Here is a 288,358-nt window from a genome sequence, read left to right on the forward strand (position 1 = left end):
CTGGAGGAAGTGAGATGTGTATATTTTAAGTCACCTATCTGGTTAAATGTACAGTTTTCTTATATGTGTGTAAATCTTTTAGCTATGGCCCAACCAACAGTGTGGTTATACTACAGAGATAATGTTTGTGCTAACAATGCAAAGTTTTGTTTCAATCATTAAATGCAAATGGAATTTAAAATGGAAGTTTTAACTTGAAGATCATTTATAATTGCTAGCATGCATAATGTGTTTGTCATATTCCAGGTAGCATTCTCATTCTTTGAAAAATCCACATAATCCGATTACATGTGTGCTCTTTTCATCACTTTTTAAGGATAGGTAAACAAAGGCACTGAGAAGTTAAGTGACTTGCCCAGTCTGTGATGTACACCTGGTTAAATAACAGGTTAAAATGACAAAACTGTGGGAGTCGGGCTGTAGCGCAGCGGGTTAAGCGCAGGTGGCGCTAAGATCAAGGACCGGCGTCAGGATCCCGGTTCGAGCCCACGGCTCCCCACCTGCAGGCGGGTCCCTTCATAGGCGGTGAAGCAGGTCTGCAGGTGTCTGTCTTTCTCTCCTCCTCTCTGTCTTCCCCTCCTCTCTCCATTTCTCTCTGTCCTATCCAACTATAACAACATCAATAACAATAATAAAACAACAAGGGCAACAAAAGGGAATAAATAAATAATAAAAAAAAAATTAAAAAAAATGACAAAACTGAGGTTCACACTCAGTTGTTTGTAGTGTTTTCCTCAGAAAGTTTATTCACTTATAAAATAGCAAGAAAGGAACAATAGTACTTTTAAAAGAAAGCTTCTAGCTAACTTTTTTAATGTATGGGTAAGGATATGTCGAGAATTATGTATTGTGTTCATTGAGGGTCTGTGAGACAGTCACTGTGACTGTTAGCAAGGCTAAAAATCCATAATTTTTTAAAATTGTGTATGAGAAGTGATGATCTACCATTTATTAGTAATGGAAAATGCAGGTCACAGAAATTATAATAAGTTGTTTCTTGACTTCTGATGAGATAACACAGATAATTCACTAAATAGGATTCATGATTAGCTGTTCTATTAAGATGAATTATTTTGTTTTGAAGAATAGAAAAGGGTACTAACTTTGTCTTTATGTTTCTGTCTTTAAAAGTAATTTTAGAAATGTTACTAAAATCATAAAAATATAATTGGAAAAGTCCCAATATTGATAAGCTTTATACAGTGCCCTTTCAATTTTTCTTTAGAAAATAAATTGTATTTCTTAGAGTGACTAGGAAATTCCTCCATCTATCTAAGTCTAAGTAGACACTATTTCATTATGAACTTGATACTGACTCACTACAGACTATTGTGTATTTTTGCTTTCAGGTATATATTTGCCCTAATTTATAGACACATGAGAACATATGTTCTATCTTACGGGACCTGGACTATATCTTGATTTTGGGATTTTGTTAGAAAGTGAACCTCCTGGAATGGAATTTGAGAATACTATGAAAGGAAAGGTCTCACTCTGAGTAATGAGGGTGAAAGTTGACATTCCATGCCTGACGTCTCTGGATACAGTCTGAAGTGAAGCATGCTGAGGTGGTACTCATTGTGTTGACTAGGTTAGAATCGGCAGATGCAATATCATTTGGTATGAATTGAGAGAAGCATGCAGGAAAGTGAGCCCCACCCTAGAGGTTCCAGGACTGGGGGAAATATTGGCTCTGAAGAGGAAGTGGGAGGTTCCTGTTGTCTTAGGGTTTAAGAAGACAATAGACGGTTATTGCTTTAATCACATTATTTGACAATTGGGTTAACTTTGAAATATCCCTTTGTTAGGATTTGCTGTATCATACATAACATCACTATAATTTATGACCTTTGACATTATTTGTATAAAGCTGTGCCATTGGTTGCTTCTGTTCTCCCTGGTCTAAGCTTTTAAGAGAGTCAACATATCAAAGACTCAGCCTGTGGTCTGTACATTAAAAAATTTGAGACAGGGAGTTGGGCGTTAGCGCAGCAGGTTAAGCGCATGTGGCGCAAAGCGCACGGACTGGCATGAGGATGCGGGTTCGAGGCCCCGGCTCCCCACCTGCAAGGGAGTCTCTTCACAGGCAGTGAATCAGCAAGTCTGCTGCTGTCTATCTTTGTCTCCCCCCCTCTGTCTTCTCCTCTCTTGATTTCTCTCTGTCCTATCCAACAACGATGACATCAGTAACAACAATAACTACAGCAATAACACAAGGGCAACAAAAGGGAATAAATAAATAAATATTTTAAAAAGTTTGAGACATTCAATCAATTTTTCTCCTCTCATATTAATTGAATAGCGATTTATATGACTACAGATTGATAGGAATGTACATAAACACCATCCTGACCACCAAAAGACTGTGTCCCATCCCATCCCTTCTCCTCTCACACATCCCTCCCCCTGCCCCGTGAAACTGAACATCCACCCTCACCCTCAACCCAGGGTTTTTACTTTGGTGCCCTATTCCAAATTCAGTCAGATCCTGCTTTGAGTTTCCCTTTCTGTTCTTCGTTCTCTACTTCTGTTGATGAGTGGGATCATCCCATACTCACCTTTATCTTTCTGACTGAGCTCACTTAACATAATTCCTTCTAGCTCCATCTAAGATGAGTAAGAGAAGGTGGGCTCATTGTTCTTGATAGCTGCATAGTATTCCATTGTGTATATATACCACAGCTTTCTCAGCCACTCATCTATTGTTGGGCACCTGGGTTGCTTCCAGGTTTTAGCTATTATGAATTGTGCTTCTATGAACATTGGAGTACACATATCTTTTTGATTGGGCATTATGGAATCCTTGGGGTATATCCCCAGGAGAGGAATTACTAGGTCATATGGAAGGTCCATGTCTAACCTTGTGAGAGTTCTCCAGACTGCTCTTCAGAGAGGCTGGACCAGTTTACATTCTCACCAGCAGTGCAGAAGAGTTCCTCTGTCCCCAGAGGCTCTCCAGCATTTGTTGCTGCTGTCCTTTTTGATGTATGCCATTCTCACAGGAGTGAGGTGGTATCTCAGTGTTGTCTTTATTTGCATTTCTCTGACAATCAGCAACCTGGAACAATGTTTCATGCGTTTGTTAGCCTTTTGGATCTCTTCTGTAGTGAATGTTCTGTTCATATCCTCTGCCCATTTTTGGATGGGGTCATTTGCTTTTTTGTTGCTGAGCTCTTTGAAGATTTTGGTGATTAGTCTTTTGTCTGATGTATGGCATGTGAAGATCTTCTCCCATTCTGTGAGGGGTCTCTTTGTGTGATAGTTTCTTTGGCTGTGCAGAAGCTTTTCAATTTGATGTAGTCCCATTGGTTTGTTTCTGCTTTAGTCTTCTTTGCAATTGGGTTTGTTTCATCAAAGATGTCCTTGAGGTTTAGGTGGGAAAGTGTTCCACCAATGTTTTTCTCTAAGTATTTGATAGTGTCTGGTCTAACGTCCAGGTAGGTCCTTGATCCACTTGGAGTTGATTTTTGTTTCTGGTGAGATAAGGTGGTTCAATTTCATTCTTCTGCATGTTTCAACCCTGTTTTCCCAGCACCATTTACTGAAGAGAGTCTCCTTCCTCCATTTAATACTTTGGGCCCCCCTTATCAAAGATTAGATGCCCATAGGTGTGTGAATTTAGTTCTGAGCTTTCAATTCTGTTCCACTGGTCTGTGTGCCTATTTTTGTTCCAGTACCAGGCTGTTTTGATGATGGTGGCCTTCTAATATAGTTTGAGATCTGGGAGTGTGCTACCTCCATTTCTGTTTCTTTTCCTCAAGATTGTTTTTTGCAATTCTAGGTTTTTTCTGGTTCCAGATTAATGATTGTAGTTTTTGTTCTATTCTCTTAAAGAAGCTTGGTGGAACTTTGATGGGTATTTCGTTAAATTTGTATATGGCTCTGGGGAGAATATTCATTTTGATTATATTTATTCTTCCAATCCATGAGCATGGGATGTCTTTCCATTTCTTGGTATCAGTTTCTATTTTTTCCTTGAGTTTTCAGTATACAAGTCTTTCACTTCTTTGGTCAGCTTTATTCCTAGGTATTTTATTGATTTTGCTGCAGCAGTGAATGGGAGTGATATCTGGATGTCTTCTTCAGATTTAGTGTTTACATAAAGAAATGCCACTGATTTTTGTACATTGATTTTGTAGCCTGACACCTTGCTATATTGCCTAATAACTTCCAGTAGTTTTCTGCTGGATTCCTTAGGTTTTTCTACTGTATACTATCCTATCATCTGCAAATAGTGAGAGCTTGACTTCTTCCCTTCTAATCTGTATTCCTTTGATTTCTTTCTCTTGCCTGATAGCTATGGCAAGAACTTCCAATACTATGTTGAAGAGTAATGGTGATAGTGGACAGCCCTGTCTAGTGCCTGATCTGAGGGGGAATGCTTTCTGGGGGGGTAGTTCTGTGGTTGGGGGGGAGGGGTGACCTTCAGAAATAATCAAAATATTTCCTTTCTTTTACCCCCGGCCTCATTTTCTAACCTAGGAGTGGTCTCACCTTTAGGACCCTTTATTCACCCTCCTGGTGACAGTCCAGTATGCTACCCTGTCCAGAGAATCCCCAGTCAAAAGCTGCTGCTTGTTGCAGCTCACGCCAGCCACTGCTTACAGGTCGCCATCTTGGCTTTGCTGGAAATGATACTTTTTATAAATCAAAGTATAATGGTGCTTTTAGAAGGATGGCTTACTTATGTAACTGCGTTCTGGTCATCTTTAACCCATGTTTTATTTTATCTAGTTCTTAATATCAGCTAAGAGGTGAAAAATTATCTCATTTTATTGATACAAACAGAGGCTCAGAGAATTTTATCAAGATCTTATAACATGATATGTTAGATTCTAGAATTAGAATCTGTCTGTGAATTCCCAAAATCTATTGTTTTCTGAGTATAATATAAGGCCCCCTCCATAATGCAAATGGAATTTCTTGATTGGTTAAAGCCCTGATTTTTTTTTTTTCATTTCCAATGGTCTCTTTTATCAATTTAGTTTTTGCTTATTTATGTAGCAGTTAGTATAGGAGTGCTTTAAATATACTGGCCCAATGTGCATGGCCTTGTTGCACCCACATCTTACAGTGTTGTAAGAGAAATGTCAAAACATTAATTTACATAAATTGACTAATAAAACAACATGTCAACAAATGTAAAGTAATGTAGGAGGTACATCTTGTGGGAAGGATAATGGCTATTCGACCCATTGCTGTAATTCCTGAAGCTCTTTGGTGACATTTCCTTTCTACACTGTCTGTAGCCCTACTGTATTTTACAGGCTATTTCAACAGAAATAGCTAGAACTGAAAGAATCTTAAAATCTTAGGTAAAACTTTGTCAGGAATGTCGGCTCTTATTGCTGGCTTTAGCATTCCAAACCCAGCCCAACTTAAATTGTAAATTTCCCTTTTAAGTTACAGGGAGACTCATTATTATAACATTTGGATTTATATAAGTATTTATTGAATTTAATTTACATATTAGAGTTTAGTGAAATGTTTCTGGCATATTCTCAAATAAGTATAAAAAGTGACAACGTATGCCAATATTAAAATTGTTACAATGGTAAACATATTTAAAGAGTTGGTCTTTTGTGCATGTAGTCAATAGCAGGTATATTGCAAAGAAGGACAATAGTAAAGGCCTAATTTTGAACATTTGAAGTAAAACCAACTTTAGTGAAACTTTTTGTGTGCCAGCCCCCCTATTATTTTTTTTCTTTACCAAGTAATGGGGGGTGGGGTGGAGAGGATAACTTATATAGTCAGTTGTTTGCACATAGGTACAATTTGTCATCTCTTTTTAAATTGACTCCCCCCAAAGTTTGTTTTTGATAGCAATATAATCTGTTCTTTTCGATTCAGTTTCACTTTCCTACTTCCTGAACGCATCTGATCTTTTTCTATGTGGTTTTGTTTGTGCTGAAAATAATTTACATACAACACTTTGAATAATTCCTAGTACTTACAGGGATGCTTTTAAATTTTTTTATTTATCTTTCTCATTTTCACTTTATTCCTCATCCCTGATTCCTGTTTTTTTGCTTAGGTTGAATTTTTATAGAATTTCAAATCAACAAGCTAGGAGCCATCCTCACCAAAGCTGTATTTGTTGCTTAGGCCTAGAAGCTACTCTTTCTCTTCAGTTTCTCTCTCCTAGGTTATTGTGTCCATCTTGTGCCTTGTAAGTCCTCATTTACCCTGCCAGGATATAGGTCATCTGGTAGGATATGAACCTTCTTGATGAAAGCCCTGGCTTTGAACCCTAGCTTTGAATGGGAGTACTATGGAAGCTAGAAGGTGTTGTGGATAGTAGATCAGTGCTGTGGTGTCTCACCCACTCTCTTTCTAGAGTTGAAGGAATAAGAAATTTGGCTCAGTAGTTATCACATGAGTCTTAACTCATACATATTACCAGAGAGTAAAGGCTAGAGATCTTTCCTATTGTGGTCCGGGAGGTGGCACAGTGGCTAAGGCACTGGACTCTTAAGCATGAGGTCTTGAGTTCATTCCCCGGCAGCACATATACCAGAGTGATGTCTGGTTCTTTCTCTCTCTCTCTCTCCTATCTTTCTCATAAATAAATAGATAGATAAATAAATAAACAAATATCTTTCCTATCAACCTAGTAGGTGATAAAATCTTTAATAACACAAGTGTACACACACACACACACACACACAGAGTAAGTTATCTATAAACAATCTGATCAGGCAGGTGTTTAGTTTGTGTACATCCCAAATGGACCAGGCTGGGCTACCCAAAAGATTCAAGGTCCCTCTCTGTTATATCTTCTTCATTCCAACCTTTTAAGAACAAACAGTTTCCACGAGAGATACAAGTTTTCATGACTTTTTTCTCTTTATGGGGTTTGGGGGTTGATAGTTTATAGTCCACAGTAAAATATAGTAGTTAGCATATGTGTAACATTTCTCTGTTTTCTGGGATTCTCTCTTCATGAAAATTACAGAATACTTCTAGCAAATCCTCCTTTAGCACATTGTGTGTGTGTGTGTGTGAGAGTGTGTGTGTGTGTGTGTGTGTGTGTGATTATTTCACATTCTTCTGCTTATTCCTGTCATGCTTCATTTTAGAGAGGGAGAAAGATGAGGAGATGTATTTTCCTTTAAAAGAAATTGCTCCCAACTAGACCTTTTAGAATTTCAGTTGGGAACAAAGCGCAGAGATTGGTGTACAGAAAGAGATATCAAAAATAATTTAGCATATTGCTTTCCTCCAGCAAATGATCATTTGTATCTAGAGTCTCTCATCAAAATTTCTAGTGTTCTTGGTGTTATCAAGAGGTGTTGTCATTGCTTATTTATTCAAAAGGAACACTTTTGATTTGTTCAGTAAGCTTGGGAAAAGAGGAAGGAAATATTCAATGTTTAACCATAATAGTAAGACAAATATTACTATTTTGACAGATTATCAGAAAATACAGTTTTAGCAGTGATGTCTTTAATTTAGAATGTTTGCCAAACAGACAAAAAAGACTTTCATACATCTTTTATAGATTGCCCTGGCAGTTGCTACTGCAAATAAATCAGGGTCCTTAGATCTTTGTGTGTCACAACAGAAAAGCACAAGTGAAAATAAAAATGCATGGAAGTTATGTCATCCATTAATAGTCTCAGGCTGGTCAATCTGAGATTTTGGGTAGGTGATTTTTTAAAAAATTATCTTTATTTATTTGATAGAGACCACCAGAAATTGAGGAGGAAAGGGGAGATAGAGAGGGAGAGAGACAGAGAGACACCTGCAGCCCTGCTTCACCACTCACAAAACTTTCCCCCTGCAGGTGGGGACCAGGGGCTCGAACCAAGCTCCTTGTGCACTGTAACGTGTGTTCAACCAGGTGCACCACTGCCCGGCCCCCGGTAATTTCTTTTTCTAAAACATTGCATAGAGACATTCATTGTGGACTTCACAGTTAAGCTGTAACGACATGTGTGCTAATTTAAAATGTATTGATTTGCTTTTAAAAAATCTGCTCTCAGACATCTATGGGAAAGTTTAAATTTCCTACTGGGCTTCTGTCTTTTGCCTAAATATCTCTCCCAATATGATAAATTAACTGGTAAGGTAATGATGTTGGTGATGAATCACAGAACATGTTCAGTGGATGAAAGACTTGGTAGACCTGGAGTTGCATCAGCATGAAACTCAGGAAACTGGGTGCTGGGGTCTGGGCTTTGTTTTTCTCCAGTTTTAGTTTCAGTTCCTAAGCCTCCTACTGGGATAATGAAGTTATGAAACCTGTATTTTACGTTAAAATGTTTACTATAATATTTAATTATCATAAGAAAGAGCTTTGCTCAATTCTGGCATGTCGTGGTACGGGGGGTGCGTGTCAAATCTGTGACCTGGGTGAGGGCAAGCGTGCCTCCAGTCTGTGAGACTGGCATGCTACTTCTGCTTTCTTCTCCCAATCCAAAAACTGCATTTCAGAATGAATCCTTTTCACTGGGGCACATGGGAGGGTAAGACTGGAAGTTGAGACACATTTAGATTGTAATAATCTAAGTGGGGTGTTGACATGGGTGGTGGCAAAGATGATGGAGACAAGCCTTGAGTGGTATTGAAGCGCTCAAGGAAGGTTAGAAGCAGTAATTGAATATTTAAGAAGGGAGTAACTATACAAAACTGTACAAAAGACAATGTAGCAAGGTCCACACTTCAACGGGTGAACTATCTTATGTCTACCTCCCTCTCTTCTTCTCCATCAAGGGTATCTGGGGGCTTGCTGCCTACATGATGAACCCACCCCCTCCTGGTGGCTGTACTTTTCTTTCTTTTGTGTTTTTGATAGACACCTGCAGCATTGTTTCACTGTCCATGAACATGGTCATGTATATGCTCTTGGCCAGCTTTCTGTTTGTTTGTTTGCTTTTGGTACCACCAGGGTTATCATTGCAGCTCAGAGGGAACTATACAAAAGACCTAGCACTTACTCCTTTGGATAGTAATTTGGTTTATACCATCCCAATTAAAAAAAAAAAAGCTAGCAGATTTTCTCTATTAATAATGCGAACATGGGAATATTTACAGTAATGTGAAAATGTGACCAAAGTACTGCATTTAAGAATTTAATTGAAAAGTTTTAGTGTATCGCACTATTAGGAGAACCAGTAAGCAGCTTCTTCCCTAATTCTGAGATTTTTAAAAAATTTCTTTATTCGGGGATAAATGTTTTAAATACAGTAAATACAATAGTCTGTACATGCATGACATTTCTAATTTTACCACATAACGATGCAACCCCCACTAGGTCCTCTGTGCTTAAAAGGAGGAAAGGAGCTGCTACTGAGGACAAGAAAGGCAATCATCACAACAGAAATAATAATATAGAGCAGAAATGCAGCATGTAGAAAGTGTGCTGCGACTAGAAAAGTGAAGCAACGGTACAAATAAGTCTGCAGAGTTTCAGAAGGAAATCGGGCAGTTGATCACCTTTGAACTCTTTGTGTCTTCTGTCATTTTTCCTCTGTTGAAGAATTTCCTTGAAAACCACTTTGGCCTTTTGTCTCACTTTGCCTTTCAAATGATCACTGAATTAATTGGGAGGGGGGAACCAAAAGCAAACCCCTTTACTATAATAAGGAAACTAAAAAAGTGAGAGGTTACATAGACTTTATGGGTTTGATGTGTAAAGATAAAAAACCATATGAAAACCCCACACTCTCTTATGTTCTGCTTGGATAGAATCTTAGACATTGGTTAAGGCGAGGTAATTTTGGCTTTAGTATAGTTTATATTTATAGTTTTGTTTTTTTTTGTTAGTGATTCTAAAATTATTTTTAATAGTAAGCTAATGATGTCTCCAGGTGTGCACTGTTGAAAGTCTACAAAATATAAGGTAGGTAAGGAATGGAAAGGTTGACAAGGAATGGAAAATTATACGAAAATTAAACGTACTGTCTGTTTCTGATGTCTTTATTTTTTATTACTTTATTCCTTTTTGTTGAGAGGGAATTGGCTTGTAAGACTGTTTATGTTTCAGGGGTACAACTTCACACCTCTTCAGAATATGATACCACACAATGCTTATCACCAAGGCGACAATATTCCTCTTCCACTGACCACTGTGTCCCTTCCACCCCTTTAATCCCAGCCCCCCTTGGTAGCCTCAGCTTTGGAACAGTCACTTTAGGGGGTTGTTGATGTTTATGTCTGTGTTTTTTAAAGGATTATGTACCAGAATTTCAAAACTGTGTCTGTTTTACTAAGTAGACTTAAATTTAAAATCTTGGTCTTTAGATGTCTTTGCGGCATTATTTTAAAGCTTGTTCTCTGTGTTTTCTATCCTTTAATGTTCATCTCCACTCCCACCCAAAGGGTGCCTCTTTTGACTTAGGCTTGAGAATTTTTCTTTCTTTAGTGTTCCTTTCCTTTTCTATTTAATAGCAATTCTGTTAATGGGCTTTTCCTAAATTTCTTTAATTTTTATTTTTCCCTTTAATTTAGTCAGATCCTTTTCACATAAGTGTTGTGTCTCTGTTTATCTTGACAGAAAAAAAAACAAAACACCTGTATTCTCTGAGAGTATTGAAAAACCTCCTATTTAAGTTAGTGACAAATACTGAAATATGTATCTAACATTCTCGATATTTTCATTTCTGTTTGGCTAATTCTACCTTCTATCTAAGTTGGCAAAAAACTGCTTGTAAGTTCAGTGCAGATGTGAACAAAATGAGTTTATGTTTTAGCCAAAATATTTCAACCAAATTCCAGCTACATAGCTTTTATAAATTTCAGAAGTGTTTTTATTTAAGCATAGAAACTGCCATCTCTCTATTGTGTAACACAGAGTCACCCACCCACCCCTACCCCGGGGGAAGTAGATAGTCTGTTATTGGTCATATTTCACCCATCATAGTTCCCTGAAAGGATTATTAATTAGAGTCTAGATCTTTGTGCTGATGTTCTAATTAATCAGAAAGGAAAAAAGGGAAGATTTGCTTTTAAATCCACATAAGAAACCCTTATTAGAAACATTAATTTGAAAATTTCCTTTACACTCTCTCTACTTTTTCTTCAGTTAGCTGGGAGTTTATGTTGTTTTGAAATTAGAGTGATATTATATTGATTTAACTCATTTTAATACATCAGATTCCTACATATAGAATAGTTTGACTACTTACACACTACCAGATTATTCAAGTTAAAATATTCAAAAGGGTTCTTTTAAATTTTATAATCTCTGTACACACTAAAAATAAAATTTGAACGTGGCAAGATTCATATAAAATTTTTTTTTAAAGTCTTTCAGATGAGTTTTATTGTCCCAGCTACTAGTGTCCTGGGCTATATTCTAGACATTGATAGTTAGCTCATGGGGGTACGGTCATGGTCATTCTCCATGAACCTCAACTTCTTATTTATTTATTTATTTATTTATTTATTTATTTATATTAGTGATTTAATAATGATTGACAAAATTGTGGGATAAGAAGGGTACAATTCCATATAATTGCTCCCACCAAGTTCCACATCCACCCCCTTCCACTGGAAGCTTCCTTATGCTTATCCCTCTGGGAGTATGGACCAAAATTCATAGGCCACAGAAGGTGGGGGTCTGGCTTCTATAATTGCTTCTCCACTGCATATGAGTGTTGACAGGTCAATTCATACTCCCAACTCATGTAATATTTTTAGTGAGCATTTTTTTTTATACGCTAAGGTTCATTTTTAGGTTATTTCTTATCTCTTTATGAACTATATTCTACCCCGATGTGTTTTCTCATTATTCCTACTGACGTTCTGATAGCATTTTTATATATACCAGACAGAGAACTGATCAGCTCTGGCTTATGGTGGTACGAGGGACTAAACCTGAAGCCTTACACATGAGAGTCCTTTTGGTACTAGAAATTTCTTGTGAAGATTTAAGGGTAGAGTTTGACAGATAAAATTTGTTACCTGTACAGCAGTAAAGCTATACAATAAGACAGGTTTTTTTTACATGTCATCTTTGTAATTATTTTTTAAATTGTGGTTATTATAACTCAGATCAACCTGCTAGTAGTCTTTTTGTTAGATATGTATGGAACTTTTTTTTTTTCAAAATTGATTTTATCTATTTCTCATGAGAAAGATGGGGGAGAGAGAAAAAGAACCAGACATCACTCTGGTACATGTGCTGCCAGGATTGAACTGGGGACCTCATGCTTGAGAGTCCAGTACTTTATCCACTGCACCACCTCCTGGGCCACTATATGGAGTTTTTCTTTTTCTTTTCTTTTTTCTTTATTGGGGGATTACTATTTTACAGTCAACAGTAAATACAGCAGTTTGTACATACATACCATTTCCCAGTTCTCCACATAACAGTACAACCTCCACTAGGTCCTCTGCCATCATGTTCCAGGACCTGAATCCCCATTCCAGCCCAGAGTCTTCGCCTTTGTTGCAGTACATGTATGGAGTTATGCAGCTTTATGCAGACCTTTTAGCTTATTTAGTTGTGGTATGAGTCTGTTTGGTCTTACATGCTTCTTAGCATGTCTTCAGTTGTCCAGTCTTGAATCACAATCGTGGGAGTCTGGGAGTCACTGTGCCAGTCTTTCTATTGTGAATATTAGAGATAAAATGAGTCGAAGTAAGTGAGCATCTTAAATAATAGGACAGTTCACCTAGAAACAACTGAATTTTAGATCGCTGAATTATCTTTCACATTCAGTGTGGATTTTGGGACCGGAAACCCTGAGTGGTTTTTAAGTGAGTTTTAGAGTAATTGTTACATTTTAAAAGCAGTATTATTTTGGGAAAATTAAAATTTTGCACAACATGGGAATAAGTATTATTTGCTTAATTGTTAAGGCTATATCCAGAATGTGAAAATGGATTTGAGGGATAAGAGCTCATATAAAAATTTATGACTGCATATTACTACAGCCTTTTAAAAAAATGTTCAAAAGTGGTATGTTAAAATAATTTTGTGATTAGTAATGAGTGAAAGAATATATTGTAAACTTTTGACCCTACTTCAAAAAATAAAAGAAAACCCACTTCAAAAAAACTGGTGCTATATAAAACAGCTACAGATGGCAAGATTTAACATACAGTCAGATCTCAAGCTTCACAGCAGTTATGATCAGGTTACACTCTGTAAACTTGGAAACATCAATGTTAATGGAGGAGAGTTAGATCTGAATTGCCTTTTGGGTGGTTATATATATTAGAAAGCCACCGATCACATTTAATTTAAAAAATTTAGTGCTTCAGAACAGTTTTGTTGTTGCTTTAACTAAATGTTTTCTTGACATAAGATCTTTTGACATGAGGTTCTAACTTAAAGCAACTTAAGCGTTTAAGATTTCTGATTGCTCTAAGCTATTATTATCACTTAAAAAATCAGAACTATATTTTGACAACATATAGATAAGTACTGATTTATGTTTTCCTCCACTGTAATGTCTTTGGAAGATAATGTAATTCTTGCTCGCATAACAGCTCAGTTTGTAGAGTATAGGGTTTAAGTACCTGAGATGGCTTGATCCCTGGTACCATATATGCAATCTCTCTTTCTGTTTCTGTCATGTGAAACTCTCTAAATGTCTCTTATGAAATAAAACTTTAAGGGTGGTAATGCAGCAGGTTAAGTGCATATGGCGCAAAGTGCGAGGACCAGCATAAGTATACCAGTTCGAGCCCCCGGCACCCCACCTATGGGGGGGGTTGCTTCACGAGTGGTGAAGCCAGGTCTTCAGGTGTCTATCTTTCTCTCCTCTCCTCTGTCTCCCCAATCTCTCTTGATTTCTCTTTGTCCTATCCAGCAACAACAACAGTTATAACAACAATAACAACCACAACAAGGGCAACAAAATGGGAAAAATAGCTTCCAGGAGCAGTGGGTTCGTAGTGCTGGCACCAAGCCCCAGCGATAACCCTGGAGGAGAAAAAAAAAAAAGAAATAAAACTTAAAAAAAAATCAAAGTTGTTCTCTAGTAAGATAGTTAAGTAGCTCTATATACTATGTAAATTCTTTTGTAATTAATGCATTTCACCATTATTATCTTTGAAGTATCAGAAATGACTAAAAATGGGATGAAAGATTTTTCAGAAAGGTTTGTATGCATAATAAATCTTTGAAGATTGAGCAGTAAAAGGATTGTTATTTCACATCTTCAAAAATAATTTTTATTTAGGAAATTAGAAAGTCCTTTGTTTTAAATGTTAAATGCTTCTAATACAATGTCCCTTTATATGATTTTATCAAATAAAGAATAGAAGCTGCATTATAGTTTCTACTGATGACCTAACTACAAGCCTAACTAGTAACCGAAATACTTCCTATGTTCCCTCTTGGTGACACATCCTTGATCCCCTCTCTTGGTTGATTTGTAATCTGACTCTTGTGACAGATGTGACACAGATCAAAGGGACTCACTGCTTTTCCACCAGTAGGTAAAGAGACTGCTGTATTAAATCTCTGGTCAAATTTTTTTCCTATGCCTTTTAAAGTTAGTGTTATCAGAGGCAAAGCACAATATAAACAAAAATGACAAAGAAAAGCTAAGAAAAGACATGTTAGATTGGTACTACTAAAGAACATTTTGGAAGAGGGGACTAAAATTTTCATGTTGAAGCATGTGGCTTGCTTTGACTGAATCTGGCTTAATTTTTGTAAACATCTCTCCTAAGATGAATTAATGCATTTTGGCCATGTCTGTACCTGTAGCATAAAACTGATGATGAAAGTTTATAGACAGTTAAAGATGGGAGAAGAAAACTTGAAAGAGCTTGATGTTTCTGAGATCCCACAGATTTTGCCAAGTTTGAACACATTCTGAAATATGTATTTTTAAACAGTGTGTTGGGGTCAGGCGGCAGTGTAGCGGGTTAAGCGCAGGTGGCACAAAGCGCAAGGACCAGCATAAAGATCTGGGTTTGAGATTGGGCTCCCCATCTGCAGGGGAGTCGCTTCACAGGTGGTGAAGCAGGCCTGCAGGTGTCTATCTTTCTCTTCCCCTCTGTCTTCCCCTCCTCTCTCCATTTCTCTCTGTCCTAGCTAAACAACGACGACGACATCAACAACAATAACAACCACAACAAGGCTACAACAACAAGGAATAACCCTGGAGGGAAAAAAAAAAGTGTGTACACTTATAAATGTTTCTCAAGATAAATTTTGAAATGAGTTGACTCAAAATGTATGGATGTTCAGCTTTTGGGGGGGAGGGAGAAGAGAGATATAGGGATGGGACACAGTTTTTTTGGTGGTGGGAATGGTGTTTATATACACTCCTATTAACTTGTAGTCATATAAATTACTAATATGAGAGGGGGAAAATTGATTGAATGTCTCAAATTTTTTAAAGTACACACTAAGTCTGGTTAATACATAGGCTGAGTCTTTGATATGTTGACTCTTAAAAGATAGATCAGGGAGAACAGAAGCACCTGGTGGCACAGCTATATGCAAATAATGTCAAAGGACATAAATTATGGTGATGCTGTGTATGATACAGCAAATCCTAACAAAGGGATATTTCAAAGTCAACCCAATCGCCAAATAATGTGATTATAGTAATAACTGTCTATTGCCTTCTTAAACTCTAAGACAACAGAAACCTCCTGCTTCCTCTTTAGAGCCTATATTCCCCTCCAGTCCTGGAACCTCTAGCGCGGGGATCACTTTCTTTCGTGCTTCTCTCAGTTCATACTAAATGAAATTTCATCCACTGATCCCAACCTAATCAACGCAAGGAGTACCACCTCAGTATGCTTCACTTCAGACTGTGTCCAGAGACGTCAAGCATGAAATTTTAACCCTTCACCTTCATTACTTGGGTGAGACTTTTCCTTTCATAGTATTCTCTAATTCCATTCCAGGAGGTTCACTTCCTAACAAAATCCCAAAACCAAAATATAGACCAGGTCCCGTAAGATAGAACATATGTTTACATGTATCCATAAATTAAGGCAAGTATATACCTGAAAGCAAAAATACACAATAGTCTGTAGTGAGTCAGTATAAAGTTCATAATGAAATAGTGTCTATTTAGACTTAGATACCCTCCTCACCTACTTCCTATTACAGTTCTGTTACTCACTCCAAAGCTAACCTTATCAAAGCAAGGTCTGCAAAAGCTGAATAAAGGACACACACACACACTTTTATTTAATTTTTTATTTCTAAAAAGGAAACATCGACAAAACCATAGGATAAGAGGGGTACAACTCCACACAATTGGGGTTGTCTGTCCAGGGATGTCTCGTTGGCATCTGGAACCTGGACACCAATGTGTCATGGAGCTCCGCTTCCCCACAGCCCTTCCCCACTAGGGAAAGAGAAAGACAGGTTGGGAGTATGGATCGACCTGTCAGTGCCCATGTTCAGCGGGGAAGCAATTACAGAAGCCAGACCTTCCACCTCCTGCATCCCACAATGAGCTTAGGTCCATGCTCCCAGAGGGATAAAGAACAGGAAATCTATCAGGGGAGGGGATGGGATACAGAGTCCTGGTGGTAGGAATTGTGTGAAGTTGCACCCTTCTTATCCAATGGTTTAGTCAATGTTTCCTTTTTAAAAATAAAAAAAGCACAATGTATACTCCTATTAATTAAAATTGCAGATAGAGAGCACTGTTTGTGTAAAGTATTCTCATGTGATGCTGGACCTTATACATGCTAAAGTAGGCACTCTGCTTAGTAAAGTATCTCCTTGACCCCTCTTTTTCTTACACTGACCAATTTAATTTTACAACATGATGAGGCAGTGGTGTGATTGAACTGCTCTCCCATAGAATGAGAATTGAAAACATTGAGCAATCATTTTTCTAAGGTGGAATGGCTAGTAATCAGTCCAGCCAGGATTTGAAGTACACTGGCATCAAAACTCATAACATTACTGAGTTTATAGCAGTCACCTAAACTTAGTATTGTGGTATAGAAAATGTGACCTAGGAAAAAGATAAAGGAAAGAGAAAGTCAAACTGTGCCTAATTGTAGATTTTTGTCTATAAGCTAAATGCACAAAATTGTTTGTTATCAGCTCATGTAGAAATATCCAAGATTATCATTAAATTTGAAGGCTATATTATAGGCTGGATGGTATACTGGAAATTAGCTTCCCTAGGTGGGCGTTCTAGCTTCTCAAGTAACTGAATTGTTGGGCAGTGAGATCTGTTTTACTACTGAAAGATGTGTCTTGTGTATAATGATAACAACGCTGGCACATTGTGATTTAAGAAATGATTTCAAAATGAAGATCACAAAAAACAAAACAAAAACAAAAAAAATGAAGACCAGAAAGGTATGCTCGAAACCGAAGAAACGAAACTGCGCAAGTAGTTGTTGGTTATATGTGGTTATATGAGCCGAAGAGACGAAACTGCGCAAGTAGTTGTTGGTTATATGAGCCGCATCACCCAGCAGGAGCAGCAGGCAGACCATGTGGCCAGTTGTAAATGAATTCCTATATAGTCTGCTTCAAAAAAAGAGTCATAAAAAGATTCTGTGGGGGAAAAAAATAAAAAGTTCTAATATTTTTTTCCCTAATAAAAATTTTGTAATTTTTTTTGTTCTTTTCCAAGTACCATTTGATTTTCTGTTGTTGGGATTGTCAGAACCTACTTATACTTTATGTAATAAGTAGAATAATAAAAGCATTAAAATAGAATAACTTTGGGACCACAAAAGATTAGTGTTTAACATGTAATTGGAATATTGTCGTTGGTGTGCTCTTTCTTTCTTTCCTTCTTTCTTTCTCTTTCTTTTTTCTTGTATGCCCTACTTTCTTGTATTTGGCAGGACACTATTTTTGGCATATAACAGAATGGATCTACTTAAGCTCTTTGAGCAAGTGACAATATTAGTATCTTTTGAGAAATAGCCTGATAAATATCTGCTGGAGTAATAAATGAGTGCCAGACAGTTTTCTAGCATATGGTGTTGGTCTTTTCCTAAATTAATTATTCCTCATGATAGTCATGAAAGTCTTCTTAGACAGGTGTGAATATTTTCATTTTATGGAGATTAGAGTATTATTTATTTATTTATTTATTTTTAAATTCCTTATTTAAGAAAGGATTAATGAACAAAAACATAAGGTAGGAGGGGTACAACCCCACACAATTCCCACCACCCAATCTCCATAGCCCACCCCCTCCCATGATAGCTTTCCCATTCTCTATCCCTCTGGGAGCATGGACCCAGGGTCGTTGAGGGTTGCAGAAGGTAGAAGGTCTGGCTTCTGTAATTGCTTCCCCGCTGAACATGGGCGTTGACTGGTCGGTCCATACTCCCAGTCTGCCTCTCTCTTTCCCTAGTAAGGTGTGTCTCTGGGGAAGCTGAGCTCCAGGACACATTGGTGGGGTCTTCAATCCAGGGAAGCCTAGCCAGCATCCTGGTGGCATCTGGAACCTGGTGATTGAAAAGAGAGTTAACATATGAAGCCAAACAATTTGTTGAGCTAGAGTATTATTTAACTGGAAGTAGTAAGAAGTAGAACCTAGATTCAAACATCAACCTTCTGACTCCAAGTCCATTCTTCCTGCTGTATAAATCTATACATTATAAACATTTGTAATTATTCACTCAGAACTCCAAAAATCAAGGTTTATTTATTTGTTTATTTTTGCCTCCAATCTTATCGCTGGAGCTGGGTGTCCACATTATGAATATTCTATTCCTGGAGGCCATTTTTTTCCCATTTTATGGATTGGCTAGAGAGAAATTGAGGGATGGGGGTAGGGGAGACAGAGATGGGTCCTTCCTTGTGCACTGTAATATGAGCACTTAACCCGGTACTCCACCACCTGGCCCCTATTACCACTTCTTAACCCACCTGTCATTAGGCACTTGGACTGGCTCTGCATTAGTTATTTTTCATTAAAAAAAATTGGACAGCAAAACCTCTGATTTCAAAATTCATTATGTAGAGAATACGTATGCAATTGTAGTCATTCCAACAGCGACTTTTATTGGGGGTGGGGGGGCGTGTTTCCGGTGTACCATGTCTATGAGTTTCTCTAGAGCTTTAAATGGGAAGGTAACTGCTGGGTTTTAGAACATATGACTTGGAATTTATTTTTGACAGTGGTAAGGAAATGAAAGGGTTTTTCTCTTTAGTTTTAATAGGCATTCCATGAATAATGTTAAGGCTTTGCATTGGCTATTTGAGGTCTTTGGAATTTCCTCTTAATATACCTTACATGTTTTTAGTGGGTTATGCTTTCATAGGTATTGAAATAGTCCATCTAGTTGATGTTGCTATTTTTAAATCTCTGCTTTATACCTTTTAGTCTGTGATATATAAATCTCCCTAAAACCCACCCCCCCCAGGACTGCTCATACCTGGTTTATGGTGGTGCTTGGAATTGAACCTGTCCCCAGATCTCTCTCTTTATTATTTTTTTTCTAGACAATATCATGTGTGATAAGAGTGATTCTCTGACTAGTGAACTTCTAGAATAATATAAGTGAAATATAAATACCTGATGGTAAACCCTAGCTTTGATCTTCCATTTGTAAACTAATTCATATATGCGTATCTCCCTTGGAAGCTTTGCCTATGAACCTTTAAAAGGACATGCTGGTGAGTCGGGCAGTAGCGCAGTGGGTTAAGCACACATGGCGAAGCATAAGGGCTGGCTTAAGGATCCTGGTTCTAGCCCCCGGGTCCCCACATGCAGGGGAGTCCCTTCACAGGCGGTGAAGCAGGTCTGCAGGTGTCTATCTTTCTCTCCCCCTCTCTGTCTTCCCCTCCTCTCTCCATTTCTCTCCGTCCTTTCTAACAATGACATCAATAATAACTACAACAACAAGGGCAACAAAAGGGAAAAATAAATAAATAAATATTTTAAAAAGGAGATGCTGGTTTAATATGGGCCAGGAAACACTTAAAGGAACAACTCCTGCACCCACCAACTCTTTAAAAAATTTTTTTTTATTATCTTTATTTATTGGATAGTAACAGCCAGAAATTGAGAGGGAAGGAAGAGCTAGACAGACACCTGCAGCCCTGCTTCACCACTCGCAAAGCTTTCCCCTTGCAGGTGGGGGTCGGGTTCGAACCCGTGTCCTTTCGCACTGTAACATGTCGCTCAACCAGGTGCGCCACCACCTGGCCCCACCCACCAGCTCTTGAATCTGAGCAGAGCGGACACATACACAGTCTACTGAAGTACTTTCATAGTGGGCGGGGTGCTTACTTCTTTTCTATTGACAAGTCAAGTCACCTGTATCTATCTCAGGAGGTTGGTGTGAGATGTTATCTATGAAGGTTTTTTGAGTGTTTAGTTGAGAGATGCTTTGTGGAGTGCTAAAAAGACCCTTTGTGAGTATTGCAGCTATCATAAAGATTGTTAATGAAGTAATTTCCTGATATACATCAGTGAAAAATTTAAAATTTTCTCATGATGGATTTAAGAATATAATTTCCGGTCATGATAATGCAGTCCTGACCCTAATGAGGTCTGTTGGGGAACAAGACAGCTATCATAATTTACGTGCATGTTACTTTGCTGTATGAATTAGAGTTGTCAACGTGTAGAAGGGTTAGCTAATGAGGTACTTGTTCTCTCGTCATGCTGTGACAGGCTTTGATTTTTAGAAGTGATACTTTTAAATCCATGGGGCTCAGTTAATGACTGGCCAACCGGTGTGTGTGTGTGTGTGTGTGTGTGTGTGTGTGTGTGTGTGTGTATGCTTACTTAATAGTGACTTACAGCGAGATAACAGAAGTATAGTTCTTATCACTCCCACCACCAAAGTTCTCTGGCTCCACTTCCCTAATGATAACTACCAGATAACTACCATAATTCTCCAAAGGTCCTAGTTTAAGTTGACTCACCTCCACTCAAGTTCCTGTGTTTCAACTGTCTGTATTCCACATGGGTGAAATAATCCAATATTGGCAGACCCCTATTTTGAATATGCATATTTTGAATATGCAACTTCGCTTAGTGTGATTTCTGACTCCTGGAAATATATTTATCCAATATTATGTCATTTAATGCAAAGTAGCATTCAATATGTGAAAGACATTTTACAAATAGCTATTAGAAATGTAGTCAGAGGGAGTCGGGCTGTAGCGCAGCGGGTTAAGCGCAGGTGGCGCAAAGCACAAGGACCAGCATAAGGATCCCGGTTCGAACCCCGGCTCCCCACCTGCAGGGGAGTCACTTCACAGGCGGTGAAGCAGGTCTGCAGGTGTCTATCTTTCTCTCCTCCTCTCTGTCTTCCCCTCCCTCTCTCCATTTCTCTCTGTCCTATCCAACAACGACAACAACAACAATAACTACAACAATGAAACAACAAAGGGCAACAAAAGGGAATAAATAAAATAAATAATAAAAAAAAAGAAATGTAGTCAGAGTTGGCTGGCCCAGTAGAGCATTCACTTTACCATGTATGGCGCCCAGGTTCAAGCACCATACCACCACATAGGAACACCTTGCCAAGGGGAAGCTTCACAAGCAGTGGAACACTGTGGGTGGGTGTGTCTCTCTCTCTCTCTCTCCCTCCCTCCCTCCCTCCCCCCTCTGTCGTATGCTTTACATTGGTTTGTTCTAGCCCTCCCCCGCCAAGAGAATTGGATCAGTCCTATTAATTTCGCGGGCCTGCTTGGCCCCGCCTGAAGAAACCCGGAGAGAGTGGTTCCTGAGTCAGAGAGTTCCTGAGTTGCTGAGTTCGAGAGTGCGAGAGTTTCTGAGTTCGAGAGTTTCAGGGTTACAGAGTAAGAGAGAGAGAGGGCCAGAGAGTTCCAGAGTTGGAGAGTTCCCGAGTTCCAGAGTGAGAGAGAGTGCTTGCGCCACCGCAAAGAGACAACAGAGTTCTGTTTGGTGATTAGTTTGTCTTAGTTTATGAATCGTTGTTCCTGAATAAAGAAATACAGCTTCCCTGCCCAGCCGTTGTCTCCGCGTCTCTGTTACCCGCAGTGAAGCAAGACCGGCCAGCTGGAGCCATCCAAAATTTTAACAACACCCCTCCCCCTAATAAATAAACTGACAAGAGAAAGATGAAATTGTATATGCCCAAGACTCCTGGCACTGAAAAACGTTAACACAAACGTTTCTATTCAGTTAGAAAAGAGTTCAGTTTGACTTCTGTATAGATACTGATGAGTATCTTTTTTATTTTCAATAAAGTAGGATGTTTCAACTTTTTAGCTAGTCCTTGGTTGACTCATGTATAGTTGACTGCCCTGGTTAAAAAGAATGAAAATATGTTCAGGGAAGATAGCACAGTGGTTTATGGTATAGACTTTCATGCTTGAGATAGGCTCAGTTCCTAGAATCATCAGAAGCCAGAGCTGAGCAGCATTCTTATTGATTAACAACAACAATAATAATTTGATCCTTGATTTCTAGAACCAAAGGAGCATGCTAATACTAATGGTAAAAGTCATAGACTTCAGTAGTTTTCTAAAGAATAAAAGGCATGGAATTTTTTTTTCTAAAAATTAAAAAAGTGGCTCATTCTTTCCCCCCCCCCCACAGAAATGTTCATGCCATGTACACGAGAATAAGGATTCTGCTTGTTCAGTAATACACTTCCTTTAAGAAAAAAAGTCTCTTTTTGCATCACAGTTGTAGTGACAGCAGCCTTTTCTTGATTTATTCCGTCTCCTCTCCCCACATATAATGCCACATTTTATAAGATTAAGTAAATTTTGTAGCTGCTGGCCTCTTGTCCTTCCTTTCCAAAGCTAATATTAACTTTTTAAGAGTTACATATTCATGGACAACTGGAACAAATAAACTTAAAAAAAAAACCAACCTTTAAAAAAAAACCAACTTAATTTTATTTGATAGAACAGAGATAAATCAAGAGGGAGGGAAGATAGAGACATAGAGACAGATACCTGCAGTCCTGCTCCACTGCTCAAGAAGCTTCCCCTGCAGGGGGCGGCCAGGAGCTTGAACCTGGGTCCTTGTGCATTCTAGTGCATGTACTTAACCCAGTGCTCCACCACCTGGCCCCCAGCCAAGCTTTTTTTTAAACACTTAGTGAGGATGAACAGTGGAGGATATGGGAGGAAGTGTGTGGGAGGGGCACACAGAGGTTTGGTGGTGAGTGTGGGATTATAATCTTATAATTCTGTAAGTCATCTTATCACTGATAGTTTTTAAAAATTAAATATTCAGCATATTGAAAAACTTTGGTCTGGCAGGCAGCACATGCAGTTGTGTGCCATTCCTATGGTATCCCCATTATCTGAGTTGTTGTTATTCAAGGATGTGGTAAGTAACAGTGAACTTCCTCTTTCCATGTCAGCAACCAGTTTTCATTGCTTTGTATCTCCCCTCTACTCCACCAAAGAATACTTTATCACAGATAGAAATTTGAGCTACTCACATATAACTATTTCTTTATAACAGGAGGATTAGGGGTGGAGGGTAGATAGCATAATGGTTATGAAGTCCCAGGTTCAATCCCCTGCACCACCATAAACCAGAGCTGAACAGTGCTCTGGTTAAAAAAGTAAAACAAAACAAAACAAACAACAACAACAACAAAAAAACCAGGAGGATTAGACATACTAATCATAGGGTATGTGCTTGCTATTAAGTCTACATTAAAATTAATATTTATTGCTGCATGGATAGAGAACCATTAGTGTGTGTGTGTGTGTGTGTGTGTGTGTGTGTGTGTGTTTATGGAGGGTATATTGCTATAGCAAAGAACCAACAGGTTCTGAGGGAGTGTGAATCCAAACTCTGACTATGATAAAAATGAAAATAGTATAAATACTTGCTTCTTAAAGTATTAGAAAATGAGATACTGGGCTTAGCCTTTCTAGGCATTCGGTAAATATTAGCTGTTCTTAGAATTAATATGATGCCTTGATATTTAGAAGAGATTAAAGAGTAAGTGCTTGTTCATTTCTTTTACTGTGACCATGTCATAGCTGTTATATATGTGCTGAGGATTTTTATTTAATATTACATGCTTTACACACCATGACAAAGTTCACTGCCATGCTTTACCATTATACTTGCTACGTGCCGTATCTGACCTTTTTCCTCTTAACTAGAGCATGCACATTGATTTTATCATTTTCCCCTGCTTAACACATACTGTCATACAAGCAAGTAATTGAATTAGCATTGAAGACTCACCTTTTATGTAATATGCTGTTTCATCTTTATCATGACTTATTATAGCAACCCGGAGAGTAGCTTTTCATGGCAAAATGTCTGCTTTTTTCAGTTACCAGTTAATTTTTGTTCACTTACCAGTTCATTCTAATAATTAAAGTGATTTTTATCTTTTGTTGGATAGTTCTTTATAAATATTTTTAGTTGTTAATTCTTTTATTAGCTAAGAACTTCATTTAATGGCTTTTTTTAAAATTGAAGGCTTTCCTGTCAAAATATGTTATTGATTGTGCTTTTAATAAACAGAATTTTCCTTGAAACATCTTAAAAAAAAACATGTGTCTTAAAAGTGGGAGATAGGTCTGGGAGGTGGCACAGGATGTAAAGCATTGAACTCTTACGCATAAAAAAGGGAAGATAAATGTTTGTGAAATATTGGGATTTCTTTTAAAAGTTGGCTAGATATGCTTTTGATACTTAATAGTAGAGATTGAACATTAAAAGTACTGATTTACTTTTTATTACTTTAATTAAAGCAAATCACTAGGGGCTGGCAGTGGTACAATTGGTAAAGTGTACATATCACTGTGTATAAGAACCCTGGTTGGGTTCAAGCCCCTGGTCCCTACTTTTAAAAAATATATATTTATTTATTCCCTTTTGTTGCCCTTGTTGTTTTATTGTTGTAATTATTATTGTTGTTGTTATTGATGTCATTGTTGTTGGATAGGACAGAGAGAAATGGAGAGAGGAGGGGAAGACAGAGGGGGAAAGAAAGATAAACACCTGCAGACCTGCTTCACCGCTTGTGAAGTGATGCCCCTGTAGGTGGGCAGCTGGGGGCTAGAACCGGGATCCTTACTCTAGTTATGCCAGTCCTTGTGCTTTGCGCCACCTGCGCTTAACCTGCTGCGCTACCGCCCAACTTCCCAGTCCCTACTTTTTTAGGGGGCAAGCTTCATGATTGGTGGAGCAGTGCTGCAGTTATCTCTCATTCTATCTCCCTCTGTCTTCTGCCCTCCCTCTCTGTTTCTTTTGGTCTCTATCAGAAAAAAGAAAGACAATGGGAAAAAATGGCCATAGTGAATGGGGGAGAAATACAGGCATTGAGTCCCAGCAATTGTCCTGGGAATGAATGAATGAATGAATGAATGAATGAATGAAGCAAATGTTTATAGTTAGATGTGGTGCCTAGCTCTGCACTAAACCCTCTTGGCTCAAAGTCCTTTGGGTTTCCAAGAGGTAACTCACCTGATGAGGCATAAGGCTCAAAGTTTAAGCTCTGTGCTCCATGGACATTATCAGAAGAGCTCTCTGGGAGGTGAAGTGGTTCTTTTGGGTATCTCCTCTACTTCTTTATCTTCTTCTTTCTCTCTAAATGAAAATTGAAAAAGTTGGGCCCAGGAGGCTCCTTAGCCTTATGATACTTGCCTGAGGCCTCCATTCCTCTGCTCAGTATTTTAAAAAAAGAAAAGAAAAGAAAAGAAAAAAGAAAGTGCCATTTTAAATAATATTTTTATATGATGTGACTCATTTCTGTTCTATCAGTGCTTATTTGTGTATTGAAGATATGTGAACTACCGCACAATTGCCCTTTATTTTGTTTTGTTAGCTTTGTTAAAGAAGGCTATGGTTTCAACTTTATTTTTTGTAAAGGTGTTGAATATGAAGAGATGACTTAGAGTGGTTGTCTTCTGTCAGATTTTATTCACACTTTATATTTGGCTTATTCCTCTGACTAATAAGCCATGTGTTTAACACCTGAATCAGGCACTCAGTGCTGTGAATTTTTTCCAGTCATTTTAACTTCTCATTTACATATAGCATAGTGAATACCAGTTTAGAACTTGCACAAAGAATATCTTCCTTCAGTAACAAGATGTAGCAGTTTGTAAAGCATTAAAATGAGGATTGAATGTTTATTGATTTTTACTTGTTGATTCAATCTGTTGTTTAGGCTGAAGTTTAGGAATTACTGTTTGATACTCTAAATTCTGTTTCTCCCCCCCCCCTTTTTCTTGTCTTTATTTACTTAGAATAGAAACAGAAAGAGAGAGAGAGAGAGAGAGAGACCTGCAGCACTGCTCCACTGCTCATGATGTTTCTCCCACTACCAGTGGAGTGGAGACGGGGAATCGAACCTGGGCCCCTGAGTATGATAATATGTATACTCTACCTAGTACACCACCACCCAGCCCTAAATCCTATTTCTAGTTTGCATTTAAGTCATAGTAAAATTTAATGCACCCAACTGTTACGTAATACTTAGATCTGTCTAAATCTCTACCAATGAGGACTGGAGAAGTTGCTTAGTGATAGAATGCATGTTTTTTCATGTGTGGAGATTTGGGTTCTATCTCCAGCACCACAATAGAAATCAAGTAAAACAGAAAACAAATGGAACATCTTTAAAAATGGTAGAACTATGTTCTGGGTTTTCTCTCTTTTTTAGAATAAATGAGTTTATAGATACACAAGTGAATTTTTTACATAAAATAGTAATTTCCCTCATATTTTAGTATTAGTTAATGTTTCCTATGAAAAGACAACATTTTGTCTCTACCATGTTATCAAAATAACCATCAAACTCAACACTTAAAGTCTATTAGCCAGAGAAAGAGCCTAGCTAGCAGAACATAGAACTTGCATGCCCGAGATTTGCCATTCTGCCCCTGCTGCTTCATGTACCTAAGTTGTGTTCTGACTTGTTCTTCTTTCACACATGAAATTTTTTGTCATAAAACATTTATTTTTTCAACATAGGACTTCGTCCATGTACAAAACTAACCACAACTGATCTCCTCAGGCCAGTCAGTCCCTCTGTGAAAGCCCCCAACTGTGTACTATAGACAGAGTGAAGAAAGAGGGCGAGAAAGGCAAAGATGGTGTTCTCATGAGATGCTGTAGCTCTAACTCACAACCTCATTCCTGGGAAAGTGCGCAACCTACCACGTAAACTATTTCTTGGCCCATATTAAAAATAATAATAATTTATATTATGTAACAAAATATAATAAGCACTATAGAGAACATAAAGAATAAAGCATAGCCTGACAAGAGCTTTAAACATAGTGCTAGACCTGTCCCAAGTTTATGCCTGGAGTAAAGTAAGTACATAAACAATAATAGCTGTGATAGATGGAGGGTATTACAGCTCTTCACATTAGTTTCTTCTCTTCCTGACATTTTGCCATATCAGATGAATACTGATAGATGGACTGGACAGTGTTGTGAGAGTAGTGTGCTTTTATGCTACCAAGAAAAGACGATGATCTTGTTGTAAGGGAAGATTTCACGAGGAGGTGGCTATTGAGGTAATCAAACTAGAAGGAGACCAGTAAGATTTCAAAATGCAGAAAGTGGAAAATTAGAGATTACTTTTAATAGAAGGAATAGAATGCGTCCCTATTTGATTTTACTGAGAATAAGATTCTTCCCCCCCCCCCCAAAAAAAAAAAAACCTGACATTTATTAAACTTCTACAGTATGGCAAGAATTCACCTTTTTAAAAATGATTTTTATTATTTATTTTCCCTTTTGTTGCCCTTATTGTTTTATTGTTGTTGTAGTTATTATTGTTGTTGATGTTGTCGTTGTTGGATAGGACAGAGAGAAATGGAGAGAGGAGGGGGAGAGAAAGACAGACAGTTGCAGACCTGCTTCACCACCTGTGAAGCAACTCCCCTGCAGGTGGGGAGCTGGGGACTTGAACCGGGATCCTTATGCAGGTCCTTGTGCTTTGCATCATGTGCACTTAACCTGCTGCGCTACTACCCGATCCCCAGAACTCACCATTTTTACCACATGAGATGATTTGTTATAATTATAGCTTTGTTTTTTGGTTTTTTTTATGATGCTTACATCTGATTATTAAATCAGTTCTACATGGTAATTTCTAGCCCATGTTAAATACTAAAGAACTGTGACAATAGAAATTTGATATCAGTGAAGTGTACTGATAACTGGTTCTGAAAATAAATTGAGTAAAGAAGGAACTAGGCATGAGGTAAAAAAAAGTTCCTGAGGAAGCCTGTTAAAGAGATGAAGAAGTCCTGATCATTTTAGAGAGATTAGAAAGAGTGTACTATGATCAAAAGAAACTGTGAAAGTAGACTAAAGCTCTTGAAAATTGATTGAGTTTGATGATTTAGAAAGCAGAGTTAAAGAAAATTTACTTGGTGACTGAAATTGAGGCATAGTAGATATTGAAAGAGGATGTTCCTCAGAAAGGTGACTGTAATTTTGGACACACTGAGGTAGAATTGTCTATGAGAGGCTAAAAATTGGGCACTGGAGCTAAAGATATAACGAGACCAGAAGTATAAATTGGATCCCACTTGCACAAGTTTGATAACTGAAATTGCATTGGCAGATAAGATCTGCAAGGATGATTTTGTAAGAACAGCAAGAGGGCCAACAAGATAGCTTATTGCTTCGTTCATGTGTACAAGCCAGGTTTGAACCTGACCCCAGCCACACTGAAGGAATTGCTTTTCTCCTTCCCCTCTCCCCGCCTTCCTCTCTCTCTCTCTCTCTCTCTCTCTCTGTCTGGGTCTCCTCCAAGTGCTGCACCCTAACAGTGGGGGAGAGGAGAAGGAGGAGGAGGAACAACTAAAAGGACATTGTTCAAGTATTGTCTGTATGTCTTTCTAGTTTTGTCTTTATTTTTGTTTTGACTGAGTGGCAGGGAGAATCAAACCCATCAAAAGTCGAAGAGGGAAGAAGAGAAACCTAAGAGAGCAAAGTCACTGAAGCTAAGGGACAGTAGGATAAAAGTGTCATAAAAGTATCTTGAAAGAGGTCAGATTTGTGCAAGATTTGAAGGCCTGATGAGAAAATGTGGTTTACACCTGGTTCAGGCCAGTGACGGAGGCTTACTTGGGAAGGGGAAGGGGCAGTTTTTACGGTGCCAGTGACTGGAGACATGCAGCTGACCCAAAAGGTCAACAAAGAGCAGGAGAGTCCCTGGCTGCTCTGTCTGAAGTGGCTGTAGCTTAACCTCTTTTCTGATCATTCTATATTTTTATTTTCCTCTCTAGCATTTAACACTTTGCCTATTGTATATTTGTTATTTTTTTATATTATTCTTCTATGAATTTTAAGGCCAAAAAAAGATGTCCTCCCCAGCTTTCCCTTCTCCTCCCCTTATCCACTCCCCCTTTTTTCTGCCAGTGCTTTTGCTAGAGTTTTAAGTTTATGATTCTACATGATTCCACTGCTCTTAGTGGATTTTTTTTTTAAGCTAGAAGGAGAGAGAGTGTGTGTTGCAAAGAGGTACTCCCTAACACTACTAGAAGGAGAGAGAGTGTGTTGCAAAGAGGTACTCCCTAACACTATTCTACTAGAAGGAGAGAGAGTGTGTGTTGCAAAGAGGTACTCCCTAACACTACTCTACTAGAAGGAGAGAGAGAGTGTGTGTTGCAAAGAGGTACTCCCTAACACTACTCTACTAGAAGGAGAGAGAGTATGTGTTGCAAAGAGGTACTCCCTAACACTACTCTACTAGACGGAGAGAGTGTGTGTTGCAAAGAGGTACACCCTAACACTACTCTACTAGAAGGAGAGAGAGTGTGTGTTGCCAAGAGGTACTCCCTAACACTACTCTACTAGAAGGAGAGAGAGTGTGTGTTGCAAAGAGGTACTTCCTAACACTACTCTACTAGAAGGAGAGAGAGTGTGTGTTGCCAAGAGGTACTCCCTAACACTACTCTACTAGAAGGAGAGAGTGTGTGTTGCAAAGAGGTACTCCCTAACACTACTCTACTAGAAGGAGAGAGAGTGTGTGTTGCAAAGAGGTACTCCCTAACACTACTCTACTAGAAGGAGAGAGAGTGTGTGTTGCAAAGAGGTACTCCCTAACACTACTCTACTAGAAGGAGAGAGTGTGTGTTGCAAAGAGGTACTCCCTAACACTACTCTACTAGAAGGAGAGAGTGTGTGTTGCAAAGAGGTACTCCCTAACACTACTCTACTAGAAGGAGAGAGAGTGTGTGTTGCAAAGAGGTACTCCCTAACACTACTCTACTACTCGTTTTGAAGTTTCCCTTTTGCATGGTGTTCCCATGTGATGCTAAGTGGCTAGAACTTGGTTGCTTGCACATGGTAAAGTGTCTGCTTTACCGAGTGAGCAGTCTCCCAAATCTCCAGGACAGCACACAGTTTTTATCTAATTGGTTCAGTGCTACATACATAGGAAGGATTTCTTTGACTAGTTGACAAAGAAGTGTATGAAAATCACAGTGATTTTCGTAGCTGCCCTGTGTCCTTTAATTTGTTACAAACTTACTGAATTGTCTATAGCTCTGCCATCCTGAACATGCCCAATCTTGTCTAGTGAAGTGGAATTACCTTTGTGTTCTTAATAATTACTGTGTGTATTGCAGCTGAACTGTGAGGTTTTATTTCTAACAGTTTCGAGGGGAGAAATGAGTGATCTGAGACTCAATTGGTCCGTTTGAATTTTTTAAAAAATTTTTTATATATATTTTTATTTTATTTATTTATTTCCTTTTGTTGCCCTTGTTGTTTTATTGTTGTAGTTATTATTGTTGTTGTCGTTGTTGGATAGGACAGAGAAAAATGGAGAGAGGAGGGGAAGACAGAGAGGAGGAGAGAAAGATAGACACCTGCAGACCTGCGTCACCACCTGTGAAGCGACTCCCCTGCAGGTGGGGAGCCGGGGTTCGAACCGGGATCCTTATGCTGGTCCTTGTGCTTTGCGCCACCTGCGCTTAACCTGCTGCGCTACAGCCCAACTCCCTGTTTGAATTTTTTGATCTTACCAATTTGACTCTAAACTATGGAGTCGGCCCCACCCCCCCTCCAGAGCACTGTTCAGCTCTGGTTTATGGTGGTGCAGGGGACTGAACCTGGGACTTTGGAGCCTCGGGCATGAGAGTCTCTGCATAACTATTATGCTATCTGCCCCTGTTGACTCTGAACTTTGAATTTCTCTCTAAACTTCATTTTCCTTAGCTGTATGATGAGGGTACATTAGTACCTATAGTGTAGGACTGTTGAAAGAAATTAAAAAGATTATGCTGCCATGGACTTGCACCCATAAATAGCCGGTATTTTGCAGTCTTTCTAGTATATAAGCTTGAATAAGTCACTGACGTTCACTGAACCTTGGGAGTGGGAGTGTGTGTGTGTGTGTGTGTGTGTGTGTGTGTCAGAGAGGGAAGAGTAAACCATTTTCATGGTATTGGAGTAGCCAGTGTGATAACCTGTGAAACACCTAGCTTGGTGAGATGCCTGGATATTTAGTGAGCAATGAGTACCTTCTTTTTTATAACAATGAGTACCTTCTGTTCTTCCTGTATATTATATAATGATTAAGAGTATAGACTCTGGAAGCAGATTGCATGAATCTAAATCCTGGCCTTTTTATTGTACCTTTACTTGATCTGTGTCAAGTAAGTTAGTGTCTCTCTTCTCTCTCATTTATTGGGGCTGGGTGTTAGCACAGCTGGTTGAGTGCACATGTTATAATGCACAAGTATACAGGATTGAATCCCCGGTCCCCACCTGCAGGGGGAAAGCTTTCCAAGTGGTGAAGCAGGGCTGCAGGTGTCTCTCTGTCTCTCTCCCTCTCTATCCCTTCCTTCTCAATTTCTGACTATCAATAAATAAATAAAGATAAAAAATTTAAAAAGATTTTATTTATTTAATGAGAAGGGGAGGGAGAGAGAGAGAGAGAGAGAGAAGGGGAGGGGAGGGGGGAGGGGAGGGGAAGGGACACCAGACATCACTCTAGTACATGTGCTGCCATGGATTGAACTCATGCTTAAGAGTCCAGTGCTTTATCCACTACACTACATCACCTCCTGGACCATTCAATTAATTTTCTATAAGTGGCAGTAATAATAGTACCTATCCTATTGGATTAGTGTGAAAAAAATTTGAGTATCAATAGAAAGCTTATATCACATGCCTGTTAACCTGGTAAGTAATCAGTGTGTTCATTTTTTTTCTTTTACTATGTTGTTTTTTTCTTCTTGGGTCTGTTAAATAGTGTTAGTCTGATATAATGAGAGTAGAGTCCCTTGCTTATAAAGAATGGAGCTCTTTGATAATGAAGTTGACCACATGTAAGGGGGAAACTAGAATAAAAGAAAACATTTAAAACAATAAAATTGATTTACTGTGATTTGAGTGATTGTATAACATCGATATAACTTCAGGCCTCCCTGGAAATGAAAGGAATGGACTCCCATTCTTGTTGTGATTTACTCATTAGCACAGGCACACGTGTTTAGTTCTTGTCTTCAAATACTTCATTGTCAGTTGCCAAATTTTTCTGCCCCACCCCAATCCTATCCTGTCTTCTTCTGGTTTCTAGCAATTGTTGGGAATATAGTTTGAGCAGAATATGGAAGGAAGCAGCAGGCTTGGAGAGGCAGGTGATAAATAGCTAACCAATCTGGAAAAAGGGAATGTTTACTAGCAAATCATTTTTCTAACAGAATTCAAAAACTAACTATAATCATTGCCTTCTTATTCTTTAGTCTGGTCAAGGATAAAAACTATCCTGCATCCCATAAAGAGCTTTGGTCCATACTCCCAGAGAGATTTTAAAAAAAAAAAAAAAAATATATATATATATATATATATATATATATATATATATATGATATATATGGAAGCTTCCAGTGAAGAGGATGGGATTTGTAACTCTGGAGATTGGAATTGTATGGAATTGTACCCCTTTTACCCCACAATCCTGTCAATCATTATTAAATCACTAATAAAAAAACAACTATCTTTAGGAACCATAGAGCTTATCACAACCAAAAGGGCTTTACTGGATATTTACTCATGTCTGAAATAGGCAGGCTTATTGGAGTTGGGGAAATAGCTCGGTGGCTACACCCTGGTCTTGCAAGCCTGAGACCCCATTTTTTATTTCAGGCAGTCCCATATACTAGAGCCTAATAGTGCTATGATCGCTTATAAAAAATGAATAAACAAGGGCAACAACAGGGAAAATAAATATTAAAAAATGAATAAATAAACCTTTGAAATCAACTAGATAAAAGAAAGTGGGTTTAGTGAAGAAAGTTTGATGCATAACGACAGATCTGGCTTCCGCTCACATAGAGAGCAGCCACTGCACAATCTGGCATGTTGCGGCGACATACTTTCTCCTTTAGCAGAGGTTCTGCTGCATCTTCTCTGAGTGTGATTCATGGCCACCCAGATCTCTCATTCTCACCCTGGTGCTTGCTGAGCATGGCAAACAGACTTCCTCTCTGGTGCCAGTTCCTACTGATTATAGTCATTACCTGGAGTGCTGTGTTGAGAAGAATTGAGAGGCCACATACAGACTCAAAAGCGATTAATTAACAACGTCTGCTGTGCAGGGGGAGAATGGGTAACTATCGTGTATTTCTGCATCTGCCAAGCTTGATAGAATCCACTGTAAGTTTCAGTGTTGAGTGTCATTTTAAGTTTTTTGTGTTTGACTTAGTAGTGCATATCAATTTCTTTGTTTCCCAATAAAATAGAACTAAATAATAATTTATTGACTTGGGTAATATATAAAGTTAAATGCTTGTAATTTTTATTGCCTCCTAAAAAGGAACTTCTCCTTAAAGGTTTATTCTACTTACTGTATATGAAAGAGTTTCACATGAAGTAGAAAGGAGAGAGACAAGTCAATACAAACTGGAAACCTCAGGCATGAATGTGTGTTCAGCCAGTTGTGCTATTTCTCCACACGCAGCCAAAGGAAATTCTCACACATCTCAATTAGCCTTAGGTCTGTCACTTCTGACATAAGCAAATTTAGTTGGCATGTGGTCTTAACTTCTATTTTTGTTTAATAGACAATACTTCTAGATTTTAGAAGTGACTCCACTTGCTAAATTGCTGAAAAATTAAAGGGATTTACTTGAAAATCTGTACACACAAGAGGAAGGAAGTAATAATCATTGTAGAATTAAAAAAAAAGATATCTAATTCCTTAAGGAATGGCTGTGTGTGTGTCTGTGTGTGTGTGTGTGACTTTGGCTACCAGATAATTCACACTCGAACCACTGAGGTCTAAAGACAATACTTTCTTTTTAAATTTTGTTTCTTCTTGTGAATTAAACTCCCCACCCCCTATTTTAGAGTCTAAAACCTGAAGAACACTTTCATTGAGTCAGTAATGACAATGTTGAAAATATAAGCAAAGCCCTTCCTTCCTCCCCCCAACCCTCGCTAAATCACTAATAAAAAAATCACTAATAAAATCACCTTTCCCACCACCAGAGTTCTGTGTCCACATTCCTTCCACTGGGAAGCTGCAGTAGTTGTCCCAAAATCACAGCTCTGGCTTGACTGCTATTTCTATATACTTGCCCATTTTTTCCTCTGGTCTTGCCTTCTTTTCCTCTCTAAGTCATACCTGCTACTTTCTGAGTATCCTTCTTTGCCACCAACAGTGTACGATTTTCCTTCCCTCCCCTCCCCTCCCCTCCTCATTATGGTGTTATTGGATTACAGTTCTCTTGTTGACATGTTTCATCTCTCTGTTACGGGTGCTTGCAAAGCACTCTCACCTACCCCTTCGGTCCTTTTCCACCATCAAGCACTAGGACCCCGAGACCCTCTCCACCCCCCCTCTCCCTTCCCCAGAGTCCTATATTTGGTGCAATAGGCCACACTCAGTCCAATTTCACTTTGTGCTATCCTTTTCTGTTCTTGTTTCTTAAGTTCCAAGTATAAGTTAGATCATCCCATCTTTGTCTCTCTCTTATTAGTGGAACTCCCATATTTTATCCATGGCATTACAGTACGCCAGAACTGAACAGAACTCTGGTATAAGGAAAAAAAAAAGTTGGGAGGGGGGAGATAGCATAAAAGAGACTCTCATGCCTAAGGCTCCAGGGTCTCAGGTTCAGTTCCCTAACCATCATAAGCAAGAGCTGAGCAGTGCTCTGGTTTTAAAAAAAAAAAAAAAAAAAAAAAGTTTTGGTCTTATGTTTAAGTTAAGTTTTAGGTTAATTTTGAGTTAATGTTTATATTTTTAAGGTAAGAGTTCAACATCGTCTTGGGATGTGCATGTGAACTCATCTGGGTAGTGTGTCTGCTTTATTTGATTGGGTAGGTCCCACGTGCAGCACTGGGGAGGCTTTGTTGCTGCGCTGGCTTTCCCTCTCTCCCTCAGCCTCTCTCTGTCTGAGAAACTTGTCCCCGAGTGGTGAAGCTGCAGTGACGACACATAAAAACTGCAAAACAACCAAGATAATTTCCCCTCTTTGTTCTGGCAACACCGTATGCTGTGTGACGCCACTCCTTCCGGGCATGTTTTATAAGTTCTACCTTCTTTTGTTTCTACTACTTGACTACATGTCCCTGGAGGACTGAAATTTTGTCCTTTTAAGTTTTGTATTCCCAACGCCTGATTTAGTGGTCCAGTGTTTTTGTTGAATGAATTGAATTAAGCTAGAGTGAGAAAAAGTTGAAAACCATTAATTAAACTAGGTCAGGTATCAGAAATGGTTTTTCCTCTTCATAAGCTGTTGTTAAGACTGGTGGAACATCCTGGTTTAATAGTTACGCAGCATGAGCTGGGTGGTATCAAACTCAGTTGAGCGTACCAGTTATAGTGTCCAAGGTCACAGTTTCAAGCCCCCCGACCCCCATCTGCAGCAGAAAAGTTGTGAAGCAGTACCGCAAGTGTTTCTTTCTCTCTTCCTCTCTCTCTTTCTCTTCTCTCTCTCTATTTATTTATTTGATAGAGACAGCCAGAAATTGAGAGGGAAGGAGGTGATAGAGAGGGAGAGAGAGACAGAGAGACACCTGCAACATTGCTTCACCACTTGGAAAAGCTTTCCTGCTGCAGGTGGGAACTGGGGGGCTTGAACCTGGGTTCAAGGCAAGGGCCCATTGTAACATGTGCGCTCAACCAGGTGCACCACCTTCTCTTCCTCTGTATCTCCATCATGCCTCTCGACTTCTCTGTTTCTATATAATAAATAAATAAAATATTTTTAAAAAAATAGTTATGTTGCCACCAAGTTGCAGATGCTACTAGTGATTCCATCCTGACCTCCCTGTACAGAGAACTTCACCAATGTGTCCAACCTCCCTGCTTCAGAGCCCTGTTCAACAAGGGCTAGATAGAAACAGGCTGGGGGTATTGATCAACCTGCCAATATCCATGTCTAGCAGAGAAGCGATTACCAAAGCCAGAACTCCCACTTTATGCACCTCAGAAAGAACCCTGGTCCATATTCCAAGGGGGAGAAGTCTTAGGGGGGAGATGGCTAGCGGGCTCTGAATCCCTTCCATCAGGACCTTGAGAGAGAAGAGGAAAAATAGGAAGGACTTGGAAGTAAGATGTGTAAGTGTCACTTAGAAAGGAAGAGAAGCCAGGAATATGGGGTGGGGGGAAAGGATATATAGAAGTAATAGTCAACTCATATCTGTGACCTTGGGAATGAGGATGTGAACTCTAGTGGTGGGAAAGGTGGAAACTCTTGTCTCATAATTCTGTAAATCAACATTAAATCACTGATTAAAAAAAAAATCAAAAAGGCTATGCTGAAGACATTCATGCCCGAGGCTCTGAGCTCCCAGCACCACTCTGAGTCAGAGCTGAGCAGTGCTCAGGTGCATCGCAATCTGAAAAACAAGACGAGTAGAACTTTAAGGGAAACTTTCTTCTTGTTTTCCCTCTATTATTATCATCCTTTTCAGATGCTTGCCATTATGATTGCAGTTATTACTATTTTCTCCCCCCAAAGCGTAAATACTCTTTTAAAAAAATATTTATTTACTCTCTTTTGTTGCCCTTGTTGTTTTATTGTTGTAGTTATTATTGTTGTCGTCGTCCTTGTTGGATAGGACAGAGAGAAATGGAGAGAGGAGGGGAAGACAGAGGAGAGAGAAATGCCTGTGAAGCGACTCCCCTGCAGGTGGGGAGCCAGGTGCTCGAACCGGGATCCACATGCTGGTCCTTATACTTTGCGCCACCTGAGCTTAATCCACTGTGCTGCTACCTGACTCCCGTAATCTTAATAATGTTTTTATATATTAATTTATTCCCTTTCGTTGCCCTTGTTTTATTGTTGTAGTTATTATTGTTGTTGCATAGGACAGAGAGAAATGGAGAGAGAAGGGGAGAGAAAGATAGACACCTGCAGATCTGCTTCACTACCTGTGAAGCGACTCCCCTGCAGGTGGGGAGCCGGGAGCTCGAACCAAGATCCTTGAGCCGGTCCTTGCAACTTCCCACCATGTGTACTTAACCCTTTCCGCTACCGCCCAAGTCCCCTTAATAGTATTTTTTGAAAGAGACTATAAGGAGAAAGCAGTAGGGGAAATAGTTGGGATGAGAGGAGAAGTAGAAGAACTATCCCCTCATTGAAAAGCATTTAACGTAAGACACTTGACATCAAGTCAGAATTGGCTCAGGGTGCTAAAATTCAGTGATATGCAGTGAGAGATGCAGTCTTGTAGGTAAACATAAGACACATGTTCCTTAGCACCTTTTGTCACAAGTGCTTCTCATGCTTGTGGAGATTTGCAATATACTTTTCCTCCGAATGTATCAGCTCCACAAGAATAGCTTTATTCTCCAACTTTGTGTTTATGTAGCCAAATTTGTGAATATATGAAAACTTCTAGCCAGATCTTAGTGAAAAACAGTTTATCCAGGAAAACATAAAAGTTTTCCTGTGAGTGTCTGTGTAGCATTCCTTCCTGGTATGTGCTTAGTGCACCGGCCTTCAGTCCTGTATGTGCATGGCTGTTAAGACTTTTAAAAAATCTTTATTTATTTATTGGATAGAGACAGCCAGAAATTGGGAATGTAGGGGGTGACAGAGAGGGAGAGAGACAGAGAGACACCCACAGCCCTGCTTCACCGCTTGTGAAGCGACCCCCCACCCCTGCAGAGGAGCCAGGGGCTGGGACTCTGGGATTCTTACATGGGTCAGTGCGTTTTGCGCTATATGTGCACTTAACCCACTGCGCCACCGCGTGGCCCCCGACTGTTAAAACTTTGTTGTGGTCAAATGGAAAAACTTTTAATTCAGAAAATAGCAAAATCTGATAAATCTGCAGATGTTAAGGATAATTGTCTAAAGATGTAGTGAAACTCTTCTGTTTCATGCCTGAAATCTCAACTCATGCGTGTGTGTGTGTGTGTGTGTGTGTGTGTGTGTGTGTGTCTCACTTATTTAACGAGAGAAAGTGACCAGAGGACCTCTCCAGTGCAAGAAGTTCTGGGGACTGAAATGGGGCCTCACATTTGCACATTCTGTACTCTACTTGCTCAGCCATGACCTGAGTTCAAGTCCCTGATCCCCTACTGTGGGGGCAGGGGGTCGGGGCATGGCGGATGTTTCACTAGCAGTGGAACACTCTGCAAGTGATTCTTCTGTTTCTCTCTTCCTATCTCGCATTCTCTATCTTTTTTTTTCCAAGGTATGGTCCAGTCTCTAACTTTGATTAGTTGTTGGCCTCTTAATAAGAGCTTGAGGAACTTTTTCCTCTATTAATATGTAAACAAGTCAAAGGTTAAGTTTTTGATAAAGTCTGATATGAAACTATGGAGTTGTTCAAGTCTGCAAATTTGAAATGACTGACTTTAGAGTCCCAGCACTTCTGCCAGGTCTAAGACAGGACTTCCAATAGTCACCATTACTATTCAGTGCAGTCTTAGATGTCCTGACCATAGCAATTAGACATGAGAAAGGAATTAAAGGGATATAGACTGGAAGATAAGAAGTAAAACATTCACTATTCACAGATGATATAGTAGTATGCATAGAAAATCCTAAAGAATCCAGCAGGAAACTACTGGAAATTATTAAGCAATATAAGGTGGTTACAAAATTAACATATAAAAATCTTGTCATTCCTCTGTGCAAACATGAGGTTAGAAGAATAAGAAACCATGAATAGCCCAATCTTGGAAGCAACACAGTTTACTAACAACAGACAAGTGGCTAAGAAAATTATGGCTCATATACATAATGGAATAATACTCAAGTGTTAAAAATGATGAAGTCATCTCCTTTACTTCATCTTGGATGGGACTTGAAAGATTCATGTTAAATGAGCTCTAAGTTAAAAAGAAAAGGAAAAATATCAGAAGATTTCACTTATAGGTGGAACTTAAGAAAGGAGGACAGAAAGGCTAACCCAAACTGAAACTTGGACTGGAGGTGGTATACTGCTCCGCATATGGGACTCTGGAGAAGTAAGGAGAGTGGAGAGGGGTGGAGAGGGCCTGGGGGTCTTGGTGTTTGATGATGGATAAGGTGAGAGTGCTCTGCAGACTGCGACCTTGTCAACAACAGTACTGTAACCCCCCACCCCCAACCCCAACCCCTAGGTAAATTAAATAAAGAGTCCCAGAACTAGCTGGTTCTCACATCACTTTTAGGTCCTTTTTTTTTTTTATAATTCTAAATTGTTACTGCTCCTATTAGACTTCTAGGCAGTAATGCCAGTCTCAGTTGGTCAGACTAACCAATTGTGCCATAGAAACTGCTTTCTAAGACAGACAGTTTTGGAAACCTGATCAATACTGATAGGTTACTATGGCTCTCATGATTTCTTTTCAACAGGTCAAACAGGAATTTTAGTTGGAACCTAATAGTACTTCAGTAACTTCAAAAAACAAGTGCCGAGCATGCAGAGTCTGTACAACCAAAGATGACTTACTTTAGAATGCTTTCCGTATACACTAATCAAGGAGAATCTGATGCAGTAGTCAAAGCCTCTGAATTTCTTGAAGTACAAATGCTGAGATAGGAATATAGTATGTTGTTTGTATATTATTTCAGTTCATGAAGTGGTAACTTGGCAGAGTCATATGAAGATGTGATTGCACTCTCTAGTTCTCCTCAGTTCTCTTTTGTGTGGGTGTAATCTACTGTAATAGTGTCATAGACTTTCATGCACTGCTTGTTCCATGAGACTTTTATTGAACAAAAAGGCAACAAAGTAGCATTTGCTGCTGTGTTAGCACTGTTAGGCCTTCTCTAAGACTCATTTTCTTGATATATCGAAAGTTTCGTTAGTCAGGTGACATCTACAGGCAGGATATTATTTTCATGAATTTTTACAGCGGTAGAAAAAAAGCTAATTCAAATGGGCATTGTCTTACTATTTATTGTTTATGAGACTTCTTGTTACTTTGAAAACATTTAAAAGATAGATGAACTATTCCATGATAAACTATAAGATTTTCAAAACTTGATATCTGGCCTGAATGTAGAATTCTATTGGTAATGGACTTAACATTTGTTTACACTCTGCAACTTGTTAAAACGTAATACCTGAAGTTTATCTAATTTTATTTATTTGTTTGTTTATTTATCTATTTGAAAGATAGAAGGAGAGATCAAATTCAGGACCTCATGCTTGAGAGACCAAAGCTTTATCACTGCGCCACCTCCCAGACCACAGTTTATTTCATTTCTAATCACATTTTATTGTATGATAGTATAACGTAGTTTTAGTACATTAAGAAAGCCTTGCAGATTATTTTGCCTTTAAAGAATATTTATTTTATTAGGGAGTGAACCATAAAACCACTCTGGCATATGCTATGCCAGGAATCATTCTTGAAAGTCCAACAGTTTGAGCACTGCTCTCCATCCAACCCTTGTTTATCTCATTTTTCTACTGAACACGATATCAAACTGTCACTTGATTTCATTCCAGCCTACTTCCTGCTATCTTCTATGTATTCTATAGAATCTTCAGACTAATAGTGAAGTATAAAAGGATTTCCAGGGCCGGGTGGTGGTGCACCTGGCTGAGTACACGTTACAGTGCACGGGGACCTGGGTTCGAGCCCCTGCTCCCCACCTGCAGGGGGAAAGCTTTGAGAGTGGTGAAGTGGGGCTGCAGGTGTTGTTCTGTCTCCCTCCCTCTCTATCTCCCCATCCTTCTTGATTTCTGGCTGTCTCTATCCAATAAATAAAGATAATTTAATTAAAAAAAAGGATTTCCATGTTCTGCATTCATAGACAAGGAATCCAAGACTCACATGTGTTATTTGATTTACTCAGGAGTCGTGTATCTAATACAGGAACTAGAAGGAAAGTGTAACTCTAAGCTGCCACCTTCCTTCTTCCCTGTGAAAGGGCTCCTTTTTTTGGCACACCTGATTACGTGCACACATTGCCATGCGTAAGAACTCAGATTCCAACCTCAGCCCCCGCCTACAGAGAGGAAGCTTCCCGGAATGGTGAAGCAGTGCTGCAGGTGTCTTTCTTCTTCTTCCCTCTCTGTCTCTCCTTTCTCTCTAAAATTCCATCTTATCAAATTAAGTAAATGTACCTTAAAAAAATTTTTTTTAAATGCATTGCTTCATAATTACCATTTTTTTGGAAAAAGAAATGTTTTTCTTGGGGGCTGGGGTGGTGGCTTACCTGGTTGAGTGTGCATGTTACAGTGCTCAAGGACCCCCGTTCAAACCCCTGGATCTCACCTGCAGGGGGAATACTTCATGAGCAATGTTGCAGGTGTCTCTCTTTCTCTCCCCCCCCCCTCTTTTTAAAACGTTTTTTATTATCTTTATTTGCTTATTGGATAGAGACAGCCAGAAATTGAGAGGATGGGGGAGATAGAGAGCAAGAAAGACACAGAGATACCTGCAGCCCTGCTTCACCACTGCAGATGGGGCCGGGGGGCTGAAACTCAAATCCTTGCACACTGTAACATGTGCGCTCAACCAAGCACGCCACCATCCAGCCCCTCTCTCCTTCTCTGTCTCCTCTTTCCCTCTCAGTTTCTCTCTGTCTCTGTCCAAAATGTAAATAAAATAATATATATAAAGAAAAGAAAAAAGTTTTTTTTTTCTTAAACTCAATCACATTATCTATAGAACTACTCTGATAATTGATGCTCAGGATTTAGAGATATCGAAGATAAAATTTTTTTTTTCAAAACGACTTAAACCTCTGCATTTCAGTGTTTGTGCTCTAGTGCAGAGGGGCCAAACCCCTGTGAAATATTAACAAATACAACAGGATTTAGTATGGTTGGTTTATTGTGATTACTGTAAATGTGACAACTCCACCGGCTTGGGGTTGGGTCAGGATGACACCACATTGGTTAGTTAAGAAGAGTGATAACAGATTTAGGAATTCAGCTAAAAGTCCAAAGGGATGACAGCTGCTAAATATGGCTGAGGACCGCGGGGCTACCAGGGCTCTCACGCATGAGTGATGTGTACGTAACTTGGGAAAGCCTTTTGTGAAGCAGTTTAACAGTTTCTTATGAAATCTATGAGCCAGCAGCTCCACTATCTACAAGAAAGGAGAACTAGAGCTGGCGAGATGGCTCATCTGGGGAAGTGCCTGCTTTATCCTAGCACAACTCAATTTTGAGCCAGGTTCCCACCACTCTGGGGGTGTCCCCTTGCTATCTTCCCTTTCTCCTTTCGTCTTCTCCTGCCTCAAAGAGTAGGCCTGGAGCCATGGAGCCCCAACAACTGCCACCACCGCCACCACCAACTGAAGACCTAATGCCTGTTACAAGACTTATACATGAATATTGTTGCTAACAGCCTCAATGTGGTAAACCCTCATTAGTTTTACTTGGCTACGTAGCAGTAACTTCAGTCTATATCCATTAGCTTGCTTTCTGTAGACCAGACATTCAGCATGATATGACTTTGAATTCTTCTTGTGCTTCATATATCTGACTTCTGCTACTGCCAGCTGGAGAAAATGTATCATGATTAGGCCAGGCCAGGCCAACCTCAGTAATTTCTCTATCATGAAGTCAATTATATCGCATAGCATAACCTAATCACTGAGGTGGAAACTCCACCATGTTTACAGTCCTGAAGAATGTGTAGACTATATAGGGTATGTGCACCAAACAGTGGAGGAATTATGCAGAACTATCTTAAAACATCCAGCTAGAAACAACATGTAGCGGGAAGATGTATAAGCAAAGTGTAGTAGATTCATATAATGGAATATACCCTTTGCACTAAAAAAAAAGACAGTTCGTTAATGTATGCAATAACATGAACCTTTTTTACTTTTAGTTTTTTTTGCTACCAGGGTTATTGCTGGGGCTCGGTACTTGCAGTAGGGTTCCACCCCTCCAGGTGGCCATTTTTTCCTCTTTTCTCTTTATTTTATTTTGACAGGACACAGAGTAGTTGAGAGCAGAGAGTAGGAGATAGAGGGAGAGAGAGAGACACTTGCAGATCGGCTTCACTGCCTATGAAGTATCACCCCTGCAGGTGGGAAAGGGAACTCGAATCTGGGTCCACACACATGGTTGTCTATTCACTCAACGGGTGCACCACTGCCTGGCCCCTAAATGAGTATTGAAAACTCTGTATGGACTTGCTTGCCTGAAGCCCTAGAACTCCCAGGTGTCATGTATGAGAGCTAAGTAGCACTCTAGTTCTCTCCCTTTTTCTCTTATAAAGATACACGTTTGGGGGGGCTGGGCTGTAGCGCAGAGGGTTAAGCTCACAAGGATCAGCGTAAGGAACCCAGTGCGATTCCCATCATCCTGTCCCCATCCGGCGGCCCCCCCCCCCCCCCCGCCTGCCCCCCCTGCAGGGGGCCCACCTCGCAAGCGGTGAAGCAGGTCTGCAGGTGTCTGTCTTTCTCTCCCCCTCTGTCTTTTCCATCTTTCTTGATTTCTCTCTGTCTTATCCAATAACAACAGGGGCAACAAAAAATGGGGGAAATGGCCTCCAGGAGTAGCGGATTCATAGTGCAGGCACCGAGCCCCAGCGATGACCCTGGAGGCAAAAAAAAAAATAATAAAGAAGATACAATTTACTTTTTCATTATTATTTTAGAGGGGAAAGATACCACAGCACTGAAGCCTCCTTTGATGAGGTGGGGGCTGGGCTCAAAAGTTGGTCATGCACATGGCAAAGCAGCACACTATTCAAGTGAGCTATTTTGCTCGCCTGATTAATCTTTAAGAAAAGGGAGAGTATTTGTATTTTTATTTTTAAATTTATGTTGAAAGAAGCATAAAAGGGGCTGAGTAGTGGTAAATGCAGTTGAGTGCACAACGACCCAAGTTCAAGCCCTCAGTCCCCACCTGCAGTGGGGAGATTTTTAGGAGTGGTGAAGCCTGCTACAGGGGTCTCTCATCTTTTCTCCCTATCTGTCTCCCCTGCCTCGCAGTTTCTCTCTGTCCTATCTGATAAATAAAATTTAAGAGAGAAACATAATGACTACTATTATGGGTCTAGTGAAGTTCTAGAAAAGACAAAACTAACCTACGGTAGTAGAAAATAAGAGTGGTGGTGGTGTTGAGGAAGTGGAAATTACCTAGGTACAAGAGAAGTCTTTGAAAGTTATGGAAGTGGTCTACACAATGAGTTACATAGTTGGCTTTCATTTATCAGAATCCTAGAACTCTGACTCTGCTTTTATAGCTTTGTTTATTGCACTAAATATAAATCACATCTAAGTTTATAAAAATTAAAACACTCTTCTAGTAAATCCTTGTTTTGTCTCCCGCCAGAGTTTTGGATTAAGACATGAACCATAATTTTATATATATATGTATATGAAAATAACCACCTTCAAAAATGTTCAAGCTCAATACAGCTTTACAATTTATCTGTTCTAATTCCCTGTAAACACTGCAGTCTTAGTGAAGAAAGAAGTTTTAAATTGCTAATGATAAAATCTGCTTCAACCACCTTCTATATTCAGGAGGGAAGTTAAACAATTTTACCTACTTGTGCTTGCCAGCAGAAATGACGGAGGGACAGATTTGCTAACAGCAATACAGCTTGAAGGGTAAGCACAGAATCTGGATCAGGACATTTTACTTAGCTGTGTTTGGCAGGAGACATTTTCTCACTGTAATCGATCTGGTCAGGAGATACACAGCATTTTACTGATGCCCATGATTTGGCACAGAAATACAATTTGTGAAATCTACAGTGGATAAGGATACACAGTGTTAGTTTTAAAGTGTCTGTGGCTCTCTGTCTATAAAAGTGACCTGTAAATTCATCCAAGATTGATGTTACGAACAGAAAAGAGTCAAATTTAGGTGGCTTTCACAAAACTGCTGCCTTCCGTTTTCATGCTACTCTTCACAAAGCTTGTCTCTCATATCTACCATGAAATACAAATGAAATCCCCATGATGCCTTGGTGATCACTAACTTTAAATTAATGAAAAGATTCAGATTACTGCGAAGATCAATGTGATGGTTTTGTTCATTGGCTTGTTTTGGTCAGGTCTTCTCTGTTCTGGGATGACTTTTTTAGAGAGAGAGAGAGAGAGAGATACATACAGAGAAGCAGAGAAAGAGACACCACTGCACTGAAGCTCCCTCCAGTGCCATGGGGTCTGGGTTGGAGCCTGAGTCATGGACATGCAAATAATGCACTATCCATGTGAACTGTTTGGCCCTGTAACAAGCAGCTTATCTTTAAATTTTTGCTTTTTGCTTTGGTTTTCTGTTACAAAGTGTTGCTTTATACTCGTACTTCATTTTTTAATTTTATTTTATTGGATAGAGACACAAATTGAGAAGAGGAAAAAAAAAGGGAGAGAGAGATTAGTACCTTCAGCATTGCTTCACTGCTGATGAAGCCTCTCCCCCCACTGGAACCCAGAGGTGGAGACTAAGGGGCGTGTGCATGCTAACACACGGACCCAGCCAGGTGCAGCACTGCTTGGCCCCTGTACTAGTATTGATTTTTTTCATTTTTAAATTTTGTATTTATCATTTATTGAACAGAGACAGAGAAATTGAGAGGGAAGGGAAAGATAGGTAGGTAGGTAGGTAGCGAGAGAGAACTGCAGTACACTTTACCACTCATGAAGCTTCTCCCTGCAAGTGGGGACCAGGGCAGAACCTGGGTGCTCGCACATCATGCCATGTGTGCCAGGTGAACCACCACCCGGATATTTACATTTATTTTTTTTTAGTGTCAGACTTTTTTTTTTAACTTTCCTTGGGTCACCATACTTGTTAATAAATAGTTATTTTAATTATAGAGATATTTCTATAATTAATTTTGGCTCTCTTAATTGCTAGTCTTCCAAATGCTTATGGTTCCCCTCAGTAACTTAAAATCTCTAACCATTCACTCCATTTTGCCTAGGTATCTTTTTAGAAAATAATTTGTCATTCATTGAGAGAGGAGGACGGACACCTGCTGCACTGACTCACCACTCATGAAGCTTTCTCCCTGCAGATGAGGACTGGGGGTGTGAACCCAGACCCTTATGCATTGTAATAGGTGCTCTCAACCTAGAGTGTCATAGCCCGACCCCTGTTACTTATATCTTAAGTAGCTAATGTGATTAGTTTCAGAGTCACAACCATCCAAATTCTTTGCATTCTGAGAAGTAATAAAATATTTCATATAAATAACTAATAATCCCATCTGCACAATGGTATGAAGACTTAATATTTTCTATACTCAGGAATATATTTTTGGCTTGTTTTAAGTCTGAATAATGCCAGTAGTTAGAATTATTCTTGCAGTTAGGGGGAGATGGGATTCTCAATAGTGCAGAGCATGTGCCTTTCACATGTGAAGCCCTGGATTTAATCCCTGGGACCACTTTAGACAGAAGCAGCCGCTAAACAAATAGAATTCTATGGGTGATGGAGCTGTGCTTTAATTTTCCTCTCTCCTTTTCCTTCTCGCTTTCATAGAAAGGAAGAAAGGAGGGAGGGAATGAGGGAGGAAGTAAGTAAGCATGCAAACTGACCGAATAACTCACCTGAATAGTGTGCCAGTCCCGCCATGCAATTGACCCACGTTTGAGCCTGCTCTCCACTGCGTTGGATGACGTTTGAACACTGTGGTGTCTCACACTCCTCAGCCACTACCCTTCTATATGTCTTTCCCTATGGGGGGTGGTGGAAGTCTGCCCAGAGTGCTGACGTCCCAGCGAGGTGACTCAGCAGTAAAGCACATGTCTCACATGTATGAGGCCCTGGGTCTAATACCTGCCATCATTACAATTAAATAATTCTAGTGGCAAAAAAGTTAATTTTTAAAAATATATGCATGCAAAAAAAATTACAAATACTGTCTGATTCCTCTTAGATGCCTAAAGTATTCAGATTCATAGAAACATTCATAAGAAAGTAGGTGGTGGGGAGTTGGGCGGTAGTGCAGCAGGTTAAGTGCATGTGGCACAAAACACAAGGACAGGCTTAAGGATCCCGGTTCAATCCCCAGCCTCCCCACCTGCAGAGGAGTCGCTTCAGAAGCGGTAAAGCAGGTCTGCAGGTGTCTTTCTCTCCCTCTCTCTGTCTCCCCCATCTCTCTCCATTCCTCTCTGTCTTACCCAACAACGACGATATCAATAACCACAACAATGTTAAACAAGGGCAAGAAAAGGGAAAATAAATAAATAAATAAATAAATAAATAAATAAAAACAAAGTAGGTGGTGGAGTCCAGGTGGTGGCGCACCTGTTTGAGCGCACATGTTATAATGTGCAAAGACCCAGGTTCAAGCCCCCGGTCCCCACCTGCATAGGGAAACCTTTTGAGAGGTGAAGCAAGGCTGCAGGTGTCTCTCTGTCTCTCTCCCTCTCTCCCTGTTCCCTCTCAATTTCTGGCTTTCTCTATCCAATAAATAAAGATAACAAGAAGAAGAAGGAGGAGGAGGAGGAGGAGGAGGAGAAGAAGAAGAAGAAGAAGAAAGTAGGTGGTGGTTGCCAGGGGCTGGAAAGCAGAGATAGAAAAATGGGAGTTTTTGCATAACCATCAAGCTATCTTCCCAGCCTTATATATGGAGTTTTTAATGTAGATTTTAGTCATATATATTATATATATAGTCATATAGTCAGTATATAGTATAATGGTTATGCAAAGAGACTCGTGTCTGAGACTCCAAAGTCCCCAGTTCAGTCTCTCACACCACCATAAACCAGAGCTAAGCAATGCTCTTTAAAAAAAAAGAAAAGAAAAAGTTCATATGTGTTGCAAAAACAGTGAATAGAGTTTTCACTGCTGAGCTATACACTTAAAAAATGGTTAAAAGCACAACTTTTATGTGAAATTGCACAATTTTTAAAAATCATTGAAATGTGTTATAGTTTCTGTTTTGAAATGAACAAGGGAATAATTAAAACCAAGAAATATAAACTGTTGACTTCAGTTTAACAAATTCTGCCTTCTGGTCTCATAGTTCATGTCTCTTTCACAATTGTGTGTTTGTTCTTCAGTGTTGATTTTCTTCTTCTTGATCAGCCCCATATCTACTCCCATGTTTGGTTTTGTTTGTTTGTTTGTTTTCCCATTTTCAACTTTTATACTCAAACTTCTCCAAGTGTCCTGATCGGTACATTCAAGCATTTTTAAAATATGTAACTAGCCAAACCAGAAATGGGGGCATATAATGTAGCTTGCTCTGCTTAGTACAGGTACCTTTCACTGAGTACACTGAATAGTAACAAGAGAGCAACCACTGTGACACTGAATTAATGTTTCCATGTATCAGAAATTAAACTCCTGAGACTCAAAGATTGTTTTTGCCATGAAGTTGTTTTTCTTCTTAGAACCTATATATTACTTAATGAAGATTTCTTTCTAATACATATATTTTGGTTTTGAAAAGTGTGGTTAGGTGTACTTTATTAAAACAGGCAGCTGATGTTTAGTAAGTGGGTAGCGCTAATGTCACCAAGATGTTTATTGTGCCAGACTTATCAGTTTTCTGTCACTGGGGCGTAGCTTGAAAGGACAAGAGGCTACATGTTTCTGACTATCCCATTTTGCATCACTGTTAGTAGAGGAGTGTTTATGGCCAGTGTGCTGCATGCTTCTGCAAAGAAGATCGTGCATCAGAATGTTTTGTTTTGAGCAGTTATTTTTAGCAGCAGATCTAGAAATTGTTACCAACAATTTTCATTTGAGAATGTACTCTCTAATTTTATTATGATAATCCCAAGAAAAGTAAATCGTTTTAGACATGTGAGTACATGTGTGCATTATGTGCATGTGGAGTATGTGTGAAAGAAAGAGAAGGAAAAGACATCCCTTAATAACAGGAGGGGCAGAGGCGTACTCAGTCCATTATCATAAAGCTTTGCTAATGTAGCTTCTGAGTCATGTGACTGCAGAAAAGGCTATTATCTCAATGAAAAGGAAGCCGGTTTTTAGAGCAAGCAATAGAATAGAAGCAGGAAGAATTTTCGAGTGTTCCACCATGCTGGATTGTCAAAGGGGGATCTGTCTGATCAGCTGCTAAAAAAGGATTTGTAAGCTCAGTTTGTCAGCTATCGTTAGAAGCAAATGATAGAGGAGATTCACGGCAGGGTGCTCAGCATGTGCTTAGGTTTGCATCAAGATGGAATGTTGGTTTTCATTAATAGAGAAGATTTAGCTCTGAGGCAATAAATTTATTCCTAATTGTAGCTTTTTAATTTTTTTCCTAAAGAGTGATATATGATGTTTATATTTACATCGCTGGTGAAGATAAAGAGAAGCTGTTCAGCTCTGATTTGAACTGCAGAGGCTGTGGACAATTACAAGGTGTGTTTCCCAAGTGCTGTGACTTAATATTTAGTAATGTTCTTGGAATTATGTATGCCTGTGGATTGGATGTGCGTGTTGCTGAGGGGAACACTGAGCATGACAACCAGGCTGGGATGATGTCCTCAGGAACAGATAGATACAATACCCAAATGGATTTTTTCCCCTGGTTCTTACTGCATTTGTGTTTATTTGGTGATAAAAGGTTTCTTGCAATTTTCTTCTTCTTTTTTAAATGTTTTCTTATCTTTATTTATTTATTTATTTATTGAATAGAGACAGCCAGAAATTGAGATGAAAGGGAGTGATAGAAAGGGAGAGACACAGAGACACCTGGAACACTGTTTCACCACTTGTAAACCTTTACCCTTGCAGATGGAGACGGGGGCGGGGGGGGGGGCATGCGCTCAATCAGGTGCACCACCACCCAGCCCCTCTTGCGATTTTCTTATGTCACTAAATAGAGTCCTCACTTTTTTTTTTTTAACCAGAGCATTGCTCAGCTCTGACCTATGGTGGTGCAGGGGTTTGAACCTGGGGCTTTGGAGCTTCAGGCACAAGAGCTCTTTGCATAACCATTATGCTATTTACCCATCGCTCTCCCACTTGTTTTAAGAGATAATTTAGTAAGCATTTTTAAAATGCAGAAGAATTCACTGCAAATCTTAATGATTAAAGGGTAAATACAGGTTTTATGTTTATTTTGTTCATTATCCTTATTTTTTCCAGTTAAAGCTTATGAGGTAGTTTTGCAGTGAATTTGAAATTATTTAATTGGTCATGTGCTAAGTCCTTCTTTCTTGGTTCAGATCTCACCAAATATTTTTCAGTTTTGTATGTTAACTTTTTATGATTTATTACATCTTTAAACTATTACAAGCAGAAAACTAACATTCAGCTAATCTTCAGATTGTGTTTGCCCACTTTTGCTCATGCTAATGCTATTAATGTTCTAAGCAGTTTGTATCTTTTCCTTAACCTTGGAATGTATACTTAAAATTTTGAGATTGGTAATAACTATTGGCTTTACATGTGGACTCAAACAATGGATTTATTTAGTTAAATGTTTTTATTTAATTCTAGCCCATATGTATTTAATTTCAGTATATGTATTTTTCTGTATTTTTAAAAATTTATTTTATTTTATTTTATTTTATTTTATTTATATAAAGGGAACACTGACAAAACCATAGGATAAGAGGGGTACAGCTCCACACAATTCCCAATTCCCACCACCAGATCTCCATATCCCATCTCCTCCCCTGATAGCTTTCCTATTTTTTAACCCTCTGGGAGCATGGACCCAAGGTCATTGTGGGTTGCAGAAGGTGGAAGGTCTGGCTTCTGTAATTGCTTCCGAGCTGAACATGGGCATTGACAGGTCAATCCATACTCCTAGCCTGTCTCTCTCTTTCCCTAGTGGGTTGGGTTTCTGGGGAATCGGAGCTCCAGGACACATTAGTGGGGTCATCTGTCCAGAGAAGTCTGGTCGGCATCATGCTAGCATCTGGAAGCTGGTGACTGAAAAGAGTTAACATATAAAGCCAAACAAGTTGTTGACTAATCATGAACCTAAAGGCTGGAGTATTGCAGATGAAGAGTTTGGGGGGGGGGGGTCGTCTCTGGTTTGTCGATAACTAGTAGGCATATTTTAGTTATATTCCAAAGGGCCAGTGGCTATACTAGTTTGTTTTTTTTTCCCCTGAGCCTGAAATCTGATATGCGGGTAGATCCAAGTTATTGTCTGGGGAGATGATGTCATGGCTGGAAAAAGGACCAGAAAGCTGGATCAGGGAAGAGAGTAGCTCCCTAATATAAGTGAAAGGTTCTTGCTGTCTTAGGATTTAAAAAGGTAATAGATAGTTATTACTATAATCACATTATTTGGTAATTGGGTTAACTTTGAAATATCCCTTTGTTAGGATTTGCTGTATCATACAGAACATCACCATAATTTATGTCCTTTGACATTATTTGTACATAGCTGTGCCACCAGTTGCTTCTGTTCTCCCTGGTCTAAGCTTTTAAGAGAATCAACATATCAAAGACTCAGTCTATGTATTAACAAGACTCAGTGTGTGCTTTAAAAAGTTTCAGACATTCAATCAATTTTTCCCCTCTCATATTAATTAAATAGTGATTTAGATGGCTACACATTAATAGGAGTGTATATAAACACCATTCCCACCATCAAAAGACTGTGTCCCATCCCATCCCATCCACCCCCACCTCCCTACCCCCACCCCCACCCCCACCCCATGAAGCTAAACATCCACCCCATGTTCAACCCAGGTTTTTACTTTGGTGCTCTACTCCAAAGGTATATATATATGTTTTTAATTCACATGTCATTTTGAAACTAACATTCCCTTTCTGAAGTTGGCATTGAAGGAGGTAAGAAACAGAAATAACATGTGAACTGTATTGACAGTTTCCAAATATTTTTTTTTTAAATCTTAGTTACTAACATAACGTTTAATAATACTAAGTGCAAGATGTTTGTTCCCTTATAATATCTACAAATCATATGTATTATATAGTTTAATAAACCAAGTCTTTTTAAGTGAGATTTTCTTTTTTTTCTTTTTCTTTTATTTAAGAAAGGAGACATTAACAAAACTATAGAATAAGAGGGGTACAGTTCTGCACAATTCCCACAACCTGATCTCCATATCCCATCCCCTCCCCTGATAGCCTTCCCGTTCTCTATCTCTCTGGGAGTATGGACTCAGGGTCATTGTGGGTTGCAGAGGGTGGAAGGTCTGGCTTCTGTAATTGCTTCTCTGCTGAACATGGGCGTTGATTGGTCGGTCCATACTCCAGTCTGCTTCTCTCTTTCCCTCGTAGGGTGGGGCTCTGGGGAAGCAGAGCTCCAGGACACATTGATGGGGTCGTCTGTCCAGGGAAGTCTGGTCAGCATCTTGCTGACATCCAGAACCTGGTGGCTGAAGAGAGAGTTAACATACAAAGCCAAACAAATTGTTGAACAATTATGGACCTAATGGCTGGAATAGTGCAGATGAAGTGTTGGGGGGTACTCCCTGCAGACTCTTCTGCTTTCAGGTATATGTTTTTCCCCCTAGTTTATGGGCACATGTGAACCTATGCTCTGTCTCGGGACCTGGACTATATTTAGGTTTGGGGACTTTATTGGGGAGTGGAACACCTGGAATGGAATTAGAGAATACTATGAAAGGAAAGGTCTCACCCGAGTGATGAAGCTTAGGGTTGTCATTCCACACCTGAAGTCTCTGGTCACAGTCTGAAGCGAAGCATGCTGGGGTGGCACTCCGCGGATGCAATATTATTTGATTTGAATCGAGAGCAGCATGCAGGAAAGTGGGCTCCACCCTAAGGTTCCAGGACTGGGGGAAATATAGGCTCTATAGTGGAAATGTGAGGTTCCTGTTGTCTTAGGGTTTAAGAAGACAATATATAGTCGTTGTTATCATCACATTATTTGGTGATTGGGTTAACTTTGTAAAGTCTCTTTGTTAGGATTTGCTGTATAATACCCAGTATCTTGTATATAGCTGTCCTACTGGTTGCTTCTGCTCTCCCTAGTCTAGGCTTTTGAGAGAGTCAACATATCAAAGACTATGTATTAAAAAGACTCAGTCTGTGTTTTAAGAATTTCTAGACATACGATCAATTTCTCCCCTCTCATATTAATTAAATAGTGGTTTATATGTTTACACGTTAATAGGAATGTACATAAACACCATTCCCACCACCAAAAGACTGTGTCCCATCCCCACCCCCACCCCCTACCCCTGCTGTGCCGGGAAGCCCAATGGCCACCCTCCCCTTCACCACAGGGTTTTTACATTGGTGCCCTGCTCTTGATTTAATCAGATCCTGCTTTTAGTTTCCATTTCTGTTCTTCTTTCTCAACTTCTGTTGATGAATGGGGACATCCCATACTCATCTTTATCTTTCTGACTTAGCTCACTTAACGTAATTCGTTCTAGCTCTGTCCAAGATGGGTCAGAGAAGGTGGGTTCATTGTTCTTGATAGCTGCATAGTATTCCATTTTGTATATATACCACAGCTTTCTCAGCTACTCATCTGCTGTTGGGCACCTGGGTTGCTTCCAGGTTTTAGCTACTATGAATTGTGCTGCTATGAACATAGATATACACATATCTTTTTGATTGGGCATTATGGAATCCTTGGGGTATATCCCCAGGAGAGGAATTACTGGGTCATATGGAAGGTCCATGTCTAGCCTTGTGAGAGTTCTCCAGACTGCTCTCCGGAGAGGCTGGACCAGTTTACATTCCCATCAGCAGTGCAGAAGGGTTCCTCTGTCCCCACAGCCTCTCCAGCATTTGTTGCTGCTGTCCTTTTTGATGTATGCCATTCTCACAGGAGTGAGATGGTATCTCAGTGTTGTCTTTATTTGCATTTCTCTGACAATCAGTGACCTGGAACAGTTTTTCATATGTTTGTTAGCCTTTTGGATCTCCTCTTTCTTATTAAAAACAAAACAAAACAGTGGTACCTTAGTTTATTCCCCTAGATAAAATTTGTCTTACCATTTTGAAATTTATCTTTAAATTGTAGGACACTGCCACACTTTTGTAATTAGGCTATAATACAGAGCTGCATATTTAATTCAGCTCCAAATCATAGGCATCATGTGTTAAAATTTGTATATAGACAACCAGGAGATTGTGCGGCAGGTGGAGTGACAGATTTGCATACATGAGCTCTCCTGAGTCTGATTTCTAATACATATATGCTAGAGAGATAAGTACTGGTCTCTGCCTCTCTGCCTCTCTGTCTCCTTAGCAAATCTCCCCCCCCTCCTTTTATTAGTGATTACAAAATGACAGGCACAATTCCACACTGTTCCCAATACCAGAGTTCTGTGTCCCTGCTTCCTTCATTGGAAACTATAGTGGTTCTCCCACGGTCACAGATGAGTTATTATCATCCTCTCTCCTTCTCTCTCTCTCTCTCTCTGTGTGTGTGTGTGTGTGTGTGTGTGTGTGTGTGTGTGTGCGCATACATATATAGCCTGTTTTTTCTATGACCTTGCCTTTTCTTCCTAAGTCACACTTACACCTATTACTACTTTTGAATGGCTTTCCTTTTTTTCTTCTTCTCTCTCTGGGTTCTGGTAGAATTGGGTTTCAAAGCCCTCTAGTCATCTTCCCCTAATATTGCTCCCTTTGGGAGTATGGACCAAAATTCTTTTTGGGGTGCAGCAGGTAGGATTTCTGGTTTCTGTAATTGCTTCTTCACTGGACGTGGGTGTTGGCAGGCTGATCCATATCCCCAGCATGTTCCTGTCTTTCCCTAATGAGGAGGTGGGACTGTGGAAAGGTGGGGTTCCAGGGCACATTGATGAAGTCATCAGCCAATGGAGTTCAGGATAGAATCATAGTAGCGTCTGCAGCTTGGTCTGAATGGCAGTAAGTTATGATGCAGGACAAAATGTTTAATAAACAGAAACCATAAAGTAGATAGAGACCAGGTGAGAATAGGGACTTTAGGATGGTAAGAAGTTAGGAAGTCTATTTTAAGTATGTTCCTAGGGATCTGTGACATTAGTAATTTTTGCAAGAGCTTGATAGCTAACACGGAGCTGGACTAAAAATACTATCTGGGAAGGTGGTGTCAGAGTTGAGAATAGAACTAGGAAGCTGGATTAGGATAGAGAATAGCTCCCAAACTTGCAGAAAATATATAAATACAATTAACTGTCTGTCACATCTGCTCCAGAGCCCATGTGTCTTCATATTTAGCACAGGAGCCTGTATAAACTCCGAGTCCCTGTCAGTCTGAGCTTGCAGTCCGTGGTCACAGCTGGCAATATTCTAGGCTGCACTCAACTCAGGACTAGTTTTCCTTGAGTGGCAGAGTAAGTGTCCCAGACTCCCTTTGGAAAATGGTGCAGTCCCTATCATTGCTATTAAGCAATTTCAAATAATAATAATAGACATATTTGGCTTTGTTTTCTTTTATTTGTTTTTTTAGATTGTCTTTTGAATAAAAGCTTTGAACTTATCCATGGAGTTTGAAATAGTTCAAGGTAGTTTGTGACTTTTTAAAAAATTTATTCCCTTTTGTTTTCCTTTTTTATTGTTGTAGTTATTATTGTTGTTATTGATGTCGTTATTGTTGGATAGGACAGAGAGAAATGGAGAGAGGAAGGGAAGACAGAGGGGAAGAGAAAGATAGACACCTACAGATCTGCTTCACAGCTTGTGAAGTGACTCCCCTGCAGGTGGGGAGCCAGGGACTCAAACCGGGATTCTCCTCTGGTCCTTGTGCTTTGTGCCACATGCGTTTAACCCGTTACCGCCCGACTCCCACTTTTTAAAAATTGCCACCAGGGTTACTTCTGTACCGCAGGCACTTCCAATCCACCATTCCCCATAGCTCCACCCATTTCCTCCTCTCCTCTCCTCTCCTCTCCTCTCCTCTCCTCTCCTCTCCTCTCCTCTCCTCTCCTCTCCTCTCCTCCCCTCCCCTCCCCTCCCCTCCCCTCCCCTCCCCTCCCCTCCCCTCCCCTCCCCTCCCCTCCCTTCTCCTCTCCTCCCCTCTTCTCCCTTCTCCTCTCCTCCCCTCCCCTCCCCTCTCCTCCCTTCTCCTCTCCTCCCCTCCCCTCCCTTCTCCTCCCCTCCCCTCCCCTCCCCTCCCTTCTCCTCCCCTCCCCTCCCCTCCCCTCCCTTCTCCTCCCCTCCCCTCCCTTCTCCTCTCCTCCCCTCCCCTCCCTTCTCCTCTCCCCTCCCCTCCCTTCTCCTCTCCCCTCCCCTCCCCTCCTCCAATCCACTGTTCCCCATAGCTCACCCCATTTCTCCTATCCCCTCCCCTCCCTTCCCCTCCTCTTCTTCCTATTTATTTTATAAGACAGAGAGAAAATGAGAAGGGAAGGGAAAGAGAGGACCTTGTAGACTTGCTTCATCACTCATAAAATGCTCCCTGTAAATGGGTTGCGGGGCACCAACCTGGATCCTTGTACATGGTGTTATCTGTGCTTAGCCAGGTCTGCCGTGGCCGACCCCCCAGTTCAAGATGTTTTTATTGAACAGCTACTATCAGTACAAAACTATGAAAAATATATATAAAAAAGAAGAAATAGGATATTTAAATTATTTTTAAAAACCATTTAAATTAATGGCACCAGAACTTGACTTTAGTAATTGTAATTATCCTGCATTTTTAAAAAGAATTTTGGATCATCCAAAGGATTTTTTTAAAACCTTGTGTGATCCACCTGAGAATATATTCCAATTGATTTAGTAACTTTTTATATGAGCAGATCTGAATGGTGGTTTCAACTGACCCTCATCCAATGCTAATTCATATTTCCTTTCTATCATATTAGAAACAGATTATTATAATTACAGTCTCTTAAAACTAGAATTGCTTTTGTCACTGGCCATGGTATTTTTTTCCTAGCTTATAAAATATCAGCCCTTTATAAGTTTTATTTATTTATTTATTATATTTATTTTCCCTTTTGTTGCCCTTGTTTTTATTGTTGCTGTTGTTATTGATGTTGTCATTGTTGGCTAGGACAGAGAGAAATGGAGAGAGGAGGGGAAGGTGGGGGGGGGCGGGGGAAGAGAGACACCTGCAGACCTGCTTCACAGCCTGTGAAGCGACTCCCCTGCACGTGGGGAGCTGGGGCTCCAACCCGGATCCTTACGCAGGTCCTTGTGCTTTTTGCCATGTGCCTTAACCCGCTGTGCTACCTCCGGACTCCCCCCTTTTAAGTTTTAAGCACTATTATAAAACAATATGTGATGTTATCTCAAAAATATTTACACTTTTAGAGGTTGCGTGTCTTATTATTAGAGTTATAAGACAGAATTTTTGACGTCAGGGTAGTGTTTTAAACAAGCCAAATCCTGCTACACATCAGAATTCCAACCACAATGATTAACCGTAAATATTATAATCAGGTCTGATCTTGTCAGGCTAAGGGGGTTGCTTCTTAGAATGATTTTTAATTATAGGAAAGATGGCATTAAAAGTAATTCTGTTTTAAAACTCTTAATATTCATAAGGAATTTGAGAAAGTAAAATTTTAGGAAAGTTTTTAGACAGGATTAAGACAACAGACTATATTTCATACACATTTTAATTCTCAGGAAGCTAAAGAGATATAAAATTCATTAAGTGAAAAAGTCTGTGCATTAGCTAGCAAATTGTTCCAGTATGCCCTTTACAAAGCTTGCTCTAAAAAAGTATTATTCTGAGAAAAGTTTAGAATCAGTTGACCTATCCATTTCTTTCACATTTCAAATATGTTAGAACTAAAGAATTATTTAGAAGGATTTAGTTTGTATTAAAAAAAAAAAATTAGTGGAGTCTGGCGCCTTAGACCACTTGGCCATTCTAAAAAAAAAAAAAATCAGTGGACAGTAACAATTTATAAATAAGCTTTTAAGACAGGTTAAAAAAAATGGGTAAGCAAAGGTTGGTATGAGAAATAGACCATGAATTGCCATGAGATTAGTGATGTGGAGAGAAGTTCTGAGATCTGAAAGATGTGTGTAACATATTTTCTTACTTAGCTATTTTTTCTTGGCAAGTGGAGACATTGCTGTTTCCAAGGTCTTTTACTCACTGTGCTGCTATGATAGAGTATGCAGGTATAAATACCACAGAGAATCCACATTAAGATCCTTGTTTTCAAACTCTGAGTACATCCCTAGAATGTAAACCACTGACTTCAGTTTTGTTTTAAGTCGTTTCAAAACCGTGCAAATTCCCTAGAGTAGAGCTTGTGTCTACATAGTCTTGTGTCTACATTGTCTTTCAGATAACGATTCCTATTCTTTGTTGACCTTTAATAGTTAACAGGCATATTTATTCCTAAGTAATGTCATTCTTTCTAGTCAACATTCATGACTTAAAAGGTTTTGCTTTACTAAATTTTTGTGATTGGTTTCTTCAGAGTAAGTGGGAAAAATAAATGACTATAGTATTTATTTTTGTGTTTAGGTGGGTTTTTTGTTGTTGTTGTTCCTCATTGTTATATATCTTCATGTGTGTTGTTTCATTTCTAAAATATAAAAAATAATTGATTTCAATCTTGCATTTAAATTTCTTTGTTCATTTAAAATTCTTTACTTTAATAGTGATTTGATAATGGTTTTTAAGATCACAAGATCACATAGCACACCCACACCACAGTCGAGTCTCCCACCCATCCCCCAAGAGTAATCACCATATTCTCCACTAAGTCTTAGTGACAGTTTTACCAATTTTTTTTTTTTTTTTAACAACAAGTTCATGTCTTTTTATTGACTCAACCACATTGAAGAAAGCTTCTATGCTGTGGTCTCTTTTAGTATCTCTCTGCATTTCAGACTTGACCTCAAAATAATAAATAAATAAATAAGACACCTGCAATACTGCTACCCCACTAAGTGAGTCTTCTCCCCAGCAGGTGGGGACCAGGGGTTTGAAACTAGCTGTGCCACCACCTGCTTTCAAATGCAACTTCTATGAGGTAGTTTCTGTATACCAGATCATGCACTTTAATACAGTATCTTCATTTTTATGAAACCTTAAGAGGATAATATCACACACACGACTGAGGCCCAGAGAGTTTAAGTAATTTTGCCAGGATCAGACAGCTAGGAAATTGTAAAAGCAAGAGCTGAGCCAAGCTTCATGTGCTAAAACTTTTGTAGGAGGGGGAAAAAAATTCTTTTTTTTTTAAATATATATTTTTTTATTTATAAAAAGGAAACATTGACAAAACCATAGGATAAGAAGGGTACAACTTCATACAATTCCCACCACCAGATCTCCGTATTCCCTCCCCTCCCCTGATAGCTTTCCTATTCTTTATCTCTCTGGGAGTATGGACCCAAGGTCATCGTGGGATGCAGAAGGTGGAAGGTCTGGCTTCTGTAATTGCTTCCCCGCTGAACATGGGCATTGGCAGGTGGATCATACTCCCAGCCTGCCTCTCTCTTTCCCTAGTGGGGTGGCGGGGTTCTGGGGAATCAGCTCCAGGACACATTGGTGGGGTTGTCTGTTCAGGGAAGTCCTGTCGGCATCATCTTCGTATCTGGAACCAGCTTTCTGGAAAAAAACATTCTGTACATAGTTAAGGATAGAGTTATGGGGTGACTATAAAATAAGGAAAGAAATTTAATCTTTGAGAGTAGGTTAACCAGGCTAGATCTTAAGATTAGCAGAGAGGTCAAGTTCAGTCCCATATATCTTATATGCTGAAACGATGCTCTGGGCTCTTTCAGACTCTCCTCCCCACCCCTAAGAAACGAATGGACTTTTTTTTTTTTTTTTTAAATTTTCTAGAGGATTAAGGCATGGCTTTCTCTCTTCGTGACAAGTGTAAGAGGAGAGTTGAAGTAACATGTAGTAGGTAAGGAACCACGTGAAGGTTACATTACCGTAGTGTAAGCCAAAGAGAATGGAGATAAATCCTGCTAAGTAGTCAAAGGTTATATTTCTTTCTTTTTTTTTTTTTTTAAATTTAAGAAAGGATTAACAAAACCATAGGGTAGGAGGGGTACAATTCCACACAATTCCCACCACCCAATCTCCTCATCCCACCCCCTCCCCTGATAGCCCTCCCACTCTCTATCCCTCTGGGAGCATGGACCCAGGGTCATTGTGGGTTGCAGAAGGTAGAAGGTCTGGCTTCTGTAATTGCTTCCCCGCTGAACATGGGCGTTGACTGGTCAGTCCATACTCCCAGTCTGCCTCTCTCTTTCCCTAGTAGGGTGGGTCTCTGGGGAAGCGGAGCTCCAGGACACATTGGTGGGGTCTTCAGTCTAGGGAAGCCTGGCCGGCATCCTGATGACATCTGGAACCTGGTGACTGAAAAGAGAGTTAACATGCGAAGCCAAACAAATTGTTGAGCAATCATAGACCCAAAGCTTGGAATAGTGGAGAGGAAGTGTTAGGGGGGTACTCACTGCAAACTCTAGTGTACTTCTGTTTTCGGGTATATATTTTGCAGTAGTTTACGGATATGTGTGAACATATGCTCTCTCTCACAGAAACTGGTGTATATCTAGGTTTTGGGACTTTGTTAGAAAGTGAACCACCTGAGATGGAATTAAGAGTATACTATGAAAGGAAAGGTCTCACCTGAGTAATGAAGCTGAAGGGTTGTCATTCCACACATGAAGTCTCTGGACACAGTCTGAGGTGAAGCATGTTGAGGTGGCAATCGTTGCGTTGGTTAGGTTGTGATCGGCAGATGCAATATTATTTGATATGGATTGGGAGAGGCATACGGGAAAGTGGGCCCTATCCAAGGGTTCCAGGACTGGGGGAAATATAGGCTCTATAGTGGAGATGTGAGGTTCCTGCTGTCTTAGGGTTCAAAAAGACAATTGATAGTTAATGTTATCATCACATTATTTGGTAATTGGGTTAACTTTAAAAAGGACAGCAGCAACAAATGCTGGAGAGGTTGTGGGGACAGAGGAACCCTTTTACATTGCTGGTGGGAATGTAAATTGGTACAGCCTCTGTGGACAGCAGTCTGGAAAACTCACAGAAGGCTAGACATGGACCTTCCATATGACCCAGTAATTCCTCTCCTGGGGTTATACCCCAAGGACTCCATAACACCCAACCAAAAAGAGGTGTGTACTCCTATGTTCATAGCAGCACAATTCATAATAGCTAAAACCTGGAAGCAACCCAGGTGCCCAACAGCAGATGAGTAGCTGAGAAAGCTGTGGTATATATACAAAATGGAATACTATGCAGCTATCAAGAACAATGAACCCACCTTCTCTGACCCATCTTGGACAGAGCTAGAAGGAATTATGTTAAGTGAGCTAAGTCAGAACGATAAAGATGAGTATGGGATGATCCCACTCATCAACAGAAGTTGAGTAAGAAGATCTGAAAGGGAAACTAAAAGCAGGACCTGACCAAATTGTAAGTAGGGCACCAAAGTAAAAACCCTGTGGTGAGGGGTAGACAGGCAGCTTCCTGGGCCAGTGGGGGGGGGGGTGGGAGTGGGTGGGAGGGATGGGTCACAGTCTTTTGGTGGTGGGAATGGTGTTTATGTACACTCCTAGTAAAATGTAATCATATAGATCACTAGTTAATTAATACGAGAGGGGGGAAATTAATTGTATGTCACGAAGTTTTTCAAAACAAAAACTGAATCTTTTCAATATATAGGCTGTGTAATTGATATGCGGACTCTCTCAAAAGCCTAGACCAAGTAGATCAGAAGCAACCAATAGCACAGCTATATACAAGATACTGGGTACTGTACAGCAAACCCTAACAAGAGGTTATATTTCTAAGGCACCTATGAGGCCTTGGAGGCAGCCTGTCAGAGGGAGTGGAGGCTAGTAAGAATTCAAGCAGGGAAATTACCTGTAGGTAAAGCAATTCTGGATAAAAGAGGAAGACCTTAACTATAAGAGTAATGATTACCGTAGTGATAGTTGAGATGACTTGTGTATACTTAAGAAGCAAAGTCACATCATCTGATGGAGATAGTATAAAAATGTAAAGGTGGAGACCAGTGGCACACCCGGTTGGGTGCCCCCAACCCCCACCTGCAGAGGGGAAACTTCCCAGTTGGTGAAGCACTGCTGCGAGTATCTCTGTTTATCGCTTCCCCTCTGTGTCCCCCTCTCCAATCCAATTCTCTGTGTCTGATCAAATAAAAGAAAATAATTAATTTAAAAAGCTTAAAGATGATATTTAGTGAATGGGTATACTTTAAGGTGTGACTGTTTGGGTGGAAGTGGAAAGAACTAGTGAACTCAGTTTAGTGAGTTAACACCATTGGATGTTTAAGGTAGAAGCTTTAAGAGGGTAAAGCTGGAAAGAAGGATTTGTGAAATAATGAAAATAAGTGCTAACTATCCCTAAAGGAAGAGTAGAAAGCAGCAGTTTGTTTTATTAGAGCACTGCTCATCTCTGGCTTCTGGTGACAGCAGAAGTTGAACTTGGGACCTCAGAGTCTCTGGCATTAAATCATTTTGCATAACTATTGTGCAGCCTCAACTTCCATTAAAACATCAGTTCTTAACCTTCACTGAACATTTCAATTATGTGGAGAGCTATTAAGTAAAATGCTGTTAGTCAAACCACAACTGTGAAATATCTGATATAATGGGTCAGGAGTGGTGATTTAATCACCTGGGATCTATCTGTGTGTATTTTGGTTCATATATGTTATGTAAATTGTGGAAATAGATAACAACAGAACTTACTTTTTTAACTATTTTTTATGCTTATACCAGTAGCTTTAATTATATCCAGTGTTTATCTTCATAACTCTTCTCCTTCTTTCCTTCCTGATTTGACCAGATTTTTGGAGTAGCTCATAATTCCAAATGATATTAAGAACCTAATTTTAAATGAGACAGTGGTTTTTTGACATTTTCCTCCAGGAAAAATATGCAGTGACCATATTCCCCATCATATAATTAGGAAATATATATCAAACTAACAATGAGATGCCATTTCAAACCCACCAGCATGAATATAATTTTAAAAATTAGAAAGAAAAAAGAATCAGTGTTAACAACAGTGTGAAGAATGTGGAGCCTTGCGCTGCTGGTAGGAAAATAAAAATGGTCTATTCTCTTTGGAAAGCAGTTTTGTAGTTTGTCCAAAATTTAAACATAGAATTACCATATGACTCACCAATTCCATTCCTAGTTATATATCTGAGAGGACTGAAAGCGTATGTCTTTATAAAAGTTGTGTAGAGATGTCCATAGCAGAATTATTTTTACTAATCAAGAAGTAAAAACATTACAAGTGTCCATCAGCTGATGGGTGAATGAATAAAGCAGTGTATACCAACACTGAGATATTTGATCATTTAAAGGAATGAAATACTGATAAGTGCCCCAAAGTTACTATAATTTGAAATCATTAAGCTAATTGAAACAAGTGAAAGACAGAAATCCTCTATTTTATATGACTACATTTACATGAAGCCTACAGATTGTGCAAATTAATAGAGATGGGTAGTAGTGGATGCCAGGGCATGAGGAGATGAGAGAATGAAATTTAACTGCATGATGGGTATGGGGATTCCTTTTGAGGTAATGAGATATTGTGTGATTATTGATAGATATGGTGATGGCTGCACAACTCTGCAATTGCATTGAAACCACTGAAATGTATACATCAAAACGGTGAAATTATTTTTCTCTTGCAGCCTTCAGAATCCTTTCTTTATCCTTATTCCTTTTCATTCTAAATATGATGTGTCTTGGTGTCTTCAGGTCTGGGTCAATTCTTTTTGGGACTCTCTGGGCTTCTTTAATCTTTATGTCTTTTATGTAGTCTAGAGTAGGAAAGTTCTCAGCTATTATGTCCTGTAGAATGTTTTCTTTCCCTCTTGTTCTTCCTCTCAAGCTAATAATGTGTATATTGCTTCTTTTGAGGTCATCATCCCATGTGTCTCTGTTGTTTTCAGTATCTTTTAGTCTTTTTTTTTTTTAAGTTCTCTTCTTTCTTAGTTTTCTCTAATTGATCCTCAATGTCACTAATTCTGTTCTCTGCCTCAGTTATTCTGGAAAGTAGAGTCTCTTGGTAGTTTCTTTTCAAACTGAAGAGAGAAGTGGATGATTGAAATAAAACGATACCTTCTTATGCTGAGTATAGCTTCTACACTCTTGGAGGGTCTCTCCCTCATTACTTTTTTTTTCTTTTTAATTTCTTTATTGGGGAGTTAATGTTTTACATTCAACAGTAAATACAATAGTTTGTACATGCATAACATTCCCCAGTTTTCCATATAACGATACAACCCCCACTAGGTCCTCTGTCATCCTTCTTGGATCTGTATTCACACCACCCACCCACCCACCCCAGAGTCTTTTACTTTGGTGCAGTACGCCAATTCCAGTTCAGGTTCTACTTGTCCTCACTACTTTTCAATCCATTGATCACACTTGCCTGGATTGACTTGTGTCTAAATAAGATACATAGGAGTTCACAGTTGTAAATATTAACAGTTTGTGGGGTTTGGTGAAGTACAGTGGCTATTAAACCTTTGTTATGTTGACACTGGATTGTCAGTAATTTATTTTTCTGAGAACTGTGTAAGCTTGAGCCAATCATAGGGCTTTTTAACTATAAATAGACCAAGAGATAAAACAGGGTAGAGGTTTCTCAGCCACTCATCTGTTGTTGCTAAAACTTGTGAATTCACTTTCCTCACCTCATCTTGGATGGAGTTTGAAGGAATCATGTTAAGTGAGATCAGCCAGAAAGAGGAGGATGCATATGGGATGATCTTCCTCATAGACAGAAGTTGAAAAGTAAGAACAGAAGGAAAAACACAAAGCAGAGCTTGGACTGGAGTTGGTGTATTGCACCGAAGTAAAAAACTCTGGGGTGGAGGGTGGAAGGTTCAAGTCCTGGAACATGATGGCAAGGGAGACCCAATGGGGGTTGAATTGTTATGTGGAAAACTGAGAAATGTTACACATGTACAAACTATTGTATTTTACTATTAAATGTAAACCATTAATCCCCCAATAAAGAAATTTTAAAAAGTGGTAAAATTAATGGGTTGTGAATTATAGCTCAGTATAGCTCTTTTTTTTTTTAAGAAAAAAGTTAATTTATAAAATGGAGATATTGACAAGACCATAGGATAAGAGGGATATAATTCCACACAGTTCCCACCACCAGAACTCCCTATCCCCTCTCTTCCCCACTCCCAAAGCTCTCCTATTCTTTATCCCTCTGGGAGTATGAACCAAGGATCATTATGAGGTGCAGAAGGTAGAAGGTCTGGCTTCTGTAATTGCTTTCCCGTTGAACATGAGCATTGGCAGGTCAATCCATACTCCCAGCCTGTTTCACTTTAGTATAGCTCTTAAAGATAATTTTCAAAAAGGAAGACAGCTAACAAGAGGATTGGATTTACTGTAGAGACCTAGATATATCTAAAAAGGAAAAATCTCATAAAAGCAGTGGAAAAAGAACACTCGAGCAACTTAGGACTGGGGAGATAGCATAGTGGTACCACAATAGTTCAAAACCTAATGCCACCAAAAGAAAGAAATAGTACTCTGGTTTGAATAGTAACAATAGTTAAGCAGTTTAGGAAGTGGACTAATACGGCAGTTTAAAGAGGTATTACTGAGGGGTTGTGATTATAAGTATCAAACACAACACAGTGCCTTCATAATATATGCTGTGTCGAAATCTCCATACATTTGGGATTCAGGTGGCATGAAAAACCAGGGAAATCAAATGCAATGGACTGATGAGAGAAGAAATAGAATTGTTTTGAGTCATGGAGTGAGTGGAAGGGACTAGGAATATACTACATGGAAATGCTTTTGTAACTCATTTGGCAAAAAGACCTGACCTGAATGGATGTGAGATGATTTATAATCTTCATTTGTCCCACTTAGTGTGAATATTCATACATTTCACTGCAGAAATAATAGTGAATCCGATTACAGAATGCTTCCACAGGCCCCTCTGGGGAGTCTATGAAATATGGTATATGCCATGTATCCTCTTTCTAAAATTAAAATGTAGATACCATCTGAATTTTAAAATATGTGCCCCCCCCATGTGTTTTGGGTGAAGAACATGTAGTTTTTGTACAAGTATGAATGTGAAGGAAAGAGTGGATAGTGTTAGCTAGAGAGGCATTCAGACTGGGTGGAGGAGGCACACTTTTTTTGCAAGGTGGAAATATACCTGTGAATGCTTACAGTTTAAAGTTGAGATGAAGAGGTTGACAATCTGATAAAAGAGAAACTTTGTCCCAAGGAAGAGAGGGTCTGGAGGGAAGTGGGGAATGAAGTTGTGGGAATTGATGCTTATCAGAGGGAGGAGGTCATACAGCCTCAGAGATACCTGGGGAGTGAGGTATCTTTGCATGAAGGCAAAAGTGGAGTCAAGTAAAATGAAGTGAAGTTAGTTGCTGAAATGTAAAATCTGGGAATAATTTTGGGTGTAAATAAAAGGACCTAACCCAGGTATAAGTAATAAATTGGCAGGCAGAACTATGGTTGTAAGGCACGTTAAGAAACCTTGGAAAGTCTGTAGGTCTATTCTGCCTCAGTGCCATGTCAGTTTCTGTATTGGTGCTCATCTTCTCTTAATAGGCTGAGGAATCCTGTGATCAAGCTTTACAGGTTGAATCTGTGAGTTCCCTTTTCTCCACAACCCGTTCAATACCTGTCATTTCCTGGTTTGTTGATGGAAACCATTCTCTCAGGTATGATATGTATCTCAGTGTAGTTTTCATTTCTACTTATCACGTGATAAGTGAAGTGGAGCATTTCTTCACGCGTCTACGGTCCATGTGTATCTCTTCTTTGGCCCACTTTTTTATTGGGTTATTTTTGCTTCTTTTGTAGATCTGTACCAGTTCTGCGTACATGTTTGATATCAGCCCTTTGTCTGAAGTGTAACGCGCACGTATCTCCTACTTACTCGGTTGGCTGGTTATCCTTGTATAGTTTACTTTTGATGTGTAGAAAGAAGCTTTTGTTTTCATGGAATCTCATTTATTTTCTCTTGTTTTCATTGTCCATGTCCAGGAGGTTGAGTCTAAATACATCTTTGATGTGAAGATCTTTCAAGGTTTCACTAACATTTTCTTCTATAAATTTTAGAGTTTCTGATCTTATATCTAGATCTTTAATCCATCAGATGTTGGTGTATCGTGTTGGTTGGTGGTCTAGTTTCACTTTTCTACATGTGGCTGTCCGATTTTCCCAGCACCACTTGTTAAAGAGACCTTCTTTACCCCATTGAGTAGTTTTGGACCCTTTGTCATATAGTTGTGTGTCTGTGGACCCAGTTCTGGGCTTTTGATTCTCTTGTATCTTAAGATAACCTTATTACTACCTACACTTCACCTTGAAAAATTCAATGCATTCTTCAAAACCCAACCCAGGTGTTCATAAAACCTTTTTGCTGAAGCTCAAAACAATTTGAAATAAAATTTCCCTTATTAATGCTTTGTCTTTTTCATGTATATTATATCCCATGTTAGTTAATTCTCTGCTTGTTTCTTCTTTCTAGATCTTCATTTAAGATTAAAATCTGTAGTTACTCAGTGATTGTATTGCAGTGTCTATATATAATAGTGATTTAACATTTGGCAGCCACTCAATAATTGCCAGTGCAGCTGAGCTTCAGAAATGAAGGAATGCAATATTTTAAATTAATATCCTATAGTTTAGTTTGTATTTTTTAATACCAGAACAAGACCTTTATTTATTAGGAACTCAAACTTAAGTAAAATGTAATTGTCTGAGATCTAAATGTGTTTTTTGATTTAAATAGTAGTCATTGTTCTAGGTTTTGAAATTTTGACTTAGAAGAAAATACCAAGTTAAATCAATCATATACTTGTATCTGAGTGCATTTAGTGCATTGCACTAGCTCAGAAAACGACTTTCATTTTCTCCATATTATTCTAGTCAGCTAAAACCAGGATTTTAGTTTCAGTTTACTAAGTTAAAACCCATTTTATTTTTGTTGCCAGACAAAAGGAATATATTATACTTAACTATCTCTGAGCTATCAGCCCATTATCTTAATTTCTTTAGAATGTTATCATGCCCATTGCTTGCTTGCCAGTCTTGGTTAAATAAAAAGCTTATGGATCTTCATCTGTTGGTATAGGTTTTTTTGTTTGTTTGTTTGTTTGTTTTTAAACCAGAAAGAACTGCTCAGCTCTGGCTTATAAAGTGGTGCAGGGGATTGAGCCTGGGAGACTCAGGTATGAGAATCTTTTTGCATATCCATTATGCTATCTCCCCTGCCCTATGGGTATAGAGTTTTGTTTTTTTCCCCTGTTCTTTCAGTGCCAACACTTTTTAAGACCCCCCCTCCCAAGGCAGTGAGCAACATATCATACAATAGGAGGGAATTTTAATCTTTTCAGTGCAATACCCATTCTGGACTACCTTCGTTCAGTCTGTTAAATCATTGTTTATAATGTATTATAACCTAGTTTGAATTTTAATTTGAACTATCTGAGGAGCAATTAAAAGCTATTAATTTTGAATACAGTTATATTTTTCCACAAAATGCAGTATCTTTTCTCTTGGGGAGTTAGAGAAGAGAAATTCCTCCATTTGCAACATTCTAGGACAATTCTGCTTTTTCCCAAGTCTGTGAAAACTGTAAAGAACATTCTGGCCTCTAACTCTAAGGCCAGAGAATTGAACACCTTTGTACGATTCTAGTAATAACAGTGTATAAAGGACAAGTGATTAGTTTTGATAGTTAACAAAATAAAACACTTAAAAAAAAAGTAAACGTCTTTGTCCTTTTTTCAGATGACAAGGTAATTTCAAAACTTTTTTTTGCCAGTGATAAATTCTTCTAACTTTCTAAATTCTGGTGGTTCTATGAATCATTCTCTAAGAATGTGTTATTAGCAAATAAAAAATTGTTAATTTGGCTTTTTTTTGGATAGGACAGAGAGAAATGGAGAGAGGGGGAGAGAAAGATAGACACCTGTAGACCTACTTCACCGCTTGTGAAACGACTCCCCTGCAGGTGGGGAGCTGGGGGCTCGAACCAGGATCCTTCCACCTGTCCTTGCCCTTTGCGCCATGTGTGCTTAACCTGCTGCACTACCGCCCAACTCCCAGTTTGGCTTGTTTTTAAGACTAAATGGGAATTTTTTTGGAGGCAGGATATTCTCTTGATCCTTAACTGCTTTTTTCTATTTTTAATGGCAACCACTGCTTCATAGTAAGTACTATGAATCCACCATACTTCTGCGTTCTGAGTACCAACAGCCAGTTTCTTGTCCAAACTAGTTCATGCCAGTGATGCTTGTAGTTGCGTGATTTAGTTATATATTGTGTAACTGATTGAGCATCGGTTTGAAATGATACTGAAATGATACTATTTCTTTAAAGCTAAGAATAATGTTTTCTTTTTTTAATTCAAATGGATGGGGCCAGGAGGTGGCGCACCTGGTTAATCACACACATCACAATGCGAAAGGACCCAGGTTTAAGCCCCTGGCCCCTGACAAATGAAGAAGCAGGGCTGCAGATGTCTCTCTGTCTCTCCCTCAACTCCTCCCCCCCCCTCAAGTTCTCTGTCTATCCAATAATAAATTTTTTTAAAAAAATATTTAAAAAATTTCAAATAAACAAAAATTGTTGCCAAATATTTGGTATATGCAAAGCATCTATAAAAGATGGGAAAATAATATGTTTGTACTTTATAAGCATCAGGAAATCTGTGTGTTAATAGAGCTACAACTTGTAGCTCTATTTAGGTTAGCAAAAAACTGGGGATAGGAAATAATGTCTTAATTCTAGATAATATTTATGTAAGAGAGACAATATGAAATTCCAATGGAGATTAATATGCAGTCTATACTCTTATTTTTAAAGTTGAAGTGAAATTATTCAAATAATAATTGCTTTATATAATATTGCTTACTTTTCTGTAATTACTCTTAATAATTGACTTTTTAGGTTAACCTGTTGCTATTTCTGATGCAATAGGGAACTAAAGTCTTTCTAACATTTCAAGTGAGACTCAGCCTTCCATGGTATGCCAGAGAGAAATTCTTAGCTGGTTTTATCTCAGTAACTTCATAATAGATTTAATAATAATAACACTTCATTTCTCTTCAAGGAATATTGCTCATGAGCTGAGCATGATTTTCTGTCTGCATTAGAATATGAATTTTAGAAGGGTAAGCACTTTGTCCATGGCTCTCATTCACAATGTCTATAGCAGTGCTTGGTGTTTTGTTTTGTTTTGTTTTCCTTTTGTTTTTGTTTTTGGTTATCTCCTGAGCTTCACTGCTCTAGGTTGAATTTTCCACCTAGAGAGACAGTGATGGGGTGGGGTGGGGGTGAGGGTGTACTTAAACCTGGGTTGAGCCCATGGCAAGACTGTGCAGTATCCTAGTGAGGTATTGTGCCGGCCCAATTGGTGAATCAATTATTTATTCAAAGTTGTGTATGGTATATGAAAGGAATATTTTGGGGCTAGGAGGTGGCACACCTGGTTAAGAGTACCCATTATAGGGAGCAAGGATCTGGGTTCAAGTCCCTACTCCCCACCTGCAGGGGCAAAGCTTCACGAGTAGTGAAGCAGTGCTGCAGGTGTCTCTCTTGTCTCTTTGCCTCTCTATCCCCCCACCCCTCTCAATTTCTTTCTGTTTCTATCCTACCTAAAAAAATCAAAATTTACAATGCTACTGCTAGATTTTTAGTAAAAAAGAGTAGTATTGCGAATTGCATATTTAATATTTAGGACATTAAAATAAGTTTCTCCCTCTAATATTTTTTAAGTTTATGCTTCTTTCTTTAATGAAAATATTAAAATATGGCACATCAGTGTTCACATTGCAGTGTTTAAGATCTCAGGGTTACTTAGGAGCTCGAAAAGTTTTTGTGTGGCCTTAGTCAAGTTGTTTTATCTCTTCTGTTCAATTATCTGTAGTATAGTGATAACCATAGCCTGTTACAAAAACTAAAATTACATATATAGCTTACAGAATGCCTGCCAAAACAATAAGCACTCAATAAATAATGGCTATCATGCTATACCTTAGTTTGACTCCTAACATTCTGTTATTTATTATTTGTGTGACTGGGGCAAAGTTTTTATGGAAACAGTTAATAGTCTGTAAGGTAGGTGTGTGTGTATGTGTGTGTGTGTACACGTACATTTATAAGACCATACAAATATAGATAGCTAAGCAGGAATTATGTGCAAAGTAAAAACTGAGTACATACTTGATGAATACCAGCTCAAGCAAACAAACAAAAAAGGAAAAGAAACACACTGTACAATGGACTTTCAACTTTTCAATTTTCTTTTTTTTTTTTTGAAGACTTTTTTTGTTGTTTATTTATTATTGGACAGAGAGAGCGAAATTGAGAGGGGAGGGGAGATAGAGAGGGAGAGAGACAGAGAGACACCTGCAGCCCTGCTTTGCCACTTGCAAAGCTTTTCCCCTGCAGGTAGGGACCAGGGGGCTTGAACTCGGGTCCTTGTGCCCTGTAATGTGTGCGTTTAACCAAGTGTGCTACTGCCTGGCCCCTTCAGTTTTCCATTTTAGAGGTTTTTTTTTCTTTCTTTCTCATAAACTAGAAAAAGAAACTTAAAATGGATTTCTGAATAAAGAACAATAATTGTATCTGGACAAGACTATGATACACTACATTATTTAATTTGATAACCTCTGTCTAGAATACTAAGCCTTCGGTGAAAACTGGTTTTTGAGCGTTAAATAGTCCTAAGTACACCGTGACTGAAGGAAAGGAAAATCCTAGCAGTGTGCAAGGAATGCAGTTTTCTCCCTCAACATTTTCTTATCTGAGGCTTTATTAAAACCTAGTCTTGCTATTTCTGTCTGTATTAGCACCAGCTGAAGTCGGGTAGACACAAGCAACTCCATGGCTGGCTATATTAAGGAACTTAGCCTATGAGAATTCAGAAAGTAGAAACCATCTTGCACCACTGATGTCAGACTAGACATTTTGCTCCTTGTTGGTAATGATAGTTTAGACCAGTTCTCTGCTACCTAACATTTTCTGTACTGAATTTTGCTAAAATTAGACTTAGAGAATTTTCCTTTTATGAGCTAGAGAAAAAATGACGGAAACGTTGCAAAATATTTGTGTAACCAGTGAGCATGAATGTAGCCTCTTATTTGATTACTGCAGCATGTGTTAAAGGGCTGCTGCCGCCCATTTGTAGCCTAATGTGTTTATTACAGTCTTCCCAATGGCATCTTGAAGTGTCTTTCAACTAAAAAATTCATGAGTATTATTGGCTTTCAGTCAGAAAATGGAATATGTCTTCTAGTTATTGTCGAATATACCACTTTACGACCATTATACAAAAGTAAATCTAAGAAAAGCATATTGAAAAAGGAGAGAATTTTTAGCTTAAACATTTGTTTATACACGGTTATTGCTATTCCTTGGAGTAAGAAACTGCATCAGAGAAGGTAGGTGCTGATGCCATTTTACTGGAGAAATAGCTGTGGCTTTATCTATTTGGAAAAGATTAGCTATAGATGTATTTTCTTTTATCCCCTCCCTGTATCTAACTTTAAACAGTTACTTATTTTTAAACATCATATCCTAATAAGAGTAGTGTGTTAGGCTTATTGCAGTTCATGCAATCATGTGTATAGCATATTGCTCAAGATTAGTAATTTGTTTTTTAATAAGATACTCCCCCCCCAATTGGATTTGTACCAAGCAAGTCTGATAAAACTTTACAGCTTAACTATTGTCATTAGGAATTAATGTGCACTTTTATCTTGTGGATACATGTGTATCTGTAGATACACTATAGATGCATTATATATGTTAGATGAATTAAATTTTTACTATGATATATAAGAAGCAATATAGTGTTACCTAAGGATAAAGTTGAAAGTGTTCTGATGATCTAGTTAAAAGAGTGGTGACACTGTTGGGAAAAATGATATACCATCTTACTAGCTAATTACTGATATGTCATGTATCTTTGATCACTGGCATTGTTTTTGCCAGTTTGTGTGGAGAGGCGATTTGATTTTTCTCTGTGTTGTCATCAGTACTTTTAGTAAATTTATGTAGTTTTACTTGTGTTGTATATACATGTGTACTGATGCTTTTTTTGTGAATAAGCAGTGCAACTTAACATAATCTGTGTATTTACCGTCTACGGTATTTATTTAACTGTCAAAAATTGGAGTACTGCCAAGGTAATGTTTCCTTTCAAGTAATGTTGTCCAGTTGACAAGGTTTGGAAAGAGTTACTTTCCTCCTTTGTCAGTTCAGTGCCTTTCCTGCTGTGTCATCTTAACTGCCTTTCAAGGTTTGGTTCCCTCCCTTCTGCCTTTCTCAGGCATCTGTATCCTAAAAGTACATTTTGTGTATTTAATCATTGGATACTGTGTTTTCTTAGATTTATCAATCTGGCCCTGCAAAAATTTCTTTTACAAAAGAACACAGTGCATGTTGACAGAAACATTGTTTCAGATTTAGAATGAGCAAATCTTCTCATTTGTGATAAAAAAAAAAAAGTTCGGAGATAATACAAAGTGAATAGGGTGGGTGGGGGTCGGGATGGGCATTGTATATGGCAACCTCGCTCTAGTTAGTGACCCTTCCACAGTCATGTAAGTCTCCACGAACATTTGAGAACATCAAGTCAGTATTAAAACCCCTGAGAAATCTGAGTGGCTTGTCTTCTTCAGAATAATGTAACCCTAGTAAGTGGTTAGGACCTTTTCAGAAGACCTGAAGGAGGACAAACTTACATATTTACGATGAGACTGTGATGACTATTATGGATTTATGAGGATTTTCCTTTCACTTATCCAAGGGACTCTCAGACCTCTTTTGTAGTGTTGACTCAAGCGTGGGTTTTATTTACCCCTAGAAAGGATAGGCTGGGGGGACATGATTTAGCTCATATAGTAGGATGCTGGCCGTGTCATGTTTGAGACCTTGGATTTGAGCTCATACACCCCACCAAAGCACCAAGAACAGCACCAACAAAGTTCTGTATGGCACAGCTGTGGTATGTTTCCTCTCTTTTTCTACCTCTCCTTTTTCTATCTTCCTTCCTAACTTCCTTCCTTCCTTCCTTCCTTCCTTCCTTCCTTCCTTCCTTCTTCTTTCTTCCCCCCATCTCTCTCTCTCTCTGCCTTTTTAATTTTTTTCATTATCTTTATTGATAGGATAGCGACTCCAGAGATCAAGAGGGAAGGGGGAACTAGAGCGGAAGAGAGACAGACACCTGCAGCCCTGCTTCACCACTCGCAAAGCTTTCCCTCTCTTATCTTTTCCTTCCTCTCAGTCTCTCAAATAAAAATAAATGGAAAAAATAGCCCACAGGAATGGTGAATTTGTTGTGTAGGTACCAAGCCCCAACAATAGCCATCATGACAAATAAATAACAAATATTCTTCATTCCCGAATAGGGTTTTTGAGGATCGAACACTCTAAAAGATGGCCCTTTTATAATTTAATGTAAATGGGAAGGTTAAGTACAGATTTATGTATATGTTTAATATTATTTAAGTATTAATTAATCAGTAATATTACTTATTTTTACAAATTCTATGAAAAATTGAGCTGCAGATTGCACAACAGTGTCACATATCTCCCATAAGCAGAGCTGAGAAAGAACCTGGTGGGCCTTGAGAGCTGCTAAAGCCCTTTTGGTCTCCTATCACGAGGAAGATGATTTATCAGGCAGCTCCTCTTCATGTAGGCAATTGTAAGATGGGTTGTTTCAACAACTCTTGTATGTCATTTAATTACAAATATTATCTCAACACAAGAAATTTCAGAGAGAACTTTTAAAAATATCTCTTGAAACTGGCAGTGGAGATCTGATGCTGGGTCACATTATTACATCTGGACTTCAGAAAAAATGTCATCCTTATTATTCTCTCACTGAATTTGTTCAGCATATGATAGTCTGACTGTTTTATAGCTCTTAATTGAAAGATATCCATATGATAAGAGATAAAATGCACATTATCATTTACATGTTTGCCCAATGATTAATTATCTTGAATGGTATGAAACTGTACTGTGAGTAACCACTTTGTTACATTGCTGAATTTCTTGTAAAAACAGTGCTTTTCAAACTGCTGCGGTTTAACATTTTATTTTGCTTTCTGTCACTATGGTAAGGATTTAACCAACATTGCTCACCGCTGCCAGAATTTTATTATTAAATATTAAAACTTTATAATTCATGAGACTGTAGCTTTATTCCACTGTGTAGTTATTGCAGCTTATCAAAGGATGGAAGGGTGGGTACTGCTACAGCAAAAGCAGAACTATTGTTTGGTTATAGATAACAAGGATGGACAAAGTGAAACTTCTTTTTCGGTTTTGTCCTTTCGTAACACCCTAACATCTGGTAGAAACTGGCTTGTTCTCAGTGACTGTAATTACCATCAGATACCACCCAAGAGTTTTCTTGTGCCATTTTCAGTTTCTGTGATTTACAGAGTCGTTTGAAATGCTCAAGAATTTTAATTTCATGTGAAGCTGAAAATGGGCAGAACATTTTAAAAACTATTATTTTAGGCTGCTTATGAATCAGAATTTCTAAATCTTTAATGCTGCTCTTTAGTATTTCGTATCATATCTTTTCAGTGGAAATTAAGTTTTAAATTTGACCTACAAAATGATTTTGCTCATAAATGCACACAAAAATCTTTAGTTTATTATTATTATTATTATTTTAATCCAGAGCACTGCTCAGCTCTGGTTTGTGGTGGTGTGGGGGATTTAACCTGGGACTTTAGAACCTCAGGCATGAGAGTCTCTTTATATAAAACCATTATGCTATATCCCCACCCTTGGTCTACCTGTCTTTCTATTTTAACTTTTATTTTTATTTATTTATTAATTTTTTAGTATCTTTATTTATTTATTGGTTAGAGACAGCCAGAAATCTAGAGGGAAGGGAAGATAGAGAGGGAGAGAGAAGGAGAGACACCTGCAGCCCTGCTTCATCCCTTGCAAAGCTTTCCCCTGGCAGGTGGGGACCGTAGGCTTGAACTTGGGTCCTTGGACATCTTAAAATGAGTGCTCAACCAGGTGCGCCACCACCCGGCCCCCCTATTTTAACTTTTAATCTCTGGCTTTACTTTGTATTCATTGGGTGGAGAAAAACCTCATACTGACCCACCATGAACTCTAGTTTGAAATGCTAGGAACACTTGTTGCCAGTGGAGCCTCTCATAGGGCATTATGAATGTAGTTGGTCATCTAGATTAGTGTACCACAGTTCTCTTCAAGCACCTCATCAGTGAGGTTGATGATTACTTACTCTGTTCAGCCATTTAAAAAAAAAAAAAAACAGGGTGTAAATCTATGTGTCTTGTCCGGGATTCCCTCTGTGCCTGGCACTGTAACAGGAAAGAGACATTCAGGATCTAGACACTTCTTATTACCATGTTTCCCCATCCTCCAAATCCAACCTGAAAGAAAAAAAAAAAAATTCCCATTCCTCTCAGTCTTTCTGCTCTTTTCACTAGTTGATGGGCAGTGGTTCAAATGGGGCATCCCCAACCTGATGGCTGTGGGAGCAGGGTATGTCTGCTTGTCTTTGTGTAAGGCTTAGCCAATCTCAACAGACCGAGGTGAGCCTCCTTCCTTTCACACACATGACTTAAAGGTTGGTTGAGAATGTACTAGGCTGTGAAAGTTGTTCAGAAAAGTGGACAGATGGGGTAAACACATAAATAAGGAAGGAAGCATGTTTACAAAAAGTTGAATTTGGGGGGGGAGAATATATTTATGGTATCAGCACATAATAGTAAGTACACTTAAATAGCTTCAAGAGGAAGTTAATATTATAAAGTTACAAGTAAAGATTTTACAGTCAACCTTTTCCCCCTTATGTGCTCATCAGTGAAACCCCAAGAGTTGTGGTTCCAAGAGAAATACTAAAAAACGAATGTTCATAAAGCATCATCTGAGAAGTATTCTGAAGTTCAGGTTTTTGCTTCAGCCTTTGCCCTTTTATGCCTGCAGTGTCACTGGCTCCTGTTTCCACTATTAGAACTCACCCTCCTCAAAGTCCAGCTCAGTACCTCCTCCATCCCAGCCAACAAGCTCTTCCTCTTTTTTGGCTTTTGTACCCTCACCTATTTTTTACTTACTGAGAGTTTCTCTGTACAAACGTACTTCTCCTCTTGCCTATTTTCTTTCTGAAAACAGCTTTCTTCCTTGTCTTCCTCCCGACATTTACTTCGCCTTCTATTGGCAGGCAGCCTTTGTATGGATGTTTAGATCTTAAACAGCAATTTAAGTATGGAAGTGCATGCAGTCCAGATCTTGCTGCTTTTCTGACCTGACTATGTTAATAGGAGAGAATGTTTCATTTGATGAGGAGACCTTCTACCCTAACATCTTAAAAAGTAGTAGTGTATAACTCCTAGTTGTACTATTTGCTGATCTTAAAATTCTAGTGCTACAGGTGTTAGTGACTACTGTTATTTTACAGAAGCAGTAATTAAGACATGACAGGTAACTTCTTGAAGTCCCACTGCTAGTCATATGGGCAAGTTATTAGCCATTAGCTTCTCTGCTGCCTGTCACAGTCTGTTTTAATTACTGAGTAGGACAAGTACTTTGTCCAGGTTAGAGTCCTAGTACCATACAAGAGGTACTGTGGTACCAGAGGAAGTCATGGTGCTGTGCTGTCTCTCGTTTCTGTTTCACTGTCTGAATGAAAAGCAGTCTGGAGTGGTGAACTTACTCATGACTCCTTGGAGAAACGAGAAATTATTATCTGTAAGTGGCTTAATAGATCATAAAGGTTAAGTGAATAATAACTAAACACTCGCTGCGCTGACTATCAGTCTAAAATCATGACCACAGTACAGGACCTTGGGACTTGGTTACAGCGCTCCCAATAGCAGGAGGTCCAGAAGTAATGTTCAGAATTGGCTCCTCCTAGGTGACCTCTAGAATAGAATGTGTGATTGGTGCAAGCTCCCTAAGTAGTTACAGTGTATCCTCATATTACTTATGCATGACTCCTAAAATTTTTAAGACTCCCTAACCCCTCAGTTTAGAGGCACAAAGAGATGATTGTAGTGAAACTGGACATTCCCAGTTACACCGAGGGAAGCAGCCAGACAATCTGATGGGTATGTGACAGTCTTAGGTGCTATTTTTTTAATCTGCCTTCTTCTTTGTCCTTGCTCTTGATTCACCTATTGTTCACTGGTGCCTTCCTTTAGTCTTTGACTTTCAACTGACTTGCCCTAACCTCTAATTTGGTAAGGAACAAAAAGCCTTTAGAGAATAAAGAAGGATGAAGTTCATTTCAGAGACCTTTGGATGAGGGCTAGATTTGAGAGGGGATGGAAGGGGGGGGGAGGGGACAAAAAGTGGGAAACAGAATAGCATAGAAAAAGCTCTAGGAAAGATTTTAAAATACTGATTTAAACTTTTTTGTCTTTTTGTTTTTTCTGCTAAGCAGTTGTTAGGCATCTAGAGTCTTCAGTTTCTGCAAAGCTTGCTGTAGTCCCTTTAATTATTGTAAAACTTCAACCTCTATTGCTTTTGTTCTTTACATACTTAAATATTGTTTTGCTTCTACTAATGATGACCAGTGTGAACACACTGATTCGCTCGTTTTATAATCTTTTTCTTTCTTACTGAAAGGAATTCGACAAGCATGAGTAAGTGATTCTCCTCCCTCCATTAGATTCAATCATGTGTCCTGACTTTCTTTAATGCGTCTTAAGACTTGGTAATAGTAGCTAGAATCAGCTGAGGAAAAAGACCTAAGGAACTAGGACATAAGAGAGTAAATCACCACACGCAGCACGCTGTAAGATGTTTCAGGGAGGAAGCTGCCGCTGAGAGATGGCAACCAGGGAGCGAGCGGGGAGACAGCTGCTTTAGGAGTGGAGGGCGCCGGGAATTCAGAGGGAAGCAGCATCCTCTGTTTGGAAGGCATTGTTTACGGAGCCCTTGAACAGAGCTAGGATACGAGTGTCAGATCTATCTGGTTAGATTCAGAAACAGTTTAATATGATGGCACTGCCTCTTCTTAAGCTGTCAGTCATGGGCAAGCTATTACAGCAGAAACTTCACTTAGACTAGCCCAAAACAGAGACTGGGAGGAGCCCCTTACAATATGTGTACTTTCTACATAAGGCAAGGTTGCTCCAGCAACTGGAGACCCACAGCAAAAAAAAAAAAAAAACAGGAGTAGCAGATTGTAATTTTTTGTGTTGCTGAAATGAAACTTGTGTTGATAAGACTATGGACTCAGCAAGGTAGGTGTGTTTGTTTTTTAAATGCTGACCTTCACATTTGTTTAGCCTTTAAGCAGGTTAAAAAAAAATGTGTAGCTTTCTCATTAGAAAGTATATATGTTTGTAAATCAAAGTATGTTCATTACTGTCGTATTGAACTTTTATCATCAGCTTTTTTTCGCCTTTCCCTGTTTGTTTTCTGTTTTAGTTGCTGCTATGTGTTCAAGATGAGTGGGATGGGGGAAAATACCTCTGACCCTGCCAGGGCAGAGACAAGAAAGCGAAAGGAATGTCCTGAGCAGCTCGGACCCAGGTTAGATTCTCGCTGAAAAACAGAATCAATATTCCCATGAATGCTGAACTTGTGCTTTGCATTGATTTTTATATCTGACCGAAAATACTGTGTTTGCTTTTTTTCTACTTAACAGTTAAATCTTAGCATGTGTAATATTTATAGCTCACATTTTGTCATACTGATCAGTTACTGTTTCTATCATTCTTACCAAAAAATAAATCAAGAAGAAGGAAAGAAAGTTTTGTACTTCTTATGTCCTCTCTGTAATTCTTTTAAAAAAATATTTTACTCATTCATTTTTGCCGCCAGGGTTATCGCTGGGATTTGGTGCCTGCACCATGAATCCACTGCTCCTGGAGGTGCGCCCCCCCCCCCATTTTTGTTGTTGTTATTGCTATTGTTGTGGGGTGGGACAGAGAAGTCCAGAGAGAAGGGGAAGGCAGAGGGGGAGAGGTAGACACCTGTGGACCTGCTTCACTGCTTATAAAGCACCCCCCCTGCAGGTGGGGGAACGGGGGCTCGAACCAGGATCCTTATGCCAGTCCTTGCACTTAGCACCATGTGCACTTAACCCAGAGAGGGGTGGGGGGGGAGAGAATGGGAGAGAGACCTGCAGTATGCACCACCATCCAACTCACACTCAACAAATGCCCCCCCCCCATGCCACATACACATACAAAACAGTGTTCTTGCATGTGTGCAAAATGGCCTATGTATAAGGTCACTTATTTCAGCATTGTTTGTAATTAAAAATACTGGAAAAACTTAAGTGCTTGTAGGAGCTATTTAAACAACCATGATACATTCACAAACTGAAACATAGTATAACTATAGAACAGACAAGGGACACTGTGTTTAGGATTAATGGGGAGGGAGGTGGTTAAGATTATTTTTAAAGAGACAAAGCAAACTTTAGAAAATATTTATAGAGTGACACAGTTTTTATAAGAAAGGAAGAGAAATTTATTTGCATTGTTTTTGGATCATGAAGAAACTTTTCAGAGTTGCTAACCCATTTGGAGGGATGACAACTACACAGATAGGTAATAGCAGTAGAAGATAATCTTTATTCTTTCAGTGCTCTGAATCATGTAAGTGACTTTTAAAGCTAAATAAAAAGAGCAACTTCTATTTGATGACAGGTAAAAAGAACCATGGTAAACAGAACCCAAGAAGACTAGTAAAAGCCATTAAGAAAGGAAGGAAGGAAGGAAGGAAGGAAGGAAGGAAGGAAGGAAGAAAGAAAAGAAAAGAAAAGAAAAGAAAAGAAAAGAAAAGAAAAGAAAAGAAAAGAAAAGAAAAGAAAAGAAAAGAAAAGAAAAGAAAAGAAAAGAAAGGCCTAGGTGGTGGTACACCTGGTTAAGAGCACACATTGCAGTGAGCAAGGACCTGCATTCAAGCCCCTGGTCCCCACCTGCAGGGGGAAAGCTTTACGAGTGGTGAAGCAGGGTTGCAGGTGTCTCTCTATCTCTCCTTATCTCCCTCCCCTCTGTTTCTCTCTGTTCTATCCAATAATAAAAAATAAAGCTTAAAAAAAAAGAAAAGAGAAGAGAAAGGGTATAAAGCCTATATCTTATATTCCCTTTCCCCTTCTTGTTGCCAAACACAACAAGCTATTACCACTGTCTACACCCATCCTTCAGTTCCCACATGTTGCCACTGGATTTCTTAGTACTTCCTGGCAAAGCACAGCCTTCTGCCTGTCAAACTACTTACAATGTTCAGCAAATCTGCTTAAAGAGATAATTTTATAAAATGAAACTGTTCCAAGTTGGAGGGGTTCTGCCTCTGCTGTGGCATATGAACATGGCTTCTAGCCATCTTCCTGGTCCTCCTGATCTTTGTAACACAACCCCATTTCGTCACCTAGTTTCAATTTATTTATTACTTTGTGGGGTGATGAAAGGAGGTAGGGAGAGGAAGAGAGGTCCAGAATGAGAGTTTGATTCTTCCACATATTTCAGCTACTCCTTCCCATTTTGGGAAGCAGAGCAAGATCAAAATGAAACATAGAAAAATCAAACTGTGCTCCTTTCTTCTCAGTGCCTCACTGTGTGATCTTAGGTAAATTATGGAACCTTTAGATTAAACGACTTATTTACTGTGTGGTTTAGATGCCATTTTTAAGGGACCCTCTACTATATACTTGCTAAAAATTTTATTATCAAAGGAATTTGTGAGTTTTCTCTTTCACTAAATTCAAAGGAGAATATATTTCCAATTTTTATTTCCCGCCCCATTTACTTTTGAAAACTTTAGTTGCATACTTGCACTATTTATTTTCATTTTGTATGTCATTCAAGTTGGACAGCTAACAAATATAACAAATACTCTAGGCCAGTTTCACTTTTGTTTGTAGCTGTACTGTGGTTTGCCCCCTCCCCCACTGTAGAAGGGTATTTTATTTTAATACTAATATCCTAAAGAAGTTTGAAATCATAGGGTTTATTTAACAACAAATTTGATTCCCATTTGCATTGTACTAAACAGTGATGGGTAGTGGAGACACTGAATAAATTGAAAAAAGTGATCACACATCTAAATACATATTTAGAATCTGGGTTAGCTAAGGTTTTTCTCTAATTATCTTTACTTATTAGATAGAGACAGCCAGAAATTGTGAGAGTAGGAAGGGACAAAGGGAGAGAGACCTGTTCTCACCATTTAGCGGGCCTTCACTATTCGAAAGCTTTCCCCCTGCAGGTGGGACTGGGAGCTTGAACTCGGCTCCTTGCGCATTATGATTTTTGCTCAACCAGGTGCGCCACCAGCCAGCCCCAGTTTGTTAAATTATAAAACAACAGGCAAGTATTAGACTCCCCCCACCCACCCCAATACAATCCATATTTATATGAGTAACTTTTGTCTGGTATCTTTGTGTTTGAACTTGTTTAGCTTTTGTCTTCATAATAGCTATATATATATATATATATATATATATATATATATATATATATATATATATATATATATGATTTTAAGAAGTTTCTTCTTTTTAGCCCAAAAAGAAGCACTGAGAAACGTAATCGTGAGCAGGAGAATAAATATATTGAAGAACTTGCAGAGTTGATTTTTGCAAATTTTAATGATATAGACAACTTTAACTTCAAACCTGACAAATGTGCGATACTAAAAGAAACTGTGAAGCAAATTCGGCAGATCAAAGAACAAGGTAAGAGGACTGAATTAATATTTTTGAGAGTTTAGTTGATTTATGTTTTTCTAGAAACTTCTGTGTGATTAGTTCCTTTAATCCATTTCCTATGCTTAAATTATTGATGAGGAAATGATGTCACAGTTCAAGATGAATGCAACTATCACTTGCACTGGTTTATAAATAGGCTTTATATAAAATTCAACAATTCCCTGAGGACAGGAGACAGAGGTGAGGCAGGGCGATGTAACTCTTCATCCTGTAAAACTCAGTTAGGCACATACCAATTCTCCTCTTCTTCCTTGGAATTTTCGTAGCTTGCACAGCAAATGACTGTCACGATTTGTAAGTGAGGAGTCAACTGAAGATAGAAACCAGAAGTAAGGAAGTAAGTGTAAGTACGAAGTTTTAGCTAGTCAGCATCTGAGGAAGTCTGAGCCTCAACTGGCCCTGCCACTAGATTAGAATTTCGTATCCTGAATGGCAAGAAATTTAAAAGGCTCAAATCTCTCGTCAGAATTCTTTTTTGTGAAGTTGAAATACAGAGAATGACAATGTTCTTCCTAGAGTTTTCTTTATTTCTTCTTGGATATTTTTGCCTACAGGAAAAAAAAATCTAATAATATTTTAAAAATCACACTGGATTTTGTGGTGCCAAAAAATCTTTAATGGGCAAGTAGGAACAGTGTCTCCTCAGTGCTTGAGGCCAATATGTGCTTGTGAAGTATTCATATGCTGCTATGCTTCAGGGCTGGGGAGATTACTATCGCTTGTAATATGATTTTAATGTATCCTCTTAGAATTCATATTTTTAATCTATTCTTGTATAATATTCAGAAGAGGCAGATTTTTGAAAAGTAATGTTTTTTGTCTAGGTAGGTATACAAATATGACTTTGCCTTCTCCCAATTATAATAAGAGCCTAGCTACCTATTATGTTTTCATAGCGTTTTTCATTTTCAAACATATACTCTGAAGTTAAGTTTTTCATGTAGCACTTTACAAATATTGTGCTGTTCTCTAAGAACTTAATATACGCAGAGAATGTGCAACACAGATTTTATTGCCAGCCCACTCGAAAATTCGGTCTCTATTTTCTGATTTTACATCAAAATTAGAACATCCGACATTGATGGATTTCTATTTTTAATGCCTGTCTCAATCTTCTTTGACCTTAGCTATCTGTCCCTTTGAGTTTCACTAATTATTAAAAAAAAAAAAACACTTAATTTAGGGAGCCTATAAGATAGCTCACCCAGTAGGACATCCAGTTCACCATGTTCAGTAGAAGGGGTCAACATGAGAGCACCAGAGGCCTGGTGGAAGCACTAGCACTTTGGAATTTGTCTCTGTCTCTGCCTGTGTCTCTCTCTGTACATGAAATGAAAAAAAGGAAAAACTAGTCAGAAGCAGTGGATGTGCACCTGTGTGAGGATGCAGCACTATGAAAAGAAAGAAATGAAAGGAGAGGTGGGCATTTGGTTGAGTGCACATGTTACCTTGTACAAGGACCTGGGTTCGAGCCCCCGTCCCCACCTAAAGGGGGGAAGCTTCACGAGTAGTGGAGCAGGGCTGCAGGGGTCGCTCTGTCTCTCTCCTCTATCTCTCCCTCCCCTGTCAATTTCTCTCTGTCTTTATCCAATAATGATAAATATTTTTTAAAGGGGGGGGGGAGGAAACTAACTTTAGTTTAATTTCAGTGTTACATACTTAATTTTTTCCATATCAGCAAATGGATAAAATATTCCTAGAGATCTTAAAAAAAATAACTGGCTAAAATTTTTGCTATGCAGAAGCTTTTTTTAATTTGATGTAGTCTCAGTGGTATTTTTGTTGTAGTCTTCTTTCTAATTGGATTTGTATCATTAAAGATTTACACAGAGAAGAGTTTTGCCAAAACTTTCCTCAGTTCAAGCCCCCAGCTCCCCACCTAAAGGGGGCTCACTTCACAAGCAGTGAAGGTGTCTATCTGCAGGTGTCTATCATCCTCTCCCCCTCTCTATCTTCCCCTCCTCACTCTATTTCTCTCTATGCTATCTAACAACAATGACAACAATAACTACAAGAATAAAACAACAAGGGCGACAAAAGGGAATAAGTAAATTAAGTAAATATTTGAAAATAATATTAATAATAATGTGGGTACCTTTGTCAAGGATTAGATGTCCATAGGTGTAGGGAAAATTTTTTAAGTCATTGTATGTCTAGTTGCTGGTAATATTGCATTAGAAAGGTTTGTAAGCTTCATGTTTCAATTTTTAAAGATTTTGTATGAGCTAACTTTGTGAACGTTGAATTCCTAAAAAAAATTGTGTGTGTGTGTGTGTGTGTGTGTGTGTGTGTGTGTATAATATTTAAACCTCTCTTAAGTTCTTGCATAAGTTTTTTAAGCTTTGCAAAACCTTGGCAATTCCCTCTTCAAATCATAAAGCATGCTAAGATGTGTCATTCTGGGATTCTGCCATACTTTCACTGTAGGTGTAATTGCAGGACTGCATACCACAACCACCCAAGAAGCAGCAACAATAAACACCATGTCAAGACTTATAATAATAATGTTATAATAATGTTTCTATTAATTTGAAAAGCAAAGACAAGTTAAAAGCTGAATAAATAGTATAAATATACTTTAAAGTTCTCAACTAATTAGTATTTTAAGTATGTTTCACATTTGATTGGTTTTAAAAAGTATAGTGACTTGAGATTCAAATGGACGCCTTATTTAGAAACTTGTTTTAGATACTAACTAAGAATCCTACTTCTACAACTAAGAAGCTTTTTGAATCTAGGACCATTCTTTCTTTCTAGGACTTGGTTCCTCAAATAGAATTGAGCCTTCAGACAAACATTTACATTGTATAGTTGAAGCTATTGTGAACTGTATAAATACACTTGGCCTAGTCAATGGTTAGTAGCAGTAATTACCTTTTTCATATTAATCAAAAAGTTACCTTGTTTTCTTTATTTATGTTAGATTCTTTAAACAGTGAACTCTTCCTTAAATGGAAAGTGGGTGAAAAACTGAGACGTGACAATGAATACCCTCCCCTATGGGGTCATTTGAAGGAAGTTAAATTTTTTCTACTACCAGACACCTCTAAGTAGATTAGCCGTAAAACTATAACATTTAAAAAATATATTTATTTAGTTACTCCTTTTTGTTGCCCTTGTTGTTTTTTATTGTTGTGGTTATTATTGTTGTCGTCATTGGATAGGACAGAGAAATGGAGAGAAAGATAGACACCTGTAGACCTGCTTCACCACTTGTGAAGCGACTCCCCTGCAGGTGAGGAGCCAGGGGCTCCAACTGGGATCCTTACGCTGGTCCTTGCGCTTTGTGCCACTTGGCCTTAACCCACTGCACTACCGCCCGACTCCCAACTTTGACGTTTCTGTTTGGGCCAATTTTGATTTCTTTCAGCACCCAGTAGCCAATTGTGTTTCAAGAACAACACTTAAGTCAGACTTGAACCTTTCCTTTTGACTCTGTGCCTGTCCACCCAGCTAATCCCCGTCGGTCAACACAAATCAAAATCCAACTGCCATCTTTTTAATGTTACTCAAATTTAGTTTATACTTCTGTCGTAGATGTCACCTTAAATAAATACATAACTGTCCTAGAAAAGTTTAACTGGATTGACACTCATAAGACTATACAATGGGAATAGCAAAGCTCATTTTTTTAATTGATTTTTTTAAAAAATATTTTTCCCCTTTTGTTGCCCTTGTTTTTTGTTGTTGTTGTAGTTATTGATGTCATCATTGTTGGAGGACAGAAATAGAGAGAAGAGGGGAAGACAGAGAGGGAGAGAGAAAGATAGACACCTGCAGACTTGCCTCACCGCTTATGAAGCGACTCCCTTGCAGGTGGGGAGGCTTGTGAAGCGACTCCCTTGCAGGTGGGGAGCCGGGGGCTCGAACCGGGATCCTTACGCCTGTCCTTGCACTTCACGCCATGTGCGCCTTACCTTCTGCGCTATGGCCTGACCCTCAGCAGGGCTCATATTTAAGAAACACTTCAGTCAGTAGCTGCATGAGTATCAAAAGCTCATGCAGGTCAGCCAGGCATAATTGACTCTTCTATATACCTTTACTTTCTCATTCACTGATCTTCAAAGTTTCTGTACACTTATGAAATAAAGCTCTGGGCAGTAGCACACTGGGTTACTGTACACATGGCATGAAGTGCAAAGACCCCCGTAAGGATACGGGTTTGAGTCCCGGCTCCCCACCTTGATGGGGGGTCACTTCAGAAGCGGTGAAGCAGGTCTGCAGGTGTCTATCTTTCTCTCCCCAATCTCTGTCTTACACTCCTCTCTCCATTTCTCTCTGTCCTATCCAACAGCAATAACAAAGGCAACAAAAATGGGGAAAAATGGCCTCCAGGAGCAGTGGATTTGTAGTGCAGGCACCAAGCCCCAGCAATAACCTGGAGGCAAAAAAGAAAGAAAGGAAGGCCTAAATTATATGAGTTGTGGGAGAAGGATTACCAACTATTTAAGTAAATAAGCATTTTCTTGCCTCTAATACTTTATGTGGCATACATTTGGTAGATCTTAGCCCTTTGAGAATATTCTCACTGCAGTGAACTTTGTAGAAGCAGTGTAAAATACACCGTTTCAAAACTTTAAACAGCATTTAAATTTACATTAGTTTTTTTTTCCTTTAGAGCAGTTAGCTTTGTTGTTCTTTTTTTTTTCTTTTGTTTTAGTTGTTTAAGCCATTTTCATTTGTGATTAATAGTGGTTTACAAGATTATATTATAACATACCGTTCCACATTACACCCACCACCAAAGTTCTCTGCCCCCACCCTCCCAACAGTGACCACCAGAGTTCTCACCAAGTCTTCCAGGTAAGTTTGTTTACCTCTGGTTTTTTGTTTTTCTTTTTGTCTTTTGGCTAGTTCATGTGTTTCGGTTCTCTAGACTCCTTATGTAAGTAAAACCACCCAGTAGTCTTTCACCTCTTATTTCACTATGCATACCACCTCCAGTTCCATCCATTTTTGTCTCCGAGGACACAATATCCTAATTAATCAGTTAATTAATGTTAGCTGTCTTTTTTCTTTGTTATTCATAGTTTGTTATGGGGTTGTAAGATTACAATATATACCACACCAATGTATATACAATGTAGTGCCACACCAACATCAGAGCTCTGTATCCTCTCCCTCCCAAAGATAACCACCGTACTTCTCTACAGCTTTCTTGCTTATGTTTGTGTTTGGTTTTGTTTGTTTTTTTGGCAAGTGTTCATGTAAATCAGCTATGTAGATTCCACATATGTATGAGACCATTGGTATTTGTCTTTCATCTCTTACTTTGCTAAGCATAATCACCTCCAGTCCCATCCATTTTGTCCCATATCATCTTTTTTGATTGCAGAGTAGTATTCTGTAGGGTATATATATCTTATCACGTCCTTATGCACACATATGTTGAAGGGCATTTAGGTTGCGTCCCCTCTTGGCTACCTCGAATAATGCAACCGTAAACATTGGGGGATGCTTATGTCCCATGTCCCTTCCAATCAATGTTTTCATGTCCTTTGGATCAACGTCAAAGTCGACCACCCAAATGAAGTGCTTCAGTTGTATAATAAACTAGTGCAAGACCCAAGCCCAACTGATAGTATGTTACAATAATCGATATAGTAAACTCACTAAGAGCATGAGCTTTATTTTAAGATAAGATTAACCTAGCCTATCTCTGGACCAACTATATAGCCATATGCAAATTCTTAACATCTCTGGATCTTCGCTTTCTGTCCTATAACAACAAGTGGATAATACTCTCTCATACATATTTAAGCATTTTATGAGAGATAAAGAGATATCACAGCATCATTCCATCATATTCTAAAGTAGGGCCTTTTGCATGCAAGGAATGCTTCCTAACTACTGATCCACCTTTCCAACTGCTAAGTTTTGTGAAGAATATATTACATATTGTCTGCAAAGATTTAGCATAGGTAATTAACCCGGTACACACAAAAGACAGGAGGCTAGCCAGTAGTTAATACTCTTCTTATCATTATCTTGGACAACTGTGCTTGCAGTTACCATGCCAAATCTAGGTTTTCTGCTTTAAAGCAAAAAGAAAGAAAGAAAGAAACGAAGGAAGGAAGGAAGGAAGGAAGGAAGGAAGGAAGGAAGGAAGGAAGGAAGGAAGGAAGGAAGAAACTACATTTTAGATGGTCTTTTCTACTATAATTTTGCAATACTAACTTTTTTTCCTTTTTAATAATAGAGAAATAAGAGAACCAAAGCTATTGAAACTTGACAGGTGAGGGGCTTGGCGGTGGCACACACCCTGTTGAGTGCACATAGTACCATGCTCAAGGACCTAGGTTCGAGCCTCTGAGCCCCACCTCCAGGAAGGGGAGCTTCACAAGTGCTCCAGGTGTCTTTGTCTCTCCTTCTTTACCCCTCCCATCCCTCTCAATTTCTCTTTGCCCTATTTTTTTTTCTCTTTGCCCTATTAAATAAAAGGAAAAAAAAAAGAGATAAATGACTTCTAGGAACCATGGGATCATTGTCAATTACCAACGATAGCCTTGATGACAAATAAAAATAACTTTACAGTTTGAAATGTAGAATTTAGTACTTGGGATGTCTCTAGCTCCATTTCTCCAGCTCAGTTGTTTGTCCCTGTTACATGACTGACATTTTTTCAAGACTCCCCACAAAAACCAAAGAGGGCTAGAGGATTGACAGTTTTCATTTACTTTACTTTAAGACAGGGATGAATATGGTTCTAGCTTACTCTTGAATATCTGAAACTGTTACAAGTTTTCATGAATTGAGTAGTAAATCAAATTTTATTTGATAAGATAGTCTATGATTGGCAATATATAGCCTATGATATTGCAGTTTTTAATGAAGATAAATGTTTCCATCATCCTACATATAATTTATTTTCATAGTTTTATGTGGGTTAATGGATCATGTTATTAATGAAATCCTTAATGCCAGCAATCGAGGGTAAGATTTCTATTGTTTTTTTCTCCTAGAATCCCATTATTATTTTCTCATTTTTAAAGTAGATGAAAGGTTTTTATTTTGTTTAACAATTTTCAGAGAAAGAAGATTTAAATAATTTAATATTCTCTAATGCTGAGGATTTTCACAATTTATAATATGAGCTTTCATTTCAAATTTTAGATGACTTCCACCTGAACCGTTATGAAGAGAAATTAATTCTGACACCCCACTGTCTATACTGATTTCATTTAAGGGAAGATATTAATCTAGTAAGTCTTTGCTGAATAAATACTGTATGCCAAATTGTTATTCTCTATGGGAGAATCCATCTATCAATAAGTACATGGTCCTTTTTTTTTTTTTTTAACAGTATTCTCTTTCTTTGAGGAGGGGCGGCAGAATGGGCAAAGAATCATCTTTGAAACTATAGGAGAACAGTGGAACTATAAGAGACTGTAAAAGATGAGAGTGTGGAGGCGAGGTCAGGGGGAAAGGCATTCCAAACATGGAGCAGACCAATCTGAAATTAAAGTAAAGGCCCAGGAACCGCCACAGTCAGACAGTATATGTGAATTGAAGCTGGTTAGCACTGCTGATGAAGATGCATTGTAGAATTCAGTCGGGTTTGAGATTGGAAAGGTCAGGATCGAGCCAGATGGGACAGTAAACACAAATACCATAAGTGATTTTGGATTTTGGAGAAGGTGACCTAAAATAAGAGACTCCTAACCATTTTTCACAGAGTTGGATTGAAATAATCTCCCATAGTTTCCAGACTGTAAAGATACCTTGTCTAGGAATGAGGAACTTTTTCTTGAATGCATCTGTCATAGGAGTATAGGGCACATAGTAAATGAAACAACAGGAATGAAAAAAAAAATACTAAGTTAGATAAAACTGCAGTTCTATAAAGTATTTAATTCTATAGTAAATAGTAAGTGTAATTAAACTTTCATTCATTTTATAACTTGTTGAGATACAGAAGAATCAGGGAGGGACTGGCAGAACTAGAACAGCAGTAAGGGGGGTGCAGGGCAATAGCACTATTAGTAAAGCATCAGCCATTTTTTTTATTTTCCCTTTTTTTGTTGCCCTTGTTGTTTTTCATTGTTGTTGTAGTTATTTGTTGTTGATGTCGTCATTGTTAGATAGGACAGAAAGAAATGGAGAGGGGGGAGAGAAAGATAGACACCTGCAGACCTGCTTCACCGCCTGTGAAGTGACTCCCCTGCAGGTGGGGAGCCGGGGGTTCGAACCGGGATCCCTCTGCCAGTCCTTGGGCTTTGTACCACGTGCCCTCAACTCGCTGCGCTACCGCCCGACTCCCAACATCAGCCTTTTTTAACATACAATTTTTGTGTAGTCTCTTGTGACATTGCTGCTGATTAAATATTTAAAGTACAGTCATACTTGACAGCTAAAGGAGCCCTTGGACTAAACCCTAAAGTGTCCACATTCTCCTTCTGGCTAGTTGTCTCCCCACCCTTTTCACCACTCCATTCCCTCCTTGCCCCAACCAGCTTTGATGAAGAGTATCCACATGTGTCCTGAATGCTCAGCTTTCCTCTGTACTGGTCAGTGTGAGACTAATCAGTATGTCATCTACTTCTACCTCTCTGTTTGTTGGAACTTGGAAATAGTTGCATATGCTACTGTGCCCCATGGCTCAACACTGGACCATTCTGATACAAGAATAGTTCTTTCAGATTGTGTCACAGTCTACTGGTCTTGAAGTTAAAGCAGAAGGATCAAACTGGCTCCCACTCAAGTTCCTTGGAATTCTATTTAGGCTATTCTAGTATCAGGGCGAGAGGCGCCAAGTAGAAGACGAGAAGCACCACAGCACTGCTGCTTGTGAAGTTTTCTTCTTGCTGTGGTGCTCCCATGTGGTGACCAGGGCCTGAAGCTAGATCCTCACACGTGGCAGAGTGCGCCCTCCACTTGGGTAAGCCATCTCCTGGCTCTCAGAAGGAACACAAAATAAGGAATACTATGGTGTAGAGCACAGCAGTATGTGACCCTATATTTGGAGCTAAAATATGTTGGCTGTCTTTCCAAAGAAAAGAATGCACTAAGATGGCTACTGGATAGAAAGTCACAAGCCATATAAGCAGGATGAGATAGTACGGGGGATTTCTGTAGCTTTTTGGATTATACAGATAAAACTAGTCTTTCCTGTTTTGACTGTCTCTATTTAATACACATGTGGGTATCAGGGTTTATGGTGGAAAGATAAAGTGCATAAAAGTATATAGAACATGAAACATAATATAAATGCCTACAGCCAGATGAGTGACATAAAAATTAAGGAAATAAGTCATAAATTGTATGCTTTCACACACAGAATTACTACTAAGCTAATTCTAATTGCTACTAAGTGTAAGATTCAGGGACTCCCTATGAATATTGGATTTTTTTTTTTTAACTGTTTCTGCATGTCATTGCTGCTGGCTGACTTTTTCAGGTAGTGTGGCATAGCGCAAAGCCTCCACCAGAGCAGCCAGAGGGAACCTGGGTCACACACATGGCAAAGCTGGCACCCTCCCAGATCTACTATATTGTTGGCTCAAATACCAGAGTCTTGCCAGGTAGCTAGGAAACCTTCATTTCATCAGCAAGTACTTTTTGATAGTCAGCATTTCAGACAATCAGAGAGATCTCAGGATCACCCTTCCCCCAAAGAAAAAAAGAATCTTGAGAATGCTCTTGTTTTGGTACTATTTTTCTCATTTTTAAATAAACAATAATTAGAATTATAATACTGAATTTTGTACTCTTAAAATGATTGCTTTCCTTCAAATGATTGTATAATACTCAGATTCGGTCAGAAGCAAAAAGGTCAACTGTCACACTGAAAATGAGGACTTAATATAAAGTGCTTATTTTGTGTTAGGCATTACTATTTGCATGTGTTCTTGTATCTTACTTTCACTATAAATTTTATTTCCAGATGGGCCTAGTACTTCAGTGACTTTGGTAGAGTCATGCAACTAGTAGGTAGCAGACTTTGGAAAAAAGGTTTATGGGTGAATTGGGTAATCAGCTGGAGCTTAAGATAGAGACACCATAGTTTACTTAGTAGGGAGAATATATATTTTTTATTAGTGACTTAATATTGTTTTACAAAATTACAAGATAAAAGGGGTACAATTCTATACTGTTCTTACCAGAGTTCTGTGCCCCCCCCCCCCTCCATTGGAAACTACAGTGGTTCTCCCAAGGTCACAGATAGGGGTTGACTGTTATTTCTGTATCCCTCTTATCTATCTGCCCTTTTTTTCCCCCATGGTCCTGCCTTCTCTTCCTTTCTAAGTCATACCTACACTCACTACTACATCAGAATGTCCGTTTTTCCTTTCTCTTTGGGTCCTGGTGGAATTGCATTTCAGAGCCTAGTCATCTTCCCCTAACAAATGGGAAGACATTTTTTGTTTGTTTATTTGTTTGTTTTGTTTTGTTTTGTTACCAGAACACTGACTTACCAGAGCTCTGACTTATGGTGGTGTGGGGGATTGAACCTTGGACTTTGGAGCCCAGGGATGAGAGTTCATTTGCATCACCATTATGCTGTCTACCCTCTGCCCCAATTTCCCCGCTAAATTTCTATTTCAGAGGGTGAAATATACTTTCAAAGCAGTTCAGCTTTTCCTGTCAGAAAAAAGGTGAAAAACTATCCCAAGAGTTGGTGTATTTCACCAAAGTAAAAGACTAGGGTAGAATAGAGAGAAAGATTCAGTTCCTGGAATATGATGGCAGAGGACCTAGTGTGGGTTGTACTGTTATGTGGAAAACTGAAAAATGTTATGAATATACAAACTATTATATTTTTATTTTACTGTTGACTATAAACCATTAATGTCCCCCCCCCCCAAAAAAAAAATCCCAGGAAAATAGAAAGTCACCGTCTAAGCCAAAAAAGACTTCAGATATTTAGTCAGAAATTTGAATATCAGGGGGTCGGGCGGTAGCACAACGGGTTAAGCGCACATGGCAGGAAGTGCAAGGACTGAGTAAGGATCCAGGTTCAAGCCCCCGACTCCCCACCTGCAGGGGAATCCCTTCACAGGTGGTGAAGCGGGTCTGCAGCTGTCTATCTCTCCCTCCCCCTCGCTATCTTCCCCTCCTCTCTCCACTTCTCTCTGTCCTATCCAACAACAACAGTAATAATAACCACAACAGTGATAAAACAACAAGGGCAACAAAAAGGGGAAAAGATAGCCTCCAGGAGCAATGGATTCGTGATGCAGGCACAGAGCCCCAGCAATAACCATGGAGGCAAAAAAAAAAAAAATGAATATTAAGCTTGTTTCTGATCATTCATTTTTGTACCCTGATGTGAGCAGATGAAGATTATTCTATCAGAGTGAATGTCTATATATATATTCCCTTTTGTTGCCCTTGTTGTTTTATTGTTGTTGTTATTGATGTTGTTGTTGGATAGGACAGAGAGAAATGGAGAGAAGAAGGGAAGACAGAGGGGGAGAGAAAGACAAGACACCTACAGACCTGTTTCACTGCCTGTGAAGCAACTCCCTTTCAGGTGGGGAGCCGGGGGCTCGAACCAGGATCCTGTGCCGGTCCTTGCACTTTGCACCATGTGTGCTTAACCCGCTACGCTACTGCCCGACTCCCCAGAGTGAATGTCTTATTGTTTTATCTGTCCATCTTTTTGTGCAAGTTTTGTGGAATTAGATCTAAGTGTCTTGCAAAATTATTTGTCTCTGTACAACACGATATAGAATGTATTTTAATTTTTTGCAAAGAAAAATGCAGAATACAAATTCTACCTAGAAAAATGGATGTGTTCGATTTCAAATAACTTTGGATTATCCCTCATTATTTAAAAGGTTGCCTTTGCCTTTTGCTTCTCGTTTCTTCCCCTTTGAACAAAAGAAAGCCCCAGTTCAATGTAGTCATATGTGATTTTATCCCGGAGAGAAAAAAAATGTTCATCAAAATTGGCTTGGATCTTGCTCCTACAGTGTCAGAACTTTGATCGCTTAGAGGTTTAAGAATCCTTTTGGACCTGCCAAGTTTGGAAATAAGATATTTTTGTCTTATGGAAAATGGAAGTAATTTCAGTACTTGGTGTGAAATTGCTTTCTATACCTTTGTTACTGGGATTGCCTCATCACTTCTACCAGGACCAGACGGTGACTGTTAAGAGAAGCCCCAGGCCATTTCTTGTGTTTCTTTAGACCTGAAGTTATTATTATTATTATTATTTTATTATCTTTATTTATTGGATAATGACAACCAGAAATTGAAAAGGGGAAGGGGAGATAGGAAGGGAAAGAGACAGAGAGGCCTCAATACTGCTTCACCACTCACAAAGCTTTCCCTCTGCTGGTAGGGACCAGGAGCTCAAACCTGGGTCCTTGTGCATTGTAACACATGCACTCAACCAGGTGTGCCACCACCCAGCTAGACCTGAAGTTCTTCTCAATAGAATGATGACTCCTTATTTAAGCCTGTCTACATTAAGTAGACATATGCATATCTCCATTTTGCAAGGTTCCAAATTATTAAATTGATTACCTTATGTCTGACAGAACGGGTGAAAGAGGAGGATGGAGGGGGCAGAAAGAAGACGATACATGTCTGTGTATTTAAGTATATAAAACATGAACTTGAAGGACACACACACATACACACACACACACACACACACACACACACACACACACACGTACATTTATAGTTGCTCTGTTTACAATAGCCAAGATATGGGAACAACCCAAGTGCCTGTCAACAGATGAGTAAAGAACGTGTAATATATATAGGAGAATTTTATTTTGAGATATGCAAAGATGAAATCTTTTCATTTAGAGCAATATCAAAGTTGATTGGTGTTATGTTGAATGAAATATATAAGAAAAAGACATACTGAATGTTCCCATTCATATGAGAATTAAAGGAACAAAACAAGGGAGTAGGAAAAACCAACCCCTGGATTCTGACTTCAGCAGTGAGGTTGATGATGGGGTGGGCAGGGAGGCACAAAGAGTAGAGAGGCCTAGTAAGTGGTGCTGGAGGGATTTTAGCACTTTGGTACTAGACGTGGAATGACAGTTTATTTTTGAAGAGATATGGGAAAACTCCTTAAACATATACAACAATATAAATAATGTTACATCATGGGGAGAAGGAAGAGGAGGAAGAGAAATAATAATAATAAAAGGAAAGAGAAGGCCCTATTGGAATTGGCATTATTGTTCTTTCTCACCCCTAAAGGTCAAGCTCACCCTGCCTTTTATTTTATTTTATTTTATTTTATTTTATTTTATTTTATTTAGAATGTCTTCAGTTTATTATCCTTTTTTGTTCCCATCCCTGTTAGGGTTTCACTGCTCCAGGTCAGCTTCTTCAAATGCAGAGAGACAACAGCATGAAAGCTTTCACCAGTGCTGGGGGCACTGGGACTCCAACTTGGTTCATATGTCAGCAAAACAGGTGCTTCTCCAGGCACCGCTCACCTCTGACTGTAGGTGTGAAGATCCAACATCATACCTTCAGCCAGCAAAACTAGTGCCTACTCCCCAGCTCTGTGGACCACCCCCCCACCACAGGGTTATCAGTGGTGCTGGGTACCTGCATGCCTCCACTGTTCCCTTTGGCCATTCTTTTTATCTTTTTACCCCCCTCTAGACTGAGAGATAGGGAGAGAAATACAAAAAGATGCCACAGCCACATCAGCACTTAGGAAGTCCCACTACCCCCTTGCCATTCGTGGGTACTCCCGTGGTGACTTGGGGGTTGGAGCCAGGTCCCTGCCCGTTGTAACACACTCTGACTGCTCTTGCTCTGCCTAGTGAGCAGAGCCTGGTGAGCTGCCTACTGTAGTAGATCCTAACTGCTATTTCCAGTGGAACTGTATTTCAGATTAGGATAAAAGTATTCCCTGGCACGAAGTACATTTTAGTTAAGTTATTGTTAGAGTACTGAAATCGTTAAAAGTAAAAGAAACTAATTTTCTGTCTTTGGTTGTAAGTATTTTCTGGAAGTATGACTCTTAGGTGAGTGAATTAGTAAATCTAACTCCCCTAATACTCTGCTGCCATACTTAAATACAGTTTCTGGGGTTGGGTAGTAGCAGCCTGTTGAGTGAACAAGTTATCATGTGCGCAGACCTGGGTGCCGGCCCCCATGCACCACCTGCAGGGAGAATACTTACAGGTATGCAGTGGCTAGCTTTCTCTCTCCATGTCCCTTTCCCTTCTCAATTTCTCTCTATCCTATCAAAACTAAAAATAGGGAGAAGAAACGGGAGTTGGAATAACTGCCAGGAGTGGTGGATTTGTGGTGCCAGCATTAATCCCCAGCAATAACCTTGGTTTAAAAACAAGTGAGTTTTGGGGACCAGGCGGTAGCTCAGCGGATTACTTGCACATGGCACAAAGCGCAAGGACTGGCATAAGGATCTCAGTTTGAGTCCCCGACTCTCCACCTATGAGGGGGGTCACTTCATAAGCAGTGAAGCAGGTCTACAGGTGTCTCTCTTTGTCTCCCCTTTTCTGTCTTCCCCTCCTGTCTCAATTTTTCTGTCCTATCCCACAAAAACTACAACAGCAGGACAACAAAATGGAGAAAATGGCCTCCAGGAGCAGTGGATGCATAGTGCAGGCACCGAGCCCAGCAGTAACCCTGGAGGAAAAATAAATAAATAAACATAGTTTCAAGTTTATTCTGTTTTTTGTAAAGATTGTATGTATTAATGGGAGGTAGGAGGAGACGGATATCTAGGCATCACTCTGCTATATACACTGCCAGGGATTGAACTGGGACCTCCTGTTTGAGAATTGACTGCCGAATCTACTACACTACCCGCCAGACCATGCTTGGCTCAACTTTGTGACTCGTCCACATTGGGGGTATGGTTAATGTTTACTGTGTTCACTATTTTTAACAATATTTTATCTATTTATTTTGCACGGAGACAGAAGAATTGAAAGGCAAGGGGAGACAGAAAGGGAGAGAGACACTTGTAACACTGTCACCACTCATGAAACCTTCCCCTTCTCCCTCACCCCCCCCCCCATATGTGGCAACTGTGCACTTGAACCTGAGTCCTTGCACACTGGGATGTGTTTTCTCTAAGGTACGTCACCATTCAGCCCCTATTTTTATTTTCTTAAGATTTATTTTATTAATGAGAGAGGGAGATTTGATTTTCTCTTAGTTTTCTCTGAGTCTGAATCATCTTCCCAGCCTGCTCTCTTATCTGTTTTTGGAAAACCAAAAACAAACATGAGAGTTCAAGGTAAATGGGCTACAGCCTTGGGACTACTGCATCTGTACACAGCCATAGCTGTGAGCTTCTCGGGTTTTTGCTTCGGCTTGTTTTTCCCTAATAGGTCCTCCCCTTAGCTCTCTAACCAAGAGATCATCCCCTAACATAATCCTTGACTTTGTAGTTGCTGCCTTCCCTACTCAGTGCTTGTTTCATAGTCATAACAATGAAAATGCATCTTCTCCCAGATGTCTTTGGCTTTTCTTCCTATGCTAATTCACCAATATTATTTCTCATCTGTATCCTCATCTGAGGAGCCCTTGAGGTTCTTTCCACTTGTTATACTACGTCTTCCTATTTTGGAACTAAGGTTTTGAAATTGAGCTCCTGATTTCTTAATGGGATTAGCAAAAGAAACAATCTGGACATTGTCTGTTAGCTTCACTCCTGACTTAGTGACTCATTCTTTCCTTAGAAAAGGCAGATAACGATTCCATCTCTGGATACCTGTGTACCTATGTGCTTGCGGTCTTTCTCTCTTCTTTTTTTCTTAAGTTCACTCGTGGTTTATCTTTGAAACATTGAGAAATTATTTTCACTCCTGTAGAGTATGCACTCAACCTGAATTTTTAATACCTGTAAGTCTAATTTCCTTGGCAATTGGGTTTTCCTGAGAGGATAATATAAAAGATCATTAACCTTCACATTTTTGTCTTTCAGAATTCTTCTAGCTGCTACACATCAGAGAACTAATTAGGCCCTGTTAGCATCCTGAGGTGTATGCATTGTTCTCGGTGTGTTGATGGAAGTTTATTTTGAGTTAAGTAATCAGCTCTTGCCATGTTCAGTCTCTGATGAAAGCATTCTTAGTGAAATCTTAGATAATTAGACTCTCTCTTCATTCAAGCATCTAGATCAATGCTGTTTCCTGAACTTAAGCCTCTAAAGAAGTGGAGTCTTTCAACTAAATAAATAACTGTATAATACTTACAAATTTATAAATATTATTTTCTTTTATTGTATAAATCCACAGCACTTAAAAAAGCAGTATATTATCTTCATTTCAGCACTTGCTTTACTATGGCAACATGCCATAAAACACACACACACACGGTGATCTCATGCAGATTAGAAAGGTTATATATATATTTTTTATATATTTATTTATTCCCTTTTGTTATCCTTGTTTTATTGTTGTAGTTGTTATTGTTGTTGATGTCATCGATGTTGGATAGAACAGAGAGAAATGGAGAGAGGAGGGGAAGACAGAGAGGGGGAGAGAAAGATAGACACCTGCAGACCTGCTTCGCCACCTTTGAAGCGACTCCCCTGCAGGTGGGGAGCCAGGGGCTCGAACCTGGATCCTTCCGCAGGTCCTTGTGCTTTGCACCATGTGTGCTTAACCCACTGCGCTACTACCTGACCCCCCAAAAGGTTATCTTTTTTATCTGTGCATCTCTACCATCTATTACTGGGTTTGCACTTGAAAAGATAACAGGCTAAGCAGTTAGTTTACGAGAGAGGACACCTACTTTGTTCTGCACACCACCTAGATTCAGTCCAGCCCCCTCTACACGGGGGCTGTCTGTGTTGTCTCTCTTTCTCATTCTGTGTAAAAAAAATCAGCCCAGAGAGGTAAAGCCCTGATGGCGAAAAAGTAGGGAAGGGGAAAGGGAAATGAAAAGGAAGGGAAGGAGAAGGGAAGGCGGGGGGGGGGGGGGGGGGGGTCAGTGGGTGTGGTAGAAGAAGGGGAAGCTACATTAAAGGAAGGGGGAAAGGAGAAGGAGGGAAGGAGAAACAGAAAGAATAGATGTAATTGGGGCAGGAGATAACTCACTTTACCATGTTTGACGACCTGGGTTCACGTCTTCAGACTCCACTGGGAGCACTATGTACAGGAGAAGCATTTAGAGCAGTGGGGTGAGGCTGGCCAGATAGCTCACTGAGATAGTATGCTGCTTTGCCGTGTGCAGGGCCCGGGCTTGAACTCTGTGCCCACGGTGTTGAAGGGAGCGTTAGTGCCCTAGTCTCCCTCTCCCTCCTCTCCCTTTCCATCTTCCTCTTTCTCTCCAAAAAAGGATAGTGGGGTAATGTTGTGTGACTCTTCTCTCTCCCTTTGTGGGGGAGAGGAATGGTATGGGGGGGTTGAGTTTCCGGTAATGGTGAAATCACAGGCAAAAGCAAAAAAATACACACACATCCTTTTTTTTTAATGTGTTACAAATTTTAAAAAATTAACCATACTCCATTTGTAGTTCTGTCTATCCAACTTACCCAGACCACCTGAGGAGCTCTTTCCAGTATTTCTTCCAGAATGTGGATTAGCTCAACTCACTTTTATTAAGTGTAGATGAGACAGCAATTGCTGTCGAGAATGGGGCTGCAAAGTTGAAACATTCATCTGTGACTCAAGGATGCAGCAGACTGAGGGAATGCTGAGAAGAGATAGATTCCCCCTCTGATATGGTCAGCAGTATTGTCAGGAGAACAGAGGCTAGAGAATTCGGATGCTTGAGAAAGTGAAAAGTATCAGCACCTAGGAACCCAGCCGTGGCATTCGGCCTACCGACTAAAGTACATTCATGCTTCACGTTTCCCTACATTGGCTTGTCCATCTAGGAGACAGACACCATTGGGGCAGGTGGGGAGAAGATAAGACATTAGTTTAATATTTTTTAAAGTAATTTACAATTGGTAAGGCACTCATGTTTTACTGAGTTTAAATTTTATGTTTTTGATGTTGCCATTCATAACTGAAGACATGAACTTTATTTTTTTTTATTTATTTTCCTTTTTGTTGCCCTTGTCTTTTAATTGTTGTTGTAGTTATTATTGTTGTTATTGATGTCGCCGTTGTTAAATAGGACAGAGAGAAATGGAAAGAGGAGGGAAAGACAGAGAGGGGGAAAGAGAGACACCTGCAGACCTGCTTCACCACCTGTGAAGCAACTCCCCTCCAGTTGGGGAGCCGGTCCTTGCGCTTTGTGCCACCTGCGCTTAACGCGCTGCGCTACCACTCGACTCCCCATGAACTTTTATTAATGTTAAAACTGATTTTGATTTTTAAAATGTAGATCTAGGGAGATAGCGTAATGGTTAAACAAAAAAAAAGTTTTGTGCCTGTGACTCTGAGGTCTGAGGTTCAATTCCTAATATCACCATATGCCAGAGTTGAGCAGTGCTTAGTATCTGTCCCTCCCATTTAAAAAATATGAGTTATTTCACATTTCCTTTTGTTACACAATGTTTATATTAAATCATTTAAAGTAGTTTTAATTATAATTTGATCAGGTTGATCGGACTCTTTGAATGCAGAATGATACCATTACTCAGCACCTTCCGTGGAGCTTGCTGTGCTTTATGTGCATTATCTTACGAGGCTCCATAGCATCCCTGTGGAAGAGGGGCATTTTGCAAGAGATTGTGGGTTGCTTTGCTGAATCAGCATAGCCTTTCAGCATTATGATAAGCTTGAAAAAGATTGAGGTCCTGTACTGACTTGCTCACAGGAAACCCTATATGCAGCCAAATATTTTCCTTGGCAATACATAGCTAACAACTGTCATCATTCTAGTTTCAGGGAAACCCACTGTCCATTGACACAATAAAAAAAAAATAGCCATCAATAACTTTTGCAAATGCAAATCCAAGACGGTCTGTTTGAGAAGCAGGCAAATTATTATTATTTTTTTAATGGTATGAGGATAACCTCATCATATGGTCCAAGTATTTAAGTCTACAGTTGAAAGTATACCTTCTACTCTTGTTTTTTTATTATTAATTTATTTATAAAATAAAAAAATATCAACAAGACCGCAGTATAAGAGGGATACGATTATACGATTATACACAATTTCCACCACCAGAATTCCTTATCCCATCCCCTCCCCTGAAAGCTTTCCTATTCTTTAACCCTCTGGGAGTATGGACCTAAGTTCATTGTGGGGTGCAGAAGGTAGATGGTCTGGCTTCTGTAATTGCTTCTCTGCTGAACATGGGCGTTGACAGGTCAATCCATACTCCCAACCTGCCTCTCTCTTTCCCTAGTGGGGCAGGGCTCTGGAGAGGTGGGATATAGGTCTGTGTATCTCTAGGTCTGTCTGCCTGTCTTTCTCTCTCTTTCTTTTTCTTTCCTTCCCCATCTGTCCTTCCCCCTTCCCTCTCAGTTTCCTATTGCCATTATGAAATAGTAACTTGAAGGAATATTTATTTGTCTGGAACTCATTTTATTTTCTAGAGTGTTTTTGAACTTAAGATACTATGATAATGATAAAGGAACTTCATACTTTAGAAAATTAAAAAGACCTACTTTAGGATTATTTTCCAAATGTTTTCCAGTCTTCCTTTTCACTTTTTTTTTTTTTTAATTTGATCTCTTCGCTAAGTATAGTGCTGATTCTCCACAATCAGGTAAAGTTTGGGTCCTTATATTCAGAACATAAAGATACAAATTAGGCTCCTCTTCGTTGTGTAAGCGAGAAAAATCCATTACTGGACTATATTTACCCTTCAGAAATGCAGTTAGTCAGACCTTTCATTTTGTTGAGATTTATTATTCTTCATATTTAGTATAGACAGTTGAAGATATTCTTTTTATTTTTTATTTATTTCCTTTTGTTGCCTGTTTTTTTATTGTTGTAGTTATTGTTGATATTGATGTCATTGTTGTTGGATAGGACAGAGAGAAATGGAGAGAGGAGGGGAAGGCAGAGAGGGAGAGAGAAAGAGAGACACCTGCAGACCTGCTTCACCACTTGTGAAGTGACTCCCTTGCACGTGGGGAGCCAGGGCTTCAGCCCGGATCCTTATGCTGGTCCTTGCGCTTTGCACTGTGTATGTTTAACCCGCTGCGCTACCACCCAATTCCCAAAGATACCATTCTAAAGTGACAGCTTGGTCCTGAAAGGGGCTCTGAGAATCATTGCTCAGAGGCTGAGGAATTTTTCATCATCATAATCATCATTATCATCATCATCATCGTCATCATCATCATCATCATCATCATCATCATCATCATCACCACTACCATCAAGATTGCCGCTGGGGCTCAGTGCCAGCCAACAATATGAATCCACTGCAGTTTGGGAGCAGGGCTGCAAACCTAGCTCCTTGTGCCTGGTAATATGTGCACCACCCCGCCCCTGAAGAAGAATTTATAAGCCTTGTCTCTGCAGTTTGCTCTACATTGTTATCCGTGATTGTCACACTATCTTTCTAGGGCCAAAGCACATAAAAAAACAGAACCATTTTAAGATTATTTGCAAGGGTGGGGTACCCGTACTTGTGTGTGTAAAATTACAGGTTCAGGGAGTCAGGCGGTAGCGCAGCAGGTTAAACGCACATGGCACAAAGCGCAAGGACCTGTCTAAGGATCCCGGTTCCATCCCCCGCCTCCCTACCTGCAGGGGAGTCGCTTCATAATTGTACACTTTGTCCTCATTGTTTATTGCTGAAGCTGTGAGGAATAGTCCTGGCTTCCCTTTCCCAAGCTGAACTTCTTGAGAATATATATGTTAGGTTTAGCATTTGTCTTGTGTGTAAACTTAAAAAAAGAAACACATATGGAGGTGGTCCGGGAGGTGGTGCAGTGGCTAAGGCACTAGACTCTTAACGCATGAGGTCCTGAGTTCGATTCCCGGCAGCACATGTACCAGAGTGATGTCTGATTCTTTCTCTCCTGCTATCTTTCTCATGAATAAATAAATAAATTCTTTTTAAAAAAAATATATGGGGGTCGGGCGGTAGCGCAGCAGGTTAAGTGCACACAGCGCAAGGTGCGAGGGCCTGAGTAGGGATCCCGGTTGAGCCCTGGCTCCCCACCTGCAGGGGAGTCTCTTCACAAGCAGTGAGGCAGGTCTGCAGGTGTCTATCTTTCTCTCCCCCTCTCTGTCTTCCCCTCCTCTCTCCATTTTCTCTGTCCATTATCATCAACAACAACAATAAAACAAGGACCACAAAAGGGAAAAAATAAGTAATAAAAAAAATTTTTTAATCATATATATGTAATTTTTTGTAAACCTTGTATATTATAAACAAACAACACAGAAAAGACTAAAGAAACAACTAATAGTGGCTACAGAGTCCCAAGGTATGGTAAAGTTTTCCTGTAGTAATTGTTCAAATTACCTGATGCAGGGTTGAGACTAGACTCACTTTCTTAATAGCCTCTTTTTTTCCCCCATCCCTGAATGTGCACATAGGAATAGATTAGTTTGTGTTTTTGTCCTTGTAATTAATCTGCCTAGTTGACCTAGACAGAACTTTTATTTTCAGCTACTGGGAATTTTTCACTGAAGAGAATTTGGTGGCCACAGATTATAAAATCTTCTGAATCCTCCCTTTCAAGATGAACCCTCGTGTGTCCATGACCCTGAGAATAGGTTCTGCACAGCCTATTCCACTCTGGACCCTGTCTGAATTACTGTCTCTTGGATTTTGCACTTACTCACAGTCACTTCTTTGTTCTCCAGAACTCTGATTGCTTCCATCCCTGGAAAGTGTGCCCTCTCCATAGCCCCATTTCCCCTGCCTGCCTCCATGGTTGGCCAGGGCTATGATACTAGATACATTTATGCAGAGTTCTTGCATTGTTATTAATACTTTGCTTTCTCTAGTGGGATGATATGATTTAGCATAATTTAATGTTTTAGGTCTCTAAATTGGATGATTTTATGTACTGCTATCAGTTTCTTACATTAGGTATTTTAAATTGAGAACACCTGGTTTTTGAAAAGCATGCTAGAGAAATTCTCCCGTGATCGCTCAAGCAGAAGCTACAAGTGAGAGACCTGGGAATAGATAGTAGTAAGCAAAATGAAACTGGGAATATTAACCTCCCTGTGGTATTTTGTTAGTCGCAGTGAGGGAAAGGAGGAGTGTCTGCACAGCTAACTCCAGAGGTCTCTTTATTAGACATAAGCACTGAGTCTTGCGTCTGTAGAGAAACTCAGAAAAGATACCGAAATTGGGAGAGGGGAAAAATCATAAAAGAAAAGCCAGCAGATCTGACAGGTAGGTTATAGTGAAAGGCAGAGAACAAAGATGCAAGTCTATGAAAGGGAAGCAGGGAATAGAACGGACTCCTGGACAGTAAAGGATAACCTCAAGGGACAAGTGAGGGCAGGTTCTGAGGTGTTCTTCAGTCTTTTTGTTGCTCTGGGAGGCATCCTTGGAACATCCTTAAGAGGCATCAACCTATATAAATTGAAGCAGAGGATTGAGATTGAATTGCTGTGTGTACTATGAAGAAAGTGAGAATTTGTGACAGGTTTAGCTAGAGCTGATGGGATGCACAGAACCAAACTATGCTTTCCTTTTTCCCCTCCTCCACTCTCTCTACCCCACCAGGTCCCCTTCTTCCCTGCACTGACATTAAGCATCTTTATGTTAGTCACTGTGTGTACAAAGTTGAATAAAATAAGAACCTTGCCAGCCTCTCCAGGGACTTCAGCCCTCTCTAACCTAATCTCCCTTTCTAGATGACTCGTGGTTCAGGCCATGACCTCAGCTTTAAGCAAATTATGATTTCTCCATTTTTTTTATTCAGATAACTCTAAAAGTCTTAGCCAGCAGAGCCCTACAAGATAGAATTAACTCTAAATAAACAGTTTTCATAGTTTGCCTTCATCTCTCTATCATCGTCTTCATCATCCCACTACTATAGAATGTTCAAGTGGAGACACACTACTATCACATTGGGGAGTGAATGAATACTGACATAAGTTTAATGGCGTGTACTTGTTGCCTTTCAGTTGATTGATTTGCTTTATTTCTCAGGCCATGTTTCTGTGAATTTAAAAGGGTTCTTACAGCGTTTGTGTGGATTACTGCTTCTGAATATCTTCTGTAATCTGTCTTTAAATTTAAACCCCTACAGGATACATACATTTAGATTATGCAGAAGAAATGTTTTTTGATTACTCTTCATAAGTTACTACAAAAGGTTAAGTACTATTCTACCTATCAGTAGAATTCACTGTTGTTGGGTAGTAGATAAAAGTGCTAGATAAAATGACATACTTTTGGTAGTAGTTCCAATTGCTTTTATAAACATGCTTTTTTTTTTTTTTTTTTTTGTCAGCCAAATTATCTAGAGTCTCTTCTGGCTACTCTCCTTTCCTTGAAGAGGGTCTGTGGAGAGATAGCTCAGCCTTGTAGGGCACCAGCTTTCATGCCTGAGGCTTCAGATGGCGCAGCTTTTACCCTTGGTACCACTTTTTGTCAGAACGAGCCATGCGCTGGTCAGACCTCTCTCAAATCCCCCCTCCAAATAATAAAATCTTCAAAAGTGTGTATTTCAAATTTGTGGTGCGGTTGATTGTTGGTTTTATTTAAGTAGCTGTTATGCCTTACGTTGTTGAAATTGAAAAGAAATGTGATGCTTTTTCTGGAGAGAATGAGGTGGGTGGGTTTCTGGTGGAGAGATAGCCTTGGGTATGGTTAAATTTGCTTTTTCTTGCTGAGGGTAAACGGTATGTTAACAAGCAGCTCAATTGTCAGAAAGAGAGGGAGGCAACTTGGGCCTTGGGTTCCTCCCAGTACTCAAGAAAGTGCAGCTGCGCATTTTTAATATGCACGGCAGGAGATTTCAGCAGCTTGATGATATATAGTGCATTAATGTTGAAAAGATAAACACATTTGGAGCGCACAGGAAGAGCCTTGTGTTTTTATGTTAGCAGAATGCTTCCTAATGAATAAGAATGTGCTGCTGACTTCACAGAGCCATATGGCAGCTTTTCTAATTTTAGTTGGGTGCAGATGCATAATTCTCTGGTTTTACCTTCTAGAACCTCAGAGATGCTGCATATCTTCTCCTGTAATATTTAATCTATCCTGGTTGGCCAGAAACTGCCTGTCACTGTTTCAATGACTCCATTTCCCAGCGTGGGTCTCACCACTGTGAGGCTTAACAGCTACTTCACCTGAAATCATCCGGCTCCTAAATGGGAGAAAAGATTGAAATTGTGGATGTATTCCCACTAGATCTTTTTTTTTTTTTAATTTGTTGTGGAGGTGATTAGACTTGTGTTTGACGTCAGTCTACTGAAAATTTGATAGATTTCTGGGTGAGTAATTTCACTCATTTTGAGGCAGTAAAACTAATTATAAAACCTGCACTAAGGATTAGGTCCCATTTTAAGTCAAATACTCTAATGCTTTCAAATAATACTATTTAAGTGCAAAGCAACTATTCTCATGCTTGGCCAAACCTTAAAGTAAGTTCTTTACTCTTACTTGGTTCTGCATGCCCAGAATATCTGGACAAGGGCTATGCTAACATTTTTCTGTTTGTAACCATCTTGTAGATTGTCTTCCAGTTGACATATTTTTACAGAGGGAGTATATTTGTTTGAATTATGACTTTTACATGTAAACTAATTTCCACAAGTTTTCTGCCGCCTCTCCAGATGATTAAAATAAAAAGAGGGAGTGGTAAGTGGGAGGATAAACTTCCTTCCCAGTGGCCATATCACCCTGTCCCTCTAATGGGCAGTCATTAAATAGCATTTATGTTTCTAAGTCATCAGTGGAGGTTGGCACTGCTGCTGCTGGAGTCAGAACAATTATGTGACTGTCCCCTGAGGCAGGACTGCTATCCCTGTGAAGAGATGACATTGTTTTGTGGATTCTTTGAGTATGTTCTCTGTTTAGTTGCATCATCAACAATAGACAAGATTTTCTAATATCTTATGATTTAATAAGTGACCAAAAATGATAGGCAATGTTTGAGAAATTAAAAAAAAGAGCACTTTGTAATTTGCACATAGCTAACTGTATTGTTTTAACATTTGTTTGCTTTGCTTGATCAGTTTTTGATTTATTGCTCTTCTCACCTGAAAATCTGAATTTTGCTTTCAGAGGTGGGCTTCTAAATGCCAATAACAAACAAAACGAGACAAAGCACTAATTCAGCTGCTTCAAAAAACTGGCTTTTTCCTGTTTTTTTAAATCACTTGTCATCCCAGAGGTCATCTCATGCTTCCCTGTTCACCTTTCCTATTACTCTGAGAAGAAGCATGAATGATAATTGCTTATTTAAAAAATCATATGGAATATAATATTAATGATTTCCCCCAGTTTGTTGTATGGCTCATCTTAACATGGTCCCTGAAGAGATGAGGTTTTGTTCCTTGCTTTGAAGCTGGAAATCTAATTAATTGATATCGGATTTCTGGCGTGCAGGCAAATGGAGGGAGGAACTGGATGGGATTTCTCTCCAGGCAGCTACCCTGGAGGGAAGGGACCCTTGGAGAAAAATTGCAGGGCTTTACTTTTATAAAACTGCTGTTAAAAGGATCATAACTTCTTTAAGTAATATTTTTAATCTGTTTGGTAATGAGGGAGAAGGAAGGGAAAGAATGACTACTTCATTGTTATTTTAGGCTTGTATTTTTTCTCTAAAAAATGATAGCTTAAATAGGTAAGGAATAACAGGAAGGACTAGAAATCAAAGCATGGAGGATTTTTTCTTTTGTAGACAATTTTTTTTTATCTTTCTCTGATTTAAGAATTGTATCTGGTGGTCCAGGAGGTAGTATAATGGGTAAGGTATTGGACTGTCAAGCATGAGGTCATGAGTTCAATCCCTAGCAGCACATGTATCAGAGTGATGTCTGATATTTCTCTCTCTCTCCCCTCTCCCTCTCCCTCTCCCTCTCCCTCTCTCTCCTCCTGTCTTCATATGAATAAATAAAATCTTTTTTTCTTATATTTATTTATTTATTTATTGGATAGAGACTGCCAGAAATGGAGAGGGAAAGGGGTAGTAAAGAGGTAGAGAGACAGAGAGACACCTGCAGTACTGCTTCACCACTTGCAAGCTTTCCCTCTGCACGTGGGGGCTGGGGGCTTGAACCCAGGTCCTTGCTCATTATAACTTGTACCCTCAACCAGATGTGCCACTGCCCAGCCCCAATAAAATCTTAAAAAAAAAAAAAGAGTTGTATCTGTAATTATGAGATCTCATAAGATTTTGATCATATAAAGCTCTGGGATCATCATTCTGGTGTTGAGTTTACTGAAGAGTATTTTTGTAACAGAACATATTTTTATGGTTAATGGATGCAAAATATAGAAAAGTAAATATAATCTGTGACCACTGAGCAAACTGCCTAATTTTAAACTATTAAATAGAGTGTTTTAGTATAGTAATGTTGTACTGGCAGAATATAAATATATCTAAGGATTTAGGCTTATTTATATCTGTTACATAAAAATAACATGTTCATTACTAAAGTGCTCCATCAAGATACCAGTACATATTTGGTTAGCATAATAGTATATCTCAAAGAAGTCTTTTTCTTCCTCCTATTTAATTTTAAGGTTTTACTGAACATTGAACAAAGATAGTAATTACTTCATGAAAAGTACCCAAATCACATAAATTCATGGCCACTTTAATTTAGATTCCAATTACATTGGTAAAGTGGTATATCTGGTTATTTTCTGCAGCTTCATATTATTGATTTTTTTATTTACAGTGAGAAGCAGCCTGAATATAAATTCAGTACAGTATTGAATGTCAGTGGACAATTTACTAGGAGAATGAATATATTTACACATTTATAGAGGATAAAAATGAGAAACTTTAAATTATTTTTGCTCTTAATGAATGAGTAATAGAAATTTCCTCTTTATATATGAATAATATTATATAGATATGGCAACATTTTAAAGTTCTCTTCCAAATAGCCTGTATATTCATTTAGTATTTTCTTCTAAAGTGTCTATTGTGTTAATATAATTTCAAGTTATTCTTGTGAAACTTTTTGTTATTTTCATTTGTAGTCAAGGATTATCATCATTCTTTTTTTTTAATTTTTTTCTTTTTTAAATTTAATTATTTATTTATTTTGTTGCCCTTGTTGTTATAGTTATTATTGATGTCATTGTTGTTGGATAGGACAGAGAGAAATGGAGAGAGGAGGGGAAGACAGAGAGGGGGAGAGAAAGACAGACACCTGCAGACCTGCTTCACCACCTGTGAAGTGACGCCCTTGCAGGTGGGGAGCCGGGGGCTCGAACCGGGATCCTTCCGCTGGTCCTTGTGCTTAGCGCCACCTGCGCTTAACCCGCTGCCCTACCGCCCGACTCCCCAAGGATTATCGTCATTCTCATTAAAATTCAGCTTAGAAAAACTTTGGTGGGGCTGGGTGGTGGTGCACCTGGTTGAGCGCACATGTTACAATGCTCAAGGACCAGGGTTCAAGGCCCCAGTCCCCACCTGCAGGGGGAAAGCTTTACAAGTGGTGAAGCAGGGCTGTAGGTGTCTCTCTGCCTCTCTGTCTCTATCTCCCCCTTCCTTCTCAAATTCTGGCTGTCTCTAATATATAAATAAAGATAATTTTTTAAAAAAAGAAATAGAAGAATGCTAATACTTAAAAAAAAAGAAAAGAAAAGAAAAGAAAACCTTTGACGACATTTCTTCGCATTGGATCTTCGCATTGGATCGATCATCTCCGGTTTAGATCTCCTAGGACCTAGATGCTGCATGCTTTTCCAGTCTTTTCCCAGGCTCCTTGCTTTTCCTGTCTACTGCATATCTTGCACTATCAAACTGAGTTACAATTTAGATGGAAACATTTTCGACTATAGAGGTTTTTGTTCTAGTTTTTTTTAAATATATATTCTCCAGGGTTATTGCTGGGGCTCGGTGCCTGCACCACGAATCCACTGCTCCTGGAGGCCATTTTTTCCCCTTTTGTTGCCCTCGTTTTATCGTTGTGGTTATTATTGATTTGTTGTTGGATAGGACAGAGAGAAATCAAGAGAGGAGGAGAGAAAGACAGACACCTGCAGACCTGCTTCACCACTTGTGAAGCGACCCCCCTGCAAGTAGAGAGCCGGGGGCTCGAACCGGGATCCTTGTGCTGGTCTTTGTGCACTACCGCCCGGCCCCAAATATTTTCTCTGTATTTAGGATAGAGACAAATAAGTTGAGAAGAAAGGAGGGAGGAAGAGAAAGAGACATGCAGTATTGTCTCACTGCCTGTGAAACTTTCAGTCTGCAGGTGGGTGCCAGGGGCCTGAACCCTGGTCCTTGAGCATGGTAATATGTGCTCAACCAGGTGTGCCACCAACTGTCCTCCCTCCCTCCCTCTTTCCCTCCCTCCCTCCCTCCCTCCCTCCATCCCTTTTCTCTCCTTTTTTTCTGCTCACCCATGCGAGTCTTATTTGTCCAGGCCTAGTGAAACCATTTTAATCTCATTTCTGAATTTTAAGTTTTTTCCTCCTAAGCAATTTAGGCTGTTTTCTCATTGATTCTCTTGTGTTAGTTTTGCCTCCCAACTAAGCGCAAACTGTCAGCTGATGAGTATCATTCTCTGTATTTAACAGGTGCTTGATTAGTTTGTGCTGGAGAGTCCTAGGCATTTCCTCTTGATGGTCATTCATTCTCTGAAGACATTCTGTTGGTTGCCATTTTCTCTCTTTTAAGAACTCACTGCAAATAATTTTGGAGTATATTTTCCCTAGGCTCCCAGGAGTGCCCAAACACATTTTCTGTCAGATCTAAAGCATCTCCTAATTTAAATTTTTGACCTTTGCTGGAAATTATATCTCATGTTGATTTCTAAAAGTAGAAGAAGATGCTGTGCACATTTTATCTTGGCTATGCATGTTGCTGATAAAAGTTTAGAATTTTGTTCTTATTTTTCAACTTCTGTCTATGAGTGAGATCATCCCATATTCATTCTTCTCTTTCTGACTTATCTCACTCAACATGATTCCTTCAAACTTCATCCAAGATGGGGTGAAGAAGATGAACAGAAGGGAAAAGCAGAACTTGGACTGGAGTTGGTTTATTGCCCCAAGTTGTTTTTTTTTTTTTTTTTTTTAAACACTCTGGAGTGGTGGGGAGGGTTTGGATCCTGGAAAATGAAGGCAGAAGAGGGCCTAGTGGGACTTGAATTACTATGTGGAAAACTGAGAAATGTTACACAAGTCGACTAGAAACCATTAATCTCCCAATAAAGAAATGAGGGGAAAAACTTAAAAATTCTGTATTTGAACATTTTTGTCAGCATAGTTCTCATACACAAGCAGGGAACTTGATCATGCTTCCAACTTTTCCTTTCCCTTTCTTTCTCCCTTTCTTTGACAGAGTTCTGCTCAACTTTGGCTTAAAATAGGCAGTACTGCAGAATTAAACCTGGGACATCGGAGGTTCAGACATAACAATGTTTTGTATAGCTTCTATACCATCTCCTTAGCCCCTTACCAGTTTTTAGGGACATACCTGATTGGATTTTTAAGTTCAAATTCTTTTAATTCCACAAAACATCAGTAGATAAATTTAGGAAACTTTTGGTTCTTCAGAATGATGATCAGATCCTAAAACTAAACACTTAACAAGATGAAAACCATGATCAATTGTCATTCAAGACTTGAAAATTAATTATTATAACAACCATTGTTATTTTGTACTTATTTAGCCTTAAAATGCATCACTAATAGAGATACTGGAGAAAGCAACAATTTGTTACTATTGCAATACTGTGACATTGATAATGTTGTGACATTGTAACAGGTGGCCTGATGTTTTCTTATCTGAGAGTTTTTTTTTTAAATATTTATTTATTATTTATTCCATTTTGTTGCCCTTGTTTTATTGTTGTAGTTATGATTGATGTTGTTGTTGTTGTTGGATAGGACAGAGAGAAATGGAGAGAGATGGGGAAGACAGAGAGGGGGAGAGAAAGATAGACACCTGCAGACCTGCTTCACCATCTGTGAAGCTACTCTCCTGCAGGTGGGGAGCTGGGGGTCGAACCGGGATCCTTATGCCGGTCCTTGAGCTTTGCGCCACCTGCACTTAACCCGCTGTGCTACCGCCCGACTCCCTGATGTTTTCTTATAGTGATAGATATGGAGTTGTCTTTGTGATTAGCAGTCATTGCCTAATGCCTCACTATCTTCTAACATTAATAAAATAAAACCCATTCTTTAAAAGGAGCAAAACTATTAGTTGTAACAGTGAGATAACAAAAGAATTTGGGACCCTGAGAGAATGTGAAACACCTTGGAAGCAACACAAGATGGTTTCTTATTTAAAAGCAGTTATCCTCAGGAAACTCTTTTCCCATATTAAGATTCTGCATACTTAGTCCTTCTTCTCCCTATACCCTGGAAAGCATAAGGGAAAAAATCAGTTTCAAAACTCTTCTTCCTCATTTCTGGAAATAAGTTCCTGCATTTCTCGAACTTAGTGCCTGCAGTGGGTCTAGCGTGAGTCCAGCTACCATAGATGTTCAGTGAAAAATTTACTCTGAAAATGTGTATATTCCAAACTCAGATATACATTCTCTGGGAAATTTTACATTATAGTACATTATAGTTGGTTTTGTCTTTTCATAAACATCACTCAAGTTTGAGAGCCATTGGTACTGAAAGATGTTACTGATGTTAGTGTGATCCTTATATGAATAGTCAGGAGGCAAAGGAAAGGCTGGAAATCACTCATTCTATGTGATGTCTGCACATTACTTATATACAGTCACTACTGCAGTACCTAAGACAAAAGGAATCAGTAGTAGGATTGAATGTAGTAGGAACACATGAGTAGATAATATCTATTACATTAATTTGAAGATTTAATATTAACCAGACTTAGAGATCCCTAGTCCTAGATTTCTGGGACCTCCATAATGCAGGGCGATATAGTAAGACTCCACAAGACAGAGCAACTATTGCACTGCTTGTGGTAATGCAAACTGGTGCAGCCATTGTGGAAACAGTATGGAGAATTCTTAAACAAATAAAGATGTAGATACTTTAGATCCAGCAATGCTACCCCTTTTGCATTTATCCAGAAGACATGAGAGCCTTCACTCAAAGGGACATGTACCTCCGTGTTCACAGCTGCATCATGCATCATTCACAATAACCAAAACAAGGAAGCAACCTAAATATGGATCAACTGATGACTGAATACAGAAGCTATAAGACATTAACTCAGTGGAATACTACTCACTAGTTCAAAAAAAAAAAAAAAGACATTGTTTTCTTTGGAACCAAATGGATGATGGATGGAATCAAATAATATTTATGCTTAGTAAAGTAAGGAAGTGAAGGGCAACAACTACTGGGTAGTTTCACTTACCTGTGGAATATAGAGAATTGAAACACACAGACTTGTAACACTAACAAAAAAAATCCAAACAAACAAACAAAAATGTAGCCAGCCTGTCTTTAAGACCTTAAGAGAGCTGTGGTGTTTGTTTTTGAACAAGTGGGGACACAGAACTTTGGTGGTGATAGTGGTGTGAAAGTATACTCCTATTATCTTACAATTTTGTAGGTCAGTTTTAAATCACTAGTAAAAAAGTAATATTCCTATGTATTGAAAAGATTCACTCTGTGCTTTAAAAAGTTTGAGACATTCATTCAGTTTTTCCCCTCTCATATTGTAGGACTACAAATTAATAGTGTACATAAATGCCATTCCCACCACCAAAAGACTGTGTCCCATCCCGTCCTCCCCCACCCCGTGAAGCTGAACATCTACCCTCACCCTCAACCTAGGGTTTTTACTTTGGGCTTACTATGTTTGACAATGAAAAGATGCTAGGAAAATGGGGGAGATGGAGATGATGTGTGGTGATTCTCTGGAGAGCCTGAGATATATCCTGCCTTTCTTTGTAAAGACAGACTGAGCAACTAGACTCAGACCAAGCCTGCAGATAGGGTACTGTTAGAAAACTCAACAGAAGAGCTAAATTGGGCAGCGAGAAAAAAGGGACCAAGGAATGACAGAGTCTCACAATGCTAACTTACAAAGACTACCACACAAGTCTTATCTCTGTAGGTGGTTGTGGTTATTCAAAACTAAGGAGGTGAATCAGGAATGTAGTAGTAAAGTAATAGAATAGAGTTTACTTATGAAACACTGTAAAAACTTAGACTACCACACAAGTCTTATCTCTGTAGGTGGTTGTGGTTATTCAAAACTAAGGAGGTGAATCAGGAATGTAGTAGTAAAGTAATAGAATAGAGTTTACTTATGAAACACTGTAAAAACTTACGTTTGAAACTCAGTAAAGGTCTGATAAATACAAATAGACTAGCAGTACGCTACATTTTCACAGTACATTACGGTTGGTTTTGTTGTTGTTGTTTGTTTGTTTTTACCAGAACACTACTCAGCTCTGGCTTATTACACAGGATTGAACCTGGGACTTTGAAGCCTCATGCATGAGAGTCTCTTTGTATAGTCATTATGCTATCTACCCCCTTTTATAGTTTTTTAAAAAGTTCTTTACATAGACTCTCATTTATTCCTGCCATAATCATAATGATGTTTAGAAGAACTAAGCAAACTAAGAATAGCAGGGAACTAAGATCTTAAAAGGTTCAAGTGACTTGCTGTGACCTATGTTTCTATTAAGTGGCTGAGCTGAGACTTGAACTGCATGGGCCATCTTCCCTTTCAGCTGATAACTAAATATACATGCAGAAGCTTTCCATCAAGGGAGCAGCAACATTTGTATAATCTGTATGTTTCCTAATTATTTTCTAGGTTCTTGGGAACAAATTTCTAAAAGATTGTGTAGGTTGGGGGGAGATAGCATAATATTTATGCGAATGACTTTCATGCCTGAGGCTCTGAAGTCCCAGATCCTACCATAAGCCAGAGCTGTGTAGTGCTCTGGAGACTGGGAGGAGAACTACATAAAATCTTTTCACAAAAGAAGAGAGGGAAAGGTGGTAAGGCACCTGGTTGAATGCACACATCACAGTGTGCAGTGACCCAGGTTCAATCCGGGTTTAATTCCCCTCTTGTCGGGGGAAGCTTCACAAGAGGTGAAACAGTGCTGTCGATGTCTCTCTTAGCTCTATCTCTCCCTCTCCCTCTGAATTTCTCTTTGTCTTTATCCAAAAACAAATTAAAAAAAAAAAAGACAAAATACCATGGTTGTAAAAACATGTTGATTCTTGGTACTAAGTTGATTAGCAGTTTTCTTTATATTTAATTACTATAATAGCATGCAATATAAACATATCTAAAATTGATTCAATTATAAATCAATAGTAGGCACTTTGCTTTTGTTTTGTTTTCTAGCAAGTTGTTCTGTTTTTTGTTGTGCCTTAAACTTGGTTTTGGTGTTCTTAGAATAAGCAGTTTACATATGTGTTGAGGAGTATGCATTTCCCTTCCTCCCTCTTTGTGGTGTGGGGGTTGGAGGATTCCTTGCTTCTTTGCAGGATTCATTGAGGTTTTGTTTGTTTGTTTGGAAGGGGAAGAGACCAAGACACACACCACTGCATCAAAATTTCCCCTAGTGTCAAAAAGTACTTCCATGTGGTGTGTCCAGAGGGCTTGATCTAGCATGCTTGCATGAATTTCTTTTTTTCTTCTTCTCTTTTTTTTGCCTCCAGGGTTGTTGCTGGGGCTCCATACCTACACTACGAATCCACTGCTTCTGGAGGCTATTTTTCCCCATTTTGTTGCCCTTGTAGTTGTTATAGCTGCTGTTGTTGTTGGGTAGGAAAGAGAGAAGTTGAGAGAGGGGGAGAGAAAGACACCTACAGACCTGCATCAGCGCTTGCGAAGTGAACCCCTGCAGGTGGGGAGCTGGGGGCTTGAACTGGGATCCTTATGCTGCCCTTATGCTTTGTGTCATGTGCACTTAACCAGCTGCGCCACCACCCAGGCCCGCATGGATTTCTTATGCGAGACTTTTATTTTCCCACCATCGAATGTCTTCCTGGGTCCTATGGTTATGAATGTTGGCACATTTTTTATTGATTTAATTATGAATAACAAATCTTTTGGATAAGAGGGGTATAGTTCTACACATTTCCCACCACCAGAGTTTCGCATCTCATCCCTTCCATTGGAAGCTTCCCTATTCTTTAGCACATTTTAATCCAAGAGCACATGTTAACAGACCTCTGTGCTAATTAAAATTTTGATGATTGGCTGGAGAAATAATTTACCTGGTAAGACTCCTGTCTAGGTTGAAACCCAAGCACACTACACAGAGAGTGCTTCTTTGCTCCTCTGACTTCAGTGAAGAGGTACTCGAGTGCTGCGGTATCATCCAGCACTCCTATGCTGGCATGTGTCTATCTGAATGGAAAAAGTTAGCCAAGACAGACCAAGCAGTAGTGAGCTTGGTAAATCACACCTGTGCACATATGCAGGCACTCGAGTTAGGCCCCTGGCCCCTGCATTCATGGGGAAAGCTTCATGAATGATGAAGCTCTTCATGAGTGATCAAGCACTGCTCCGTCTCCCCTTCCCTGTCGATTTCTCTGTCTTTATCCAGTAAGTGAATAAAATATTTTTTAAAAGGTCTGCTATTGAGGTGAGGAGAGATAGCACGGTGATTATTATGCAAAAGACTCCCATGCAGGGGTCAGGCGGTAGCGTGGCGGGTTAAGCACACATGGCACGAATCATAAAGTCAGGCATAAGGTTGCTGGTTCAAGCCCCCCCCTACTCTCCACCTGCAGGGGGGTCGCTTCACAAGCAGTGAAGCAGGTCTGCAGTTGCCTTTCTCCTTCTGCCTTCCCCTCTCCTCTCTCCATTTCCCTCTGTCCTATCCAACAACAGCAACACCAGTAACAACAACAATAATAACCACAACAACGATAAAACAACAAGGGCAACAAAAGGGAAAAAATAGCCTCCAGGAGCAATGGATTTGTGGTGCAGGCACCGAACCCCAGTGATAACCCTGGAGGCAAAAAAAAAAAAAAAAGACTCCGATGTATGGCACTTCAAGGTCTCAGGTTCCATCTCCAGCACCACCGTAAGCCAGAGCAGTGCTCGTGTGTGTGTGTGTGTGTGTGTGTGTGTGTGTGTGTGTGTGTGTGTGTGTGTGTGTGTGTGTTGTTTTATTTATAAAAAGGAAACACTGACAAAACCATAGGATAAGAGGAGTACAACTCCACAATTCCCAGTTCCCACCAAGAACTCCGTATCCCATCCCCTCCCTTGATAGCTTTCCTGTTTCTTTCTTTTTTTTTTTTTTAATTTTTTTTTTTTTCCTCCTCCAGGGTTATTGCTGGGCTCGGTGCCTGCACCATGAATCCACTGCTCCTGGAGGCCATTTTTTTCCCCTTTTGTTGCCCTTGTTGTAGCTTCCTTGTGGTTATTATTATTGCCCTTGTTGACGCAATTCGTTGTTGGATAGGACAGAGAGAAATGGAGAGAGGAGGGGAAGACAGAGAGGGGGAGAGAAAGATAGACACCTGCAGACCTGCTTCACCACCTGTGAAGCGACTCCCCTGCAGGTGGGGAGCCGGGGGCTCGAACCGGGATCCTTACGCCGGTCCCTGCGCTTTGCGCCACATGCGCTTAACCCACTGCGCCACCGCCTGACCCCCTTTTTTAAATTTTTTATTTAAGAAAGGATTAATGAACAAAAACATAAGGTAGGAGGGGTACAACTCCACACAATTCCCACCACCCAATCTCCATATCCCACCCCCTCCCCCGATAGCTTTCCCATTCTCTATCCCTCTGGGAGCATGGACCCAGGGTCATTGAGGGTTGCAGAAGGTGGAAGGTCTGGCTTCTGTAATTGCTTCCCCGCTGAACATGGGCGTTGACTGGTCGGTCCATACTCCCAGTCTGCCTCTCTCTTTCCCTAGTAAGGTGTGTCTCTGGGGAAGCGGAGCTCCAGGACACATTGGTGGGGTCTTCAATCCAGGGAAGCCTGGCCAGCATCCTGGTGGCATCTGGAACCTGGTGGCTGAAAAGAGAGCTACCATATCTTCCTCAGGTGGAAGATAGAGTATGTGGTCCAGCCTCCCTGGAGGAGAAGAGGAGGGAAGGAGGGAAAAAATAAGACATTGAAATTGTCTAGGTTCCTCTTAGCTCTGCCTTAAATCATTAAGCACCTTAAACAAAACTGAGATGCAAATCTTCTTGGCTACTTTAAATGTGAACATGGCAAGTTGTAGAACAATTTGAGGGTCAAGGCAGTTTTTATTCTTCACATTGTGCAAATATAGCTCTAATTGTACTACTGTAATCCAAAGTGGAGGCAGGCAAAATAGCTCACTTGGATAGTCCTCTTATTTGGGGAATGCACGTGACCCAGGTTTGAGCCCAGATCCTATGGGACTAGAGAAAGCTTCAGAGCTGTGGTTGCTCTTCTTTTTCTCTCTCTTTCTTTCCTATAGGGACTGGGGAGGGTGGGGGCCAACCTGGAGCAGTGGATGCCCAGAGAAGAAAATAAAACCTAAACAGTATACTTTTAGACCCTCTAATACACTCTTCTAGGGGAGTAAAAAGTATCCATGACATAGTATATAGCACTTTTTGTAATCTAGAGAAAGTGCTGTCGGGCGGTGTGACGATGACGGTGTGAAACCACTAAACTCATTTTATCTGCAGGTTGAAAGGGAGTCTGAGCCACAGATTCTGCAGGTGAAAAGTTAATGTTCTGGCTTCTCTTCTCCGCAGTTTCTCTCATTCGCTGCTAGTGTGGATACACTCTGACTCTGTTACAGATGCATCTGGTGCAGTAGAGATTTTCAAAATCATTACAATAGAAATGTTTCTGTGCTGTTCTGTTCTTGATAGCACTGCTATTTAATTCCCACTTTGTTGCAGAGAAAGCAGCCGCCGCCAACATTGATGAAGTCCAGAAGTCAGACATATCATCTACAGGGCAAGGTGTCATCGACAAAGATGCTCTGGGGCCTATGATGCTTGAGGTAGGACCCCATCTGTTCAGTTTTGTGGTTTGCACTGTTGTTGGTTTTTAAATTATGTCTAATGTTCAGGTGACTATGATTTGATTCTTGCTTTTAAGGTTGAAGTACTGCTGTCTTTTTGAACCAGAAGCTCCTTCTACATGCATATCTGTTGCTGTTTGCCTTTGTTGACATTCCTGATTACAGGAAACAAGCATTTTAAATTCATGAAACATATTTAAATGAATTAAGCAGAATAAAAGTTGACGGACTTTGAACGCTTCTTGAATGTTCACAAATTCTGTTAAATATTTTAGCTTGAGGGGACCGGGTGGTGGCAAGTATTTTAGCTTGAGGGGACTGGGTGGTGGCGCACCTGGTTGAGCGCACATGTTACAGTGCACAAGGGCCCCGGTTGGAGCCCCCGTTCCCCACCTGCAGAAGGAAAGCTTCGCAAGTGGTGAAGCAGGGCTGCAGGTGTCTCTCTTTCTGTCTCCCTGTCTTCCCTACCCTCTCGATTTCTGTCTCTATCCAATAAATAAAGATAATTTTAAAAAAATTTTAATATTTTAGCTTGAAATGTTCATCTTGTTAAGTTCTGTATATGCCATGTCCACTTCTATGTATGCCATCTTCACACGGTTACATAAAAATAGGTGAAATGGGGCTAAAGAAGAGGTTTGTGGTCTTTATTTATGCTACTTCAAGTTTGTCTATCTTATAAAAATGAAAGTTGAGTAGTAGACAGGTGGATCTTTAGAGATGAGGAACTCAAGCATGGTGGTTGGTTTTAACTCCCTATTCTTAATTAACTTTAGGGAGTATTTTTAAGATGGTGTTATTAAAAGAACTTATGTATAATACCAACAAACAGCCTTCCTGGCCCAGTTTCTGTTTGTTTGCTTATGCCATTCTGTATCCTTAGAGAGGAGAAATGGAGAGACCCCACTTTACTGCTTCTTCACCCTCCATGGAGTTCCCTTTGGTGGTTCCCAGTATGCTCCCATGTGGTGCCAAGGATCAAACCCAGGCCTTGTGACAGTACATGCATGCACTACCCATTATGTTACCAGCTAGCCCTAAGTTTAAGAACTCTTATCACCCGTTTACTTTCTGGATTTGTGAAGATTATCTTTCCTGGTTTGCTAACTAGTACAATGTTAACAGATACTTACTGTACCTACTGCACAACTAAAAGTCAACATGTAGGCTATGGTCAGATAGGGGATGGGAATGCCAGTGAATGTATAATGAGTAGTAGAAGAGGTCCCAGACATAAGTCATGTCGGTTTCCAGGACAATTTCTGCTGCTGAAGTCATGATGAGTTGAAAAGTACTACATGGCCAGGCACCTTACAGCATTGTCATTGCTGAATTAATTAACTTGCTGAAACTGCCACACGTATAAAACAGATTTTTTTTAAAAAACAAAGGTCACTAGTAACTGCCCCTTTTATTTGGCTACTGCATAAGATGATTTTATTTTGCTAAGTCTAATTCTGTGAAAATGTCCCATACTTGTTTGGCAGTGGGGATACACTATAATAGATTTCCTGACCCTTTTTCTTTTCTTTTTTTGATTAAATATTACAAAATTCACTTACAGGGGTGAAGAGGGGACGGTCCTACTAGCTACAAGACTTTAATTGACTTCATGTTGATCCTTGTTTATTTCTCTTAAATCATTGACTTGAAAAGGTCAGACTTCTGAAAAGAAATGCTAAGAGTAGACACAAGATTCTAACATAAGCCCTATGAAAGCAAGTTCATTAATTGTAAAAATCTGATTGGTAAATTGTTAACCTTATAACATCAAACCAGATTTTTTTGTTTGTTTGTTTCAAAATAGTCTTCTGAGAATTCAGCAAATTCAGAATTGAGCGAGAACTTGTGTAGTAGGACTTTAGTGTTGATAATGTTTGAAAGGTATGAATGCTTAAATATAGCAGTTTAAAATTTGAATATAAATCGTCATTGCTGTTAATGACCAATAGTTTAAACAGAAAACTTATTCTTATTGACAGCTGTTCCTGGGCAAAAATACATGCTCATGCTTACATCATGGCATAATGGTTGTTGGTATATATACACGATGGAACACTACTCAGCTGTTAAAAATGATGAGGTTGTCTACTTTACTTTCCTCTTGGAAGAAAGTCAATGACAATATGTTGAGTGAGATAAACCAATAAAAAGAAGGTTGACTAGCAAATGATCTCACTTATTAGCAGGATTTAATAAAGTGGGGACAGAGAAGAAGGATTGGACCAAAGCAAAGGACTCTGGGGAGGGAGAATTAGAAGAAACTCTGGGGGCCTATTAAGTAATGAATTCTATGCATATGTCAGTGATTGCACTGCAAAGCATTAACCCCATCAAAAAACACACACCAACTCAGTGTCACCTTTTTCATCAGAGCATATAATAACAGTGGGCTTTTAAAAAAAACACACACGGGAGTCCGGCTGTAGCACAGCGGGTTAAGCGCAGGTGGCGCAAAGCACAAGGACCGGGATAAGGATCCCGATTCGAGCCCCCGGCTCCCCACCTGCAGGGGAGTCGCTTCACAGGCGGTGAAGCAGGTCTGCAGGTGTCTGTCTTTCTCTCCTCCTCTCTGTCTTCCCCTCCTCTCTCCATTTCTCTCTGTCCTATCCAACAGCGACAACAACAATAATAGTAACTACAACAATAAAACAACAAGGGCAACAAAAGGGAATAAATAAATAAAATAAATATTAAAAAAAATTTTAAAAACACACATTTTTACGAGGTGAAACTGGTGTATCTTTCTGTTACACTGTGTCACAAATCAGTCTTTGATGATTATACAAAGCAATGGAGAACTATCTGTACTTCTGAAGCAAACTATAAGTGATGGAAGTATGGAAATTCCTGGTGAGTATGTATAAAACAGCAAGGGACAAGGTGTGGCACACCTGGCTAAGTGTGCACATTACTGTGTGCAAGAACCCATGTTCAAGCCCCTAGTCCCCACCAGTAGGGGGAAAGCTTCACGCAGTTCTCTCTCTCTGTCTCTGTCTCTGTCTCTCTCTCTCTCTATTCCCCTCCTTCCCTTCGTCTCTCCTCACCTCCCCCTTCCCTCTCAGTTTCTCTATTCAAAAATACATAAAATTTTTATTTTAGTATACAAAAAAAAAAAATGGGTCAGGAAATCTATCTATCTTTATTGTGTAATCCCATTTCCCAATTAGTATGATAAATTTTCAAAGAATTAGACTTACCACAAAAAATAAAGGAACAGTTATTACTTAACTGTTGATTGATTGACATTCTGTGGCATGCCACCTGACAGACGCACCTGTGAGGACACACTTACACAAAGCTTTCAAGAGCTGGTGCTACTATACCACTGGGAAAGCCCAACAGGATACTTGAGAAAAAATTCAGAATCAAGTGGTACTATATTTTTAACAGTTTTTTTTTAAGTGATGTCTTATGATTCATGCTAATTCAACAGAACACTTAGTTTTGTGATGAAAATAGAATTAAAGTTGAAATATGTTCAAAGACAGCTGACAAAATAGGAGTCTGTAATAAGTTAAGAGGAAACTACTGGACTGGGAAGAAATATAGCAGTAGCACACCAGTCTTGCATGCCAGTGGTCCCAGCGCTCCAAATTTCAATCTCTGGTGCCACCATAAGCCAGGGGTGAACAGTCCATTCTCTCTCCCTCTCTCCCTCTCCCTCTCTCTCTCTCTCTCTCTCACAAATACTGATCTATAAATATTGAAATGACACGAGATATTTGAGGTCCAGTAAATAAGCTCAGTAGATACCATTATTATGTTTCCTATCATGATGTTTCCTATCATTCAACATTCCCTAATCTAAACTAGAATAATAGATGAAAAGTAAGATATACATTCATAGTAGAAATTTGTTGCTGTTAGATAGATTATTGAGAAATTTGCATCTTAACTATCTGGAGAGCTAATATTTAGAAAGGCACAAGTATTAACTTTCCAATTATTTAGTTGTTTGTTTATTTGTTTATGAGAGAGAGAGAGAAGCAGGATGTTGCTCTGGTAGATCCTGTTCCAGGGACTGACCCTGAAAGCTCATGCATGCAAGTTCTGTGTTCTGCCAATTGAGGTTCCTCCCAGGTTGACTTTCCATCTCTTGCTGTTACTAATTAAATCATCAAGTCTTTTTTCCACTCTCAGACAGTACCGTTCATAGCTATGCCTACAATCCCCCATGAAGACTAACTTGTCAAAGACACACTTCCAATGCCCTTTCTCCATATTCATAAACCAATAAAAGATTAAAGGTTTCTGAAAGTTTTAAGATTTACCGTGACTATTTTTTAAAGATTTTATTTATCTATTTATTTATTTATGAGAGGTAGGAGGAGAGAGAGAAAAAGAGAACACCAATATCCCTCTGGTACATGTGCTACTGGGGCTTGAACTCAGGACGTCATGCTTTATCTAGGTCCAATGCTTTATCCACTGTGCCACCTCCAGACAGCATACTATGACTATTATTATTATCATCATCATCATCATCATCATCATCTCTATTTATTGGATAGAAATTGAGAGGAAGGGACAGACAGAGAGGGAAAGAGACAGAAAGACACCTGCAGCCCTGCTGCACCGCTGGCAAAGCTCAAATCTGGGTCCTTGCGCATTGCAACATGTACACTCAACCAGGTGCGCCACCACCTGGCCCCCTATGCCTCTTTTCCCCCCCTTTTGTTGCCCATGTCATTATTGTTATTGTTGTTATTGATGTTGTCACTATTAGGACAGAGAGAAATGGAAAGAGAAGGGGAAGACAGAGAGGGGGAGAGAAAGATAGACACTGGCAGACCCGCTCTACCACCTGTGAAGCGACTCCCCTGCAGGTGGGGAGCCAGGGGCTCAAACTGGGATCCTTCCACCAGTCCTTGCGCTTTGCACCACGTGCGCTTAACCAGCTGCACTACTGCCCGACTCCACCCACCCCCATGACTCTGGTAGTTTATCTGAAACTCTGGTAGTTTTAAAAGTAATGGAATTTTCAGGGTTTGTTTTTGTTTTGTCATTTGCCCTTGAAGTCAGGGAAAATTGTCAACAACCCCTATCTCTAACTGGGTTATATGATCATCTGTACAACAAAATTACTTTTATTGGGTTGGTAATAAAAAAGTTGTTCCTTGGGAGTCGGGCTATAGCACAGTGGGTTAAGCGCAGGTGGCGCAAAGCACAAGCACCGGCTTAAGGATCCCGGTTCGAGCCCCGGCTCCCCACGTGCAGGGGAGTCGCTTCACAAGCGGTGAAGCAGGTCTGCAGGTGTCTATCTTTCTCTCCCCCTCTCTGTCTTCCCCTCCTCTCTCCATTTCTCTCTGTTCTATCCAACAACAATGACAGCAATGATAACTACAACAATAAAACAACAAGGGCAACAAAAGGGAATAAATAAATAAAATAAAATAAAACACTGGGGAGGTGACTGTACTTTAAAAAAATTAAATTAAAAAAAAAAGTTGTTCCTTTCCCTACGGAAGCTATCAGATAAATGCCTGTACAATTTAGCTTGACAATAATTATCTCCTGTTAAATTAGCAGCCTTGGTGTTTGTCATTTAGATTGTGACAAGAAACCCTGATCTAGGCTCTTTCCCACTTGCTAAGATGGAATAATTCCACCAAGAGAAAATGTGTTAATTGTTTCTGAATACTGGGAGATGAATAAGAGGAATCTCTTATCTATCCACTTGTGAATCACATGTTTCCCTTACAAGGATTATTCCTTCTTAACTGTTAATTTTATATTTTTTGTCTCTTCCCCCTTAGGCCCTTGATGGGTTCTTCTTTGTAGTGAATCTGGAAGGCAATGTTGTATTTGTTTCAGAGAATGTGACACAGTACCTAAGGTATAACCAAGAGGAGTTGATGAACAAAAGTGTATACACTATCCTGCATGTTGGGGACCACACTGAATTCGTCAAAAACCTGCTGCCAAAGTCTATAGGTAAATAACTGTCTGCTGGGTCTATCCTGGGTTGCCTCCACTAAGTGTATTTAGAAGTCACAAGGACAACCACAGATATTGATACTGATTGAATTATCTTTTTCAAACATGCATTTAAAATGTGGAAAATAATAAATAATAAATGATTTAGATGGAATGTATTCACATGTCAACCATTTTCATGGTTTCATGGTTTGTTTTCAACACCAGTCGACTCTGCTTTCCTTATTCCCCTGTGGCCATCTAAGAAGTAGAAAGTTCTAAGAAATTTGAGATTCAGCTGAGTCTCACATATGAAAAGATTATAGATGTGGGTGTAGAGAGTGTGCTAAAAATAAAATGTTAAGGAACAAGTGGTATACAGAGAACTCAGATACCATCAGCCTAGGGATCCTAATGGGGGAGGGGGGCTTTCAGATCCTCCAGGGGCTCTGCGAGGGTCATTGTCACATGCTGTCTCCTTCACTTACCCTTTTTCCGAATTCTTTTCTGACTTCACCATATCCTGAAACTGTTGTCCAAAAGTATATGAGATTGTTAAAGGCCATATTTTGAAGTGGGCGAATCACAGTGTGGGCCCTTGAGTCACTGCTCTGGAGCACTGCTGTTCCCACTTACTAAGTGATTTTTTTTTTTAATGTTCTCACTTAAACTGATGATGCCAAGAACATCTTCACAGATAAAAAGAAGTGCACATTTAAGTACAGAATAAGGTCAAGTCCTGAGTTAGCAAATATTTCTGTTCTTTTTCTGTTTATATTAGCTGATCTTCTTGTTACCACAGCAAATAGAAAAAGTCTGCTTCAGATTTCATTCTATCTTTTCCTTGATATAATACCCCTTTATTCAAAATGACTACAACTGTAATACAAAATACGTGAATATTTGTGTAAGGTTCTTTCTTGGTGAACAGGAAAGTAGAATTTCTTACTTCAAATAGCTAATAGTTTCAGATTTCCTCAGTAATTTTAAGACTTCCTCAAATGACTATACTTATTAATTTACTATTATTAATTCACTTGTCTAAAGAGCCCTTTGCCTTACTTTATATCATACCTTTTTTATACTTTCAAATTACTTATTAACCTGAGTTAATAAGAACTCTTTTTTCTTCTTTGATTATTCTATATAGTCTCCATTATGTAAATGAGCTTTTAAGAATACTGATGCTGAAATAAGCTTCCAAATGTCTGCATAGATATAAAAAAGCTATTATACCTTCTATATTTTTAAAGTAATTTTTACAGCTAACTTGATACTTGCTTTTTTTTTTTTTTTTGCTTCCTTTTTTTATTTTCCTATAGTCCCCAGTGGCTGTGGCTTTATTATTGAAAGCTCGCTATTAACACTTAGATTTTTTTTTTTATAATTAATTTTATTGGGAGGTTAGAAGCTTACAGTATAGTATCTAACAGGCACAACCTCCCATCTCCCTTTGATTGGCACAATAGGATCCTATGTTCCTTTATCCTATGGTAGCATTCTCTCATTTTTTTCTAAGTACTTATTAACCAGTGACTTTTGAGACTATATTTTCTTTTTTTTTTTTTCTTTTTCAAGTCCCTATCTTATTGTCCTACATATCATAATATTTTTTAGATAAAGTTTGGGGGGGGGAGGGGAGAGAGGTAGAGGGATAAGAGAGTTGTTTTGTTTCAAATTTCCAATTCCTTGCAGTTCAATCATTTCTTTGAGATATTGTCTCATATTTAAAAGGAAGAAATTGGCCTGGTAATCTATAAACACCCTTCTTTACTTCTCAAAATCAGATTTTTCTCTTTAATTTCTCTAATGTGTTTTCCCAAAACACATTTCCTTTTTCATTACCTCTGCCTGGTATACATACATACATTTTTAGTGTTCGTGCTAAAATATAAGGTGCCATAAATAGTGTTTTCACTTGAAAAGAAATACTAGGCATTAGTTTATCCTCAAGGATATTTTAATCTTTTGAGAAAAAGTGAAAAAGATAATGGAATCAGCAGTAAAAATCTCTAACATTTTAGAAAGATCTTTAGAGGAGTCAAGGTGGTGTACCTAGAGTTAGTTAAATAAACAGAGGGTCTTGGAGCATGAGTGCCTTTGCATTGGAGAGAGGGAAGCACCCTGGATTTTGAGATGAAGTTGTAGAGGCAAAACCATCCACATTTGGATGGACCTGAGTTAGGAGGATGATAGGTGGAGGCTTGTGAAAGATCTCAATAGGTGGAGTACTTGGGGCCACTAATTGAGATTTTATCAATTTGGATGACCTTCATATTCCAAACTACTTCAAATCCAAATTCTTTTTTTATATTTATTGATTGGTTGATTAATGAGAAAGATAGGAGAAGAAAGAGAAAGAACCAGACATCACTCTGGTACATGTGCTGCTGGGAATTGAACTCAGGACCTCATGCTTGAGAATCCAATGCTTTATCCACTGCGCCACTTCCTGGACCACCACATTCGTCCTTTAAAAGATTTATTGATTTATGAGTTAATGAGAGACGGTGGAAGAAGAACCAGACCATCCCTCTGACATGTTATGCCAGTGATCAAACTCAGGCATCATGCTTGGGGGCTTAGTGCTTTACCCACTCTGCCACCTTCCAGAACACACCCAAGCCCTTTCAAAGAATTTCATGCATGTTGTAGTTGGCGCTCCTTAAAGGATTTTGAGCAAAGTGTAACACCTCAAACTGAACTGCAAGTAGATTTAGCTAATGTCTAGAAAGCCAAAAGAAAGTAGTAGTTTTCTACTAAATCATTGAAACCTACACTTAAAGGGAAGGGATCAGAGTAAAGAGCATTAGACAGGGAGATACTCTCCTCCACCCAGTAGAGCACACATTTTAGCACATGAGCACCTGGGCTGTAACCCCTAGCCTCATAGGGGAGCACCATGCCTGACACAGAGGGACACTCCTTGAACTCAGGTGGTGTTTTCTTAATTAGCCAGTGTGCCCTGCTCAGCTCTGTCTGGTGGTGGTTCTGGAAACTGAACCTTGGAGCTTCAGGCACGAAAGCCTTTTGTGTAGCTGCTGTGCTCTGGAAGCTCCATGAATGGTAGAGTGATGCTATGATGCCTTTGTATCTCCCTATTTTTCTTTCTCTGTGTGAAACTTAAAAAAAAGGATTTTAAAAAATGCTAGGAGCAGTGGAATCTCATGAGAGTGAAGCCCTGCTTGGCATTTAAAAGGGGGGATATATATATATATATATATATATATATATATATATATATATATATATAGACACTTTGAAAAATCCCAAGAATTTTTCCTCTTGATTATGAGGTTATCTAGAAAAGTATAAACACCATATTAAAGTAACCATTTGTTTCTTACATTATTTTAATAATTCAGTGGGAGCAAAAAATTTTAATTGCTGAAGAATACTGTATTACTTTTGCCTTGCTCAGTGAATGGGGGATCTTGGTCTGGCGAACCTCCTAGGCGGAATAGCCATACCTTCAATTGTCGGATGCTGGTAAAACCTTTACCTGATTCAGAAGAGGAAGGTCATGATAGCCAGGAAGCACATCAGAAATATGAAACTATGCAGTGCTTTGCTGTCTCTCAGCCAAAGTCCATCAAAGAAGAAGGAGAAGGTAGGAAAAGTTTTTCTTGGATCCTTCATAATGTCTGCATTTTATATATATTATGCATACATATTATATGTGTTTATTTATTCTCTGCTATTCCTCTTTCCTACTTAATAACCTGAAGTTAGTTAGTCACATAAATAAAAACTTGGAGGCACTTTTTTCTTTCACCTACTTAGATTTTTTTTTTGTCTGATAAATTCTACTTTCTAATCATTTTTAAACTTAGAAGATTTTATTTTACATGTCTGTTGTTATCTCAGATACAATTGCAAACCTCCCCAAAATATGTTAGCATATTTAATTCACCACCAAAGTTTCACTTTCCCTCAACCACAGATACAGACTGCCTCTCCCATTATATTACCTCTCCTTTCTCCAATTAGTAACCTCAGATCTGCAGGCATAAGCCAGGTGTTTATTTACGCTTACCCTCTGTTGTTTGCTGGCTTTGCTGCCTATATCTCATATATAAATGAGAACATTCCATTTTTTTTTTTTATGGTCAGTTTTTTTTTTATTTTTTTTTATTTTTTTTTTTTATTTTTAAATTTTTTATTTAAGAAAGGATTAGTGAACAAAAGCATAAGGTAGGAGGGGTACAACTCCACACAATTCCCACCACCCAATCCCCATAACCCACCCCCTCCCATGATAGCCTTCCCATTCTCTAGCCCTCTGGGAGCATGGACCCAGGGTCGTTGAGGGTTGCAGAAGGTAGAGGGTCTGGCTTCTGTAATTGCTTCCCCGCTGAACATGGGCGTTGACTGGTCGGTCCATATTCCCAGTCTGCCTCTCTCTTTCCCTAGTAAGGTGTGTCTCTGGGGAAGCTGAGCTCCAGGAACATTCCATTTTTTTCTTTCCCCTTCTGACTTAGTTCACTTGGTATGATCCCATCCAATTCCATTCATGCTGTAGTAAAAGACAAGATTTATCTTAAAAGTTTCATCCATTTATCTGCCATTGCACATTTGTGCTATTTCCAATGCTTAGCTGTAGTAAATAATGCTTCAGTGAACTTAGGTATACATATATATATTTTTATTAATATTTTTGTGTTCTTCAGAAATATTCCTAGGAGAGAAAATTCTGGGTCATATGGAAAATCTATTTTTAATTTTTTTTCTGAAATCTCGAAACTGCTTTTCATAGAGAGAGGACCAATTTACATCCCCACCAACAATGTATAAGGGTTCCTTTTTCTTCATATCTTCACCACTATTTTTTTGCTTCTAGGCATTTGTTTTGGTTTTGTTTGTTTTTATTAATAATTCATTTATAAAATAAAAAATATCGACAAGACCATAGGATAATGGGGTACAATTCCAAACAATATCCACCACCAGAGTTCCATATCCCATCCCCTCCCTTAAAAGCTTCCCTAATCTTTATCTTTCTGGGAGCATGACCCCAGAATCATTATGGGGCATAGAAGGTGAAAAGTCTGGCTTCTGTAATTGCTTCCTTGCTGAACATGGGTGTTGGCAGGTCGATCCATACTCCCAGCCTGTCCCTATCTTCCCCTAGTCGGCCTCTGGAGAGGTGTGGGTCCAGGGTGAGGCCCTCTGTCTGGTGAATTCAGGCTAGCATCATGGTAGCATCTGCAACTTGATGGTTGAAAAAAGCATTAAGATGTAAAGCAGAACGAATTGTTATCCAGGGTTATCACTGGGGCTTGGTGCCTGCCTAGCCTACTAATCCACTGCTCCTGGAGGCCATTTTTCCCTTTTTGTTGCCCTTGTTGTTTCTGTTACTGGTTTTTTGTTTTTTGTTTTTTTTTTGCCACCTGGCTTATTGCTGGGGCTCAGTGCCTGCACTATGAATCCACTTCTCTTGGAGGATATTTTTTCCCCTTTGTTGCCCTTGTTTATCATTGTTGTTGTTATTGCTGTGATTGTTGTTGGATAGGACAGAGAAATTGAGAGAAGAGAGGAAGACAGAGAAGTGGATAGAGAGATAGACACCTGCAGATCTGCTTCACCGCCTGTGAAGTGACCCCGCGGCAGGTGGGGAGCCGAGGGCTCAAAATGGGATCCTTGAGCTGGTCCTTGCACTTTGTGCCGTGTGCGCTTAGCCCGCCTTGCTACCGCCCATCCCTCTATTGTTGTTTTTGTTTATGCTGTTGTTGTTATTGGATAGGACAGAGAGAAGCTAAGAGAGTAAGGTAAGATAGAGGGGAAGAGAAAGGTAGACACCTATAGACCTGCATCGCCACTTGTGAAGTGATCCCCCTGCAGGTGGGTCAAACCAGGATCTTTCGGCCAGTCCTTGCACATAGCTTCAAGCCATGTTCACGTAACCTGCTGTGCTACAGCCTGGCCCTGTTTTTTTGTTTTTTGTTTTTGCCTTCAGTGTTACCGCTGGGGCTCCGTGCCTGCACTAGGAAGTCACTGCTCCTGGAGGCCATTTTCTTCATTTTTGTTGCCATTGTTGTTGCTATTGTTATTGGACAGGACAGAGAGAAATTGCAAAAGGAGGGGAAGACAGAGATTGGGGAGAGAAAGATAGACCCCAGCAGACCTGCTTCACCACTTGTGAAGCAACCCCCCTGCAGGTGGGGAGCTGGAGGCTCGAGCCAGGATCTTTACACTGGTCCTTGTGTTTTACACTATGTGCGCTTAACCCACTGTGCTACTCCCACCCCCCCCCCCCATTTCTAACCCTTTTAAAAAATTTTTTTATTATCTTTATTTATTGGAGAGAGACAGCCAGAAATCAAGAGGGAAGGGAGAGAGATTGAGAGACACCTGCAGCCCTGCTTCACCACTCGTGAAGCCTTCCCCATGCAGGTGGGGACTGGGGGCTCGAACCTGGGTCCATGTGCACTATAACCTGTGCGCTTAACCAGGTGCGCCACCGCCCAGCCCCTTCTAACCTTTTTAATGGTAACCGTTGTATAGGTATTATGTTGGTGTGTCAGTGTTATCTAGATTTATATTTCTCTGATAGTAAATGACCGTTAACATTTTAATTGACTATATGTTCAGTCTATATGTTCTCTATTGAAATATTTGTTCACCTTCTCTACTTTTGATGGGGTATTTTTTGTTGTTAGATCGAGTGACTTCTTTGTATATTATGGCTATTAGCACTTTTTCAGATGTATGTCATGTGACTTTTTCCCCATTGGGTAAACTATCTTTTAGTTTTGATAATAGTTTCCTTCAATGTGCAGAAGCTTTTTAATTTTACGTTATCACATTTACTTATTTCTGTTTCTCTTTGCTGTTGAAATTGAGTCTCCAATTATATCTTTGAAGCTAATATCATAGAATGTTGTATCTGTCTTTTTCTTCAATGTATTTTATGATTTCAGGTTTAACAACCAGGTCATTTTTTTTTTTTTTTACTTAACACTAGACTATGGTATGATATAGTGAGCCCTTTTTTTTTTTCTTCTACATATAATCATCCAGTTTTCCCCATACCATATACTAAAGATTTTTCCTTTCTGCATTTTAGACTTGTGGCACCTTTGCCATATATTAATTGACCATATATTGAAGGTTTATCTCTGAGCCCTCAGTTCTGTTCCAGTGTCTTATGTATTTAGTTTTGTTCCAGTACCACACTGTTTTTATAACTATAGCTTTATATTATAGATTGAAGTTAGGTAACATGATTCCTCCATTCTTACTCTTGTTACACTAACAATTCAGGGTCTTTAGTAATTTCAGACAGATTTTAGTGATGTTTGTTCTGTTTCCACAAAAAATATTCTTGGCACTTTATATGGATTGCATTGAATCAGTATAATACTTTGAGTAAGATAGTCACTTTAAAGATGTTCCTCTTACCAGTCTGTGTGCATAGGATATCTTTCCATTTCCTTGTGTCTTCTCCTGTGTCTTTCACCGGTGAATTATAGTTTTCAATATACAGATCTTTTACGTCCTTTATTAAATTTACTCAGAGGTTCCTACTTCTTTCCGATAGGGTTGTAAATGGGATTGTTTTCTCAATTTCTTTCTCTTCTAGCTCATTACTTACATCTAGAAACACCACAGATTTCTATGTATTGGTTATGTAGATGGACATTCCTACGATGTTTATTGTCTCTAGAAAGTTGAAAGAATCTTTTTGGTTTTCCATGCATATTACATATTACCTGCAAAATATTTTATTACTTTTCCAGTCTGGATTGATTTTTTTTATTTTAATTATAATTTATTTAATTATTTTTATCTGACTGCTATGACAAGGACTTCTAATCTAACACTGTGTTAAATAGTAGTGCTCGTGGGGGCCGGGTGAGGGGCACCTGACTGAGCACTCACCCTAAATAGTAATGCTCAGAGTGGACACCATTATCTTGTTTTTGATCACAGTAGGAAAACTTTCACATTTTTCACTATTGAGCATGATGTTAGCTTTAGCTTTGTTATATAGTACTCTTATCTTTTAAGAGAATTTCCTCCTAGTTCCATTTTGTTGAGTTCTTTGTCATACATGAACACCAGGTCTTGTCAAGTGCCTTATTTGCATGGATTAATATATAATTTCTCTTTCCTGTTGTTGATGTAGTATTTATGTGAACTGACATATGTACGTTGAATCCTATTTGCATCCCTTGAATGAATCCCACTTAGTTATAATGAATAACCCTGTATGTTAACATGTTGATCAGCCCAAGTGTTGAGCACAGCAACTACTAGGACACTGACCACTTGAAATGTCAGTGGTACACTTGGGAGACGACTGGCCTTTCTAGTTAGTCACTTTATATCGAAACAGGCAAGCTAGTGAGCACCCAGTGCCAGAGCAGCTATGCTGTGGCTCAGCCTTTCATGGATCCACAACTTCTCAACATCAAACACAAACTCAGTCGTATAACCCTGATAAATGCAAACAACCACAACAGAATTTTTCATATACTTTCAAGGGATTAGTGTATCCCATATAGATTACCCACGGATGCTCAGTCCAAACTGTGGTAAAGCGGGATGAGGTTTAAGAGACAATAGAGATGGCGATATGAAACAGGATTTGAAAGACTTAGAAGATGCTGAAGTAGGTTCTATCCCTTATGTCCTCGGTACAAGCCGTTCCATACGGCTGAGTGTCACTCTCTGTAATATAAGACAGTACTGGGGAGCTCATTCTGTGTGCACAGCAGGAAGGGGGAGAGGCGACGGCTTTTTTGGTAAATGTAAGCATCATAGACTTTGTAGTCAGACAGGCCAGTCAGCTGCTAACTAGCTCTTTGACTTTGAGCAAACTCCTTGACCTCTGGGCATCAGTTTATTCAACTGTCAAGTGAAGTCAGCAACACCAGTGTCAGAATGCAACAAGGCTTAAATTAATATGGCTGAACCATCATTGGCCTTAAGTACTAGCTATGTAATTATTTTTTAGTAACATGTAACTAATTTTTAATTTATATTTTATTGGAAAGGAAGTAATAGAGCTGTCATAGATGATACATAGTTTTTCAAAATTAAATTTTTCTGTAGGTATGGAATGTCAAGTGATTTTATTCTCTTTCATACAATACAGTAAGTTCTGCTAATTAGCTGTAATAATACTCTAAGGCAGTGTGAAAAGAAATGGCTGGGGTAATGTATCATTTGGGGCTATATGTATTAACATTTTTGTATATTTGAAATCTGATTCTGGATGTTAATATAGTATAGAACAAGAATAGGATGTTTAGGTCATGGCATGCTCAGATTCAAATCTGGCTTCAAGGGAGTTTTCCTTGACATTGGGCAAGTTACTTAAACTTCCCTACTTTTTGTTTTCTCCTCTGTTACTACAAGGACCTGCCTCACAGAATTGTTAAGAGGAATATATAAATTGGTAGCATATGAAGCATCTAGAAAAATGTCTGTCTCAAATGGTCAAAAACAAACTTCTGTTACAGTGAGGATGATTCTGGTTACCTTCAAATAAAGTATTTTCCAACTTTTAAGGGTAAACGATAAAAAACCAGTGACATAAGATATGAATACAGCATTTTCTTTAGCAACCTTTATCCAGCATTTTTAAAATTTATTTTCCCTTTTCTTGCTCTTGTTGTTTTTATAGTTGTAGTTATTATTGTTGTTGTTATTGATATCGTCGTTGTTAGATAGGACAGAGAGAGATGGAGAGAGGAGGGGAAGACAGAGGGGGAGAGAAAGATAGACACCTGCAGACCTGCTTCACCGCCTGTGAAGTGACTCTCCTGCAGGCGGGAAACCGGGGGCTCGAACAGGGATCCTTAGCTGGTTCTTGCGCTTTGTGCCACGTGCGCTTAACCTGCTGCGCTACCGCCCGACTCCCTATCCAGCATTTTTTTAAATTGAAAGGACTACATGGTGTGTTCAGCATCTCAATAAAATATTAATGAAACATTGACTTGTTCTCCAGAAGTGAACACGGATGCATTAAACAATTCAGGTGTGCTTAGCCTGGCTCTGTGAGAAACCAGCCATGACCAAGACCCAGACTGTCAGGCAGTGTCTCCAGCCTGTGCTGCATCTCCCAGGATCTGTTCTCCCAGTGTGCATTGACAGTCCATTTATGTTCTTTATTGTAAATCTTTTTTGTAATTTATTATGGACTAAACTGGTTGTTACTGTCAGTCTTAATAAGAAGTCCATTCTTTTCCATCTTTGAGGAAGATGGTTTCAGATGGTCAAATCTAGGACAGTGCACATACTTTAAAAAACATATATCACATAGCTTTAGCTGTTCATCCTTGGCTCATCCTACACTTCCCACCTCTCTGTCTTCCCCAGCTGTTTCTTCCTTCTTAATCTGAGGAGAGGATAGGAGCAGTAGAGGAAGTAGCATTTTGTCACTCTTTTCCTTAATGCATTTACAAAGTTGTGTGTGCCATAAAGATAAGGGTTCTTTTTTTAATCACTCTAAAGCCTAATATAATAACCATAAATGTATTGATTGAAGATCTGCAGTCCTGCTTGATTTGTGTGGCAAGAAGAGTCCCCATGAAGGAAAGACCAGTTCTCCCCTCATCAGAAAGTTTTACTACTCGCCAAGATCTGCAAGGTAAATTCTCTCTTCAAAAAAGCCCATAGAAATCCTCTCAAACTACTTAAATATTTGTAAATGTGGTGAATTTATTTAGAAAACTATATTGTATAATGGACCTTTCAGTAATGACTGCTGCTTTCATGGAAATATCGAGGCAAATTGGAGATAGGAGAAGGGAACACACATCTGGTTCTTGTATTTCCTGTGCTACCTATTATAAAGAAATGAAATTTATCTTTTTAAAATGTAATTATTTCTATAAATAATATATTGGCATGTAGGCATAATCCTTGCTGTTATTTAATAGGCAAGATCACTTCATTGGATACTAGCACCATGAGGGCAGCCATGAAACCAGGCTGGGAGGACCTAGTGAGGAGATGCATTCAGAAGTTTCACGCGCAGCCAGAGGGGGACTCTCTGTCCTATGCTAAGAGGCATCATCATGAAGGTAAGCCTCTCCGAATGATACACTTCTTGGAGGTGATACTGCTAAATTACTGCTTCACATTGGAGCTTTCTCTGAAGTAGTGACTGCTACAGTTGCCCTCAGGTGACTTGCATCTGGCCGCTCTTGGTGCTTGTGTGTACATGCATCATTTAGGCCAGAAGATGTTGCTACCGGAGTCCTTGTAGGACAAACGTGTGTGTGGTCAAGGAAAGAGGGTAGAAGATGATAATTTGACTAAAACAAAAGAATAGGGAAACAGGTGATTTTCTTCGACTCTAAGGTTTCTAGATATATTGTAAGTTATAAATCTAATATTAAAAGAAACATTCTAAGACTTGAAGGGAAGTGTGGAAAATTGCTCATAGACACAACAGTGGAATTGCAGGCCCTCCTTCCAGAAGATGATCGCTGAAGGCTGCCCAGAGGTATGTAGAAGATCCACCAGAGTGAACCAACTTATCTAAGTAACACAGCAGAGCTGGAAACTCATCTGAGGCCCATCCTGGGCAGTGTTGCTCCCAGTTCTTTTTCTTTTCTTTCCTTTCCTTTCCTTTCCTTTCCTTTCCTTTCCTTTCCTTTTCTTTTCTTGTCTCTTTTTTTTTAATATTTTATTTTATTTATTTATTTATTCCCTTTTGTTGCCCTTGTTGTTTTATTGTTGTAGTTATTATTGTTGTTGTTGTCGTTGTTGGATAGGACAGAGAGAAATGAAGAGAGGAGGGGAAGACAGAGAGGAGGAGAGAAAGATAGACGCCTGCAGACCTGCTTCACCGCCTGTGAAGCGACTCCCCTGCAGGTGGGGAGCCGGGGTTCGAACTGGGATCCTTATGCCGGTCCTTGTGCTTTGCGCCACCTGCGCTTAACCCGCTGCGCTACAGCCCGACTCCCTTCTTGTCTCTTCTTTTCTTTTTTTTTAAACTTATTTATTGGGGAATTAATGTTTTACATTCAACAGTAAATACAATAGTTTGTACATGCATAACATTTCCCAGTTTTCCATATAACAATGCACCTCCACTAGGTCCTCTGTCATCCTTCGATGCCTAATTCTTTTTCTAAAGAATTACTTTTTCTGGGAGTCAGGCGGTAGCGCAATGGGTTAAGTGCACGTGGCGTGAAGCACAAGGACTGGCGTATGGATCCCAGTTTGAGCCCCCCGCTCCCCACCTGCAGGGGAGTCCCTTCACAGGTGAAGCAGGTCTGCAGGTGTCTATCTTTCTCTCCCCCTCTCTGTCTTCCCCTCCTCTCTCCATTTCTCTCTGTTCTATCTAGCAACGATGACATCTATAACAACAACAATAAAAAAAAAACAAGGGCATCGAAAGGGAAGATCGATAAATAAATATAAAAAGTATTACTTTTTCTCCAGAAAAAGTACATTCTTGGGACTAGGAGGTGGCACTCCAGATTGAGCACACACATTACAGTACAAGACCTGGGTCAGGCCCCCGCTTCCCACCTGCAGCAGAGAAACTTCACGAGTGGTGAGATGAATTGCAGGTGTTTCTCTGTCTCCCTCTTCCTTCTCAACTTCTCTGTTTCTATCCCAAGTAAAATATAAAAATTAAGTACATTCTTGTCTTTTGTTAAGTTGATGAGAACAAAGGAGAAAAATCCTTAATATTTACTAAGTGTGCATGGGGTGGGGCGTGGAAGGAAAGGAAAATGGGGGCTGGGCAGTAGCGCAGTGGGTTAAGCACACATGGCACGAAACACAAGGACTGGCATATGGATCCCGGTTCGAGCCCCATCTTCTGTTTCATGTATATCCAGAGCCTTGGCTTTTTACTACTACTGTTTGTATGTTGAAACTTAAATGTTTTTGAGATGCACATGGAAGCACTATGGCGCTAAGGGAAAGTTCAGTGCTGTAGTGTCCCACCCTTTTCTGGGAGGGAAAAAAAAACTGAGCCAGAGCATTGCAATCTTAATGATGACTAAAGAAGAAAGCATAGAGGGAAGAGATACATAATCCAACAATTTGTACCTTCCAGCATTTCTTTTCTTTTAAGTCGGAAAGACTAATAAAAAATAAATATGCTGTGCGGGCAAGGTGGTGGTATATTTGGTTGATGTCACAAAGCACAAGGACCCATTGCTTCTCTAGAAATTTTTTTAAGAAAATAGTATATTTGACAGAATGCAATATCATTTCACTAGAACTCATTTAAAATACAAAATCACCATGAGAAAATAGGTTCTGCGACATTCAGTCCTTATAGTCAGTGCCTTACATTTATTCATTTGTAGCCTCATGCCTGGAAGATAACATAATGGTAGCATACCAGGCTTGAATGCAAAAAGTGCCAAGTTCAGTCTCCACCATCATCAGTAACTAGAGATGAACAGGGCTTTCGTTTAAAATAAAAACAAGCTAGACCTTCTTGATCCCTTATAAAAGGTTTAACTTAGATGTATCAGTCACGAAGCTAACTTTAAATAAAGGGGACCCACTGAAAGGAAACTTCCAAAAAATGCATGAAATATATTTCATCCAATTGTATTTTTTAAAAGAAGTGGATCAGGTAATTTGCATCAAATAAAAATCTACCAGAAAACGTTCTTTAAATAGAGGAGTTTCCTAAATGTGTTCAGGCAAATGCTTATATATACCGACACTGGGGGGCTATTTCATGCAGACCAAACGAAAAGGAAAATATTTTTCAATTTTTCTTTTTATTAGTGATTTAATAGTGATTTACAAGATCATAAGATAATAGAGGTATAAGACTTCTAGACCACTCCCCCCCACCAAAAGGTCTGTGCCCCCACCCCTGTCCAACAGTGAGTGCCGTAGTTCTCCTAAGGTCATAGAATGATTTAATTATAGATATTCCCTCCTCTTTTCAAGTTTATATGTTTCAGTTCTCTATTAACAATATCATAAACACTGACAGGTCCAATTGATTTTGTTCTATCAGGCATGAGGTTATAGGTAACTTAGGTATTTAAAAAATAATTTTTTATATAAAAACTTAAAGAATTTAAGCCCAGTGTAAGAATTCAATCATCTTACAAATTATACTTCAGATTAAAATCTAGACAGTTTAAGAACTTGAAATATTAAGTCTTTTGCCCCTGATATATAAGAGTATAAGACAAGGGGTATGATTCCACAGCACTCCTGCCACCAAAGTTTTGTGCTCCCACCAACAATAACCATCGCAGTTCTCTTGTACTCTTAGATATGTGTTGCATTTTTTTTTCAAGTTCATGTGTTCAATTCTTTATATCCCCTTATAGAGATAATATATATAGAGAGAAGTGAAATCACCTGGTAGTTGTCCTTTACCTCCTTCCTTACTAACTAAGCATAATCTCCTCCAGTTCCACCCATTTTATCCCAGAGGACACAATATCTTTTTTTTTTTTTATGATAATATTCCATTGAATATATGTCCTCTGGCTTCCACATTCAGGCCATCTATCAATCAACATTTAGTTTCCTTCCATAATTTAGCTATTGTGAATAATGCAGCAATGAACTTGGAAGTGCATATATCTTTTTCAGTGGGTGTTTTCTTATCTTTTGGATAAATGCCTAGGAGTGGTATTGCTGGGTCATAAGGTGTTTCCATAAGGTATTTGTTTAAGGATTCTCCAGGCTGTTTTTTGTAATAGCTGTCCTAGTTTGCATTCCCACAAACAATATAATAGAGTTCCTTGTTCTCCAAATCCTCTCCAACACCTATCCTCTCCTGTTTAGTCGACAAAGGCCATTCTCAGAGGTGTGAGGTGGAATTTCAATGTGATTTCAATTTGCATTTCTCTGATGATGAGTGAAGTGGAGCATTTCTGCATATGGCTGGGCCCTGTGTATCTCTTCTTTAGAGAACAGTCTATTCATATCTTCTGCCCCACTTTTTTATTGGGTTGCTGTTTTCTTTTTGTTGAGCTGTATGAGTTTTTTATAGATGTTTGATGTCAACCACTTGTCAGATGTGTGTTGTGCAAATATTTTCTCTGGGGGAAGGGAGGACAAATATCTTCTCTTGCTGGGTTGCCTTATGGTGTTTTCTTTTGATATGTAGAAGTTTTTTTATTTAATGTAGTCCCATTCTTTTAATCTTGTTTTAATTTCCCTTGCCCAGGGGTTTGAGTCTCCAAATGCGACTTTGACGTTAAAGAGCCCTAAAGTGTTTCACTACTATGTTTTTATATGTATTACATAGTTTCAGGTCTAATACCCAGATCTTTGATCCATTTGGAGGTAGTTTTGGTGCATAGTGTTAACAAGTGGTCTAGTTTCATTTTCCTATGCGTGGCTGTCCAGTTCTCCCAGCACCATTTGTTGAAGAGACCTTCTTTTCCTCTTTGAGCAGTTTTGGCCCTGTGTCATATATTAGGTACTTGTATGTGTGTGAGTTTAATTCTGGGCTCTCTGTCCTGTTCTGTTGGTCCAAGTGTCAGGTTTTGTTCCAGTAGCAGATTGTTTCGATTACTACTAATTTTTTGAGTACAGACTGAAGTTGGAATTGTCATACCTGCATTTCTCTTTTTTTCCTCAGGGGTGCTTTTCCTATTTGTGTTTTTTATGGTTCCATGAGAATTTTTAGGTATATTGTTTAAGGAAATTGAAAGTATTTAGTATTGGAAGGTGTGGCAACTTACAGTGACCATATATGGCTGTGAAGTTATACCCCTGACATATTAGAATTTTGTGAATCTCTATTAAATCAGTATTTAAAAACAGAAGAGTAGGGACCTGGTTAAGCACACACACTACAATGTGCAAGGATCTAGGTTCAAAGCCCCCAGTCCACACCTGCAGGGCAAAGCTTCACAAGTGGTAAGGCAGAGCTACAGGTATCTCTCTGTCTCCCTATTTCCCCCTCCCCTCTCAATTTCTCTCTATCTCTAATAGTAAATAAAATTTAAAAAATTAAAATTGAGGAATAAAAAGAAAATTATCATAGCCAAAACTGTGTCATTAGAAGCACGAGCCCTGTCATGAACATACTTCTTGTGCAAAGCTGAATAGACATGTGTACAGTAATGCATCACTTTACGGCAGAAAGTAATCCAGGGTGAGAGAAGCAGCATGATTGTTACTCACTTGCCTTGCCTGAGACTCAGAGGTCCCAAGTTTAATTTTAAGTTAACCTGGGAGCAGTCAGTTTGCATCTCTCTCTCTCTCTCTCTCTCTCTCTCTCCCCCTCCCTCCCCTGAAGAGGAAACTACTCGGCATGAAGTTTACCAAGAAATCAGAATGTACATTATTTGTCAGTGCCACTTCTCGTGTGTGAATGCTATGGTTCTCACTTGTGGCTTGGTGAAGAACATGTTGGGTTGCTTTGGGGCTAGCTATTCAACCCACAAAGTTTGTACTGAGGATTTTGTGGTAGAAACATAGTAGTAGTCTTAATGGCCTAAGAGGTAGCTAAGTTGCATGGCTACTTTTTTCTTTTTAAACATAGTGTTTTAAAGATACATCTGAAATTTTACTTTAAGAGCAATTTTTTTATTATTGTAGTTATTGATATCGTTGTTGTTGGATAGGACAGAGAGAAATGGAGAGAGGAGGGGAAGACAGAGGGGGAGAGAAAGATACACACCTGCAGACCTGCTTCACCGCCTGTGAAGTGACTCCCCTGTAGGTGGGGACCCGGGGGCTTGAACTGAGATCCTTACGCCAGTCCTTGCGCTTTGCGCCACAAGCACTTAACCCACTGCTCTACTGCCCGACTCCCAATAGCAATTATTTTAATCTAGTTGATTTGTCTTGTATTTTCTACTATTGTCTTGAATATGGAAACACCTAACCCTTTATCCAGATGTCAGCTTAGTTCTTTGCCACTAAGATTTTCACCTTTATGGTTTGTTTTCCATTTAGCCTTATTTTCACTTCTAAAAATATTCTTCTGGTTGTTTATCTTTTACTTTCTATTCTTTTTTTCTTTATGTGTATGTGTTCTTGATTTTGTCTTTTACTATTGTTCTAACCACAGAAAAGCCATTTCTTAATAGACTGAAAAGCAAAATTGAGGAATAGTAGAGTGAAATGCATTGAACACTATATGACATAAAATAAATATTTGGAGAATTTAATTTCATATATTTTACTGTATTTGTATCAGTTTAAAAGGGAATTAGGACAGACTGTATAGTGTAAAAGCATTGTGTTTGCATAGTACATTATTTTCTAACATTTTACTTTGTTTTGAGCTGATTGTTGATACTGTTTTTTGTTATGATATTAATTTTACTCTGTGTGTGTGTGTGTGTGTGTGTGTGTGTGTGTGTGTGTGTGTGTGTAGCTGGGGCTTCTCACTGTAATGATTTCACCACTCCCAGGCTGCTTTTTTATTTAGATAGAGAGCTATTGTCTACAGCGGCACTGCCATGATGAATATTTCCAATTTCATTTAGATGGAGAGAAAGGGGTGGGGAGAGACCACACCACCAGGCTGTCCCCCGGTGTCCTAGCACTGGGCTGGGCTTTGGCCCTTGACCCTTATCATGTCCACGGTAGTATATACACCCTACCTTGTGAACTACGTCTCTGACCTTAGTTTTTTTTAAGTTTTATTTATTCATTTATTTATTTTTAAGAGAGAGAACCTGAACTTGGAAGATAGCTCACCTGGTATAGGATGCTTGCCTTGCATATATGCCTGACCTGTGTTCAACACCCAGCATTACTGGAAGCTCTGGTGCTAGGGTTCCTCTCCCTCTCTTCCTCTCCCTATCCCTCTCTCTCTCTCTCTCTCTCTCTATCCACTTTTCTCTCTCTCTGTCTCCCCTCTCTGCTCTCCCCTTCTCTCGTGTGTGTGTGTGTGTGTGTGTGTGTGTGTGTGTGTGTGTGTGTGACTTGCTCACATGATTGTTCTGTCTCTATCTGAAATGAAAACTTGGCGTGGGAACAGTAAAATCACACATGCATGGAAACCCCCTGTGCCACAAGAGGAGGGGGAGAGGGAGAGGATGGCCAAAGAAAACTAGAGAGCTGTTTCAGCATATACAGTGCTGAGAATTGAACCTGGAACTTCATGTATGTAAGTCCCATGTTCCATCACTAAGTCACCTCCCTGACCATGGTACTGAAGACTTTAAAAGGAGTATAGTTTGAGGGCCCAAGTTGGGTTTGAAAAAGGAACAGTTCGGCAGTTGAGCGGTGGTGCAGCAGGTTAAGTGCATGTGGTGCAAAGCGCAAGGACCGGCTTAAAAATCCCTGTTCGGGCCCCGGGCTCCCCACCCGCAGGGGAGCCGCTTCACAAGTGGTGAAGCAGGTCTGCAGGTGTCTGTCTTTCTCTCCCATTCTCAGGCTTCCCCTCCTCTCTCCATTTCTCTCTGTCCTATCTAACGACAGCAAAAACAACAACAATAATAATAACCACAACAACGATAAAACAACAAGGGCAACAAAAGGGGAAAAGATGGTCTCCAGGAGTGGTGGACTCATGGTGCAGGCACTGAATCCCGGCAATTACCCTGGAAGCAAAGGAAGGGGGGGAAAAAAGGAACAATTCAGGAGCAGGGAAGTGACTCGGCAGTGCAGAGTGTGCTTTGCCTGTGTGAGGCCCTGGGTTCTAGCCCCAGTATCACACAGCAACAAGAAAGACAAAAAAGATCACAGTATCATGGGTGTTTTCTCTTCCTGCTTCTTCCTATCTCCTTTCTTTTCTCTCACATCTAAAGGAATATATTGAATTCTGGTATTGAAAAAAATAATAGTGCTTTTAAAAGTTTAGAATGTCTTAACATTGTGAAATCTTACTTGTAATTCTATAACATACTCCTGGGGAAATATGGAACTTAATGAAATTTATTACTGTTACTATGTGTTGCCCTGCTCCGATATTTTCCCCCTAAACATGCATCCCTTTCTTTGCTTGCTTACAGTGCTGAGGCAAGGACTGGCATTCAGTCCGATCTATCGGTTTTCCTTGTCCGATGGCACTCTTGTCGCTGCACAGACGAAGAGCAAACTCATCCGTTCTCAGACTACTAATGAACCTCAGCTTGTAATATCATTGCATATGCTTCACAGGTAATGTTGATTCTAAGACAGCACGTTCCTTTCTCTTAACTTAGGGGGAAATTTTTGCTATAAACGTCATAAATCACCCTTGAGTGTTTCTGTTCATCTACCCCACACAGACAATATAACATTATATTATTAACTTTTGGCTAAAAGACAGCTTATGGTACCAGCAAAGCAGGGATAGAACTTGAACTAAGCTTTAACATTACTGAAGTTTAAACCCTAGCTGAATGAACAGAAGCTAGTGGTAAGTTTCCTTTGGTGTGACCACCAGTTAAATCAGAAAAATTGATTAGTACACAAAGGTGACACATATAAGACAAGAATATTAAAGCCACTGGCATAATTTTCACTCCTATGTGTTCAAATCAAAGCTTTAAAACAACTTCTTAAAACTTTCTCAAATGTATTGGGTTATCAGGAAAGTCATGACACATTTTTGCATAGAAAAATGTCATGACTTTTCTGACGACCTGATAAATTAACTTCTTGACATTAGCCAGTAAATTGAAGGGTGTTTCCATAAAAATGAAAATAAAGAAAATTGAATGTTGTTTTTGAAATAAATGTCATAAACATTGTTTTAGAGCACAAATTTAGGGGAATGATTATATTTCAAGTTACATAAATATTTATGAAAGATGATGTGTACTTTATACTTTTATAGCAGAAAGTATATAAAGTCGCTCAGGTTAAAGAGCCTCATTACCTTTCTCATTTATTTATTTATTTTTTATTTAGAAATTAAAAAGAGAGGGAGTCGGGCTGTAGCGCAGCAGGTTAAGCGCAGGTGGCGCAAAGCACAAGGACCGGCATAAGGATCCCGGTTCGAACCCCGACTCCCCACCTGCAGGCGAGTCACTTCACAGGCAGTGAAGCAGGTCTGCAGGTGTCTAGCTTTCTCTCCTCCTCTCTGTCCTCCCCTCCTCTCTCCATTTCTCTCTGTCCTATCCAACAACAATGACAACAACAACAATAATAACTACAACAATAAAACAACAAGGGCAACAAAAGGGAATAAATAAGTAAAATAAATATTTAAAAAAAAAGAAATTAAAAAGAGAAATCAGGCAGCCCTGTTTACCAGCTGTCACTAAATCTGACCGCAAACTGAAACAATTTGAAAGTGACTTCAGATGGGTTCAATTTCACTCCCACCCCTGACTGAAAACTGCTATTTGACAATCAGTGAAACCTGGTTTATTTGGATTTGTGAATACATTTGGCAATTCACAGGTGACTACCAAGACTGTAAATTAAAGCTCATTTATAAATAAAATTAAATTTAAAAAAAAGGAAAGCAAAAAAAAAATTAAAGTTCGTAGGGCTTTCAAATTCACTTAACTCTGAAAACCTACTTGTCGTCATTAGTAAGTCTAAGAGTTGGGGGATAAAATCACAAGTTCTTCCCCATGTTGTCTGTTTTATACACTTGCTTTGACTTTTTTGCTCTAGGGGAGGGGAAATGGGGGTGGGGGTTGAGGCAGAGGAAGGTGTCTCAGTATATCAGGTTATATGATTCTAAACACCTTTGGTAACTTTATTAGCTCTAGAGCTTATAGCTTCTAATAGTCAGGGGCAAGTCCCTTCTCCCCCCTGAAGTTTGCTGCTAATCTTCAGCCCAGTAGTACACAAGAGAGCTCTCCAGGATTTTTATTAGAAATTATCATCTCTGGAAAAATACTTAGAGCTGTTTTTGTTTGAGTCACTTAAGGTAGTAAAAGCTTTCGGTTATTTATAATATATAATTTAATTAGAAAGACATATTCGGTAGTTGGATTTCTTCTAGTGACTACAGTTTCAATAGAGTAGACGTCAAATTTTAAAACACGCCCTCTGTAAAACCGCAGACATCTTAATAAGTTGACTGAAAAGCACCCCTCATAGTCCAAAACTGTGCATGTTCAGTCTTGTACATACTGAAAATTGTTTCATCAGAGTACTTCTTTTCTTAAAATGTAGTCTGTTCTTTTAAAGAAAAGACTTTCATTTTTAATAATTAATAACAAGAAAATTAGTAACATATTGCTAAGTCGTGTTCATTTTACCTTCTATTTCCTCATCATACAGAGAACAGAATGTATGTGTAATGAATCCGGATCTGACTGGACAAGCGATGGGGAAGCCATTAAATCCACTTAGCTCTAGCAGCCCTGCCCATCAGGCCATGTACAGTGGGAACCCAGGTCAGGACATGACCCTCAATAGCAATATAAATTTTCCTATAAATGGCCCAAAGGAGCAAATGGGCATGCCCATGGGTAGGTTTGGTGGTTCTGGGGGAATGAACCATGTAGCAAGCATGCAAGCAGCCACTCCTCAGGGTAGTAACTATGCACTCAAAATGAACAGCCCCTCACAAAGCAGCCCTGGCATGAACCCAGGACAGCCCAGCTCCATGCTTTCACCAAGGCATCGCATGAGCCCTGGAGTGGCTGGAAGCCCTCGAATCCCACCCAGTCAGTTTTCCCCTGCAGGAAGCTTGCATTCCCCTGTGGGAGTTTGCAGCAGCACAGGAAATAGCCATAGCTACACCAACAGTTCCCTCAATGCACTTCAGGCACTTAGCGAGGGGCATGGGGTCTCATTAGGGTCATCATTGGCTTCACCGGACCTAAAAATGGGCAATTTGCAGAACTCCCCCGTTAATATGAATCCTCCCCCACTCGGCAAGATGGGAAGCATAGACTCCAAAGACTGTTTTGGACTTTATGGGGAGCCATCTGAAGGTACAACTGGACAAGCAGAAAACAGCTGCCATCCTGGAGAGCAAAAAGAAGCAACTGATTCCAGCCTGTCCCAGGCTGTAAGCAGTGAGAGACCTGAGGGGCAGAGCAGACTGCATGACAGCAAAGGACAGACCAAACTCCTGCAGCTGTTGACCAACAAATCGGACCAGATGGAGCCTTCGCCCTTATCCAGCTCTTTATCAGATACAAACAAGGACTCCACAGGTAGCTTGCCTGGTTCTGGGTCAACACATGGAACTTCGCTCAAGGAGAAGCATAAGATTTTGCACAGACTCTTGCAGGATAGCAGTTCCCCTGTGGACTTGGCTAAGTTAACAGCAGAAGCCACAGGCAAAGAGCTGAGCCAAGAGGCCAATAGCACAGCTCCTGGTTCAGATGTGACTATTAAACAAGAACCTGTGAGCCCCAAGAAAAAAGAGAATGCACTACTTCGATATTTGCTAGATAAAGACGATACTAAAGATGTTGGTTTGCCAGAAATAACTCCCAAACTTGAGCGACTGCACAGTAAGACAGACCCTGCCAGTAACACAAAGTCAATAGCTATGAAAACTGAGAAGGAAGAGATGAGCTTTGAGCCTAGTGACCAGGTAAGTTTTGTAATGTATTCTTTTCACTATGATAACCCATGTCCATCAGGGATTTTCTCCACAGGAGCATTTTGTGACTTTAGGGTGTACTGACCATTTTTGTTAAAAGGAACCAAATGGCAAATGTTTTGGGGTTTGTAGGCCATACTGCCTCTCACAACTATTTAGCCCAGCCCTGCCATTAATAGTGCAAAAACAACCAAAGACATAATGTCAACAAATGAGTGCTCAGTGTTCCAATGAAACTTAAATACACTGGTGTTAGGATTTTATACAGTTTCATGTATTCTAAAGCATTTTTGTTTTGATTTCTTTCACTTATTAAAATAACTCCATTCTTAGCTGATAGTTTGTATAAAAACAGGCAGAAGAGAGAATTTCTTCTTAATTGCACCAGGGTTATCACTGGGGCTTGGTGCTGATAACTACAAATCCAGGGCTCCATTTTTCTCTTTTCTTTTCTTTTTCTTTTTCTTTTCTTTTCTTTTCCTCTTCTCTTCTCTTCTCTTCTCTTATCTCTCTCTCTCTCTCTCTCTCTCTCTCTCTCTCTCTCTCTCTCCTTGTCTTTATATTATACAGAGAGATATTGGGAAGGGAGCTAGAACACCTGCAAACCTGCTTTACCTCTCATCTTTGCCACCCGCCCACCACAGGTGGGGACTGGGAGCTCGAACCTGAGTCTTTATGCATGGTGATATGTGCACTTCACTGGGTGCACCACCACCCAACCCTCAGTAGAGAGTATTTTACCAACAGGCCACATACAGTTTGCTAATCCCTGTTGTGGAAGATTTCTGAATTGGTGATAATCACTCCTTCAGAATTGGACTTTGCTAGAACAGATTTATTTGAATGTTGTCTTACTTTTTCTCTTTTTTATTTCATTTAAAAAATTTTTTAATTTATTTCCCCTTTTGTTGTCCTTGTTGTTTTGTTGTCGTCGTAGTTATTATTGTTGTTGTTGTCGTTGCTAGATAGGACAGAGAGAAATGGAGGAGGGGGGAGACTGAGAGACACCTGCAGACCTGCTTCACCACCTGTGAAGCAACCCCTCTGCAGGTGGGGATCTGGGCGCTCGAACCGGGATCCTTACTCTGGTCCTTGTGCTTTGTGCCACGTGCGCTTAAACCACTGTGCTACCGCCTGCCCCCCCCTTTCTTTTTCTTTTTTTTTTTTTTTAAAGTATTTTATTTATTTTGTTTTTGAGAAAGATGAAGAGAGAAAGACAGCGAGAAACACCAGCGCACTGCTCAGCTCTGGCTTGTAGTGGTGCGGGGGATTGAACCTGGGATTTCAGAGCCTCAGGCATGAGAGACATACCTTTTTCTTTAAGGTCGAAGTTTACTGGGTTTTTTCTCAAACCTAAAAAAGAACATTATACTTCTCTTTTTTTCTCAACCCAAACTTCTGATTATTACTAAAGAGCACCAAGGCCACTGAAATGAAAAGTACTTGGGAAGAGACGGCTAGATAAAAAAAGAGGTGAAGTTTGAGCGGATATTAGTTGATCTGAGACATCATATGTAAATTTAAGCTAAAACAGTAGATTACATCATCTTTTGCTCTTTTATGAGAAACTAATTCCCTGGGGGAAAAAAAAAATCCCAGACAACTAGGTAACTAGTCAAAGTCATTCTTGATAACACTATAAGGAAATAATAACATCACAAGGAAAATGTAAACAATTTAATATTACTTAAAACAAACAAACAAAATACAGAGTCACCTGGTGGCTCACCTGGATAGACCGTCCTCCTTAAAATAATTCTCCAGTTTGTTTTGCATGTAGGTATTTTATGCGGTGGCGTCTTCAGGAGGTAGTTCAGAATGGATGGGTTGAAGAAAAAGTAAGGACCCCCTCCCCCACTTGCTGTAAACTTGACAAGCAGCAGGGACTGCCCCATAGTAAGATCTTGCTTTGAAAGTCAAGCCATATGTACTTTTGTGACTACCTTTCATTCATGGCACTTAACTATATATATATATATGGTTTTAGTTACTTAAGGGGAAGGAGAGAGAAAAGCAGAGCATCACTCTGGCATATGCTGTACCAGGAATCAAACTCAAGACCTCACACTTGAGAGGCCAGTACTTCATCCTCCCCACCTGCACTTAACTTTCTTTCTTTGATTTTGATGTCTTGACAGCTGCTATCATTCTTACAAAGTTGATGTGATTCTTTCAAGCCTTTGTGTCTTTTATTTGAGGGGGTGGGGGAAATGTAGTTAAATATGCATCTTTGCTAATGAGTCCTTAAACTTTGATGACAAAGTTTTACATATAACAGTTATTCTATAGTGCTATGTAATTATTAAATGGAGAAGCTGCAGTCTTGGCAGAAAATTAATAGGAATGTTTGAGTAAAATACAGTGTAAAGCCAAATCAACGACTGTAAATGTTTTAAGTTTTTGACATTTACTAGATCAGAATATTCAGAGCTAGCAGCAGTTGAGAGTGACAGGTCCAAATATTCTCACTCAGCTCTCTTGACACTTACCAGAGGCAAGATGGTGACTCAGGAGGCCCACCTTAGCTTAGTGGCTAAGTGACTGGCCCTTCCCTGTACTAACAAAATTTACTTCTATCACGGGGCACTTTTGGGGTCAGGAAAAGGAGACATTATTGGGCATTTCTATATTTAGATGTATAATAATCAATTTAAAACCTTTTTTAAGTTGACACTAATGATGAGTCATATGGAGTGATAATTAGAATATTGGGACAGGACCTGGAGATTTCTGGGATGAGAAGATTCCACAAATATAAAAATAATTTTCTATAATCCAAGCAAATATTATATATATGTGTGTGTATATATATATGTGTGTGTATATATATATATATATATATATATATATATATATACACACACACACACACACTGTGGGATAGAATTAAGAGGAAAATGAAATGCTGAAAGGTGTTATGATCTGTCATACTTTGGAATGTTCACAGGCACATACATACATGCACAATAACTATTAAGTGCATTTTGTGAAGTTATAACACAGAATTACCTATCTAGCTAAGGTTAGATTCATAAACTACTAACAAATGTAAATTTCCCCAAATGTTTTGTCATTTTATCTTTGCTTCTTTCCCTTATTGACACTGATATTTACATATAAAAATGCATTTAAAAGAACTTAAGCAAAAAATATTTTGCACCTATGAAGACTTGTATTTTAAAAATTTAACCTTTATTTTTGTCCAGGATCACTTGAAATTTATCTTGGGATAATATGGGAAACACAACCTTTTTCTTGGAGGAAACTTTTTTGTTTGTTTGTTTTTGTGTTTTGTTTGTTTTTTAATTTTTGTATTATCTTTATTTATTGGATAGAGACAGCCAGAAATCTAGAGGGTGGGGGAGATAGAGAGGGAAAGAGAAAGAGAGACACCTGCAGCACAGCTTCACCACTTGCAAAACTTTCCCTCTGCAGGTGGGGACCGGGGCCTCGAACCTGGGTCCTTGAGCACTATAACCATGTGCTCAACCAGGTCCCTTGGAGGAAACATTTTTGAGTGATCACCAATTTAAGACCAAAAACTGACAACAAAAGAAGTCGAGTCAGTTTTGTATTTATCTCTTTAATTTTTTTTCCTTTGTTGATAGAGAGCTAGCAGAGGAACACTCCACTTTTTTATATGGTGCCAAGGGTTGAACCCAGGACCCCATACATGTAGACCGTTCACTCTACCCTTGAACAACCTTTGTGAATCTGGTTTTTGTTTATTTAAAGTCTGATTCACTTGCAGTATCTTAATTCTTTATACACACACACAACAAATAGTATACTAAATATTTTTTCTTAACTAAACCTAGTCTCCCGTCTTATCATCCATTCCATTTAAAGTCCACCAAAAATACAGTGTTAGAGCAATTTTGACATCAGAAAGATGGTAACTTAAAAAGAAAAGTTACCACAGGAAGTGCATTACCTAAATTTAGATTGGTGTCAAAATGACTTACTACAAGAAAAAGACAGTGATTCTTCTACCTCCTGTTCACCTTCCTAAATCCAGATTAATTATATTTTCTGTTGGCTGTTGTGCAGATGTACTTAAGATTTTTCTTTCACTTCAAAGGATTACCCATTTTTTATTTAGTAAAATAAACTAGGTAAGAATTAAAATAAACTAGGTAGTAAAATAAACTAGGTAAGAATTGCAGTTAACTGCCTTGTGATTTTTGACTCAGAAAAGAACCATTAGTTGAGTGTGTGCTCAACTTGCCACTAACTTACTAAAAGACAGGAAGAACTTCTACTTTGATGATATTAGTCACACAATGGAGCATGATCAAGTGATACTCTTTCTAATGCTAACAGACCACTTATGATGAGGATTTAGAGGTAGTCTGAATAGAATTTTCTCTTGTTACTGGCTTCGTTAGAAAGTCAAACCATATTTTAAACTGGTAGTGTTCTGAAACTTCCTACAAATATAGAATGTATTAGTATTTTTAACAAAAGTTCATAAGGCAAATGTAGTAGAATTGTAGTTTTTATTTAAAAGTTCTGCTTTATAATTTATTAGAATATGTATGCTATCAAAATGCACGGTGTTCTTTATATTTCCCTCAGGGAGCAAGTTGATTTGACACATGAAAAATTCATAGAGTCAGAAAAATGAGAAATTAAAGAAATCAAATCCAATTTTCATTTTGTAGAACGTTTTTAAAAAATCTTTCTGACTCATTTTCTGCCTGAAATAGTTTAAACTAACTATTCAAATTGATGTGGCTAATTTGAGCATTCAAATAGATGCCTAAGCAAAACTTTGAAGTATCTTGGCAAAGCCTTTTAAAGGAAGGCATTAATCTTTTTGTCTTGTGAAGAAATCATGCTTAACAAAGTAGATAAGGACTAGAAGAACTTTTGATGAGAATAAAAGTTTATAGAACTTAAGGAGTGGAAATGTTTAATCCAAAATTTAGTGTGATCAAAACTTACATGGCTACAACAGAAAATACCATAGTCGTTCAGTATTTTAAGATTTATTTATTTATTTAAAGAGAGAGAGAGAACAAAAACAGATCATCATTCTGGCACATATGCTGCCAGAGACTGAACTTGGTACTTCATGCTTGAGTCCAGAGCTTTATATCCACTGCATCACTTCCCGAACCACAATCAGTTTTTTTCTGGGTTTTTTTTTTTTTCCTCCAGGGTTATTGCTGGGGTTTGGTTCCTGCACTACAAATCCACTGCCATTTTTCCCATTTTGATGCCCTTGTTGTTACCCTTATTATTGTCATTATTATTATTGTTGTTGTTGTCATTGCTGTTGTTGTTGGGTAGGACAGAGAAAGACAGACACCTGCAGACCTGTTTCACTGACCGTGAAGTGACCCCCTGCAGGTGGGAAGCCAGGGGCTAGAACTAGGATCCTTGCTCAGGTCCTTGCACTTGGCGCCATGTGCACTTAACCTGCTGAGCTATCGCCTGACCCCCTCAAATTTTATTTCTCAACAACTTAAAGCGTATAGACATTCTGAACTTGACTGCTTTGAAGAACTCTTAAAGTAAACTTAAAACAACTAGGTCATTGTTAAATATGGATTCCAAATTGAAAATTGACCAGAAATAAACAGAAGCAAAGCAATTTTTATCTTTAGTAGGAAAAATTTCAAGATAGAGTTTTCTTATGGTAAGCTGATTGAAGTCAAATAGTGCCTATAGTTTGGGCCTCCAAAGAAGTTCATACCTGACTGTCATAGACAGATTGCTTTAATTGCTTTTCAAGAGCTAGGCTTTTTTTTTTTTTTTTTTTTTTTGCCTCCAGGGTTATTGCTGGGGCTCGATGCACCATGAATCCACTGCTCCTGGAGGCTATTTTTTCCCTTTGGTTACCCTGGTTGTTTTATCATTGTTGTGGTTATTATTATTTTTGTTATTGATGCCATTGTTGGAAAGAACAGAGAGAAATGGAGAGAGGAGGGGAAGACAGAGAGGGGGAAAGAAAGATAGACACCTGCAGACCTGCTTCACCGCTTGTGAAGCGACTCCCTTGCAGGTGGGGAGCCAGGGGCTCGAACCAGGATACCTCTGCCGGTCCTTGGGCTTTGTGCCACGTGCCTTCAACCCACTGCACTACTGCCTGACCCCCCCCAAGAGCTAGGCTATTTTATGGTTGAATTTGATCAACTCTTTAAGTGGCAAAGATTTAGTATTTGGAAATTAGGTTTAATATGGCATAGAAAAGACTAGAAGATAGTATAATAGTTAGGCAAAATGATTTTCATTCCGGAGCCTCCCAGGTTCCAGTCTCCAGCACTACCTTCAGCCACAGTTGAGCAGTGCTCTGGTAAAAAAAAAAACAACTTAATTTTTCAAAATTATAAAACAAATCTAATTCAAACCATCTAAATTTTATATACAAAAATGTTCTATTTTAAACTCATCTTTTTAGATATAAGAATAGATTGCGAAGAAAGAGTCATGACTTTCTCACAGAACTCTGAAAGTATGTATAGTTATTTTTCTCCATGATAATTTTAATTGTACTTTATTTGTATGGCGGAAAAAAGAAAAGGGGTCTAAAGTCAGACTGTTAATAATCTATATTGTTCAAACTTCCTCTTTTTTTTGAGGCTAGAGCATCCACTGAGGAAAATAATAAACTTTTAGTTGTTACATATTTATTTGGAAATTTCTCGTCTGAGACAGTCTGCAAAGTTTTCTCATGAGGCAACTTTCTATTCCCCTTATCTCCACAAACATGATAAGACCAAAGGGCACATGAGCTATGTAGTACGGATACATGGTTTCAGAGAACTATAGGAAGCCTTACAGTTGATCAAAACCACTTTCTTGTCTCTGTAGCTCTTTTTAGTATCTAACTATATGATATTTATCACACATTTTAAAATTATAAGTTAATAGAGTTAAAAGGAATTCATCAGATTGACTGAGTGTCAATTACTCTGTTCCAGGTACTTCCCTTGGAATGTAATAAATATTTAAAGATGTACATTTATGTTTATGTATTTAGCAACGCATGATAAACTTACACTTTAATGAAATGTAACTTCCAAAAAATTATCTATATGCATTTAGAAAAAAATTAGCTATTAAGTGAGTATTTGAAGAAGTACAAACAGTTTTGCACACTGTTCAACCCAGTTGGCAATGGCCTAGTGGGTGTTCATGAGGTAGGTGACGGAGCTGGGGATATGTGTATGGGTATCCAGACATTATTTGCTTACTTATTACCGCCAGTATTATTGCTGGGGTTTGGTGCCTGCATGACTCCAGTCTTCCCTGTGGCCATCTTGTTCTTTCTCTGTCTCTTTCTGGTAGAGAGTAAAAGATAGAGGGGTGGAGGTGGATAGCATAATGGTTATACAAAGAGACTCATGCCTGAGGCTCCAGTGTCCCAGGTTCAATCCCTCACACCACTATAAACTAGAGCTGAGCACTGCTCTGGTAAAATTAAAGAGAGAGAGAGACAGAGTAGAGCTACTTGCAGTACTGTTCTACTGTGAAGTTTCCCTCTCCTACTGGTGGGGATCTGGGCCTTGAACCTGGGTCCTTAAGCTTGGTAATATGTATGCTCTACTGTGAGCCACCACCTGGCCTCAGGAGCTGGTTTTTTTTGTTTTATTTTTTTTTTATTCCTTTGCTCTGTTTTTTTTTTTTTTAGTTGTTTGTTTTTTAGATTCATTTATTCATGAGAGAGAATAAATGGCCTTGCATATGTGGTACCAGAAATGGAACCCAGTGCCTCACACATGCAAGTCTTGTGCCTACCACTGAGCCACTTTCATGACTGCTTATCGTTGTAATAGTATGAAAATGTAGCTACCACCTTTATAAATGCAAAAGTATACCTTCATAAACTGTGTCACTTCGGACTCAGCCAAAGAGCATGAATGTGCACTCCACAAGGGGAAACATGGCTGTTGCTGCTGGAGAATCTACACTCGGTGTCTCTAAGTGACATTTTTTTTTAATTCTAATTTATTATTGGATAGACGGAGAAATTGAGATAGAGAGACAGAGACATGTGCAGCCCCACTTCACCACTCATGAAACTTTCTCCCTACAAGTGGAGACCAGGGACTTGAACCTGGCTCCTTGCACAATATAATGTGTGCGCTTAACCAGGCGTGCCACCACCTGGCCCCTCTAAGTGACTTTTGTCTGTCTGTGCTGACTTTGGAACTTGACCTGTAGCTAAGATGTATTTCTCCAATATGTGATGCCTGCCTTTTCTATTAAAAATGAATGCATAGACTATGGGCTTGGAATTGCCCTAATTAATAGGAAGGCCTGGGAAAAGGGTCTCCAAATTATTGATAGGCTAGTTAGCTCTATACAAATCATGAAAATATCACTGCAAAACAAACAAAAAGGAACAAATTCAGCCTCTACATGAAAGACAGGAATTGTCAGTAGAATAAAATTGTAAGCTGTTCCGCTTTAAGTGTATCTCATATCAGATGTAAATGATTTAGTTTGGATTGCCAGCATAGACAGAAAGGGTTAGTCATGGTCAAGGATTCCACATCTATGCAGTGACTTAGGAAAAACTGCTTAGCCACTTTTCATGCTGGTTCATATACCATTTTGTCAGCCAACATGGCCAGTGACTTGAGAAAGCCAGTGTCATTTGAAACAGAAAGTGCAAGCAGGAAAAAACACCACTCAGACTGAAAATGAAAACTTAGCTGGTTTATTACTTTAAGTATATTGTGCCCCCCCCCTTCCCTTAAAAAAAGAAGAACTTTAAAAGGAAACAGACCTTTACTAAGTGCTGAGTTTGCATTTTATGTAAATTTGTAAAATCGTATGTCTGTTTTTTTTTTGTTATTGTTTTTAGAAGACTTGACCTCAAAACCCAAACCTCATTTCTTAGTCATAGTATAAACATAATTAGAGTTATACATACTTGTTATTAATGATTAGCTGAGAATAAATGGGATTTTCTAAATTGCCAATTAATCACAATTTCTAGTCCAGTCATCTTTCTATAAATGAGGCTATTGAGAACCAAAAGATTAGATAATGTATCCTTTGTTGATTTAATTAAATGATCAGTTAACTGCTTAAGCCTGAAATACGAGAGTATTTGCATGGTTTGGCTATGGTAGTTCAGTGGCACCTTAGTTCAATTAGGTTATAACTGCAAATGAACCTGTGCAATTGGAGCGGGACTAGATAAACTCTTCTGTTTGTTAACTACAGCCTGGCAGTGAGCTGGACAACTTGGAGGAGATTTTGGATGACTTACAAAATAGTCAATTACCACAGCTATTCCCGGACACGAGACCAGGAGCCCCTGCTGGATCAGTTGACAAGCAAGCCATCATCAATGACCTCATGCAACTCACAGCTGAAAACAGCCCTGTCACACCTGGTGGAACCCAGAAAACAGCACTAAGAATTTCACAGAGCAGTGAGTATGAGATATTGATGGTTTAAGTATGAGAGATGCCAAGAAGCGTATATAGGATGACAATCACAGACAGAGATTATTAAAAGCTGATGCAAACAGCTTAGTCATTTCAAGGTTTTTGTGGTCAGATAGCACCATCTACTGTTCTAGTCCTTTGAAACAACATTCAAAATGGATTCTAGTAAACATTGCTTTCCAACATTCTATAGTTAATTTTGACTGTCATATTTTCTTCCAAGTTATTGCCTTAGAAATAGTATTTAATATAGATATTTACATATTTTAATATATAACTGAATACTTGAAATATAGAACATGAGAGTTCTCATTTTTTTTTAGAAATAATATACCATTAAAATCTCAGAATATTAATCACTGTACCTTTGAGGACTGCACTCATTAAAAGGTAGCTTGTTCAGTCTTCTAGGAGTCTCACACCAATTTTACATGTAACAGATGCATTTTAACCTGCACTTTAATTTTAATTAGTTTGAAATAAAACAATTTTATACAATATTTCTTATTTCTTTTGTTTAGATTTTTTAAGTTTAAGATGAACACTATAAGCATTTAACATATAAACTTAATAATTATCCAAGTTATCTACTAGTATTAAATGAAAAATATTTATTTTTCCTATACCAGGGTCATAAGTTATAAAGATAATTGACTACCATAGTATAAATTAGTAAACTGGATGCATTTTTCCCTCAAGTGCAGTTTGATTCAAAACTCAGCATTTGCTTTCAAACCAGAATGACAGCTGTCAACCAAATCAAAAAATACTTTAAATTATTACATGTTTTTTAAGTGATGCTTGATTATTGATAATAAAAATGGGGTTTTGCTTTTATTGCTCAAGCCTGCCCATTTTCTTGGGAATTGGATGGGAGGTAAGAGTCAAAGTTGAGACATAAGTAAAAAATAAACTGAGAATTTATGCTTATAAGCCAAAAGGCATTAATGAAAACCTGCATGGGAACTCCTCTGCCTTCGCCTCCTATTGATACTAGATTTTTGAATGGTAACCACATAAAATCCTGAGGAAATCTTGATTAAGTATGTATATAATTTTCATCCTAAGTTCTAATTACTGTAAATGTGCTGTTTCTGTTACTGTATAAGTATTTATTATTTCTATCCCAAACTGTATCTGTAGACTCAAGAGAAAGTGAAGTATTTCTTTAGTAGATCTATTCTATAAATTATGATTCAAAGGAGGTCTCGAAACTCGACATCAGGCTCAACCTGACGCTGTTGACTGGCTACGGAAGAAGGGCAAACGCTAGAAGAATAATTATGATCTTGATATTTGTAATTTTTTTTTTAGATTTTATGTTATCAAATTAATGGTTGTCTTTGTAGTGGTATAATGTATTAGTGTGGTATATGGTACATAGTTCTTATTAATGAAACATAAATACCATTTCAAATTGGAATATAGGCCACCAAGGTATTGCTGGGATTTGGTGCCTGTATGAGCACTCCACCAATCCCAGCAGCCTTTTTTTTTTTCCAAATAGAGACAGAGAAATGGAGGGATGGAGGAAGGGAAGGGAGATAAGAGATACCTGTGGCACTGCTCCACCACTTGTGAAACTTCCCTCCTACAGGTGGAGACCAGGGACTTGAACCCAGATCCTTGCATATGGTAATTTGTACACTCTCCTGGGTGTGCTACTGCGTAGCTTCAAATGTGTATGGAATTTAAAGAAGCTGTATTTATATTATTAAATGTGGCAGCAGAGTAATGTGATACCTACTTCATATAGCAGATTTCATACTTTAGAATCTGATTCCAATGAGAATAATCACTTTTATCCTAATTTACTGCCAGGAAAATCTCATTAAAAAAAATGTTATCCTAACATCTAAAGCACACATAGCTGTTTGATGCTGTATGCAAATACCTATAACTCCATAGCTATGACAAAGTAATATTCCAAAATTTAAATGATATACTATAAAACTCTATATAAATTGTTACTTGACAAAATTAACTGAATATTATAAATTACCATTGGAAAGAGAAAATAATAGTAAATGATACTTTTTTCCCCTAAACTGTCAATAAGTAGAAAGCTATTGATGAGATTGTGAGTTTACATTTTGACAATGCATAGATATACTTTTTTGTTTATGAATTTGTTCTTTTACATAGGCAGTTGGTCCCTGAGATACATACCTCCTGTTATTTTACAGAGGACATTTTCCCTGAACACTATTTCTATTATTTTATTTTTCACTATTCTTTATTAACCTTCAATTTTCATTTGTTTTCTCCTTAGCTTTTAATAACCCACGACCAGGGCAACTGGGCAGGTTATTGCCAAACCAGAATTTACCACTTGACATCACATTGCAAAGCCCAACTGGTGCTGGACCCTTCCCACCAATCAGAAACAATAGCCCCTACTCAGTGATTCCTCAGCCAGGAATGATGGGTAATCAAGGCATGATAGGAAACCAAGGAAATTTAGGGAACAGTAGCACAGGTAAGGGTTCAAATACACTGTTATTTTATTGGTGAGATATTTTAAGTGATGTCTATTTGTTCACATCAAACTAATAGAATATTTGAAGTAAAAATTTTGTTAGAAATTAGTATTGAATAGAAAATAATAGAAAAATCTATAAATTTTCACTGGTGGTGGCATATGGAGCTTCAGGAAGCATTTTATTCTGTGTTACTTTCTGAGGTGTCTAATCATTAATGCTATTACAGTTGCTATTCTAGGTACTGTAGTGGTGTGTGTAAGATAGTCTGCTGATGGCTAGCATCTCCTACTGATGACTTGTCTTTAGAAAATTGCAGGATGAAAGTTTAAAAGAACAATTTCAGCAGCAGTATGATTGAATTAATAGTAATGGATCCAGGATTTTATTTATTTATTCATTCATTTATCTTATCAGAGAAATACTCAACCCTGGCTTATGCTGGTGCTGAGAATTGAATCTGGGACCTTTCATGCTTTAGGCATGACAGTGTTTTTGCATCACCATTAGGCTACCTCCCTAGCCCGGGGACTCCATTTTTGAAGGTGTGTGAAGTTTTGCCTATGATCTTGTTTGGACTTTGACCTACTATAACTTAAGGTCTCTGCTAATTGCCCACACACACTTCCTATGTGGTAATCACTGTTTTAGCAGCTACCATATTACCAAACCTGCATGTGATTCAGGCTAGAAATCATTGAAGCAGCACTGGTGCTGTTACACCAAGCTCTGTACTCTGTAACACCTATTTATCACATTTGTGAAAGGGTTTTCTTTTCTCAAACTGGGATCCTTGTGCAGGTCCTCATGCTTCATCCTATGTGTGCTTAACCCAGTGCACCACCACCCGAGCCCCTTAAAAGGGTTTTCTAATGCTGTGCTATTCACAGCTTAAAGCTGTCTTCCTTTATCAAAGAGAGGTGGTAGAGACAACGTCATTGAGCGAAATGATAACAATAAAATAATTTTTTTAAGTATTTATTTTATTTATTTATTCCCTTTTGTTGCCCTTGTTGTTTTATTGTTGTAGTTATTATTGTTGTTGTCGTTGTTGGATAGGACAGAGAGAAATGGAGAGAGGAGGAGAGAAAGATAGACACCTTCAGACCTGCTTCACCGCCTGTGAAGCGACTCCCCTGCAGGTGGGGAGCCGGGGTTCGAACTGGGATCCTTATGCCGGTCCTTGTGCTTTGCACCACCTGCGCTTAACCCGCTGTGCTACAGCCCGACTCCCTAAAATAATTTATATTTAGTGTGTTTGACAGACTTTTTTGAGTTGAGCATATGATGCCCATACATACTGAGAATAACAACTTCAGTTATTATTTAGTTATATCATGCATGGAAAACATGAACAGTGCTATAATAAAATGATGTATTTGTTCAACAAATATTTATTGGCTGTCTACCTACCATTTATGCCAGGCACTTATTACTTAACTAATTTACATAAACACAGGATTTCTATTTGAATATTTATTTACATTTAAGACTTAATGTTGATTATATAAATAAAATACTGCTTTTATAAAGTTGTTTCAGTGAAGAAGAACAAATATTTAGCAGTGACTATTATAGCATAAGAGGATTTTGAGTTCTTGTAGGAAGCTTACATAGGAATTAGAAGCTACACATACATTCAAGGCTGGGCAGATGGCAGCCTAAGAGGACACGTGTCTAGGTGCTAAAGGTCATACAGTACCTCTGCTGTATTAAATTTTTTTAAAAATCCCCAAAACTAAAAGCACTAAGAATATCCCAGTTATAGTCACTTAGTTTTGTTGCATTATGAATGCTTTTCCCTTCTGCATTCTAGACATATGTTTGCACATGTTTGTTTTAGGTTTTGTTTTGTAATTGCCACCAGAACTGCTGCTAAGGCTCAGTGCCTACACAACCAATTCACTGCTTCTGCTGGGCCTCCCCCACTCTTGCTTTTTGTATAGAAACAGAGAAACTGAGAGGGATGGGGGAGATGGAGGGAGGGAGAGAGCAATACCTACTGCACTGCCTCACCATTTATGAGGCTTCCTTCCTGCAGGTGGAAACTGGAGGCTTGAGCTCAGGTCCTGTGCATGGTACTGTGTGTGCTCTGCCAGGTGCACCACTAGCCAGCCCCATATATGATTTAGATAACGGATTTTTTTTAATTGAAATTTCTTTTCTGCCATAACTTTGTATGTGTATGGTTCAAATTTAATCAGGCATAGATTATATATAGAGAGATAGATTTATATATGTGTGTCATTCTAATTAATTATTCACTCTTAATTATCCTTCTGGTTTTTTTCTGTTTGTTTGTTTTGTTTTGTTTTATTTTTCCATTGGAGAGAGGCAGGAAAATTGAGAGGGAAGGAGGAGATAAAGAGGGATAAAGACAGAGAGACACCTACAGCTCTGCTTCACCACTTGTGAAGCTTTCCCCCTGCAGGTGGAGACCAGGGACTTGAACCTGGGTCCTTATGCACTGTAATATAATTATCCTTCTATAGCACATTTTTCACTAATAGAAAACACCCACAATCCATGTTCTCTCCACTTCTTCAATATGGTCTATTTTTAACTGTTTTAATTAAAGTAAATAGAAGTCAAGTCATATATCTTACAGCAGAACCTTTATACATTCATCACAAGATATTTTAAAATGAAGGGCCCTCATTTGTGATTTCCTCTCCTTTGGGATATCAAGTTTTAGCAAACATTTGGTCATCGTTAGCATCCCAGGTCAGCTAGAACAAATACTTGCAAGGCTTGGGAGTATTGTGCTATTATTGCTGAAAGAACTGTTAACATCTCAAGTAAATACGGATTTTTTTATAGATCTGTCCTAACCCATTCTAGATCTATATAATGAAGAATATGGAGTACTGAAATAATTGAAATTTCTTGCCTTAGTCTTAGCTATAACACACTACAGTAAACATCAGAAAGATCCTGTAATTTCTCTCAGGCTTGGTCAGCTTTGAGGCTTAGCAAATTAGGATACTCTGACAGGCATTCAAGGATCTGAAAAGCTGGCATATGCTTTATAGGCTATTATCTGTGATTTAGTTGATAATTAGAATATTGATTATCAGTTTTTACCTTGGTCCTCTTAGCCTCACCTCCGTTTTGGAAAGTAAAGTATTGACGTGTATGTCAGCTAATGTGATTCACTTCCTCAGGAAGGAAGTTGGGGTTATCCACACACCACAGCACCTGTTTCTAAGTACATATGGGAACAATTTTTAACAGCTTTTCTGAGCGATGAAGAGTGGCAAGTTTATGTTGTGAAAAACTTTTTTGTAGTAAAGGCCAATTCTTATTTCTTAGTCGAGGTCCCACATCTGTTCCAATGAGAATGTAAGGAACTGGGCTAATTGTGCTTTACAGAGTGATCATCTAATACAGAATAAAATCATCTGGTGTTCAGACATGCTGAATATGTTTTCAGTTACTGCATCTCTCAGTTTCCTTTGGTTTACCAGCAGGAATGATTGGTAATAATGCTGCCCGACCTACCATGCCATCTGGGGAATGGCCACCTCAGAGCTCTGCTGTGAGGGTCACCTGTGCTGCTACCATCAGTGCCATGAACAGACCAATCCAAGGAAATATGATTCGGAACCCGACAGCCAGCATCCCCATGAGACCTAACAACCAGCCTGGTCAAAGACAGATGATTCAACCTCAGGTCATGAATATAGGTGAGGCATCCCCAGTCCTCTTTGCTTTTTATGTTTATGCTTTCTTAGAAGTACCAGCTTCATATGTTCTTTTCAAGACCTGGTCCTAATTTGCAGCTTAGGTCATCCCCCCTGTGCCAAGCTGTCCTGTTAACACAAGTACATAACCATCCTTGTTTCGTTTATTTTCATTAAATTACCGGGTCTCAGCTTACTGGACAGTGACATAGAGTGTCACACTGTGGGTGCTCTGTATGTACTGCTCTAAAGGTATATTTCAGCATATGGCAGTGGTTCCTAGTCTGGTTGGTCTTCAGAGTCAGCTCAGGGTTTTAAAATGCATATTCCTGGGCCACTTTTCTCAGCTGCTAAACCAGACTCTCCCATATCGTATTGAAGACATAAGACCTTATATAACATCTTACAAAAAGTGAGGATTCTCTTTGGGTACAGTTCATATGTTATTAAAATTAAAGCTCTGATATATTTCATGATGGCATTTATAAGAAATGTTCAGAATAGACCAATCTTTATGCATAGAAAGTAGATTCATGACTACCTAGGACTGTGGATCTGGAGGGAAATAGGAAATGACTTGATTGTCATGGCATTTCTTTGGGGGTAGATAAAATAAAGATGTTCTAAAATTGATTATGATGATGGTTGAGCAGTTTTGCAAATAGACCAAAGTCCACTCAATCATGCTCTTTAAGGCTTGAATGGTGTGATGTATAAATTATATCATTAAAGTTGCCATTAAAAAATTAATGGCCTGTGCAATTCCTATCTGAGCTTATTTTCATTATTATCGACACCTTAACCTTCCTCTTTTATATTAGCATGATTCCAATAAGTTAATGTTTCTGTACTTTTTCTTATAGTTAGATATTGCACAATGAGTAAGAGCGAAATTATCAGTGGAAGGATGCCAAAATTGTTTTGACAAGATAATGCAAAATTCTCGTCCTTCCTCCAGCATCAGTTTTTCTTACCCAGCTATTTAATTGCTCAGGGCATTTTAGATTTTGTTTCTAAGAGATACATTTGGCATCAGATATGTTTCAGAACAACTTAATTAGTTCTGAAACATAAATTTATAGAATTTGATGCTTGCATGCAAAAAAACTAAACTGACCAGATTTTTTTTTTCTTGTTTCTTAAAACTACAAATTCAACAGAAAGGTATCTGGTGTAATAGAAGATAGGTTCACAGATAATAATAGCAAAAGAAACATGACAAAATCTCTATTATCCATTAACTTGAAAAAGAACTCACCAAACACAGCCACTTGGGTTGTCTGGCCTCTTCTCTGCCCTGCTCTTAGTGGAAGTGAGTGAAGTGTGATTTCCAGGAGCAAGTAGTTTAAACCAGCAAGTCTCAAAAATACGGTCTATTTCAACAGTGTCCTTTCAGGGGGGTCTACAAGATCCAGATAATTTTCATTATAATATTAAGACTCTTTGTCTCCCTCAGTCTCATTCTGTCATGGGAATACAGTGAGGTTCACTGTGTTGTGTGGTGTCACAGTAGGTGAGATGTGAAAGCACGTAGGAGATTCTGACTGCCTTCTGTCAGTCCAGACACTAATATGATTTGCAGTGATGTGACAAAATATATATATATTTAAAAATTGTATTTATTGAGGCTGAGTGATGGTGCACCTTACTGTGCATAAGGATCTGGGTTTTCAGGGTAGAAACAGGTCAGCAGGAGTCTATTTTTCTCTCTCCTTCTCTATCTTCCCCTCCCCTCTCAATTTCTGATTTTTAACTAAACTATTAACTATTGTTTTTATTTTCCAGTACAATAAATATTAGATATGACTCACCCCTAAAAAAGTTGTTTAAGAATATATAGACTCCTGAGTAAAACAGTTTAAAACTGATGGTTTAGTTATTCTCTAAAGTGGGTTATTAGCCTCATGTTTATAGTCTTTTTATTTTCTTTGCTTAAGAACAAATACTGTTTTACTTTTACAAACTTATCATGGCTTCTGCCCATTTTATTTTCTATAGAGCAGATATTTCACTTTGTATTACACAGCAGAAGTAAATACTTCCTTGACTACGACCTATAAATTTGGGGTGCTTTTCCTTTTTCAGGGCCATCTGAATTAGAGATGAACATGGGGGGACCTCAGTATAGCCAACAACAAGCTCCTCCAAATCAGACTGCCCCCTGGCCTGAAAGCATCCTGCCTATAGACCAGGCATCTTTTGCCAGCCAAAACAGGTGAGTCATGTGACCATCCACACAATCCAAGAGTGTAGCATCATGAGTTCAATATACTGTACTTTTTTTTTGCCTCCAGGCTTTGTTTTTTTTTTTTTTTTTTTTTGCTTCCTGGGGCTCGGTGTCTACACTATGAATCCACTGCTCCTGTGGCCATTTTTTTTATTATTCTTTTTATAGGACAGAGAGAAATTGAGAAGGGAGGGGAATATAGAGAGGAAGAGAGAGAGATAGACACCTGCAGACCTGCTGAAGAGATTATCCAACTGAAGTGATTGAGGGGAGGGTTCAGAACTTTGAAGAAAGGTATGAGTTAAGAGATAGAGGTAGCAGGAAGTCAGTCCAGCTGGCTACATCACGTAATCAACCTAAAGATTAGCTACTGAAGCAACACAGTAAGCTGAGGGTAGCAAAGAATGGTTATGTTAAAAACATTTCACCACATTAAATAGTAAAAATAAATGGTATTAATCTGAAGGTCAGACTGAAAGAATAAGTTGCAAATAGATCTACAGAGGATATTAAATTCCCGACTGAAGATCCTTTTCGTCAAACCATTGAAAAACCTGCGGGGGGCAGGGGGATGGTATATTAACAAATTTGATTAAGTTTTCCTGTTTCTGATTATCTCATCATTTTTGTTTCTAGGGTGATCTCTTTAATTATTTTTGAAATACTTTGTATTTGTTGTGCTATGATTTCAATCCAGTATATGTAGGTTTGAAGTCATCTGTTTTACTTGGCATTTTGTATATTCTATACCATTTAAATTAATGTTCACAATCAATTCTGGAAGTTTTTATTTTAAGCTATTGTCTCTCTGTTGCCCCTCCTCCATTTTTCTCTGTCTCTAGGATTCTGCTAAGACTTGTTACATCTTTTCTTTCTTTATCAGAGTGTTCTGTGTTGTCTCTGGACCTTAACCAGGAACAGGCTTCCCCGCCTCCCCACACCGCTCCGCAGGCTAGACAGAGACAGAGAGATAGAGAGAGAAAAGGGAAAATACCACAGCACTAAAGCTTCCCCAAGTGCAGTGAGGATTTGGGTCAAACCTTGGTCACTCGTGTGACACTGCTGACACACTATGTAAATTGAGCTACCTTACACTGCTCCAGGATATCAGAATTTTTAAAATTGTAGGTAGGTAGGTAGGTAGGTAGGTAGGTAGGTAGGTAGGTAGGTAGGTTGGTGTGTGTGTGTGTGTGTGTGTGTGTGTGTGTGTGTGTGTGTGTGTGTGTGTGTGTGTGTGTGTATACACCTTTTTTTCTTTTTCCTTTTTTTGTCATCTCCACAGCTTCACAACTTTGGGTTGGCTTTTTCAGATAGAGAGGGAAAGACAGCAGTAGAGGGAGAAAGCAAAGATACCAGAGCACCAGCTTTCCCCAGTGTGAAGGGGTCAGACTTGACCCTGGACTGAATGCATGGCTAACCGCACCCTCCCAGGCTGGCACTTCCTCTCACCATATTTCTATATTCATATACTCTTAGTATATGTGCTGCCAAAGCGAGCACCCTAATTCATATATTTTTATGTCCTTCTCCCTGTTACATTTGGAGTAATTTATTCATATTCTAGTTTATTAGTTTTTTTTTTTTTCCCACCAGAGTTGTTGCCGGGACTCAGTGCCTGCACGATGACTCCACCATGCAGAAGTCATTTTTTCATATTTATTTATCTTTTAAACTTTTTTTTTTTTTTAATGAGAAAGATACACAGAGACCATAGTACTGCTCAGCTCTGGCTTATGGGTACTTGGAATTGAACCTAGGACCTTTGGTGATGCAGGAATGAAAGTCTTTTTGCATAACCATCATGCCATCTCCCCAGCCCCTTTATTTATTTTTAAAAATTTTGATAGGGAGAGAGAGGGGGAGAGAGAGAGAAGCCTGCAGCCTGCTCTGCAGCTCGTGAAGCCTCTCCACCACCAGGTCCTCACTCCTGGTAACTGGTGCGTGGCAGTGGCATCACTGCCTGACCCCATTCATTAGTGACCTCTAGAAATGTTTAATCAAATCATATTTTTCATTTCTAAATGTTCTACTTTCCTGGTCATTTTCCATAGCCTCTTATTATTAACTTATTTTTTGTGATTTCATCTTTCAGTTTTTAAAGATTATACTTATTATTTTTGAAATTTCTATATCTAGTAACTTTTATCTGAATTTCTTGGAGTTTTTTTTTTGTATTCTTGGAATTTTATATCTAGTTACTGACTCATTCATAGTGACATATTTCTCTCAGTATTTTGGTTACAGCACTTGAGTCAAAATTGAGGCTTTTTTCTTTCTTTTTTTATTATTTTCCCTTTTGTTGCCCTTGTGTTTTTTTTTTTTAATTGTTGTTTTTATTGATGTCGCTGTTGTTAGATAGGACAGAGAGAAACGGAGAAAAATGGGCACAAGTGATGAAGTTTAGCAGGATTTCTGAAGTCTCATATGGGTAGAATACATTTCTAGAACTTGTTTCTTTAAAATGTAAGTTGGGGGAGTCGGGCTGTAGTGCAGCGGGCTAAGTGCAGGTGGCGCAAAGCACAAGGACCGGCATAAGGATCCCTGTTCGAACCCCGGCTCCCCACCTGCAGGGGAGTCGCTTCACAGGCGGTGAAGCAGGTCTGCAGGTGTCTTTCTCTCCCCCTCTCTGTCTTCCCCTCCTCTCTCCGTTTCTCTCTGTCCTATCCAACAACGACAACAACAATAATAACTACAACAATAAAACAACAAGGGCAACAAAAGGGAATAAATAAATAAAATAAATATTTAAAAAAATTTTTAATAAATAAATAAAATAAAATGGAAGTTGGTTTCAGTATAAGTCCCACTCTAGGATGAAATGCTTTTTATCATAATTTGCACTGCACACAGCTGAAAACTGCCCATTTTTTTCTTCTCCATATCTTAAGGGAGTAAAAAATGGATTCAGTGAGGCTTAAACCAAACAAAATAGTTCCAAATATGAGCCCTGCAGTAGAACTTACGGGAAAAGTTTTAGGCCTAGTTACTCTACTCAAAGAAGAGATTAGGGGAACTGCTTTCTCAACTGTCTTAATGAGCTAAAGGAAGGAGTGGGGTGAGTGGTTTTAATCAGTTCAGTTAGGAAAGAAACTTTGATTTTCAAACCTCACTTTGCCAGTGAACCACCTCTGAAGGTGTAGTAAAAGGCACATCTCTGGGCCCTGATGCTATGGTGCTGGTTTCTGTTTGTTCACTTGCTGTCTCCATCCCGTCACCACCCCACTCCCACCCAGCACTGGGCCTTCTTCACTCCAAGAAGGAAAGATACCTGGCTTGAATCTGGGATGTATGCATGACAATTGACAGTGCACTGTCCAGGTGAACTAGATCTTGCAAGCTTGATCCTGTGTTTATAACAAGCCCATGGTGACGCCATCTTCCTGGGTCCTCTTGGAAAAATAGCAGAACCAATCAGGAGCAGTGCAGAACCTCCACTGCTGGATTACTTGGGACTGGGGTATGGTATAGATGGTCACTATAGTCGTGTTTTGAGGTCACACTTTCTCAGGACTCTTCCATATCTTTAAGTCTAATTTCATAGTGTCAGTGAGTATTATGCTTTTTCTGAATATGTGTATTTAATCATTTTAAAACTACCATTTCCATCAAAAGTTGACTAAAAAGGTAGTTTAGCCAACCTGGTAGTTGGCTAAAATGTTAAACTTTAGTTTCTAGAGATAACTAGACCCAAGGTTGTCGTCCAAACATATGAGAGTTGAATAAAAACCAAAATGAAAGAATTCCAGAGTTAATACTGAGTTTAACTGCAGAGTGAGCTTGTTTCATTTGCTGTGTAAATTTGTGTGGCTTAGCACTGCCCTGTTTTGCTGCTGCTTTGGTTACTGCCTGTCAGCTTCTTTCTATAATAGCTGTGTGGACATGTGAACTTGGAGAAAAAGCAAAAAAGAAAGAAAAAACATAGTTAACTCATCTTTAAGACCTTGAGAAGAGCTATGGTGGTTATCATGGGAGAATAGAGGCACAGACCCTGATATGGAAGTGGTGTGGACTATACCCTTAATATCTTGCAATATTGTGAATGACTTATTTAAAATAAATAATTTTTTAAAGAACTGTGTGAGTGAAACAAGGCATTTTTACCACTTTTAAATTTATTTCAGCTTTTTTCTAGCCACTTACCCCACTTCTGTTATTCTAGATAGTTCAGTTTGAAGGATGTTTATAGCCAACTTTTTAGTAATTTCACTGTCACAGACATTTAGAAGGAATGGATAACAAAGATTCTAAACACTACTTTCTTTTGGAATGAAAATTTGGGGACTGGTTCTGGTCCCAAAGCAAAGGACTCTGGGGAAGGAAGGCAAGGAGCGGGTGGGAGAATGGCTTCTGATGTCCTGGTACTTTGATGGTCTAAAAGGACCTAAGTTGGAGGCAAGAAATTCTATCCATGTGTCAGTGACTGTACAGTAAAACAGTATATGCCACCCCCACCCCAAAGTTCTGTTTTTACAATCTTCTGTCACTGTTTGTTTGTTTGTTTGTGTTTTGTTTTGTTTTGTTTTGTTTTGCCTTCAAGGTTATCACTGAGGCTCAGTGCCTGCACCATGAATCCACTGCTCCTGGAGGCTTTTTTTTTCCCTTTTGTTGCCCTTGTTGTTTATCGTTGTTGTGGTTATTGTTATTGCTGTCTTGTCGTTGGATAGGACAGAGAAAAATGGAGAGAGGAGGGGAAGACAGAGGGCAAGAGAAAGATAGACACCTGCAGACCTGCTACACTGCTTGTGAAGCGACCCCCCTGCAGGTGGGGAGCCGGGGGCTTGAACCAGGATTCTTACACAGATCCGTGTGCTTTGCTCCATGTGCGCTCAACCTGCTGCACTACTGCCAGCCCCCTCACTGTTAATATTTTTTTACTATTACTGACTACCTATTTAACAATAGGGCCTTTTTAAATGTTGTATGAACTTTGCCTGTGTTTATGTACACATTTCAAAAAAAAATCCCTTAGACTTGTAGTATGTTGCATACTCATTTGTAGCTGAATTTCTATTTCCTTTTTATTCCATTGTGGCTTGTAAGAAATGTAAGAAATGGTTAAGTTACAGCCCAAACATTTATAGACTACTTTTGTGAAGACTTGAGTTAGGTTTACTATAAAGTAGGTTTTCTCATTAAATACTAGAGATGCTTTTCATAAAAAAACGTGCTTTCACATTACATTCAAATTTGTAAGTATTTTTGATATTTTATTTTTATTAGTGATTTAGTAATGATTAACAAGATTGTATGATAAGAGGGGTAAAATTCCATACAATTCTCACCACCAGAGCTCTGTATCTCATCCACTCCATTGGAAGCTCCCCTCTGGAAGTTCACATTTTTATAGTTGATTTAGTTCCTTTTTCGTCCTTTCTTTTCTTCTTCTTCTTCTTCTCTCTCTCTCTCTCTTTCTCTCTCTCTCTCTCTCTCTCTCTCGACTTTTTTTTAGCAAACAGAATGACTGCTTTTTTGCAGAATTCTGAAAATGTGAAAAATGATGACTTGAAAATAATGTGATTTTGGGAGTCGGGCTGTAGCGCAGCGGGTTAAGTGCAGGTGGCGCAAAGTACAAGGACCAGCATGAGGATCCCGGTTCGAACCCCGGCTCCCCACCTGCAGGGGAGTCGCTTCACAAGCGGTGAAGCAGGTCTGCAGGTGTCTGTCTTTCTCTCCTCCTCTCTGTCTTCCCCTCCTCTCTCCATTTCTCTCTGTCCTATCCAACAACGACAACAACAATAATAATAACTACAACAATAAAACAACAAGGGCAACAAAAGGGAATAAATAAAATAAAATAAATATTAAAAAAAAGTGAAAAAAAAAAAGTTAAAAAAAGAAAATAATGTGATTTTTTTTCAGGAGCTCAGAACTTACCTTATTCTCCTTATCACCATCTCTTACATTCTATTAGTTCATAAATGAAATTATAGATTTCAAGAAATGATGTCTCTATTGATGTTAGGTCTGTCTTATATTCATTTCCAGACTTGTGCATGCCTGAGACCTGATTCCTTCCTTTATTCTGCTGAAATCCATCTTTGTCTTGGGCTGGGAAGATTATAGTAGTTGTGCAAAAGATTCCTATGCCTAAGGCTCTAAGGTCCCAGACTGATTCCCCAGCACCACCGTCAGCCAGAGCTGAGCAGTGCTCTGGTGTCTCTCTGTCTCTCACTGAGAGAAAAATAAAAACATCTTGATAAAAGTAATCTATCCGTATCATCATATTTTACTGACAAACACCATCTAGATTGTAATTGTATTTGTAATTGCCCAAACATAGGAAAATAATTTCATCACTATGTTAGAAGTTATTTTTAGATGAGACTGAGCATGCTCAGTGCGGTGTGGTGGTAGACAAAGCTATTATTTAAAGTTGGGTTTGAGGGACCAGGGAGATAACATAGTGGTTATGCAAAAGACTTTCATGCCTGAGGGTTTGAGGGCCCAAGTTCAATCCCTGAGATGATCATAAAAGCCTGAACTGAGTAGTAGTCTGGTAAAAATAAAATGAAGCAATAATAATAATATAAATCAGAGTTGGAGGAGTGGATCACTGTATTTTCTGTAAGCCAAGCATATTTGATAGTTCTCAGGGAAGTAACTTAGTGTATGGTGTGTCCACATTTATACCGCCAAGCTACAATATAGTTTTGTTTTGTTTTTTTCCTGACTGTAGAAATATGTTTTTCCAGGGCCAGGTGGTGGCACACTTGGCTGAGCACACCTGTTACAATGCTTAAGGACCCTGGTTCGAGTCCCCAGTCTCCACCTGCAGGGAAAAAGTTTTACGAGTTGTGAAGCAGTACTGCAGGTGTCTCTCTGTCTCTCTCCCTTTTTCCCCCTTCCTCTCAGAGTTTCTTTCTGTCTCTATCTAATAAATAAATAAATAAATAAATAAATAAAGATAATATAAAATTCTTTTAAAAAGAAATAGTGGTCTGGGAGGTGGTGCAGTGATAAAGTTTTAGACTCTCAAGCATGGGGTCCTGAGTTCGATCCCCAGCAGCACTCAGGTGTCAGAGTGATGTCTGGTTCTTCTCTCTCCTCTTGTCTTTCTCATAAATAAGTAAATAAATAAAATCTTGGAAAATATATACATTTTTTTCCCCTGAGGTCCGGACTAGGTTAGCACCATTTACTCTCAACGACTGGAAACTTCACTAAAGCTGTGCTGTCTTTATGTCCAGTCGCTGAGACAACAAAGAGGCAGAGATATGATTGCGGTCTTTACTGGAAACTGACTAAAGTGATCTTTTGAAATAAACACCAATTGAGCATAGCACTGGAAGCAAAGCTAGAATAGACAGAACAGTGAGTGGTGCCCAGCAGTGACTGAAGAAAATATATCAAGGCTTAAAGGGAGCATAGAATTTTAAGTAGAAAAGACAGTGTGACATGTGGAACAACAAATGTTGGTATCGAGGAGGCGTGTGTGGCATCTTCTGGACAACAGTCAGCCTGGCGTTGCCGGGACTCAATGGGAAGTGATAGACATTCAATCTGAAAGTCCAGTCCACCACCACTGCCCTGCCCCAGAGAGAAATGGTGAGGAAGGGAAGATAGAGAAGGGGAGAGAAAGATAGACACCTGTAGACCTGCTTCACCGCCTGTGAAGTGACTCCCCTGCAGGTGGGAAACCTGGGGCTTGAACTACTGCCTGACTCCCCTTGTTTTATTACTGTAGTTATTATTGTTGTTGTTATTGATGTCACCATTGTTGGATAGGACAGAGAGAAATGGAGAGAGAAGAGGGGAAGACAGAGAGGTGGAGAGAAAGATAGACACCTGCACACCTACTTCACTGCTTGTGAAGCAACTTCCTTTGCAGGTGGGGAGCCAAAGGCTCAACCTGGGATCCTTAACCCAGTCCTTGTACTTTGCGCCACGTGCGCTTAGCCCGCTGCTACCGCTGGACTCCCAGCTTTCCTATTCCTTATCCCTCTGGGAGTATGGACCCAGGATCACTGTGGGGTGCAGAAGGTGGAAGGTCTGGCTTCTGTAATTGCTGTCTGCTGAACATGGGCATTAGCAGGTCGATCCACGCTCCCAGCCTGTCTCTCTCTTCTCCTTTTTTAAACTTTAGCAAGGTCTTGTGGGGGTGCCACAGAATTTGCATTCAGCTGAAACTCAGTGTGAAGTATGATGGTGGAAGGGGACCTGAACTGGTGGTGAGAGTGTATTGTAGACACCTAGTGTGGGAAGATGAGAAGCTGTACTATAAACCATTAACCTCCCAACTCCACCCCAATAAAATGATAAAAGAAAAAAAGGAAGGCACAGCCAAAGCACTGCATAACACAGAATGAAATGTAAGGCAGTCTCCCTTTCTACTATCAAAGTAACTCAGAAACCTTTTCAAAAGCTCCACCGAGGCCAGTTAAATCGCTCACTTGGGAAGGCTCCTGGTTTGCCATCCCCAAGACCCACATTCAGTGCCCTGACCCCATGGTACTGATGGAAGCTTTGGTGCTTTCCATCTGAGAAGTTGGCCCAGAGCAGTGAAGCCCCTGTGATGGCAAAATAAAGAAAGAAAGAATAAATAAAAGATCTTTTAAAAAATGCTTTGGTTTAATTTTTAGATGTCATCAAGTTTGGCGTTTAGTGTTATGGTTTTATCACTAATTTATCTTACATAATAACACCTCCATATTCGTGACTTACTTTTTAATTCAGAAAGATTGACAGCCAGCCTTCTAGAAAGTATAATAAGTAGTTATAAAGCTTACACATGACTAAGAAATCTCTTACTAGTACAGGCAAGTTTAATCTAGCAACAGCTTACTTAGTTCAGAAAACTAGCATAGTTTTTATGCTTATAGTTCTCATCCTTTCACGGCGGTTCATTATAACCTCATGTGAAATAAAGCTGCTTCATTAATTCATCTTTCCTCAGGAAATTCAGAAAAGTATTTCAGTTGCTTCAGTACAAAGTAAATATCTTTGTGCTCGAAGAGTCAATATAGATTTGTGAAAATAAAATGAATAGATGGGCTGTGGAACCCCATAGGTCTGTGCTAGAGTTCCAGCTTTTATAGTGTCTACCCTAAACAGTGAGATCACTAAACAGTGGCTTACCCTTTAAGCCTCCAGTTGACCACTTTCAAAGTGAAGGGATGCATGGTCCAGGAACTGGCACTGTGGCTAAAACATTGGACTCTGAAGCATGAGGTCTCTGGCATGAGTTCAGTCCTTGGCAGCACATGTGCCAGAGTGATATCTGGTTCTTTCTTTCTCATTAGTAGATAAATAAAATCTTAAAAATAATAAATAAATAAACCAAATAAAATGGAGGGAAGGTGCACTGACGTAGCTCACTTGCATGACCTGTGTTTGATCCCAGCACCTGAAGGAAACTTCAGGACTGCGGTCCTCTTCATGCTGTCTGCGTGTCTCCTTGCCTTCCTATCTCTATCTAAAAAAATAATTAAAATAATAAAATGAGGGGAAATAAAAACACAAAGCATATGTCAGGTACATAGATCTGTGTCTGGCACAAATGTTAAGTACTACAGTACACAACAAATAATGTATATCTACTATTTTGTTCTGTATTGGGTAGGTACGGCAGTTTACTGCAAAAACTTAGGAGTCTACTGATACGTTTTTTTTGCCTTTCAGAGGGGGGAAAAATCTAATCAATAAGCTTTTCCATGGGCCCAAGTTGAAATTTGTCTCTTTACAGGCAGCCATTCGGCAGCTCTCCAGATGACTTGCTGTGTCCACATGCTGCAGCAGACTCGCCAAGTGATGAGGGAGCACTCTTGGACCAACTCTACTTGGCTTTACGGAATTTCGATGGCTTGGAGGAGATTGACAGAGCTCTGGGAATACCTGAACTGGTCAGCCAGGTATGCACAGTGGGCAGCTAGTTGGGGCCAGGCATTCTCATGGCACATAGATGTTCAATTTCTGTTGTCTGCTTCTAGTTATTTATCTCTGCTCGTCACTGGGGCTTCACCACTCCTGGCCGACGTTTTCAGAGAGAGAGAGAGAGAGAGAGAGAGATCACAGTACTGAAGCTTCCCTCTGTGTTGGGGGGCAACCAGGCTCAAATCTGGGATACATCCACAATGAAGAGCACTCACTATTCACCTGAGCGATCAATATTGCTAACCCTGCAGTCTACTTTTTAAAACTTTTTTTTTTCTTACATCATAATAAGGTAGCTACTTTCTTTCTCCCATTCTTCTTCTTAAAATATAAACTTTAACCCAAGAGTGGAAAACACTGAGAATGAGCTTCACTTTTAATTTCTGTTGTTAAGCTAAAAGAAGAAAACCTGAGTCCTGTCCACCTAGTGAGAGTGAATGAAGGGAGCAAGGAACAGAGAAGGCAGAAATGCAGCGCTGGTGGGTGTTGACCTGGTGATCTAGAGCCCTTTGATCTAGAAAAACGTTTTGATGGTGGGTGTTGACCTGGTGATCTAGAGCCCTTTGATCTAGAAAAACGTTTTGATGGTGGGTGTTGACCTGGTGATCTAGAGCCCTTTGATCTAGAAAAACGTTTTGATGGTGGGTGTTGACCTGGTGATCTAGAGCCCTTTGATCTAGAAAAACGTTTTGATGGTGGGTGTTGACCTGGTGATCTAGAGCCCTTTGATCTAGAAAAACGTTTTTGATGGTGGGTGTTGACCTGGTGATCTAGAGCCCTTTGATCTAGAAAAACGTTTTGATGGTGGGTGTTGACCTGGTGATCTAGAGCCCTTTGATCTAGAAAAACGTTTTGATGGTGGGTGTTGACCTGGTGATCTAGAGCCCTTTGATCTAGAAAAACGTTTTGATGGTGGGTGTTGACCTGGTGATCTAGAGCCCTTTGATCTAGAAAAACGTTTTTGATGGTGGGTGTTGACCTGGTGATCTAGAGCCCTTTGATCTAGAAAAACGTTTTTGATGGTGGGTGTTGACCTGGTGATCTAGAGCCCTTTGATCTAGAAAAACGTTTTGATCAAGTATCTCCTTGGTCATCATGATAATCTCACATCGGTGGGCTAGTGATAAAAAGCTGGACTCAAATAACACTTTGCACGTGAAATAGTAGAGGTTGCTTTAGCAGTAACTGAAGCTCATTAATCATTTTGACATTTGTGTGGGGGTCATTTAAACATAAAAAAGGAATATAAGGGAATTAACCATCTTACTTGCTTATTTGTAACTTTTTAAAAAATTTTTTATTTATTATTTAGTTTCCCTTTTGTTGCCCTTGTCGTTACTGTGGTTGTAGTTATTATTGTTGTTATTGATGTCATCGTTGTTAGATAGGATAGAGAAAAATGAAGAGAGAAGGGGAAGACAGAGAGGGGGAGAGAAAGATAGACACCTGCAGACCTGCTTCACCGCCTGTGAAGCGATTCCCCTGCAGGTGGGGAGCCGGGGGCTTGAACTGGGATCTTTAAGCTGGTCCTTGTGCTTTGCACCACGTGCGCTTAACCCGCTGCACTACCGCCCGGCTCCCTATTTGTAACTTTTTTAATTTTTTTACCAGAGCAGTGATCAGCTCTGGTACAGGGGACTGAACCTGTGACTTTGGAGCCTCAGACATGAGAGTCTCTTTGCATAACCATTATACTACCTAGCCCTGCCCTTATTTGCTTATTTGTCGTTTTTCCTCCTGTACTTAGTTACTAAAAGTGATTATCTGCGTTAAGAGTACGTTATAGCAGCCAATCAATAACACAGGCTTATGAAGGGCCACTGCATCTCCTGAATCTGGCCATACAGCTAACTCCGTGCGAAGCAGGCATCTTGGCTTACTGCATGTAGACTCACCTAGAAAACACCAATCACCTTGGCTAGTGTCTTCCTCTTACTCAGCATGAGTTTTCTTCCTTTTCTGAGTCATCTTTATTTTACTGTTAAAAACTACTTTCCAGCACCCAGGCTACTTCTTGAACACATGACGTGTCATGGGGGTCTGTGAGAAAGGAGATGCAGAGTCATTAGAGAATCAGTCCCACAGTCTATCAGACACAGTGGAAGCTAAGACTTCTCAATTCTGTGGTCCGGCAGGTGGCGCAATGGATAAAGCATCGGACTCTCAAGCACGAGGTCCTGAGTTCAGTTCCCGGCAACACATGGACCAGGGTGATGCCTGGTTCTTTCTCTCTCCTCCTATGTTTCTCATTAATAAATAAATAGAATATTAAAAAAAAAAAAAAGACTTGTCAATTCATATTGAGAACAGAGGCATGGAAAGAAAGTACTTGAGGTTACGTGATTAATCTGAAACAAATCAAGAAAGGAAAAATGGAGTTTTAAGTATTTCCTGTGCGGCTAGTTTGCTCTACTTTTAGAGGTAGTTAGAATTCACCATTCAGCATTGTTAGCCATGAGTTCCATCTAAGTGACATTTAAAAAATGTAATCCTTGTGGTTGCTGAGTGACTTTCAGCATTGTTTTTATCAAAACTGATGTCATTTCATTATTTACCACTTTCGTTTCCCTTTTTTCATGCATATTGCTTCAACTTTGTCTTATTCATCACCATGATGCTATAATAACAAAATGAATTCTAGAACTGTTATTTAGTGGAGTCAGGAAAAATATAGACTACAAATGTACTCTATTTGTACTCTTCAAAGTTTTGTGTTTTCTTTAAATGTTGACATTGCTGAATTTTAAATGTCCTATTATAGATGTACAAACCCTTAAAGTTCTGAGAAAAAGTGCTAGGTGATAGTGCATCTGGTTGAGCACACACATTACGGTACACAGGGACCTGGGTTCAAGACCCCCCAGTTCCCACCCACAAGGAGGGACTTCACAAGCAGTAGAACAGTAGTGCAGGTCTCATTATCTCTGTCTATCTATCTTTCTGTCTATCTCCCCCTTCCCTCTCAATTTCTCTGTCTCTATACAAAATAAAATATTTAAAATAAATAAAGTTCTGACAGTTTTGTATATATTGTTGGAGCATTAATTCAACAATGACTAACTCCATCTACTTCTTTAAAATGATTGCAGTGAAAGTAATGGGCCCAGTTCTCTCAGGTAGTCTGCCGGGCCTCGCTGGTCAGAGCCCAGGACTTAAGGCAGCCCAAGACTCCTACCTTAGCATGAATTGACGAAAAGCCTAGGATATTACTAGGCTTAAGAAAATCTGAATCTCACCAGTGTTCCCTGGGACCCCACCTGTCCAGAGCCCTGCCCCACTAGGGAAAGATAGTGCACCCCATAATGACCCTGGGTCCATGCTCCCAGAGGGATAAAGAATAGGAAAGCTTCCAATGGAGGGAATGGGATATGGAACTGAAGGTGGGAATTGTGTGGAATTGTACCCCTCTTATCCTACATATGGTCTTGTTGATCATTATTAAATCAAAATAAATAAGTGAATAAATAATATTTGAAATGGAAAAAAGACAAAATCTGAAAGAGGTCAGGGGTAGATAGCATGATCACATAATGGTTATGCTGTGAGACTCTCCTGCCTGAGGGTTCAAAGTCCCATGTTTAATCCCCCACAAACACCATAAGCCAGAGCTGATCACTGCTCTCATAATATATATATATATATATATATATATATATATATATATATATGAAAGCTGCCTAGACCCATTCTTCCTATTTACAGTAAGATGAGGTTTGTAGGAGTTGCTTCTAAAAGTCGAAGAGGAATTAGCCAGGTATCTCTTTCTAATAAACCTATAGACATTCAGAGCCACTTGTGTCTGTGGTGTTCCCACTTAGAAAAGTTCTGGGTTTAATACACCAGCCCTATTTTGACCTGGATGCTTAAGAATAGCATGAAGAAGGATGGCAAGCACATTAAACACTTCTGAGGTTGGTAATAAGACAGTGGCAAGAGATGAGCATATGGGAAATTCTGACAGCTATGGGAAAGTTATAGCAAGACACTGGTAGGGAGCATAGATCCTAAATCAGAAACTGAATTGGAACCTTCTAGTTACTAACCAGATTGGCCTGTTGGAACTCACTTCATCTAAATATCAACTTTTTTTAATGCTGGCATATTCTTTTTATCCTTTTTTTTTTATTTTTTACTTATTTTCCCTTTTTTTGCCCTTGTTTTTTATTGTTGTTGTAGTTATTGTTGTTATTGATGTCGTTGTTAGATAAGACAGAGAAATGGAGCGAGGAGGGGGAGAAAAAGATAGACACCTGCAGACCTGCTTCACTGTAGGTGGGGGAGCCGGGGGCTCAAACCAGGATCCTTACACCAGTCCTTGCGCTTTGCGCCACATGCACTTAACCCGCTGCGCTACTGCCTGACTCCCAGCAACTTTTTTTTAGTTTCCTTTTTTTTCCTTTAACTTGTTTTCCCTTTTGTTGCCCTTGTTGTTTTTTATTGTTGTTGTAGTTATTATTGTTATTATTGGTGTCGTCATTGTTAGATAGAACAGAGAGAAATGGAGAGAGGAGGGGGAAACAGAGAGGGGGAGAGAAAGATAGACACCTGCAGACCTGCTTCACCACCTGTGAAGGGACTTTACTGCTGGTGGGGAGCCAGGGGCTCGAACTGGGATCCTTCCACCAGTCCTTGCACTTTGCGCCATGAGCACTCAACCTGCTGCACTACCGCCCGACTCCCTAAATATCAACTTTTTAACTGGAAATGGGAATAGTAGTGATAGGTAGCCCAATACTGCTGACCTCAGTGAGGTGATTGTCTACTTTAATAATTTATAGATATTTAGACATATTCACAGTATATGAATAGTCAGTAAGGCATTAATGCTTCAAGATAAAGGATTATTGCACTTTGAAGTCCAGGACAATTGCACCTTCAAGTCCAAGTTAGTCTCTGACTGATGAGGTAAAAAGGAGGCATTCTGTAGTTGTGTCCTATCTCCCTTCCCTTGGAAGAAGCTAGGAGTCAAAACCCAACCTCTAATACACTGTATCTTTTGAACAAAAAGGCATTCTCTCTCCCTTTCTCCCTCTCTCTCCATAAATCCCTCTCTCTCTCTCTCTCTCTCCCTCTCCCTCTCCCCCCCTCCCCCCTCCCCCTCTCCCTCTCTCTCTCTCTCTCCCTCTCCCCCCTCCCCCCTCCCCCTCTCCCTCTCCCTCTCCATCTCTGTTTTTGTTGTTGATGTCACCAGGGTTTCACAATACTCTGAGATGATTTTTTTTGTTTAATCCCAGACAAAATGAGGGAGAGAAAGGAAGAGGGAGGAGAAGATACCACAGCACCGACACTTCCTCCAGCGCAGTGAAGACTAGGCTAGAGAAAACATTTCTGGGAGCAAAGTAGAGTCAAGCCAAAAGCACCTTTGTATGGAATTTACATATAAAAAGAAAACCTCACATAAATAACTGTGACCAAAAACAACTTTGTATGTTACCCTGCTATTTCTAGTGTATTTATTTGTTTGTGGCTTAATAATGACTTCTGAAATTATGAGACAACAGGGGTATAATTTCACAGTGTTCCCACCACCAGAGTTCTGTGTCCCCATTCTGTCCATTGGAAACTGCACTAGTTCACCTAAGGTCACAGATATAGGTTGACTATTCTTTCTGTAACTATGTTTATATATATTTGCCCTTTTTTTCTATGGTGCCTTCCCTTTTTAAGTCACACCTACACCAATTGCTATTTCCAAACATCCTTTTTCTTCTTCTCTTTTCCAGTCTTGGGGTCTTGATGAAATTGGATTTCAGAGCCCTCTGGCCATCTTCCCCTAACATTGCTCTCCCTCTGGGAGTATGGACCAATATTCTTTTTTTTTTTTATGTAGTTTTTTTTTAATATTTATTTATTTATTTATTCCCTTTTGTTGCCCTTGCTTTTTTATTGTTGTAGTTATTCGTGTTGTCCTTGTTGTTGGATAGGACAGAGAGAAATGGAGAGAGGAGGGGAAGACAGAGAGGGGGAGAGAAAGATAGACACCTGCAGACCTGCTTCACCCCGCCTGTGAAGCGACTCCCCTGCAGGTGGGAGCCAGGGGTTTGAGCCAGGATCCTTACACCGGTCCTTGCGCTGGACTAATTTTCTTTTGCGGGTACAGAAGGTGGAAGGTCTGGCTTCTGTAACTGCTTCTCCACTGGACATGGGTGTTGGCAGGTTGATCCATATCCCTAGCCTGTTCCTGTCTTTCCCCTGTTGGGTAGGGTTCTGGAGAGGTGAGGTGCCAGGACACATTGCTGAGGTCGTCTGCTCAGGGAAGTTGGGATGGTGTCATAGTACTATCTGCAACTTGGCAGCTAAAAGGCAGCAAGATACAGAGCAAGACATAACAGTAAAACTGAACAATAAACAGGAACCAAAAAGTAATAATAGAGCAGATGAGAATAGGGATCTTGGAGCGGAGAGAAGCTAGCAGTTTATTAAGCTGGGTATGTCCCTAGGAGCCACAGTAATTTTTATTTGAGCTTTATGGCTAACATGCAGGTAAACTAAAAACATTGTCTGAGAACATGGTGTCAGAGTTAAGAACAGGACTTGAAAACTGGATTAGGGCAGAGAATATCTCCCAATCTTGAAGAAAGATTATAAATACAATTAACTGTTTACCCCATCAGTCTGACAGAAAGCCCATATATATATTCACATATAGTACGCAGGGGCCTCCTAGTCCCTGTCAGGCTGAGCTCATAGCCCATGGTCACAACTGGGAACATTCTAGACTGTACTCATTGTAGGACTTACTCAAATGACAGAGCAGAATGACCTAGCCTTACTTAGGAGAGCTGTCCAGTTCCTACCATTGCTGCTCTGCAGTGAAGGCAAGGTCCTGGAGAGGCCCACAAGAGGACTTATGATGACGTTCCTGATGGAAGTGACCCATGATGGCCTGTATTATCTATGTGGGAATCCAAGGGTCCCATGACTAGGGCCCCAGATGATGGAATGTTCTGTTATTGACCAAAAAGGCCCGCATTAAGTAAGTCAGTCTCTTGTCCTTTTCCAGCTTTTGTAGTCCTTTATCTGGAGACCTTAGATTTGCTCCCAGTTGTTAAAGTGTTAATTAAGTGTCATCTGTTGTGTCCAAACCAGTATTTAATTACTTTTTTATCTTGGACTGACTGACTGATTCATTTACTTATTTTCTAGAGCCAAGCAGTAGATCCAGAACAGTTCTCAAGTCAGGATTCCAGCATCATGCTAGAGCAGAAAACCTCTGTTTTCCCTCAGCAGTATGCATCTCAGGCACAGATGGCCCAGGGTAGCTATACTCCCATACAAGATCCAAACTTTCATGCCATGGGACAGCGGCCTAATTATGCCACACTTCGCATGCAGCCAAGACCAGGCCTCAGGCCCACAGGCCTAGTGCAGAACCAACCAAACCAACTGAGACTTCAGCTGCAGCATCGCCTCCAAGCACAGCAGGTATGTTCTTCCGCAGCACTGAAAAGTGTATCCATGTGTCCTTTCTTTTTCTTTTTTTTTGCCTCCATTCCCCCCCTTTTTTTCTTCTTTTTTTGACCTTGTGGTTATTGTTGTTGATGTCATTCATTATTGGATAGGGTAGACAGAAATGGAGAGAGAAGGGGAAAGATAGACACCAGGAGTCGGGCTGTAGCGCAGCGGGTTAAGCGCAGGTGGCGCTAAGCACAAGGACCGGCATAAGGATCCTGGTTCAAGCCCTGGCTCCCCACCTGCAAGGGGTGTCGCTTCACAAGCGGTGAAACAGGTCTGCAGGTGTCTATCTTTTCTCTCCCTCTCTCTGTCTTCCCCCTCCCCTCTCCATTTCTCTCTGTCCTATCCAACAACGACAACAATAATAACTACAACAATAAAACAACAAGGGCAACAAAAGGGAATAAATAAAAATAAATATAAAAAATTTAAAAATTAAAAAAAAGAAAGATAGACACCTGCAGACCTGCTTCACCGCCTGTGAAGCGACTCCCCTGCAGGTGGGGAGCCGGGGGCTCAAACCGGGATCCTCATGCCGGTCCTTGCGCTTTGCACCACACGCACTTAAGCCACTGCGCTACCGCCTGACCCCCCATGTGTCCTTTCTGAGGGCTTAAATCTCATTCCATCCTTTCTTTATTTCTTTACTGGGGGATTAATGGTTTACAGTACAGTAAGTACAGTAGTTTGTACATGCATAACATTTCCCAGTTTTCCACATAACAGTACAGCCCCCACTAGGGAAGGCGGAAACTCTTCTAATATGCTTTCGTAAGTTGTGTGATCTCTGCTCGCTGCTTCTTTCTCTTCTACAAACTCCACTCCAGCACAGAGCAACTGTCCTTTTAAGTCCTAGTTGTATTAGGCATCTATCCCTCCGAAGCTCAATTTCACATCTGTAAAATGGGGTTCTTTATAATGGCATTATGTCTATATTTATTTTTTTATCTTTTACCTATTCACTTATTTATTTACTTTCCCTTTTGTTGCCCTTGTTTTTTGTTTTATTGTTGTTGCAGTTATTATTGTTGTTGCTACTGATGTTGTCATTGTTAGATAGGACAGAGAGAAATGGAGAGAGGACAGGAAGACAGAGAGGGAGAGAGAAAGACACCTGCAGACCTGCTTCACCGCTTGTGAAGCGACTCCCCTGCAGGTGGGGAGCCGGGTGCTTGAACCAGGATCCTTACTCTGGTCCTTGCGCTTTTCACCACATGCGCTTAACCCACTGCACTCACTACCATCCAACTCCCTATATTTAAAGGAGTACCTCAGGGAACCAGCTGACCGCTCCCTGGTAACATATATACATTGCCATGTGCTGGGACCCAGCTTCAAGCCCTCCGTCCCCACCTTCTGGGGGAAGGAAGCTTCATGAGCAGTGGAGCACTGTTGCAGATGTCTCTCCTTTATGCCTGTTTCTGTCCTTTACCATCTATCAAAAAAATAGAGAGAGAGAGGAAAAAGAAAAAATGGCTGCTGGGAATAGTGTTGTCATACAGGCACAAAGCTCCAGCAATAACCCTGGTGGCAAGAGTAAATAAATAAATAAACTAGCATGTTTTCTAGCCCAACTTGAATGTTGACTATAATGTACTAGGTCCTGCCATTTGTCATGCCTTATGACAAAAGTAGTTACCAGTAGCTGGGTGGTAGCCTCACAGGATGCCTGTTTATCTCAGAAAAAAAATGTGTTCTTACCTCATGCCTAGGCATATTTCTGTAATATAGCAGGCATTGCTGCTATAGGTTCTACTTTTTTTTTTTTTTTTTTTTTTTTATCAGAGCTTGTGTTGGTGTGGGGGATTGAACCTGAGACTTTGGAACCTCAGGCATGAGAATCTCTTGGCATAACCACTATGCTATCAACCCCCACCCTAATTTTTCTATATAAGTGCTTACTTTTCTTCTAGTCTTTCTTTCAGCCTCTTTTTTTTTAATCATTCTTTTTCCTTCCTCTTCTAATGGTGTGCTTCCCAAACAATCTGAAGTAATTTCTCAATTATAAGTAATGTGAAACCTCACTGATAATTAGCTTTAAAATGGAACTCTACTCCAAACTGTGGTTTCAATATCCAGTAGCATGAAAATAACAGGCTTGGTGGGGCCGTTTCTTGGGGGAAGTGATTTGAAATAAAATGCATTGTTTTTAAAAGACTGTATTGATTCTTGTGTGTATGCATTTAGAATCGCCAGCCCCTTATGAATCAAATCAGCAATGTTTCAAATGTGAACTTGACTCTGAGGCCTGGCGTGCCAGCACAGGTAAGGAACAGCCAGCCATCAGTCCGTTACAGTCATTTAACTTGTCATCATTTCTTATTCCTTGATGTCTTTATATGCAAACTTAGAAGGCTGTAAACTCAGATCAGCACAGAGGATCGGTAGTGTCATTCAGTTGTCTGCTTTGTTGACTTTAGCGTCCATCTCGTCTAAGCACTGTCAGTTTTGCTGCCTGGTACTGTTCATTCTCATTATTCATTTTTGTTGCACTCTATAATTATTATATAAAGCATATATAAAGTATGCATAAAATATAAAGTACTTTTGATCTACTTAAAATTAAATGTAAACATAAACACTGTTAGCAAATGCTGAACCATTGCTCCTAGGAGAAGGAAGGAGTTAGGTCACAACATTTTCACCAGTCTGTCAATACATAACCTTGTTTTATATGTGTTTCTGTTTGAAGACACCTTATTTAATATATATATATATACACACACACACACACACACACACTGTCTCTTCATTAACATTAAACTCACAGGCAACCACCCTGTGATTCATACTGGAATTAACCTTGTACTTAGGAGCACTAGATATCACTTCAGCACTAAGCAGAAGCACAGTATGAACCATGGGGGACCAAATAGACAACACGCACACGCACACGCACGATGCTTCTTGCTGAAGCAAGAAGATAGGATGTGACTTCAACCTCAATGGGAATTTACACATTAGACATCTTAGTTATTCAGCACCCTGTGTGTGTCTGTAAGTCAGTACAGGGTAGACAGCACAGTGGTTATTCAGATTCTCATGCCTGAGGTTCCAAGTTCTTAAGTTCAGTCCCTGTACCTCCATAAGCCAAAGCTGAGCAATGCTCTGGTAACAACAATAATAAAAACAACAACAGTAGTACTGTAGGTTTTGCTTGGGGGTTATAACTCAACTTTAGCGAGTAGACAAGTCCGCAAATACAGAAAAGCCAGGAATAAAGAGGACCTACTGTGTATTTGTTAGTACTCATACTCTACAGAGCTTACTGACAGAAAGCACTGGGCTCCCTTCAGTTATTGACCCCTCCTTGGCCTGTACTCCTAATGTGCTCCCATTGTTGTCTCTTCCTGTGCTCCCACTTTTTAGTCTTAAATGCTCCAGCCCACTGTTTGGCATAGTGATTTGGCTTCCCTTTTTACATGAATATTCTTGAATGAGACACTAAAGTGCCATCCTCAAGGTATTACAAAGTCTTCTTACAGATATGGCTGTTGTTAATCTGAAGTCCTTTAGTTAATGGTGTCCTGTTACTTTGTGTCCCAAGTTACTTAATATGAACATTTAATTTGTTTTATTTTATTTATTCATTTATTGGATAGAGGCAGCCAGGAATTGAAAGGGAAGAGGAGACAGACAAACACCTGCAGCCCTGCTGCATCACTTGTGAAGCTTCCCCCCTACAAGGGGGGCCTGGGAGCTCGAACCCAGGTTTTTACACTTTGAAACTTGTCAGCTTAGCCAGGTGCATCACCACCCGGCCCCCTTAAACACTGAATTTGTTCATTGTAAATGTATGTCTGTGCAAAGATTCAAAATAATCATCATAACAGAAAAGTAGCCATTCTCAGCCCCCATTCAATGACTATTTAAGTCGAAAGAAAATGTGTGTGTGTGTGTATGTGTGTGTGTGTCATTCTTGATTTGGAAATGAATATGAGAATATTATTTATTCTTGTTCCCTCTAGCCACAAATATTGATACAGTTCCTATACACCTTTCTAACAAAAATGTTCTTTCTGATTCATTTAATTTTCCAAATAATTCTGCCTGACACTGCTGTCTGCTACTTCTAATTTACAGTTTGTTCTTCCTCCTGTGTCTACCTCTGTGTTTTCCTCTGGATCTTACAGGCTCCTATTAATGCACAGATGTTGGCTCAAAGACAGAGGGAAATCTTGAACCAGCATCTTCGACAAAGACAGATGCATCAGCAACAACAAGTTCAGCAACGAACTTTGATGATGAAAGGACAAGGGTTGAATATGACATCAAGCATGGTGGCTCCTAGTGGTTTACCAGCAACTATGAGCAACCCTCGGATACCCCAGGCAAATGCACAGCAGTTTCCATTTCCTCCAAACTACGGTACTGGACTTACATCCCCACCACCTTTCACCAGTCCTTTCTCCCCAGTGTCCCCCAGTCCTGGGTCACAGCTGCTCTCTCACAGCTCTTTGCATGGCTCCCAGATGAATCTGGCTAACCAGGGAATGATAGGAAACCTGGGAGGACAGTTGGGGCCTGTCAGGAGTTCCCAAGTCCAGCACAGTACCTTCCAGTCTCTCAGCTCAGGTACCACCTTTTCTCTGAGTGCAGGTCTTACTTTAAGAATGACCTAAGTAAGTGTGTGTGTGTGTCTGTGTGTGTGTGTGTGTGTGTCTGTGTGTGTGTGTCTGTGTGTGTGTGTCTGTGTGTATGAATATGAATATATGTGTTTATGTCAATGTCTGTAAACATAGTGCACATGTAGATAGATAATTATATTTAAAAACCTCTTGAGTTTGACTCAAACAAATCAATGGATACAAACAATGTTCAAAGAAGCATAAAAATGTAACAACTATGGAAAAATCAAAACTAATGAATATGCCAATTTGGTAAAGGATAACTCTTAAGGAATACTATGTAGAAAATACAATAAAAGGCTTCTTAGTTTCCTTGTATTGATTTGTTGTTTCATGTCACTCTTAAGAGACAAATCTGTGATGTCATGAGCAATATTTCTGTGCATGTCATGTTCAAGTAATGGCTGAATTACTGATAAAAGAATTGTGTTAGTAGTTAAAATTATTTTCCCTGTCTTTTGCCAGAGTAATCTATAAATAACAGAAAAGTCGTTATAGTGCTTAAATATATGATTTCTATTTCTTGATAATGTGCAGCTTTTACCTGTGTGATATTAAACTTTTATAGCTAATTTAAATATTAATATATATTTAAAGGGAAATAAAAATTGAATATGTATGCCTTATACATCTTCTAGGCTAAAATGTGCTTGACTTAATTTCATCCCTGAATTTTTCTGAGAAGTTTCCTCCTCTGTTTCTATGCTCCTTTCTTCTCTTTCCTTTTTGGTAGTTCAGAAAGTCTGCTTAAAATTCTTTCCTGATAGTGTGACATTTGCTTCTAAACTGAACAAGATTTTTTTTTAAATATATGTATTTGTTTTGTTTTTGTTATTTGATAGGACAGAGAGAAGTTAAAAGAGGAAGGAGGAAATAGAGAGAACGAGAGAGAGAGAGAGAGAGAGCTGCAACACTGCTTCACCACTCATGAAACTTCTTCCTGTAGGTGGGGACCGGGGACTTGAACCCAGGTCCTTGTACATGGTAACATGCACTCTACCAGGTGTGCTACCACCTGGTCCCTAAACAAGATGCTTACAGTGAATTTTTTTGTCTTACTCTTACTAATCTTATGTGGTGCTATAGTACCACCGAACTCTTTGCAAAGATAAACAAGCTAATCATGAATGCATTTACTTACTTTTAAAGACTGGTTGAGCTCCTTGTTGACTGACTATATTCTATAAAAATTATTCGTGTGTGTTGAATATTTTACAAACTTAAATCTCAATCCACTTTAAACTTTAATCCAATTTTAATAATATATAAAATAAATAATTTGGTGGCACACCTGGTTGAGTGCACGTTATAATTAGCAAGGACACAAGTTCAAGCCCTCGGTCCTCACTTGCAGGGGAAAAGCTTCACAAGTGGTGAAGCAGTGCTGTAGGTGTCTATCTCTCTTCCTCTCTATCTCCTCCTTCCTCTCAATTTCTGACTGTCTCTAGCCAATAAATAAATAAAGATAATGAAAAGAAAAAAAAAAAGGAATGGCTGTTTCAAGTAAAAAAATTACATATATTTGACCCATTCTTGATTTGGAAAGGAGTATAAGAAAAACCTATTTCTTCTGAGGGCCGGGTGGTGGCGCACCTGGTTGAGCACACGTGTTGCAATGTGCAAGGACCCAGGTTCGAGCCCCCGGTCCCCACCTGCAGGGGGAAAGCTTTGCGAGTGGTGAAGCAGAGTTGCAGGTGTCTTTCTGTCTCTTTCCCGCTCCATCTCCCCTTTCCTCTCGATTTCTAACTGTCTCTAGCCAAATAAAATAAAGATAATAAATATATATATTTCTTCTTTCTACCTCTAGCATGAGAGCTAGTATGATCTCTAGACATCCTTCTAGCTACTATAGTGAACTAAAGTATGGAGAATTTGTCATGTGTTTTACTATATATTGCATATATTTTACTATAATTTGATCTTTTTTAAAATGTTTATAATGATCCAGCACGCATGACCAGGGATTTAGAAGTAGTTTTCTATGTATAGTTTTAATGTTCTCATTTTAATTTCCCATTATCTGTGATAAAACTAACACTGTTCTTTCATTATTTTTTTTTTCTTAAGGAATAAGTCAGCAACCTGATCCAGGCTTTACCGGTGCTACGACACCCCAAAGCCCTCTGATGTCACCCAGAATGGCACATACCCAGAGCCCCATGATGCAGCAGTCTCAGGCTAATGCAGCCTATCAGGCCTCCGCTGACATGAATGGATGGGCGCAGGGGAACATGGGTGGAAACAGGTACACGCTTCTCTGGAAATATTTTTATAAACCACCTATCTTTTCTACATTTCTCTTAGCAGTATCTTTGCTCAACAAAGTACTAACAAGTAAGCTGCTAAGTAAGCCAGTTTATTTCTGTGTCAGTTTACTAGGGAAGAAATCACCAAATTTATGAAAGATAACATCTTAAGTCGATCTCCACCAATGGGGTCAACCATTCTACTATGGAAAGCAATGGCTTAGGAAGCCATCCTTTATTAATATGTGGCATAGGCAGGTAGAAAAAAAACACTTGTCCAGTACAGACATGAAAATGAGAAATGACACTTTCAAACTATGGCATGTTAAGCAAAGAAGACTCACTACTCTATTGAGTTCTTCTTCTGTATCTGAGTTCACTACCTGCTTTCAGCCTAGATTTATTCATTCTCAAGTTAATACCTGGGAGGGAAAAAAAAAAGTGATCAAAACTGCTTGACAGTGCATCCCAGATCCTGACATCTCAAATTCTCTCATTATCCTTCAGCATGTTTTCACAACCATCCCCGCCACACTTTGGGCAGCAAGCGAACACCAGCATGTACAATAACAATATGAACATCAATGTATCCATGGCGACCAACACAGGTGGGATGAGCAGCATGAACCAGATGACGGGACAGATCAGCATGACCTCAGTGACCTCTGTGCCTACATCAGGGCTGTCCTCCATGGGTCCGGAGCAGGTGAGCACTGAGGGAAAGAAGCCCATTGTCTTCTGATTAGAATTCATCTATTTCTGCATCCAGTGAATCTGTGTACTTAATATCTCCTTGTCAGTGCCCACATTTACTTTGAACAGTGTTTTTCCCCATAATTTTACCTGTGGTGGTGTGAGTAGCAGAAATACTTGTTAATGATGAAATAAACATGAAAGTATTCCTAATGACTCAAAGATTTTTTAAATATTATCATTATTTTTTTATCTTTGAAAAAACATGCCATTCCTAAAATAAATTTCTAAAAGTAGAATGATGGATGTACTTTTTACGTAATTTTAAAACTTAATTTTTTCTAAATGTAAAAATAAGACTATGACAGAAGTTTTGACTGGAGAGACAGCTTAATGGTTCCACAAAAAGATTTTCATGCCTGAGGCTCCAAAGTCATAGATTCAATCCCCTGCACCACCGCAAACCAGAGCTGAGCAGTGCTCTGGTTTATCTCTTTCTCATTAAAATGAAACAAAATATATTTGTAAATAAGATGAAATACAAAAGCCAAACTACCTGTTACCCAATTTTAAATGATTATTTGTACAGGGAGAATGTTACAAATAATCTCAAAACTATTTTTTTTCTTTGAGATAAAAGAAAAAAATATTCTGCTTTGTGTTGAATAACACTGAAATGAATCTTTCATCCCTAAATACACATCTCCCTTAATGGCAGAGATTCAATTTTTTTTTCTTTTGATTTTTAATATGTTCTTCTTAATGACTCAACATTTATTTATAGAATCGTAAGGTAACAGGGCTAATTCCATATGATTCCCACCACCATTCCCTCCATTGGTGCTACAGCAGTTCTTTCAAGGTCACCAATACAGGCTAATTCTATATTTAGCTATCTGTCTATGTCCATATATTTTTTCCCAAGTTCCTTAATGGCCCTGCCTTTACTTCCTTTCTAAGTCACCCCTACACCTGTTATTACTCCTGAGAGTCTTTCCTTCTTTCCTCTTCTCTCTCAAGTAGGAGAAACAGTGCTCGGCTTCCTCTAGTATTTTCCAGATTTGCTTCCCTTTTATCGATGGTATAGAAACAAGTCACCGGGTGGAATGAGGATACAGAACCCTCTGATTTACTTCTCCTATTATTAACCCCTCTGGGGGTATGGACCAAATTTCTTTATGAAGTGCAGAAGGTGGAAGTTCTGACTTCTATAATTGCTTCTCCACTGGGCCTGGGCATAGGCAGGCCAATCCATATCCCCAGCATGTTTCTGTCTTTCCCAATTGGGGTAGGGCTCTGGAGAGGTGAGGTTCCAGGAAGTATTGGTGAGGTTATCTGCACAGGGAAGTGAGGATGGAATCATAGTAGCATCTGGAACTTGGTGGCTGAAAGGCAGTAGGATGGAAAACAGGACACAATGTTTAATAAACAGGAACCATAAACTAGGAATAGGGCAGGTAAAAATAGAGACTTTAGGGTGGCAGGAAGCTAGGAAGACTATTTTAGGTATGTTCCTAGGAACTTATGTCTTAGTAATGTCTGCTTGAGTTTGATAACTAACATGGGGGTAGACTAGAAATGTTGTCTGAGAAGATGGTGTCATTCAGAATAGAACTATAACACAGGATTAGGACAGAGTTGCTCACAAACTTAAAATACACAAATGGTGGTCCAGGAGGTGGCGCAGTGGATAAAGCATTGGACTCTCAACATGAGGTCCCAAGTTTGATCCCTGCGGCACATGTACCAGAGTGATATCTGGTTCAACAAACAAAATCTTCAAGAAAGAGAAGAAAATATATAAATGCAATTAACCATTTGTCACAAAGATCTAACGGGGGGGGGGGGGGGGGCGGCCGTATTTATTCACATTTAGCACCAGAACCTGTACAGCCTCCAAGTCCCTGCCAGACTGAGCTCACAGACTAGGCTGCCCTCACTTCAAAATTAGTCTTCCTCAGGTAGCAGAATGCAATGACCCTCCCTCCATTGCTAGTTCACAGTGGGGTCCTAAAGAAGCCCACAAAGAGGCTTACAAGGATGTCCCAAACAGATGTGGCCAGTGCTGATAGAGAGGCAGATCTATTAGAGGTCTAGGTCCATATTATTTATAGGGGAACCCAAGGATTCCCTGTTTAGGACCTTGGGTGATGGGGTGGCCTGATAATAACCAAAAAGGCTATTGCTAAGTGAGCCACTCTCTTGCGTTATCCAGTTTTTGTAGTCCCTTCTTTATCAGACGAGCTTAGACTTTCTCCCAATTGTTAAAACGTTGAGTGTCATTAGATATATTAAAACCAGTTTTAAGTTTATGGGACCTAGCCTCAGGTAGGGGGAAAAAAAAAACTAGAATTTTAGTGAGATCTTAGTTAGCCTCCATTTTTTCTGCATTTGTTTGATGATTTTAATAAAGTCTGTCATGAGGACAATAATTGTCTTTTACTTAATATATAGTTTTGGCCAGTATATCTTTTGGCCAGTTGTATAGTGTTTCTTCTAAAGATTATCAAGCTTTATTTATTATCAAGTATTGCTGATACTCTGTCAGAAACATCTTTATTTATTTATTGAATAGAGACTGCCAGAAATCAAGAGGGAAAGGGGTGACAGGGGAGAGACAGATACACCTGTAACACTGCTTCACCACTCGCAAAGCTTCCCTCTACAGCTAGGGACTGGGGGCTCGAACCTGGGTCCTTACGTATTATAACATGTTTGCTCAAACAGGTGCACCACCACCCATCCCCAAGCCTTTCCTTCCCCCTCCCCCCCCCTTAACCAAAGCACTGCTCAGCTCTGGCTTATGGCAATGTGGGGGATTAAACCTGAGACTTTGGAGCGTAAGGCATGAGAGTCTCTTTGTATATCATTATGCTATCTCCCCCACGCATTTTCACAAAGCCTTAGTGACAGTGTAACATTTCTTTTAAGCATGTTCATGTGTTTCGGTTCTATATTGTGCATGAGTGAAACCATAGAGTAGTTGTCTTTCAGAGAAATACCTGTCATTTGGTAGCAGATATAAACTATAGCAACAAGAGTCATTGAACAAACACAAAAAAACTAAAGAAACTCAAGATATCATATCTGATAAGAAGAATGAGAAAAACAAAAAGATGTAAGAAGGATTAAAAAGTGCTAGAGAGGGAGTCGGGAGGTAGTGCAGTAGGTTAGGCGCACGTGGCGCAAAGCGCAAGGACCAGCATAAGGATCCCTATTCGAGCCATCAGCTCCCCACCTGCAGTGGTGAAGCAGGTCTGCAGGTGTCTATCTTTCTCTCCCCCTCTTTGTCTTCCCCTCCTCTCTCTATTTCTCTCTGTCCTATCCAACAACGACGATATCGATAATAATAAGTACAACAAGGGCAACAAAAGGGAATAAATAAATATATTTTTTTAAGTGCTAGAGAGAAAATGGTATCATTTAACAAAACGTGTGTAAATATGTCATACATAAAAGAATTATACATACAATTTATATATAAGTAATTATAAATAAATACATCTAAGAGCCTTTTTTAAAACTTGTAAAAAAAATTATCTTTACTTATTTATTGGATGGAGACAGCCAGAAATTGAGAGGATGGGGGAGACAGGGATGGGTGGTGGTGCACTGGGTTAAATCACACATAGTACGAAGTGCAAGGACCTGTGTAAGGATCCCGGTTCGAACCTTGGCTCCCCTTCTGCAGGGGGATTCACTTCACAGGCAGTAAAGCAGGGGTCTCTCTCTCTCTCTCTCTCTCTCTCTCTCTCTCTCTCTCAATATCTCTCTCTCTCACCCAGCCCCTAATAAACATAGTATTTTTAAAGGCACAAAGTTCTTGGCATTCTACTACCTCATTAGGTCATGCAAAGTATAAAAATTCCAAAATCCAGGGGGCCAAGAGGTGGCACACTTGGTTAAGCATGCACATTACAGTGCGCAAGGATCCAGATTCAAGCCCCTGGTCCCCACCTGCAGGGGGAAAGTTCACGAGTGGTGAAGCAGGGCTGCAGGTGCCTCTCTGTCTCTCTCCCTCTCTGTCTTCCCCTCTCAATTTCTCTCTATCTCTATACAATAAGAAATAGATAAATAAAACGTTAAAAAGTTTGAAAAAAAAAAAAAGATTCCAATATCCCATGTATCTTATTTTTTATATGGAGATATTGAGACTTAACTAATAAGTCATTGGTAGTGCTATAAATTTCATGTAATCAGGATTGTGAGAATGATGAAATGGTTGGATTTATTTAATCCTAAATGTATTAAACCATATATTGCCTAAAGTTTTCCTAGTGTTATGGCACCTCAGTATTCTAATCCATAAATAAATTAATAATATGCTGCCATATAAAATAGCTTTTACTAAATAAAAAAGGCTAATACAATACAAAGCTGTCCATGACAAAGTGAAAGCATTTTTATAAATTAAAAAGGACTTTTGTTGTGTTAATAATTTGTACTTTCGTGCTTGAACTGATGGTGACAAAGCCCTGACCAGGGCAAATTTTTTAAACAGACTGTGGCTTCTAGTTTCATCTCCACTGCCTCACGTGCCAGAGTGGTGTTCGGGCTTTTCTTTCTCCTCTCATCACTCTTTCGGGTATTCACACTTGTTCTTCCAACCTCTAACTTTTAAGATATCTGCAGCCTCTCAGATGACTTCAGAGTCCCAAAAATGAGTCAGTGTCCAAATATGACCTAGGCAAAAGAAGTAAGCCTGTTACTCTATGGCTAAGTTGCTAGTGTAACTCTCTTGAACACCTGTGATGAATGCATGTAAAATTTATTTGACTTTGTAGACAGCCACTGTATTTTATTTTCGTGTTCTTCTGTATTCACCCAAATATGTATATTTGGAAGACGTGTTGTAAGGACGTAGCCATTTTGCATGATCCTCTTGCCCCATAATTCTCCTGAGAACAAAGAAGCGAGGTTGATAGTTGGTTATTTTTCACTGTACTTCAGACATGCAGCTGAATGGCTGCCCTATTTTTGTTACCCTCAGGTTAACGATCCTGCTCTGAGAGGAGGCAACCTTTTCCCAAACCAGCTGCCTGGAATGGATATGATTAAGCAGGAGGGAGATGCATCACGGGTAAGAAATAACAAAGAAACATAAACATGGCATTAAAGTGAAAAAGAGTGTCTTATAAGTCAAAATTGGCATAGACGGACACATTGTCACCTATCAGGCTGAAGGTAGTTGTAATGCTTATGACTTTTAAAAAATATTTATTTATTCCCTTTTGTTGTTTTATTGTTGTAGTTATTATTGTTGTTGTTGGATAGGACAGAGAGAAATGGAGAGAGAAGGGAAAGACAGAGAGGGGAGAGAAAGACACCTGCAGACGTGCTTCACCGCCTGTGAAGCGACTCCCCTGCAGGTGGAGAACCGGGGGCTCGAACCAGAATCCTTACGCCAGTCCTGGAGCTTTGCACCACCTGCACTTTACCCGCTGCACTACCGCCTGATTACCCAGTGCTTATGATTTTTAAAAATACCTTCTCATGTTGCACAGCATACAGTAGTTTTGTGTAGATAATGTATTCCTTTAAGCTCATTTTAATTGAACTAATTGTGGCATCTGAAAAAAGAACACTTAATTTTCACCTGAAATTATATCGTTATAGAAAAGCAAAAAATAAAGTAACAGTAAAATAGTCGTGTTAAGGGAAACTCTGATTTATTTTTTGCTTTTTTTGATGATTAATTTAAGACTTTATTTTTCTTTTATTTAAAAAAACTTTTTTTTATTATATTTATTGGACAGAGAAAGAGAAATTGAGAGGGATGGGGAAGATAGAGTGGAGAAAGAGAGACACCTGCAGCAGCCCTGCTCCACCACTCGCAAAGCTTTCCCCCTGCAGGCAACGACTGGGGGCTTGAACCTAGGTCCTTACGCACTGTAATGTGTGCTTTCTACCAGGTGCTTCCCCACGCGGCCCATACTTTTTCTTTTACATATTATTTTGGAAAGAGACAGAAATTGAGAGGGGAAGGGGAGGGAGAGAGAAAGAGCACTGCTTCACCATTCGTGAAGCTCCGCACCCCCGAGGACCAGGGACTTGAACCCAGATCCTTGAGCATTATAACCAGTGTGCTCAGCTTGGTGCACTACCGCCCGGCCCATGCTTTAGTTATTGATGATGGGGTTGGAAGGGAGAGTAGTAGAGCGCCGCTCTTCCAAATGCAATGCAAGGGGCTAAACGCAGAACCTCATGAAGCTTGAGAGTCTAATGCTTTATCTACTGCACCTCCTATGCCACTCTTTTTTCTTTTTCTTTTTCTTTTTCTTTCTTTTTTTTTTTTTTTTGCCTCCAGGGTTATCACTAGGGCAAGGTTGTGTGGTCCGGGAGGTAGTACAGTGGCTAAAGCACTGGGCTCTTCAAGCATGAGGTCCAGAGTTTTGATCCCTGGGAGCGCATGTGCCAGAGTGATGTCTAGTTCTCTTTCTCTCTCCCATCAGTCAATAAATAAAAATCTCATAAAATATATATGGGCGTAGGTGAGGTGGGTTAACAGAACCAAAGTGTTTCCCTTCCTGCATTTCCAGATACTTACTAGAATGTTTTCGATCAAAAGTCCCTACCTTGTGATCTCCATAGTGAGATTTCTCTATGAACATGTAGCCCAGGGGGTCAGGCGGTAGTGCAGCTGGTTAAGTGCACGTGGCGCAAAGTGCAAGGACCGGAGTAAGGATCCCAGTTCAAGCCCCAGCTCCCCACCTGCAGGGGAGTCACTTCACAAGCAGTGAAGCAGGTCTTCAGGTGTCTGTGTTTCTCTCCCCCACTCTGTCTTCCCCTCCTCTCTCCATTTCTCTCTGTCCTATCCAACCACAATAATAACTATAACAACAAGGGCAACAAAAGTGGGGAGCATGACCTCCAGGAGCAGTGGATTTGTAGTGTAGGCACTAAGCCCCACCAATAACCCTGGAGGTAAAAAAAAAAAAAAAAAAACCCTTAAAAAAAAAAACATGTAGCCCTTACACACCTCCCACTTGCTGTTTATCCCAGTCTCCATCATGAATCTGCTTATCCATCTGTACTGTGTGTTCATTCTTAGTGTTAAGACCAGGGCACAGTCTGCCACCCATACTTTTGTTTCCTTCAGAGAACATGTACAGCATATCCCTGCTAATCCATAAGCAATAACTGGCAGCCACTCTGCACTTGTCACCATTTCTCCTGATGTGGTCAGAGCCAGTCATCTTCATCCTCTGTGTTTCATTATTAACTGTATCTATGTTCCATTTATCTTGAAGTAGAGATTAAAATTATACCTTTCTTTAAACAGATCTAGTATGTGCAAGTGCATATTTTTTTTTTTAAAAAAAAAAAGGACTGTTTAGTGAAGGGCAAGTTATTTTATTTAACCAAAAGATTCTTCCTTTTATAAGGTCATAGTGTAAAAATATCCCTGTACATTTTATATACTTAAATATATTGAAACTTAGTTTACTGTTCAGCTATTTGAGTCATGTACAAAGTAGAATTGTAATTAAATACAAAACTATATCAGTAATACAAAATTGGAATAAATATATTATTCAGCTTTATATTATAAAGAAAGGTATTGGGGGCTGGACTGTGGTACAACGGGTTAAGTGCACATGGCGCAAAGTGCAAGGACGTGTGTGTGTGTGTGTGTGTGTGTGTGTGTATGTGTGTGTGTTAAAAATAGATAGATCTTTTTTAAAATAGTACTGGGAGTCGGGCAGTAGCGCAACAGTTTAAATGCACGTGGCGTGAAGCACAAGGACCTGTGTAAGGATCCTGGTTCAAGCCCCCAGCTCCCCACCTGCAGGGGAGTCACTTCACAGGCGGTGAAGCAGGTCTGCAGGGGTCTATCTTTCTCTCCCCCTCTCTGTCTTTCCCTCCTCTCTCCATTTCTCTCTGTCCTATCCAACAACGACGACATCAATAATAACAGCAATCTTAACTACAAGGGTAACAAAAGGGAATAAATAAATATTTTTTTAAAAACAATTAGTACTTAAACCCCAAAGAAACAATTGATATATATTCCCACAACTAGTAGTTAAACCCTCGCATAACCGAGGTCACATTGTTGTTTTTCGACTTGGTCTACTCAGTAATGTTTTAATAGCAGTGACTGGAAGTTGTTAATGTTATTTTCTAACACATGGCATATAGTAGATGCCCAATTGATCTTTTCTAAATGAATGAAAACTTTGGGGGGTGGGTTGTCAGTATCCAAGGACAGATACATTTATACCAACCAAGGAGAAACCGCTACACAGTTCTAGCATGCTATAACCCCTTCTTCTTCTAGCGTTTGCCCTTCTTCCGTAGCCAGTCAACAGGTCAGGTTGAAAGCTGTCAGGAGCTGCTTGTTGCTGGCTTTGAAAGTGACTGGGATCCATGTGGATTCAGTCGGCTAGAAAGGATCATCAGTTTCCCCAATGAATGGGTACTCATGGGATGCACCACGAGAAGGTCGATCCAATGCATCCCCATATAACCCCTAAAGTCCAGTCACTTGCACAGCATCCAGAAACTACTAGAATCAAAATACTGCTTTATTTAGCCTACTGAAACCAGGCAGAACACACCTGTAGAACCTTAGAAGTATCTCAAAAGGGAAAGAAAAGAGTGATATTTTTACAAGAAGTAGATTTGTAGAGAATTATTTTGAGGAAACATTAAGTTATGGCCAACCGTTTCATATCAAAGTAAAGGACTCTGGGGAGACAAAAGATAAAGAAACCTTTGAGGCCTGGTATATAATGAAAGTGTATAAATATGTCAATGAAACCACCATAAAGCATTAACCCCCTCAGTACTAATCATAAGAAAGGAAGGAAGTTAGTTAGTTATGGTCACTTCTGGATTGGATACTGTCAAAAAAACAAGGGATTTCATCAACTGGGTATGTCAGTGATCTCTGTTGCAATGGTGAGAGAGGTCAGTTTTGGCAAAGATGTCATTGATGAGAGTAGCAGTCACAAGGAGAAATTGTTAATTTTCTGAGTCTGTGTCCTTTGACATAGCATGTAGATGCTTCTGGGTGTTTTTTTTTTTTACCAGAGCGCTGCTCAGCTCTGGCTTGTGATGGTGTGGGTGATTGAACCTGGAACTTCAGAGACTCAGGCATGAGAGTCTCTTCACATAACTGTTATGCTATCTACCCCCCCCCCCAATCCTTCTGGGCTTTGAAAATAATTTTCTGTTCAGTTATGAACAATGTCATCTATTTGCCTGCATTAGAAACAAGTATAATTTATCCAGATGCAACCATTGTCAATACTTAAAAGTACAGGTAATTTAAATTGGTTTGGATGAGCTTTATAATGATCTAACCGAAAATTCAGAAATATTTAACAACTCTCCTTCTGTTTTTCTGCAGAAATATTGCTGACACTGAAGGTAACTGGTTGCTTCTTCAGCTGACTGGGCTCACTTGCTCAAAACACTTACCACTCTGCAGAACTGTGTCTATCTGTTTTGACCCAACTGACCTGCCGGCCAGTTCTGCCAGAGCAAGGTCAGCAGAGGCCCCTGGGTCCTGCCGCCCAGGGTGGAGGCCACTCGGCTGTTTCAGGAGGAGCTGCCTCTTCCCGTGACAGCCTGAAGCTCATGTCCAGACAGTTGCTCAGTCTGTTCACTGCATTCACCTCAGTGCAACTTAGATCTCTCCTGCAAAGTAAACGTTGACAGGCAAAGTTCAGACCCATGTCAGATTGAATGTATTTTACATGTCTGTATTTAAGGAAAACAACCATGCTCTTGTTCTGTTCCTGTTTGGTTCCAGACACTGGTTTCTTGCTTTGTTTCCTCTGGCTAATCAGTCTAGTACAAAAGATTTAAGATTTCATCTGGGAATGGGAACGAAGGATAAGAACTGTTTTCATAAAAAAATAAAAGTTTTAAACTAAAAACCTCCACTTGGAATAAAAGCGAGGCAGACACCATGAACAGCACTCTCTGTACAGAGATGCCTTAGAAGTGAAGACCTGGAGAGTCATACTAATATCTTTGTAGAAAGCCCTAAAACCATGCTGGAGTTTTCAGTTAACGAACAGATAAAAAGAAGCCTATGAGAGGAATGTTAATATTAACAGGTTCTCTCTCTCTCTCTCTCTCTCTTGTTAAACTAAGCTCATTTTAAAATTGTGAATCAGGAGATATTTTTATTTCTGAATGGGCTCCCTTTAGATTGATCAGACAGCTTGACTTAGATCCCTTTCTCTCCTCCCTTCCCCTGCTCCAAACTCCTCCTATCCCATCTCTGTCTCACCCAGGTAAACCCTTTCTTTCCTTAAATATTTGCCAGCCACTTCTCAGTCACTATTAAATTTCAGGCCAAAAAAATTGCATTTACTGGCAAGGAGAGGAGCACAGTCGGACCTGATATCAGTAAAACTAAGGATACCTGCTTGGAAGCATATTTAGTTATTCTGTCCTCCAGCAACACTGGCCTACATAATGGGAGAAAATAGTAGTGTGTTTAAAATTGATTGCAGATATCACGACAGATTTAACCTCCGCCTTGTGTTTTTTATTTTGTTGGGGTTTTTGTTTTTGTTTTTATTTTTAGCAGTGCTGACTAAGCCGAAGTTTTGTAAGGTACATAAAATCCAATTTATATGTATAAACAAGCAATAATTTAAGTTGAAAACTTAAGTGTTTTAATTGTATAATTTTTGTGAGGTATAAATATTGTGGAATTGACTCAAAAATGAGGTACTTCAGTATTAAATTAGATATCTTCATAGCAATGTCTCCTAAAGGTGTTTTGTAAAGAATATCAATGCCTTGATTAGACCTAATTTGTAGACTTAAGAGTTTTTATTTTCTAAACCTTGTGATTCTGCTCATAAATCATTTAATATATATGATATGCAGCCGCTGTAGGAACCAATTCTTGATTTTTATATGTTTATATTCTTTCTTAATGAACCATAGAAAGACTACATGTCACTAAGCAGGCCACTTTTATGGTTGTTTTTCTTGTCCACTCTGGTAGGGTAATAATCTTTTATTAACTGGCATCAGTTTCAGACAATTGCAATACCAAGAAACTGATGACCTTTTTGAGCTATTTCTCCCTAACTCCTAATACATATACTTTCTTACTTAAATTTCAGAATGATGTCTTTTTGATGTCTAAAAAGCAAAGCATTTTATATAGGCTTTTTAGGAACAGAGAGGTTATTCCTTGAAATTTCGTTGTTTATTTGTGGCAGGATGGAAAAAAACTGTACAAACTACCCCTATTTATATTTATATCTCTCTCTATATGTACAAATTGTAGAAATATGGAAAGAGATATAACCCAAAGATAAATGGTGAATAGTCTGAAAGTGTTGCTCCATACTAAAGAAATTCTCTGCAAATTTGCATTTCGATACTTTTTCCAATGAGAGGGGTCTCACTACAGGGAGGTGGCCAAGGAGCGGCACTTCTTGGTGGCCACCAGTTCACATGTCCCCCTCAAAAGGATATACTGTTCTCAACCAAACCATGGGTTGCCCAATTGCAATGGGAAGAAAATGAGCAGAGGTTGGCCCAGAACTCCATGATTTCATCAGTATGATGAAGCTTGTGTCATACACAATTTAATGTGACCAGTTTTAATTAAGAGTTGATTTTCAGAAATACGTGAATTAGAATGACTTTAACTTTTTACACAGCACAAAAAGAGAAATGGAGATTAAACTGGATTTGTTTAGTTTTATGTCCCATGTCACTATAGCTCTGTCACCCCCCCCCCAAAAAAAAATCTGTGTATCTTTTATCACTTGTTTATCTTCTCACTGTGTTTTGATGTCACTCCCAACTCAGACAAATCTACAAACCTTCTTATAATAAGTCATGATCAATACTGTTGTGAAGGAAAGGAGACGTCAAGCTCTCTTATGGCTCAGATCAGGTAGTAGTTCTCACTTCACAGCTTATTCAGAGAAGGAAGTGAAGGGACCCTCTGGCCACACTCCTCACTAGAGAAGTGAAAGGCAGACAGTCCCTTCACTGCCAGTATTCCTCATGCTGTGCAGAGAAGATTTGTCAGACTCAGTCCTTGGGTTTTGCTTAATAGAATAATAATCAGTGTTTTACTTATTACTAAATGTGAACAACACATAATGTGAAAAGTATACATAACATACATAAACTTGGTTGTAAGCTCATTTAAGCGTTCATGTAATGTGGTGAGTTTAACAAAGTGAAGTGAGCTGTTTTATTATAATGAATTTGTTGGACTCAAAGATGAAAATGCCCTATCCCACGTGTATCTCTGATGGCCTGTAATAACTGAAGAAAGCAATGTTTTTGCAGTTTATATAATGCAGTTTTTAATCTGTGTTTCAAAATGGAGTTCGTATGGGCTTAACACAGGAAATGGGTGGCACAGACCCACTTGCAGAACCCAAAGATACACAATCAATTTTGAAATGCAACTTAAGCCATTAACTGTTGGTGTGAATTTAAATTTTTTCTAGTATTTGTATGGTAGTATGCTGCCTACGAGCAAAGCATTCTCTGCACAAAAGAAAATTACTGTAGTGGCTTCAATTTTAATTAGAATTTTTCTCCCTGGTGTTTCTTTATAGACTAAAACAAAATCTCTTAAGTTTCTTACTACAGGTAAAAGCTATGTGCAAGAACCTCAAAATGCTAAAATCTAGCATAATGCCTTAGATCTGTTTTTAAGTCTTGTATATTCCTACATAGCTGTCCAGTGTATTATATTTGTATAGTGAATTGTGTACAATTTTTGAATAAGTGCATCATCACTTGATCTTTATGTTGTTGAACAGTGATGATTATACATTTCTTCACACATTTAATTGTCTTTTTTTTTCCTATGTCATTTGTGGGTTTTATTTGTACAGTTCCTCATGAAGTTGCATCTGAGATATGTGTATATGAAAAGATTATACAAGGATAAAATTAAGCAATATATTAACTGGTTCTTCAGGAGAAAGCTTACAGTGTTTCAGGTTGTGATTTATTTTCAAAATGGAGTTGACTCTGAACATCACTTTGTTCACCTGCATTGATGTCTTTATTTCTAGTGTGAGCAGTTTATGCAAAGGTAGATATATTCAGAGAAATTTTAAATACATTTATGCAAGTTAATATTGCTTTGCTGATGCTATTTGCTTATTTGATGTTAAATAATGCTATTGTAAATAAAGAATTCTGTTGTTATTGCATCATTTAATAAACTTTAATGCCTTCGGGTTTTACATGGCTTTGAAGATCTTACTATTTATATTGTCTTTTCACAGACAATTGCATTTACATTTGAAACACCTAGCTTACAATTCATACTGTCTTACATTTTACAGAGGTTGACACAACTCCCAACACTTTAACATTTCATTCTCCCTATGAACCATTTCACTGACTTATAATTTGAAGCCAAGAGCAATGTGTCTGGTTTTAAGATTGTCTAAACTATTTAGTGGATAGTGTGCTGCTTTGACATATGCATAATCCAGGTTCAAGCCTGGTCTTGACCCCACCGCAATCAAGGAAACTTTGGTGTTGTAATACCTCTCTCTCTCTCTCTCTCTCTCTCTCTCTCTCTCTCTCTCTCTGTCTCACTCCGTCCCCGTCTCTCCCTCCCTCCTTACCTCCATCTCTCCATCTCCCTCTCTCCCTACCACTCCCAACCCTACACACACACTTCTGTTCTCAGATAGATAAAGAAGACACAGCACCAAATTTTCCTTCATTCTAGTGGTGCCAGACACGTCAGCATCATGTATGACAGACGAGCATCTCTCTCTAGCCGGAAGTAATTAAGTATTTTATAATGTGTTAGCCAGATGGTCCCATCTCTCATCCTGTTTTCTCCACATTTAGGAGAATAACATGGACTTTGGGCAGCGTTATTATTATACATTATATATACACTTAAATAGACTGTCAGTAGTTAATACTGAAAGTACAATACCTAAAACCCAAGTCAAAGTATATGAAATGCTAGTAAATACATCTGAATAATAAGTGATTAGGTGGCTGGGTGGTAGTATACCTGATTGAGCACATGTTACAATGCACAAGGACCCGGGTTCAAGCCCCTAGTCCCCACCTGCGGGTAGGGGGGTCGCTTTGCAAGTGGTGAAGCAGGGCTGCAGGTGTCTCTGTCTTTCTGTCTCCCTCTACCACCCCCTCCCTCTCAATTTCTGTCTATCATATATATATATATATATTAAATATTAATGATTAGAAACTGCTATTAATAAGGGGGCATGGTTAACTTAATAGTTGTTACTATGGATGAGTCTGTCAAGATAAATTTCAGCCCCCTTACACTAGAAAAGTATATACCTTAAAAGTTACTTAAGGTGGGGGGGTCGGGCGGTGGCGCAGTGGGTTAGGCGCATGTGGCGCAAAGCGCAGGGACCGGCGTAAGGATCCCGGTTCGAGCCCCCGGCTCCCCACCTGCAGGGGAGTCGCTTCACAGGGTCTGCAGGTGTCTATCTTTCTCTCCCCTTCTCTGTCTTCCCCTCCTCTCTCCATTTCTCTCTGTCCTATCCAACAATGAATTGCGTCAACAAGGGCAATAATAATAGCCACAACGAAGCTACAACAAGGGCAACAAAAGGGGGAAAAAAAAAATGGCCTCCAGGAGCGGTGGATTCATGGTGCAGGCACCGAGCCCAGCAATAACCCTGGAGGAGGGAAAAAAAAAAAAGTTATTTAAGGTGGGAGTCAGGCGGTGGGTGGCACAACAGGTTAAGCGCACATGGCGCAAAGCGCAGGGACCGGCGTAAGGATCCCGGTTCGAGCCTCTAGCTCCCCACCTGCAGGGGAGTCGCTTCACAAACAGTGAAGCAGGTCTGCAGGTGCCTATCTTTCTCTCCCCCTCTCTGTCTTCCCCTCCTCTCTCCCTATCTCTCTGTCTTATCCAACAACGACATCAACAACAACAATAATAATAACAAGGACAGAAAATGGAATAAAATAAATATTTTATTTAAAAAAGCATTTCTATTGGGATTAGAAGAGGTAAAGCATTTTCAACCAGTTTTCATGGAAAGCCCAAATTAGTCAATTGTCCAACTCTAGGAGTGAATTTCTTGGAATCAAGTTTGCTGACTAGAATATGAATGTATATATTCACCTATCTACACTAATATCCAATTTAAATTCTCACAGTAAAATAACGGTTATTATATATGACACTAACATGAAGTGTGTCTGGCCTTTTTGAAGAAAACGTTTTACTGAAATGCGAAAAAAATGGTGACATATAATTATACTATCCATTATAATAGTATTATAAATCCATTGATGCCTTCTCCCAAATCATTACAATCTCAATCAAAATCCAAAAGGTAAAAAGGGGAAGGGTAAATAGCATAATGGTTATGCAAAGAGACTCATTCCTGAGGCTCTGAAGTTCCAGCTTCAGTCCCCTGCACCGCCATTTGCCAGAACTGAGCAGAGCTCTGGTAAATGGAATAGGAATACTTCCTAGAGGAAATGTGAAAAAGAAGAAAGATGTGTGACTTCTAAACAGGAAACATTGACTATAAGTGGGTAAGCTGCACTGGAGAAGATGACAGGAGATTGTTGTGGATGTGATAGCAGGCGGAGAGAAACACTCAGACGCCATGAAAGATCAGGGTGGGACTGGACGGCAGAGGGATGCCAGGGGCCTTGAGGAAGAAAGAACAGGTATGGAGGCTTGTGGTCTTGACCCAGCAACGGTAGAGTTCATTTGCCCCTCACCGCCCCTCCCCGCCCCAACCTGTACTGATTTGTAAACAGTGTACTGACAGTGAATGGCTGAGTCTCGGATCTGAAGGGTCTCAGTAGAACCACCATTACAAAACACACTGGCATGTTAGGGACATGGGCTTGGCCCCTCCGCCCCATTCTCCCACTTCCCAGACAGCTATTCCAGGCTAAGTACCAACTGATGCCAGAAGGAATCCAAAAAGTTAAACCACAGCGCCATCTGCTGGGGAAGTGTCTTACTGCTGTAAATCGCTGATCCAGAAAAGAATACAGGGAATTTTTGAAGTAGCAAAATGAGTAATAGTCCAAAAATATGTAACATATATCAACTCGAAATCCAAGGAAACACGCTATCAGAAGGAGAAAACTCTGCAGAATCAAACCTCCATTACATGGCTTCTTCTTCTTCTAGCGTTTGCCAATTACATGGCTGATTGTATTTTACTATTTTGAATAGGCTGCAAAATATAAGGAAACGCAAAGAGATACAAGAAAGGAGAGATGGAGTGAAAGTTAAACGGGCACGTGCTTCATCTTCTAGCGTTTGCCCGTTTGCTCAGTCTTAGCTAATAGTAGTGCTAGGATTCAAATCTAGGACCCCCAGACCTCAGACGTGAATGAAAGTTTGGTGTGCCCAGTTCACGGAGACATGCATCTCCATGTTCCAGCTGCCTTGTTCATAACAGCCAAGATACGGAAGCAATCTGAAAGTCCATTGACAGATGACTGGATAAAGAAGTCATGGGAGGGAAGTATCATCCATGGAGTACTCTTGTGCAATTTAAAAAGATAATATTGTATCCTTGGGAATAAAATGGATGAAACTGGAAGTGATTATGCTTAGTAAAAGGAAAGTTAAAAATGAGGGGCCAGGTGTGGTGCACCTGGTTGAGCCCTGCTTCACCATTCGTGAAGCTTTTCCCCTGCAGGTGGGGACAAGGGACTCGAACCTGGGTCCTCGTGCATTGTGCAACCAACCTGTCTTTAAGACTTTGATAGAACTATGGTGGTTACCACTGAGAGGTGAGAGGGCATAAAGCTTTGGTGATGTGGTAAGAAACTAGACATGTGTTAGCTCATAATCTTGTAAACCCCTATTAAGTCACTAATAAAAATATTTTAAAGCCTGTCATGCAATTACTGCACTATTTGGTATAAAACAAGGTTTTAAAAAATATTTAAGGGGAGTCGGGCAGTAATGCAGCAGGTTAAGCACACATGGCGCGAAGCAGAAGGACCAGCGTAAGGATCCTGGTTCAAGCCCCCCAGCTCCCCACCTGCAGGGGAGTCGCTTCACAGGCGGTGAAGCAGGTCTGCAGGTGTCTGTCTTTCTCTCCTCTCTGTCTTCCCCTCCTCTCTCCATTTCTCTGTCCTATCCAACGACGACAACAATAATAACAACAATAAAGCAACAAGGGCAACAAAAGGGAATAAATAAATTAAATTTAAAAAAACATTTAAGGGAGTTGGGTAGGAACGCATCAGGTTAAGCATACATGGCGCAAAGCAAGAGCTAGAGAAAGGATCCCGGTTCGAGCCCCGGGCTCCCCATCTGCAGGGGTCGCTTCGCAAGCGGTGAAGGAGGTCTGCAGGTGTCTATCTTTCCTCCTCTTCCTCTCTGTCTTCCACTATCTCGATTTCTCTCTGTCCTAACCAACAACAGCAATAGCTCTGACAACAAGGACAACAAAATGGGAAAAATGGTCTCCAGGAGCAGTGGATTCATAGTGCAGGCACCAACCCCAGTGATAACCCTGGAGGAAAAAAAACATTTAACTGAGAGAGTGATGGGAAGCATTTTTTTTTCCAGCATATGCACTACAAGAGATGGAACTCAGCACCTCACATATTCAAGCCACGATACCTTACACCTCCCCAAGCCGGTGTTGGGGATAGTGGTGGTGAATGGATAGATAGCATAATGGTTATCCAAAGAGACTTTCATATCTGAAGCTCCAGAGTCCCAGGTTCAATCCCCTGCACCACCATAAACCAGAGATGAGCAATGCTCTTGTAAAAAAAAAAAAAAAAAAGGGGGGGGGGTCCAGTGATAGTGCACCTGGTTGAGTGCAATGCTACAATGTGTAAGGACCTGGGTTCAAGCCCCCAGCCCTCACCGGCAGAGGGAAAGTTTTCTAAGTGGTGAAGCAGGGCTACAGGTGTCTCTGTCTCTCCCTTTCCATCTCCCCCTCCCTCTCAATTTCTGGTCATCTCTATCCAATAAAAAAAGATAATTAAAAAAATTTTAATAAAGGAACTCAAGCTAAGGAGTTGAGGGTCTAACTGAGGAGATTTTTTTTGGGGGGGGTAAATAGCATAATGGTTATGCAAAAAGACAACCATGCCTGAGGCTCCAAAGTCCCAGGTTCAATCCCATGCACCACCAACTGCTCAGGTAAGAAATAAAAATAAATAAATAAATTTACAAAAGCAATTAGTGAGCTCATAAATAAAACTATCAAGTAAGAGGTAGAAATTGAAGTTTTGGGAGTCGGGCTGTAGCGCAGCGGGTTAAGCGCAGGTGGCGCAAAGCACAAGGACCGGCATAAGGATCCCGGTTCGAACCCCGGCTCCCCACCTGCAGGGGAGTCGCTTCACAGGCGGTGAAGCAGGTCTGCAGGTGTCTGTCTTTCGCTCCTCCTCTCTGTCTTCCCCTCCTCTCTCTATTTCTCTCTGTCCTATCCAACAATGACAACAACAATAATAACTACAACAATAAAACAACAAGGGCAACAAAAGGGAATAAATAAATAAAATAAATATTTAAAAAAAAAGAAATTGAAGTTTTAGGGGGTTGAAAGGTAGCGCTACTTTTTTAAAAAATTCCCACTGTCTGTCTGTCTATCTATCTTTCTTGCCACTAAGGTTATTGACTCGTGCCTACTTAAGGAATGGACCGCTCCTGGGAGCCACTGTTTTCCTTTTTTATTTTGTTCCCTAGAGACAGGGAAATTGAGAGAGAAGGGGGCAATAGTTAGGAAGAGAGAAAGACACTTGCAGCTACTCCCCGGCCCTCGGTTGCTGGATCTTGAGTCCCTTTTCCTAATAAAAAACATCTTGGGGGTCAGGTGGTAGCGCAGCGGGGTGGCACAAAGCACAAGGATCCCAATTTGAGCCCCCGGCTCCCCACCTGCAGGGGAGTCGCTTCACAGGCGGTGAAGCAGGTCTGCAGGTGTCTATCTTTCTCTCCTCCTCTCTGTCTTCCCCTCCTCTCTCCATTTCTCTCTGTCCTATCCAACAACAACGACATCAATAACCACAACAGTGTTAAACAACAGGGGCAACAAAAGGGAAAATAAATAAATATGTATTTTAAAAAAGGTCTATATCAAGACATAATAAAATAATCAAGAGTCCATGTGGAACTGAGGAGATAATATAATAACAACAACAAAAAGCCCACTCATGCTTGAGGCAACAAAGACCCCAGGTTCAATCCCTAGCCCACCATAAGCCAGAGCAGAGCAATGCTTTGGATAAAATAATAATAATAAAGTAAAAATAAATCCATATGATGCAGCTATTCCACTTTTGGGTAATTTTTCAAAGAAAACCAAAACATTAATTCAAAAAGATATGTTTACTCTCAGTTTTCACTGTAGCATTATTTACAATAGCTGTGGTATAGAAATGGCCTTAGTGTTCACTAATGGATAAATGGATAAAGATGTGATATAGGGGTCAGGTGGGGGCACACCTGGTTGAGTGCCCATGATACAGTGCACATGGACCCAGGTTCAAGCCCCCGGTCCCCACCTGCAGGGGGAAAGCTTTGCAGTGGTGAAGCAGTGCTGCAGGTGTCTCTCTGTCTCTCTCCCTCTCTATCTCCCCCTACCCTCTCAATTTCTGGCTGTCTCTAAATAAGGTTTTTAATAAAAAAAAAGATGTGGTATATACACAATGTCATATGACTTAACTTACATGTGGAATCTGGGGGAAAAAAAGTAAATGAACAAAAGTAAACAAAAATCAGACTTAGAGATGCAGAGAAAAGATTGGTTGTCACTAGAGATGTTTGAGGAGATGGAAAGGCAAATGGAATCAAGAAATACAAATAAATAAGATTGGGCTGGGGAGATAGCTTAATGGTTATGCAGAGACTCTCATGCTTGAGGCTCCAAAGTCCCAGGTTCAATCCCCCATACCACCATAAGAGCTGAACAGTGTTCTGGTAAAAAAATTAAAATTAAATAAAAAGTAACAAGACTACATGTAATGTACAATATGGGAAATACTGTCAGTAATATGTTAATTTTGATAGTGACAGGTGGCAACCAGGCTATTGTGATGATCACTTAGCAATGAATATAAATGTCAGATCACTATGTCTTATGCCTGAAAAACAGTGTAATATTATATATCATTTACATGCCAACAATATAAGAATACTTTGATAAGTTGAAACCAGTATAGTCCATAATATTTTCCAGTATGATAAGCATTTAAAAATGTTCTTTAGTGGCTATAGATTAATTTTATAAACACACACACTTTGTGCAGAAGGTGTAATGCCTCCTTCCACACTTGGGGGATGGGGGGCTCATGCTCTAAGCTAACTGCCCCACAGGAGAGGCAGTTCTATAGTGATTTTAGTTACCTACTCCCAAAAGCATGCTCCAGACCTAAGAGCAGGGTGAGCATTTATTTTTCAACATTTGATCCCTTATTTTGTTCCAAAAAGCTGGCCACTTTGCAACCTTCCTGATTTTATGGGCCTACTTGCCTTTTCCAAAGAAACATACATCATCCATTGTCAGGTGAGAACGCTCATGGCAATTTCTCAGAAAGGAAAGTTGTCTTAATGGTCTATGTCTAGTCTGAACAACCCAGAAGAATGCTTTCAGAGATTTATTTTATTGGGGTGGGGGTAGATAGCATAAGGTTATGCAAAGAGACTCTAATGCCTGAGGCTCCAAAGTCCCAGGTTCAATCCCCTACACTACCATAAGCCAGAGCTGAGTAGTGCTCTGATGAAAAATAAAATAAAGGGAGTTGGGCTGTAGTACAACGGGTTAAGCGCAGGTGGCGCAAAGCACAAGGACCTGCGTAAGGATCCCGGTTTGAGCCCCCGGCTCCTCACCTGCAGGGCAGTCGCTTCACAGGTGGTGAAGCAGGTCTGCAGGTGTCTGTCTTTCTCTCCCCTTCTCTGTCTTCCCCTCCTCTCTCCATTTCTCTCTGTCCTATCCAACAACAATGACATAAATAACAATAACAATAATAACTACAACAATAAAAAAAAAAAAAGAGGGACCGGGTGGTGGCACACCTGGTTGAGCACACATGTTACAGTGCTCAAGAACCCAGGTTCGAGCCTCCAGTCCCCACCTGCATGGGGAAAGCTTCACAAGTGGTGAAGCAGGTCTGCAGGTGTCTCCCGTTCTCTCTCCCTCTCTCTCTCCCCTACCCTCTCAATTTCTGGCTGTCTCTATCCAATAAATAAAGATAATAAAAAATTTAAAAAACAATAAAAAGGGAAACAAAAGGGAATAAGTAAAATAAAAAAAGAAAAGTAAAAAAATTAAAAATAAAATAAGTACTTATTTTATTGTGGTCTAGGAGATAGCATAGTGGATAAAGCATTGGACTCTCAAGCATAAGGTCCCGAATTCAATCCCTAACAGCACATGCATGCATCAAAGTGATGTCTGGTTCTTTCTCTCTCTTCTCCTATCTTTCTCATGAATAAATAAATAAAATCTTAGTAAAAATAAAAATTAAAATATATATATAGCTCTTTCATTTCTTTTATGAGTGGGACAGAGAAGGGTGGAGGGAAGTGAGAGCATCGCTCTGGCATGTAGGGTTGGGTATTGAGATTAGGACTTCATTCTTGCCAGTTCCGTGTTCTACATTATAGCACCTTCTGAGCCCCCAGAATATCTATTTATCACCATCATCATCATCACCAGAGCACTGCCCAGTTCTGACGTATGGTGGTACTAGGACTTGAACCTAGACTTGAACCTAGGCCTTTGGTGCCTCAGCTATGAAAGTTTTTTGCATACCCATTATGCTATCTTCCAGCCTCCACACGCAAAAAATTTTAAAACAGCACAGACTTGAAAACTCATAGTACCGAAGATGTGAGTGCTCTCTCTGAACTCATCCTTTACTTGGCTGCCCTGTGAGTGATTTATCTCATTGCACTGTGTATATATTTATGAAGTGCATGCAGAATGACAGCAATTAATATTCCAGCCATTAGGTTCATGATTAGTCAACAATTTGTTTGACTTTATATGTTAACTCTTTTTTTCAGCTATCAGGTTCCAGATGCTACCCTGATGCCAACCAGACTTCCTGGGCAGACAACCCCACCAATGTGTCCTGTAGCCCCACTTCCCCAGAGCCCTGCCCCATTAGGGAAAGAGAGAGACAGGCTGGGAATATGGATCGACCTGCCAATGCCCACATTCGGTAGGGAAGCAATTACAGAAGCCAAACCTTCCACTTTCTGCACCCCATAATGACCCTGGATCCATACTCCCAGGGGGTTAAAGAATAGGAAAGCTATCAGGGAAGGGGATGAGATACAGAGTTCTGATGGTGGGAATTGTGGCCCCTCTTTATCCTATGGCCTTGTATTTCCATTTTATAAATAAAGGAAGGAAGGAAGGAAGGAAGGAAGGAAGGAAGAAAGAAAGAAAGAAAGAAAGAAAGAAAGAAAGAAAGAAAGAAAGAAAGAAAGAAAAGAGAAGAAACAGCCAGTGTCACACTTAGACCTTCAGTCCAATGCAGTTAACAATCCTCTCAGCCAAACTAGTCCCAAATTGGTGGCTGGTAAACACAGCTACACCTTAGAAAGATATCATGGCTTTCCCCTCTTCAGATGAGGCCAAGGTGTTTTTTAATTTTTTATTTTATTTATAAATATTTTATATTTATTTATTTTCCCTTTTGTTGCCCTTGCTGTTTTTCATTATTGTTGTAGTTATTATTGTCGTTGTTATTGATGTAGTCATTGTTAGATAGAACAGAGAGAAATGGAGAGAGGAGGGGAGACCAAAAGGGGGAGAGAAAGAGAGACACCTGCAGACCTGCTTCACTGCCTGTGAAGTGAAGGTGGGGAGCCGGGGGCTCGAACCGGGATCCTTATGCGGGTACCTGTGCTTTGTGCCATTTGCACTTAACCCACTGTGCTACTGCCTGTCTCCCGTATTTTGTTTTTTCTTTGTTTGTTTTTGTTTTTACCAGAGCACTGCTCAGCTGTGGTTTAAGGCAGCAGTACAGGAGATTAAACCTGGGATTTAAGAGCCTCAGGTGTGAGAGTCTCTTTGCAGAACCATTATGTTATCAACCTCCGCCCACCCAGGGTTCTTTTAGAGTTCAATCACACTGTAGAAAGACCAAAAGAGGGTTTCCCTACACACTTTCCTAGAAGCAAGAATTCCCTGGCACTACAACTCAGTCAAGGGGTCTCTGGAGTTCTTTCTAGGTAGCTAGCTGCTTGTTTGTTTTGCCACTAAACAAACACTGGGGTAGATGTCTGCATGAGAATACATCACTCCATGTGGCCATTTTACTTTTTTGTTTTCTTTAATCAAACAGAAAGAAATTAAAAGGGGAAAATGAGATAGGGAGAGAGAAAGGCACCAGAAGACTTGCTTCACTCTTGGTGAAGCTTTCCCTTTGTGGAGGAGTAGTTGGGGCTTGAACCCAGGTCCTTGCACACGGTAATGTGTGGGAACAAACAACTGGGTGCACCACCCTGTTGGGAAATTGTGCAGATGTGGTTGAACATTGGCAGGGCCCACAAGCCACCATATTTCCATGCAAGTATTATTATTTGCACACCAATCTTCTGCTTTGTAAATAAAGAAAAGGGGGAATATAGCCCCACCAATATACAGCAGGCAAAAGCCTTAACTACATTAAATCTCTATAATATTTACAAAAACTCGAACCAACCTCCTATTATTCTTCATTGACAAACACCATCCACCCTCCCAGCTATTAAGGTCAAATGGAAAGACCCACTCAATAAAATTTGGAAAGGGCCTGACCCCCTGTTGACCATGGGGAGGGGTTTTGAATGCGTGTTTCCGCAAGATTACTCAAAACCTGTCTGGCTTCCTGCCCACCATGTCCGGCAATACCTGCATGATGGCATTGCTATCCCTGAGGAACAAGAAACACTGCAAGAGGACTGGTTGCAGGACGCACCCCAGGACCCATAATACGACATGGCGGGATCTGAAAAATCTGGTTCACAGAGCCCTCTCCTCCATCCCCCCTTCTCTGAATATCTTATACTATGACAGGCCAGTTGTGTTTTGTGAGTGAGTGATTTGAATGACTGATTTTTTTGTACGACCCATTTTGCTCAGAGTACTCTGAAACTTAATTGACTTTATATAAAAATGCTGGACGCAGCCATGGTTTCTGGAGGCGTCCAGAAACAGTCCCAAAAAATTGTTTTTTCCTCTTTTGATTTTTTTTTTTTTAAGTCTTAGTATAAATGTGAAACACTTAGTCTTGAAAACTGTGTGAGTAAAGACAAACCACAAACACTGAACTCCTCACTGAGGTGGGCTGCCCTGACATGCTGAACACAGCCAAGCTCCCTAGTACCCACCCTGTACCCGGTAGCCTAGGTGCCACTCAATGCAGGCTCTGATTAACTCCTAGCACAGCTCACTGGCAGGCCTTCACAGTCTCCCATCCCTTCCAGACCTCTACTGCACCCTTAGGCTGGAGTGGACCCCTTAGGGAAAGTAGGCTTGGAGATGCTGTTTGCACTGATTGCTGGCTTCACTGAACCACCAAGAAAGGTGATGGTACACTAGTCTAAGATAAGTTAGTACATCAACACTACACAGATTCTACAAGAAATATTTAAGTTGAGTGGCCCAGGAGATGGCTTAATAGATAAAGCTTAGGACTCTCAAGCATGAGATCCCAAATTCAGTCCCTGGCAGCACATGTGCCAGAATGATGTCTTGTTCTCTCTCTATCTCTCTCTCTCTCTCTCTCTCTCTCTGTCTCTCTCCCTCTCCCTCTCCCTCTCCCTCTCCCTCTCCCTCATCTCTCTAGCTCCTCCTATCATTCTCATTAAAAAAAATAAACAAGGGATAAACAAGGGAGTTGGGTAATAGCGGGCAGGTTAAGCGCATGCGGTGTGAAGCTCAAGGACCAGTGGAAGGATCCCTGTTCAAGCCCTGGCTCCCCACCTTCAGGGAAGTCGCTCACAGGTGGTGAAGCAGGTCTGCAGGTGTCTATCTTTCTCTCCCCCCTCTGTCTTCCCCGCCTCTCTCCATTTCTTTCTGTCCTATCCAACAACAACGACATCAATAATAACTACAACAATAAAACAACAAGGGCAACAAAAGGGAATATAAATAAATATTTTTCAAAAAATAAAATATTATTTAAAAAAGAAAAAATATATTTAAATTGAAAGGAGATGGTACTGAGTTGAAACAGGAAATCCATGGGGGGGGAACCTCACTGGTAAAAGTAAATTCATATTAAAGGCAGTGGATTAACATGTTAAGCCCTGTTAAACCAAGATAGTGCATAGAATAAAAGACCTTAGTAGCAATATTAAAGTAATATTATTAAATAAAACTACAAATAATTAGCCAAGGTTTTCACACACAAGAATATAAAACTAGGGAGAGGGGAGTGAAAATAAAGAATTTTACAATGAGTCTAAAATGAATTTGCTACCAATTTCAAACAGAAAGTTATGTATACATGATGCTGTATGTAGACATTATGGTAGCCACAAAGCAAAGACGTATAATAGAAACATAAAATAAAATTAAATAAGAAGAGGGCCTGAGCATAACACAAAGAAAGTTATCAAAACACAATCATTAATACAATAGGCTTTAAGGTCTGAGGCCTCAGAGGTCTCAGTTCAACCGATCACCAGTGACAAAATAAGCCAGAGCTGACCAGTGCTCTGGTCTCTCTGTCTCTGTCTCTCTCTCTCTCTCTGTCTATTATTAAAATAAGTAGGACAGAGGAACAGCCAGGAAATTATCAGTAGAATGGCAATACACACTTATAAATAATCAGTAAGATGCCTTTGCCACATATCCTCATTTGTATGAACAGTTTAGAATAGGAACTAACTCCCCTAATATACAAACAGCATTTGTCCAGACATTTTGGAAAGGTCAAAACGATAGCAAAGTAAGACCTTAAATAAACGAACATCTTTTTTTCAAATTAAACAGCTGTATAACTTCCTTAAACCTCCCAAGAAAATGACACCCATAGATATACTTGCTATTACAATACTAGGAACAAAAGGGATACCAGATAGCCAGTGGTCCCACTTTTAGCAACGAAAAATCTAGCAGAAAGTGATGGAAGTAGTAACTTCTCATACTTACCTTAAAACTCGTAAGAATTAAGAAATATTCTGGGTCACGTTGTTTTCCTACAGTTATGGGTGATAATGTTATAATAAAAAAATATTATATTATCAAAAATAATCATGTGGGGCCAGGCAGTGGCACACCTGGTTAAGCGTTCACATGATAGTGTGAAGGGATCCAGGTTTAAGTCCCCTGGCCCCCACCTGCAGGGGGAAAGCTTCACAAATGGTAAAGCAGGGCTGCAGGTATCTCTCTGTCTCTCTCCCTCTCTGTCCCCCATTCCCTTCTCAATTTCTCTCTGTCTCTATCCAGAAATAAATAAATAAATAAATAAATAAATAAATAAATGTGATTTTAAAAAAATCATGTTCTGGCTGGGGGAGGTAGCACAATGACCAACATGTTTGTTGCCATTGTTGTGGTTATTATTATTCTTGTCATTGATGTCATTGTTGTATGGGACAGAGAAAAATGGAGAGAGGAGGGGAAGACAGAGAGGGGGAGAGAAAGACAGACACCTGCAGACCTGCTTCACTGCCTGTGAAGCGACCCCCCACTTCAGTTGGGGAGCCAGGGGCTCGAACCAGATCCTTACACTGGTCCTTTTGCTTTGCCATGTGTGCTTAACCTGCTGTGCTACCGCCCAACACCCCATTTATATACTTTTTTAAAGTTTTAAATTCTTAATGTGTGGGAAAACAAGGCTTGAGGATATGGATAGTATTATCTCAGCTAAAATAAAACCACAACTCATTGGACTCTCAAGCACGAGGTCTCAAGTTTGATCCTCAGCAACACATGTACCAGCATGATGTCTGGTTCTCTCTCCTCTCCTATTTTTTCTTATTAATAAATAATGCCCTAGATCCAAAAAGCTGAGAAACATATGAAAAAAATGCTCCAAGTCTCTGTCAGAGAAATGCAAATGAAGACAGCAATGAAATACCACTTCACTCCTGTGAGAATTACATACATCAGAAAAAGTCACAGCAACAAATGCTGGAGAGGTTGTGGGGACAAAGGAACCCTGCTGCACTGCTGGTGGGAATGTAAATTGGTCCACCCTCTGTGGAGAGCATCTGGAGGACTCTCAGAAGGCTAGAAATGGACCTACCCTATGATCCTGAAATTTCCCTCCTGGAGATATATGCTAAGGAACCCAACACACCCATCCAAAAAGATCTGTGTACACCTATGTTCATAGCAGCACAATTTGTAATAGCCAACACCTGGAAGCAACCCAGGTGTCCAACAACAGATGAGTGGCTGAGCAAGTTGTGGTCTATATACACAATGGAATATTACTCAGCTATTAAAATGGTGACTTCATCATTTTCAGCCCATCTTGGATAGAGCTTGAAGAATTCATGTTAAGTGAAATAAGTCAGAAACGGAAGGATGAATATGGGATGATCTCACTCTCAGGCAAAAGTTGAAAAACAAGATCAGAAGAGAAAACACTAAGCAGAACCTGGACTGGAGTTGGTGTACTGCACCAAAGTAAAAGACTCTGGGGTGGGGGGGGGAGAATACAGGTCCAAAAAGGATGACAGAGGACCTAGTGGGGGTTGTATTGTTATGTGGAAAACTGGGAAATGTTATGCATGTACAAACTAATGTATTTACTGTCAACTGTAAAACATTAATTCCCCAAATAAATAAATAAATAAATAAAGTCCTGGAATATGATAGCAGAGGAAGACATAGAGGGCATTAAATTGTTATGTGGAAAACTGGGAAATGTTATGCATGTACAAACTACTGTATTTTACTGTCAACTGTAAACCATTAATCCCCCAATAAAGAAATTTAAATAAATAAATTTCCCAAAGCAGAGAAAACACTCATCTATAGGTGAAATTCTTTATCTACAGTATGTTTAAAAAGACATATATAACAAAAGTCTAAATGAAAACAGAATAATAGAAAACACATGCACAAAATAAATAAAATCTTTAAAAATTAAAATAAAGCTACAACTAATGACTGAACTAAAAAAAAAAAAAAAAAGTAAGGGAGAGGAAGCCAAGTGGTGGGGCTTCTGGTTAAGCGCACATGTTACAATGTACAAGGACCAGGGTTCAAGACCCCCATCCCCACCTGCAGGGGGAAAGCTTTGCAAGCGGTGAAGCAGGGCTGCAGGTGTCTCTCTGTCTCTCTCCCTCTTCATCTCCCCCCTACCCTCTCCATTTCTGGCTGTCTCTACCCAATAAATAATTAAAAAAATAAAATAAGGGAGTGTTTATGAGGATCTTGATGTCCACAGACCTTAAGTATTGGCACGCCAAGTCTTTTAAGCCCTTCAGGGAAATCTATCCCTATCTATCTTCCCCTTCCTCTTCATTGCTGGGTGTCTGTATCAAATAAATAAAGATAATAAAAAATAGATAAAAATTAAAGGAAGATAGAACACGACCTTTCACCTGTGAGACTCCTAAAGACCCGGTTGGGTGGGCGCGCTGGACTGTTGGCTGCGCAGAGGGAGGCTGGAGAGGCGGCGGGGGCGCGTAGCCAGCGCCCTCTAAGGTGGCGGAGACCCGCGCTTCCCCGCCTCCTTCCGCACCGCACCGGGTCTGCGCCTTCCCGCGGCTGCTCACCAAGGTTGCGGGGACGACAGCTCTCAGCTGTCATCCTTTTCTCAACCTTAAGCTGTAAGACCTCTGGCGGTCTCTCTTACCCCTATCATTTAGAAATAAGCCTTTAAGAAATAATTCTGGGTAGCGGAGGCAGCATAATTGTTATGCAAAAAGGTTTTCGTGCCTGAGGCTCTAAAGTCCCAGATTTAATCCCCTGCACCACCAGAAACCAGAGCTGAGCAGTGCTCTGAGGTCTCGGTCTCTCTCTCTCATTAAAATAAATGAAATATATTTTAACTTTTCTTTAAAAAAGAAATCATATTAAGGGCGGGTGGGATACTCACTTGAATAGTGGGCTGCTTTGCTTACTGTGCGACCCAGATTGAGCCTGGCCTCTACTACACTTGAAATTATGCAGTGGTCTCTTTCTCAGAAACACACACACACACACACACACACACACACACACACACACACACACACCCCTTCTCTATTAAAAAAGAGAAGGAAAGAAAAATAATATTAAAAATTGAACTAACAAATTTGAAAATAAGAATGGTGAGGGCACCCAGGAAAGACCCTGGGGTCCGCTGCTGAAGGTGGTGGCTGCCCAGGTGAGTCCCATCGGGGCCAGCACAGCTCCTCTAGTCCTTTCCGAGCCTCTCTGGGCTTGGGCGTTCGCGCCTCTCCCTTCTCGCACCTCCCAGGCCAGGCTCCCGCAGGTAGTGCTCGCCTCATTTTGCAGAGATGAAGCAGCAATTGGGGCGTCCAAGGTCACTGGCATCACATTACTTGTGAATGGAACTAAATACTCCTTTATTTTCTTTTCTCCCCCCCCTTTTTTTTTTTAAATTAGTGCTTTAACATTGATTTACAAAATTATGCGCTGGGGGTAGACAGCATAATGGCTATGCAAAAAGACTCTAATGCTTGAGGCTCCGGAAGTCCCAGGTCCAATTTCCCACACCAACATAAACCAGAGTTGATCAGTGCTCTGGTAAAAACATTAAAAAATAAGTTGGTGTACTGCACCAAAGTAAAAAGACACTGGGGTGGGGGAGAGGGAGAGAGTCCTGGAACATGATGGCAGAGGAGAATTTAGTGGGGATTGAATTGTTATTTGGAAAACTGGAAAATTTTATGCATGTACAAACTATTGTGTTTTGCTGTCAACTGTAAACCATTAACTCCCCAATAAAGAAATTTTAAAAAAAATGATGATGCCTGGGCTATGGCACGGTGGATAAAAGCATTGGACTCTTAAGCATGCGGTTCTGAGTTCAATCCCCGACAGCACATGTACCAAAGTGATAGCTGGCTCTGTCCTATCTTTCTCATTAGTAAATAATTTTATTATTATTAATAAAAATAATAAAGAAAAAATAAAATTCACAAGACAAGGGTATGGATCCACACCTTTATCACCACCGGGAATTCCGCGTCCCCATTCCCTTGGCTGGAAACTGCAGTAGTTCTCCCAGTGTCACTTCAGTGTCCCCGCCCCACCCCGGCCGCGCTCGGTTCTCCGGGAGGCGGAGGCGCGGGGTCTGGACCTGCGTGCGGCCCTCGGGGGGGGGGGGGACGGCCTCGCCTCCGGGGACCCTAAAAAAAAAAAAAAACCCACACGCCAGGGATTTTGTTGCACCCCCAGCCTCTTGCCCTCGGAGTCCCGAGGAGCCTTGGGGGAACCGAGTCCTGAGTGTGAACCCCCAGGGGGCTGGTGGGCGAGGCGCCCGTCGGCCAATGGCTGCGGTGGGCGGGGAGGAGACGGGCCGGGGGGCTTGGACACCCGCGCCCGCTCGGAACCCCACGGCCCCGCCCGCCGCCCTCTTAAGCCCGTCTTGAGCCCTCCGGGCCCTCCCGAAGCCACTGACCCTCAGGTCTGTGTCGCCCCTCAGGGTCCCGGCAGCTCCTGCTTGGCGGTGGCGGCGGCCCTCTGGAAGGTGGGTGCCCCCCGCCCCCCCAGAGGTGGGTGCGGGGCTGGGGGCGCCGGTGGCCCCGGGTGGTTGGGAAGCGCAGACGCAGCCTTGGCGCAGATTGTTCGGGGAGCTCGTTTTGCCCTCTTAAGGTTTTTATTCCGTAGGTGACTTTCAGCCCCCAGTTGCTGGAGGCTGGGGGGTTTGCAGGTGGGGGGCTGCATTCGCAGGGCTCCTTGGGGAGCTCGGGACCCCGGCACGCGCCTGCGCCGTCGTGGCTGACCCCGTCTCCTGACCCCGGGTTCTTTCATTTCGGAGTCACGACCCTCCCTGGCTCCCTTATTGGGTTCATCGATCTGGCCCTTTAGGATCCGCGGGCCCTGACGGGGGTTCAGGTCCTCAGCCCGAGTGGACTTGTGGCCATTAAAAGCGCGGCCCTCTAGGGTGCGGGGAGGTGCGGGCCTCCAGGGCGCCCAGAGGCTCCCGGTACACCTGGCCAGAGGTCTGCGCCCTCGCCCGCGGCCGAAAGGCGACCTCGGCGCCCCCGAGCTGCGGGCTGAGCTGGCTGGGGCAGCCGGGAGCATTTGGGGTGCGGGAGAGGCGACCGCGCGCGTGGGAGACCCGGCGCTGCGGGGGCGGCTTCGCCTGGAGCCCGAGGTGGCGCCTTTCCGCTCCTTTCCGCAGCCTCTGAGCACTTGCCGGCCGGCCCGGGGCGCGTTTGTCCCCCGGCCCCTGCGCCCCGGGCGCTCCATTCCTCTTCCTGTTGGGGACCCTTGGGCGCCTGAAGCTGCCCAGTGCCCGCCCCCAGCTTGGCCCTGCGGGTCTCGCGATGGGGCTCCTGCCCCGGCCGCCCCCACCCACCCACCCGGTGGGAGAGTTCTGTTGGCCCCAGAGGAGCGAGGCTGGGAGAACGGAGAGCTGATTTCGCAGGAGCCGGGCTGGACGCCCTGCTGCACAGAGAGCGAGTGTTGGGAACCGCCCGGCCCGGGTCCGTTCGGGAGAAGGAAGCCTAAGGCCACACTTAGCAGAAATTTGAAGTCCGCCGGGGGCCGGGCTGATTTTCGTTTGGTGGGAGTTGTGTCTGCTTTTAGGGCGCCTGTTTTGTTTTGCTTGTGGGGCGGGGCTTGTGCCATCGAATTGGGAAGATTCTCCATTCGTTCTGGCACAGGCCCACCTGGAGAAGGTTAAGCACGGAGAGGCTGGACGGAGATGGCTGGGGAGACTGGCAGGACGCCGTTTCTACACCTGGCACTCAGTGACACCTTTTCCTTCCTTCCTTCCTTCCTTCCTCCCCTCCTCCCTTCCTCCCCTCCTCCCATCCTTCCCTCCTTCCTCCCCTCTTTCCTCCCCTCCTCCCCTCCTTCCCTCCTCTCTCTTTCTCTACCCCCCTCCAGCCCTCACGCAGATCCGACGACCTCTAGTCCGTGATGGCCTTGCAGCCTCTAGGTGAAGCTGTACCTCAGGACAAAGGGTTCTACCTTTCCGAGAGGCTCCAAAACAACCCTCAACAATTGGCCGCCTGCTACTTGCCCTTCTCGCCCTTTGGCCCCTACTTGGACGCCCTCACCGCCGCGGAGGAAAGTTTCTCACCTTTCAGGCACCTAGAGGCCGCGCTGCCTGCGCCCCCGGGGCTGTGCCCCTTCCCCTTCCAGGCCGCGCCTCCCTTGCTGAGCCCTGAACTGACCCTGCCAAATGAGCCGCTCTACGATCTGGCCTGGTACAGCAAGCTGCTTCCGTGGTACCCGGCTCCCTACCTCCCCAGGGAGGTGCCACATTTATTCAGTAGCGGCCTCCAGTGCACCGGCACCGGCCGCGAGGACTTGGACCGCACCAGTGATCCTAGCGACAAAGAAACTTTAATTCAGTCGCCCCCTGTGGATGGCCCCCCACTCCTTGAGATGCAGAAGACCTCTTCTCAGCAGTTATGTAACTCTCCCAGCAAGGGGTCTGAGGATGAAGCCAAACTCCAGAACCAAGAAGGGCATTCCTCTCATCCTTATCGCTTCACCCAGGAGGACTTGAATTTAGTGCTTTATGGGGTCATTCCCAGTCTGGAGCGCCCTGCTGGCCCGAAACATGCGATTTCTGGCCTCAGAGTCCCCACCGACAGCTCTGGTAAAAAGCAGTTCACACTATCTAGAGTTGGGTATGCAGGGGAGCAGCGGTGGGGGTGGGGGGTTTCTTCTATCAGAGAATAGAGCCTAGCTGGTAGTGTAGTCTTAACCAACTTGCTGAACTCCCTAATCAGGAGAGAAGTGATTCACCCAGTGATTTTTGTCAGCTAGACTCCATCTACCAGGATGTACTAGGCATGTTATGGAGAACTTCATGCAGTTCAGACTTGGGGCCCCCTTTCCCCGACCCAGCTCAGCCATTTACCTTAACCTTAGTCAAATCAAGTTTTATCTTTTCAGTTCCTTAAATTTGCAAAATGAAGCCTATTGTATGCTTATTCTTGCAAGAGTTGTTCTGAATTTCAAATGAGGAATTGTATGTATAAAAAGCAGAAAAATAGAAAAGATGGCATGAATAGCAATCTTAAGCTAGTGGCTAACATTCTAAAGGGAAAATAGTCCATGGAAGCATTTTAATGAAAATTAAAATTTTAATCCTGATTTTTTTTTTTTTGCCTAGGACTTGACTCTCTTCCTCAAACTCTGCATGAAGACACACTGAAATTACCAGAAGGTAGGCACTTAAGTTTGTTTGAGGTTCCTGTCATCAAGTGAATGTAGTCACTGTTCTCATACACTTTTCTGCCCTGGGTTTCATGTAGGTCTCTGCTTTAGACAGACCAAGTTTGGTGGAGTCCCACATGTTGGTGTGTTCTGCAGTAATATCATTGCCAAAGGAGTTCGGTTTGGGCCGTTTCAGGGTAAAGTGGTCCACATCAGTGAAGTCAAGAGCTATGGAGACAATTCTCTGTGGGAGGTAAACATATTTCTGGTGGGTTTGTCAAAAATGGGTTGGAGGGATCTTTGAGTCACTTTCTTTTGAGTTTTAATCTGGATTGCTTTCTGTGCTGACTGTATTAGAATACAAAAGGCAGGGAAAGTAGACATTCATTCCATGAGACAGTACCTTCAGCATTAATTTTGTGGCAGGTTTAGGTAGTTCAATCCAGACATTAAAATATTAGTCTTGTAATATACATGTAAAGAATACATTGTATTGGGTATGGGAGATAGCAGTGGTTATGGAGACACTCTTCATGGTTCAAGAAGCGAGAGCTGAGCAGTGCTCTGGTCTAATTAAAATAATTTAAAAAATTAAAAAATAATACATTGTACTATATTTATAGACACACCCAAATGCTTTAAATATTACAGAATGCTACTGGAAATATGTTAAAGGTAATACTTTCAGTTAGCTAAAAGAAAAAAATTTAAACTAACGCCTTTGTAAGTGATGCTAATACAACTGTTTGTCAGAAAGTAAGTGAATTTATACTTCTAGAAATATAGTTTAGGAAATTAATCTGAAATTAAGACTGGAAAACATTAATGATAGGTCTGCATATACTTTCAAAATATTGAAGATAGCAGAGAAAAATTATGGCTGTGGTCTGGGAGGTAGCACAGTCCATAAAGCATTGGACTCTGAAGCATGAGGTCCTGAGTTCCATCTCCAGCAGCCCATGTGCCAGAGTGACATCTGGTTCTTTTTCTCTCTCTCTCTCTCTCTCCTCTTATCATTCTTCATGAATAAATAAATAAAATATTTTTTTTAAAAAGGGAGAAAAATTATGGCTGTTATCATACATGAATACTAGATTGAGATAAAATGCCAAACTGACTGATTTGGCTTTAAGTGGCCAAATTAAATGTCATCTCTTCTCCTTCACCTTTGCTTAGAAATTATACTCATAGGGGGTCGAGCGGTAGCATAGCAGGTTAAGCGCACATGAAGCGAAGTGCAAGGATCATCTCCTCACCTGCAGGAGATGAAGCAGGTCTGCAGGTGTCTATCTTCTTCTCCCCCTCTCTGTCTTCCGCTCCTCTCTGCATTTCTCTCTGTCCTATCCAACAACGACGACATCAATAACAACAACAATAATAACTACAACAATAAAAAAACAAGGGCAACAAAAGGGAAAAAATAAATAAAATAAAAAGAAATTATATTCATAAAAATTTGATAATTGGGGCCGGATGGTGGTGCACTTGTTTGAATATACATGTTACAGTGCGCAAGGATCCTGGTTAGAACCCCTAATCCCCACCTGCAGGGCGGGGCGGGGGAACTTTGTGAGTGGTGGTGTGAAGCAGGGCTTCAAGTGTCTCTTCCTCTCTATCACTCCCTTTCCTCTCAATTTCTGGCTGTCTCTATCCAGCAAATAAAGGTAGTAATTGAAAAATTTAAAAAAAAAAGATATTTGATAAAGAAAGTTGCATACATTTCGTAGCCTGTTCTGTTCTGTTGGCATGAGCTGTGCTATTTCTTACGTGCCATAAATAGATGAAGGTTCCTTAGTAATATAATTAAGTAGCCATGCTGCAAGCCTCCTTCAGACAAGTGTTAAAAAAGTAATAAAAATAGAATCTAATATCCAAAAGGCACATCACCGGTAGAGAGAACCTTCATCTGTTTAGGCCTGATGTTAATGTCAATAACTATTCAGTAGTCATAATAGTAATTATTCACTAGAAGCATGAGATTTGGGCAATAAATTTTAATAACTAGATTTATTTTATAGGTAGACAAAAATGTGCACTCCAGATTGTATGTCTTATTTCATCTAGATCTTTGAAGATGGTCATCTGAGCTACTTTATAGATGGGAAAGGAGGTGCTGGAAACTGGATGTCCTATGTCAACTGTGCCCGTTTCCCCAAAGAGCAGAACCTAGTTGTGGTGCAATGTCAAGGGCAGATATTTTATGAGAGCTACAAGGAGATATACCAGAACCAAGAACTCCTGGTGTGGTATGGAGATGGCTATGAGAAGTTTTTGGACATTCCAGTGAGTCTCCAGGTCACAGAGCAGGGCAAGCAGGCATCTGACCCCTCTGAAGGTAAGTGCACATCTTTGCTTCATCCAATGAGACCCTCTTAGTGGAAGGAAGGACTGAGCTCTTTTCCCAATGGGGCACCTTCCTATAGGTCTTACTGTAGTTTCCCCAGCAGCTTCTGCCAGCTTATGGAACCCCTGCCAAGCTGAGTGCAGGAGACTAAAACAGAGGGTGTCTCTAACCAGGGAAGCATTCAAAAGGGCATCCCTCCAGGTGGTCTTTCCAAAACTGCTGCTGAGACTGCTTCTAGTCACAAAGATAGTTTTTTTGTTTGTTTGTTTTTACCAGACCACTAATCAGCTCTGGCTTGTGGGAGTCAGGGGTGGGAGTGGGGTGGGGATTGAACCTGGGGCTTTGTAGCCTCAGGCATGAACAAGGATAGTTTCTATCCCTTCGAAACTGTCCGATTGCCCTAAGTATTATTTTTAAGAAGTTAAACAAATGGGTGTAGCTCTAGGCGAGCCGACTTCTTATTCATTTCTGCTCAGGCTGATATGGTCAAAGCTGGAGAGCAGTGTTTTCCAAATGGTGGTTTTGCAGTGTCTTAATGGGGCAGGAAATCAATTTAGTGGTGAAGGAAAGAAACAATCAGAATAAAGTAGACTGTACTGACGTGAATCTCAAGTAAGGAGTGGTCATTGTTTGGTAAAGTTTGTTTCAAATGAAATGTGCCCCTCAAATTTGAAATTTTAATCTCAAATCTAAGCTGTATTTTTTTTAAAGTATTTATTTCACAAATGAGGATGGAAGAACGGGAGTGCAGAATACAGCTCTGTTCTGGCATATGTGGTGCTGGGAGTGGAACCTGGGGCCTTATCTAAGCCCTGTGCTCTACCCACTGAGCCAGCTTGCTAGCCACAGGCTGGATTTATGTTTGGGTCTCAGTCAAGTTTGAGAAACACTAAGTTAAAATCAGGCTTTCAGATTTTAATGTGGTTGCTGACTATCTAGGGGTCTTGGGGAGATGCAGATTCTCATTCAGAGTTGAAACTGCATTTCTATCCAACTTCCAGGGCATGCGGATGCTGCTGGCACCTGGACCACCTGCAAGTGAACCTCTGGAATTTGCATTTTAAATAAGTTCTCCAAATTATTTTTATATACAAAATTTTGGGAGTTACTGCTCTTCTGGGTGGGATAAGATAAATGTAAACTACTATCAAAATGTAGAAGCACATGGTAGACTGTTTACTGTACTATCATAAATGTAATTACATTACTGATAAAAGAAAATGTGGGGAGTTGGGCGGTAGCGCAGCCGGTTAAGCCCATGTGGATCGGCCTAGGGATCCAGGTTCGAGCCCTAGGCTCCCCACCTGCAGGGGAGTCACTTCACAGGCAGTGAAGCAGGTCTGCAGGTGTCTGTCTTTCTCTCCCTGTCTCTGTCTTCCCCTCCTCTCTCTATTTCTCTCTATCCTATCCAGCAATGATGACATCAATAACTACAATAAAACAACAAGGGTGACAAAAGGGAATAAATAAAGATTAAAAAAAATTTTAAACCAACTCTATTGGGATTTTGTTTAAAAAAAAAAAAAAAGAAAATGTAACTTAACATTCATCACATTGCTGAGTGATTATTTATATCCACGTCCTCCTGCTAAATTCCTTTAAGGGCAGGAAATAACTTTATATGCCTGAAATCCCCCTCCCTCCTTTTGAATTCATGGCAACTAAATTGGGGAAAGGTGTTTCGGGTTCATATGAAATGGGGGAGCTAAAGGCTCACAGACAGTATCTCCAAAGGCACAAACTTGCTCACTTGTAGTAACAGCAGTTCCTCCAAGTTATTTGAAAGAGTCTACATAATTAGGAATATTGGAATTATTTTAGTGATCTGTCTTCCTCCTCTCCTAATCTGCAGATGATATGGTTGTAGGGGTGAAGCTGGGAATAGAGATAGAGGGATTTTACAGACTCAGTGGAGCTGTTAAGTTTTTTATTTTAAATAATTTCTTTAAGATGTTCCAGATCACTTTTTTTTTCTGTTTAAAATCTTTTGATTTATTTATTATTGGATAGAGAGAGATTGATGGGGGCATAGGGAGAGAGGGAGAGAGACAGAGAGAGACCTGCAGCCCTGCTTCACCACTTGTGAAGCTTCCCCCTGCAGGTGGGTCCAGATCACTTCTAAAATACAAGCAAAAATGGATTTGAGAAAAAAAAAAAACATGCTCAGTGACTCACGAGATAGAAGTATCTTTTTGAAAAAGCTTGCGTATCTTGTGGACAGCTTGCGCTGAGCTGTTAAAAATGCTTGTGACCCTTGACATCTCAGTAATAGTCTTGGAAATTTGTCCTCTGGAGATAGTTCAAAAGAAAAAGCATTGTTCATGAGGAATTTCACTTTATAGCACCACCCTTATTAGTGAAAAAAAATTAAACAATATAAGTGTTCACTAGAATAAGTAGATATCAGCATAAAATGAAATTCAGGTATCAGTCATAATAATGAGGCCTTATAATGGTGAGGAAAAACTCTACACAGCTACCTGTTCTAATTCTGAGCCAAATTCTATTGTATGCTTAGGGCACTATTAGGGAGCTGTTTGCTTGGACAGTGTATGGAAAGAAACGTGTACACATTAAATTTGAGGAGAATTATAAGTGACTTCACTTGTTTTCTGTTAGGATGTTTTTTGGATTGGATAAAAAAGAAAAATCAGAATTCCTCCACTATCTCCAAATAACTCTCTCAAAGGCTTTTGGAGAAGATTGGTGACAGTCTTCCCCTTTAAGGAGCTGGACATTGGGCGGGTTATTTTGAGTATGCAAGCCTGGGGAGTGTGTGTTTTGGGAGCTGGAGGTGTGTAAAGACAACTTGGAGTTTGGAAACTTTGGTGAGGCAGAAAGTGTCATTATCAGTATTGGAGGACCCCCTTGGTTGGGAGTTGTGAGAGGAAGGAAAAAATAAAACAAAACAGGTTAAAGTGAAATATTTTAAAGGACCTTGGCTGAAATGTAGACAACTGGACCCTAATTAGTAAAGATTATTGGCCTTGTCTGGTGACTTCCCTACTCTGGAAGTTAGGTATTTCTGACCAATGAGATTCCCGCTCTGAGCAAAAACAATCCCAGCAGGGGTATTCTGAGAGTATTAGCACCTCAATGAAAGTGATAGACTTAGTTAAGCTACAGATCTTCCTGGAGTTGGTGGTTACCTTCCTGGCTATTTACTTAATGAATGGTTTATTTCCTTAGCCACCTGTTAGCCACCTGTAAGCTTGGGAAGTAGTTATCCACCAACCGAACTCCCAAAGGATGGCTTCCCTGCTGTCATATGTTAAAAACATTTCAATCTGCAAACTTTTCCTTATGCATACTCCTCACTCTTCTCTCCCCCCGCTACCCCCCGCCCCCCAGACAGACAATGAGGTCTTAGTGATGCTGTCAGAGTCAAAACTACTTTATCCTCGGGAATCAAGAGTGTCCTCAGCAGGGATGCTTTCTATTAGGTGGACCTGCGACCTTCTTTGCTAGAGTCTAGCTGCAACCTCCCTAACCTTGCCCCTTAGGCCTCCCTTCCTCATTGTCATAAAACCCCAAAAAACTAGATTCACCTTTCTCACTTATCACCGTAGCACTCACATTGGTCAGAACTCAATAAGTGTGAAAAATTTAGCTTAAGTTAGCCCTGTTATTAAGGGAGGCAAAAGGTACCATCTTTATACACAGGAAGATTCTAGTTTTAGATTCTTCCGCTGAAAATGTAGAGAAATGTACTTAGAAGTTTAGAGGGTTCCTAAGTGGGACAAGTGAAATAGCAGTGGAGAAGCTTGGGAAAAGAGAGTAGCTATAATGACAAGTGCCAGTCCGGAGTGTGCTTGATCACAGGAGAGTTGAACTGTTAATTAAACTGGACTGGAAGAAGGACTTCTTCAACAAATAGATCACTATTAAGATTAAGAAATCAGAGAGACAGAGCAACAGTAGACTATGTGTGTTCATTGCTTAGGTATGATGATGGTATTATGGTTTTTAGGTATTTGTCATATGACACATTTGTGCTACAATAGTCCAGTGTGGGGGAAAATGAATGAGAGCAAAATTGGCTCTAAGTTGGTTGCTATCAAAGCTTGGTGCTATTATTTTGATGTAGTGTATGTCTAAGAATTTTCTGTAATGAAAGGTTTATAAAAAGTCCTGGAAATAAAAATAGGAAGGAAGAAAGAGAGAGACCATCTTTGAGGAAGAGTGAGAACCAGACAGAAGCTCACTCAGATAGTGCCTTTTTTTTTTTTTAACTCCAGGGTTATTGCTGGTGCTTGGTGCCTGCACCAGGAATTCACTGCTCCTAGAGGGTATTTTTCTCCCTTTTGTTGCCCTTGTTGTTTTATCATTGTTGTGGTTATTACTATTGTTGTTATTGATGGTGTTGTTTGATAGGACAGAGAGTAATGGAGAGAGGAGGGGGAGAGAAAGATAGACACCTGCAGACCTGCTTCACTGCCTGTGAAGCGACTCCCCTGCAGGTGGGGAGCCAGGGGCTGGAACTGGGATCCTTATGCCCGTCCTTGTGCTTTGTGCCATGTGCACTTAACCCGCTTCGCTACCGCCAGATCCTCTAGTGCACTTCTTTGATTCAAGCCCAGACTCCACTGCATTGAAGGAAACTATAGTATTGTGGTCTCTTCGCTCTCTCTGCCTTTCTCTCAATTAAAAAAGAAAGAGAGAAGGGAAGAAAAAAGTGAGGAAAGGTAGTTGACAAATGCACTGGCACTTATACCCCTGTGTTTGGCAGAGTCTACAGAAGGTTACAGATGTGAAAGATGTGGAAAATTATTCACCTACAAATATTACAGAGATAAGCACCTCAAGTACACTCCCTGTGTGGATAAGGGTGATAGGAAGTTTCCCTGTACTCTCTGCAGTCGATCCTTTGAGAAGCGTGACCGGCTCCGAATTCATATTCTTCATGTTCATGAGAAGCACCGACCTCACAAGGTAAATAAAGTGAAAATGATCCCTGTTCATCTCTCATCCTCTGCTTTCACGCTCCTTCCCTAAACCCATGAACTACATGAATGGTCTTTTGGGTGCTAATTGCTGGGTACAGCGCCTGAGGACTCATAGGAACTAACATAATGGCATCCCAGTGCTAGGATGTATATTCACGCAGGGGGAGAAGGAAAGGAAGAGCTACGCGTCTTACCTGGATACGGAGACTATGTCAGGTCGGTCTTGAACCTGGTTGGTCCAGGACAACAGAATATCTGGTTTATACTGGAGACAGGTGGGAGGGAGAAAGAACCCTGACATTTTTTAGTAGGAAAGAGACTGGCTGAGCAGTGCAGACTTCATTGGGCTAATTAGAGGAAGACTAGAACTTGGCTGCATACAGATTCAGGTCCCAGTTGGAGTTTCCCTCGTTTCTGAAGACTGAGTCAACATCCTAAAATTACCGTTATTTTTTTCTTCCTGTTTATACCTGAGTTGATAGGGGTGTGGGTGGGGAGGGTCGTATCTAATCACCATGATAATATGCTTCTATAAATTGTGAATCTTTTATAATTATGCAGTTGTGGTTTTTGTTTGTTGAATATTTTTATTTATTCATTAATGAGAGGGGTAGGAGGAGAGAAAGAACCAGGCATCGCTCTGGTACATGTGCTGCCGGGGATTGAACTCGGGACCTCATGCTTGAAAGTCCAGCACTTTAGTAGGAGTAGCTGGTGTGGGGCTTGGGAGCTAGCAAAACAGAAAGTTCAACACTTGATCCACTACACCACTGCTGGGACCACTGTTTGTTTGTTTTTTTAAAGACTTTATTTTATTTTATTTATTTTTTGCCTCCAGAGTTATCACTGGGGCTCGGTTCCTGCACTGTGAATCCACTGCTCCTGGAGGCCTTTTTTCCCTTTTTTTTTTTTTTCTTGCCCTAGTTATTGTTGTTGTTATTGCTGCTGTTGTTGTTGTTGGATAGGACAGAGAAATCGAGAGAAGAGGGGAAGACAGAAGGGGAAGAGAAAGATAGACACTTGCAGACCTGCTTCACTGCCTTGTTAAGCGACCCCCCTGTAGGGTCCAACTTGATATGGAGATTCTTAAGCCGGTCCTTCGCTGTTTTTTGTTTTCTTAACTAGAGCACTACTCAGCTCTGGTTTATGATGGTGCAAGGGACTTAAGCCTGGGATTTTCGCCTCAAGCATGAGAGTCTCTTTGCATAACCATCATGCTATCTTCCCCCACCCTAACTATGCAGTTTTTATGATTCTAAAAAGTTTCAATATGAAGACAGTGAAATTATGTTTTAAAGATTTATTTATTGGGGGTCGGCAGTGCTGCACCAGGTTAAGCACACATAGTATGAACCTCAAGAACCTGAGCAGGGATTCTGGTTCCAACATTCCCTCTCCTGCCCCTGCGAGGGGTGGGGGTGGGTGGGGGGGTGGGGGGTTGCTTCTCTAGGGATGCAGCAGGTCTGTAGGTGTCTTTCCTGCTCTCTGTCTTCCCGTCCTATCCAATAAAAAAGTGGGGGCTGGTGTAGTGGCATACCTGGTTGAGGTACATATTACATATATTGCACATATTACATTGTCAAGCCCCTGGTCCCCACCGGCAGGGGGAAAGCTTTGCAAGTGACAAAGAAGTGTCTATCTGTTTCTCTCCCTCTTATCTCCCCTACCCTTTCAATTTCTGACTGTCTCTATCCAATAAATAAAGATAATAGAAAATAAATAATGGAAAAAATGGCCTCCAGGGCCAGTGGATTCTAAGTGCTGACACCGAGCCCCAGTAATAACTCTGGAGACAAAAAAAATTATGAGGAAAAAGGGAGAGAGAACCAGAGCATCACTCTGGCACATGCTTTGCTGGGGATCAAACTCAGGACCACCTCCTGGGCCCCTATATTTTTTGGCTAAACTATTGAATTATTTATTTTTTAATAGATTTTATTTTATTTTTTATTATTTTTTTATATTTATTTTTATTTATTTATTCCCTTTTGTTGCCCTTGTTGTTTTATTGTTGTAGTTATTATTGTTGTCGTCGTTGTTGGATAGGACAGAGAGAAATGGAGAGGGGAGGGGGAAGACAGAGAGGAGGAGAGAGAGATAGACACCTGCAAGACCTGTTTCACCGCTTGTGAAGCGACACCCCTGCAGGTGGGGAGCCAGGGCTTGAACCAGGATCCTTATGCGGGTCCTTGTGCTTAGCGCCACCTGCACTTAACCCGCTGCGCTACAGCCCGACTCCCAGATTTTATTTTTTTAAACATTTCTTTTTATTTATTTTATTTATGGATTAGATAGAGACAGAAATTTAGAGGGGAGGAGGTATAGAGAGACAGAGATAGAGACACCTGCATCCCTGCTTCACCACCATGAAACTTTCCCCCTGACCAGGGGCTTGAACCTGGGTCCTTGCACACTGTAATGTGTGCGCTTATCCAGGTGTGCCACCACCTGGCCCCTGTTTATTTATTACCAGAGCACTGCTCAGCTCTGATTTATGGTGGTGTGGGGGACTGAGTGTGTGACTTTGGAGCCTCAGGTGTGAGAGTCTCTTTGCATAATCATTATGTGATATAGCCCCCCCCCCCCCCCCCCCCCCCCGCCTTTTCCTTCCTTCCTTCCTTCCTTTTTTTTTTTTTTCCTCTTTTTTTTTTTTTTACCAGAACACTGCTCAGCTCTGGCTTATGGTGATGCTGGGGATTGAACCTGGGAGCTTAGAGTCTCAGGCATAACCAGTGTGCTATCTCTGCAGTCCATGAGCGGGCTTTTTATCAGCCTGCTGTCCCCACCCCCAGATGATTATGATGCTGAAAAGCGGAAAATGATTCCATGAAGCACAGGAATTCCATGTGTGTAGCCCCAGCTTTAGCCCCTGGGACTGCATGCCTAAGCTGAGCAGTTTTGAGTCTCTTCAATCTCTCATAAAAATAAGTAACTTGGGGCTGGGTTGGGGTGCACCTGGTTGAGCGCACACGTTACAAAGCACAAGGACTCAAGTTCAAGTCCCAGGTCCTCACCTGCAGGGAGAAATCTTCACAAGTGAAGAAAGGCTGCAGGTGTTTCTCTCTCTCCCTCTCTTATCACTTCCCACTCGATTTCTGGCTGTCTCTGTCCAATAAATAAATAAAGATAAATTAATAAAAATAAAACAGATAAATAACTTGTAAAAAAGAACCATAATGATGGTTCAGGAGGTGGTAGAATGCACGGAGTTGGACTCCCAAGCATTAGGTCCTGGGTTTGATCTCCAGCATTGAATGTGCCGGTGATTCTCTGGTTCTCTCCTGAAGGCTACCAAATAAATTTAAAAATCAGCTGAGCCAGTGAAATAGTTCATTTAGATTGTGTGTTGGTTTGCCATGTGAGTGACCCAGGTTCGAAGCTGACACCCACTGCATTGAGGAGAGAGCTTCCCTGTGGTTTCTTTCATACTTCTTTTGCCTCTGTCTCAGTCAATCAGTGGGCTGGGAGGATTGATAGTGGTAATTGTTCTACAAAAAGACTTTCATGCGAGAGGCTCCAAAGTCATAAATTCAGTCTATATTACCATAAGCCAGAGCTTAAAAAAAATAATGGTGAAATAATAATAATGATAATAATTAAGAACACACAAGACAATAATGTTGAGAACTTTAAGGATAGATTGGTTTCAACTATGCTTTCTTTTCTGCTTTAGTGTTCTACGTGTGGGAAAAGTTTCTCTCAGTCTTCTAGCTTAAACAAACACTTAAGAGTCCACTCTGGAGAGAGACCTTACCAGTGTGTATATTGTACAAAAGTAAGTAGAACCTCCTTTTGTAAGACTTGACCATGGAGGAAACACAGAGTCTATTATTATTGCTTATAATTATATGTGATTCTGTAGTTACCCCAAATAATTTTAATCTTTTAAAAAAATTTTTTATTTTTATTTTCCCTTTTGTTGCCCTTGTTTTTTATTGTTATTGTTGTTATTGATGTTGTCGTTGCTGGGTAGGACAGAGAGAAATGGAAAGAGATGGGGAAGATAGAAGGAGAGAGAAAGATAGACACCTGCAGAGCTGCTTCACCGCCTGTGAAGCGACTCCCCTGCAGGTGGGGAGCTGGGCACTAGAACCGGGATCCTTACACGGAACCGGGATCCTTACGCCGGTCCTTCGGCTTTGCACCACGTGCGCTTAACCCTCTTCGCTATTGCCCAACTCCCCAATTTAAATCTTTAAAAGAAAACAAAAATCAATAAGGCGATAAATTATTCAAGGACATTGATCAATATTTCGCTCCCTCCTTTCCACCTCACCCCCCTCTCTTTTTTTTTTTTTCTTCTTTTTTTTATCTATGTATCCAGAGCACTGCTTGGCTCTGGTTTATTGTGGGGGGAGTTGAACTTGGTGCTTCTGTGTATTGGCCGTGAAAAATCTCTTTAAATGTAACCATTATGCTTATCTTAGAATGTGCTCCTAGGTCTATCTGCACTGGAATTATCTACATGCACATATCTTAAGTTTGCTTATATACCTTGACTACATTCTCTGGGATAGTGTTAGCATTTTTAACTAGAAGAGTCTCTATTAATAATAGCCAGTGAGGGAGCCGGGCAGTAGCGCAGCGGGTTAAGGGTTAAGTGCACATGGCATAACGCACAAGGACTAGTGCAAGGATTCCGACTGGAGCCCGGTTCCGCACCTGCAGGGGGGTTGCTTCACTATGGGTGAAGCAGGTCTGCAGGTGTCTATCTTTCTCTCCTCTTTGTCTTCCCCTCCTCTCTCGATTTCTCTCTGTTCTATCCAACAATGACAGCAACAACAACAATAATAAAAGCAACAAGGGCAACAGAAAAAAAGGGAAGAAAAAAAATGGCTTCCAGGAGCAGTGGATTCATAGTGCAGGCACCTAGCCCAGCGATAACTCTGGAGGCAAAAAAAAAAAAAAAAAAAAAAAGCCAGTGCAACTCTAGAACTAGCCTAATGACAAGTCATGTTCCCTTTTATTAAAACTACCTCTACTGGGGGCTGAGTGGTGGCTTACCTGGTTGAGTGCACATGTTATAGTGAGCAAGGACCAGGATTCAAGCTCCCGGTCCCCACCTGCACAGGGGGAAAGCTTCAGGAGTGGTGAAGCAGTGTTGCAAGTATCTCTCTTGTCTCTCTGCCTATCACCCTCTTCCCTCTTGATTTCTGACTATCTCCATCCATTAAAAAGAGATAATTTTTAATTCAAATAAAACTATTATTGATCAGTAATACTCTATAGTATTAAAAATAAGAGGTTCACCAACTGAAGAAGTACTTTTTCTTTTTTTTTTAAATCTTTATTTACTGGATAGCGATAGCTGGAGAAGCATTTTAATTTTTTTAAAGAATATTTATTGGGGCACCAGGTGGTGGCACACCTGGTTAAGCGCACACATTACAGTGTGCAAGGTCCTGGGTTCAAGCCCCTGACCCCCACTTGCAGGGGGAAAGCTTCATGAGTGATGAAGCAGGGCTGCAGGTATCTCTCTCCATCTCTGTCTCCTCTCCTCTCAATTTCTCCTTTTCTATCAAATAAATAAAAATAATTTTTTTAAAAAAAGAATTTATTTATTCACGAGAGAGATAGAGAAAGAACCAGACATCACTCTGGTACATGTGCTGCTGGGGATTGAACTTCGGACCTCATGGTTGAGAATCCAATGCCTTATTCACTGCACCACCTCCCAGACCACAAGAGAGAATTATTTTTTTCTTATATTTATTTATTTCCCCTTTTGTTGCCCTTGTTTTTTGTAGTTGTTGTTGTTATTCATGTCATTGTTAGATAGGAGAGAGAGAAATGGAGAGAGGAGGGGAAGACAGAAGAGGAGAGAAAGTTAGACACTTGCAGACCTGCTTCACCACCTGTGAAGCGACTCCCCTGCAGGTAGGGTGCCAGGGGCTCGAACCAGGATCCTTACTCCAGTCCTTGTGCTTTGTGCCATCTGCGCTTAACCCGCTGCACTACCGCCCAGCTCCCAAGAGACATATTTTTAACAGTGAAAATTAACCGCTTTTGTTAATTTTTTTTTCTTGCCTCCAGGGCACTGTGATTCCACTGTTCCTGGTGGCCATTTTTCCCATTTTATTGGATAGGACAGAGAAAAACACAGAAGAGAGGGAGATAGAGAGAGAGAGAAAGACACTTGCAGACTTCCTTCACCATTTGTGAAGAGTCCCCCCTACAGATGGGGAGCTGGGAGTCCTTGAGCTTAGTACTATGTGTGCTTAATTGGGTTCGCCACTCCTTGGCCCCCTTGTTCAATAATTTGTCCAGCTAGTAGAAGTTTTCGCTTTTTCTTCCTGCCTGTAACTGAGATCACCCAGTATTTGTCCTCTTTTTGGCTTATCTCACCTGACATGATTCATTCAAATTCCATTCAAGATAGGACAGAAGTTTACTTTTTCTTCTGCTTTCTGTTCTTCACAGAAGTTCACTGCCTCCAGTATTCTCCGCACACACATCAGGCAACACTCTGGGGAGAAACCTTTCAAATGCAAGCACTGTGGTAAATCTTTTGCATCTCATGCTGCTCATGACAGCCATGTCCGACGCTCTCACAAGGAGGACGAGGACTGTTACTGCAGCATCTGTGGGAAAACCTTTCCCGATGAAGTGTTCTCCCACAGGAAGTCACATGAGGACTGCGTAACAGCTCCGAAAGTTTGAGGACCGTGTGAAAATGAGAAATCAGATTCCAACTTGATTTTTCTTGTTTACAGGTGGTCTTATATGAACACATGACAGCTATATATTAGGATGAGAAACTAACCAGTTAGCTGAAAACTGACTGTTAATACTGCTGGAGGGCCTGTCTTTCATAGATTTCACTGACTTTGTAAATCAGTGATGAACATGTACAGCTTTTCTTTGTTTGCCTTGAGCCCATAGTTGTATAGTGTCTGTGGTGACCACAGACACTATTTCTTGATACAGTAATTTATTGAAAAACTTTATTTAAGGGGTGGGAGTAGACAGCAGAATGGTTATGCAAGCAGACTCTCATGCCTGAGGCTCCAAAGTCCTAGGTTCAATTCCTGGCACCGTCAGCCAGAGCTGAGCAGTGCTCTGGTACAAAGAAAAAAAATTTATTCAGTGGGACTGGGTGGTAGCACACCTAGTTGAGTGTACACACAACAGTTCACAAGGACCTAGGTTCAAGCCCCTGATCCCCACCTGCAGGAGGAAAGCTTCACAAGTGGTGAAGCAGTGCATCAGATGTCTGTCTCCTCCCTTTCACGGCCTCTATACTAAATAAATAAATAAATTTAAAAAATAAGAAATCAAAACTTTTTTATTATCTTTATTTATTTATTGGCTAGAGACAGCCAGAAATGAAGAGGGAAGGGAGTGATAGGGAGAGAGACAGAAATGCCTGCAATGCTGCTTCACACCTCGAGCAGTTGAAGGGCTCCAGCCCAGGTCCTTGACATTGTAACATCAACCGGGTGCACCACCACCCGGCCCCATAAATTAAAACTTTACTGAAGAGAGTAGAGAGAGAGTTCCCAAGTAGGGTATCTGCCTTACTATGTGTACAGCCCAGGTTCAAGCTCATGGTACCACATGGTGCCCATGGTGGCTTGGTGCTTCTGTTGAAATGAAAAAGTGGCTCCAAGCAGTGAAATCCATCCTCCAAGGGCCAGTTCCAAGGGGGGGTGGGGAGGGGGAGCAGGGGGGCTGTGGAGAGATTCATTGAAGCTAAAGCTTCATTGGTATTGTAACTAAGTGTTCAGACATGAATTAATAACCTTCCTTCATTTCATTTTTAAAAAAACAATCCTTTTTTTAAAAAATTATTTATTTTTTAATGACAGACAAAGAAAGATACACAGGGAGCAACCAGAGCACTGCTCAGTTTATGGTGGTGCTGGGGATTGAACCTGAGACTTGGAGCCTCAGGCGTGAAAGTCTTTTGCGTAACCATTATGCTGTTTACCCAGCCCCTTTATTTCATTGTTAATCCTTTATTCCTACCCCTCCCAACCATGACAAATATATGTTAATAATTTGTTGAGCTCCAAACACAGTTTACCTGAAACATGTGGAAGTTATTTATGCATCCCGACATCTGTGACCATTACCAACTGGGAGCAAAAAATTATGATTGAACCAAGACCAACAAATTTCAATAGGCTAAGCAATAAATGCATTTATATTGCTTAATTTTTAAAACCTTGTTTCTGATTGTATACACATTTAAGTTTTAAACTGGCACGATGTCTTATTCTAGTACATGGGGAGATAGCAGACTCATCTCATGTAATTGCCAGCAATCACTAAGTTTAACAGGTGTGAGATGATGCTACTGAGCTTGGCACTTCACAGATAAGGACGTCAAGACTGAGAAAAAGAAGTGGCATAGAAAAGTCAAGTGACCTGATTCTCAAGTTCTTCTTCTCTTGTAGCCTGGAAGGTGGTACAGTGGGTAGAGCATTAGACTTCGAAATATGACAGAGTGATCCTTTGGTTTTCTGCCCTTCAGTCTGTCTCAATATTAAGAAGTCCATTCTCTTAATGGACTGGTAATCTTATGAGTTCCACTAAGAAAATCATTTTCCTATTAGCTGTCATCCCCTTAGAAGAGGTCAAGCAACCAACAAATAAGTCAAGTAACAACAAATATTGAAATATTCACAAAAGAATCTTGAAACTAGGATGCAGCCGTAACTACTAACAGAGTCGTGGTTCTATTGACTGGTTAAGTTTTTTTTTTTCCCCTTACTTCCTGTGTTTCTCAAATGGAGAAATTTCAATGAGGAACAGATGTCTGATCCAGAGGGAGCCTCCCAGCTGTAGCAGAGTCCTTTAAGACAGATGTAGTGCAGGTGGAAAAGCAGTGACAGATTTTGCTCTAGGGAATTCTTGCTCCCTTTGACTAGGTCTGAGTAATTTATCCTAATGGGAATGCGCCCTGTTGTCTTAATTCATGTTAATTAAGTCAGAACAATGTCTTTTGAACAGATTGGGATTCCTCATGTAATTAGTCATCCTTTCTTGTACTGCTTGTTCCAAATATATTTCTTGCTGCTTATGGGTTTGAATACTATTTTAAAATTAAACAGTAAAGTAAGACATCAGGAACTGGTGTGATGGCAGTGTTTTCACTACTTAGATCTTTGAACCAGAAAAGTAGCAAAGAATGATACACCCCCCTACCCCCCATACACCTTTGGTCTTTTTCTGTCATTGCAAAATGCACACATACCAAATAGTAAGTAGTATCTTATTGTATCATGCCTGCCAAAAACTGGAAAAACTGGCAGACTATTTCATGTTATCTATCCTATTTACACAGTTTTTTTTTTAATTTTTTTTTTTTTATTATTATTTTTTTTCCTCCTCCAGGGTTATTGGTGGGCTCGGTGCCTGCACCATGAATCCACCGCTCCTGGAGGCCATTTTTTTCCCCCTTTTGTTGCCCTTGTAGCTTCATTGTGGTTATTATTATTGCCCTTGTTGACGCAATTCGTTGTTGGATAGGACAGAGAGAAATGGAGAGAGGAGGGGAAGACAGAGAAGGGGAGAGAAAGATAAGACACCTGCAGACCTGCTTCACCGCCTGTGAAGCGACTCCCCTGCAGGTGGGGAGCCGGGGGCTCGAACCGGGATCCTTACACCGGTTCCTGCGCTTTGCGCCACATGCGCTTAACCCACTGCGCCACCGCCCGACCCCCTCTATTTACACAGTTTTTAAAAAAATATTTTGGGGGGGCTGGGCGGTAGCACAGTAGGTTAAGTGCGCATAGCACAAAGCTCAAGGACCAGTGTAGGGATCCCGGTTCAAGCCCCCTGCTCCCCACTTGCAGGGGATTCGCTTCACAGGTGGTGAAGTAGGTCTGCAGGTATCTTATCTTTCTCTCCCCCTCTCTGTCTTCCCCTCGTCTCTCCATTTCTCTCTGTCCTATCCAACAACAAGAACAGCTATAACAACAACAATAATAACTACAACAATGATAAACAACAAGGGCAACAAAAGGGGAAAAATGGCCTCCAGGAGCAGTGGATTCGTAATGCAGGCACCGAGCCCCAGCAATAACCTGGAGGCAAAAAAAAAATATTATTGTTTAGAGACAGAAATTGAAAGGGAGGGGAGAGAGGGAAAGAGACAGAGACACCTGCAGTACTGCTTCACCACTTGTGAAACTTTCCCCCTGCAAGTGGGAACCAGAGGCATGAACCTGCATCCTTGAATGCTGTAATGTGAGCACTTAACTAGATGCACCACCGCCTGGCCCCTACACAAAGTATATAACACTTATCAGATTATATATCTCAGTTTGCAGTTTGAAAAATGTAGGCAAGCAGAAGTATACTAGAGTTTGCAGTGAGTACCCTCCCTAACACTTCCTCTCCACTATTCCAAGCTTTGGGTCCATGATTGCTCAACAATTTGTTTGGCTTTGTATGTTAACTCTCTTTTCAGTCACCAGGTTCCAGATGCCATCAGGATGCTAGCCAGACTTCCCTGGATTGAAGACCCCACCAATGTGTCCTGGAGCTCCGCTTCCCCAGAGACACACCCTACTAGGGAAAGAGAGAGGCAGACTGGGAGTATGGACCGACCAGTCAACGCCCATGTTCAGCGGGGAAGCAATTACAGAAGCCAGACCTTCTACCTTCTGCAACCCTCAGTGACCCTGGGTCCATGCTCCCAGAGGGATAGAGAATGGGAAAGCTACTGGGGAGGGGGTGGGATATGGAGATTGAGCGGTGGGAATTGTGTGGAGTTGTACCCCTCCTACCCTATGGTTTTGTTAATTAATCCTTTCTTAAATAAAAAAAAAAATTAAAAAAAAAAGAAAAATGTAGGCAATTCATAGTCTCATCCTTTAGTTAATACCTTAAATTCCCTTATGTTTACTTAAAAATATACATTTCACACACACACACACATATATATATATATATATGTAGATAGATAATTTGTGTCTTAAGAATTAAAATAAAATTTAAATTAGTTTAAGAATGTCAAACCAGAAGAAAAACACCACAAAGAGATATTTTTATATAGAGAGAGTGAATAAAATTTAATAATTCAGTGGTCCAGGAGGTGGTGCAGTGGATAAAGCATCGGACTCTCAAGCATGAGGTCCTGAGTTCAATTCCCGGCGGCACATGTACCAGAGTGATGTCTGGCTCTTTCTCCTATGTTTCTCATAAATAAATAAAAACAACAAGGGCAACAAAAGGAAATAAATATATTTTTTTAATTTAATAATTCAGTTGCATGGTTGAACCTTATTAGAAGATGTTGATTTTGCAGTTGGATAAGCTGTGTTTCTCTACCACTTCCTTATTGTATAATATTGGGCAGTGCATTTACTTACTGAGGATTAACAATCTCATTCATAAAAAATGCAGTGCTGAGGGCTGGGTGGTAGCACAGTGGATTAAGAGTCCATGGTACAAAGTGCAGGGACTGGAATAAAGATCCCAGTTCGAGCCACCGGCTCCCCTTCTGCAGGAGGGTCGCTTCACAAGTGGTGAAGCAGGTCTGCAGGTCTCTCCCCTTCTCGGTCTCCCCCCCCCCCCCTTGATTTCTCTCTGTTCTATCCAACAACGACAGCAGTGACAACAACAATAATAACAAGATCAACAAAAGGGAAAAAATGGCCTCCAGGAGCAGTGGATTCGTAATGCAGGCACCAAGCCCCAGTGATAACCCTGGAGAAAAGAAAAATGCAGTGCTTAATTTGTAGGGTATTACATGAATTAAATAAAATAAGATGACTTGCATTCTGGATGATACTTAGTAAATCTACTTTCCTCTTGACAGGTGAATCAAGGCAAATAGGAGACAATAATTCCAATTTCATTGATTCATATTCTAGTCCCTGCAACGAGGTAGTGAGTAAAACTATAGCCAGGTGAAGTGACTTGACAAAAAGCGCAGAGCTGTTCATTAGAAACAATGAGAATTAGGACTGCAGGCAAAATTGTGCTCTTCCTGGGTATAATTAATACTGAACTATTTCATCATTTTACTGTTGGAAATGTGCTCTGCAGGTACTAGGCTGATGAATTTAGAGACCCTCTCATGAGGTAGTTTCTTTGCTTTTATTTATTTTCCTATGTAAGTCTGTAGTTGAAGTAGGAAAGTATCTGTTCCCTCATTAGAATACACACACGCACGCACACGCACGCGCATCTGAGCCCTGGAAAAATAACTAGGCTCAAAGTGGAAGTGACCCCCATGATACTGATGGAGATTTTAATGGGCCCTTGGGGATTGGCAGCTGCAATGAGCAAAGCTATCAGAGTAGACAGATGCTTGGATCCTCTGTGGGAGGGAGTGAGAAGAGCGAGCGATAGTATTATGGCCATAGTGTCATGGCTTAGTTTGTGCCCAGATAGTGCAGGGCAAGTTAGGCCTGCAAGTATTAAAGTCACAAACATATTTTTGACCATCTGCAATTGGTAGATCTCATTTGGACATGACAAAATTACTCAATATTTAGGGGTCATGCAGTGGTGCACCTGGTTAAGTGCAAATACTACAACAAAGACCCGCAAAGATCCTGGTTTGGGGGTCTTGCTCCCTATTTGCATGGGGGACACTTCACAAGCAGTGAAGCAGAACTGCAGATGTCTCTGTCTCTCTTCCTCTCTATCACCCCCTCTCCTCTGAATTTCTCTCTGTCCTACCCAATAAAAATGAAAAATGGCCGCCAGAAGCAGTAGATTTGTACTGCTATCACCAAGCCCCAGCAATAACCCTGGAGGAAAAAAAAATACCCAATGTTTCAATCATGGTAGTTTTAAGTACTTTCTGAGTGCTTTATGAGTTCTTAGAGGCAATAATCACTCTAAACTGTTATATATGCACCTTATCCAAAATTGAGGTGAGTAAATTTAACACACTGAATTTCTTTTTTTTTTTGCCTACAGGGTTATTGCTGGGGCTCGGTGCCTGCACCAGGAATCCACTGCTCCTGACTGCTCCTGGAGGCTGTTTTTTGCCCCCTTTCGTTGCCCTTCTTGTTTTATCGTTGTTGTGGTTATTATTATTGTTGTTCCTGATGTTGTTGGATAGAATAAAGAGAAATGGAGAGAGGAGGGGAAGACAGAGAGGGGGAGAGAAAGACACCTGCAGACCTGCTTCACTGCCTGTGAAGTGACCCCCCCTCAGGTGGGGAGTAAGGGGCTCAAACTGGGATCCTTATGCCACTCCTTGCACTTTGCACCATGTGCACTTAACCCATTGCGCTACTGCCCGACCTTGACACATTGAATTCTTTTTTTTTTTTTTAAGAATTTATTTATTTATTTATTCATGAAAAAGATAGGAGGAGAGAAAGAACCAGCCATCACGCTGGTACATGTGCTGCCAGGGATTGAACTCAGGACCTCATGCTTGAGAGTCTAGTGCCTTAGCAACTGCACCACTTCCTGGACCACACACACATCGAATTCTTTCAGGAGAAGCATTTAGCTAAGATTTGTCGCACCTTTTCATTGTTAATTGATATATCAAATAGAATAAGCAAGATTATTTTGAGAGAAAATTAGTGTCAAGTAGCCTGGAAGGATACTCAGTACTCCAGAATCAATCCTCTGTACTGAGCAAGCCAGTACAGAGCAGCACTCTACAGGGATGGATATATATATTAACTGAATCCACCACTCCCAGCAGCCATTTTTCCTTTTCTTTTTTCTATTTTATTTGATAGATCAGAGATAAATTGATAAGGGAGGGGAAGATAGGAAAGGATTGAGAAAGACATCTACACACCTACTTCATCACTTGTGAAGCAGCCTCCCCTGCAGGTGGGGAGCGGGGGCTGGAGCCCAGGTCCTTGAGTAACATGTGCGATCAACCAGATGAGACACTGCTTCCCCCCCATACATACATACATACATACATACATACATATATTTAATTATCTTTACTCATTTATTGGACAGAGACAGCTGGAAATCAAGAGGGAAGGGGGTGAAAAAAAGGGAGAGAGACACCTGCAGCCCTGCTTCACCACTCACAAAGCTTTCCCCTACAGGTGAGTACCAGATATTCGAACCTGGGTCCTTGAGCATTGTAGCATGTATGCTCAACCAGGTGTGCCACCTCCCGGCCCCTCCAGTATATATTTTTAAATCTTTAATAGTATAGTTAAGAATAATGTAGGGGTGCTGAGTGGCTGCACACCTGGTAGAGTGCACGTTACAATGCACAAGACCCTGGGTTCAAGACCTCAGTCCCCATGGGAATATGTGCTTAACCCACTGTGCTACCATCCGGCCCCCCTTTTCTTTCTTTTTTTCCAGATAAAAAGATCAAGATATAAGACAGAGAGAGAGAGAAGAAGAGGGAGAGAGAGAAATGACTGTCTGCCCCAAAGCTTCCTTTAGAGTAAAGGGGACTGGATTTGAACCTAGGTTACACACAGGGCAGATTATAGTATTTCTTTTATTTTTTTTCCAGCCTTCAGGAACTATTTATTCTTGTGAAGCCTACGTGTACTGTTCCCTGAAAGTATATATGTTCCCCAGTTTTCTGACACACTCACTGCTAAGTTGGGCCATGTGACAACTTTTTTTCAAATATTTATTTATTTATTCCCTTTAGTTTCCCTTGTTGTTTTATTGCTGTAGTTATTATTGATGTTGTTGTTGTTGGATAGGACAGAGAGAAATGGAGAGAGGAGGGGAAGACAGAGACGGGGAGAGAAAGATAGACACCTGCAGACCTGCTTCACTACCTGTGAAGCGACTCTCCTGTAGGTGGGGAGCCGGGGGCTCGAACTGGGATCCTTACACAGGTCCTTGCACTTTGCACCACGTGCTCTTAACCCGCTGTGCTACCACCCGACTCCCATGTGACAACTTTTTAAAAATTCTTTTTATTTATTTATAAAATAAAAAATATAAAATATTGATAAAACCATAGAATAAGAGAGGTGAAATTCCACACATTTCCCACCGCCAGAGTTCCGTATCCCATCCCTTCCATTGGAAGCTTTCCTATTCTTTATCCCTCTGGGACCATGGACCCAGGGTCATTATGGGGTGAGAAGGTGGAAGGCCTGGCTTCTGTAATTGCTTCCCCTCTGAACATGGACTTTGGCAGGTTGATCCATACTCCCAGCCTGTCCCTATCTTTCCCTGGTGGGGTGGGGCTCTGGAGAGGTGGGGTTCCAGGGTACATTGGTGCGGTCATCTGGAGTCAGGTTGGCATCATGGTGGCATCTGCAGCTTGGTGTTTGGAACATGTATTCCTTTGCTTCTTCCTTTCTTGTAGGACTCAGTTCAGTAGTTCTTGTAAAGTGGGGTTGATTGTGGCATATTCCTTTAGTTCTTGAATATCTGAGAAAACCTTTATTTTTACCTCATATTTGAAGGACGATTTTGCAGGATACAATATTCTTGGGTGGAATTCTCTCTCCTTTAGAATTTTGAATATGTCATTCCACTCTCTCCTTGCCTCTAGAGTTTGTCAAGAGAAATCTGATGAAAGTCTTTTAGCTCTGCCTTTGTATGTAAATTCTTTCTTTTCCCTAGCAGCCAGCAAATTTTTTTCCTTGTCGTTGACTTTTGATAGTTTTACAGTCATGTGCCTTGGCATTGGGCTTTTTGTATTTATACGTCTGGGTGATCATTCTGCCTCTTGAATGAGAATGTTCTGAGAGTTTCCTAAGTGAGGGAAGTACTCAGCTAAAAGTGCTTTGACTCTTGTCCTTTGGCCTTGTCCTCCTCTTCAGATATACTTATCACTTATATTTGATCTTTTGATGGAGTCTACAACTTCACAGAGAGTTGCTTCAGTCTTTCTGAACCATTCCTCTCCCTTATCTTTGAATTGAAAGTGTGGACTGGCTATATTTTCTAGACTGGAGATGATTTCTTCTGAATGTGTGAATCTACGTCCTGAGCCTTCTACCTGGGCCTGGATTGCAGTTAGAGTGTCTTTTACTCCCTGGAGTTCTGTTTAAAATTTTTCTTTCATGCTTCCTAACTGCTTAGTGAGTTCTGACTGAAGTTCTTTCAAGATTTGAAGATTTTTGAAGATTTGAACTCCTTTATAATTTCTTCTCTGCCCCAGCTCTGGCTTATGGTGGTGTGTGTGGGATTGAACCTGGGACCTCAGAGACTCAGTCATGAGAATCTCTTTGCATAACCACTACACCATCTCCCCTGTTCATCCTCTTTCCTTATACAGTCTTTAAAAAATAATTTTTAGGGGCCAAATGGTGGTACACCTGCTGTAATGCACAAGGACCTGGGTGAGAGACTACCTAAGTATGAACCATATGAATCCTGGGGTTCTAAATGTACCTCACCCCACACCCATATGTATGGAGGGCCTTTTTTAAGCTGTAAAAGACTTCCTCCCCCACCTATGTAGTCTTTGTTCCTAATCCGTTCCTAGCTAATGCTACAACTAACTGCAGAGTGAGGACAGGACACTCCCTCATTCCCAAGAGAAGCTTCACTTTCAAAGTGTTTACCCCATACCCTCTCTCTAAGTGGCTACCTGTCAGTTTCCATTTCAGCTCCACCTTTCTGCTTACAGGACTGCTGACCACCAACTGACATATTACCTATATTGATTCTCTAAGAGCCATCAAGGTGGAGGGAAAGACTATTCTAAGACAACCCTGAGCTCTTAGCTGAGTGGGATCATAAATGCTCCCATTAAAGGTTTCATTCAATAACAATCTTTGCTAAAGTAAATGGACATCAGTCTCCCACCCCCTATGATGAACACAGAGGCCATTATCAGTGGGCAGAGAGCACTGTACTGTGGCAGTATCAGTTTCCACATTTTCAAATGATTCCTTTAATGAAAAGCTGCATTCTTTTCAGACCATTAAATGCCAAGGAGAAGTCTATTCATTTAGCTATCGTACATATTAGTGTATTTATTTATGGCTAATGCTGCCATCAGCATTCCCGCAGTGTAGAGTTAACTCACTTAATGATTGGTTGATAAACTGCTAAAAACCAGAGATGCTGAAACTGATTCTCAAGCATGTAGTCACTGTCTTTAAAACATTCCTTTCACATACGTCATTTTATGTTTGCCTGTTTGATCCAGAAATTACAAGAATTGATTTTCAATCACATTTGTGAGAAATAAACATATCATCATAATTTAACCTAATAGCCTTTTGCCATTTAATGAAATTCTTCACCACCAAGTTGTGGGCTCCTTTATAGCAAGAATTGTCTTTTAATTTTCCTCTCTTCTCTTCGTCCCACCTGTCCTTACATGAAACAACTGCTGAGTCCTTAATCTGGATCATTTCATCTGTTGTATATCTTGCAGAGCAGGGACTCACAGGTTGTTGACACAATTAGTTTAATTTTTTTTTTGTAGTTATTGTTGTTACTGATGTTGTTGTTGGTTAGGACGGAGAGAAATGGAGAGAGGAGGGGAAGACAGAGAGGGGGAGAGAAAGACAGACACCTGCAGTCCTACTTCACCACCTGTGAAGCAACTCCCCTGCAGGTGGGGAGTCGGGGCTCGAACCGGGATCCTTAGACCAGTCCTTGCCCTTTGCGCCAGGTGCACTTAACCCACTGCGCTACCGCCCGACTCCCCAGAATTAGTTTTCTTTAGGAGAAAAGGTGCCTACATGAAACTAATCATTGAGAGATATGACAGGAATTGGAAGTTGTATGTTGTTTGTGGAAGATTAGTGTTCAAGAATGTGGTTCATTACTTCTGGGGTTTTTTGTTTGTTTGTTTGTTTCTTCATTTGTTTCCCTTTGATAGAAACAGACCTACCTGTAGTAGGAAGTTTCATGAGCAGTGAAACAGTGCTGCTAGTGTTTCTCTCTTTCCCTATTCCCCCTTCTATCAATTTCTCTCTGGATTCAAGCCCCTAACCCTAACCATGTGCTTGAACCTGGATTGTTGCTCATTCTAATGTGTACATTTTTTGACCAGGTGCGTCACTGCCTGACTTCAGTTCATTATTTCTGTTAAGACATTATTAGGCAGTGGTGCACCTAGTCACCTTGTAGGTGAGAAGCTTCCTGAGCAGTGTGGAGAAGTGCTGCTGTGGACATTTCTACTTCACTCAGTCTCTCTAAAAGATATTATTAAATGCTAAATTGTAGTAAGGGGGGGGCGGGATGGTGGCACACCGGGTTAAGTACAAAGCCCAAGGACCTGCTCAAGGATCCGGGTTTGAACCCCCACTCCCCACCTGCAGGGGCGTCACTTCACAATTGATGAAGCAAGTCTGCAGTTGTCTATTGTTCTCTCCCTCTCTGTCTCCCCTCCCTTCTCAATTTCTTTCTGTCCTATCCAAAAAAGACTGAAAAAATGGCCACCAGTAGCAGTGGATTCCTAGTGCCGGCACCGAATCCCAGCAAAAACCCTGGAGGAAAAAAAAAACTGAAACTACAAAAATGGACCCTAAAAGTCACTTTGAAATTATGCTCAGAGATTTATCTTTTCCATTTCCTCCAATTAACACATTTAGAAATTAGTCTAGGTGGCAGGGTAGATAGCATAATGATGATGCAAATAGACTCTCAGACTTGAGGCTCTGACGCCCCAGGTAAATTGTGAACTGACAACACCATAAGCCAGAGCTGAGCAATGCTTTGGTCTCTATCTTTATCTTTTTTTTTTTCTTTTACCTGAGCATTACTCAGCTCTAGTTTATGGAGGTGCAGGGGATTGAACCTGGGACTTTGGACCCTCAGTCATGAGTCTCTTTACATAACCATTATGCTATCTACCCTCTGCCCTCTCTGCATCTTTCCTTCTGTACCCTCTCTTTCATTAAACATTAAATAAATAAAACGTTTTTTAAAAAGAAAAAAGAAATTAGTCAGGGCCAGGCAGTAGCTTACCTGGTTAAGTGCACACTACAGTGCACAAGGACCCAGGTTCAAGCCCTTGGTCCCCACCTGCAGGGGGGAAGCTTCACAAGTGGTGAAGCCGGGCTGCAGGTGTCTCTCTGTCTCTCTCCCTCTCTTTCTATCTTTTAATATTTTATCTTTATTTCTTTATTGGATGGAGACTGCAGGTTTAAACTTGAGTCCTTGCGCATTGTAATGTGTGCTCAACCAGGTGTACCACCACCAGGCCCCCCCTCCCCTCACTCTCTCAATTTCTCTGTCTCTATGCAATAATAAATAAATAAATAATTGAAAAGAAAAGAAAAGAATGGAACCGGGCAGTAGCACAGCGGGTTAAGCACATGTGGCACGAAGCTCAAGGACCCGCATAAGGATCCCAGTTCGAGCCCCGGCTCCCCACCTGCAGGGGAGTCGCTTCACAGGCAGTGAAGCAGGTCTGCAGGTGTCTGTCTTTCTCTCCTCCTCTCTGTCTTCCCCTCCTCTCTCCGTTTCTCTCTGTCCTACCCAACAATGACGACATCAATAACAACAACAATAATAACTGCAACACCAATAAAAAAAACCAAGGCCAACAAAAGGGAAAATAAATAAATATAAAAGAAAATGAATTAGTCTGGGGTTGGCAACACAGCCAGTATCCTGCTTTGCCATGGACGTGACTCGTATCTGAACCTGGCCCTCACCCCGTTGAAGGAAGTTGGGTGCTGTGTTTTGGTACTCTCTTTTACTCTTTGCCTCTCTGCTTTCTGTGTCTCTATCTTAGAAAAAGAAAAAAAAAAAAACTTCCGGAGGTGCACCTACAAACTAACAATACAGTCCCTCTTCTCTGCTTGGCCAACTAGAAAAAGCAACAAAAATCACCTGGAAACTCAACAAAACATGACCACAATTCCTTTGGAAACTCACCAAGCCACAGGTGAGTGCAGATCTATGTCTTGTGGGCAGAAAAGGGCTGAGGGAGGGATTCCCAGGACTAAAGGAGTGTGTACTCAGGGGCAGCTGGTACCAGACTAGGGGTTTGGCGGATGAGGTGTGCCACTTTTGAGCCCAAGTTAAAAAAAATGACTATAAAAAACAAAAGGGGGGGGCGAGTGCAGGCACATTTGGTTGAGTGCACGTGTCTCAGTGCTCAAGGATCCAGGCTTAAACAGGTGTTGAAGCAGCGCTGCAGGTGTCTCTGTCTCCTTAGATCTCCCCATTTCCTCTCAATTTCTGTCTCTAATAAGTGAAAAAAAATAGTTTTTTTTAAAGAAAGAAAGGAAAGAAAAGAAAATCACCTAAATATAGACATGTATGGCTGATGGAGTGATGGGGGTGAGGGAGAGATTCCCAGGATGAGAAGCAGTGCTCAGGGACAGCCGGCACAAAATTGGGATACTGGCAGCTGAGGCGCACCACTTCCAGGTCTGAACAAACAAACTATTAAATCACCTAAAAACTAAAAAGCCCACTAATGTGTCCTGGAGCTCCGATTCCCCAGAGCCCCGCCCCATTAGGGAAAGAGAGATAGGCTGGGAATAAGGATAGACCTGTCTATGCCCATGTTCATCAGGGAAGCAATTACAGAAGCCAGACCTTTCAGCTTCTGCAGCCCATAATGTCCCTTGGTCCGTGCTCCCAGAGGGATACAGAAAATAGGAATGCTTTCAGGGAAGGGGATGGGATATGGAACTCTGGTGGTGGGAACTGTGTGGAATTGTACCCCTCTAATCCTATTGTCTTGTCAATATTTCCATTTTGCAGTTTTTTTTAAATCACCTAAAAACTCACAATTTACAACTGTGACTTCTTGAGTTGCCAGTGCTGTTACCCCATAGAGGTTGGAACAGCAAGAAGGAGACCCTAATACCATATACTGGCGTCAAAGATACTGAGCCTGCCAGGTGACTCAGGATGAAATCTCCCTTCCCCCACCAAGCTACATAAACAGGAAAATCAAGCACCTTAGCCACAGCACCTCCTCTGGCACAACAACAAAAGCTACACTAAATGCAGAAACTGAGAAATACACAGACAGCAATGACAGGAATTTCAAATGACTAGACAAGTCGGGAAAAAAAAAAATGACAGAGATGGAGTTCAGAGAACTCATTATAAAATTAATTCAAGAAACTAAACTTAAGCTCTAAGAACTCAGTAATCATTTTCCTAAAAAATTACCAAGTACAGGGAAAAAAAAAATCCAAAGCAGGGCCTAAAGGACACTGTGTGATTATGGTATCTCCCTGCCAAGATACTTTGAATACAGTTCAGGGTGAGGAAAGAGGCCTCAGAAATAGACTCAAGTCAGGAGGAGCAGAAAATTTTAACACTAAAAGACACAACCACCATACTGTGAATTTAAAATTCTCAGATAAGAAAGGTTTAGGAGAAATGAAGCACTTCTCCATGAAGTAGCAGACTCCATCAGGGAAAAAAAATTCAAGTTATTGGGATCTCTGAGTAAGGAGAGAGAAAGAGGAATAGAGAACATATTCAGAGAAATGTTAGCAGAAAATTGTCCATGCCTGAGCAATGTTCAAAATATAGAAGTCCAAGAAAGTGAATGCACACTTCAATTTTTGAATCCAAAATGGCACACACAAAGACTTGGGCTGTAGCACAGCGGGTTAAGCGCACGTGGCGCAAAGTGCAAGGACCGGTGTAAGGATCCCAGTTCGAGCCCCCACTCTCCACCTGCAGGGGAGTCCCTTCACAGGCGGTGAAGCAGGTCTGCAGGTGTCTGTCTGTCTTTCTCTCTCCCTCTCTGTCTTCCCCTCCTCTCTCCAATTCTCTCTGTCCTATCCAACAACAATGACATCAATAACAACAACAATAACTACAACAATAAAACAAGGGCAACAAAAGGGAATAAATAAATTAAAAAAAAAATTTTTTTTTTAAAGACACATCATTGTAAAACTGTCCAAAGCCAGGGACATGGGATAAATATTTCAGGCTTCCAGGGAAAGGGAGAAGTGACATACAAAGGCAAAACCATCAGGCTTTTATCAAATTTTCTTTTTAAATATTTATTTATTTATTATTGGATAGAAACAGTGAGAAATCAAGAGGGGACGAGTATCAGATTTTCTTATTACAAACCCTAGCAGTAAGGAGGGAATGGGATGGCTTATTCAAAGTATTAAAAGATAAGAATTTCCAGCCACAAATTCTCTATCCTGCTAGATTATCCTTCAAATATGAGGGAGAAATAAAAATCTTTTTAAACTTCAGAAACTAAAGAGATTTGCCATTACCAATCCTGCCTTGCAAGAATTACTAAGAGGAGTCCCACATGAAGAGAAGAAACAAAGGAATTCCAATTTTTAATGAGATGATCAATATTAAAATAGAACCAGGAACACAACAACAACAATGAAAAACAGACACAGGAAAGGGGAGAGCAAAACAGAGTGACACAGTCCAATGTTGGTGAACCAAGACAGATTTAAAAAAGACTGTTGTCGACATTGTAATTTAGACACAATATTCATGATAACCACAAAACAAAATATAGCACAAAAACAAATAGGAAACACATATATAGTAGGCAAGACCATTATAGAAAAAACATCCATATGAAATAACAAACAGAAACAGACAGAAACTCTAAACTTTATGGAAGAATATGTCACTGAAATTTTGCAAGTCCTTCACATCAAAGCTGTATTTGGAGACTCAATCCCCTGGGCTTGGGAAATGAAAACAAGAGTAAATAAATGGGATTACATGAAACTAAAAAGCTTCTACACATTAAAAGCAAACTACACAAGGATAACCACCTAGTAAGCGGGAGAAAATATTTGCAGATCACACACAGAGAAATGACTGATATCAAACATCTATACAGAATTGGTATAGATCTACAAAAGAAAAAATAACTCAATGAAAGAGTAGGCCACAGAACTAAACAGATAGTGTTCTAAAAAATAGATACCCCTCCAACAAAGTATAAAAAATTAAAAACTAATACAAGGTATATGAGCTCTGCCCTCAAGGAATTTTCTTAGGAAGAAGCTCCTTGTGAGGGCTCAGCTTTCTGCCTCCTCCTGCACCACACCCTTATCTTCTCTAGTTCCTCCAGCCCACCCTGCTCCTCCTTTCTCCAAGCTCTGGGACAGACTGCACTTTTGCTCTGGAACATTCTTCCCCCACTACTTCCCCCCAGATGTCTCCAACTTATCTTCAACTCAGAACCCTATTGAAATATCATTTCTAGAAGCCAGACCATCAACCTTCTGCATCCCACAATGATCTTGGGTCCATACTCCCAGAGGGTTAAAGACTAGGAAAACTATCAGGGGAGGGGTTGGTATACAGAGGTCCAGTGGTGGGAATTGTGTGAAGCTGTGCCCCTCTTATCCTATGGTTTTGTCAGTGTTTCCTTTTTATAAATAAAAAATTAAAAAAAAAAATAGATACACCTGGAGAAATACAAATTCAAAGTACACTGAGATACCATCTCACATTTGAGAAATGGGTTACATCAACAAACCAGGACAGGAGTTGGAGAGGTTGTGGAGAGAAAGGAACTCTGCTACATTGTTGGTGGGAATGCAAACTGGTGCTGGCACCTGGTTGAGCACATATGTTACACTGTTCAAGCCCCTGGTCCCCACCTGTAGAGGGAAAGGTCACAAAGGTGAAGCAGGGCTGCAGGTGTCTCTCTGCCTCTTTCCCTCTTTATCTCCTACCCCTTGTTCTCAATTTCTGGCTAGCTCTATCAAATAAGTAAAGAAAAAGAAAAGGAAAAAAAAAGATTGCCATGGAGAGGAAGGGATGGGGCATGAAAGGATGGGGAAAGAAAGAAAGAAAGAAAGAAAGAAAGAAAGAAAGAAAGAAAGAAAGAAAGAAAGAAAAGAAACCAACTTGGAGGTCAGATAAACTAACAATAAGAGAGGGGGGGGGGAAAAAAGCTGAGAATCCAGGCAGTGAGGACAAGAAGAGACTTTAACAGTAAAAGTGAAAGATCCATTTCCCAGGTGAATAGCACAGTGGGCACAATGGTTATGCAAAGAGGCACTTATGCCTAAGGTTCCAGTCCTAGGTTCAATCCTCCCAGTCTTCTCCTCTCAAGGATCCACACCACCTGGTCAGGCTCCTTCTGCTACATCTGTTCTCCCTCCAGGGCGCACAGAACCACTGCCTACTCCACCTACCCAGAATTACAACTCTTACATTTTATTTATTTTTTATTTTTTAAAAAATTTTTTATTTAAGAAAGGATTAGTGAACAAAAACATAAGGTAGGAGGGGTACAGCTCCACACCCACCCCCTCCCATGGTAGCTTTCCCATTCTCTAGCCCTCTGGGAGCATGAGCCTGGACCCAGGGTCGTTGAGGGTTGCAAGAAGGTAGAAGGTCTGGCTTCTGTAATTGCTTCCCCGCTGAACATGGGCGTTGACTGGTCGGCCCATACCCCCAGTCTGCCTCTCTCTTTCCCTAGTAAGGTGTGTCTCTGGGGAAGCTGAGCTCCAGGACACATTGGTGGGGTCTTCAATCCAGGGAAGCCTAGCCAGCATCCTGGTGGCATCTGGAACCTGGTGATTGAAAAGAGAGTTAACATATGAAGCCAAACAATTTGTTGAGCAATCATGGATCCCAAGCTTGGAACAGTGGAGAGGAAGTGTTAGGGAGGTACTCACTGCAAACTCTAGTGTACTTCTGCTTTCAGGTATATATTTTGCAGTAGTTTATGGATACGTGTGCACATAAGCTCTCTCTCACAGAAACTGGAACTCTTACATTTTAATCTGACTTCCTATTTGGAATTACTTTTTTTCCTTTCTGAAAACCCTCCCTCTCACTCCTCACTCCTTCCTTTCAAATATAATTCTCTTGTCAACGAGGCTCACTCGTTTACTTATTTATTTAATTCCTAATATTTTATTTTAATGAACGAGAGATAGTGTTATTGAGAGAAAAACCAGAGCAGGGCAGAGGGAAGATAACATAATGGTTACATAAATGGACTCTCATGACTGAGGCTCCAAAGTCCCAGGTTCAATCCCCTACACCACCATAAGCCAGAGCTGAACAGTGCTCTGGTAGCAATAAATAAAAAATAAATAAATAAAAGACAGACCAGAGCTCTGCCTGTCTGGTTTATGCTGGTGCTAGGGATTGAACTTGGGACCTTACAACCTCGGGTAAGGAAGATAAAAATCTTTTGCGTAAACATTGTGCTATTTCCCCAGCCTTTCACTAGTTTGTTTTGTTCATTCAACAATTTTGTTTCCTTTTTTTTTTTTTTTTTTGAGGTCTTATTGTGGGTAGGTCAACTTTTTTTTTTTTAATGTTTTACATTCAACAGTAAATACAATAGTTTGTACATGCATAACATTCCCCAGATTTCCATTTAACAATACAACCCCCACTATGTCATTCATCATCCTTCATGGACCTGTATTCTCCCCACCCACCCACCCACCCCAGAGTCTTTTACTTTGGTGGAATACTCCAATTCCATTTCAGGTTCGACTTGTGTTTTCTTTTCTAATCTTGTTTTTCAACTTTGGGCTGAGAGTGAGATCATCCCATATTCATCCTTCTGTTTCTGACTTATTTCACTCAACATGATTTTTTCAAGGTCCATCCAAGATTGGCTGAAAACAGTGAAGTCACCATTTTTTACAGCTGAGTAGTATTCCATTGTATATATATATATATACCACAACTTGCTCAGCCATTCAACTTTTTTTTTTAAATAGAATTACGTATTGACAGGGGTTTGAATCCACAACATTCCCACCACCAGAGCTCTAAATCTTCACTCTCCCCACTGCAATCCACCACAGTTCCCCTAAAGTTGTAGACATGGGCAGACAATCTTCTCTACAACTATCTGTCCACATTTATACATAGTTGCCCTTTCTTTTTCTGATTCAATCCTTTCTTTCCTTCTAAGCCGCTCATGGCATCATAACTCCCTCCATATGGCCCTCTCCTTTTCCTTCTCTCTCTCTGGGTGCTGATGGAGCTGGAGAGCAGAGTCCTCTTATCTTCATCCTATCACTTCTCCCCCTCTGGGAGTCTGGATCAAGGTTGTTTATGGGGAGCAGAAGGTAGGAGTTCTGGCTTCTGTAGCTGCTTCTCTACTGAGCATGGACATTGACAGGTTGATCTATAACCCAGCCTGTTTCTGTCTTTCCCTAGTGGACCAAAGCACTGTAGATTCGAGGGTCCAGGATACACTGGTGAGATCATCTGCCCAGAGAAGTCGGGGTGGAGTCATGGTAGCATCTGCAGCCTGGTGTCTGTCTGGAAGGTGGCATGACCTAAGTGGAGACAAGATGGTTAATGAACAGGAACCAGAAAGTAGGATCAGAGCAGATGAGATTAGGGATTTTAGGGTAGAAGAAAGCTAGGGAAATCATTTTAGCCATGTTCCTGGGGGGGCATAGAACTATAATAGTTTTGCTTGAGTTTGGTAACTAAACTGAGGTTGGATGAGAATGTTGTCTGAGAGAATGGGGTCAGAGTGGAGCACCAGATTTGAAGAGTTGCGAGGTTGACTTCTCAGGCTGCTATCTCAGGTTACAGTCCACAGTAGGATTTCAATAGCAGCATAATGTGGGGTGGCAGCACCAGTAGCGATTTGGTTAAAGTTGACAGGGTTTGTATGGCAGTAAGGAATCATAGAAAAGGAATTTCAAGAAGTATAGGCATGTCTTAGAGGTACCAGGACTAGGAGAAATGCAAGTCTTAAAGAGGATGCAAGGGGTTTCTTATAGTCTTAGAGAAAGTTAAAATATCAATAATTAATTATTATAGCCAGGTTAGTTGGGGGGCTAAGTATCTGTGTTATTATACTTAATTTCACTATGATCTAAACGCTTCTAGTGGTATCCGAACCTCCTTTTATTTTAAATATTTACAAGCTTAAAAGGTCTTGATCTATCTGTAATTGATTTAGATGTTCATAGAGCTTTATTTTCCGATACATTTTTAGAGGTCCATAAACAATCCTCTTATCAGAGTATGATCATTTTGCAAATCTAAGATAAATATTAGCAAGAACTAGTATTTGTGCTTAGGGCTATAGTCTAGGCAGTTGGGGAACTTGAGATATTAAATCTATCCACCTCTCCCACATGTGGTGTTGCTATTGATAGGACTCAATAGTGACAAGACTAGAGTTTTACCTCTTCCCTGTCACTGAAAGTCTGAAGTCTGTAGCCCCTCCCCCTAGGTAACCACTATAGTTTTCCCATTTTAAATATGGGTTGTGTTGTGTCTGGTTGTTTGTTTTATGTATGTGTGTTCAGTTCTCTAAATTCCGCAGATGAGTGAGACCATCCTATAGTTTTCCTTTACCTCCTTACTTATTTCACTAAGCATAATGTTCTCAAGTTTCATCCATTTTATCCCAAAGGATGTAAAAATCATCTTTTTTTTATTGCTGATTAATGTTCCATTGAGTATATGTCCTATAATTTTTTTAACCAGTCATCTGTGGAGGGACATTTTGGTTCCTTCCAAATTTTTGCTATTGTAGATAATGCTGTTATGAACATGGGGGTGCGTATATCCATTCGGATTAGCGATATTATCTCTTTTGGGAAAATGCCTCAGAGTGGGATTACTGGATCGTAAGGTATTTCCATCTGTATTTGCTTAAGGATTCTCCATACTGTTCTCCATAATGGTTGTGCCATTTTGCTTTCCCACCAGCAGTATATTGGAGTTCCTTTCTCTCCCCAGCCTTTCCAACATTTATCTTCTCCTGTTTTGTTGATGAAGGCCGTTCTTACAGGTGTGAGGTGATATCTCAGTGTGGTTTTAATTTGTATTTCTCTGGTGATGAGTGAATTAGAGCATTTCTGCATATGTCTGTGAGCCATGTGTATCTCTTCTTTGGAGAACTATCTATGCATGTTATCTGCCCACTTTTTTTTTTATTGTGTTTTTCTTTTTCTTTTTGTTGAGCTGAACGAGTTCTATATAGATGTTTGATATCAAGTGTCTGTCTGAAGTATAATGTGCAAATATGTTCTCCCATTTGCTGGGTTTCCTGTTTATCTTTATCGAGTTTTCTTTTGATGTATGGAAGCTTTTTAATTTGATAGAGTCCCACTTGTTCAATCTTGCTTTTGTTTCCTTTGTCCATGGGGTGAAGTCTCCAAATATGTCTTTAGTGTTAACATCATGAAATGTTTCACCGATATGTTCTTCTATGTATTTTGTACTTTCAGATCTGATATCCAGATCTTTGATCCATTTTGAGTTAATTTTGGTATATGGTGTTAATTGGTGTCTATTTTCTTTTTTTTTTTTTTTTTTTTTGCCTCCACAGTTATCGTTGAGGCTTGGTGCCTGCACTACGAATCCATTGCTCCTGGAGGCTATTTTTCCCTTTTTTGTTGCCCTTGTTGTTTTTTATCGTTGTTGTCATTATTATTGTTGTTGTTGTCACTGCTATCATTGCATTTGGATAGGACAGAGAGAAATCAAGAGAGATGGAGAAGACTAAAGAGGAAGAGAAAGACAAACACCTACAGATCCTCCTGCAGGTGGGGAGCTGGGGGCTTGAACCAGGATCCTTGTGCTTGGCACCATGTGCGCTTAACCTACTGAGCTACCGCCCGACCCCCTGGTTTCATTTTTCTACATGTGGCCATCTAATTCTGCCAACAGCATTTGTTAAAGAGACTTTCTTTTCCCCAAAAGGCAGATTTGGCCCCTTTGTCATATGTAAGGTATCTGTGTATGTATGGATTGAGTTCTGGGCTCTCTATCCTATTCCATTGGTCCATATGCTCATTTATGTTCCAGTACCAAACTGTTTTGATTACTACTGCTTTGTAGTATAACCTAAAGTCAGGTATTGTGATGCCTCCATTTTTCTTCATTTTCCTTAGGAGTGTTTTTGCTATTCATGGCTCTTTAGAGTTCCACACAAATTTTTGAATAATTTGTTCAATTTCCTTGAAATATACCATTGGGATTTTAATAGGGATTACATTGAATCTATAGATTGTTTTTGGCAAAATTGCCATTTTAATGATATTTATTCTCCCAATCCATGAACAGGGGATGCTCTTCCATTTCTTTGTGTCATCCTCTATTTCTTTTAGCAGTGTCTTACAGTTTTCCTTAAAAAGATCCTTTACATCGTTTGTTAGATTTATTTCTAGATACCTGATTTTCTTGGGTTCAATTGTGAATTGAATTTCAGTTTCATTTCTTCAGTTTCATTTCTTCTGACCTTTCTTTTGCATAAAGAAATGCCACGGATTTATGGGTATTGATTTTGTGGCCTGCTGCTTTAGTGAATTTGTTGATGATTTCCACTAGTTTGTTGGCAGAGTTTCTGGGGTTGTTTAGGTATATCAACATATCATCTGCGAATAACTTCATCTTTTCCAATTTGTATTCCTTTGATATTTCTTTCTTGTCTGATTAGGATAGCAAGGATTTCTAGGACTATATTGAATAAAAATGGTGAGAGTGGGCACCCTTGTCTAGTTCCTGATTTTAGGGGAAAAGCTTTCAATTTTCACCCATTGACTGACGTTAGCTGTGAGTTTATCATATATAGCCTTTATTATGTTAAGGACCTTCCTTCCACTCCCAGTTTCTCGAGGGCCTTTATCATAAATGGGTGTTATACCTTATCGAATGCTTTTTCTGTGTCGATTGATAGAATCATGTGATTTTTAGAAAAAAATTGTTAAAATATTTATTTTATTTATTTATTCCCTTTTGTTGCCCTTGTTGTAGTTATTACTGTTGTCATCATTGTTGGATAGGACAGAGAGAAATGGAGAGAGGAGGGGGAAGACAGAGGGGGAGAGAAAGACAGACACACCTGTAGACCTGCTTCACTGCCTGTGAAGTGGACTCCGCTGCAGGTGGGGAGCTAGGGCTCGAACCGGGATGTTTATGCCGGTCTTGTGCTTTGTGCCACCAGCGCTTAACCCACTGTGCTACAGCCCGACTCCCGAATCATGTGATTTTTATTTTTCCTTTTGTTGATATAGTGGCTTATTGACTTACAGATATTAAACCATCCCTGTTTCCCAGGGATGAATCCCACTTGATCTTTGTGGATTATTCTCTTAATATATTGTTGTATTCGATTAGCCAAGATTTTGTTGAGGATCTCAGCATTGATATTCATCAGGAATACAGATCTGTAGTTTTCCTTTTTGGTGGGGTCCTTTCCTCCTTTGGGGATCAGGATGATGTTAGCCTCATAGAATGTACTTGACATAGAATGTACTCTTCTATTTTCTGGAAGAGTTTGAGGAGGATGGGTGTCAGTTTTTTTTTAATGTTTTTTTTTAAATATTTATTTATTTATTCCTGTTTGTTACCCTTGTTTTTTTATTGTTGTAGTTATTATTCTTGTTATTGATGTCATCATTGTTGGATAGGACAGAGAGAAATGGAGAGAGGGGGAGAGAAAGATAGACACCTGCAGACCTGCTTCACCACATATGAAGCGACTCCCCTGCAGGTGGGGAGCTGGCGGCTCTAACCGGGATCCTTACTCGGGTCCTTGTGCTTTGCGCCACTTGCGATTAACCTGTTGCGCTACCGCCCGACTCCCTTTCTTTGAATGTTTTGTAAAATTCATTAGTATAGCCATCAGGACCCAGGCTTTTGTTCTTGGGTAGGCTTTTGATTGCTGTTTCAATTTCTTTATTTGTAATTGTCCTAAGTTTATCTACTTCCTCTTGTGTCAAAGTTTGTATTGGGTATGACTCGAGGAATGTGTTCATTTCTTCTAAGTTGTCAAATTTGGTTCCATACAGGTGTCCATAATATTCTTGCATAATCTCTTGAATCTCTCCCTCATCTGTTGTAATATCTCTTCTTTCATTTTTGAGTGATTTTACCATAGCATTCTCTCTTTTTCTCTTGGTGAGTGTAGCTAGTGGATTATCTATTTTATTTATCCTTTCAAAGAACCAACTCTTGGTTTCATTAGCCTTCCTAATGGTTTTCTTGTTTTTTAGTTCGTTGATTTCTGCTTTGATTTTGACTGTTTCCTCTCTCCTGCTGACTGTTGGTTCTTTTTGTTTCTTCTAGTGATTTCTCCTGTTTATTAATGTGGCCTGTATTGCTATAAACTTCCTGCTTTTGCTGCATCCCATAGGGTCTGGTAGCTGGTTTCTTCATTTACATTGGCATCAAGATAATTCTTGATTTCTTTTTTGATCTCTTCAATGACCCATTTATTGCTCAGTAGCATATTGTTTAGTTTCCAGGCTTTGGGGAAATTTCTTTTCCTTTTTTGGTTGATTTCTAGTTTCATGCTTTCATGGTCTGAGAGGATGCATTTTATAATTTTAATATTTACGTATCTGTTTAGACAGTCTTTGTGGCCCAGCATATGGTCAATACGTGTAAATGTTCATGTGTACTTGAGAAGAATGTGTATTCATTACTTTTGGGATGAAAACTTCTGTATATATGTATTAGGTCCATTTCATTTATGGTTTCATTTAAGTTCTCTATTTCTCTATTAATTTTTTTGTCCAGCTATTCTGTCTCTTGCTGTGAGTGGTGTGTTGAAATCTCCTACTATTGTTGCTTTGCTATCAATGTCTCTGTTGAATTCAGTAAGTGTTTGTTTTATATATTTGGGTGCTCCTAAGTTGGGAGCCTATATATTAATGTTGTTTATATCTTTTTGTTGGATTGAACCTTTAACCATTATGTAATGTCCTTCTCTATCTTTGATTACTTTCTTTGCCTGAACAGTCTATTTTATCAATAGTATAGCTGTCCCTGCCCTTTTTTCTGAGTTATTAGCTTGGAACATCTTGCTCCAACCTCTTATATTCAGTTTCCTTTTTTCTTTTCTTTGGATATGTGTCCTGAAGACATAGAATGGGTGGATGGATCCTGTTCTTTAATGCATTTAGCTACTCTGAATCTTTTGACAGGTGAATTTAGGCCGTTCACATTTAAGGTGATTATTGATATATGTGGTTTACTTATGTCCATTCTAATTTCTGTTTTAAGTTTATTTTAAATTGTTGAGTCTTTGTCCATTTGTTTCTATCTAACCTATTGTGTGGATGAGTTTCTGTAGTGAATTCCTCACTAATTTTTCTTGTGTTTTCTACAAATATCTGTTCCCTGTTTTGTTTTGTGGTTACCCTGTGTGTAAAAACTAGCACTGTGTAGCTAGAAAAGTCTTTTTTAAGTTGCTCTTGATTAACAAACATTTGATAAGGCTTCTTTGTCATTTAATTCCCTCCCCTACTTGCTTGCTGTTCTTTCCTGTTTTATTGTGTTTTTGTTTCTAGTCTACTGCTGTTCCCCTTGCTGAGAACGTGTGCTCCTTTGTTTCCACCTTTCCTGTAAGACTCCATTCAGTATTTCTTGTAAAGTGGGGTTGATTGTGGCAAATTTCTTTAGTTTTTGAGTATTTGGGAATACCTTTATTTCTCCCTCATACTTGAAGGATAATTTTGCAGGATACAAAATTCGTGGCTGAAATTCCCTCTCCTTTAGTGCCTTGAATATGTCATTCCACTCTCTCTTTGCCTCTAGGATTTGTAAAGAAAAGTCTGATGAAAGTCTGCTATTTCTCCCTTTATATGTAACTTCTTCCCTTTCCCTAGCAGCCTGCAAAATTTTCTCCTTGTTGTTGAGTTTTAATAATTTTACAATAATGTGCTTTGGTGTTGGTCATTTTGGATTTGTGACCCTGGGTGATCGATCTGCCTCCAAACTAGGTATATTCTGAGGATTGCCTAGGTGAGGTAAATTTTCATCTAAATTTTTCTGAAACTTACCTCTAAACCTTTGACCCCGTCTACTTCCTCAGGTATCCCTATAACTCATATATTCGACCTTTTTATGGAGTCTGCAATTTGACAGAGAGTAGCTCCATTTTTTCTAAATCTTTTATTTTATTTATTTTTTATGTTTATTTATTTTCCCTTTTGTTGCCCTTGTTTTTTTTTTGTTGTTGTTGCTGTAGTTATTGTTGTTGTTATTGATGTTGTCCTTGTTGGATAGGACAGAGAGAAGTGGAGAGAGGAGGGGAAGACAGAAAGGGGGAGAGAAAGACAGATACCTGCAGACTTGCTTCACTGCTTGTGAAGCAACTCCCCTGTAGGTGGGGAGCCAGGGGCTCCAACTGGGATCCTTAAGCCGATCCTTGCACTTTACGCTACTTGCACTTAACCCGCTGCACTACCGCCCGATTCCCCATTTTTTCCTAATTCTTTTCTCTGTATCTGGAATTTCTTGGATTTTTTTCTGATTTACTTTTCTCTCTTTGATGTGAAATGCTATTTAAAACTTTCTGCCTCTGCTTTCACATGTATGATGTTGGTTATGTTGGCCAGCAGCTGATGCTGTTGCAGTCTTTGCTTTCCACTTGTTTGAATCTGCGTTGTTGTTGTTGGTGGTGGTGGTGGGTGGTGGGTGGTGGTGGTGGTGGGTGGTGGTGGGTGGTGGGTGGTGGTGGGTGGTGGATGGTGGTGGTGGTGGTGGTGGGTGGTGGTGGGTGGTGGTGGTGGGTGGTGGTGGTGCTGGGTGGTGGTGCTGGGTGGTGGTGCTGGGTGGTGGTGGTGGTGGGTGGTGGTGGGGGGTGGTGGTGGTGGGTGGTGGTGGGTGGTGGTGGTGGTGGGTGGTGGTGGGTGGTGGTGGTGGTGGTGGGTGGTGGTGGGTGGTGGTGGTGGTGGGTGGTGGTGGTGGTGGGTGGTGGTGTTGGTGGTGGGTGGTGGTGGTAGTAGGTGGTGGTGGTGGTGGTGGTGGGTGGTGGTGGTGGGTGGGGGGAGGGGTGTTTTGGGCTACATTGTGCGCTGAGTTTTGTCTTTGTCTTAAACTCAGACTGAGAAAAAGCAAAAGCGAACAAAACCCCGAGTCAAAGACTGAGAGGTCTTAAGCTCCAATTTCTTTTCTTTTTCGGGGAGTCCGCTAACTGCATTACTGCCCAAGGTGGCGTGGGCCAGTGCCGAGTGCTTTCAGCCCAGAGCTCTCCTTTGAACCGACCCTGTCTTCCAACCCACTCCCGTTTCCCCAACTGCATGCCAACACCCACCTGAGGCTGTGGGGTTTTTTCAGCGGTAGATTAAATGTCCAGTTCAGTCTCTTGAGTTGTATAGGGGAGAGCAAAGGTCTGACTGCAGCGACTCCATAAACCACGCCTCCCCGAAGTCCACAATTTTATTTCCTTATATTGCAAAGTAATTGTCTTTTTTCTTTGGATTTGTTTCATTTTCGCATAATCCTCTTCCATTTTGTTGAGAAATAGCAGAGACAGAGAGATACCTGCAGCCCTGTTTCACCGCTTGTGACGCCTTCCCTCTGCAGGTGGGGACTGGGTGCTCGAACTCAGGTCCTTGCACATTGTAACATGTGTGCTCAACTGGGTGCACCACTACCCAGCCTCCATTTCATTTTATTTTATATTTGCATCACTGGGACTTCATCACTCCAGGCCAGTTTTTTTTCACATAGAAAGAAACAGACAGAAAGACACTACGGCACTGAAGCTCCTTCCAATGCGGTGGGACTGGGCCAAAACCTTTATAATTCTTTCATTATCAGTAATTATTGTTTCATGTGTCTATTGGCCATCTGTATGTCGTTGAAAATCTAACCTTTCTCTTTTCTTTTCCTTTCTTTCTTCTCCCCTCCTTTTTTTTTTTTTTTTCCCTATTCTTGCTAGGGCTTCACTGATCTGGCTGACTCTTTCACATAGAAAGAGAGATAAAAAGACACTAAGGGGGAGAGACACTACAGCTTTTCGCAGTAGTGTACTGGGAGCTTGAACTGGACACTGTAGAGTCCATTGCAAGTGAGGAAATGGAAACCATGGGAAGTATAGCAGATATATGAATAACAAACCTTAGGGATGAAGAGATATTGCTGACTTGGTTGGCCAGACACATGAGCCAGGTTCTAACCTTGGGGCCACATGGGAATGCCATGGGACCAGTACCTGGGGGAGCTCTGGTGTTGAGGTATCTTTCTTTTTTTTTAAAGTTTCTTTTTAATATTTATTTATGTATTTATTCCCTTTTGTTGCCCTTGTTGTTTTATTGTAGTTATTATTGATGTGGTCGTTGTTGGATAGGACAGAGAGAAATGGAGAGAGGAGGGGAGACAGAGAGGGGGAGAGAAAGACACCTGCAGACCTGCTTCACCGCCTGTGATGCGACTCCCCTGCAGGTGGGGAGCCAGGGCCTAGAATCATGTTGGTATGCTTCTAATTCTGCTTTTAAAAACCCCTTCTGTTTCATTTGGCTTAATCCCCCCTGCATTCTATTTACATAACACTGTATTCTATTTACATAACCTCTGTTAACAAGCACCACCCTCCCTCCAGGGCATTGGTGGTTCAGTGGTAGAATTCTTGCCTGCTCTGCCCCCTCTCCTTGTCATACCCTGATTTTCATCAGTGACTTTTCTCTCCACCCTCTCTGCGTTGCATCCTGTTCCCACTCTACTGGGCTAGTATATTTATAAGGACAAGATTGTTTGTAGCTTTTAGTTTAGCTTACCTTGGTATAGATTGCGCTGTGTCCTGCATGAATAAAGAGGTACTGCGTACAACACAGCCATGAGTCCCGGGTCGTCTGTTACCCGCCCGTGAATCAGATCCTCATGCCCGTCCCTGCGCTTTGTACCACGTGCGCTTAATCCGCTGTGCTACCACCTGACTCCCTAGCTCTGTCTTTTTTTTTTTAAATCTTTCTTTCTCCTTTTTTCTTCCATCTTTCCTTCCTTTCTCTCTCTCTCTTTCTTTTTCTCTATTTCTCTGTCCTTTTTCATTTGTTTCATTCTTCTGTCTTTGCTCTTAGAGAGAAAGGAAAGAATGAGTGATAAGGATTTTTCCAGCTCTGTGGGCATACCCAAGCTATGTTACTATAACTTGTGTCCTGTTTTTCCCCTTGCATATACAGAGGCATAACAGAGAGCTGATGTCTAGAAGGAAGAGGTTATCTATTTACTTATATGGACATCCCATAAAATGATGATAATAAACTTATTTAGAAGCATATTAATAAGCAGGTTTAAAAGTCTGTTTAGATACTGAAAATTTAAAGAGTAAAAATGAAAAGCTGATTCAAGTTACAAGTAGAGTAAAATCCTCTGTAGATTTCTAATTCAGTTATTTTTGTTATATTATCAAACGTTCTGACCAGTTTTTATACTTTTAGAAAGCAGTGTCTTAATCTGCTTGCCTGCTTTTCCACAAGGAAGCTTCAATATTCTGACTTTAGAATTTGTTCTTTAAATAACTTTTTTGTGATTTGCTATGTGTTATTTTGATTCTGCATTGTGGTTTTCTTTTTTCATTTGTGATGAGGAACTATCATTTTAGACTTTTTTTTCCTTTTAGTTTGCCTCCAGGGTTATTGCTGGCACTAAGAATCAATTGCTCCTGGAGGCCATTTTTTTCCTTTTTCCTTTTTTTTTTTCTTTCTCTTCTATTTTATTCAACAGGACAGAGAGAAATTGAGAGGAGGGTGGAGACAGAGAAGAAGAGAGAAACAGACCCGCTCCACCACTTGCGAAGTGTCACCACTGCAGATGGGGAGCCTGTCAGGTTACTGGGGGGAAGAGGCCAGCCCGGCTCCCACTTCACTGTGTCTGGTCTGTTGGCCACAGGAGACAGATGGAGAGCAGGGAGTCTCTGGCCAGCAGTGGCAAGGGTGAGCTCACTGAGCAGTCTCCAGCGTACTGTGGCGGTGGATGGTACAACAAACCACCTCAGGGCACCATGGCAGTGGACGGAACACTTGACCGTTGCAGTTACAAGTTTATAAAGGGGTAGCTGTGCAGGGGAAAGCAGCTAAGCCAACCAACGAGACTAATATCTCCTTAGAAGGAAAGAGAGAGCAAGGCAAGGGGAAGGTATGGAGGGTGATGCTGGAACGGGAAGTAGAAACTTAAAGAAGGTGAAACCCACCAGAGGGAGGAGGGGGGTGTGAAGTGATGCGGCGAGACTGACAGGCTGGTTGGAATTCCCCACATACTCCGGCCCATCTTGCTCAACCACAATGGAAGACTGCCAGTGGAAGACTGACAGACAAGCTTCTAAGGGGTCAACTGTCCATGCTCAAACACGCATTAGACCCACAGGAGCCGGGTCTTGAACCCAGGTTCTTGCCTGAGTCCTTGCTCGTAGTTCTATGTGTGACTTGGCTGGTTTTGCCACCACCTGGCCTGACCTGACCCCCGAAAATTTCCTTTTTAAAAAAAAAAATCACGAACTGTTAAAATATACTCACAGGTTCTTCAGTTTTACTGAGCAATTCTATTTACTGTAGAAGAAACTCCAGATTATTGATAAGATTTTGCGTAAGAGAATTCCAGGGCCAGGTGGTGGCGCACCTGGTTGAGCGCACATGTTACAAGGTGCAAGGACCCAGGTTTGAGCCCCTGGCTCCCACCTGCAGGGGGAAAGCTTCACAGGTGGTGAAGCAGGGCTACAGGTGTCTCTCTGTCTCTCTCTCTCTCCCACCCCCTTCCCTCTCCATTTCTGGCTATCTCTATCCAACAAATAAAGATTAAACAAAAAGAAGAATTCCAGACAATGGGCCCTGGGTAGTGGCGCAGTGGGTTAAGTGTATATAGCGTGAAAAACAAGGACCTGCCTAAGGAGCCCGGTTTGAGCCCCAGGCGATGAAGCAGGTCTGCAGGTGTCTTTCCTCCTCTCTGTCTTCTGCTGTTCTCTCCATTTTTTTCTGTCCTATCCAACAACAACAATACTACTAACAACAATAATGGTAACAGCAACTATAAACAATAAGAGCAACAAAAGGGGGAAAAATAGCCTCCATGAGCAGTGGATTCATGGTGAAGGCACCAAGCCCCAGCGGTAACCCTGGAGGCAAATTAAAAATATATATTTTTTAAAAAAAGAATTCCAGATAGCTGTCGATCTTTTGTCTGAAGTAGCTTGATGGATGTAATTATTAAATCCTTTGTTGTTGTGACATGTAAGTTTTGAGAGAACCTGTATTCTTGCTCTTTTGTTTTTGTTGTTTGTCTGATTGTTTAAATCATCCTGGTACACATTTCTAGTTCTATTTCCTTGCAGTAGCTTTGAATAAGCACTTTGATTAAACATTTGCTCAAGACAATGCAAGAGACTTCTTACTAGAAATTGATTTTTTGATTTTTAAATGCCTCTTAGAATAAGAATCCCCATTAGAGTTTACATTGGGAAAAATACATATACATATGAAATGTCTTGTGCTGCATATGTATAACTTTTTACAGTCATTATATTGAAAATGGGTCATTTTGAGACTGGCCTTGAAATGTCATTGCTGTAGACAAACGTGAACTGGTTAGGACATCCATTAATGTCCTAGAACAAATGCTATAGTAGAATCCCCAAGGGAGACAGGGATTTTACTGGTCTCTGGACATAGCAATCCATTTGTTGGAGCATATGCTGAGTGTGATAAGCTGTAAAATGAACTCAATTTCTGTTCTAGACCAAAGTAGGTGAAAGACCAAGCAACTGGATACGATGAAATCTACAGATTCTTCAGTGGGGGAAATAGTTGCATTTTTATTTATTTATTTATTTTTAATGTTTTCACATTTGGCAGTGGGGAGATAGCATAATGGTTATAAAAAAAAGATGTTCGTGCCTGGAACACCAAAGGACCCGGATTCAGTCTCCAGCATCACCATAAATCAGAGCTGAGCAGTGCTCTGGTAAACTTAAAATACTATATATAGATATATGGTCACTTAAATTTATTAGTATTGTTATTTTTAGTGACAACTATTTATAAGATCACACACATTATTTTCTACTTGACAAAGTAAAAAAGTGTAAGAAAAAGGAACATAATGTAAGTTCTCCAAATCTGACTTTTTATGGTGGTGTGAAGGACTCTGAGCCTCAGGCATGAAAATCTTTTTGCATAATCAGTATGCTGTTGCCTCAACCTGAACTTTTTATTTTAAATTAAAGGACTTTTTTGGAATAAGTAAGACATTCAGATAGTTTAAAAATAATTGGAATTAGGGAGGGACTGGGTAGCATAATGGTTATGCAAAGAGACTCATACCTGACGCTCCAAAGTCCCATGTTCACCCCCTAGCACCACCATAAACCAGAGCTAAGTAGTGCTGGTTAAGCAAACAAACAAACAAACAAACAAAACTTAGCTGCTATACAGAACAAATAGAATCTCTAGTACAAAACCATTCTTTTGATGTATTAAAGGTCATATTCAATTTTTCTTAGTTTCTTCCACTTTTTATGCCTTCCACGATTTTTCTTTAAAAGTATTTCTTTTTTTAAATTTTTTTAAAACTTATCTTTATTTATTTATTGGATAGAGACAGGTAGAAATCGAGAGGGAAAGGGGTGATAGAGAGAGAAAAAGAAAGAGAGACACCTGCAGCCCTGCTTCATCACTTGTGAAGCTTTCCCCCTACAGGTGGGGACCAGGGGATCAAACCTGGGTCTTTGTACATTATAACATGTGCACTCAACAAGGTGTGCCACCACCCGGCCCCTAAAAATATTCTTTATTGGGCCAGTGAAATAGCTCATGTGGATAGAGTGCTGCCTTGCTATGTGAGTGACCCAGGTTCAAGTCTGGCCCCCACTTCACTAAAGGAAACTTCAGTGCTGTGATCTCTTTTATTCTCTCCTCCTCTTTGCTTTTATTTAAATACAAAATTTATTTAAAGGGCAGGGGTTAAGCAAAGAGACTCTCATGCCTGAGGTTCCAATGTCTCAAGTTTAATCCCCTGCACAACCATAAGCCAGAGTTGAGCAGTGCTCTGGTTTAAAAAAATAATTAAATACAAAATTTATCTAGCTGGAAGATTTAAAAATATTTGTTTGTGAGTGTATATGAGAGATAACAAAAGAGGGAGAGAGAACAAAAACATAGCTCTGGCATATATCTAGTGATGGGACTCAAACTTGGGACATTACTAACAAATTATACTCTAAAAAAAGGAGAGATGGGAGTCGGGTGGTAGCGCAAAGCTCAAGGTCGGGCGTAAGGATCCTGGTTTGAGCCCCCGACTCCCCACCTGCAGGGGAGTCGCTTCACAGGCGGTGAAGCAGGTCTACAGGTGTCTATCTTTCTCTCCCCCTCTCTGTCTTCCCCTCCTCTCTCCATTTCTCTCTGTCCTATCCAACAACGATGACATCAATAACAACAACAATAACTACAACAATAAAAAAAAGGGCAACAAAAGGGAATAAATAAATATTTAAAAAAGGAAAAAAGGAGAGAGTTGAAATTTGCAAATAATATATCAAAGCTAATGCATATATTTATAAACCATATATGCTTGTATGCCATCTTCTTTTGATTTATTTATTTTTTACCAGAATAGTGCTCTTAGTTCTGGTTTGTGGCAGTGCTGGAGATTGATTCTGGGACTTCGGAACATCAGGCTTGCAAGAATTTTGTATGACCATTATGCTATTTCTCAGTTCTTATTTTTATTAAAAACATTAAAAAATTTCAATTATATTTATTTATTTATTTATTAGACAGAAACCTGCAGAAATTAAGAAGAGAGGGGCGATGGACAGGGAGAGAAACAGAGAGATACCTGCAGCACTGCTTCACCACTCATAAAACCTTCCCCCAGCAGGTGGGGACCGGGGGCTGAAATATGGGTCCTTGCTCATTGTAACATGTGTACTCAATCAGGTGTGCCACCACCTGGCCCCCTTAAAGATATTTTTAAAATTTGTTTTACTTTAATAAGAGAGAAGTGGGGGAGGGGAGAGAGACTAGAGCACTGTTCAGTTCTGGTTTATGGTGGTGCTGGGGATGGAACCTGGGACCTCAGAGCCACAGTCCTTGTTAGATGGGTGAGAAATGTTTTTCTTTTGTCAAACTAGATAACTAAAGAAATAGAGGAGTTGGCAAATAATTCCTTGAATACTTTTCCTGAAGACCATCATATAATCCCTGAAAAATCTCTGTGCACCCAGAGGGCACATGCACTGCAAATTGAAGACCTGACCATGAGACAGGGAGGGAGAAATTTTAAGCACCCCTGCATATTTCCATTTCTCCTTACCTGGTGGTCACAGAGACAAAGTTTAGTTTATTTTCAAGAAACATTTTACCAATTTAGCAGGATAGACACACACGCACACGCACACGCCCCCTCGCAGGGGGGGGGGCAGGGAGAATTAGAGTATCACTCTGGCATAAGAGATATGGGGATGAAAATCCTATTTGTAAGTCCAGAATTCTACCACTGTGCCATCTCCTGGACTGAAGACCGTTTCATTTAATTTTGTTTTGTTTTCAGTCTTTTATTATTATTATTAAGTAAGAGAGAAGCACTAGAGCACAACGGTACCATTTTATGTAGTTCTATGGATTAAACCCAGGGTCTTATGCATGCAAGGCATTCAATCTACTGGTACCATTTTAATTAATTAACTCAGTAGTTAATTAACATTTTACCAGGACACTATTCAAAACGGATTTATGGTGGTGCTGGGGATTGAACTTCAGACATTCGGTGCCTCAGATATGAAAGTCTATTTGTATAATCATTATATTATCTCCCCCACCTGAAGAGAAAAGAGAAGAGAGCCAGAGCATCACTCTGGCACATGTAATGGTGGAATTCAAACTAGGGACCTCAGGCCGAGAGTTCAATGCTCCATCTACTACCCCACCTCCTGATTGCAACTACTCTCATTTTTTTAAATATAACAACTGGGGGACCAGGTAGTGGTGCGCCTAGTTAAGTGGACACATTACAGTGCACAAAGATCTGAGTTCAAGCCCCTGGTCCCCTCCTGTAGTGAGAAAGCTTCACGAGAGTAGGGGTACATAGCATACTGGTTATGCAAAGAGACTCTCATGTCTGAGGCTCCAAAGTCCCAGGTTCAATCCCCCACACGACCATAAGCCAGAGCTAAGCTCTAGTAAAGGAGGAGAAGAAGAAAAAAAGAAAGCTTCACGAATAGTAAAGCAGGGCTGCAGGTGTCTCTCCCTCTCTATCTCCTTCACCCTCTTGTTTTCTGACTGTCTCTATCCAGTAATAAATAAAAATACTTAAAAAATATAACAACCAAGGAGACCAGGTGGTGGCGCACCTGGTTGAGCGTACATGCTACAGTGCGGAAGGACCCGAGTTCGAGCCCCCAGTCCCCACCTGCAAGGGGAAATCTTTGCAAATGGTGAAGCTGGGCTTCAGGTGTCTCTCTGTCCCTCTCCCTTACTACCATCCCTTTCCCTCTCAATTTCTGGCTGTCTCTATCCAATAAATAAATAAAGACAAAAATTTAAATAAAAAATATGTATATAACAACCAAGGTGCTGAGAGGAACTTGCCTAAGATCACAACATTGCTAATGGCAGAATGAGTATCAACAACCCCGTCCTTCAGACTTCACAAACACACCCTCTTTGCCACTTGCTCTCTCCTCTCCGCCTGCCAACACCCAGCCCCTTGCACAATAGATTTTCATGCCTCAAGCACCAGAGTTCCAGGATCAATCCCCACCCCTCCCCCCAAACACCACCACTATAAACCACAGCTGAGTATACTCTAGTTAAATAAAGAAAGAGAAGCTGGATGCTGGTGCAGCTGGTTAAGTGAATTGTTGTTACTATGCACAAGGATCCAGGTTCAAGCCCCTGGTCCCTGCCCTACAGGGGGAAGCTTCATGAGCAGTGAAGCAGTGCTATAGGTTTCTCTTTGTCCTTTCCTCTCTAGTCTTCTTCCCTTTCAATTTCTCTCTGTTATGTCAAATAAAATAAATTAAAAAGAAGAAGAAAAAGAAAATTTTGTAGAGGAAGTATTGCAAATATATATGTATATACATATATGTGTGTGTGTGTGTAGTGTATGTATTTCTTTGTTTTTGTTACTTTTTACGTAGGGGTAGAGAGAAAGAAAGAGATAGGCTGGGGAGATGGCATAATGGTTATACAAAAAGTCTCATGCCTGAAGCACTTAAAGGTCCCAGGTTCAGTCCCCAGCACTACAATAAGCCAGAGCCAAGTGGTGCTCTGATAAAAAGAAAAGAAAAGAAGGGAAGAAAGAAAGGAGAAAAGAAAAAGAGAGAGATTATAGCATTGGAGGTCTTTCAGTGTGGTAGGGGCTAGATTTGAACTTGGACCAATACACATGGCAAAGCAGCATATTATCCAAGTGAGCTATTTTGCTGGCATGCACGCATTTATGTATATGTATATTATATAATGATTCTGGTGAAAATCAAGAATTAGGGGCTTAGGATAGAGAGGTGACTCATGGGTTGTGCCAGGTTCGTTCATCATCAGAATCTTCCTCTCTGTGCAACACTTACTTACTCTGCATTCTGAATAGTGCAGCCCTCATGATGGTAATGTGAAATCCCCAACGGTGCCACCACGTAGTAAGTACGTGTTATGACGTGCGTGTGTATACTCTCCACTGGACTACTGAATTGTGTTTCTATATATTGGGCTATGGGAAAAGTCATGACATTTGTTTTTTTCTATGCATAAGTGTGTCATGACTTTTCTTTTTTTTTTTTTAATAATTTATTTCTTTATTGGGGAATTAATGTTTTACATTCAGCAGTAAATACAATAGTTTGTACATGCATAACATTCCCCAGATTCCCATTTAACAATACAACCCCCACTATGTCATTCATCATCTTTCATGGACCTGTATTCTCCCCACCCACCCACCCACCCCAGAGTCTTTTACTTTGGTGCAATATGTCATGACTTTTCTGACAGCCCAATATTTCATCCTGGTTGGTATTAAAAAGGGAAGATTAAGAAAATGGTTCTTAAAAAATAGTATGAACTCTGTGTCTTGAAATAAAACTACCTCCTTAGTTTGTCCTTGCACAGTTTAGCATCAGTGCCTTATTGATCAGAATTAGGAAGTTAATAAGGTTTGGGCTAATTAATCAGTTGGGTAGGGACTGGAACTGCACTGCAAGGCTTAATCAAGTCATCAAAGCTCTCAGGCAATGAAGAAGGTAATTAAAGAAAAAGGATGCCTGTTATATAGTAACAGGAGACCAGGGGAGGACAAGAACAAGATAGAGAACCTCCATTTTCTTTCGTACGCTTTCCTGACATAGATCAGCCCCAATGAACAGAGGATGATGCTTGGCTTCCTATCAGAGAATTAAGTTGAATGAATTTATAAATCACCCCATTGGGTAATTTACTTGCCCTAGACCAAATGTCATTGATACTACAGTTATTTATAACAAATTTATTTGTTGCCAGATTCTGCACAAAATAATAATGATAATAATAATTCTCTAGGCTAACCCACAGCTTTCATTAATGGTTGTAGCAATTTTGATTTATAAGCAAGAATAATTTAGTAGTTGATAATTCAACAAATACTGACTACCCCGGCTTCCTTTGCAGCAGATAGATTGTACAGTTATTTATTCAGGTAAAGTATGTTCTGCTACCAATACTGAGATTTATCTTTTTATTTATTTATTTTTAATTTATAAAAAGGAGACATTGACAAAACCATAGGATAAGAGGGGTACAACTCTACACAATTCCTACCACCAGCTCTCCGTATCCCATCCCCTCCCCTGATAGTTTTCCCATTCTCTATCCCTCTGGGAGCATGGACCCAGGGTCATTGTGGGTTGCAGAAGGTGGAAGGTCTGGCTTCTGTAATTGCTTCCCCACTGAACATGGGCATTGACTGGTCTATCCATACTCCCAGCCTGCCTCTCTCTTTCCCTAGTAGGGTGGGTCTCTGGGGAAGCAGAGCTCCAGGACACATTGGTGGGATTGTCTGTCCAGGGAAATCTGGTTGGTGTCATGCTAGCATTTGGAACCTAGTGGCTGAAAAGAAAGTTAGCATACAAAGCCAAACAAATTTTTGGACCTCAAGGTTGGAATAGTGCAGATGAAGAGTTGGGGGGGGGTCCTCCATTTTGTAGATAACTAGCAGGCATATTTTAGTTATATTCTAAAGGGCCTATAGCTATACTCATTTTTTTTTTGTTTGTTTTTTGTTTTTGTTTTCTCTGAGCCTGAAATCTGATATGCAGGTGGATCCAAGTTATTGTCTGGGGAGTTGATGTCATGGCTGGGAAAAGGACCAGAAAGCTGGATCAGGGAAGAGAGTAGTTCCCTAATATGGGAAAGGAATATAAATATTGTTGGCTGTAAACTACATCGATTTGATTTGGTCTGGGGCCCATATTCAGTTTAGGAGCCTATGTGACCTCTGCATCCTTGTAGATCTGAGCTCACATTCTGTGGTCATGAGTAGGAACATTCCAAGCTGCCCCCATATCAAGACCCATCTTCCTCAGGTGTAGCATAGAGTATGTTGTCCATCCTCCCTTCGGAGGATGGGGAACATTCTCTACCATTTTTGATCCAAGTTGAGGGCAAGGTTCTATGGGGGGACACACACAGGGGTCTATTTTGTTGCTCCTGATAGAGATGACCAGTAATAATGGAGAACAGGATTTATTTGAGGTCTAGGCCCATCATGTCTGTTTGGGAATCTCAGGACTCCCCGAATAGGGCCCCAGCTGATGGTGTGGCTTCTCACAGGCCCTCTTAAACAGGTGGTAGCGCAGCGGCTTAAAAAAGCACATGGTGTGAAACGCAAGGACCGGCATAAGGATACTGGTTGGAGCCCACAAGCAGTGAAGCAGGTCTGCAGGTGTCTTTCTCTCCCCCTCTCTGTCTTCCTCTCCTCTCTGGATTTCTCTCTGTCCTATCCAACAACAATGACAGCAATGACAACAACAACAATAATAATAACAATAAACAACAAGGGCAACAAAAGGAAAAATAGCCTCCAGGAGCAGTGTATTAGTAGTGCAGGAAACAAGCCCCAGCAATAACCCTGGAGGCAAAATAAAAAAAATTTATTTTCTGTTCCCTGGGCCTCTCTAAGTGTCTTTATGGGCAACAGCTCTCTCTGCCCCCAGTATTTCACTGCACCATTCTGAATCTCAAGTGGGAAAGAAGTAAGAAAGGTACAAGTAGGAAGCTGAAAGGAGGGAAATATAAAAGGAAAAAAGGGAAAGGATACAAGAAAGACTTTCTTGTATGTGAGCTAGTCTTTTTTTTTTTTTTTTAACTTTTTAAAATTTTTTACCTAAGCACTACTCATCTCTAGGCTGCGGTGGTGCTGGGTATTGAACTTGGATCCTTGGAGCTTCAGATATGAAAATATTTTGCATAATTGCTATGCTATCTTCCTCAACCCCCATACACAATCTCTTATTGTTTATGATTGGTGTATGAGACTGGCTAGATGAATTAAACTCAGAAGCAAAAGCCTGTGACCATTCAGTCTGGGTCTCATCTTACAACGTGATGAATGCATCATGGAAGTGCCAGTATAATTTTGAATTTTTTTTTTTATGACCTGAAGAGAAAAGCCCACTGGGGGGGCTTGGTGGTAGCTCACCCAATTAAGCTCACATAGAACTAAATGTAAGGACCAAGGTTCAAGTCCCCAGCTCCCCACCTGCAGGAAAGATGCTTCCATAAGAGGTGAAGCAGGTCTGCAGGTGTCTGTCTTTCCCTTCCATTCTGTGTCTCCCACTTCTCTTTCAATTTCTCTCTGTCTTAGCCTGTAAAATGGAACAAATGACTGCCAGGAGCAGTGGATTTGTTGTGTTTGCATAGAGACCAAGAGAGTAAGAGCCTGTTGTATGGAAGAGCCCAGAAAACTGATGCACTCACTAAGACATTCAGGAGAGCAGAGGACTTGAAGCCACACCGAGGTGGGAGGGCGTACCGGCCACCCTATGCTTGTCTTCTCCTTTCTCTCCAGAAACTAACTTCTTCATTTTCTTTTTTTTTTTTCAGAACCCCTCCTGTATCCTTGGGCCTGTTAGGTGATTAACATCTGTGTGTAGCCTCTATTTCCTGCCCCATAAAATCTCTGATTCCTTGAATCCCTTTGTTACTAAGCCTTATTACAATGTGAATGAAAAGTATCTCAAAATTAATTAACCTATTCATTGCCAGGTCGTTTTCCTAGGTTAGCTGGGAAAATTCTAAAAAATAAGTAGGAGGAGTGAGGAGTGCTGTCTTTAACAGATACCAAAATCTCCTTTAAATTCCAGTAAGTGAAATTGCTTGGTATTGATGTAGGAATGTATGGATAGGTTAATGGAATAGAACAGAACAGGAACTACAGAAACAGAGGAAATTCATTTGAGAGCTTAATATGGTGAAGGATAAAGGTAGTGTTTCAAATCTCTGAGGGGAAAAAAAAAGTGCATTTTAGTTAATAAATGATGTTGGGGACAATTGAGCACTCTCACTTGAATTTCAGTTGGAGCAATAAAATGTATCAGGGTACTTATTACTAATTTTTAAAAAATATTTTATTTATTTATTCATGAGAAAGATAAGAGAAAGAGAGAGAGAAAGAACCAGACATCACTCTGGTACATGTGCTGCCAGGGATTGAACTCAGGACCTCATGCTTGAGTCTAGTGCCTTAGCCATTGGGTCACCTTCCGGACCACTACTAATTTCTTTTATAATTGAAAAAGATAGGAAATGAACTATCAATAACATCTGTTATAGGGTTAGATCATAGCTATAAAAATATGAAGCAATATGAAAAAGCTGTTTAATATTCAACATTTCCAAGTATATTGCTATATATGCAAACGTAAGTGGAGAGCAATATCTGGCAGGCTATATAAATATAGATGCATCCAGGAGTCGGGTGGTAGTGCAGCGGGTTAAGCGCATGTGGCGCAAAGATCAAGGACTGGCATAAGGATCCCGGTTCGAACCCCTGGCTTCCCACCTGCAGGGGAGTCGCTTCACAAGCAGTGAAGCAGGTCTACAGGTGTCTCTCTCTCCCCTTCTCTGTCTTCCCCTCCTCTCTCCATTTTTCTCTGTCCAATCCAACAACGACGACAACAATAACAACAACAACAATAACTACAACATCAGTAAAAAGGCAAGGGCAACAAAAGGGAAAATAAATAAATAAAATTAAAAATAACTTTAAAAAATATATATGCATTCACACCCATGCCTGTGCGTGCAAGGAAATATTCTAGAATGTTTTCAGCTAAACAAATGAATTAATTCGGGCTGGGGAGACAGCATAGTGGTTAAGCACAAAGACTTCTCATGCCTGAGTCTGGCGAAGTCCCAGGTTCAGTTCCCCAGCGCCACCACAAGCCAGAGCTGAGCAGTGCTCTGGCGTTTCTGCCTTTCTGTATCTTTCTCTCTGTATCTTTCATTCATTAAATAGATAGATAGGTAGATGATAGATAGATAAAGTAAACTATTTAAAAAATAACCAGTCAATAAATAAAAAATAAATTAGTTCTAGTGTAAAATTCACAGTATAATGAATGATACTTTATGTGACTCAGTGCACCTTGTTTGCACACAATCTGTTACGGACCTTTATCTGAGGAACTTTTTTCCTCTGACTCCTTCAAGATTTCTTCCTGACATGACTGTGAACTTTCCCTCCAGCCCCCCCCCCCCCCCCTGCTCAATCACTTTTTCCTAATCTTTCCTCCTCTCTTTAACTTGTTACTTGCTCTGATTTTGCCTTTTATTTTTCCCCAGAGCACTGCTCAGCTCTGGCTTCTGGTAGTGCAGGGGGATTGAATTTGGGAATTTGGAGCCTCAAGAGTGAGAGTCTGTTTGCATAACCATTATGCTATCTACCCCTGCCCCTGACTTTGCCTTCTTGGATCCTCTCACCATTCTCTAGTCAAATCTTTTTACTCTTTTGTCCTTTTATCACCCTTACCAGACAAAACCCAAACATTGGGAATGGCTTAGTTGTGGAGTGCTTTGCCTTACCAGCTGCTTGCAATAATTGACACCACCACATAAAAGATAAGAAAACAAGAGCTTGCTCAACAATTTGTTCGGCTTCGTATGTTAACTCTCTTTTCAATCACCAGGTTCCAGTTGCCACCAGGATGCTGGCCAGATTGAAGACCCCTGGATTGAAGACCCCACCAATGTGTCCTGGAGCTCAGCTTCCCCAGAGACACACCTTACTAGGGAAAGAGAGAGGCAGACTGGGAGTATGGACTGACCAGTCAACGCCCATGTTCAGCGGGGAAGCAATTACAGAAGCCAGACCTTCTACCTTCTGCAACCCTCAATGACCCTGGGTCCATGCTCCCAGAGGGATAGAGAATGGGAAAGCTATCAGGGGAGGGGGTGGGATATGGAGATTGGGTGGTGGGAATTGTGTGGAGTTGTATCCCTCCTACCTTATGGCTTTGTTAATTAATCCTTTCTTAAATAAAAAAAATTAAAAAAAAAAAAAAAAGGAAACAAGAGCATGTGCAAGGACATAAGTTCAAGCCCCTGGTCCCCATGTGCAGGAAGGAAGCTTCATGAGTGGTAAAGCAGTGCTGCAGATGTCTCTCTTTCTGTTTCCTTCTTTAGCTCCTCCTCCCCTCTTAACTTCTTTCTGTCCTATAAATAAAAGAAAGGTAGGGGGGGGAGAAGAGAGAAAAAGAACAACAGTATTGATGGAGTAATCTTTTTATTTATTTATTTAAAAAAGGAGACATTAACAAAACCGTAGGATAGGAGGGGTGCAACTTCACACAATTCCTACCACCAGATCTCTATATCCCATCCCCTTCCCCGATAGCTTTTCCATTCTCTATCCCTCTGGGAGTAGGCACTGAACCACAATAGCCCTGGTGGTGGTGGTGGGGGGGAACAGAGTGAGAAAGGCCAAAATAAAGACAGTCAAGAGTAGGACTGGGTTCTGAGTTCCTTCCCTGGAATTGCATGTGCCAGTGCTATTCTGCTTCTCTCTCCTTTCTTCTCCCCTCCCCCCCAGGGGATTGAACCTGGGACTTTGGAGCCTTAAACATTAGAGTCTCTGCATAACCATTATGCTATCTACCCCCACCTCTCTTTCTCCTCAGTCTATCACAAATAAATATTTCAAAAATATTGTATTTATTAATATATAAATAATAGATACAATAAAAAAAAGAAAGAAAAAACAAACAAAACTTTGAGTCCTTAACAGAAACAGTGGAATGGAGCAGAAGGAACAGAAGCTATATAGCAGAGGGGAAAGTCAGACACCTCACCCCGCTGAACAACTTTCCCAAGTGTGAGGACCTGGCTCCTAGACCGCCACAGGGGAGCATGAGTGCCCCACAAAGGGGGGTCTTCATTAGCAGTATTGTATTTCTCCTTCTTTTAAAAAAAATATCTATATTTATTTTTCCCTTTTTGTTGCCCTTGTTGTTTTCTATTGTTATTATTGTTGTTGATGTCGTCATTGTTAGACAGGACAGAGAGAAATGGAGAGAGGAGGGGAAGACAGAGGGGGAGAGAAAGAGAGATATGGGTGTCTGGCTGTGGCGCAGCGGGTTAAGCGCAGGTGGCGCAAAGCGCAAGGACCAGCATAAGGATCCCGGTTTAAGCCCCCGACTCCCCACCTGCAGAGGAGTCGCTTCACAGGCCGTGAAGCAGGTCTGCAGGTGTCTATCTTTCTTTCCCCCTCTCTGTCTTCTCCTCCTCTCTCATTTCTCTCTGCCCTATGCAACAACAATAACCACAACAATGTTAGACAATAAGGACAACAAAAGGGCAAATAAATAAATACAATTTTTTAAAAAAAGATAGATAGATAGATAGACACCTGCAGACCTGCTGCACCACCTGTGAAGCGACTCCCCTGCAGGTGGGGAGCTGGGGGCTCCAACTGGGATTCTTATGCTGGTGCTGGTCCTTGCGGTTTGCACCACATGCACTTACCCTGCCGCGCTATGGACTCTCCTGTATTTCTCCTTCTATGCTCCTCCTTTTTCTTCTTCTCTTTCCCCTACCTCTTCCTCCTCCTTCTCTTTCTCATACTTTTCTTTCTCTTTCTCCTCCTCCTTCCTATCCCCCTTCCTCTTTCTCCTCTTCTTCGTCACAATGCAGTGTTTATTTGTTGGAAAGAGACAGAGGGAAATTGAGAAAGGGGATATGGGGGTGGGGGTGTGCCCACAGCATTGCTTCACTGCTTATGATGCTTTCCCTCCCTCGGAGGGTGGAGTCCGGGGCTTGAACCTGGGTCCTTGCACTTGGTAAATTGTGTGCTGCTGCCCAACCTCCTTGCTCTTCTGCTTTGTCTTTCTCACTTTTTATCTAGAAAAAGGGGGTGGGGCAATCTGCTGGGAGCAATAGTATTATTAACCTCCAGAGGAGCCCCAGTGATAAAGGGGAAAAAAACAAAGCAGTGAGAGGTGTGGAAATAGAGTGTACAAAACAGTGAAAATATTTGTGAAAAGAAGCTGATGGTCATTGCAGACTGGAGAGCTTTGATTCTTTTATTGTGATGTATTTAGGCATAATTTAGAGTTGTTGGTAATGAGGTTATTGATAATAATGGAAATAATGTCATATTCCTTATTGTAGTTGTTTGATAAGGAGCCTAGAAAATGTAAGTGAAGAGAAAGTAGGAGGATCACTGATTCTGAGGAGGGGGGAACCTGTGGAGAAGTCTTAGCCAAAGCCTGGGATGAGTTTTAGAAAGAATAAAGGCACATTTCCCCCTTGTTCCTTCCTTCCTTCCTTCCTTCCTTCCTTCCTTCTTTCCTTCCCTCCTTTTTTCCTTCCTTCCTTCCATTCTTTCTTTCTTTCCCTTTTAAAATGAAATAGTTCTTTAAATTTTTTTTTCATTTTTTCATTTTTTTCATTAATTATTTATTTATAAAAAGGAAACACTGACAAAACCATAGGTATACCTCCACACAATTCCCAACACCAGAACTCTGTATCCCATCCCCTCCCTGATAGCTTTCCTATTCTTTAACCCTCTGGGAGCATGGACCCAGGGTCATTGTGGGATGCACAAGGTGGAGGGTCTGGCTTCTGTAATTGCTTCCCTGCTGAACATGGGCGTTGACTGGTTGGTTCATACTCCCAGTCTGCCTCTCTCTTTCCCTAGTGGGGTGGGTCTCTGGGGAAGTGGAGCTCCAGGACACATTGGTGGGGTTGTCTGTCCAGGGAAGTCTGGTTGGCATCATGGTAACATCTGGAACTTGGTGGCTGAAAAGAGAGTTAACATATAAAGCCAAACAAGTTGTTGACTAATCATGAACCTAAAGGCTGGAGTAGTGCAGATGAAGAGTTGGGGGAGGGGTTCCTTTCTGTAGATAGTAGTAGGCATATTTTAGTTAAATTCCAAAGGGCCTGTGGCTGTACTAGTTTTTTTTTTTTTTTAACTTTGTCTCTATCCAATAAATAAAGATAATAACTTTATTATCTTTATTTATTGGATAGAGACAGCCAGAAATTGAGAGGGAAGGGGGTGATAGAGAGGAAGATAGAGAGATAACTGTAGCACTGCTTCATCACTTGCTAAGCTTTCCCCCTGCAGGTGGGGACCAGGGGCTTGAATCCTGGGATCTTGTGCACTGTAATAGTTGCACTCAACCAGATGAGCCACCACCTGGTGCTCCGCCTTGTTTCTTAAGAGCAGGAGAATGGGAACCAGGGAGACAGCCTAATGATTATGCAAAAGACTTTCATACTGGAGGCTCAGAGGTTTCAGGTACAAACTTCAACATCACCATAAGTCATAATTGATCACTGTGCTGGTCTCTCTCATTAAATAGTTTTTTAAAGTTTTATTTATGGGGGGTGAAAGAATGAACCAGATCATTACTCTGGAACAATGGAATGTTGGGAATTGAACTCCAAATTTCATGCTTGAGAGTATAGTGCTTTAATCACTGCACCACTTCCTGAGTCCCAGTAGGAAAAAAAAAAAAATAGACTTGGCCCCCATTCCTGAAGAAGCTGATGGTAAGGATGTAGACATGCAAAGCTGCAATTACAGTGCATGCTTTAGTTGTCATGGTTGAGGCACATAGGGAAACAATAACTAACGTTCACATAGCATTTGCCCTATGATGGGTGTTTTTTTCAATGGTGGGGACTGGGATCCAACCAACCTGGGTCATGTGCAGGGCAAGGCAGCTTGCAAAAAGAGTGGCTCACATATGGGAGGGTTCCAAAATTCTGAGCATCTCACATGATCTAGTTACTTTCTTTCTTTACTACTTTTTAAATTTCTTCTTCTTCTTCTTCCTCTTCTTCTTCTTCTTCTTCTTCTTCTTCTTCTTCTTCTTCTTCTTCTTCTTCTTCTTCTTCTTCTCCTTCTCCTTCTTCTCCTTCTCCTTCTCCTTCTTCTTCTCCGCCTCCTCCTCCTCTTCCTCCTCCTCCTCCTTCTCTTTCTTCTCCTTTTTCTCCTTCTTCTTCCTCCTCCTTCTTCTCCTTCTCCTCCTTCACTTCCTCCTCCTCCTTTTTTTCCAGAGCACTGCTCAGCTCTGGCTTATGGTGGTTTAGGGTATTGAACCTAGGACTTTGGAGCCTCAGGCGTGAGAGTCTCTTTGCATAACCATTATGCTACCTACCCCTTCCCTAAAATTTATCTTTTTTTTTAAACTTTATTTTTATTTATTTGTTGGAGAGAGCCAGAAATGGATAGAGAAATGGCGTGATAGAGAGACAGAGTAACACCTGTAGCCCTGCTTCACCACTTGCAAAGCTTTCCCCCAGCAGGTGGGGACAGGGGGCTCGAACCTGGGTCCTTGTGCACTGTAACATGTGCACTCAACTAGGTGCGTCACCACCCAGCCCCTAAATTTATCTTAATTTATTTACTGGGTAGAGACAGCCAGAAATTGAGAGGGAAGGGAGGTGGGGGCGGGGTTCAAACCAGTGTCTTTGAGCATTGTGCTGTCACCACTCAACCCTGCAGGCACTTTCTTTAAAATAGCTTGGTTAGTACAGGGATGAAGACAAAGTGAATTGACAAAGCTGACAAGAAAGAGCATAGTAAAGCAAAGGCATATAGACTTCCGTAATGCCCCTCCTGTGAAGTCAGTGTTTGCAAAGGACCTATGAGGAGGAGGTTCATCCTGAACTTGAAGAGGAAATTGATCCATCCTTCCTTCCTTCCTTCCTTCCCGCCTACCTACATACCTCCCTTCCTCCCTTCCTCCCTCCTTCCTTCCTTTCTTTCTTTCTTTCTTTCTTTCTCTCTTTCTTTCTTTCTTTCTTCCTTATTTCCCTAAAAGTACAAATCACTGGAATAATTAGCAGACCGAAAAAACAAAAAACTTTTATGTGAAATGAGATTTCCTAATAGAAGAGCCTGGACCCTTTAAAAGCATTGTTATAAGGTACATCTATTTAGAAAGAGTCCTCTACCTAAAACGATTAGACGTGTTGATGAGGGACAGTTCTGTGACCTGGAAAATTCATTTGTGTTTTACTTCCTTACAACTAGAGCACAAAGACTCATTGTCTATACCTTCCTCTTTAAGTTCAATTATTAGAACATTGATCACATGTCCAAAGTGACTGATTAATTACCCCAGAAATCCAAATGTGTAAGAGGAGTCTCGTATATGCAGGCCGACTGGTGCTTGCATGTTTTGCTTGAGACGAACCAACTGGGCTCCAAGACAAACACTCTGTGACTGTTTCCTAATAGGTAGTGAAGCTCATTTAGAATATACCATATATATATATATATATTTTTTCTTTTCTTTCTACTTTTTTTTTTTTTTTGTATATCAAAGCATTGTTCAGCTCTGGCTTCCAGTAGTACTAAAGAGAGATTGAATATATATACATATATATGTATGTATTTCATTTTATTTATTTATTTTTCCATCAGAGTACAGTTCAGCTCTAGCTTTCAGTGGTGCTAGGGACTGAACCTGGCACCTTTGATGCCTCAGGAATGAAAGGCTTTTTTGTCAGAACCATTATGCCAGCTCCTCAGCCCCCATTTGGGTGGTATTATCCCTGACAGCCCCAAATGATAATGTTTATTTTAGTTACTTATATATACTTGCATTCTAATGGAAATTTTAAAAAGTCTTTATGTTATTTCTAGAAAAGATTTAGTTAAGTTATATTATTAAGAAAGACCATTTTTATTCTCTTATGTAAAGTAGATTCTATATGATAATAATAACAGGCAGTATTTTTAGCTAGTGAACCATTTCATTCTCCTGGTTCCTATGATATGATCTCTCTACTTACTATTTGCTTTGTGCTACCCTCTCTTTTAAGTGCAAGATACAAACTCAGTTATATACAGTGGTAGTTGCATATATCATAAGACAGCTTTCAAGTTTTGAAGACAATTAACTCTTCAATATTAGCTAATCCGATATTGTGCATGGCTTAAATAGGCTCTTAGCATTTTCATTACTCAAGAGTGTAATGGTGCTGGAAAAATCTAATAATAAAGATAAGCAATGGTAATTGGTTGCTATGGATTAATCAAAGAGTATATAAAGCAGAGCATATAAATTTTGGATTTAATCATCACTGTTTGGAAGTGTTCTATGTCCTTTCAGGGAAGATGAATGAACACTGAGAAAAAATTGAACCTTTTTTTTTTTCATTAATGACACTGCTTTTTCATTAAAGATGAGTTTATCATTGTCAACTAGATCTTTAAGCAAGGAAGACTATAGAATAATCTAGCTAGAGAAAAGTACAAGAAAGCTTATCATAGTCAAATGGAAAATACTGATTCTTTCACATTGTTCTCCTGTATAATAATGTTTAAAATTTTGGTCCCTGGCAACTCTGAATATTCTAAAAGCTACTGTTTTTGTATACTTTATTTTATTTTGTATATTTTAAATAGGTAAATTACATGATACATGAGTTATATCACAATGAAATGTTTGCACATCTTAAGACCCTGTTGGGGTGGAATTTATAATAAAAAAAGCATTGACATAACAAAGTATACATAAGTACACTAATTCTTATTTAGTGTAAATTGTAACTACTTTAATTAATTAATTAATTTTTATCAGCTGCTCATCTCAGCTTTCAAAAATAAAATAAAATAACTAAAGGTCGTGAGTCGGGCGATAGCACGGCGGGTTAATCGCACGTGGTACAAAGCGCAAGGATAGGGTTAAGGATCCTAGTTCCAGCCCCGGGCTCTCCACTGCAGGGCAGTCACTTCACAGGCGGTGAAGCAGGTCTGTGGGTGTTTGTCTTTCTCTCCCCCTCTCTGTCTTCCCCTCCTTTCTCCATTTTTCTCTGTCCTATCTGACAACGATGACATCAACAACAACAATAATAACTACAACTATAAAACAAAAAAACTAAAGGTTGCCAGGAGTAGTGGAGTTGTGAGAGCACCAAGCCTATGTGATAACCCTGGATATTGTTTGTACTATCTTTTAAAATGTTTTATTCACTTTATTGGAGAGAGAGAGAGAGAGAGAGAGAGAGAGAGGCACCAGAGCACTGCTCAGCTCTGGTTTATGGTGAGGCTGGGGACTGAACATGGGATGTCAGAGCCTCAGGCAGGAGAATCTTTCTGCATAACCATTATGTTGTATCCCCAGGCTGATACTGGTTATTCTAGAACTCCTCTTCTTGTGTAAATAAACTCATGATTAACTTGGAGCTGAATACATGCTAATTACTAGATAGATATTAGATGAGTATAGAATAACTCTGGTAAGATAAAGTCTTTACCAGGCATGAGAGTCCAGGTTGGATGGATCCTTGGCACCATGCAGAAGCACTATCCTTGGATAGTGAAACGGTGCTATGGTGCTTGCCTCCCACCCCCAAAATAGAAAAGAATGAAAGTTGGCCATGCAAAATGCAATGACACTAGGTGAAGCTCTGGTGCTGTGGTGTTTCTCCCTCTCTCTGTGTCTCTTGGATTGAAACAGTGGCGTAGAGTGGTGAGATTTCACATATGTGAGGCCTGGGTTTCACAGAAAATTTATTTAAATGAACTTTGGGTTGTTATGACTTGCTCCAGTTTTAGTTAACTGATAGGATTTGACTTTTCTTTTTCTTTTTTTTTTTTTTAATGTTTTATTTATTTTTGAGAGAGATGGAGACACACACACACACACACACACAAACAAAGAGAGAGAGAGAGAAAAACACCAGAGCACTGCTCAGCTCTAATTTATGGTGGTGTGGGATTGAACCTGGGACTTTGGAGCCTCAGGCATGAGAGCCTCTTTGCATGACCATTGTGTTATCTCCCCCACCCAGGATTTGATTTTTCTAACAAGTTACTATGACGAACTACCCAGAAAGTACAAGTAAATGCATAAACACGACCTTTAGTGTGTTCTTCTTCTTCTAGCGTTTGCCCTTCTTCCGTAGCCAGTCAACAGCGTCAGGTTGAAAGCTGTCAGGAGCTGCTTATTGCTGGCTTTGAAAGTGACTGGGATCCATGTGTCCTGCTAAGTGCCATCAAATGTTAGCCTTTGGGAAGGTAGGCAGAGGAACAGCACCCAGGAACTGAGGTTGTCCCCAGGGCCCACTGCCCCTAAGAGGAAAGGAGGGTTGGGACATAGTGGACATGGGCTTAGTTTTGAACATTAAAATTAATAATAATAATGGGCAAGGTGGTGGTGTACCTGGTTAGTAAGTGCACACACTACAGTGCACAAGGACCCAGGTTCAAACCCCTATTCCCCACCTGCAGGGGGAAAGCTTCATGAGTTTTGAAGCAGGGCTGCAGGTGTATCCCTGTCTCTCTCTTTCTCTCTCTCTGTCTCCCCTTTCCATCTTTTTTTTTTTTTAATATTTATTCCCTTTTGTTGCCCTTGTTG

At 40.2% G+C, this 288,358-nt stretch overlaps 2 protein-coding genes across 5 annotated transcripts; both read left to right on the forward strand.

Moving 5' to 3' along the window:
• Positions 1–49,383: 49,383 nt before the first annotated feature.
• Positions 49,384–203,742, forward strand: NCOA2 (nuclear receptor coactivator 2). 4 transcript variants are annotated; one of them, XM_016190028.2, is made up of 22 exons: positions 49,384–49,499; positions 79,416–79,520; positions 82,502–82,674; positions 119,436–119,539; positions 125,320–125,497; positions 128,901–129,089; positions 135,975–136,076; positions 136,369–136,512; positions 144,355–144,502; positions 146,567–147,836; positions 157,029–157,239; positions 159,528–159,734; positions 163,203–163,421; positions 165,504–165,633; positions 175,328–175,493; positions 182,662–182,940; positions 185,158–185,235; positions 187,104–187,338; positions 189,666–189,843; positions 190,352–190,550; positions 195,528–195,617; positions 199,893–203,742. In XM_016190028.2, the coding sequence occupies exons 2-22, from the start codon at positions 79,435–79,437 to the stop codon at positions 199,902–199,904; spliced, it is 4,398 nt and encodes a 1,465-aa protein (XP_016045514.1). In that variant the 5' UTR covers positions 49,384–49,499; positions 79,416–79,434; the 3' UTR covers positions 199,905–203,742. The 4 variants fall into 4 exon arrangements, with proteins under 4 accessions (XP_016045514.1, XP_007527264.1, XP_016045525.1 ...); XM_007527202.3 differs by lacking the exon at positions 49,384–49,499 and having other exon boundaries at positions 79,414–79,520; positions 163,206–163,421; XM_016190039.2 differs by lacking the exons at positions 49,384–49,499; positions 159,528–159,734 and having other exon boundaries at positions 79,414–79,520; positions 163,206–163,421.
• An 18,747-nt stretch (positions 203,743–222,489) lies between these two features.
• On the forward strand, positions 222,490–237,690 carry PRDM14 (PR/SET domain 14). Its single transcript, XM_007527443.1, has 7 exons — positions 222,490–223,177; positions 223,697–223,750; positions 223,839–223,993; positions 225,805–226,075; positions 230,814–231,016; positions 234,704–234,805; positions 237,451–237,690. The coding sequence occupies exons 1-7, from the start codon at positions 222,490–222,492 to the stop codon at positions 237,688–237,690; spliced, it is 1,713 nt and encodes a 570-aa protein (XP_007527505.1).
• The last annotated feature ends 50,668 nt before the right edge of the window (positions 237,691–288,358 follow it).

Source organism: Erinaceus europaeus, chromosome 1 (genome assembly GCF_950295315.1).
Source record: "Erinaceus europaeus chromosome 1, mEriEur2.1, whole genome shotgun sequence".
NCBI classification, from domain to species: domain Eukaryota; kingdom Metazoa; phylum Chordata; class Mammalia; order Eulipotyphla; family Erinaceidae; genus Erinaceus; species Erinaceus europaeus.

Bases quoted from the DNA above. Each gene is read 5' to 3' on its own strand.
- NCOA2 (XM_016190028.2), top strand. From the start codon at position 79,435: ATGAGTGGGATGGGGGAAAATACCTCTGACCCTGCCAGGGCAGAGACA. The intron at 136,077-136,368 runs GTAAATTCTCTC...GTTATTTAATAG, and splicing joins TACTCGCCAAGATCTGCAAG to GCAAGATCACTTCATTGGAT. The intron at 159,735-163,202 runs GTAAGGGTTCAA...TTGGTTTACCAG, and splicing joins TTTAGGGAACAGTAGCACAG to CAGGAATGATTGGTAATAAT.
- PRDM14 (XM_007527443.1), top strand. From the start codon at position 222,490: ATGGCCTTGCAGCCTCTAGGTGAAGCTGTACCTCAGGACAAAGGGTTC. The intron at 223,178-223,696 runs GTAAAAAGCAGT...TTTTTTGCCTAG, and splicing joins AGTCCCCACCGACAGCTCTG to GACTTGACTCTCTTCCTCAA. The intron at 226,076-230,813 runs GTAAGTGCACAT...TGTGTTTGGCAG, and splicing joins GGCATCTGACCCCTCTGAAG to AGTCTACAGAAGGTTACAGA.